This window comes from Neltuma alba, unplaced genomic scaffold (assembly GCF_004799145.2).
Source record: "Neltuma alba isolate B1F8T4 unplaced genomic scaffold, ASM479914v2 tig00011249_pilon, whole genome shotgun sequence".
NCBI classification, from domain to species: Eukaryota; Viridiplantae; Streptophyta; class Magnoliopsida; order Fabales; family Fabaceae; genus Neltuma; species Neltuma alba.
Window position 1 is genome coordinate 1,440 of NW_021635966.1, and position 277,852 is coordinate 279,291.

At 35.4% G+C, this 277,852-nt stretch overlaps 38 protein-coding genes, 3 long non-coding RNA genes, 3 other non-coding genes and 4 pseudogenes across 58 annotated transcripts; 28 read left to right on the top strand and 20 right to left on the bottom strand.

The window, feature by feature from the left end:
• The first annotated feature begins 5,059 nt into the window (after positions 1-5,059).
• LOC114762963 (protein RRP6-like 3) lies at positions 5,060-11,401 on the top strand. Its single transcript, XM_028952559.1, has 12 exons — positions 5,060-5,282; positions 5,925-6,166; positions 6,261-6,359; positions 6,750-6,833; positions 6,991-7,077; positions 7,369-7,505; positions 7,694-7,871; positions 7,963-8,007; positions 8,556-9,058; positions 9,134-9,608; positions 9,855-10,525; positions 11,020-11,401. Exons 1-12 carry the CDS (start codon positions 5,060-5,062, stop codon positions 11,087-11,089), a joined length of 2,814 nt encoding a protein of 937 aa, XP_028808392.1. The 3' UTR covers positions 11,090-11,401.
• Positions 11,402-12,974: 1,573 nt separating this feature from the next.
• Positions 12,975-13,352, bottom strand: LOC114762970 (uncharacterized). The gene has a single exon (XM_028952568.1). It carries the CDS (start codon positions 13,350-13,352, stop codon positions 12,975-12,977), a length of 378 nt encoding a protein of 125 aa, XP_028808401.1.
• A 1,333-nt stretch (positions 13,353-14,685) lies between these two features.
• On the bottom strand, positions 14,686-15,400 carry LOC114762971 (uncharacterized). Its single transcript, XM_028952569.1, has one exon. It carries the CDS (start codon positions 15,398-15,400, stop codon positions 14,927-14,929), a length of 474 nt encoding a protein of 157 aa, XP_028808402.1. The 3' UTR covers positions 14,686-14,926.
• Positions 15,401-17,020: 1,620 nt separating this feature from the next.
• On the top strand, positions 17,021-38,397 carry LOC114763005 (glutamate receptor 3.4-like). 3 transcript variants are annotated; one of them, XM_028952604.1, is made up of 7 exons: positions 17,021-17,026; positions 33,967-34,158; positions 34,771-36,107; positions 36,404-36,681; positions 36,962-36,993; positions 37,083-37,492; positions 37,754-38,397. In XM_028952604.1, the coding sequence occupies exons 2-7, from the start codon at positions 34,104-34,106 to the stop codon at positions 38,189-38,191; spliced, it is 2,550 nt and encodes an 849-aa protein (XP_028808437.1). In that variant the 5' UTR covers positions 17,021-17,026; positions 33,967-34,103; the 3' UTR covers positions 38,192-38,397. The 3 variants fall into 3 exon arrangements, with proteins under 3 accessions (XP_028808437.1, XP_028808436.1, XP_028808435.1); XM_028952603.1 differs by lacking the exon at positions 17,021-17,026 and adding an exon at positions 33,009-33,329 and having other exon boundaries at positions 33,793-34,158; XM_028952602.1 differs by lacking the exon at positions 17,021-17,026 and having other exon boundaries at positions 33,776-34,158.
• Positions 20,432-23,992, top strand: LOC114763006 (protein DETOXIFICATION 40). The gene is made up of 7 exons (XM_028952605.1): positions 20,432-20,817; positions 20,906-21,537; positions 22,760-22,816; positions 23,043-23,281; positions 23,417-23,535; positions 23,632-23,718; positions 23,866-23,992. Exons 1-7 carry the CDS (start codon positions 20,470-20,472, stop codon positions 23,932-23,934), a joined length of 1,551 nt encoding a protein of 516 aa, XP_028808438.1. The 5' UTR covers positions 20,432-20,469; the 3' UTR covers positions 23,935-23,992.
• On the bottom strand, positions 24,399-26,836 carry LOC114763008 (50S ribosomal protein L6, chloroplastic-like). The gene is made up of 3 exons (XM_028952607.1): positions 26,772-26,836; positions 25,903-26,211; positions 24,399-25,020 (listed from the first exon to the last, which is right to left on the bottom strand). Exons 1-3 carry the CDS (start codon positions 26,804-26,806, stop codon positions 24,684-24,686), a joined length of 681 nt encoding a protein of 226 aa, XP_028808440.1. The 5' UTR covers positions 26,807-26,836; the 3' UTR covers positions 24,399-24,683.
• A 2,849-nt stretch (positions 38,398-41,246) lies between the features above and the next one.
• On the top strand, positions 41,247-43,804 carry LOC114763007 (septum-promoting GTP-binding protein 1). Its single transcript, XM_028952606.1, has 6 exons — positions 41,247-41,618; positions 41,710-41,830; positions 41,935-42,031; positions 42,140-42,179; positions 42,279-42,362; positions 42,899-43,804. Exons 1-6 carry the CDS (start codon positions 41,313-41,315, stop codon positions 43,061-43,063), a joined length of 813 nt encoding a protein of 270 aa, XP_028808439.1. The 5' UTR covers positions 41,247-41,312; the 3' UTR covers positions 43,064-43,804.
• Positions 43,805-44,706: 902 nt separating this feature from the next.
• Positions 44,707-47,443, top strand: LOC114763009 (sigma intracellular receptor 2). Its single transcript, XM_028952608.1, has 3 exons — positions 44,707-45,164; positions 45,257-45,476; positions 47,103-47,443. Exons 1-2 carry the CDS (start codon positions 44,715-44,717, stop codon positions 45,434-45,436), a joined length of 630 nt encoding a protein of 209 aa, XP_028808441.1. The 5' UTR covers positions 44,707-44,714; the 3' UTR covers positions 45,437-45,476; positions 47,103-47,443.
• Positions 47,444-49,575: 2,132 nt separating this feature from the next.
• Positions 49,576-50,242, top strand: LOC114763011 (uncharacterized). Its single transcript, XM_028952609.1, has 2 exons — positions 49,576-49,950; positions 50,044-50,242. Exons 1-2 carry the CDS (start codon positions 49,627-49,629, stop codon positions 50,206-50,208), a joined length of 489 nt encoding a protein of 162 aa, XP_028808442.1. The 5' UTR covers positions 49,576-49,626; the 3' UTR covers positions 50,209-50,242.
• Positions 50,243-52,058: 1,816 nt separating this feature from the next.
• On the top strand, positions 52,059-52,812 carry LOC114763012 (uncharacterized). Its single transcript, XR_003742311.1, has 2 exons — positions 52,059-52,339; positions 52,450-52,812. It is a non-coding gene; the product is annotated as an uncharacterized LOC114763012 (long non-coding RNA).
• Positions 52,813-54,165: 1,353 nt separating this feature from the next.
• LOC114762957 (homeobox-leucine zipper protein HDG2-like) lies at positions 54,166-59,634 on the bottom strand (annotated as a pseudogene).
• A 13,438-nt stretch (positions 59,635-73,072) lies between these two features.
• Positions 73,073-74,926, top strand: LOC114762972 (uncharacterized). Its single transcript, XM_028952570.1, has one exon. It carries the CDS (start codon positions 73,073-73,075, stop codon positions 74,924-74,926), a length of 1,854 nt encoding a protein of 617 aa, XP_028808403.1.
• A 10-nt stretch (positions 74,927-74,936) lies between these two features.
• On the top strand, positions 74,937-75,827 carry LOC114762973 (uncharacterized). Its single transcript, XM_028952571.1, has one exon. It carries the CDS (start codon positions 74,937-74,939, stop codon positions 75,825-75,827), a length of 891 nt encoding a protein of 296 aa, XP_028808404.1.
• A 5,520-nt stretch (positions 75,828-81,347) lies between these two features.
• LOC114762974 (vascular-related unknown protein 1-like) lies at positions 81,348-82,436 on the top strand. Its single transcript, XM_028952572.1, has 3 exons — positions 81,348-81,707; positions 81,818-81,889; positions 82,048-82,436. The coding sequence occupies exons 1-3, from the start codon at positions 81,348-81,350 to the stop codon at positions 82,198-82,200; spliced, it is 585 nt and encodes a 194-aa protein (XP_028808405.1). The 3' UTR covers positions 82,201-82,436.
• A 7,074-nt stretch (positions 82,437-89,510) lies between these two features.
• Positions 89,511-90,068, bottom strand: LOC114762975 (uncharacterized). Its single transcript, XM_028952573.1, has one exon. It carries the CDS (start codon positions 90,066-90,068, stop codon positions 89,511-89,513), a length of 558 nt encoding a protein of 185 aa, XP_028808406.1.
• A 4,526-nt stretch (positions 90,069-94,594) lies between these two features.
• LOC114762961 (syntaxin-132) lies at positions 94,595-102,986 on the top strand. 3 transcript variants are annotated; one of them, XM_028952557.1, is made up of 13 exons: positions 94,595-94,770; positions 95,380-95,493; positions 95,721-95,777; positions 96,550-96,598; positions 96,808-96,896; positions 97,000-97,073; positions 97,159-97,201; positions 97,279-97,339; positions 97,476-97,501; positions 97,586-97,663; positions 98,277-98,357; positions 98,451-98,516; positions 101,209-102,986. In XM_028952557.1, the coding sequence occupies exons 1-13, from the start codon at positions 94,753-94,755 to the stop codon at positions 101,368-101,370; spliced, it is 918 nt and encodes a 305-aa protein (XP_028808390.1). In that variant the 5' UTR covers positions 94,595-94,752; the 3' UTR covers positions 101,371-102,986. The 3 variants fall into 3 exon arrangements, with proteins under 3 accessions (XP_028808390.1, XP_028808389.1, XP_028808391.1); XM_028952556.1 differs by lacking the exon at positions 101,209-102,986 and adding an exon at positions 98,620-99,068 and having other exon boundaries at positions 94,597-94,770; XM_028952558.1 differs by lacking the exons at positions 94,595-94,770; positions 101,209-102,986 and adding exons at positions 95,207-95,225; positions 98,620-99,068.
• On the bottom strand, positions 101,851-104,629 carry LOC114762962 (uncharacterized). Of its 3 annotated transcripts, none has more exons than XR_003742304.1 (2): positions 104,113-104,629; positions 101,851-103,503 (listed from the first exon to the last, which is right to left on the bottom strand). It is a non-coding gene; the product is annotated as an uncharacterized LOC114762962 (long non-coding RNA). The 3 variants fall into 3 exon arrangements; XR_003742303.1 differs by having other exon boundaries at positions 104,030-104,629; XR_003742302.1 differs by having other exon boundaries at positions 101,851-103,585; positions 104,030-104,629.
• A 963-nt stretch (positions 104,630-105,592) lies between these two features.
• On the bottom strand, positions 105,593-108,558 carry LOC114762960 (isocitrate lyase 2). Its single transcript, XM_028952555.1, has 4 exons — positions 108,503-108,558; positions 107,125-107,493; positions 105,797-107,030; positions 105,593-105,701 (listed from the first exon to the last, which is right to left on the bottom strand). Exons 1-4 carry the CDS (start codon positions 108,530-108,532, stop codon positions 105,607-105,609), a joined length of 1,728 nt encoding a protein of 575 aa, XP_028808388.1. The 5' UTR covers positions 108,533-108,558; the 3' UTR covers positions 105,593-105,606.
• Positions 108,559-111,781: 3,223 nt separating this feature from the next.
• On the bottom strand, positions 111,782-113,284 carry LOC114762969 (MYB-like transcription factor ETC1). The gene is made up of 3 exons (XM_028952566.1): positions 112,739-113,284; positions 112,368-112,455; positions 111,782-112,280 (listed from the first exon to the last, which is right to left on the bottom strand). The coding sequence occupies exons 1-3, from the start codon at positions 112,785-112,787 to the stop codon at positions 112,193-112,195; spliced, it is 225 nt and encodes a 74-aa protein (XP_028808399.1). The 5' UTR covers positions 112,788-113,284; the 3' UTR covers positions 111,782-112,192.
• Positions 113,285-114,490: 1,206 nt separating this feature from the next.
• On the bottom strand, positions 114,491-117,708 carry LOC114762968 (protein translation factor SUI1 homolog 1). 3 transcript variants are annotated; one of them, XM_028952564.1, is made up of 5 exons: positions 117,623-117,708; positions 116,075-116,164; positions 115,772-115,977; positions 114,852-114,905; positions 114,491-114,756 (listed from the first exon to the last, which is right to left on the bottom strand). In XM_028952564.1, the coding sequence occupies exons 2-5, from the start codon at positions 116,109-116,111 to the stop codon at positions 114,712-114,714; spliced, it is 342 nt and encodes a 113-aa protein (XP_028808397.1). In that variant the 5' UTR covers positions 116,112-116,164; positions 117,623-117,708; the 3' UTR covers positions 114,491-114,711. The 3 variants fall into 3 exon arrangements, with proteins under 3 accessions (XP_028808397.1, XP_028808398.1, XP_028808396.1); XM_028952565.1 differs by having other exon boundaries at positions 116,075-116,147; positions 117,623-117,701; XM_028952563.1 differs by lacking the exon at positions 117,623-117,708 and adding an exon at positions 116,361-116,842.
• Positions 117,709-121,944: 4,236 nt separating this feature from the next.
• On the top strand, positions 121,945-122,259 carry LOC114762976 (uncharacterized). The gene has a single exon (XM_028952574.1). It carries the CDS (start codon positions 121,945-121,947, stop codon positions 122,257-122,259), a length of 315 nt encoding a protein of 104 aa, XP_028808407.1.
• A 7,770-nt stretch (positions 122,260-130,029) lies between these two features.
• LOC114762958 (peroxidase 3-like) lies at positions 130,030-131,598 on the top strand. The gene is made up of 4 exons (XM_028952553.1): positions 130,030-130,261; positions 130,416-130,604; positions 130,703-130,865; positions 130,957-131,598. The coding sequence occupies exons 1-4, from the start codon at positions 130,052-130,054 to the stop codon at positions 131,370-131,372; spliced, it is 978 nt and encodes a 325-aa protein (XP_028808386.1). The 5' UTR covers positions 130,030-130,051; the 3' UTR covers positions 131,373-131,598.
• Positions 131,599-132,494: 896 nt separating this feature from the next.
• Positions 132,495-132,580, top strand: LOC114763013 (small nucleolar RNA R11/Z151). Its single transcript, XR_003742312.1, has one exon. It is a non-coding gene; the product is annotated as a small nucleolar RNA R11/Z151 (small nucleolar RNA).
• A 2,429-nt stretch (positions 132,581-135,009) lies between these two features.
• LOC114762948 (traB domain-containing protein) lies at positions 135,010-139,659 on the bottom strand. Its single transcript, XM_028952545.1, has 9 exons — positions 139,102-139,659; positions 138,346-138,393; positions 138,143-138,202; positions 137,178-137,261; positions 136,986-137,090; positions 136,023-136,136; positions 135,828-135,928; positions 135,370-135,481; positions 135,010-135,262 (listed from the first exon to the last, which is right to left on the bottom strand). The coding sequence occupies exons 1-9, from the start codon at positions 139,576-139,578 to the stop codon at positions 135,134-135,136; spliced, it is 1,230 nt and encodes a 409-aa protein (XP_028808378.1). The 5' UTR covers positions 139,579-139,659; the 3' UTR covers positions 135,010-135,133.
• A 2,270-nt stretch (positions 139,660-141,929) lies between these two features.
• LOC114762967 (peroxisome biogenesis protein 22) lies at positions 141,930-146,772 on the bottom strand. Its single transcript, XM_028952562.1, has 8 exons — positions 146,508-146,772; positions 145,012-145,248; positions 144,837-144,884; positions 144,386-144,442; positions 144,185-144,286; positions 143,535-143,600; positions 142,638-142,739; positions 141,930-142,536 (listed from the first exon to the last, which is right to left on the bottom strand). Exons 1-8 carry the CDS (start codon positions 146,610-146,612, stop codon positions 142,432-142,434), a joined length of 822 nt encoding a protein of 273 aa, XP_028808395.1. The 5' UTR covers positions 146,613-146,772; the 3' UTR covers positions 141,930-142,431.
• A 1,254-nt stretch (positions 146,773-148,026) lies between these two features.
• Positions 148,027-155,697, bottom strand: LOC114762964 (SPX and EXS domain-containing protein 1). The gene is made up of 14 exons (XM_028952560.1): positions 155,299-155,697; positions 153,820-153,969; positions 153,577-153,716; positions 153,178-153,216; positions 152,973-153,065; positions 152,698-152,814; positions 152,394-152,489; positions 151,593-151,706; positions 150,729-150,782; positions 150,385-150,432; positions 150,064-150,214; positions 149,647-149,812; positions 148,896-148,965; positions 148,027-148,637 (listed from the first exon to the last, which is right to left on the bottom strand). Exons 2-14 carry the CDS (start codon positions 153,896-153,898, stop codon positions 148,377-148,379), a joined length of 1,428 nt encoding a protein of 475 aa, XP_028808393.1. The 5' UTR covers positions 153,899-153,969; positions 155,299-155,697; the 3' UTR covers positions 148,027-148,376.
• Positions 155,698-157,914: 2,217 nt separating this feature from the next.
• LOC114762966 (zinc finger protein CONSTANS-LIKE 12-like) lies at positions 157,915-160,799 on the top strand. Of its 4 annotated transcripts, none has more exons than XR_003742306.1 (7): positions 157,915-157,997; positions 158,133-158,817; positions 159,030-159,254; positions 159,352-159,695; positions 159,961-160,137; positions 160,292-160,428; positions 160,544-160,799. XR_003742306.1 is itself a non-coding variant. In XM_028952561.1 (5 exons), exons 2-5 carry the CDS (start codon positions 158,221-158,223, stop codon positions 160,085-160,087), a joined length of 1,293 nt encoding a protein of 430 aa, XP_028808394.1. In that variant the 5' UTR covers positions 157,915-157,997; positions 158,133-158,220; the 3' UTR covers positions 160,088-160,206. The 4 variants fall into 4 exon arrangements, 1 of the variants encoding a protein (XP_028808394.1); XR_003742308.1 differs by having other exon boundaries at positions 160,302-160,428; XR_003742307.1 differs by lacking the exon at positions 157,915-157,997 and adding an exon at positions 158,007-158,032.
• A 1,423-nt stretch (positions 160,800-162,222) lies between these two features.
• Positions 162,223-168,774, bottom strand: LOC114762947 (uncharacterized). The gene is made up of 3 exons (XR_003742296.1): positions 168,762-168,774; positions 165,970-165,971; positions 162,223-162,301 (listed from the first exon to the last, which is right to left on the bottom strand). It is a non-coding gene; the product is annotated as an uncharacterized LOC114762947 (long non-coding RNA).
• On the top strand, positions 165,993-169,630 carry LOC114762946 (uncharacterized). 4 transcript variants are annotated; one of them, XR_003742293.1, is made up of 4 exons: positions 165,993-166,901; positions 167,809-168,339; positions 168,460-168,665; positions 169,207-169,630. XR_003742293.1 is itself a non-coding variant. In XM_028952543.1 (3 exons), the coding sequence occupies exons 1-3, from the start codon at positions 166,059-166,061 to the stop codon at positions 168,568-168,570; spliced, it is 1,485 nt and encodes a 494-aa protein (XP_028808376.1). In that variant the 5' UTR covers positions 165,993-166,058; the 3' UTR covers positions 168,571-168,910. The 4 variants fall into 4 exon arrangements, 2 of the variants coding, with proteins under 2 accessions (XP_028808376.1, XP_028808377.1); XR_003742295.1 differs by lacking the exon at positions 169,207-169,630 and adding an exon at positions 169,117-169,170; XM_028952543.1 differs by lacking the exon at positions 169,207-169,630 and having other exon boundaries at positions 168,460-168,910.
• Positions 169,631-170,220: 590 nt separating this feature from the next.
• Positions 170,221-172,740, top strand: LOC114762959 (uncharacterized). Its single transcript, XM_028952554.1, has 3 exons — positions 170,221-171,523; positions 171,647-172,177; positions 172,317-172,740. The coding sequence occupies exons 1-3, from the start codon at positions 170,759-170,761 to the stop codon at positions 172,428-172,430; spliced, it is 1,410 nt and encodes a 469-aa protein (XP_028808387.1). The 5' UTR covers positions 170,221-170,758; the 3' UTR covers positions 172,431-172,740.
• A 1,949-nt stretch (positions 172,741-174,689) lies between these two features.
• On the top strand, positions 174,690-175,433 carry LOC114762956 (cysteine-rich repeat secretory protein 38-like). Its single transcript, XM_028952552.1, has one exon. It carries the CDS (start codon positions 174,690-174,692, stop codon positions 175,431-175,433), a length of 744 nt encoding a protein of 247 aa, XP_028808385.1.
• A 2,164-nt stretch (positions 175,434-177,597) lies between these two features.
• On the top strand, positions 177,598-178,424 carry LOC114762955 (cysteine-rich repeat secretory protein 38-like). Its single transcript, XM_028952551.1, has one exon. The coding sequence runs from the start codon at positions 177,598-177,600 to the stop codon at positions 178,339-178,341; it is 744 nt and encodes a 247-aa protein (XP_028808384.1). The 3' UTR covers positions 178,342-178,424.
• Positions 178,425-179,820: 1,396 nt separating this feature from the next.
• LOC114762977 (vegetative cell wall protein gp1-like) lies at positions 179,821-180,303 on the bottom strand. The gene has a single exon (XM_028952575.1). It carries the CDS (start codon positions 180,301-180,303, stop codon positions 179,821-179,823), a length of 483 nt encoding a protein of 160 aa, XP_028808408.1.
• A 3,257-nt stretch (positions 180,304-183,560) lies between these two features.
• Positions 183,561-187,467, top strand: LOC114762949 (beta-amylase-like; annotated as a pseudogene).
• A 2,738-nt stretch (positions 187,468-190,205) lies between these two features.
• Positions 190,206-192,621, top strand: LOC114762951 (beta-amylase-like). Its single transcript, XM_028952547.1, has 7 exons — positions 190,206-190,292; positions 190,407-190,805; positions 191,115-191,279; positions 191,370-191,633; positions 191,719-191,928; positions 192,045-192,284; positions 192,392-192,621. Exons 1-7 carry the CDS (start codon positions 190,230-190,232, stop codon positions 192,542-192,544), a joined length of 1,494 nt encoding a protein of 497 aa, XP_028808380.1. The 5' UTR covers positions 190,206-190,229; the 3' UTR covers positions 192,545-192,621.
• A 912-nt stretch (positions 192,622-193,533) lies between these two features.
• LOC114762953 (STOREKEEPER protein-like) lies at positions 193,534-195,193 on the top strand. Its single transcript, XM_028952549.1, has 2 exons — positions 193,534-194,785; positions 194,992-195,193. Exon 1 carries the CDS (start codon positions 193,628-193,630, stop codon positions 194,765-194,767), a length of 1,140 nt encoding a protein of 379 aa, XP_028808382.1. The 5' UTR covers positions 193,534-193,627; the 3' UTR covers positions 194,768-194,785; positions 194,992-195,193.
• Positions 195,194-196,049: 856 nt separating this feature from the next.
• On the bottom strand, positions 196,050-197,268 carry LOC114762954 (uncharacterized). Its single transcript, XM_028952550.1, has 3 exons — positions 197,109-197,268; positions 196,793-196,998; positions 196,050-196,496 (listed from the first exon to the last, which is right to left on the bottom strand). The coding sequence occupies exons 1-3, from the start codon at positions 197,205-197,207 to the stop codon at positions 196,322-196,324; spliced, it is 480 nt and encodes a 159-aa protein (XP_028808383.1). The 5' UTR covers positions 197,208-197,268; the 3' UTR covers positions 196,050-196,321.
• A 9,712-nt stretch (positions 197,269-206,980) lies between these two features.
• Positions 206,981-208,866, top strand: LOC114762952 (scarecrow-like protein 32). Its single transcript, XM_028952548.1, has one exon. It carries the CDS (start codon positions 207,195-207,197, stop codon positions 208,539-208,541), a length of 1,347 nt encoding a protein of 448 aa, XP_028808381.1. The 5' UTR covers positions 206,981-207,194; the 3' UTR covers positions 208,542-208,866.
• A 954-nt stretch (positions 208,867-209,820) lies between these two features.
• On the bottom strand, positions 209,821-209,910 carry TRNAY-GUA (transfer RNA tyrosine (anticodon GUA)). The gene is given in 2 exon segments: positions 209,821-209,856; positions 209,874-209,910. It is a non-coding gene; the product is annotated as a tRNA-Tyr (tRNA).
• Positions 209,911-211,063: 1,153 nt separating this feature from the next.
• On the top strand, positions 211,064-214,448 carry LOC114762950 (BTB/POZ domain-containing protein At3g22104). The gene is made up of 3 exons (XM_028952546.1): positions 211,064-211,516; positions 212,368-213,483; positions 213,770-214,448. Exons 1-3 carry the CDS (start codon positions 211,454-211,456, stop codon positions 214,229-214,231), a joined length of 1,641 nt encoding a protein of 546 aa, XP_028808379.1. The 5' UTR covers positions 211,064-211,453; the 3' UTR covers positions 214,232-214,448.
• A 3,907-nt stretch (positions 214,449-218,355) lies between these two features.
• TRNAL-CAA (transfer RNA leucine (anticodon CAA)) lies at positions 218,356-218,439 on the top strand. Its single transcript has one exon. It is a non-coding gene; the product is annotated as a tRNA-Leu (tRNA).
• A 1,460-nt stretch (positions 218,440-219,899) lies between these two features.
• On the top strand, positions 219,900-222,287 carry LOC114762978 (probable terpene synthase 11). The gene is made up of 7 exons (XM_028952576.1): positions 219,900-220,079; positions 220,200-220,467; positions 220,618-220,990; positions 221,079-221,297; positions 221,394-221,532; positions 221,634-221,885; positions 221,993-222,287. Exons 1-7 carry the CDS (start codon positions 219,900-219,902, stop codon positions 222,284-222,286), a joined length of 1,725 nt encoding a protein of 574 aa, XP_028808409.1. The 3' UTR covers position 222,287.
• Positions 222,288-222,825: 538 nt separating this feature from the next.
• On the bottom strand, positions 222,826-225,340 carry LOC114762980 (tricyclene synthase TPS4, chloroplastic-like; annotated as a pseudogene).
• A 12,347-nt stretch (positions 225,341-237,687) lies between these two features.
• Positions 237,688-239,858, top strand: LOC114762981 (probable terpene synthase 11; annotated as a pseudogene).
• Positions 239,859-240,894: 1,036 nt separating this feature from the next.
• Positions 240,895-243,675, bottom strand: LOC114762982 (tricyclene synthase TPS4, chloroplastic-like). The gene is made up of 7 exons (XM_028952577.1): positions 243,439-243,675; positions 243,069-243,342; positions 242,600-242,978; positions 242,263-242,481; positions 241,674-241,812; positions 241,327-241,575; positions 240,895-241,194 (listed from the first exon to the last, which is right to left on the bottom strand). Exons 1-7 carry the CDS (start codon positions 243,673-243,675, stop codon positions 240,895-240,897), a joined length of 1,797 nt encoding a protein of 598 aa, XP_028808410.1.
• Positions 243,676-259,479: 15,804 nt separating this feature from the next.
• LOC114762983 (tricyclene synthase TPS4, chloroplastic-like) lies at positions 259,480-262,251 on the bottom strand. The gene is made up of 7 exons (XM_028952578.1): positions 262,015-262,251; positions 261,644-261,917; positions 261,175-261,553; positions 260,838-261,056; positions 260,249-260,387; positions 259,908-260,156; positions 259,480-259,779 (listed from the first exon to the last, which is right to left on the bottom strand). Exons 1-7 carry the CDS (start codon positions 262,249-262,251, stop codon positions 259,480-259,482), a joined length of 1,797 nt encoding a protein of 598 aa, XP_028808411.1.
• Positions 262,252-271,436: 9,185 nt separating this feature from the next.
• LOC114762984 (probable terpene synthase 11) lies at positions 271,437-273,905 on the top strand. The gene is made up of 7 exons (XM_028952579.1): positions 271,437-271,610; positions 271,719-271,995; positions 272,224-272,596; positions 272,685-272,903; positions 273,013-273,151; positions 273,257-273,505; positions 273,612-273,905. Exons 1-7 carry the CDS (start codon positions 271,437-271,439, stop codon positions 273,903-273,905), a joined length of 1,725 nt encoding a protein of 574 aa, XP_028808412.1.
• A 1,365-nt stretch (positions 273,906-275,270) lies between these two features.
• LOC114762985 (tricyclene synthase TPS4, chloroplastic-like) lies at positions 275,271-277,708 on the bottom strand. The gene is made up of 7 exons (XM_028952580.1): positions 277,469-277,708; positions 277,086-277,359; positions 276,586-276,964; positions 276,252-276,470; positions 276,019-276,157; positions 275,664-275,912; positions 275,271-275,573 (listed from the first exon to the last, which is right to left on the bottom strand). The coding sequence occupies exons 1-7, from the start codon at positions 277,706-277,708 to the stop codon at positions 275,271-275,273; spliced, it is 1,803 nt and encodes a 600-aa protein (XP_028808413.1).
• Between the last annotated feature and the right edge of the window lie 144 nt (positions 277,709-277,852).

Here is a 277,852-nt window from a genome sequence, read left to right on the forward strand (position 1 = left end):
TCCATTCCCGCTTGTCATGCCTCCTCAATTTTGTGAGGGTTACTTGCATCTCACGAGAGGTTGGCTTATTTTAAGGATGACAAATAGGGACACTGGCCCGATTGATAACGGGTGTATCCAGTTCTCAATCCATTGATAGCCTCAGTCTCCCACTCGAGGGGCAAGGATAGCTAGGCACATCCATGTGTGTTGGGTCTTCGCGCTCTCAATGGATATATTGTCTCCAGTTGTATTTATAAGATTTTATTTGTAAACTATAAATAAGGTATATTATAAATAAAACCGGAGGTAGTATCATAAAATCCATCTATGATTAGGATTTGTTTTATTATTATTGGCCACTGGTGGTATGCAGGTATTCATAATTTCTTTTTTAAAAAAAATCTAATTTTTAGATATAGTTTACAGTTGCTTGGTATCTTCTGTACTTAAAAAAGATTACAAACCAAATAATTCTCTCCCCATAATTAATAAAACTGTAATAAAGTCCTTCATTTAAAATGTATTTCACTCTTGTTAACCTCTTCGAAGGAGATAATTGAGAGTACTTTTTATCCGGATGTTAAAAAGCCCAGTCATTTACATAATTAATGGGGGGAGTTTTTAAAAAAAAGTTACTCCTATAAATTTGGGAGATAAAAAATAGACTAAGGACCCGTTTGGTTCAGTTGCAAGCATTATTAACAGTGCAATGTAATGCAATGCATTGCAATGCAATCTTTATTGCTATTAATGTGTTTGGTTTGTTAAAAAGAAATCATGCACTGATATTTATTTTTAAGTAGAAGAAAAAACAAAAAATGATTAAATTACTCTTTTGACCCTTCATTTTTGTTGTATCTTCTTGGGTGAGATTAGAGGGGAAATTTCTATAGATCGAAGATCACATCACTTGTGCTCACAAAAATGAGACACACACCATGCAGTCTTGGTAAATAACAGTGGTTCCCTCTCTCATCCTCGTAGCGATGTCGCTGTGTCATATCCATCACCATTTCTTATTAATTCTATTAGGTATAAGCTTTAGTATTTTCCAAACGAGTAAGTCAATGACATGATGGAAAAGGAGGAAGGAGGGGAGAAGAGACAGAGGAGGCAAATATGAAGAGGTTGAAGGAAACGTTCATGGCTACCAACCAGGTCAAGGAGGAGATGGTGAGCGATGGTGTCGACGCTGGCGAGGTGGAGAAGGAGGGGGAGGAGAGAGAAAGGAGGCAGAGATAAGAAGTTGGAGGGAAAAATCCATAGCTTCAAACTCGGTGGTGGAGGAAGAGGTGGTGAGCGGTAGCGTCGATGTCGGTAAGGTGGAGAAGGAGAGGAGAGGAGGCAAAGATGAAGAAGTTGAAGATAACATTCATGGCTTTAAAGTTGATGGAGATAGAGGTGGTGAGCGGCGGTGGCCGGCAAGATGGAAAAAGAGTGGGGGAGCGAGAGGAGGTAGAGATGAAGACATTGAAGGAAAGATGAGGGGGGATTTGATTTGGATTATTTTGTGTCTTTCATGTTAGATTTTAAGAATAGAAAAGACATTCCAAATATTGCAATGGATGGTAATACCCATCATATGGGGGGAGGTATGAATGGGAATTGCCAAATTATTTTTGGTAATCTTCATTACAATGGTAAACTTTATTACCAAATTAAAAGCAACCAAACATTATTATTTTGATAATGCAATCTTAATTACCATTACAGGTCTATAATGGAATTGAACCAAACGGGCTCTAAGTTTGCCTCTGTTAACTCTTATATTTAGTACACAGAAAGTATAAACATTGCATTGGAATTTTGAAAAGACATGTAATGTGAAACGATTTTTTCAAATATATATATATAATGAAATGGAGGGTGTATGATACAATCACTTGTCCATTTAATTTCATTCACTAACTAAACACACATTCCCATATATGTTTTGATATTTTCTGTTCATTGCTCGTGATGAATTTAGAGCAGCGGCTATACCAAAACTATTGCTACAGTAGGTAATAGTTTTTTCCGTCGTGAACTTATAACTTTATATTTAAAAAATACTCAGCAACAATTGAACTGCAAAGCCCTGCATGAGCAATGGTTTTTCTTTATTTAAGCATTCGGATCACGAAACATTGCCTATGATTTTTGGAGTTGCTTGCTGAGGAATAGTGTTCCTTCTCACTTAGCTTGTTCATTTTGTCTCTTGAAGCAACCCACCAAATCCCCCTTTCCTCCGCACCGACTTTAACGTCATGCCTTCTTGCTCATTCTTTATTCTCAAGTATATACAATTCGAAAGTCACAACCTCCACTTTAATCAGGGGATTACTTATTCTTTTCCCTCTGCAATAATAATAACGACACTTTTCTGAGCAACATAAACGAGCCAATCATAAGAGCATGATTGGTCACGTTGCTCAAACCAAATAAAAGGCTGTACTTTCTCTCCTTCCAGAAACAAAGATTATGGGGGTGTTTGTGTTTCAATCCAAACCATGATTTGGGGATCTAAACCATGGTTTGGGAAAAATCACCCAAACACCCTTTAAAAAAACCAAAACTATGGTTTTGAGTCAAAACCATGTTTTGGGAAAAGCAAAATTTTTTTACTTTTAGAAAAAAAGGGAGAGTGTGAGAGCCTATAAGAATGTATCTTGTTGTTTTTTTTTATAAACTATTTTTTTATAAATATATTTAATCTTATATCTTATAAATATATATAAATATTATTATTTTATTAATTATATTATCTTATGTATTATTAATTATGTTAATAAAAATTATTTATTAACAATTTATTCCTTCAAATTCAAATATATCATAAAATATATTTTTTCTGTAATTATCATATTAACTTATGTCTTTTTTAGTAATTGTACATGTAAAAAGTGCTTCTGGTAACAACTATCCAAACCTCTCACTTCTCATAATCACTTTTTCACAAAATCTATTCTTCAAAAAATCTATTCTTCCCAAAATCTATTCTCCAGAAGTTATTCTTCAAATCATTTTGGTTACATCCAAACATCCTTATAAAGAAGTATGCTCACCACAGGAGCTATACAGGAAGAATAATAGCTAGCCTAGCTAGCTAGTATTTGAGCTTAATCTAGGTGGTTGGTGGTGAGAGATTCTGTGTGCCATCACTTATACCATTTCATTAGCGTCCAACCCCTTTAATTAACATGGTTTTGAGGGCTCGTGTGGGGCCTTCATGATTTTGTTTAATGCAATTATTAGCACCTAACTTTTCCTCTTGTGAGTTAATTATGCTAATTCGTAAACAAACCCATGTTACTCTGCTTCGTCGCCTTCGTGTTGACCAAACCCCAAAAAGGTTACAATAATATATTTAGTTGAACTAACCCGGCTACTCAATTAATAACCAAGGGGGAAAATTAATCATCTCATATCACTATTCTAACTACCTTTTCCACTTATTTCGACATGACGCTCTTCCAAAGATTAAGAGGTTTGTAAGTACATATGGAATATTTAAATTAATCAGAACGTCCCCAGTAAATTAAATTAATTGTACGCATTGGAGAAATCATGGGCAGCACGTAAGGGCACGGAGAGGGTTTCAAATGAAGTGATAATTATGAAGTGGGTTGGAAGTAAATGTCATTATATGTCACTGCCAAGAAAGTAGAGAGCAGTTTTCAGTAAAAGGCTCAATTCTATTTTCTCTTGAACTTTCCCTTGCGTCCACACGCTTGCTTCTATAAAGGCCTAAAAGGGCTTTTTATTTTTCTTGACCGATCTCGCAAAAGGCTCCTCCCAACGCCACTCTCCCCACATTAAGCCAGACATCACCCTCTTACATTTCCCCCCCTTCCTCGGTGGCAATCTAACTCTTCTTGAAAGTGACATCCTGGATGCACAAAACCTTTTGGATTAATTTTACTTCAAACAACTCACAGGTGTTGCTCTGATGAGAGAAGCTTTAAAATGCATAAGATCTTGAATTTGAGTTCGTATGTAAAGAGTCACATCAAATTTTTATAATGTGATGAACCAATATTTTAATCACTACTGGAAAAAAGTGCCTACATTTAATATCTGATAGGGCCTTGAAATAGTACTTAGCAAGAAAAGAATTATACTACTTTAGTTCTTAATGTAAGATTTCGTTTGACTTTTCTTTTAGTCATAAATATGAGGCCTCAATCCACTTTGTCTATCATATTTATTTATTTTTTTACGATAGTCCTTTTAATTGTGGTAATTCTAGCCAATAAACTTAATTAGCAAGGATATTTTAGAAAAAATAACACTTATTTATTACAAATAACTAACTTAACTTAGTTTCTTAATTTACTCAAATTAGTCAACTAACTTTTATATTTAGGAGCAGAGGTAGTATTAAATTTAGTTTGGCAATATTCAAATATGATTCTTCAGATATTCATATGAAAAAATACTTCACACACACTCCTTTCACTGGACGACTCATAAGTGGTCTGCAAGCAGAAAAAGAACAGTAATTAATGTGCTGGTTTCTTGCTTCATGTTCCATGACCTGCATCGACCTCATTCCCTGAAACAGTGCTGCCAAGCACAAATAGAAGTCGACAGTCTAAAGAATCTCCATTCAGATTTAACAATCCTGATATCACGTAACCCTTAATGTGATATCCAATGCATCAACCAAATTTCAGATTTCAACCCGTGCTTCATGTCTAAAAGCTGACTTCATGAATGAATTTGTTTTCTTCACACATTTGTTTAACTGTTTTCCCTCAAATTATTATACGCCGTAATAATGACTTTATTAATCATTTAATACTTCAATTATTTGATGAAGAGTGGTTCGGTATAGAATTTAGGCCTTCCTTCATCGCAGCCCAATTATCTTCAGCTAAACTGGTCCTTAGACTCTGAGCCTATATTCGTTTAATAGATCAGTGTTTTTTGGGCCTGAATAGATGCCCACATTTTACTTCGCCGCATAAGCCCGCAACAAGACCGCATGTTAGTCGCGGCGGCGGGAATTGACCGCCTCCGATAGTGTGTCTGTACGAAAAACCGGAGCTGGGCGGGGCTAGCTCGAAGAAAGCGAAGAAGAAAAAAGAGAAATAATATGGAATATGGATACAAGATGCGAGTGGCTTTTGCGATCGCTTCTTTGGCGGTTGTGTCAATCTACTTTACTGCTCGGTACCGCAGTCGGCGTAAGCGGAAGAATCCGCCAAGTTTGTGTTACTTACATGCCGACCCGAAGCCACAGTATGCTTTTAAGCGAGTATTAGCCGATAACTCGTACACTGCGTTCAAGCACTTGGAGCTCAACAACTCTAGCGATGGTACATTTCTTGCGCTTTTTAATGTACAATGGCGTCACTTTATTTGATAACCAGAGAAACTGAAGGAGTTATAGATGAAGTTTATGCGTTTATTCATTAAAAAAAATTCTGTTCTTAATCCTGCTGCTCAGTTAGAAATTGCATGGGAGACATTATTTTAAACTTAATTTTTCTTATTTTGGTATGCTTCCAAATCTCCGAGGCTAGCATTTCTGGATGGAAAGCAACGAACTTTTTTTACCAGTTGAACTATTTTGAAATTTTTGAAATAGCTTGGTCCGGTCAAGCAAATAAGCAGTCAGTCCACAAACGGTAGAATATGGTAAAGCTATTGGAAATTACTTACAAAAGAGAAGTACCTAACAGCTTCATTTCAATAATTCTGCTAATGAAAATAATCCAGAAAAGGCTAAATTTTATGTTATTAGTAACATTTAGACGACACTGCTAAAGACATTGTGTTGGTTGCAGCAACGAGTGTTCAATTTTTACGTGGTGGAAAATTTGATACCAATAAACTCATGTGAAGCTTATTCTTTATCTGCGCAAATAACGAGACGGGCATTTCAATTTTAACCTCAGCAAGTGCTTGCTTGGTGAACGTATATTTTGGTTAAGCTAAGTTTATTGTTGCTTTCACAGAGAGGGCTTCAAACTCCCATCCTTTTGAGGCAGAGATTACAGCCTTATTTAAAGACCCTCAGCCTCAATTAGAAATCAGTACTGAGATTGAGGAGCTGAAGAAGAAAGATACATATGTTTGGATTGATACAGAGTTGCAATTAAAGGAGCTTGTCGATGTATTAAATAAAGAGAGGTTCTTTGCTGTGGACACAGAACAACATACTTTGCGATCTTTTCTTGGGTTTACAGCATTAGTTCAGGTCAATTTATGCTTGTCCTAAATTCTCTTATCTGATATATGATCTAATTTTTTTGGGATCAATCTTTGATGTATACATTTTTTATATCAAGCAGATTTCTACACAGCTGGAGGATTATTTGATTGACACAATTGCCCTGCATGATTTAATGGGCATTCTTCGCCCGGTTTTTGCAAATCCTATAATTTGTAAAGTATGTAAGTTATTTCTGTCATATGTCTGGAATGTTCAACTATATAGAACTCGGAAACATGTATTCAATTGTATCTGCATGAAATTATCTGATGAAAACTATTATCTACTTTAATAATTGCGTTTCGTGAAAGCTGTATTGCACTTATTCTGGTAATAATTTGTGAGAATTGTTTATACCTCTGTTTGTGTTTGTTGGAGATTATAATAAAATCAATCTCCTGCCTTCACCTAATAGCTTAAATATTTAAAAAAAAAAGCGGTTATTAACATATCTTAGTGGGCGTGGATGACTCCTAGTTCTCTCGGGATTAGATTTTGTTATTCATTGATTATATTCTAGAGTTGATTTAAAAGTCTGTGTTTTAATCATGTGAAAATTTGTGGATAGGTGTTTCATGGAGCTGACAATGATATTGTCTGGCTACAGAGAGATTTTCATATCTACGTTGTTAATCTATTTGATACCTCAAAGGTGAGATAACCAAGTCGTGCTAATGTCATTGGATTCTATTTTAGATGCCATGTACCTTGTAGAAATGTCTTCGTAAGCATGATAGTGACAAGAAAAGGTTGCATTTTCTCATGGTTTGGCACCCTTTATTCTATCAATTTGCATTCCTGTAATGCAGGCATGTGAAGTGCTGTCAAAGCCACAGAAATCACTCGCTTATCTACTTGAAACTTATTGTGGTGTGACAACAAATAAATTATATCAGGTTTGACCTTGATCATGCACGATTTTCCTCTATTGAATGAATTGGTTGTCCAAGCCAAAGCTGTAGATAAGTTAAATAGCGCGGATTTAACATCTAAGGCTCTTTTTTTATTGATTTATCTGTAGTGTACAGCAGGTTACCGTCTCTAGAGCAGAGACAATTTCCGTTTTTGGAAATTTTTTAATTGGAGGCTAGATTGGCTACCTTCTTGGCTTGCTCCTTCTACCTACTTCTCTGTCTCTTCTTGTTTTTCATTTTCTTCATTTTTCTTTTTTCAAAATTTAATTGCAGCGTGAAGACTGGAGACAACGTCCCCTCTCAGCAGCAATGATACATTATGCACAAACAGATGCACACTATTTGTTGTATATTGCAAATTGTTTGATCACTGAGCTCAAACAACTGGATAATGGTATGCCTTGTTTGATGTTGTGAGGAATGAGACCAAAAAAGTGGAAGTCCAGAATAACTGTTTTGATTTTTCCATTCAATATGAGGCTTATTAGCAAGTTGCATTGGCTGAAGAGCTTTCCTTTACGTTTTGTCTACTTGATTACTCTTTAGGACTTGACTTTCTGAAATTTGTTGCATCAAAATTCTGAATTTATGGTATCAGAAAACTCTGCTTCGATGACAAATTCCATTTTCTTCGAGAGGCTGGTCGACGTTCCAACATGACTTGTTTGCAACTCTTCACAAAAGAGATTGAAGCTTCTCCAGGGGAATCTGCTGCGTTATCATTATTTTCACGATATGTGAGTGGTGAGAGTTCTTCAGTTTCCAGTGAAACTCAGGTTTGCTTCTTTCAGCACAAGTTTGAGGTAGTGTCTCTTCAGTTTGCTATATGGTTCTAACAGACGAGCTTCTTCTTTTTCTATAATTCAGTTTCAGAATCTTGTGAGGCGACTATGTGCATGGAGAGACCTCATGGTAAGTTAAAATTTGTATATGTTCCCAAAACATGGCTAAAATTTAAGAATGGTTCTCCTACTCTAAGGATCAGTATTTCTCGACTCTGTTGATTGACTTGATGAATAGGGATGGCTAGTACTATTCACCTTAACACAAACAGAGAACAGGCAGGACATCATCTTTTTCCACCACACAGGCGTAATCTCCGTAGCCTTAAAACGCCTTGATTTTCTTATACAACAGAAATAATATTTGATTTTGCTTTGAGTATTGAGTTCCTGGAAGTTTACATGTAGTTGACATATTTTTATCAGAAAACTTATTTATTTATTTGTTCATATAATTAGTTTGGTATTTCATTGCTAAAAAAACGGAAGTTACATTGGTATTTCTATGTCACATTGGTTGTGATATTAATCTTCTATTACCACCTTAAGTTTTATATCCCTAATGAACAGACTCATAATTCTTGAGGTCTACATTTTACTGTAGAGTTTTAAAGGTATTCCACAAGGAAATTGCTTATAGGTTGATTGGTTTGTTTTGCTGTATATTCATCTTTCCAGGCTCGCGTCCATGATGAGAGCTTGAAATATGTATTACCAGACCAGTCAATTGTTGCTTTGGCAAATCAGCCTCCGGCAAGTGACTCGGAAATATGCAGTGTCATAGCTCAGGCTGATATAAATATAGAAATGGGTGTCAATTCCATGTTCTCTTCTCCATCTCCTATCGTTGGCAGCCACCTAAGTGATGTCTATGATTTGCTTACAGACAATTTAGGTAACACCGAAGATATTTATTCAGTAATTCTTCAGAAGTGCCTTGGTCCAAATGGGAGTTGTCCAATTTCTCTTTTTAATTATTCTTTGTTGGTTAGCAGTAATCTGAGACCTATGATAGCCTATAAACACCATAGTGTAAGAAACTCAAAACAAGTTTCTCGGAAGGCTTCTCGAGATTTGTTTGTTCAGAAATTCTCTTGTAAATCTCCTGTTTATCATAATTGTCGGATTTATGCTAATGATGGGCGGCTGCTTTGTTACTGTGACCGGAAGAAGCTTGAATGGTAGGTGCACTTTTCACTTGCTTCTGTTCTATTTGTAAAAGAAGTCGTTTTGCTGATTCATCTTCTATTTTACAGGTACCTCAGTCGGGATTTGGCAAAACTAATTGATGAAGATCCACCTGCTATAATGCTTCTTTTTGAACCAAAAGGTCGCCCAGAAGACGAAGACAATGATTTTTATATCCAGAGCAAGAAAAACATATGTGTTGGCTGTGGTGAAGGAAATCACTACTTGCGGTACCGGATAATCCCATCATGCTATAGAATACATTTTCCTGAGCATTTGAAAAGCCATCGTTCTCATGATATTGTCCTGCTTTGTGTGGACTGTCATGAAGTCGCCCATGCTGCTGCAGAGAAATACAAGAGAAAGATAGCAGCTGAATTTGGGATTCCTCTCTATGTTCAGAGGGTAATTGATCCAGGACGAGCATCTGAAGTAGCCTCTGAAGAGGGAGGTGTTTCTCCCTTGCAGTTGCGAACGGCTGCCATGGCTCTTCTGCGCCATGGACCAAGAATGCCTCCCAATCGCTGCGATGAACTGACTGAGGTATGATCTCATTTCTGTCTGTAAGCATTTAGTAAGATTCATGGTTATCACAGACCCTACATGATGACACATGGTCTTTTTGAGTGTTCAAGCGTGATTTCTAAATTAGGCTCTCTTTTTTCCTTGATTTATATAGTTATTAACTGATTGTGATTGTTTAGAAAAGTTCTTAAACAGCTTTTTTTTTTTAAAAAAACACTAATCTATAAGCATGGGTATTTGACATCTTTGTGATTTTGTTTGCAGACTGTGAAGAGGTACTATGGAGGAAGGGAGATATCTGAGGAAGATTTGGAGAGAGCATTGCTAGTTGGCATGAGTCCACACGAGAGAAGACGATTTGAGAAGAAGAGAGGATATTCATTTAAACATTTAAGAGGTGCTGCTATGGAGACAGTACAGGAAAATCATGGTGATTGCTCACCCACAATGGGAGTTCTGGACACATCAAATTTAAATGCTCTGGATGGTTCATCTGCAAATAAAGCAACAGGCAATGGAGAAAGTAGAGAGCTTATTACGGTAAAGGATGATGCTGGAAACCCCAATGCATCTTCTGACGCTGGAGTTAACGGAGCTGCCTCTGCTATCTTAACTGAACATGTGAGCACAGATAAAAATTCTGGTTCTAATGAGTTAAGTACCTCTGCTGTAGATCCCGATGATAGCTGTCTAAGCAGAAGGGCTCCAAATGGAATTGATGACTTATCCCCTAGAGATGAAGAGTCTGCTGAAGCGAAACATAATCCAAAACTGTCACTCTTAGGACATGGACCACATGGAAAGCAAGTTGTTGAACATTTACTGAAGGAATATGGCGAGGATGGCATTCGTCAGTTTTGTCAGAGATGGAGACAAGTTTTTGTTGAATCTGTCAAACCACGGTTTCTACCTGCTGGCTGGGACATAAATCACAGGTACTTTAATTATTAGATAATGATCTGTTCGTCTGCTTAGTTAGTAGCATAAATTGTTGAAGTGGCGAGCATTTAGTCTAGAGGTGTATTTGCCTCATCTTGAAATTGTGGGAATACACAGTTCTAATTTAAGAATGTCTATTGTTTGTTGCACCGTCTTCTCCCCTGTTATTGCTTCATCTGCTTGGAACTATCCCATCAGTCGTATCTCATGATGTGTTGCTGCAAATGCTTCTGAGTTACTGTTTTGTTCTTATAGGATGCTATCGTTCTATCTCAATTTGCAGGCTGCAGCAGGTGGAATAGTTCATTTTCTTTTTTTTTTTTCATTCTCATTTTCTTTGTATTTCCCCCGCTTCATAGCATTCATGATTGGGAGCAAACATGCATATAATTCCAGTTATTCATGATGCGCTTACAATATGATGCCTAGCAACTGAATTATTATTAACCATTTGTTCCAAGGGTTTGACGACGGACAATGTTTTTGCCAGTGGCAGAAGGGATTTCGGTGAATTCAGTGTCTACAATCCGCTCAGACAGACATCTGCTGCTGGCACGTGACTTGCAACGACCTTATTTTGGGACCTCCGATGCTACTATTTGTTCGTATTTGTTGCCCTACATTCTTGCCACCTTAGGTTATTTACAGGGGCGGAACTTTGAAATACGATGGCAAGTTGTACAAATTTCTGTGTCCTAATTGCACGTATCAGTAACTTGATATGGGAACAGGCTACACCGAGTTAGGCTTTAGCATCTCAAGTTCTGCCGATTTAAGTAAATGAGTTCAATCCGTTTGTACTATTTACATATAACCATCTTTAAATAAGCATGTTTAACGAGTTAGATAAGATTTTATTCCATCAAGCTCAAGATTTGCAGCCTTGGCAAATTTGGAAGGAGTGTCAGGAGAGCTTCTAAAGAGGATGGAGAGTTCAAGATGATTATGGGAGCTCAGACAAAGGAAAAACTTTGGAAGTAACACATGAGGGAACGTCTAGAGATAGCAGGCTAGCGTTATGTTTTCAATTTCTCTGCCGAGGGGTTGAAAGAGGAAAAGAAGCAAGGTAGAAGTCAAAGAAACGATAGGCCTAACTCTTATGTAGCCGTCTAGCCGATAGCCATTGAGCTAGTCGAGGTAAAAGAAATGTTATTAGAGGCTGGGATAAGTTCACCGATTCAGAAAAGAAAGCCAATTAATTAACCATGTCCATAATGATCTTGGGTTTGTTTGAAGTTCTGTAACTTTAATCCATTCACACGTTATTATAACATGATATATGAAACATACGGACAAATGTCATATTATGAATCATCTCGATATCGTCTTATTTTTAGGTGTCTGGAAAAAATCTTTTTTAAAAATACATTTTTAAAAATTGAGATTAAATTTTTTCTGTAAAAATATTTTTAAATCTATACCTTGGTTTCTATCCAAATACTGATAAAATCAAATCATAATTTTAAAAATACTTTACGACATACAAAATAAGTTTATAAAAAAATTGCCTTGTTTTATAAAAAAATACTTTTAGAAAAACACTTTTGACAACCAATGGATCCTGTGAGCAAACGAGCTTGTTAGATAATCCTTCTTTTTTGTAAATTTTATTCCATTTTATTTATTAAATGAACTTTCCAAGTCCGGCCACGTAGGCTAAAAGTTAAGATTGGAGACAGTAATTGCTTGCTATGTTTCATTCACAAACAGTAAACACCCTCCAAGGGCATAGGCCATAGCTCTTTCCTTTCATATCAGATTTATCATTTATGTTCCCAAATCCCGATCTAAGGAGCAATCAAAACTAATAATCGCGTGGAAATAACTTCAAGGGAGAATTACAATTAGATCCCACCTAAAAGAATCAAATACAAAAAGATTTTTTAAAATTATGAAATTATTCTGAAGTTCTAAAAAATATTTTTGCAATAAATTTTATTTATTTGATTATCAAATTACTCTTTTTTTTTAGTTTACATTAACAACTAAAGAAATAGTTGTTGATAATTTAAAATGTCAAAATTCACAATACATTTTCTTAACATATCACATCCTAAATTGTAAAACCAGTCATTATAAGTTATCAACTCTTTCAGTTATCAATATAAATTTTTTTAAAAAAAACAATAATTTAATAATTAAACAAATAAAATTTATTGTAAAAATTTTTTTTAAGACTTTAAAATAATTTTATGATTTTAAAAAAAAATTTGTATTTAATTTTTTTAGGTGAAGCCTAATTACAATTTTTTCTAATTTCAATGCACAAAATTGGGACTTCTGCAATTTTATTATTAATCTCAGTTCTCTATGAGTATTTTTTTGCCATACATAATTCGAAGAGCCAAGAGGGCAGGGCCCGGACATCTACAAATGTAGATAGACTTCTCTGCATTCTACAACAAAAGAATTGCCTCAGTTTTTCAACAAAAGGGACAGCCATAATTAATTAGTGACAACAACGTCATTATTAAACGAATCGGTGATGAGATCGGGCAGATTCAGTGTTAGATTGGAAGGGGCAGCGGCAACAGACAAAACATACTTGGAGGCCACGAGCTTCTTCCTTTGAGGGCACCGTGGACCGTAGGTCCTCCCGGCAAAGAGAGGGGAACCCTCGGCGACGTTGATCTGAGGCTGACCATCAGTCGAACGCGAGGAGGACGGCGGTGAGTTGGGGCAAAGAGAGATCTGGCAGAGGGAGCTAAGCCGGTGGGATCGAGCACTGATTCGGGAGTCACGGATGCGGGCGAGAGCTCCGGGTTTAAGAAACTTGTGAAATTGATCAGCTCTTCGCAACTGAAGATCTCTAGTTCTGATCATGATGAAGAAGAAGAAATAGAGAAACTAAAATTGAGAAGTGAGAAGATAAGAATGGAAGTGAGTGAGGAAGAATGAAGCTGAAGAAGGGGTTTGGGGGGATTTTAATAGAGAGAGAGGCGGGAAAACAAGTGGAGGGAGAGGGAAGAGGGAGGGAGGCCATGTGATGCGTCAATGGTTATGTGAGAGAGAATTTTGTTTCGAAATAGGGGAGAGGCGCGCGAGGGAAAACGAGGGAGACACCCAAATAGGGTTTTGCCAGACAAGTGACGCGTGTCCTTTTTTGGTTTTTGGGGGGGGGGGTGGGGGCCTTTTTCTCCGCTTTTGGCGACGGTGAATTTCAAGATTAAGAGCACGCCATCAAATTAATTTCAATTAACTTTAATGAATCATTCTCTGTTTCTTCAACTACACGCATTGTTTGCCGCCAATAACGACTGAAAAAACTTACCCATTGTAATTATTCTTGGCTTTTCTTTTCTTTCTATTGCCTTTTTAAATCTTTAAATTAAACTTAAAATGCTTCAATTTCACATATAAAATTATATTTAATACATATATATGTATAAATTGAATTGTATCTGCTGTTGTTTTATCGCACTTACTTAGATCGGGATGGAATAATGAAATTTTCAAGCACTGCTTGTATGTGTGCGTGAATATATTTATGTAAGGAGGGGCTTTAGTTAAATGAATATATAAATAAATCTAATCGAATTTGAAACTAGATGTATCCTGGCGATGCTCTATAGGCAGTGGCTGGATAAGAGAATTATGGTCATGAGGGCAAGGGGAGAGTAAAAGGGAAATTACAAAATGATTGTTTTGGTGCTATGAACAGCTCATCTCTCTCAAATTCTTTTAAAGTTGTAAAAAATAATTTTAAGATATACAAGATAACCGTGTAAAAAAAGTTTTAAATTGATTTGCATAAAAAAATTTTAAAAAGCTAAATCAGACATCCTGAAGATTTTTCTACAAGTGAATTTGATCTGGTTTGTAACATTGAGTTATTAGTATATGTGTCTTTAATTGTTTTTTTAAAATACGTCTAAGTTACTCTCCCGCACCCATGTGAAGCCATGTTTATGTGATCAAAGCACCCTCATGCTTGTATCCAATTTTAATTTCACTCTCGTTCTTCCTACAAAAAGAAAAATCTCCATAAGATGGATTGGTAATGGCGATAGGCCTCTGTGGGCCCAACACACAGATGCTCCAATTTTTTCCCTGTCTTTAGGCCAAGATCAGTAGTTATCTTGATTGGATGATTTTGAATATGCATAAGACGTACAGGCGACGCATGTCTTTCAAAGATCACAAAATTCATTGGCCGCCCAGACAAAATAAAGGACAATTCGTTCTTGAACAACACATAGAAACCATGAACATGCTGAAAGTCACAAAGGCTCAATCCTTTTACATTCCTCTACTTGTCAAAAGTTGGAGCTGCTATGGTTCATTATGACAAGGAGCTCACTATACATCAAAACGAGAACCAAAAAGGAAGATGGTCATTGTTTACAAGAGAGTCAGATTTTTTGGTGACTAGTTATATCACACTACATACTTCATATTCACAACTGATCCTCCGGTATGCTTTCTAGAGTTGGCCTCCAAGCATTTATGGCTCCGCCATCATCTTCTGCAATAACTTGACAAGTTCTGCCTCTTCCGCTCAGTTTCACAGAACTTAGTAATTGCTCCAGCGTTGTGTGCTGAGACTCCTTCTCATGCCTTAATATCCTCTTTAACTCTTCCTGAGTCACCACCAGTTTTATCCTCACAGATCCACTTCTTCTGCAAATCTGATCTTTTCTTGTTTCTTCATCTTTCTGCAACTCAAACCTCACCTTCTTCCCTATCTTCTTCTTCTTCTTCATGCTGCTTTCTTCAGGCGGCATTGCAGCAGGATCAGACTGATCGAATGAGGAACCAGATGAGATCGTCTTTTGCTCAACTTCTAATGAATCACCGGGTTGCTCGTCGTGTAGGTCGTCATCGTCTTGGGCTGATATCTGGTTGTTTCTGGTGATCAAACAGTTTCCCATGTGTGAGTGATGAAGAAATTAAAGATGGCAGAGAAGGAGAAATATGGGAAGCATATAAATACAGAATAAGCACATGGATTGTCCTGCGGTTGCGCCGGGTATATTTGACATAAATAAAGCGAGATTCTCTCTCTCTCTCTCTCTCGCTCGAGACCACCACCATCCTTGTATCCAGCTTTTTCATTTGATACCCTTTTTGTATTTTAGTCTTCACTTTTATTGTTATTTTAATTAATTCTATAGCCGTCTGTTACCTTTCCCATTAAGCTCTCATTTTGCGTTATTTTCAGCCATAATTAATGAAGACCCATCTTCTTTTGTGAGAGCTACCTTTGGTTATTGACAAACAAATAGAGAAAGACAGAGGTAGTGAATCGATCGACGAAACACGAAATTACGTAGTTTCCTTTTATAAAAAAAAAAAAAAACCAAGATATAGATCATGATAGCACATTATTGGCCATTTCTATGCAAATTAATGAAGCTTGAGTTGAAGAGATTGCATTTGGACATTACCGCGTTATCGTCAAAAGATTAATATATATAAAATAAATAAGAGAATAGTCCAAGAAGTAATTAAGCATGTTTGATTATTGATTACATGTAAAAACAAACCGAAAGAAAAAGATAATACGAAAGCCCTCTAATCACTGCTCAAAATCCGGTTCATCTCCCTCGGCGTTATTCAGCACCACTACATGCACGGCTAATTCTTGCCTTGATTCTCGATGACACTGTTTTATCACTTTCTTCAATTCCTGTCCCCTTCTCGCATTTTACTCCTTCCAATCTTGTATTGTAAGTTACAATTTTTAGGATAAGGCCAATCTTTTTTAATAAGTTACACTTTATATATATATATATATTTAAAAATTATATTTCATTCTTTCTTTTGTGTAGACTCCCTCGGATCTATTTCTTATTCCTTTCCTATCCCTCTCTCACCCTCCCTCTTCGTAAATAATGGTGTCTTATTTGAAGGGAAAAATTCTTACATATTTATTGCTTTTAATGAATTTTAACTAAGTTTTTATTATGTATAATTCAAGTATTTATGGATATGGTATATATAAATAACTTAATTCCGTCATGTTATGTGTGAGCCGTTGCTTTTTGACTGGCGGAGAATTAGCTTGATGTAATCGTAATCTAGCTCTGGTTTTAATTTTTAATGGATATATTGATGTGCGTTGTACGTATAATATGATAGCCAAAGGGGGAAAGATCGAAGCTTGTTGTTTACACTGCCACGTGGACATACATGATGATCTGAATGTAGACTGTTCAAAGCTGGAGTGCACTTCACTTAACTCCGTCAACTCCTACTTCACGTGATTAACCAGGTTTCGTAGGCATGTCCATCGAATCAAACCATAAGAGACGTACATACGTTTATATGTTACAAATGAATTAAATCAAACAAAAAGTGAACATTATTTGTTATTTGATTTTCCAAGGACTGATAAAAAATTCAATTTGATTTTGAATGCTGAAGGCTGAAGCTGCGTAATTCTATTAACTTGTTTCAGATGTTCCCGGCGGTATTCATCGTTCCTGGGGCGTTCATGTATTATTATTATTTTTTTACAAAAAAATTAGTTGAGGTGGGTTCTGAAAACTCAAAAAGTACTTATAAAAGTACTTACAGATCGCCTACTAATAAAATCCTCACATCTATAACAGGATCTGAACTCACGACTTTGTGAGCTATAAGTTGACTCTTTACTCCTATTGATACGTTGGTACATAGTTTGGTGGCACTGATGATTGTATAGTGTTCATTTATTTGTTGGGCCTTTGGGCTTTAGGGTTTTCAAAATTTTTTTTGGTTAAGCCCGGGCTATCCACCATTAACAACAATGACTAATTATCTTGCCCTATTTATCATTTTTCTTGTTTGTTTGCTGTTTTTTTAAATTTTCTTTACCTTTTTTTTGGGTAAAAATTTTCTTTACTTTTTGTTTATTGCTTTATGTTGAAGTTGTTTTTTTAAAATCTGTCATTTTATTTAGTTAATAATGAAATTATCTTTCTTTTAAAATAATCATATCCTGGTTAAGAAATATCTGCATGTTCGCTAATATCTGTCATTTTATTTCCCCCTCTCGTATATTATTTTAATTTAAGTCCGTTGAGGCATAACTGTGAGAATATATAAAATAAAAGAAGTCAGTTATGCAATGAATGTGTTCATGAAATACGCAGAAGAAATAATTAAATTCGATTGTGTGAAGGGCAATCTAAGGCCAGGGTCAAAAAAGTAAAAAAAGGAGCAATCTAAGGCACCAAAATAATAATAGATGATGATGGCTTATATATATAAATTATTTGGTGGCAGAGGCTACCGCGTGGAAATTGGGTCACTGCTTCCTATTTCGCATTTTCTTCCATTACCTCAATACCTTCATTCCACAAATAATCCAATCTTTTTTCCCCCTCAAAACTCCGTTTATTGTAATTAATTAATACTACTTACGGTCCTAAATATAAGAGCTAATTGACTAATTTAAAAAGATTAATAAAATAAGTTAAGTTAGTTATTTGTAATAAATAGGTATTGTTAATCAAGTATATTGGCTAGAACTATTATTATTAAAAAGATTACCTTAAAAAAATTACATAAATATGAGAGACAAAATAGACTGGGATTTTATATTTAGAACCAAAATAAAAATCAAATATTTTATATATCTTATATTAAGAACCGGAGATAGTAATTAATTTGAAGAATGCCCGTCTAATCATTACAACCACAAACTATTACGTTATAAATGCAATCTACTCTCTAGTGAAATACTCCAAACCAAAACGGAAAAAATTAAAAGAGAATATATATATATATATATATATATATCACGCATGCATGTGTGTTGAAAATAAAAAAATAGCATTAATTATGGATACATTTAATTTTGAACTATTTTTATTTGTCAAAGTAATAATGACGTGGCACTTTAGAGTGTCTGAAAAGTTGTTTGTAAAACAAAATTAGGATCAACCCATGAATTTTTTCCCTAAGATCGAGAACGAACCGGTTTGATTTGCACACGTCAACTAATCATCCAAAATGCTCGCCTTATCAGGCTATAAAGAATACGCCTTAGCTTGAGGGTTGGTTTTTTTTGTTTTAATTTAATCTAAATTTCATTGCTAAGGATTCTGGGCTTTTTTAAATCTAACGTGTGTGTACTTGTCCCAAAAATGAAAAGAACAAATATGGCAACGCCTCATTCAATTCCTGATTCATGTTTAAGGCCCAACTCTATCGTTTGGGCCAAATCGTACGAAGATAGAGGCTGCCTGCTAAACACAAATTGTTCACCGATGAAAAGTTACACGAGCATCAATAGAGATTAGGTTTAACAAATATTTTATAACGTGCTGAATCAAGATTCGAATCCTATTAAGAGAGGTTTTTATATTTAGTCTCCGTAAATGTCTTAAATAAGATTGCTTCCAAAATACCTATGCATAACGAAAAAAAATAGCTACACCATTATTTGGCGTATAATTTGATTATTTGTCTTCGGAATCAAAACATGGAGGCTTGGTTGATTATCAGATGAAGACCTCATTCTTGTGTTGAATTTAAATCCACACCCACTTTTTTTGTCCATTTCTGTTCCAAATGCCTCGCCAAGCAATCACATAGTCACCATGGCTGCTTTTTTCTTCTTTTTTTTTTTTTTAAATACAAGAATGGCTGCTATTTATGAACAAACCCTATTCCGAGGACTCTTCTTTCCTTCTTCGTTTTGCTTTTTTTTTTTTTCGTTTTGGTATCACTCTATCAGAAGATATACCTAAATTTAGATTTTTTTTACTAGTAAAAGCTAATTTAATATTTTTTTTTAGTGCAAAGCTAATTAAGCACAATAGTTTCTATTAAACTATAACTTGTTTAACATAATTTTAATGAATATGTCCCAAAACATATATATAATGCACATGCTAGGTGAATAAAAGGTTTTGGCCAAAAAAAGGGTGAATGATTAGCTCATTTGAAAAGTGATAATAACATATTCCTAATCACATGGGGTATGGAGCATAATAAACAAAGTTAAATTTAAAAATGCTAATTGATGGAATACAGTAAACAAAATTAAATAATTTAATGAAGAAGGAAGGAAAGGGACACCTTACTTGAATAAAGTTTGTTGATATAGAGTTAATTAATGGAGCATAATAAGCGAAGTTAAATTTAAAAATGATAAATTACATCCTAAAATAAAATATTTTGTCAGCTTGACCAGTTAGGAGCCAGTATTACTTGTTAGAATATTCATATATAACTTATATAATACTCTTCTAGTTCTAAATATAAGACCCATTTTATAATACAAATTATATTACAAAATGAGTTTTATATTTAAGACTGGAGGAATATTTTTCTTCATCAGTTTCTCGATTTTTTTTTTAAGCAGCCAGTTTGTCGATTTTTGATTTAGCAGCCAGTTAAGTATTATAAAAAATAGATATATAAATAATGTACTGTCTCACATGCTAAATCCATGAACTAACTCATTGTGGGGGTTGTTTTCATTCTACGTGTAAGGCATCAATTGCTCTTCCCTTGTACTATTTATTAATTTTTTTCTAAATATTTTTTGGATTTTATATATTAGCTCACTCCTAAATATAAAATCTTTTTTTGTAATACTACCTGCGGTTCTAATTATTAGAGCCAGTTGACTAATTTAAAGAGATTAAAGAAGTAAGTTGAGTTAGTTATTTCTCATAAATAGGTGTTGTCTTTCCTAATATATCCTTGTTAATCAAGTGTATTGACTAGAACTACAATTATTAGAAGGACTATATTGAAAAAAATTGAGTAAAGATGAAAGACAAAGTGGATTGGGGTTTTATATTTAGGATTAAAATAAAAGTCAAATAGGGTCATATATTAAAGATCGGAGTTAGTATAATTTATATTGTAAACAGAGATTTATACTCAGGAGCGGGGTACTATATAGATCTTCTCCTCCCGTTGCAGATGCATCCTAATTCCCGAAGCCTTTCATCTGCTGGCCGTCGCTGAGCTCTTTCAGCTTCAGAAGAAGGAAACAACAATGCCTTCTCTGCAAAACGACACTCATCAGCCATTGTTGCCGCCCAGGGATGCGCCACCGCCACCCTCCTTGACTCGCTCTCTAAGCTCCAAACACGAATCATCAAACGGCGAGCTCGAAAGCATACTCTCCGACACCACCCTACCTCTGCTCCGCCGGGTCCGAGCCGCCACATGGATCGAGCTGAAGCTGCTATTTTTCCTGGCGGCTCCCGCCGTCGTCGTGTATCTGATCAACTACGTCATGTCCATGTCCACCCAGATATTCTCCGGCCACCTTGGTAACCTCGAGCTCGCCGCCGCCTCCCTCGGCAACACCGGCATCCAAGTCTTCGCCTATGGCCTCATGGTACCCCCTTCTGTCACTTTTTTACCGAAACATCAATTAATACTCGAAGAAGATATTTCATTCGGAACTGATGATATTTAGTGAACAGTTGGGTATGGGGAGCGCGGTGGAGACGCTATGTGGGCAAGCATTTGGTGCGAACAAGTACGAAATGTTAGGAGTATATTTGCAGAGATCAACGATTCTGCTAACTCTAACGGGGATTCTTCTGACCATCATATACGTATTCTCGGAACCTATTTTGTTATTTCTGGGAGAACCTCCGAGAATAGCATCGGCGGCTGCTCTGTTCGTGTACGGTCTCATCCCTCAAATCTTCGCGTATGCCGTCAACTTCCCAATCCAGAAGTTTCTACAAGCTCAGAGCATAGTGGCCCCCAGTGCGTATATATCGTCGGCGACGCTGGTGTTTCATCTGGTGCTGAGCTGGGTGTTCGTGTACAAAATTGGGCTCGGATTATTGGGAGCGTCGTTGGTTCTGAGCTTGTCGTGGTGGATCGTGGTGATAGGTCAGTTTGTGTACATTGTGAAGAGCGAAAAGTGTAAGAACACATGGCAGGGTTTCACGGTGCAGGCGTTTTCCGGGCTGCCGGAGTTCTTCAAGTTATCGGCGGCGTCGGCCGTTATGTTGAGTTTGGAAACGTGGTACTTTCAGATTCTGGTCCTGCTTGCTGGTTTGCTGGATCACCCTGAATTGGCTCTCGATTCTCTTTCCATTTGGTGAGTGATATGATATTGTTTTCTTATGATTAAATGATTAATTACGCCTTTAATTACCAACAAACAGTATTAAGTTTAACGCTTTGTTAACCTTCACTCTAATCTCGCAATGTCAGTGGAACGTCCGAAAAACAAAACGGAGATGATATAATGATATATATATATATATATATATATAATTTCTGTTTTCTTAAGCTATGACACCCCGGCCATCATCATTTATCATTTAACTATATTTTCTGCCTTTTCCTTTCCCACGAATAATATGATTTATCTTGTTTATTTAATTTTTTAATTAATGCATGGAATTTCATTTTATCCGTTCATATATTCTTATTTTCTTTCAATATTTAATTTAATATATCAAACATAAGAAATATATATTTGGGAGAATTGTTATGAAGTCTCAAATAAAGAATATAGTTGTTAAAAAGCTCCAGCAAAAATAGAACAACCTATAATTTGATAATTTTTTTTTTAGGACGTTATTGTAATTCTGCTAATATTTTTGGGTTCAAATATTTTGATGTTGAATAGAAGGGAAAATGCCGGAATATTCAAAAGTTGCTATAATATATATAAAATTATAAATGGGATATGTTTGTATGAGTATCTAGTTGCTTGAAAAGTGAAGATATATAGTGATAGAATCAATTGGAAAGCAAATTGCGAGTATGGCCAAGATCTAAAAGATAGACATGTCAGAATGATTTGGTTAAGTACAGTGTGGCTGACTCTTCAAATTGTTGCCGCCTTTCTAATTGATTCCCCAGTGAGTTTGTCTTCTTACTCATTATTCAACAGACCTCCTTGTATTTTTTACAATTTTACTCATCTCTAGGAAAATCAATATAATTCTGGATTCTTTTATATTATAAAAATTAAATATGGCTTTTCTTTTTGTGTGTGTGTGTGTGTGAGAGAGAGAGAATTTATAGTGTGTGTCTGCGTCAGCCCTTGCGTCCGCTTTCATGAAAGAATCCTGCCCTTGACATATCGCTGTAGAGAGATTCAATTCGATAACGTCTTGTAAGACTGAATAGGTGGGAAGACTGTCTTTTTGCAAGCGCAGCCATGGACCCACCAAATTCACCATGCGTATCCTTAATTTAAATGGAAACCTTCAAAAACATATAACAACCCCCACATTTCCTCATACTGCTACTTTTTATTTATTTTATTATTTTATTAATTAGTCGCTTCATAATTTATATGCATGCAGTACCACCATATCCGGATGGGTGTTCATGATCTCAGTTGGATTCAACGCTGCCGCAAGGTTTAGTTTTTCTCTCTCACACACCTTTACTCATCTGAGTACTTTTGAATATATACATACACATACATGTACTACCTTTGATCCTAATTATAAGATTTTGTTTGTAGTCTACAAATAAGATCTTAATAGTAAGGACTGGAGGTAATATAATAAAAATGGGCTTTGTCGTTTGTATGCTTTTGATATGATATTGAATTGAGTATTGAGTTGTTGTTGTGGCATGCAGTGTGAGAGTGAGCAACGAGCTAGGAGCAAGGAATCCAAAATCAGCAGCGTTTTCAGTGGTGGTTGTGACGTTGATATCCTTCATAATATCTGTAATAGCAGCCATTGTGGTGTTGGCTTTAAGGGATGTGATTAGTTATGCCTTCACAGGGGGCGAGGTTGTCGCCGCCGCTGTTTCTGATCTCTGTCCTCTCCTCGCTCTTGCCATCGTCCTCAACGGCATCCAACCCGTCCTGTCCGGTAACATCATTCATCATTGACAGTAATCCCTTACAAATCTCACACTAACCATCACTTAATTAAAACCAGTTTAATTATAGCAAATTTACTGACTTGTTACATTATTGAAAATCAATTCCAATATGTACGATGAAGGGGTGGCTGTTGGGTGCGGATGGCAGGCTTTTGTTGCGTATGTGAATGTTGGCTCTTATTATGGAGTTGGCGTTCCATTGGGCTCAGTCCTCGGCTTCTACTTTAAACTTGGTGCTAAGGCATGTTCTCTTGTTCTTCATCCCCCTCGACAACATTACTAAGCAGAGAACTCCCATGAATAATGAAATATTCAAGCGTAAGCTTAATTTGTGCAGGGAATCTGGTTGGGAATGCTGGGTGGAATGTTCATGCAAACAATTATTTTAACGTGGGTCACATTTCGAACGGATTGGAATAAAGAGGTAAAAGAACCCTTTCTCCCCCGTCAAATCACTTTTTCTGTTGATCGAATGACGACGGACAACCAGGCTTTTGCGATTTTCTTTTCTTTTTATTTTTGGGCGAAACAGGCTTTTGGTTTGGTCTAACGGGAAGAACTTTGATCGTAGGTTAATGAAGCGGCTAAGAGGTTGAACAAGTGGTCAGAAAAGAAAGATTCATCTCCCCTGGAGAACTGAGAACGCCTGTTCTGACCTTGAATTCAATTAAGCAGGGCCGATTGTCTCCGCTTTGAATTTTAGAACTATTTCCAGATTTGGGTCCCCAGCCAGCCAAAACAGAAATATCTGGTATCACCTGACGTCCTCATGCCCACCATTTTTCACTGTTTCACCTGGGCAAAAGAGTTCAAGTTCAATTTTCTTTTTCCTTTTTCTTATCCCCCCCCCCCCCTTCTTTTTCTTTTGAGTGAGATAAGCATCACCCCCTTCTTCACAGAAGAAGAAGAGATCTTGGTGTTTTCTTCTGCTGTTTCTCAAATACAGTTCAAAATAACTAGCGCGGGATCGTGGCAATTGTCAACAAAATCCACGCGGTAATACATTTTTCTGTCAGAAAAGAATAAAAAAGCCCCAATTCGATGATTAAGCGCAAAAGCTATCACAAGTTTCTATTATTGCTTTTGAAGCTTCCACCCCAACCAAAACCCAAAAATCTGTTGCTTCTGAAATACTTTATAAATGATACGTGGAATGACCAACAGTACGTCAGAAATTGAACATCATCATTTACAATGCATGCCATCTTCAGTATGTAATCACTCTACAACGATTCGGATGCTTTAAGATCGTGCTTATCCATTTAAAAAATAAAGGGACTCTAGCTAATCAATATGAAATTGAAGCAACTGGCATATTTAGTATTTCAAGTAGGGACCAGTGAGGAAGTCTTGGGGACAAACACAAACAAGAAAATGAAGCCGCCGCTGTTACTTTTTCTTTCCTGCTTTTCCTTCCTTTCTTCTTACAACTTCATCAGAATATTTGATACCCTTACCTTTGTATGGCTCTGGGGGTCTCCATCTCCTCACTGAAGCAGCAAACTGGCCAATCTCAGACTTGTCATATCCGCTCACTGTAATTCTGGTGTTATCTTCCACCTTCACCTTGAGGCCATCGGGGATTGCCATCTTGACTGGATGAGAAAATCCAAGATTCAAAATCAAATCTTTCCCTTCTACTGTGGCACGATAACCAACACCAACCAGTTGGAGCTTCTTTTCAAAACCTTTAGATACGCCAACCACCATATTGTCTGTAAGAGTCCTAAACAAATTATATTCCCAGCCAATCAAGAGTCAGTTAGATGCATATAAATTTTGGAATCTAATCTGAGAAAAACAGAGAAATTTACATGAGACTAAAATGTGACAGAATGCTCCATTCTACAAAGCTAAATTCCAGCAATTTGCTTGTACAAGAAAATTTTATATGCAACACAATCGGATCAATATAACGACATTATGCCAAACTAAATATATCAAGGATTTAAGCCATTGGCATCCCAAAATTTAAGAGAAAGTTGAATAACCAGTGCACTTCGGGAAAATACAATAGCCCATCTGAATACAATTAGTTCAAATGGTTCTCACGGCTTCAGGCATAACCTTGCTTTGGGACATTATACCTTGTGTTCAATCATTCAAAATAGACAATATCTACAATTATGAAGCAACACGGAAATCAAAATTGTTGGAACATATGCACACAGCATGTGAGGTGGGCTATGGAAGTTTTCAGTGAACAATATCTCCAGCAACCCATCTCCAATACAATTTGTAACATTTCTACTTATTTTTTCCCTTACGAATTTGTTTTCAGTGACCGCTTCCCCCACTTATCTGATTATGCAACTTACATAAATGTAGGCAACGGCAAAAAACAAGCATTATCTAGCTCCAAAAGCCTTATCATCAGAAGAAAATAACAGAAGTAAATTATTCACAGGTTTCAAATTTATATCTATCATGTGCCACAAACAATTTACAAATTTGAACCAAATATCAAGCGAAATCTCATGATCTAAGTTCTAATGAGCGTGTCAAGAAAAGAGTTTAGATGTTCAGAAACAAAAACACTAAAACAAATGTGTTTATGGTTCAACAACAAAATATTCTTGCATAAACAAGGGTCAGGAGAATGAAGTACCTGAAAAGCCCATGCATTTGATTGGCCCTTCTAGTTTCCACTGCCTTTTTAACCCTTAGAATTCCAGACTCCATCCTATCAAGTATTACTTCTCGAGGGTATGTCAATGCAAGTTCTCCCAACGGGCCCTTCACTTTTAAATCCTGCCCTTCTAATGTGATTGTCACATTTGATGGCACTTCAATTGGTTGCTTCCCAATTCGAGACTCCTTGCATTTTATAGTCTTCCTCAGGAAAGTAACACGAGTAGCAGGAATCTGGGAAACACTGATCTTATTTCTCTCACCCAGGAATACAGACTTCAAATTGCTGAAATATGATAGCAAGCAAGATCTCTCAAATTTATGAAATACCTACTAAGGAACTAATTTATCATTAACACAGCTTATCAAAACATGAATACATTAAATAGTAATACAGAAAATCAATACCTAGAAGTGCCAAGAAATAGACATATAGTTGGGTTACTTATCTTCTTCAATGTAGCAAAGACAGATTTTAAGTTGCATAGCCTCATTGTAGAAATGTACATATTGAAAGGCCAGTATTAAGATGTATCAGGTAAAGGCAGTAACAGCGGTAACTAAAAACACAACATCTTGATTTAAATCCTTCACATTATTGCGAAAACTATGACCCGTCTAGCCACCCAGATTCAAAATTACAAGACGATGGGAAATAGTATTTAGAAGCCGAGGAAACTGGATAAACAATATTATTCATCATGCCCCAATTCACTGGATAAGTTGAAACAAAGCTTCGCATCAAGACCAATGAATAGAGAAAATGTAAAGATGAGTAGGTAATCCCAAGTTTTCTTGTCATGAACTGAAAGGAAAAGAAACATTTCAGCTAAAGTTGAAGTTGACCTGGTTTGGAAAGAAGAGGTGATTGAGGAAGCCATTGTTACGAGCTCGTGCGCACCCCCGAGCGCAAGCTCCTGAGGAAGAGACCTATCTAATGCGGTGTGAGCGTTATCCACCGGAAAGACTATAATTACCCTCTGGCACCCGTGAAATTTCGATGACTGCCATCGACGCAACAGGCCAATTTGGTTGGGCATGGGTCTATTGAACTATCGGAAGGATTGTCAGCCCAAATGAACGATACAAACCAGAGCCCCAAACTAATTCTCAGTTGTTGGGCTTTCATTTGTTTTTGTTTTCTACTTCTCGTGACTGTTAACGGGTCTTATACAGGTGAGTCATTGCTGCTATGTCCAAAATAATTGAAGATGGAACAAGAAAAGAAACCTGACAAAACAACAGGAAAGGAACATTGAATGAAATCTTAATGTCGCTAAGGAAAGTGTAACGTATATGAAAATCTAACTCATCAAAGGATATATATATATATCTATGAAAAGCAAGCTCGATTACAGTGCAATACGGAAGAGAATGACAGAAATGGTAATCTCAGTCACAAAGGACTGCCAGAAAGGGGATCACAGAATCACAGGAAGAACGAGGGAATATTACGGAGAGAGAGAGAGTTCAAAACAACCAACAACCCCTCCTCTATGACCTCATCGATATTTATCTTTGCCTTCTCCTTCTGTCTTTCATGCCGTGTTCTCTGGATCTTCCTCAACTTGCCCCACCATTAGGCCCCCATTTGTCTTGGGCTCCCCATTGGGTCACTTTCACGGCCCATTTGTCTTGGGATCATAACATTAATATCTGTTATGAGTCCCATATTGGGGAATCTCACAAGTGTTATGGGATTTATAAGTTCAAGGGGCTCTCCCTCTTAATAGGCTAGTCTTTTGGGATTGGGTTCTCCCTTTGGGCTTATGCTCATCACATTGGTGCTTTCATTGAGAGTCGGCCTATCGGAAAGGGCTACCTGCGGAGGGTTCTGACCGGTAAGAAGGCCGAGTGAAGTGCCGTAGAGTGGAGCCGCCGGGGACGTCGGCTCTCGAGAGGGGTGCTCTATTATGAGTCCCACATTGGGGAATCTCACAAGTGTTGTGGGGTTTATAAGTTCAAGGGGCTCTCCCTCCTAATAGGCTAGTCTTTTGGGATTGGGTTCTTCCTTTGGACTTATGCTCATCACAGAAAGTCGCCGAGTCTTAAGGTTACATGCAGAGTCCAACCTGCGACCTCCTTGTGTGGAATTTTCATGCCATTGTGTTAGAAAGATTATCGCCAATGTATCTTCTTAGTTTGAGGTCAACCACGTGGTTTGCCTTGTACTCTCATGACCCTTTTTTTTTTGACCTGATGTGCCTCTCATGACATGACTTTGGGTGTAGGAGAGAATAGAATGAAATTATATTATGTGATAATCAAACAATCAATAACAAGGACTTGATGGCCTAGAAGCTTCGTCGGAGCACTGGATGAGGGCCCAATCTTGGAAATTTAGAGAGCCGACCTGAGCTGACAAAGGGGGCAGAAAAAACCAAAGGACATGCCTAAATACAAACATATAGCTGGGAAAATAGAATGCTCTGGGAATGGCGGACAAAGACAATTTGACTTTTACTGGCAGTTGAATTGCGGGTAGCATTAGAAAACGTGGAAGACAATCACTGGGGAATCCCCCCAGCAGCCCAGAGTGCTTCATACCCATACAATATGAATGCTCACCCTCGCTAATATGTGTCAGCTGACTTCATCCATGTGTGAGCCACGCCATTCACATGTCCCACAACACCGTTGCTTTTGTTTCCCGAAACTCACAAGTTCCAATCTTACATGATTATTTTGAACATTCATAGTTTATAGTTTAATCATTTCTTTCAAGTACTTTGTTTTCATCCCAGATGTAAAACCCTAAAGTATAATTTTCCCCCCGAGTTATATTTACTGGTTATACATATTAAAGGAATTTTTAACAATAAAAATAATAGTCCAAAAAGAGTGTTTTAGAAAAAAAAAAATAATACATATTTTTAGTAAATAACTAATTTTATAATGCTTATAAATCATCTATTTAATCTGATTTATATATTTAAAATTGAAAAAAAGTGTTTTTTTCCCTTCTTGAAATGTTGACTTCGGTGATCGGCTTGGTACTTTCTAATATTAGTATTTAATAATACTTTAATTATAAATCCAGATGAAACCAAAAAAAAAAGGCATGATTATATATGATTGAAAAATTTGACATAATAAATATAAGAAACTTAACCTAATTTTTTTGTTCATAATTTAAATAGCTGCAGTTTCAGAAGCGCAACCAGACCATTCTTAATTATTCTGTTTAGTTGTGGATGACTGGTGGACCGTAGATGTCTAAATTTTTCTTTAAAAATTTTATTTGTGGTCACTTCGATTCTCACCGTTCATTTCATTTTGTTTTTCCCCGCCTGCTTCAGTGCTTTATACATATTTATCTCCCATATCTCTATTTAAAATAAATATTAAATAATAATAATGTTAAAAAACTGGGAAAAAGATTATTCCTGAGTGATCACATTGTCAAGGATAATCACGCAGCAAAAGAAAAGAAACGAAAAGACGCCAAAATATGAAAGCAAACAAGAGATGAAAAGATGCCAAAGCACTAATGGTTGAAGTGGCAGCTAAAGTATAGCCACTGGTTTTTGGTCTTCGAACAAAATTATAATCATCCCAAAAGGAAAAAAAAAAATCTCAAAAGATGCAATCATTATATTCGTTTGCTCTTCGCCGTGATGATGGTGTCATATTAAACTAAATAGTAAGATTTTTTTTTTGGGCCAACTAAGAGGAAAATTCAATTTACATATGCACTCATAAGGAACTACCGTGTGAAATATTTAACGCGAGCATTTTAGAGTGGATTTTAAATTTGTTATTGCATGTTAAAGAAATTTAATTATATTTCTTTATCAGCAGATGTGTGGTTGCCAAAAAATAAATAAATAAATAAGATAAAGCATATATTATATAAAGCCAAGCATGAGATGAACACGTGTAATCAGACGAGGATTCGTACAGCTGATATGGTCCGAATCTTTGGTTGGATCTGAGTGCTTGAAGCATAAATGCATCGCGTGGCTTTGTGGTTAGTGTGGACTCCTGAACTTGTTGCCGTCCATTCCCATTATAAATGGGTATGGATTCCAACTATATTTTCTCAACTAATATATTAAAACAATTAACGTCGTTTAAAATAAAAACATAGCAGCAATTTCTATATTAGTATATAGGTTTGAAGCCCTGTATTTTTCTCATAAATTTTGATGTAATTAAAATGAGAGAAAGACACTCGTTGGCAAAAAAAAAAGAAAAAAAGAGAAAGATACTCATGAACCATGAGATAAAAAGACTTTAATAGCAACTATAATGTTGGAAAACTAAAAATTATCTGAAAAGATATAATTCTAAATATAGCAATGTATTGGTTCTAGATAACTTGTGAAAAAATCACACGCTCGCGCACGTGCATTTACTTTTTAAACAAAGTATATTTAACGCAGCTCTTGGATCTTTCGGCTGTCCTGCGAACGCTATTTTTATTATATTTTTCTGGCTATTTCTTATGCATTAGTTACAGCATACTGCTGGTAAAAAAAAAAAGGTTACAGCATACTTTCATGAACATAGAGAGTTGTGCTTTGATGTGAGCATGGGCATATATTTCTTTCTGCTTATTAGAAGGCTTATCCATCTGTCCCATTAAAGTTCAGGGGTGGTTAGATTACTAAATTTGTTTGAAAATAAAAATTTAAATTTATTGATACTTAAAACTTCGAAGTGAAAAAAAATTAAGGCTATTGTTAGCCCTTATAATTTGATCGAATTTTGATTCTAATTTATGTAGAGTTTCAAATCATTAGTTTGGGTTTTATGGTTTCATAAGGATTGGGCTTGTGATCAAAATTAAAACTCACTAAAAATATACGGATCATTTGTTAAACTTAGAACAGATTCTTATGAAATTAAAGAGATCAAAACTAAATTTCTATCAAAATATAAGAACTAATAACCATATTAAAAAAATTATACTCTTCTGGTTCTTAATATAAGATCTATTTAACTAATTTGATTAGATTAAAGAAGTTAGGTAAGTTGGTTGATTATAAGAAATATAACATATTTTTCTAAAACACCATAATCATTTTTTTTATAGCCTCCATCCCTCGCCTACTTGATTATATTTGAGAGAGTGTCTATAAGGGTACTTTAGAAAAAATTGATAAATATGAGAAATGGGTCATATATTTAATACTAAAATCGACTTAACAATTAGATCTTATATTAAGGATCGAAGGAGTATCAAATTCTAAATTCTAAATAAGACCAATTTTAAATGTGAATTTGTTTGATTATTTAAAGTTTTTTTTTATTTTTATCCTCAAATCATTACACATCTCTCTCTCTCTCTCTTTTTAATTCTCTCCCACCTCTTTTTTTTTTTTACTCATTCTCTCTTCCATTTATCCTCTCTATAAACAAGTATATTTTAGAAAAATAAGTTATGGTTTTTTTCCATATTTATTACTAAAATATATTTTAAGTTGAAGGATTAGATTTTAAGGAGAGAAGATGAGACCGAGATACTGGCGATGGCGTCTTTGTATCCAGCAAATGAACGGTTATGATGATGGCGGCTTTGACAACAGAAGGAGATATGAGGGAATATTTTGTGTTTGCTGATTTATGTTTTCTTTCTAAAAACTTCAATCATTTTTGTGAAATTTTTAGCATTCAAATTCTTTCTTTCCTTTTTAAACAGTGTTTGCGTAACAATGTCATTTGTCCTATTAATAATTTGCCGAAAAGGCAGGTACTGTTGCTGGAGACGGCCCCACCTTCAAAATTAAAAACAAAACTTTTCAAAAAATTCTCATATTGCCGACGCCGTCATGTCGTCTTTCTTTAGATTCGGCATCCTGTGGCGGTGCCATGCCATGCCAGCATCGAATATATATATGTAATGTAACTTTGCAAGCGCCCTGTTTAGTTTTCTATATCAAACGACACTTAAATTAGTTGATACAGTATTTGTTTGTCAATTTAATTTCTTTTTTATCTTTCTTTTTTAAAAATAAATTAAAATATCAAACCCTGGCCTTCTAGTTTTAATTGGCCACTTTCATGTGTTTCTAAAATACTTATTCATATCTATAATTTTTTTTTATTTTATACCGTAACAACAATAAGTCTTATTTCACTAAATAGGGTTAGTTACATGAATTACACCACATCACTGTGTTCTATCAACTTCTTTTTTATTTTATGCATATTGAAATGTTTTTTTACATCTTTCCTTTGCTTGTAATCGTAATAACATAAAACGTTGGGCATGTTAAAGCAACATTGTTGTTGTTGTTGTTCTTGCTATTCCAAAAACAAAAATTTGACTCAAAAGCAAATTGTTATCAAAACTTAACGGTCAACTTCTTATCCCGAAAAGTCAAGTGTCCGTTATGTGATTTTGTCACAGGCCCGTAAGCAGATGTTTTTCTCATGAAGGTGGGCTAGAAAATATTAATAAAAAATATACATTAACATAAACTGTACTTTTATATTTTTTTTTGGGTGACATGTACATAAACTATATTTCAAATACAGAAATAGTAGGATGGATTAAAAAAAATACAGAAATAGTAGGGAGCATACATGTGGCCCCTTGAGTTTACTAAAAACAAAAAAAATACCATAGCATCAAGACTCCGAAGTGGAGATCAAGATAGACTTCCCCACAACTTTCATAGCAGTGAAATTTTTTTCTCCCCAAAACATTTCATTTTTATCAATGTGAAAATAAAACACTTCGAAAAACCTATTCATTATGACAACCTATCACACCAAGACCCTACCAGAGTGAAGGCTATCATTTCAAATTATAAAGGTCAGCGAATTAGTTCAAGATATTTAAACAAAGATATTTTTTTTTATAACATTTAAATAAAGACATTTTAATATGTATTTTGTGGGGGAAAAAATGGGAAGGCACTAACGATTGATTCCCACGTGCTACCCACTTAACGCAGAGCCAACTTGCAAATATAGCTCTAACGGGTAAGATTCTGCAGGTGCAGAGAGTCGCTTCTTCTCATTGGAGCAAAGTTGAATCTCCGATGGGGTGGGGTCTTGCCTCTTACCATTCAACCAATGTTTGTCTCTGTCTCTCTCTCCCTCTCCTTCTCCTCCGCCCCATTTCTATTTGCGTCACTGCCCTGTTCATAACAGCCATCATTATCGCCGTTTATAACACGTTCGAGAATAGAAAATTGAATAAATAAGAGCAAAAATATCTATCCTCGAATTTTTGAGTTTTTCTATCCCAAAAACCTGTATGCATCTCGCTTGTGCTGAAAACTCTCATAAGTTGGCGGGCTGCTAGAAAGCAATATATGATTCTTTTCTTGAGCTTTCGATGCTGTAACTTCGCTTTTCGGCTCATCCTCTGAGTTCCTCAGGCCTTCAGCCACATGCATAGCGGAGGGCTCAAAACTATTCCAAGCTTTTTTCTCAGTGTTTGGTTTTGAGGTAATCTTAGATGCTCTCCTTCTCTTAGATTGTTCTTGAGGTCTCTTTTGGTCTCCTATGCATTATTAAATGATTAAATTAGCCATGTGGGTCTTCGCCAACTTATTTATATAGCTCAAAGTCACCTCTTTGGAATTTCTGAGCTTGATTTGCTGGTCTGGCAGCCTAATGGGAATATTGAAAGCAAAAGTACGAATATCTTCATACCATGGATTGTTAATTTGAGTAACTGGGCATCTCTTTTCTAGCACGAAATTTCTAATTTCTCATACACACTGCCGAATCTAGTTTAAGGTGTATGTTTTCTACCTAAATAAGTCATTTTGAATCTTGGGACTCCTTGGTTTTTAGTTGATACCGAACAGGGTGCTATTGTGCTGTATTTCTCTTCTTTCTGCCAGGATTTGTTTGTTTTTCCTTTGTTGTTCATCTCCGTGCTCCTGAAGGGGTTCGCACTTGACAGGTGCTTAGCTCTCGGAGGACTTTTCGAGTTTTTTCACCAAAGCGGAGGGGCTCTTGATTGCAAGGTTAGGTCCAATGGTTATGGTGAGGTTACTATTCCTCCTGTTTTTCTGCCTGTGTATTGCCACAGAAGTGGTGGCTAGAGCTGGAAATACCATTACAAACCAGACTAAAGTTCCTCCGAGGCCAAGCGTTGTGAGAATCGGAGCACTGTTTACTTTCGATTCGGTCATTGGGAAATCAGCTAAACCTGCAATTTTAGCTGCCATCGATGAGGTTAATAACGATACGAGCATTCTTCCTGCTACGAAAATGGAAGTTATTTTACATGATACAAACTGCAGCGGGTTTCTCGGCACAGTGGAAGGTATCAGCCATAACTTGCATTTGGTAGCAAGATGCTGCTTTTCTTCGATCAACTGAAGCAGGACATAAGATAATTGTTTTTATTTTGGTAGAAAGTATGAGTTAACTGTGATTTCTTACTAGTCTCCGTCTCATTTTATTTTCTTAACACAGTTGTCGTTTGAGTTCTAGATATAATCTTCCTGTTGTTTTGGACCATTCTTTATTGGATATGTTTCAGTCTGCAAATATATTCAAGTTCATTTTTTTCTCTGTCAGTCTTGCATGTGGAATATCTACTAGTTCATTTTTCATTCCTGCCTAACGTTACTGAGCTCAAAATAAAGCTGAGGATTCACAACCCATTAAGTGTTACCCTGGTTGTTTTGTTATTTTAGTGCATAGAAGGATAGGCTGATAGGGAATCATTTGGTGAGCAATAACCTGGATAGTTGTTTGATTTGAAATCATTGCTGACATTTTTGACAGTCTTTAACTTCGAACACGTTCCATGGTATGGAATCTGAGGGATGAATGTGTCTGTGTTATATTTATCTCTTATCATATTATCTCCTTTATGTATGTGAGCGGAAGGAGAAGTAAACGAGCTTGACAGATTTTCCTGATCGTGTAGCCCTGCAGTTGATGGAGAATGATGTGGTTGCTGCTATTGGTCCACAGTCATCTGGGATAGCTCATGTCATCTCTCATGTTGTTAATGAACTCCATGTGCCTCTTTTGTCATTTGGGGCTACAGACCCTACTCTTGCTTCTCTGCAGTACCCATATTTCGTCCGCACTACCCAGAATGACTATTTTCAGATGAACGCAATCGCAGACTTGGTTGACTACTTTGGTTGGAAGGAGGTGATTGCTATCTTTGTAGATGATGATAATGGAAGAAGTGGAATATCAGCTCTGGGTGACGCACTTGCGAAGAAGCGTGCCAAGATCTCTTATAAGGCTGCTTTCACTGCTGGAGCCCCTCCAAGTAATATCAGTGACTTGTTGAATGGGGTAAACTTAATGGAATCACGGGTCTATGTTCTCCATGTGAACCCTGATAGTGGTTTGTCCATTTTTTCTATTGCGGAGAAAATTGGTATGATGGGCAATGGTTATGTCTGGATTGCAACAGATTGGCTTCCTTCAGTTCTAGATGCATCAGAACCAGCTGATCCTGACACAATGAATCTCTTGCAAGGGGTTATCGCCTTGCGCCATCATACTCCTGACACTGATCTCAAGAAGAGGTTTATCTCTAGGCTGAAAAACAGTAAAGACAAGGACACTAAAAGCTTTAATTCCTTTGCATTATATGCGTATGATTCAGTTTGGTTAGCAGCACGTGCTCTTGATGCATTTCTTAATGAGGGTGGAAATGTATCTTTCAGTAGTGACCCCAGATTGCATGACACAAATGGAAGCATGTTGCATTTAGCATCACTTCGTACATTTGATAGTGGCCCACAGTTTCTCCAGAAAGTCTTGGCAACGAACTTCACCGGTGTAACTGGTCAAATTCAGTTTGATGGGGACAAGAATTTAATCCATCCAGCATATGATATTCTAAACATTGGTGGAACTAGCCGTAGAATTGGTTATTGGTCTAATTACTCTGGCCTGTCAGTTGTAACACCTGAAACTTTATATACAAAACCGCCTAACATGTCATCTAGCAATCAACATCTTTACGGTGTGATATGGCCAGGAGAGACTACAGCAACACCCCGGGGATGGGTGTTTCCCAACAATGGAAAGCCACTGCGAATAGCAGTACCAAACCGAATAAGCTATCTGGAGTTTGTTTCCAAAGACAAAGACACCCCGGGAGTAAAAGGTTATTGCATTGATGTCTTTGAAGCAGCCTTAAACCTGCTACCATATCCCGTCCCACGACAATATATATTATATGGAGATGGTCGCAGAAATCCGAGCTACAATGCACTTACAAATTCAGTTGCTCAAAATGTGAGTTTATAAATCTCATGGGGGAAACTTGGATGCGGTTTTTCTTTCTTTGCTATGTGGTTTTCACATAAAAGGAACTGTATTTAAGCCCTGTCCAAATATGTGGTTTTCCCATAAAAGGAACTGTATTTAAGCCCTGTCCAAATTTAAGTTTTGATTTTAATTTACTAATTTTCTTTCCTACAATAGGAATGATAGTATTTGGCCTAGCAAGGTTTAGAGATTGACTGGGATGAATTTACTAACTGACTGCTTGGTTCAAAATCTAGTAGTTATGTTTATCTTTTTCTTTTTAGAATTTTGATGCAGCTGTTGGAGATGTTACAATTGTCACAAACAGAACAAGAATTGTGGATTTTACTCAACCTTTCATGGAATCAGGGTTGGTTGTAGTTGTTGCTGTTAAGGAGGAGAAGTCAAGCCCTTGGTCATTTCTCAAGCCATTCACTGCACAAATGTGGTGTGTCACCGGTGCCTTCTTTCTCTTTGTGGGAGCTGTGGTATGGATCCTTGAGCACCGTCTCAATCATGAGTTTCGTGGCTCTCCAAGGAAACAACTCATGACCGTTTTTTGGTTAGTATGTTCAATCTATGAATAGCCTTTTTTATCTGAGTCTATTAGAGAATGATAGATGCCTCTTATGAACCTCGTGATTTCTAAGGAGTCAATGACATTACTTATCCTGGTATTGCGTATTAGCACATTATTTTCTTCTTGTATTGTGGGTTGCTAGTCGGAATTGAGGTAAATTGGTGGCATATCCTGGCAACACTCGAGAATAATATAGTGTTTCAAACTGTCCGAGCTGTATGCCATATTTTTAGTTTTAACACAGTAACTTTCCGTTTTGCAGGTTTAGCTTCTCAACAATGTTTTTCTCACATAGTATGTATCTTGTCCTTTTATCTTCATTCAATCATTGTCAGGTACCTGGTAAAAAACTCTGACATCTTCGCTGTATTGGCCTGATGCAGAAGAAAACACTGTGAGCACTTTGGGGAGGTTGGTTTTGTTGATATGGCTTTTTGTGGTGTTAATCATCAATTCAAGCTACACTGCTAGCTTGACATCGATCCTCACAGTAAAGCAACTATCATCACAGATTGAAGGAATTGATAGCTTGATTTCAAGTACTCAGCCTATTGGAATTCAAGAGGGGTCATTTGCACGGAAGTATCTGATAAATGAGCTGAATGTAGCTGAATCTAGGATAGTGATTTTGAAAAACCAGCAGGATTATATTGACGCCCTTCAGCGTGGACCACGGGCTGGAGGTGTGGCGGCAATTGTTGATGAGCTTCCTTATATTGAGATATTAATGTCTAATACTAAGTGTAAATTCAGAACTGTAGGTCAGGAGTTCACTAAGAGTGGATGGGGATTTGTAAGTATCTTCATCTGTATACTTATCTTTAAGATTCCTGAAAATTTTAACCGTTAGCATTGTGTGATATGTAAAATTTATGCTGGTTCTTCTGCTTTGAATGCACTAAATTGTTGGAACTTCTTTAAAAATTGAATGAAAGTTGGTATTTTCAATAAATATATGAAGAATGATTGGCTCCAAGAAAACCTATGAAAGAATACTAGGAAACATTCTGACCAGGCTTGGATATTTGTTTTCATGGTTTGTCCTTGATGACAGGCATTCCAAAGGGACTCTCCCCTTGCTGTGGACTTGTCAACCGCCATTCTTCAACTCTCGGAGAACGGGGACTTGCAAAAGATCCACGACAAATGGCTCTCAAAATTTACCTGTGCTGCAAAAGTGAATGACGTTGATTCAAACCAGCTCTCTCTCAACAGCTTCTGGGGCCTCTTTCTCATGTGTGGGATTGCATGTTTCCTTGCTCTAGTTGTATTCTCTATCAGGGTGTTCTGTCAATATATGAAATTCATCCCAGACAGCGAGGAGGCTGAAGAGCATATTGAGCCTGCCAGTGCCAGATCCACCAGCTTCAAGAGCTTAATTGATTTTGTAGATAAAAAGGAAGCCGAAATAAAGGAGATTTTGAGGAACAAGGGTAAGAAACGACGGCGCAGCCAGAGCTTAGACAGGAACTCCAATTATTCAAACAGCTAAGTTACTCTGTACAGTTTTTGTTGGCGTGATCCTTATATGTATATTTTCCTTAATTCAGCATGAAACCGTGCTGCGAGAATGTCATTGACACCGCAAACTGTAAAGCACTATAGGATTTGCTTAAAGAAGCTTGAACTCAAGTTAGCCATGAAGCTATTCAATTATATTATTCATGGAGCCAATGATGTGTTACTATCCTGGAAAAATGTTAGCATGATGCATGTTTATTCAAGAATAATGCAACTATTTTATAACTCCAGGGTATACTGCACTAGGGATTAAAGAAGAGAAAAGGAGGAAACACTATCACCATAATCAGCATCTTTATATCCCCAAGTTGAGTTTCTTATGGTGGTAAAGTGAAATTGATTAACAGGGGGGTGGCTTGTTAGGCCAACTGTTTTCAAGATCTGATGCCTCTCATTTTCAATCATTTTGAATAGAAAATTCCATGGTCATGCTTCCACCATCTTATCCACTTCTAAATAAAATATTACTCCCTCTAGTTCTATTTAAAAGCTTTTAAATTTGAAAAAGAGTGTGGTTTATTTTATAAGTCTTAATTTGGGTTTGTGTTAACATTTATTGCATTTTTTTCAATGTTGCTCTTAATTATTTCTTTCTTATCATGTTTTTTCACACATTTTCTTTCATTATTTTTCTCATTTATTATAAACACATATTTAAAATAAAAGTATATTTTTAAACCTGATTATTATTTTTAACTAATTTTAACTAATGATTTGTTATCTGTGAATTAATTATTTGAAATTTGTAATAATGAGAAGGCGGTAGTATTTAGGTTTGATATTGGGTTTAAATTTGGGCCTTATGTGCTGAAGCTGGTGGAGACTTGTAATTCCTTGATGTTCCACTATGGATATGACATTGACAATGATAACCCGGTCCGAAGAAATACACAAACAATAATGATGATAATGACTTTTCAGATGTGCACGAGGTTAGTTTCTGTGATGAGGATAAGGTATGATCATGGCGTGAGTAATGTTCAGGGTAACCGAATTATTCGTTGAATTCGTCGATGCAATGACTTAAGAGTCCATCCCCAATTTGAACAATCTGGTCATGATTAAAAAAGTATAGTATAATTTAAATATGCAAAAATACCATTAGATAACCATCGAAAATTGATACTCCGATCCTTAATATAAGATCCTGTTTGACTTTTATTTTGATCCTAAATATAAGACTCTAATTCGCTTTGTCTCTTGTATTTATATATTTTTTTCCCAAAATAACCCTTTTAGCAATGATAGTTCTAGTCAATACATTTGATTAGCAAGGATATTTTAGAAAATACAACACCTATTTAGGACAAATAACTAACTCAACTTACTTTCTTAATCTCCTCAAATTAGTCAGCTGGCTCTTATAATTAGGACCGGAAGCAGTACGTAAATTAAAAAATGCATTATTTCATAAGTAATATTTAAATATCATGATTTAGATTATAAAAGTAAAACAAAAATTGTTACAAAAGTAATTTACCAAAAGCACGAGAAAAGAGATATAGAAGATGGAGGAAATGTTGTGGAGGGATAGAATGGGAACACGTGTTCATTGTGGTCATGCCCTGCTCCATTGTCTTATTATTCTCTGAAACGCAACCGAAGCAGTGTATGCTTTTTGTGTTTCAGACAAAAAAGCAAAAGACGTCAGGACAGTGATTCTTAATTTGTCGAGAAAATCAAGTAGGTGGCAAGATATTATTGATCCCACACCCACACTCCCATGAAATCCTGCCACCTGGCATGCTACTCCCCACAATCCCTTTCAACTCCCCTCAACGACCATGTGCCTTTTCACACCCCCTTTGCTCTGCGATCACACGTACTCTCGGCATTAACCAAGCAATATAAATAAATATATATTCATTTATTTTATTCACTCGTGGTTAAAAAAAGAGTCGTTTGCACTGATTAAAATATATTCAAAGAATGCCATTCATGAGCAGCTAAATCAAGCAGTATGAAATCTTTTATTTGGATTAATTTTTTAAAAATAACTTTAAGAATTTCAAAATAAGTAGGGGTTTGTCTTCACCTTCTTAATAAAATTTTTAAAATGTTTTTTTTTATGTTTTCAAACATTTCCAAAAATTTGACGGAAATCAATGAAAATATTCAATAAAATTTTGAGAAAAATATTTTAATTAATAATTTATATAAAAAATTGGTTATTGATAGAGCAAAGGACTACCTCTGATCATAAATATAAGACATCGTTTGTAGTCTATAAATAATATTTTATATTTAGGATTGGATGTACTGCCTCTAATCCTACATATAAGAGTTAGTTGACTAATTTAAGTAAATTAAAAAAAATTAAGTTAGTTATTTATAATAAATATGTGTTGTCTTTCTTAAAATATTCTTACTAATCAAGTGTATGGCTAGAACTACTATTTTTTGAATGACTATCTTAAAAAAAAAATATAAATGTGAAAGTCAAAATAGATTAGAATTTTATATTTAACACAAAAATAAAAATGAAATGAAGTCTTATGTAGTAGTAAGATTTTTTAATTCATATAACCAACCCTATCTCATGAGATAAGTTCTATTACCTTTACTCTTAATTATAAGACTGTGTTTATAGTCTATAAATAAGATTTTATAATTAGAATCAGAATTAGTATTATTGCTGTTGTTAAGATTATTGGCATGTATAGTCTATATTTAATGGAAACTAGACTGGGTAGTATATTTTTATGGCGAGGATTTTTATTGAACAGAAAGGGAATGCGCATGGTGGGTTGTGAAACAGGAAGCATCCCCTGGTTTTAGTGAGGCACGCAAATCTGATATTTGGAGGCTTGTCGAATTTTCCGGTCAGTCGTTTCCCGTTAAAGTTAGTGACTTTGATGGCAAAAACTAAAAAAAGTCGTTGTAACTGAAATCATTTCAATTTCAAATTTTAATATAGTTGGTAGGGGTGGGATCCTGAAATCCCCAAACTACCCCACGTTTTCAGCATATCATAGCGTCACAAGCTCGGCTTTACTTTTTCCTATGGCCGAAAACAGGCTTGAAGAAAAGCTTTTTTTTCTCACCTGAGCTTGAGGCCATCATCCCTTGAAAAAAAAAAAAAACTCAAAATTATGGCTAAGGTTTGCCGGAAAATCTCCCGTGTCACCCTTACTGATCGGGTTGAACACCGCATTTCCGGTCTCCGGCGACGCATTCTCCGCCTTCTCCAGCACTTCTTCCTCTGTTCCGGAGGGAAGCCTTCCAAGTATCTCATGCTCCCACATTTTGCCGAGCCTCCTTCCGCCGGCGGGGTTATTCATGACGAATCGGGGCAGGGCTCGCTATCTCAATTTCACACGCCTGATTCGGACTCCGATTTGGTTGCTCTCAAGATCAGCCTCCTGGGGGACTGCCAAATAGGAAAGACCAGTTTTCTGGTCAGTCTCTTTATTAACAAACAAAATTTGAGAGTACGAACCTCCAATTCATTGTTTTTGTAATTAATTTCTATTTTGCTGTTGTTTGAAGGTGAAATACACAGGGAGTGAACATGAACAGGGAAGCCAGGCGAAGAAGGGATTGAATCAGAGGGACAAAACTTTAGTCGTGGAAGGGGCACGTATATCGTATTGTATCTGGGAAGTAGAAGGTAGAGAAAAGCAAAAACTCTGGTAACTGGTAATTTTTGGCATAAATCGTGAGAAAAACAAAAACGAATCACTGAAATATTGTTCTTAATTGATACTCATGTAGGTGGTGGAAGGTCACAGGACCAGATTCCATTGGCTTGTAAGGACTCCGTGGCAATCTTGTACATGTTTGATCTAACAAGCCGTTGTACGTTAAACAGGTACCTTAGTTCTTTGAAAATTTGATTAATTCATGATTATCAATCGTGCTTCGTGCACCTCATTTTTTAGGCTGAAATTGTTTCAATATGATTCCTTGTCTGGAACAGTGTGATTGGGTGGTACAAAGAAGCCAGGAAATGGAATCAGGTAAAGTATATGAGACATCAAGTGTTGATTCAGTTGGAAGTATACATGGTTGAAGAACTCTTATTAGTTTATTTTAATGGTATGTGTTTGCTTTTGTAGACTGCAATTCCAGTGATGATAGGAACCAAGTTTGATGATTTCATTCAACTTCCCATAGATTTGCAATGGACCATCGCCAGTGAGGTACATATTTCATTTTTTGGGCACTACAACGAGAAATAGTTTTCCGCACTTTGGTTATCTTTCAAGATACCTAAATTTTTTTATATGTATTTCTAATGATATTATAATTTAATCATTTTTTAAAGAAAAATTATGATGTAACTTCATCTTTTCAACATCAACAAACTCACAGCCGATCCATCTTCCAAAAGTTTCTAGGACGGTATATATTCTTGTCCCGCGGACCAATTCTTAGAAACCTACAGAATCATGCCGTGCTGTTGGAGGTTTTAATCGAGAATGTAGATCTTGTCAATTCATGAGAGAGAGACTTGAATGAAGAAAGGAATCTGGATGAGCTGTGTTACACATGGTGTGCATGTGGATAAAAAAGAAGAAGATTGAGATAAACTCTATCCATTTTGATTGCTTTGTATCACTTTCTTAAAGATCATGCTTGGAAAATACGCTACTTCTGGTCTTAATGCCGCACTTAGACAATAAAGAATCTGCAAAGTCCAAAGCAAGAAGTGATGATGTTATTTTTAATTGTACAGGCAAGAAGATACGCAAAGGCCATGAACGCAACACTCTTCTTTTCCAGCGCTGCCTACAACATCAACGTGAACAAGATCTTCAAGTTCATCACAGCCAAACTGTTCGACCTGCCATGGACACTGGAACGAAATCTAACTGTTGGTGAGCCCATCATAGATTTCTAGTCTGTACGTACAAATGTGGTTCAATCTGTATGTATTTTCTGCTCAAGTCGTCAAAGCCAACCGGCCACGAGAAGCCCACGCATCTCTCTCGCGGCATTCGAGTTGTTTAGTTTTCCGTGAAGTAGACCAGAAATAAGGCAAGTTAACCCCATCATCACTTTTGTCCATTACTCAACTTTCACTGCCCGGTTAGGGAATCAATCAAATAAAATAAAATCATCACAGGCTCACACAGTTTTCTTCGCAAAATCTAATATCACCGAGAAACAACTGCTAATGCAGAATCTGGACTAACTAAACATGAAGAATGGCAATGTGTGTTTTGGAACTTCATTGGTCTCATCAAGTGTCTGAGAGTTTATCTTCATGTTAGCAGAAGTTGACATTTATGGACCACAAGAAAGCATCCATTTACAAATTCTGTTTCTGAATGCATCCGTCCCTGCACAATCCTTATTGCAAACAGGCATATGGCTCTGCAGAAATCTTCACTGTAATATCCCGCAAAGTCACGAGCAGTGCAAAAAATTAAAAATTCTCGACGATTCAGAGAGGAGAAAATATATGGACCCTGGACATGGATAGATAAATATCGGTTGTCTAAGCTAAAAGCGGAGGACAATCTCTGTGTAAAGGCAAATAATTATTCTGATCTCAGATCACTTGATATGTACTACTGTTGAGTTGTTAATGAAGCAACTGGCCAGAAGCTGGCGCCACGAAAGGGTTTTTAATTTCAAAGTAATTTATGTTAAATTGTGAAAACAAGAGAGAGTGTGTGTAGATGATATGAGAGAACGAAAGTAAGATTTAAGAACACGATGCAAAAATGTTATTCGAAAGCGAGAGTAGAATATCAAAGTGCAGTTAGATAGCAGCAACCTCCTCCATTCAAGTCTGTATATATATATATATATAAGTGTGATCTAAAAAGATTGAGACACATTTAGATACCCTCACAACTCGAGTTAAAAGATGGAAAAATCACAAAAGAAAAAAAAAACTGACAATTGTGAATTTGCAAATTAGGTATTTTGTAAAAAATTTTAAAACCTATACAAGTTTTGTGACAGGTCTTAATTTGTGATTTTGCAATTTTTACGTTTTTTTTAATTTTTCCTTAAAAGATTGTGTTAGAAATTCGGAGGGAAAAACAGAATCTGATAGAATGAAAAAGCAGCCTTATACATAATTCTATCAACTTCATCTTCTCAATTCCATTCTCAAGTTATAGAAGAGTTGGCAACTAGTGAGCAAAATTTAATATAGGATAAGAATATTAAGAAGCATAAAAGCTATTTCACATTCATAAAATCAATCCTCTCATTCACTTCTTTAATTCTTTTTCCGTTCCACAGTCATTCGGTTGCCCGCAGACAAAATAACGGGGCCGGTCGATTGGCCGAGCTCTTGTTTTGCTTTCTCCAGAAATAAAAAAGACAGACAAAAAATAAAAAGTGGAATCAGCCTAACAACGATTTAAAGCTCCTTCACAAGTTACGGGCCTCCAGAGGCCCACAGCTGATCGTTTGGCAAATCACTTGAATCAATGATCTGGCCCACATCATAGAGGAGAGAGGGACTCTCTTTCTATTTTCTATCTCCCAATCGAATAGTGCCACTGAAGCCACGATGAGTCATAGCTCCTATCATGCAAGGCCACGTGTTCGGCCACACTTTCCCCTCTGGAACCCCCAATGTTCCGTTCAGAATCTGCATTCTACCAAAACAATACAAAGAGTGGCCGGAGAATAGAACGGCCTTCTTTTCCCGGGAAATGGGTTTTGCGGTAAAAGTGATAGACGCCGTTATCTTCCTATTCTTGCTGGTAATAGCTCTGGCAGCTCCACTTCTAGATGCTCAAACCTTCATACCTCACACTTACTACCCAGGCTTCCTTGTCCAACTCAAAAACTGGTACTCCCGCGAGTACGGCGACTATCTCGTCATAGACAAGCCCCCTTTCTTCGTCGGACTCGTCTGCTTCGAGCTCATCTTCCAATGGCCTCTTGTTCTTCTCAATCTTTACGCCATTTTGACTTCCAAGCCCTGGTTAAACACCACTTGCCTGATCTACGGCGTCTCTCTGTCTACTTCCATGGTATGTATAATTAATTAGCTGTTCTTCAAAGGGTGGGTACGTATGCGTACAAGAAGACCTGTTTATTCTGTGATTTCATGTTTTGATTTCAGGTTGTTATATTATCAGACATGGTGGGTTCCGGAAGGGCATCCGCTAAGCTACTGATATTGTACTGCCCTTTCATGGCTTTTGGAGTCTTAGCAACCCTACGAGGGTTACTGTCACATTCCACTGGGACATATTCCAGTGTTGGCAAGAGGCCTGCGGTGCCCAGGAAAAAGCGAGCTTGAGATGGCTTTCGGGATCGAAACTGTGCAACAGAATTTGCAGGTATGAATGCAATCAATCATAGTGTCAAATTTCTGTCCTAAAAGGTATTCCTCCTCATCATAGTTGAGCTAGTAGATTTGAGGCCGTCATTGCCTGTTTTAGATCAGAGACAGATTTTTGGTCTGCTTGAAAACGCTGACCAAAGGAATCAGTGGTAGTTATTTATTACTCCTCCGAGGGTCTTATGTTTAGGACTGGATTACACGGATTTTGTGGTGTGGCTTCACTGGTTTCATTCATCTCCTGCAGTATTTTTTTTTTTTTTGGGAAAATTTCATTTAAGTCCCACAATGTGGACTTAATTTCTAATGAGTCTCAAGATATTCTAAAATTTGTTTTCAGTCTCCCTACCCCAAAATGAAATTATGTTTGAAAGTAAAAGGATCATGTTGCCTATCAAAATTTGAACGAGAAGGAAGGGGTTGATTGGGGTTTGTTTTACACGCTCGACAATTTACAATAAATAATGGGAAAATTACAATTAAAAATATAAAAATTTATAACAAATAATAAAAAACTAACAACTCCACGCGTAAAAATTTGCAACAAATAATAAATAATAAAAAAATTAACAACTCTATATATGGTAATTTACAACAAATAATTGAAAAATAACAACCGGAAATATGAAATTTTAAAACAAATAATAAAACATTAACAACTCCATGTACGGAAATTCACATCAAATGATAGAAAATAAAAAAAAAATCACATATGGGAATTCATAACAAATAATAGAAATTAACAACTCCACATATGGAAATTCACAACAAATAATGCTATATTAACAACTCCACATTTAAGAGTTTACAACAAATAATAGCAAATTAATAACTTTTCACAATAAATAACAGAAAATTAACAACTCCACATATAAAAAGTTGCATCAGATAGTAAAAAATTAACAATTCTATATGTGGGAATTCACAACAAATAATACTAAATTTCTGCAGGTGTGGAATTTCTGCACGTCAAATATCTGCAGGTCAAGCTTAGAGTTAGGTGGGAAATTCACTATCAAGCTATAGGTTGAAAGACGAGTAAACAGCAGATGTATGATCTCAGATGATCGAACTCCTTACTCTACTTGATCTCTATATCTAACATAAAGCCCGAGTCTTAGAGAAAGGGGACGCCTTCTGTTTTCTGAGAAAGCTGAGGGAAAGAGGGACAAGGTTTGTGAGAGGGGCATTTGGAAAATGGGTTCTGCAGTTAAAGTGGTTGACGTCATTCTGTTCTCTTACATGCTCATAATAGCGCTGGCATGTGTACTTATATACTCTCAGCTCCTTCTCCCTCAAGCTCTCTACCCTCATTTCCTCGTCCAGCTCAAGAACTGGTACATCCGCGAGTATGATCACTATCTGATGGTAGACCAGCCCTATTTCTATGTTGGACTCGTTTGGTATGAGTTCACCTTTGAAGTGCCACTCATTCTTCTCAATCTTTACGCCATTTTGACTGCCAAACCCTGGCTCAAAACCACTTGCTTGATCTACGGTGTTGCTTTGTCTTCTGCAATGGTATGAGTAGCAGCTTTTTAGTGTTCACGCATCTGTGTGCAAGATCTCTGGTTTTTCTGTATGTGTTCTCATTTTCTAGTTGTTCTTGCAAACTGTGTTTCAGGTTGCTCTGCTATCAGAAATGGTGGGTTCTGGAAGGGCATCTGCTAAGCTATTGTCATTGTACGGCCCTGTCATGGGTTTAGGAGTGTTAGCTATCCTGCGAGGTTTAGGAGTGTTATCTGGCAAGAGCCCTAAAATGTCCACCAAAAAGCGACTTTGAGATTGAAGTAATTGGTCTCTCTTCGATCTGCGCCTCTTTTCTATCTCTTCCTGGGATTTGAAAAGGATTGCATGTTATGTTAATCATGTCACGGTGTTTCTTTTCTGCTGGTGTGTTGACTTGTGGTACATTATGTTAATTGTTGGGATTTGTTTAATAAAATGTTTCCCATCTTTTAAAAATTTTATCTTGCACCAAACGAGAAAGGAAGTAGGTTTCCATCGCCTTAACTTTTTTTGGGGTGTTTGGCAAACTGATAAAAAGTGTTTTTGGGCTTCAAGCCATGGTTTGGCCCAAAAAATCCAAACACCACAATTTTTGACAAAACTTTGGTTTGCATTTGGCACCAAACACCTCAATTTTTATATATTAATTACGTTAAATCCTACTACTACAATAATTTTTTAATTATAAACCAAGGACTTAAAGAAATAATTAATGTAACAGATATTTCCTAAACTGATTTATATATAAAATCAAGAAACTCTTATAGAATATGATTATTGATTAATATTAAATACGAAAGGAAGTAAAAATGTATAAAATTTTAATATGAACATATTTTAATTTAATCACTACATATACGAATGCTATGATAAAAGGGGTGGGGCAGATTTTCTGCTTGGAATTAAAAGAAAAAACCTTTTTTAATAATTTTTTTAGTAAAATTACCTATAATAAGTAAATAATGCACAATTATTCCCCCGATCAAATTAAAACAAAATCCAACTTTTGTTAGCACTTCTGATGAAATAGCAACCTCCAACAAGAAAGCATATTTCCAGAAGATGAAACCAGTGAAGCCACGCCAAGAATCTGCGGACCTGATCTTTTTATACTAGTTAATAACCACTAGTAATTGTTTTGGTCAACGTTTTGAAGTAGACCAAAATATACCTCTTACAAAATCTATCTATGATATAAAGGAGACAATGAAGGCCTCAAATATACTGGCTCAAGTATGATCAACATGAATCAATGGCAAATTGTTATAGTGCTAAGGCTATTCGTTACACTTGGACGAGGTCCTAAATTCGAGTCCAGCGATAACGTGTTTGTGTATATATGTGTTTAATTGTATAAAATAATTTTTTTTTCCAAAAAAAAGTATGATGAACAAGAATCTCTTTTAGAGCAGAGGAATTTGACGCAATTCACAAATTCCTCAGTTTCCTGGGCACGGCAGGCTCCGTGCCAACATTGTAAAATGTGAATATGTGACAGTCATTAACCCTCGTAGAGCTGCCAAAACTCTAAAGTCTAAACCCATGAAAGGGAACCACATCATCAACGTAACAGCTTATCAGATGCCCTTTTGGAACATATCATTTCTGATAAAATGGCAAACAGAGCAACAAGTCCCTCGTACTGATCATCATTTCATGCTAGATAACTACTAGTAATTGCTTTGTTCTGCGTTTTATTATTGATTTTGGTCCTCCCAATTCAATGACAAGAGAACTAATGCAAGCTGCTTAGTCATTTACTTCCCTGCCGTATATGGATCCATCTGATGAAATGCCACATGTTCTCTCATTTTTCTCCCCGCCCTCAAAATCACTGGAAAATGGTTGAACAATGGCTTAAGCTATGGGCAACAGAATCGAGCCACTTTTCCAAATAAGGGAGACGGGGGTTCTCAGTTCTCCAAAACAATTCGATTAATTAAGCAAACTAACACTTGGGAAGAGACCTTATATACTCTTCTGAAACGCTTCTCTATATAATCCTCATAGAATAGGCAAATGTGACAAGTGGAATAAACAGGAAGAGAGCAAAGAAAACTGTGCAATATTCTTTAATATATGACTTAATTTTAGTTTTAAATATATGACTTATTTCTTATAGCTATCAATTTTTTCTAAATCATCCTTATTGATACTCTCTCAACTATAATCAAGTATGAGAGGGAGGGAAGATATAATGAAGATGATTAAGGTATTTTAGGAAAAACATATCATATTTATTATAGTTAACTGACTTACCTAACTTTTTTAATATAATCAAATTAATTAAATAGATATTATATTAAGGATCGGGGAGTACATAGCATCCCAACGCACGCATAAAATGATAGGGCATACACCAAAGGCCAGAAGACCATTATTAGCGTGCGCGGATGACATAGTTGTAAGACTAATATCTTCACATGAGATAGGTGTGATGAATGTGAAATATCTGCAAGTCAAACTTAGAGTTGATGTGTGTGAAATATCTACAAGTCAAACTTAGAGTTAGGTGTGAAATTCACTATCAAGCTATAGCTTGAAAGAAAGAGTATAAAGCATACGCAAGAAAAGCACGATCTCAGATACTGAATTTGTAAGCCTTACTTTATCACTAGATCAGAGTAGTGCCAGGGAAAATGGGCTCTGTGGAAAAAGCGGTAGATGCCTTCCTGTTCTCTGGCATGCTTGTAGTAGCAGTGGCATGTGTACTTATATACACTCAAGTCCTTCTCCCTCAAGCTCCCTTCCCTCATTTCCTTGTCCAACTCAAGAATTGGTACGTCGACCGGTATGATCACTATCTGTTGAGAGAACGGCCCCCTTTCTTCGTTGGACTCATCTGGTATGAGTTCCTCTTTGATGTGCCAATCATTGTCCTCAATCTTTACGCCATTTTGACTGCCAAACCCTGGTTCAAAACCACTTGCTTGATCTACGGTGTTGCTGTGTGTACTGCAATGGTATGATGAGTAGCACTTTTTCTGGTGTTCATGCAAGATCTGGTTTTTCTGTGTTCTCATTTTCTGATTGATTTTATAAACTGTGCGTTTCAGACTGCTGTACTACCAGAAATGTTGGCTGCAGGAGAGAAATCTTCTAAGTTGATGTCAATATACATCCCTCTCATAGGTTTAGGAGTGGTAGCAGCTCTGCGAGGTTTGCCATCTCATTCCATATTTGGCATGAGCCCTGAAGCGTCCACCAAAAAGCACGTTTGAAGTTGAAGTAATTGGTCTCTCTTCTATGGATTTGAAAAGGCCTGTAAGGTGAAAGCATTGTCACACCTGTCACCTGCCGTTAGCATGTTTTTGTGATTTTTTGTGTTTAATTGTATTACATAAAAAAACAAAAAAAATTGTCAGTGTTTGCTTTGTGCTGTTGCCTTGACTTGTTGTACGTAGGATTGATTGCTTGGAACTGTTTGATAAAGTGTTTCCCATCATTTTTTCAATTTTATCTTGCACCAAATGAGAAAGAAAATAGATTACTTAATTTCCCTTGCATGGAAATTGGAAAATAACCGGTTCCAAATGTGATGTGTCAATATGCCTAGATTCATCAACCTAATAATCAGTTGCTTGTATACTTAATAATAAGGTAAATGAAAAGCGTCGGATATCGGATGATAATATCAAATAAAAAGTTAAAAAATAGGTTAAATTATTAAATTTATAAGAAAATTCTAGTACTTTCTACCATTATTCTAATATATTAATGACATTAACTCCTAGTATTATGATAATTATTTTAATTCCAAACGAGGGGCTTACAGAAAATAATTAATGTGACAGACATTTCCTGAACTGATTTATATTTAAAATCAAGAAACTCTTGTAGAATATGATTATTGATTAATATTAAATACGAAAGGAAGTATAAATGTATAAAATTTTTAATATGAATATATTTTAATAGTTATAATAAAAGGGGCGCGCGGGGCATAGCCCTGGTGTGGTGCCTAATTATTCTTGGTGCCTGAACTTTATTTTTGGTGCTCCAAAGATGACATCAATAGTTATAGCGTATTTTTTGTTGGAACACTGAGCCTAGCGGTGTGTTTGTTTATGAAAATATTATTTGTTTAAAACAAAATCCAACCTTCTTTTTTTGGTAGGCAAATTTTAGAAAAAAAGGTCGAGTTTTTTTTGGATTTTAAAACAAAATCCAACTTTTGTTAGACACTAATATGCCATGCTCGGAACATGGCATTTCTGATAAAATAGCAACCTCGAAACAGCTAAAAAAAGAGAATAAAAAAACATATTTCCAGAAGATGAAACCAGTGAAGCCACTCCACAAATCTGTGGACATGATCTTTTCATACTAATTGATGAACACTAGTAATTGTTTTGGTCAGCGTTTTGAAATAGACCAAAATTTATTCTTTACAAGATCTGTCTCTGGCTTAAAGTAGGCAATGAAGGCCTCAGGCCCTCAGATATACTAGTTCAAGCACGTTTGACAGAAGTCTGCCGCAAATTGTGATAATGCTAATGCCAATCGTTTCATTTGGATAAAGTCTTAACTTCAAATCTAACGTTGATATATGTACGTACGTCTATATGTTAAACTATATACTACCTCCGGTCCTAATTATAAGAGCCAGTTGACTAATTTGAGAAGATTAAAGAAGTAAGTTGAGTTAGTTATTTGTCCTAAATAAGTGTTATTTTTCCTAAAATATTCTTGCTAATCAAGTATATTGACTATAACTCTCACTATTAGAATGGCCATTTTGGAAAGAAATGTATAAATATGAGAGACAAAGTGGATTGGGGTCTTATATTTAGGACCAAAATAAAAGTCAAACAGGGTCTTATATTAAGGACCGGAGGTAGTAAAATACTACCTCCGACCCTTAATATAAAACCTCATTTGATTTTTATTTTGGTCCTAAATATAATATCTCAATCTATTTTGTCTCTCATATTTATTAATTTTTTTCAAGATAATCCTTCTAATAATGGTATTTATAGCCAAAAAACTTGATTAGCAAGGGTATTTTAGGAAAGACAACATCTATTTATTACAAATAACTAGCTTAATTTATTTCTTTAATTTACTCAAATTAATCAATTAGCTCTTATACTATTATAACAGAGATGATAATTTTTTTTTAAAAGGGGGTGATGAACAGGAATTCCTTCTACAACAGAGGAATTTGACACAATTCGTAGCCGTCGTAGTGTTGCTAAAACCCTAAAGTTTAAGCCTATGAAAGGGAACCGCATCATCGACGTAACAGCTTATCAAATGCCCTTCTGGAACGTATCATTTCTGATAAAATGGCAAAACAGAGAAGCAAAGAGTCTTTCATACTGATCATCATTTCATGCTAAATAACTAATAGTAATTGCTTTGCTCTGCGTTTTATTATTGACTTTGGTCCCCCCCAACTACAAGACAACTAATGAAAGCTGATATTCATGTGCTTGCCTTCCACACACACACACACACAGAGGTCCATCTGATGAAATGCCTTGTTCTCTCGTTTTTCACTCGAGAAATTGGCGTGGAATTTCTACAGGTCAAATATCTGCAGGTCAAACTTCGAGTTAGATAGCAGAGATTTTCTTCTCCATAGCGCGGAACTGTGATGAAGACGTCAAATGAAAATAACACAGCGGCAACACCCATCAATCCAAGCGCATGTAAAAATCATGGGTTTTCCGTTGAAAATCAGCTCAATTATGATCAAAATAAGATACAAATGAGTCTCAATTAAATTGACGCATTCAATGTTTCAAACCAGCTGACCGAATTTCAGCTCAATCTAGCGATTAATGAATGTGCAAATATCAATTTATCTCGAGATTGCCCCGCAAAGGTATAAAAATGACTCTCTTTTCTCTCAAATGGCTGCTCTCTTTCTCTTAACAGGTTCAAACCCCTCGGCCTAGTCTCACCCCCTCTACCTTTTTTTTTTTTTGGGACTAAAATATAGGTATTCTTCTATTCAATACAATCCTATTTAATGTACTGTCAAACACTAAATGTGAACACTTTTTTTAATAAAAATTTAAACTTTAATTTGTCATATTATGAGAGATTAGTCATTCTGCTAGATCTCATCTCGTTGATGACCCCTCTATTTTTACCAAGTAAGGCATAAATAAGTGTCAAATATTTGAGCCTTTCCCTGTACATGGGAAGAGAGCCCATGCCCACTGGGCTCCCTGTTCTGCACGCCATGGCTTGCTCCTGCCGCGAACACTCTGACTCGAGAAAACGTTATTTTTGTGATCCAAATATGATGTCGATAGTAATAGCGAATTTTTTGTTTGAAGTTTGGGCCCGGTGTATTTGTTTCTCAAAAAGGCTATTTGTTTTCTGTTTTTTCCCCATGATGAAATTATTAGAACAAAATCCAACTTTTGCTAGATGCCAGCATGCCACGACAAAACCTTTGGACGAACAAATTGACACTAGTCTTTCTTTTTTTTTTGGGGGGGGGGGGGGGAGGTTAAAAATATAATCAAGAATAAAACGCATAACAAAGCAATTACTAGTAATTATTTAGTACGAAAAGATTAGTGTGAGAGACATGATGCTTCTATTTTTGCCATTGCATCAGAAATGAAGGATTCTAAAAGGGCATCTGATAAGCTGTTGACGACGTAGTTCGCGTTCATGGGTTTACGAGGGTCAATTACCGTCACATATTTATTTCCAACGTTGGCAAGAGGCTTTCAGTGCCTAAGAATAAAGGAATTTGCAGAGTATTATGAATATTGTGTCAAATTTTTGGGTCGTCCCAAAAGCAATTCCTGTTCAAGTTATTACTTGACGTCGTGTATTCGTGAAGGTGATATAATCGGTATTTTCATCAATCAATCCTAAAACATCCTCGACATTTAGCAGCCCCCGCAGGCCTTCCGCTTCCTTAATTAATGCTGGAAAAGCAGATTTAATGTCAAATAATGGAGCTTATTCAAGTTTGTTCCTTCGATAGTTCAATTAAATAGGTGCAATTTGATCAGTATAATTAATCCAGGAGTCACAGATTTTCCCTCCCACGATATTTTGGGATGAAGTTCATAGCCGTACAACAGGCCATAATTGGGGGGGAAAAACTTTCTTAACAAACCTTAATTAATAAAGACTACATAACAAACACTTGCTGCTTAATTTGTAGAGAAATGATAATAATAAACAAATTAAGTGGGAATAAGACATGGCAGAAAAGGTTATTCCATTTCAAACGCCCTTGAAAGGGACAAATGGTGTGTGATACGGGGCATGCTTCCCATTATCAACTAATATTTCTAAAACATGCATATAATAACAATTGAAGTAATAAAAGAGTCAACATTGAAGTTAATTGAAAACCTACCCGATCACCCAAAAAAAAAAAAGGAAATGAAAACTAACTAATTAATTCTACCAATGCTTGCAGTTTTTTTTTTTTTAATTTAATTAAGCACACAGTTAATCCAGCTGGCTGGGGGAAGTCAATTCCCGAACCTTAATCCTCTGAGCACTCTATTTTTCATAGGTTTCTGAGAAGGAATCATGCAAGGTGCGTTCTTGACTTCACCTCATTCTTCGATATTCGCCCCCATCGATCACCACCACCCTTTTCTTCTTTCATACTCTTCTCTACTCTTGACCTAACCTTCTTCTAAACTGCGCGGGTTAACATATAAACACAACAAACCACGTAGATGCAGCAACAGCAAGATTCAGTGACTAGTTCTTACAAAAGCGAAAACAAATATGCAGATAAACAACGTAGGACACAACAAACATGCACAGCTTACCAGGCTTTTAATTTATTAATTAGTTCTAGAGTAGTATTGTTGATGATGATCAAGCAGCTTCGCAGGATAAAGAAGCCTTAATTCTCTCCACAGTGCAGGCAATAAGGTTGTTGACGGTGGCGACAGATCCAAGAGAGAGCTTAGCAGTGGGTACGGAATCAACCAAGATTTGAAAAGCAACGGTCAAAAGGGATCCGCCGTGGCCTGTTTCAACGATGGCACCTCCATGAGGCGTGGTGCCATCGGGTAGGATAGCAAAACCCGAAGGAAGAAGTGCCACGTAATCAGGATCCCCTCCATTCAGCACCACGTTCATGGCTACTATATCTACAGGAGCATATATGACGAAAGACCCCGTTGAGTCGGTGCAGCTCTCTTGCAGTATCAACATATTGCTTTGGCTCGAATTTGCACTCTACAGAGTTCATACATAATCATGGCATGTAAGACTTCACTTACAGATAATAAATATTTGATTCCTTTTATAAATGAAGACCGACGCACTCACATTCACTCGGAGAAGGGACACACAATTCCCGTATCTCGTCCGTTAGCTATGTGTGCCATTTCTTGGACCACCCCACCGTTGGAAAGAATATCCCACTGTTAATTAATACGAAAGTTTTCAGAATATGGATGAATTAATCTCTGGAGAGTCCATCGGCTTTAAATTGGGACAAAGTTGCAGTGTTGTGGTAAATAATGTGCGTATTACCTCACTTCTGGAGTTTTCATCACGGAGGAAGTCAAAAACTCGCTCGGGGGGAACAGGAAGCCAGAAAGAGGTTGCGGCACTTAGAACAATACCAGGAGGTCTTCCCGGGTCGTCCACGCTCTTTCGGGTCATGACCCGAACATCGTCCGCCCCGGTTCCAGAGAGTGTTGTCCATGTGTGAGCCGTGGAAGCGCTCACTCCCGCACAGAAGCTTATCACCATTCTCTCCGCCAGCTTCAACATGCTCCTCCTCCCGTCTTGGTTTGTTATCACTAGTCAAACGATGATGAAAGAGGATTAATTATTTACGTTAATTGTCACCTCGCGATCAATGATTTAATCAAGGCTGATTATATATACATATATATACCTCCAACATCAGCAGTGGGAATGTTGGAAGCCATGGCACTAGCAAGCCTTTCGCACTGTCGATCCAAGGTGGCAACCCATCGTTTTGCACCAAAAGCGTGGCCTGAACTAACGAGCTGCTTGTATAGACTATGTACACCTCTATCATCCACTTCTACATGTTCAATCCACGTCACCTAAGGCACCCAAAAAAGAAACCAATAACAAAAGAGAAAGCTCTTTGAGAAAAGATCAGAGACGGTCCGATGATACGTGCGTGTGTGTAAACTATGTATATATGTTGCTACCTTGGAATAGCCATTGGGCATTTCTTGGATTAAGCAACCAGAAGGTCGTCTTCTACATTTGACAGGAGCAGTGCTGAGATGGTCGAGAGAGACGTCCACTACTGCCCATGTGCCGTCAGCGTGCTGCTTACAATACCTCACGAAATAACTCTCTCGAGTTGGCACTAGAGGTGAAGGCACTTGCAACTCTGCTGTCATCTGCAGAACATAATGTGGATATCCAATAATATATTTCAAAATTATCAAACCTCGATCTCCGTCTTTAACTACATACATATAAATACCATGTTTGCTTTTGACACACACACACGGACATATGTAGTATCGTGCTTACCACTTGCAAGGCACCGTTGTAGTTCCCGGCCACCCCCGTTGATAGTACTTCCATGGTCATTGCTCTTGACACTATGCCAGAGAACACTGTCGACCACTGGTTCTGAACAAAATAACGTCAATGAGACTTAACGTAGTGTACATTGAGTGTTTTCTATTACGTTATTTAATAGAAACACTTCGTGTGGAAGAACTCTTTTAAAGCAAACGACAAGAAAGAGCTTATATACATATTCCTCTGGGTCAATGATAGTTACACATGCTTCATTATCGATCCGTGTGATTAGCTTCGACTTAACGGTCAAATATTGGAGAAGCCACAGAAGAGCAGAGAAAATTAAATTAAAAAGCACACACACATATATATATTTATATACATACCACATCCATGAGAATCTCGACGAGGTTGATGTGATTCATGATGACAAGTGCAGTTTCTCGTGAAGCTTCGCATTTCAAGTCGCTGGGTTTAGGTCCAATTCCTCGAGGAAAAGACCTCATGTACTCTTCCTCATTGAGCACAGTGGTGGAGCCATCGAGGGTGGTCATCCAAAGAGGCTCCCCCATCTGAGCCATTCTCACCAGTTCTTCCATGGCCGCAACAGCAAGCTCTATGATCATCGGCTTATCGGCTTCTGTGAGTCCACTTATGGACCTCAAAAGATCTCCGGCTCCTCCATACATGTCACCGGTGCCGCCAGCAATACCTGCCTGTCCGCCATAACCACCGCCAACCCCAAGCTCTAGAGGACGAGGTGGAACCGAAGATGGAGAGAGTAGCGGATAGTTCACCACCGGCTTCCCTACGTACTTGGCAGCAATTGCGGAAATTCTATCAATCTGATCATCATCAAGGCAACCGATTCCAGAATCATCAGATATAACGCCACTTTCACTACTAAGTTTTTGACCAAAGTTTACTATTTCCTGGATGAATTTTTTAATCTCTGCCCCGTGGCACTGCAAAATATTTTATCCGTCTTTATCATTCATTAAAATACTTGTAATAGTAATCTTTCATCTCATTTCTTACTTATTATGGCCACCCATTAATCAAGTTCAAATTTGGTAAATGACAGTAATATCTAAATTAGCAAAACTTTGTCACGGAATTTTGAAAGAAAATAAAAGGAATAAACTTTTGATGATTGAAATGTGAAGTTAACTTTTATTGAGAAGACGTATATATAGTCCAGCAGTTTCTAGACAGAGGAAAATCTGAGGGCGAAGAAGTTCTACTTTATTTGGCAAGAAATTATTGTACCTCTTCTCTTAGGCGGGCATTTTCGAGTCTCAAATGATGTTCATCGAAGGACATTTCTCCTATAGCGGTTGGTCCACCACAGTTAGGACAAGAGGCATTGCCAAGAGCTTCTCTGTACCTCATGTTATCGGCACGAAGCTTTTCATTTTCGGCTCTGAGGTGCGAGTTCTCGTGCCGCTCATGTTGGTTCTGCAAATCATCACATTAAGACTTTGCGAGCAACTAGGTAAAAGGCAAAAACCAGAACAATATATATAGAATATTCTTTACATAAATGACTATTACAACAATATATTTTGCCCCGAATCAACATCTTGATTACGTACCTTCATCTGGGTGCGTTTGTTTTGGAACCAGAACTTGACCTGCAATGGCTCCAACCCTAATTCGCGACTTAGCTCCTTCCTTTGCTTGTCATCGGGATGAGGGCACTCCTTGAAGAAACTGCGAACAAGTAAAATAGGGTATAAATAATTAACATTGAATTATCGAACTGAGAGTAGTCGTTTATTATTGGAGAGCTGGCTCATAATCTTACGCTTCCATTTCCTGGATCTGGTGCTGGGTGTGGCGGTGGTAGCGCTTCTTCTTGGGGCGTTGGTCTTGGTCGTCACCGGAGGCGCCATTTTCCTGATTTTCACTCCCGGACTTGGTGGCAGTGTCGAAATCGTCGTCTCGGATTCGAGGGATGTCGCTCTCTGATGTGTTTGGAGCCATGTCCAGGGCTGGGAGGAGCTGACCTTCCATCATGTTTGGCTGCTGGAACATTTCTAACAGAGCTTTTAAGATTCCCAAGGCTTATTGTTTTTCAATCTAACAAACAATACGAGAAAAATAGTTCACTCAAGACAACAAGCGAACAAGTAAAACTTTTTAAGCATACGTAGATGCCTATTTACTTGACAAAATCCTTTTTTTTTTTTAGTTTGATAAAAATTGGGCAGAAAAGATATAGAATTGACAAGATTAGTGGCTGGAACCCAATCACAAGAAGCGGGTAACGTCAAACAACGAAAAGTTAAAGAGAGAGATATATATAGCGCGATTTCCGAGAATCCAAAAGGATTTTCGAGGTACAGTCCGCTTCGTAGGGACCAAATTTCGCACTAAGAAAACTGTGGGACTTTCTGGTTATATAGTTGGGAAATTTTAATCCAGAGGGACGCAGCGATCAAGTTAGCGTCTTATTAAACAAAATTATCGAAAGGTGTAATAAATCAGAAGTGAAGCACCGACCTGACCAAGAGAAAGGCCTGAGGATGATCCAAACCCGCCACCAACGTTGTTGTTCCTCCCGATCATCGAGGGCATATTTCTTGCCGGAATCATAATCCCGGCCGGCATATTTCTCGACCAGAAGCCCTAGCTAGCTCGTTTCAGTTCTCTCAGTACCGCTTGGCTAATGAGGTTCTCGTTTATATCTCTGCAAGAAATTACCAAAAAGTGTGACAAACGCAGTCCGAGAAATCAACTTGACCGCTGAAACGAAAACGGGCCACGGTTACGTTAGCCGAAAGAAATGCTATTATATAGTAACACAAAAAGGCAAGAAAGAAATTAAACGGATATCCGCTTTACGCTTTTCTGATATAAAATCAATCCAAATCAGATTAGGACTAAATATATACATATATTCGCTTCACCAAGATCTGGAGGAATCCAACTCAGCGACTTTCTTCTCCTTCTTTTGTCTATCAGGCGGAGCAACCGTACCTTTCAGCTCCTAGCCCCAACTTTTCTGCTTCAATTTAAGAGCAACCAACTTAAGATGCCAGAATTAGAATTACTAATAAAGAAAAGGAGAGAGGAAAAGAAAGGTGATGATCTTAGAAGAGTATGAGAAGCTGATTCAAAAGTTAGTGCTGGGTTGAGCAGAGATATTTCACCAACCAGGGAGTGGTAGATAGAAGAAGAAGAAGACGATGATGAAGAGAGAATGAGAGAGGAAGGGAAAGAGGGATAGAGAGAGAAGGAAGGAGGGAGCGATGTGAGGAAGGAGGAGTAGTAATTGCAGAGCGTAATGAGAGGGTGCAAATGCATTTAATGGTGGGCGAAGGAGGAGTAATTGCTCTTGAGAGAGAGAGAGCGAGAGAGAGAGAGAGAGCATATTTTTGGTGGATTCAATATTTTTTTTCTTTGTCTATCCAGTTGATGGTGCAACGAATGACGGCTACCGAACCAACCCTTTGGTTTTTTTTCCCCTTTGTTCCCATACCATATATCAATTTACCTATCCACATTATTACCATGTTATTCTCTTGCTTGGTTGATTTTAGAGTTTTGATTCTGTTCAAAATATAAGATTCAATTTCCTTTTATTTTCTATAGTAATTGTTTCTTTCTCATAGTATCCCCGTATTTTTTTCATTTTCATATAAATAACACATGCAAACGCACACAAAGAAATAGATATGGGATGAAGAATTTTACTTGCATGGTGGGTAATTTTGTGTGTGTGTGTATGTGTGTATGGTATTGTAATGAAATGGCACTCCTAACAAAAGAAGGAAAAGAGTTTAACGAAAATTACGGGATAAAGATATCTTCCTTACAATACAGCTGACGTGAAATCTAAATAGTATATATTGGATATCTTCATTACGGTATTACTTCCAAAATTACAATTCGCAAGTAATTAACTTTGTACGCTTTCCTGAAATGGATCGGATATTTTGACATCCTAATTAATCGCTTCAAAGAGAATGATGCATAATTTGTCAACGCGTGAGCAGATTATTCAATCTTAATAATTATGAATATTCTCAATTCAATTACAAACCGCATGTGTGCTATTAATGAGATCTTCTGGATTAATTTGCATAAGGAGGTTCAATTCGCCCAAAAGAAAGCATTCTGAATAATTTCTGATTCCGAAAGGCATATGACCTTTTTATTTTATTAAAAATTAATTGAACCCACCTAAAAAAATTAATTGAATATATTCTCATCATGTTGAGTTTAATTATTATAGTGTCTCATACGGAAAACAAACTGGATTTAATTACTCAAATAAAACATTACACCTAGCTATCTCACAATAAGGAGCGGTGGGTGGGGACGATGGACGAACATAATATTTACTATCGGCCTGACGCACGGTTTCAAATTTTGAAACCAACATAAATCTTAAATACATTATAAGCTAATATGAATGCATGACGATGTGCCTTCAAATCATTATTACTGGAGAACAACCCCATATCAATTCATCTCAGCAAGTCGATTCGGTATACCATCTCCAGTTTTTAATATAATTATATAAGAGCTAGTGAGAGATTGAGTTTAATCATAAATATAAAACCTCAATTTATTTTATTTATCATGTTTTTATTTTTTATTTTAAAAGTATCCTTATTATCGTGTTGCATATTAAGAAAGCTTGCATAATAAAGGTAATCAATGCAAATGATTTAAGAGTGTACTCTATTTTAATAAATTAACAGATATTTTTTACAACTAAATAGTTTAATTAACTATTTTTTTTAATTTATCAAAATTAGTTAAATAGATGTTGTATGTTTTTATAACATAACCAAAAAATATTATATTCCTCTGGTCCTTAATATAAGACCTATTTAACTAATTTGATTAGATTAAGAAAGTTAGATAAGTTAGCTAATTATAAAAAAATATGAAATATTTTTTCTAAAACACCATAATCATTTTTTTAATATCCTCTCTCCCTTTTCTATTTGATTATGATTAAGAGAGTATTTATAGGAGTAATTTAAAAAATTAATAAATATAAAAAATAAGTCTTATATTTAAAATCAAAATCAGCTTAATAATTAAGTTTTATATTAAAAATCGAAAGGGCAGTGTCTTGCATCAAGTTTTCCATTTGACGTTTCGGTCATCGTTTTATTCGCTTTGCATGCAATGCCATCCCACGTTTATTAAATAAAAAATTTATACATCGATCAATCTCTCTCCCTCACTGTCTCTCTTATGTGATGGACGGTGTGTGTTGTGGCGCGTTGCGACCTGACTGATTAGACTATAAAACATGTTTACAAACACGTTGACACAACTAAATGCACAGTTACGTTGTTTATTTTATCCACGAAATATGCCAAAAAAGGTTAGGCCTAAACTCCTCTACAACAGCAGTCATGTACAGTTTGGTAATATTTATAACATTTAATATTTTTTTTAATTATTTTGCCTTTAAATGCAATTACATCATAGATGACTGTATCTGCCTAAAGAGAAAAAAAATCTCCGTTGCCATAGCATAAAAAGTAGCATGACCTCATATATATGCATATATATATATATATATATATAATTAAATGAGAGAATACTGCAAGTTTTCCTGGTCCAATAATGTAAATATTACTAACTAATTGCGTGCCATATTATCTAATGGTAACAGAGAAAGAGAATAAGATACTGCATACGAAAATATTATATATACAATAATATGCATTACAGCATGGAATATGTAGGAGTTATGATGATAAGGTGTTAAATCATAAGTTCATTCAAATATATAATATCGTTTCCAATTATTTTGTTTCTTATTTTTAGTTTAAAAATCCAAGGCAACATTAGCATACTCCCTATGTTCCTTATTAAAAGATCTAATTTTTTGAATAGATCTATCCCTTTTTATGAGATCTTTTTTGAGTTTATCTGAGTATTTAATATATTATTACCTATTTTATCTCCAATTTAATACATTTAATACATTTTCTTTCTTCATTTATCTCACTATTCCTCTCTTACATTCACCCATTTATATATAACAGTGTATTTGAAAAAAAAATTATATTTGCTATATATTAATTACTTTTAATTAATTTTAAATGTTTTTTTAAACCGTACAATTTAGTTAAAAGGATAAGGGATGGAAGGACCATATCGTTTTTGTCTACAATTAGATTAGATTATTGCATTCACTAACTTTAATTATGGAGTAATAGGGATAATTATGTAGGCACTTGATTAAATATTAAATAAATTAAGAGTATACCAGAAAATTAAAAGGGGAATCTAATATATTAATTGTATTTGTATTTCTTAATTAATATTTATGCTAGCAAACATAGACAAAGAAGCCAAAGGAGGAAACAAATTCGCAGAACATGAGTTAGGCCTTTGCCGCCATTAATGTTGAGAACGTAATATATGGATGGCATTGAATATGAATCCCAGGAAAACATGACACCTGCCCGTGACGCACAGTTTCCATCTCTAATTCATGACCCTCTTCAAAACTAAAATATTTGTTTACTTCTAACATATTTTATGCAGATCAAAAAAAAATTTAAAATGTATTAACTCTCTATTAAAATATAACAACTTTCTAACATTACCCTTATTTAACATACATCTTTCAAAAAAGATGATTATCTACACTAGAATAAATGAAGGATGAAATAGTATATTCATGCTAAAAATTTAATAAAGTGACTTATAAATAGAACAAAAAAAAAAACTCTCCTTTTACCTTATAAATAGGACCAGAGTATATGTAATAGTTAGTTGGAGGTTAAATTTGATCATAAATATAAAATCTCAATTCATTTTATTTTTTATTCTTCTTCAAAATATTCCTATTTATCATAAGGGGGATTCCAATCATCATGTGTTGAAGAGAATAGTTTAAAAAAACCAACACGTATTTGTGATAAATAATCAATTTAACTAATTTTGTTAATATCCTTAAATTAGTTTTCTAACTCTCATCAGGAGCTAGTGTCATGATAAATATACGGAGTTTCGTTGACGTTTTCTTTTTCCTTTTCCATCAATCTGTTTTGAGAAGACAACGGTCGTGGTTTTCAGAAAATGGACGTCCGAAGTAATACCCAAAAAATGTGGTGGAAACCCAGCTATCATCGATAGCAATCGTACGTGTACATCTGTTGTTTTTTTTGTTTTTGTTTTTTTTTTCACCTTAGTTTAATTTCGTTCATGCATTTCATTTGTAACATGTGAAATCGCAATCGATGCGGGTACCTAGAGGTGTGAAAGGATTTACTTTGCCTCAGCTCCATTTGAAAAATCAAATTGATCAAAAATAACACACACACACACACACACCATCCAGCGTAACATTGTTCTGGATCCTTTAACCCAATTCCTTTTGAACCATCAAGTTGTTAGTTCGATCTTCTAGAAGTATAATAGATGCGTGAGTCCTGTTAGGTGAAGGATGGCGGAAAAAAATCCAACGCTAGATTAACTGAATGTAACCAAGTAGGATGTAAAAATCCAATTTAAAAATATGGAGAGAAATTAAAAAAAAATATAAGCAGAGCATGTGGTGCCCAAAAATAATTTTGCAAAAGGAATTAACTTATTTATTATTTATAAATAAAATTTTCATCTTTATGTTGGAATTGTGCAAAGCACACGGCCTCTATCTCTTGATATTCTCTCCATTCAAATGTCGAATTATGGATTTATGGTCCCTCTTTATATTATATGTATATATATATGGACATGTCTGAGCCACGTAGGCAACATCTGTGTATGTCAATGCCCCTTATATAATTACTAGGCTCATCGCTTATGTTTGTCTCTTCTATTCAATTTTTCATCTCTACTCTGCGCCATAAACAAAATATCTGCTCATTACGTCTCTGACTTTATGAAATTAATTCAGTTTATTCGCCCTAAATAAACACAAGCAAAAGAATGTAGGAAGCCAACAAATTATTTAATTCTAATAAATGTGATACAATCTCTTTAAAATATTTTTATGTAATATTAGATTATCTATTACTCCATAAGTTAAATAAATTAATTTGAAAAAAATAGAAGATAAAATAAATAAAAATCTCCTCCCTTTAGAATAAAAAATAATTTTCGTAACTGACTTCCATATTTAAGTATAGATGGTATGAATAAGATGAAAATGACTTGTTACTGGGAAGTTATACTGACCTTTTACGCAGAACCTGAGGCTTGTGATCCCCCTGCTTTCATTGAAAGGCGTGAAACCAAGAATACCTGCAGACAATAAGAGCATTAATCAGACGGCATTAGGTGATTTATGTAGGGAATTTTACCTAAACTTGTATAAATGACATGAAACAAGTACTTAGCTGGCTAGCTTTTCCAAAGTCAAGCGCTGCGTTTGGTCGTCCCCAAGCCCAATTAGATGATGACGTGTTTTGCTTGTCGTACAAAATTAGACTATTAAGTGATAGACCTATATATGGCCAAAAAAAATTGTACTAGTGGTAATTTCTTGGTAAAATGTCAACGCACCGCAGACTGCGCACACAAATAATATGACCTTGGCAAATCAGCTAATCTTGTACCATATGTCTGCTAGTAAATTTATCTCTATATGCTGTGTATCCGGGCAGCTAAAGTGGAAGTCAAGATCAAATGTAAAATTTTGGCCAAAACAAAAAAGATCAAATATAAATTGTTTCAAGAGTGGTTAATACTTATTTGTTAATTTTATTCTTATAATTAATGCTTAAAAGTAACTCATTTTATTTTTCTCCTCTCTAACCCTAGTTCACAACTTTACTTATCAATAAAGGCAAAGTTAAAAAAATTTAATTTAAAATAGATTTAATGAGTTTATTATCATTTTTAATATTGACAAAATAGTTAAAATGACTTATATGATGAAGTATGGTCTTGATATTATATTAATTGTGTGTGTTAAACGAAGATTTTATTTTTTAAGGGGCAGAAAATGTCGAACACACGATCGAGTAGTTTTTCATGGAACATTGAGATTGAAAACCAAGCACATTACACTCCAAATGGGACCTTTATGAAATTATTATGTGATTATGACACATTAACAACACCTCTAAGTAAGGTCGAAGGGATTCGTCAACGGTGGACCATATGGATGGCGAAAAAAACAGTTGGCCATATGATTGAAACGCGACAAAATGGTCGTCGTTTTGTGAAATTTTATTCTTGTTGTTGTTGTTATAACTAATGGGGGGGGGGGGATCGGGGCCGGATAGGCGTTTTTGGTGCGTGTTTTACATTTCATCGTGCATTATCTATATATATAAAGGCATCTATTCTCATTTATCCACATCTCATTTTTATTAATAAAATAATTTTCGCACAAGGAAATGCATTTTAAAATAGTAAACCAGGACAACTTCCAAACCGTAAGTGATTAAAACTTGAAAAAGCTAGTTTGTAAGAAGATGTGACTAATTCTATGCCACCAGCTATGGTAAGACAAAAGACACAAGTGTTATTCCAAATGTTAAGAGATAAATAATAGGAAAATAGTAAATTCCCATATGAAAGTGCGGAGCTGTATAGGAGAAATAAGTGTAATGACAAAAATACTAAAGCACACTTTAAAATTTACTGATGAAAAGGAGGGCTGGAACAAAAAAAACAAAAGGTGGCCTGATTCACACATCAAAAAGGAACTTGCATGAAGAGAAGAAAAATAACATGTAGGAGAACAGATTGCACGTAAGAAAAGATAAATAATACAAAAAATAAAAATAAGTTGCATAAGACGTAATTTGCATATACAGAAGTAGCATATGGAGAATTACGGATTGCAAATAAGGTTTATTGAACAGGACTTTTTAATTAATAATTTATTTAAAAATTTAATTGTTGACAGAGTATAATCGCACAATCCATAGAAATGGCTAATTTGAATAAAAATCGGGGCAGGAGGCTTGTATGTGTTTTGTGGAAAGGAGAGCAAGGCAGAAAGGAGGAGAGGATGGAGATGGATTTGTAGGTCCACATGTGTAAAGGTAGTTGTGGAAATATTTAAACCCCCTGTCCCTCTCATGCCATTCACAATTCCCCTTTCTTCACTGCTTTGCCTTTTTAATTTACGTCTTCTCTTGACCTTATTATTCACCTTCTTGTGACCAATAATTCCTCATTCTCCCTTTTTATTTAATTTATTATTCCATCGCCCAATGCAATAATATCTCTCTTACTCATATTTGCGCCTCTCAATTAAAACTCTCGTGACTTTTCGTTCTGAGCTTTCACCATAATTATTATATCTCCCTTTAATGTCCCCTACTTCCTAAAATCGTTTTTCTCCCTCAACAGCCGAGACTGAAATGCAGAGCATACAAGCAGTACATATTCAAAATTTCACTATATATTAAAAAACAAATTTACCTGTATTTAAAGCTGCATGTATTGAAAATATATAAAACAATGAAACCAAGAAAAACCATATATTAATGAAAAGGCTTGCTTTAAATAGGAACAAAATTAGAAAAAATGTAATAAATACTCCTCCATCGTATCTAAATGTGCCGTATAAAGAGAATCGAGGGAGTATTGAGTAGAAAGTTTCTAAAACAATCACAAAAGTGCGTATCTGCATCGACTAAATTTGTACCAATATAATTTTGATTTTTGCCAGCCAATAATTTAATTTAATTAATTAATCATATACTATATATATGCACTACTTCTGTTTCAAATTTGAAACCCTTTTTATTTTAGGGTGGTTGGAGGGTTCATAAATGAAATTTTGAGAGGGGGAAGTGATGGCAAAAGAGATAAAGGAGGATGATGAGGTGTAGGGCATATACAGGAAGAAGGAAGTGGGGATCCATATTGGGTTATGGAGGTAATGGTAGCTGTCATGAGGTTGAAGTCAAAGGGCAAGTAGTGGATCCCATCACCATTACTGTCATCATTGACTTGAAAAGGTTAATGGATGAGTAAACCCTAGCTACCTAACTGCCTCCCTCCTACATGAATCAGTCTTCTTCCTCCCCCTCTTCTTCTTCTTCGTCTTTCTTCTTCTCTTCCCAATTTAATTGATTAGGTCAAACCTGGAAAAGGTCTCTCTTGCCCAGTTCTTGTAAATTGTAGTGGCACCTAATTGGTTCTTCTCCCTCTTCAGATAGACTCAGTCAGAGCCATGCGAGTGTTCTTATTCAAGTACTGCTACTTCATATGTTCTCTAGCTTGAGGATTTTGTTATTCAAGTCCCCTTTTCCCATTAGCGCCTTACGTAAGTTAAAAGGTTGGATAAAATTAATTAAAATAATAAATATTTTTTTTAAAAAAGAGAGAAATACTAAAATTCATAAGTAGGCCTATGTTTTGAACAAATCACTAATCAGGCCATGAGGCAGAATTAAGAATTTATAAATGTTGTTAAAAGTCTAGGATACCCCTATGTGATTATAATGAGTTGTTATCTTTATATTTTTCTTCCTCACAAATTCTTTGCTTGAAATTTTTTTACTAGATTTTTCTGAAATTGGAAAATAGTAAATCTTTACTAGATGATAAGAAATTATAACCTCAATTCAGTTATTTCAGCACCCTCATCAATATAACAGTGTAGGTCATTGTTAGATTTTAATTTTGGATGGGTTTAATTTTTGTGCTTAGTTTTAATATCGATCCATCCTCCATATATACACCCATACAATTTTTTTAGTTAAACGAGTATTTTTTTTAAATAGAACATATGTAGATTTTAAGAATGGAAAACTTATTTAGACAACAAATTTTTTGTAGCTTTTTTAAGGAAAATATTATGATTTATTATTTTCATATTTCAGGAAAAGAATTTATGAGGGAGAAAAATATAAAAGTAACAGCTCATATTTTAATTATAGAGAGACATTTTGGTCTTTTAAGAATATTTATAAATCTCTAATTAGACCTCTTAATTTGACTAAGAATTTGTTCAAAACGAAGGTTTGATTTTAAATTTTACTATTTTAATTGGATTTAAATAGAATTTGAATATATTTACTAAAAATTCTCATAACAACCAAATAACTTTTTACAACAATGGAAGTTCTAATACAAGAAATGATAGCAGATTGTATCTGTCATCCTGTAGTCATTGAAGATTCCTTTTCATTGGGCCGCAACCTTAACAGTTATACAGCCCCTCAACATTGTTTACACAGACGTATCATTGTTGATCAAATTAATGTTATGCTGGATTGAAAATGTAGTCTCAGAACGTAAATAGAGAGGCACAAGTCCAGCACCGGCGCAATTGAAGCACATGGCCGGTCCCTGGAGAAGCAATGCTTCCTGGTACTATTAAATACTCTTCCAATCCTAAATATAAGACATTTATATAAGGACCGGAGGAATACATTACTCTAACAAAAGGGTCAAACTCAACTCAACTTTCTTGTTGCAGAAATCTATCCAATTTCAAAGTCACCCCTATTTAATTACTTCATTTTTCAATACTCACTACTCACTAGTCTCCCTGCTTTAATTTCTTTCATACTACTATAGGACATACCACGCGCCCTTGGGTCGATTTGATGATTAGGACTAGGTAAAAACAAGCTCACACCGATTTATCATTTCATACAGATTAATTATATTCCGCCACAAACAAATGTCAGCCAGCTTATTGACGTGTTCCTAATCTAATCACATATAAATAATTTATTTTCTTTTTTTTAAATGTATTGGTACAAAGCTAATTAAAAGCCGTTCTGTGAGAAAATAAAGCTTTCTTTATTTTATTTACAGTTTAGACAACAACAAAAAATCAATGTGGAACCCCCCACGTCAACTGAAATCTACTTTAGAATATTCTAACGATATCAAATTAAACAGTAATGGAAATTTACCAATTTCCCCTTAAGATATTGACTTTTTACGTGCCCCATTTTTTAATTATTGCTATTACAGAATTTATCATATTTGACTTCAAACAGTATTTTTAATTATTAATATAAAAGCTAATTGACTAATTTAAATAAATTAAAAATGTTTGTTGAGTTAGTTATTCATAATAATTAGATGTTTTCTTTTCTAAAATATTCTTATTAATCTTGTATTAGCTAAAAATGCCATTTGATTGAACATTTAATATGTCCAATCATTATACTTCCTCCGTTCCTTATTATAAGAGACGAATAACTGAATTACGTTGATAAAAAAAACAGTTAAAATTAGTTAAGAACAATCAATGTGTAAAAAATATAATCTTTTTTCCAAAAATGCCCTCATTAATAAGGAGAGAGAGCATGAGAGAGAACAATTAAATTATTGAAAGAAAGAGAAGTGGGAGGGAGAGAGAGTGTGAATTGGAGACAATAAATATGGGTAAAATAGGAAATCAACACAAAAAAGTAGAGACAACTTTTAAGTATCTCTTATATATAGGAACATGCCATAAGCATCAAATGTCTCTTATAATAAGGAACGGAGGGAGTAATAACTATCTAAGAAAAATGAATAAATATAAGAGATAAAGTGAATTAAGATTTTATATTTAAAACTAAATTAAAATTCAAACTAACTCATGTATTAAGAATCGGAAATAATATTACAATTGTTAGGTGATTAGATTAAGGTGGAAATTGGGAAAGTAAATATTTATTAATGGTTAGTAAACTAATCGTCAAGCTGGCAAAGAAATAAGCATTCTATTTGAGGAAACTATTTGACGATTTCAATATTGACTAACAAGTCATCATGTGTTATTGACGTGTGCGATTATACATGGAATATGAAATTGGCTCTTCAATTTCCTAATGATCGTTACATTAATAGTACGGCCCCCAGACTCCCTGCCACATATAGGGCTTTGCTTCCGATTGGTAGTGCATGGAAACACGCACCGCTCTCCCTTCCTTGCTTTTGTCCAGGTCACAAATTTTATTTTTTAAGTTTTTATCATTATATCTGGCAGTTCTATGACACAATCTGGAAGGTCGCTTCCACGGAATCTTCCAATATGAAATTTCAACTCTATAAGAATATTATTAAAATATTAAATAATAAAAAGTAGATGAAAAATTTATATTGTTAAAATTTGATATAAGTAGTTTAAAATGGTAAATTTTTATGATATAAAATATTATAATAATATTTTTACTTAATTTTAAATTTCAACTATTAAAATTTAATCCAATGATACAAAGATGAGGTGAAGAGAAAAGTTAATGGAGACATTCTTATTTCCTAAATACTCCCTCCTATGAGATACTCTTTTGATTCTTAATATAAGACATAATTGTTGAGTTGATCTTAATCCTAAAATAAAATCTATTTATCATATTTATCAATTTTTTTCTAAATTACCCATGTTAATACTCTCTCAACTATAAGAGGAGGGAGAATATTAAGAAAAATAATTATAGTGTTTTAAAAAATATCATTTTTTATAATTAATTAACCTACTTAACCTCTTTAATCTAATTAAATTAGTTAAATAAGTTTTACATTAATGACTGAAAAAGTATTATTTGCAGGATAAACGCTGTAATATTTAATTATAAGATACACATAAAAAAATTCTACAAGTTTAACTAACTTTTTTGCATTTTTATCTTTATTAATTACCTCTTATATCACTACCCCTCCAGTCATAAATATAAGTCACTTATAAAGAAAATTTTTTTATCACTTATGGTACATTTAATGTTTGTTTTTTGGTTTTATCTTTAGAGATGTTGAAATTAAAAGGGTACTGCTTATAATGGTGTGAACATGCTTAGATGAGCTAGCGCATTTGGATAATCTCAAGGCTCTTCAATTTTCCTTCTAGTGAAATCGATGGGAAATTAATTAATCACCATCCATATTCACGCATTAACGAGATGGTTATAAGAATTAGCTCGAATTGCCGGGCCATAGTGCCCTGACATTGTTTGGTGGTTGTTCTTTTCTTTAGGTGCAGTTAATTAATGCCTAGATATACACTGTGCCTTAAGTAGCTTCAATCTTTATGTATATCGGCCTTTGTCCCCAGCATTCAACTTTAATTTAATTACTCCTACCTTTTCCTGTGCTAATTGTGTAAGCATGGGACCAAGTTTATATGTGTGCTGTATATATGAAAAGAATTAGTCAATATTCAGTACGCAAAAGCAATAAAGTTAGTGTTTAAGGTTGTATATTTGTCATTATACTATATGCTTAGCCTACAAAAAACATACGTAGTACTATGTATTCGCTTGAGGACATTTATACATGTAAGATTGATGATATTGAAAGCTCGATCAATGGAAGGTTCGTATTGGCATAAAAAAAATTAATTGCATGATCTTCCATTAATGTTTGACACAGTTCTTTAAATGCATTGTTTATTGAATATAGGGCTTATTGGTAGATTATTTATTATGAAATTTAAACCCCTTCTTACTTGAGTATCGGAGTTGGTGGGCGTCCTAGCGTACTAGTATATTTGGGATTCAATTTTTCTTTTATCGTCAAGAAAAAGAAAGATAACGAAAGGAATAATAATAATTATATGTATATTCATGTATTCATGTGCATGTTCAGAATATTCATCCATATTAATTTCTCAATGTTTTCCCCCCTAATTTATTGATTCTGATGGGATCGGAAAGGCACTCAGTTTAGAAGGAAGATATATAACGTCTACTGTTTAAAAATACAGCCATGGCGGTTTGCGTCGTTATACGAATTTTATTAGTTCTTCTTTCTCCAGCTAACATCATAAAAGGTACTACCTCTGTTATTAATATAAGAACTCGTTTGATTTTTATTTTAGTAATAAATATAAGATTTCAATTCACTTTGTTTTTTATATTTATCCATTTTTTTCTAAAATCGTTCTTATAATAATGATAGTTTTAACCAATACGTTTGATTAGCAAAGATATTTTAAAAAAAAATAATACTATTTATTATAAATAACTAACTTAATTAGTTTTTTTTAATCTATTCAAACTAATCAGCTAGTTCTTATTTAAAGACTAAAGGGTGTAATTAAATAATGTGGCGTATAAAAATATTTTCCAAACTTTTACCATATCAGCTTTGTCCGGCCCAACAATAAAAATCACTTTCATCCACGTTAATCCAAATATATTACTTGTAAATATAAAAAGAGAAACCAAATGCACATCTCATCTGGACCATCAATATGAAGTTTAAAAGATTCGGATACGTTTTTTAAAATTATATTTTAAATAATTTTTTATTTTAAATTATGCAAAATATTATCTCCGGTCCTAATTATAAGAGCCAGTTGACTAATTTGAGAAAATTAAGAAAAGAAGTTAAGTTAGTTATTTGTAATAAATATGTGTTGTCTTTCCTAAAATATCTTTACTAATCAAGTATGTTAGCTAAAATTATAATTATTAGAAGGACTATTTTGGAAAAAATTGAGTAAATATGAGAGACAAAATGGATTAGGGTCTTATATTTAAGACCAATATAAAAATCAAACAGGATCTTATATTAAGGACCGGAGGTAGTACATGATAATGCCAACCTTTTAATTATCAAGTTAAAAATAAAATAATACAATGTAGAAGGAGGACAGCGACTTGGGTGAAAAAAGACGTCGGGAAGAGAGAACCTCGTGTTGTTGCTCCGTCGCCCACTGCGGCGGAACTAAGTTGAGAGCAGCACTCCGTCGCCCATTGCGGCGGAGAGAAAGAGAATCTTGCAGCGATGGAACAATCCTTGAGTGTCAAGCTGGTGGAGAAAGGAGAGAGAACTCCCATTACGGAAGAGAACCGCACCTCTAAGAAAGTTAAAACAACAGGAGAAATGAATGAAGGCTCGGACATGATTGTAGATGAGAATGGAGAAAGCACTTCTAAGGACGGTGGTTGGAGTACCGTTCAGAAGGAACTCTTTCAAGAACCTGAACCGGAAAATGTTAATCACTGTGACATGGAAGCAGACCCACACCACGATGTTGAGTCCATGAAGCAACCTCAAGAGTCATTCAAGGAGAAGCTCCTCAAATCCCAAGCGAGTAAAGTCAAAACTGCAGTTACGCCATCTAATGAGGTGATGATCGAGGAAGGGGACGTTTCGGTGGTAATGGATGGACTCATTCCCTCCATAACTTTTTCTCAACGAATAAAAGATCTACTGATTCAATGCATGAAGTTGGCTGTGGTGATCAAGGTCCTGGGTCGCTCCGTTCATCAAGACATACTGCAGTCCAAGATTATCACTCTTTGGAATCCACAAGGAGACTTTAAGCTCACTGAACTGGAAGGGAATTGTTATATGGTGAACTTTGAGAACGAAGCTGATTATCAAGTCACCCTACTGGGGGGCCCGTGGGTCATCCAAGGTCATTACTTGACAGTGCACCCATGGGAACCTACTTTATCACCGAGGAACTTGGAAATAAAGCAAGAGTTTGGATGGGTCAGATTACCTGGGCTTCCTTACCATTACTACCACAAGCACATGCTTAGAGCTATCGGGGAAGTGATTGGAAGAGTTCTGCGTATTGATTACAATACAGAAGATGTTGCGAAAGCGAGGTTTGCGAGATTGGCAGTCAAAATAGATTTAACAAAACCACTGGTATCCAAGATCAAACTAGACGGTATTACGCAATATGTAGAGTACGAGGGTCTTCCAACCATTTGTTACCATTGTGGCCGCTATGGACATTTAGATATTGCATGCCCATTAAAAGAACGGGCTTCAAGTAACGTCAATGAAGGTACAAGCTCACCGGAGGAACGCTCCGCAACGAAGACCGATGATCATCCTACAAACGCAACTTGGATGCGTGAGACTCAATCAAGGGAAGACAAACTCTTTGGCAAGTGGATGAAGGTCCCTTCAAGAGGACGGCGTCCTGCCAAAAGTAGCCAGCGAGGAACAGAGGGAAGTACTGCCGCCAATGTAAGGGGAGGGAATAGATTTGACCTTCTTAACACCCACGATGATAGGGATCAGGAACGAGGAGAAGACCCGAAGGGCAAGGCAAGCGAAGGAGTGGTAGCGTATCCCTCTGACCAGAAGAAAGAAGCTGTGGTGAAGTCTATGACTTCTAGGAATAAGAAAACAGAGAAAAAGATGAGCTCCAAGAAGACTGTTAACCAAGGCCATGTCAGAGACTCCATATTTGAATCCAGAGCCTATCAAGAGGCACGAATTCCTACAACGATCAATGAAGGGAACCACTCTGCTGTTGTACTCAATGAACCACGCATGCCCCTACAACCGAATGAGGAGATGTCCAAATCCAACGCTAAATCCATGACACCACGGCCCAGGACCACGTCTACGGCTGGTGAAGAAAATAGCCTCCCAAGACCCCCAGAAGGGAGCTCTTCCAAACTGGGCTTTAAGCTCCAGCCCAACATCAAAATAAAAAATCTTAAGCCCAAAGCCAAAGACGACATTGGATCACCATCTGAGGAACTTACTAAAGCACTGGCTGAAGCACTAGGTGCGACAATTCCATCAGATGAAGATATGTCTTTTATGGAAGCAGCAGAAACAGGCTTCGAGGATGACTCTGCCTCAGAGCGTTCAGACCAGGAACGGTAACTAGTTGATTATGAATCGTACATCATTTATTTGGAATTGCCAAGGAGCAGCATCAAGAAGATTCCATACTGTGCTTAAATCTCTTCTCCATGGATTTAAGCCTGATTTAATTGCTCTATTAGAACCAAGGATTTCTGGTGTTAAAGCCGACCGGGTTATCAAGAAGCTCAACTATCCTAACTTGCATAGAGTAGAGGCGGAAGGATTCTCTGGCGGTATATGGCTAATGTGGTCTGACCAGATCAAGGTGCACGTCTTACTCAACCACAAGCAATTCATTCACACTCACATTTGCAGCACAAACGGAGAAAGTCCATACTTATTTACAACAGTGTATGGTAACCCCAAACCCACCATGAGAGAAACACTCTGGGAGGACCTCCATTATTTATGCATCAATGAACGAGAGGCCTGGCTTCTGGCTGGCAATTTCAATGCCACCTTAACCAGAGATGAGCGACGGGGTGGAGCTCGAAGCTCTCGCTCAGGAAATAGGGCCTTCAAAGACTTTGTGCACACTACTGGTCTAATTGACTTGGGCTTTACTGGGCCTGAATTCACTTGGAAAAGGGGTAGTCTTTTAGTTCGACTGGACCGAGCACTCACCAACCAGACATGGATTGCATCTCAACCCAATGCCATTGTCATGCATCTTCCTAGAATTCAGAGTGATCACCGGCCATTACTCATTAAGCCCGAAGGCGAACCAAGAAAAAAAGAACCCATATTTCGTTTCCTTGCCCCTTGGATAGCTCACCCTGACTTCAAGAACCTCTTAGCAAAAAACTGGTCCAATGAAGAAAGTCTGGCCCGAAACATTGAGAAATTTATCCAAGCAGCTCATCTTTGGAACAGGGACACTTTTGGATCTATTGGCAAAAATAAGCGTATTTTACGGTAGAAAATCAATGAAGTACAGCAAGCTCTCGAAGCTAGTTCTTACTCAAGTAGCTTACTTGCAGCAGAACGCTCCTTGGTCAGTGAACATGAAAATGTTTGCTTACAAGAAGAAATGCTATGGATGCAGAAGTCAAGGAGCCAGTGGATCTGTGAAGGTGACAGGAACACTCACTACTATCACCTGAAAGCTTTGATTTGAAGGCGAAAGAATACAGTCTCAATGCTGAAGCTGGAAAACGGCTACTGGGAATCTGATCAGGATACTTTACGCAGGAAAGCTGTGGCCTATTTTACATAATTATACTCCTTGGAACAGATGCACCCACAGCAATATAGTTACTCAGGTTTGTTCCCTACTATTCCTGATTACACTTTGACACTGCTTGACTCTCCGATAACTAAAGCAGAAACTAAACAAGCTCTTTTTGACATGGCACCTCTAAAATCTCCGGGAGTGGATGGACTCCATGCTTTGTTCTTCCAGTCCCAATGGGAAACTATCGGTGACAACATTTACAAAGAAGTTAAAGCCATCTTTGAAGGAGGAGAAATCGACCCTTGCTTTAACCGTACTCAAATTGCTCTCATACCAAAAGTGAGTGAGCCTCAAACGTTAAAGGAGTTTAGACCAATTAGCCTATGCACTACTATCTACAAACTCATCACAAAGATCATAGCTAATTGGCTAAAACAAGTAATGCCTCTACTTACTCAGTCATATCAATCAAGCTTCATTCAAGGGCGCAATATCACCGATAATATAATTATAGCTCAGGAAGCAATTCATTCCATGAGAAGAAAGACTGGCAAAACAGGTTGGATGGCCATCAAAGTTGACTTAGAAAAAGCTTTTGATAAGCTCCGGTGGGACTTTATAGAGGATACCCTTAGGGATGCAAAAATTCCTGAGAAGCTGATCACCCTGATCATGAAGTGTATAACTAGTTCCTTCGTCCAAGTAATCTGGAATGGGAAACCTTCTGAATTTTTGAAGCCTTAGAGAGGAATACGGCAAGGTGATCCACTATCACCTTACATATTTGTGCTCTGCATGGAACGGCTCTCTCAAGTTATTAGCAGGAATGTAGACTCTAGCAATTGGCGCTCCATACAGATGGGTAGGAAAGGGCCTAAACTCTCCCACCTCTTCTTTACGGACGATCTTATCTCGTTCAGTAAAGCCACAGATTCACAGGTGCACCTTACTCGCCATATCCTTGAGGCTTTCTGCTATTCCTCCAGTCAAAAAGTAAGTCAAGCCAAGACCTGAGTATTTTTCTCAAAAAATGTTTCCCATCAGTATGCAAGGAAGATTTGTTGTGATTTGGGCTTTCAGATGACAGATAACCTAGGAATATATCTTGGAGTCCCATTGCTTCATAAACGGGTCACCAAGGACACTTACCACTACATTGAAGAAAAGATTCAGAACAAACTCACAGGTTGGAAGAGTAAATCACTTTCCCTTGCCGGACGGATCACCCTTGCCCAATCTGTTCTCTCCACTATTCCCTTGTATACTATGCAAACCACCAAGCTGCCGAAGATCAACTGTGCACGAATTGAAGCTCTAATTCAAAACTTTATCTGGGGCACTACGGACCAGCATAAGGGAGTTCATCTTATTAATTGGAATGCTGTGTGTCAACCTAAAGAATGTGGTGGTTGTGGGCTTAAAAAGCTGGAAAAGCACAACTCAGCTTTCTTAATGAAGATTGCTTACCATTTTATCACAAAGCTAGAAATACTATGGGTAAAGATTCTGAGAGCAAAGTAAAACTGGAATTGGATGAATAAGAACAAGAGCAAATACAAGAATGGATCCCACTTATGGCGAAACCTTGCAAACTTATGGGAGGATCTCGAGCTGGGCCTTCGTTGGGAAGTTGGGAATGGAGCAACCACTGGCTTCTGGACGCACCATTGGGTAGGAGAATTAGGACCCTTGCGTCACCTTTCGTACGCTCCAATCTCAGATGAAGAACTTCAGAGAACAGTCAGTGATTATGTGGATGACAATGGCAACTGGAAATGGGTTGAGTTTGAACACTTGTTACCACAGCCAATTTTGCAGCAAATAGCGAGCACTCCAACCCCACACATAACTAAACCCAAGGATGATTGTGTATGGCACCTTACAAGCACTCATAGCTTTACTGTGAAGTCAAGTTATAATTTGCTAATGATGAATGAATGGAATGAGGTCAATCCCAAATGGGATATTGCTTGGAAATGGCCAGGTCCATAGCGAGTCAGATCCTTCCTCTGGCTCGTTCTTGGCAATAAACTGCTTACCAACAGTGTCAGAGTCAGACGGCACATGGTAGAAAAAGATGATTGTGAAATATGCGGACAAGGGCCTGAGGATGCTGAGCATGTTCTCCGATCCTGTACTACAGCAACCTCGTGCTGGAACCTTGTAGTTCCTTCTCAATGCCTAAGGGAGTTCTACAACTGCTCCTTCAGCACTTGGTTACATCAAAATCTAGCCACTAATGATTCCAACCTTGCATGGTGCACTACCTTTGGACTCCTCTGCTGGAAGCTTTGGGAAATGAGGAACCGTAAGCTGTTCTGTAACGAGGACGTGCAAGCTTATCGTCTTGTCAATGAAGTGCTTGCCCTTAGTGAGCAAACCAAATGTGCTAGAGAAACCCACATGATAGTCCGATTAGGCTAATCTCTGGGCTTTGTGCCCTTTATCTTTAATTTCCTTTGTCATTATTTGTTTCTCTATGTACTCTTTTTGAATAATAAAAGTTCTTTACTCAAAAAAAAAAAAAATACAATGTGAACCGCTTTAAATCCCATCTGAATGGTCTTTAGATGGAGTCCACACTGGCACCAGCTCGAGACGCCAAGATCCGCATGTATTCTTTCCGAAGCATATTGGTGGGTGCTTTTTTTTTGGTAACACAGTTTTTTGTCACTCTTTTTACTTGGGTCGCATTGTCCGGGTGCTTTAAGTAATCAGTTAATGGGCTTACTCTGAGCTCAGACCCAAAATAATGAGATTGGGGGGATCCAATTCTGGTTCGTATCGTGTAGCCCATTCTACGGGATTGCCCCAACAGATGCACATTTGCCAATCATATCTCATATGCACTGTGGCCCAAAAAAAAATATCGCATGCACAAAATACACAATTATGGTTATTTTGATCTTCAGCTTTTGGGATAATCGGTTTTTCCTTTTCCTTTCTTCTCTTTTGTTGTTTTTTTTTGGGCTAAATCATTCCATGCTTTTCGATGAACCAGGAATAAAGGAAAATTTCTAATAGCATTCTAAATGTTCAATATCAAGGACAATGATTATATCAGGATGTTCTGTGTGTGCTGTGTGTGTGTGGCGTAATAGGTACTAAAGTACTCCTTTAAAATAAAATCTCAAAACGGGTATTCATTAATTTAAATTCATTAATGCATGCAAGAGTTCCCCACCCCCCCCCCCCAATTTCCCTACATATCATACTCAAAATTATATCAGTGGAGGGGTAACATATGATCGAATGATACCATGCTTTCATACATGCGGATATTTGCCATAATAATTTTCATCAAATCACAAAAAAGTTTAAAAATTTACTTGTACTATGATATTTAATTATTATGAAAATGGTTAACCGTCAACTAAACCCACGTTCATCATGTTTTTTATTAAAAAAAAAAAAGTAGAGTTAAGGTGCACCCATCTTAAACTATTTTCTCAAATACATCCAGTGTTTTGAAATAATAAGTGATGCAATTTCAGCCTGAAGTCATTTTTATTAAAATGGTACAATCTCATCCGTCTTTGACAAAAACCGTTACTTTGACTATCAAAGTGCTGAGTTAGCAAAGTTTGACCAAAAAAATCTTATTTGGCATGTGAAGAAAAAAAGTCGCTGGTGCTGTGTGAAGAGAAAACCTAAATATTCAAGAGCAAATAGCAAAATTTCAATACTCCTAATCAATTTTTCTTTTCTTTTTTCCCAGCAGAATCAGATTTCAAGAAACCTAAATCAAAATATATGTAGGAACCATAAATCAGTCAATATTCGGGAGATCCATACCATAAAACAGCTTCAAAAAGTTTGAAGGAGTTAAATAGATAAACCTTCAAGGTAAGCATATTAGAGTTCAGAGATAAACTAATCGAGGCACTCCTCTTCGATTTATATCGATGTTAACTTCAATATGTGATAACGTTGATCTCTTTCCATCATTTATTCAAGAAACGAACGGCGTCATCTTCATTCTTGCTCCATTTCTGCTACTACCGCCTTGCTTTTTGCTGCTTCTGCTTCTGGTTCTAATGCATGCGTTGCTCAGCATCTCACCAGATCTGATGCCCATCTGCTGGCTCGAGCCAGAGGGGTTGTGGATGCTATGAAGAAGACTCAAATGTAGCAGCAATTATCGATTTCTACGGCGGCGGCGAGCCGATCAAAGCCAAGGATAGGCAGCGAGGTCCCTGCATGTGATTATTGAGAACGAATCCCAAAATCACAGCTCCTCCGTCTCGCCTTCTCCAACTCCACTTCAACTTCAAATCTTCACTTCTTCTTCAATCTTAGCCGAATTATGATTTCTGGAAGCCTGAAAAACTCTTTTTGTTTTTTAAGGTCAAAAGCTGTTTATAAAATATTACATGAATTTTATGTTAGCTGCCCATTCATCTGCCAAATAAGATTCTTTTGGTCAAACTAACGATTTTGTCAGGTATGAATAAGATTTCACCATTTTAATAATTTTAAGCATGAAGTTGAACAACTTATTATTTTAGGACACTAAATGCATCTGAAAAAATGCTTCAAGACGTTGGGTGTATCTTGATTCAAAAAAGTATACTCTTATTATATCTTACTTTACTTTTTTTTTTTCAGTATAAGAGTTATTTAACTAATTTTAATAGACAAATACATTATTAGTTAATTATAATAGATTATATTTAATTTTTCAAGTTAGATAAATTAGTTTTGGTTGGAAAGATTAATAAATATCGGGACAAAATAAATGAAAATATTATGTTTAGGACCAAATTCAATAACCCATCTTGAGTACTAAAGGAAGTAATAAAAAGTAAGTTTAACAATAAATTAATATATAGAAAAGGTGATCTAGGCCTAATTTTTTAATATAATTTCCAACTGATTAATTGTATTTAGTTGAAAGGTGAGTTTATCCGATGAGGGAAAATAGCTTCCAATTTCGAACTTTTTTCCCTTTTCAATCCACAAAGGTCAACCCCCTCCATGTCTATGTTTTGTTTTTAGCTTGCACGTCCCCTCTCTCTCCCTAGGTATAGCCTTGGTTTTCTGTTGCAATTTCAACTGTTGATTTAACGTCCTCTGAGCATTCCCTGGCCCACCCTCAAGATTCTACATCATGCTGTTCCCTTTAATTTCGTCCACATTCTTTTCTCATCCCCATTTTCCCTTCTCTCTTTATAAATCCTTCCCTCTTCCTTCTCTCCTAAACCCTCCTCCTCCATCCTTAGATCACTGGATCTCTCTCTCTCTCTCTCTCTGAACTCATCCTCCATGGCCGAACCAGCTTCTTCTTCTAAGAAAGACTTAATAGTCTGTGCTGATCATGAGGGGGAGGAAAGTGGGTGGACTTCGTACTTCGAAGATTTCTCATCAAATACAGATTCTTCTTGTTTCAGTTCGTGTGGTGGTGGCTCTTCCCCTTTGGTCTCAGATGCTGCTTCTTATTGTGCTGCATGCAAATCCTCACACCACCACAACCATCATCTTCTTTCCTCACTCTCTTCAAATAATTATGGGGTTCCCCCAAATCTTCCTGATATGAAGCTCAGATTCAAGAAATCACGAGCCAACTTGATTTCAGAAGATGACCCTTTGGAGGACACTGCTACTTCTCCTCTCAACAGTCCCAAGGTACGTATATAGATAGGTTATTCAGCCTTTCCTTTTCCTCTTTTTATTTCCTCTTCACCATCTGTGATGTTATAGGTATGTATATATATTACCATTTGTTTTAATTTTAGGATGGAGATTTGAATCCATCTGAGATGATTTCCAGAAAGACAGCCGAACATGATCTATATGCTGATTCTACGGTAAGCTTAGATCATTATTCAGTATGTTAAGTATTTTCCGTAAATTAATTAATCAGTAGAAGCTAACACTTGATATTTAGCTTTATTTCTCAGCATCTATTTTAGTAATAAGTTTCTCTGGTTTAATTTATAACGATATGTCGGTGATGATTGTGTAGAGTGAAAGATTTACATCGGAGAATATCTCAGATTCGAAGAGAGATGAAATTCCCAAGAAAACCAAAGGAAAGAACAACATGAACTACAAAAACCTGAAGAAAAGAGGGCTCAGTTTGTTTCCCTTGTCCATGTTGGTTAATTATTTTGGGTGACTGATCATAATAATTTGCCCATGGCTCGTCTCTCCCCCCCCCCCCAAAAAAAATCCTTCCCCTCCTTTTTGCTCTTCCTCTGCTTAAAATGCTGGAGATGCACACAGAATACAATGACTGTGGTATTTTGATTGTTAGTGGCGAGAAGAGAGCTGTTTAAGTTTGGCGTAGGTAAAAAGCATAAAGAGTGTATTATTGGTACAGTGTATAATAGCGAGGTCTCTATTATTTCATGACTTATTTTGTTTGGAGGAGTGTCAAAGTGTGGTGATCTTATTTAGTAACATGGCACCTATTTCTGGTTCAAATGATAATAGCAAGCCTAGCAATTATATACGAAGTTCAAACAGGAACTTATTTAGCCAGATTTCATATGACGGCTAAACTGTGAAATTACGACTTATACGTAGGAACTAATTAAAAATATGAAAAACAGGATATTGAAGACACATGAATGCATGAAATCAAATAGAGAAATTCAATTTTAGGTTATTATAATCAACATTATTGATTAAAAGCTAATAATGATTAACTTTAATTTTCTGCAATAGGATTTAATTTGATAGCAAAGTCTTGATTGAGGTCTGACTTGAACAGGCAAGTAGATTAATTTCTGTAATAGCATGCTAATCTTTAATTAAGTAATCTGACACTACCTCCATTCCTTATTATAAAAATTTATTTGAATTTCAATTTAGTCTTAAATATAAAACCTCAATCCATTTTGTTTTTTATGTTTATTCATTTTTTTCAAAATAATCCTTATAGTAGTTGTACATGTTGAAGGTTTCATCAAATAGTAATTCTAGCTAACATACATTATTAGCAAGGGTATTCTAAAACAAACAATACCTATTTATAACAAATAACTAATTTAACTAATTTTTTTAATTTTCTCAAATTTGTCAACTAGATTTTACATTAAGAACTAGAGATAGTATACACTGATTAAGAGATTTGTCTAAACCGATAATCACTTTATTCAAAGAGAGAATAATAACACAGCCCTGCAGCTGGAAGATGAAATTGCTTGGTTAGTTGGACTGTGGGAAGAATTGAATTGAATGGATACATAATACGGCACATTTATTTAACTAAGGGGAAAAGTAGATTGATAGGTTCAAATATTATTAATTCTTCTCCTACCTCCTGCAGGCCATTCATTTTAATTAAAAATATTAAGAAACGGCTGCAACAAGAGAAGACCCCTCCATGTGATGAAGCATTAATTTAACACAGGAGAGCACAGACGCCTTAAGGACATTCTCACTTAAAAATTCCACCAGCAAACCTTGTCTTTGACCACTCTCTATTATTCTCTCTCTTCTATACGTACACCTATGTTCAAACAACTATTTATTCATAATTTTTATTCATTATTAATTTTGAGGATCCGCTTACATGTAGGAAGTATGTGTGTGTATATATATATATATGAAGGTTCTTGGTTATGATGATTTATAAGAAACTTATCACTTTTTTTGTGGAAAAAATTACTACTACTTTGGTTATTAAGAAAGATGTTAATATGCCCTATCATGGTTGTAAATATTAAAATAATCATACGTTTAAAAAGGACAATAGTGTTAATGATTCTTAAGAGACCCAAATATTATTCTTCTCACTAATTTCTTTAAGAGTTATTCCACCACCATAGATAAATGTGAATGTGACACTCCTCAGGATTAAACAAATTCTTCTTGCAACAAACATGGTGACAAAATAGCAGAAACAGAATATAACCCAGCAACACAGGGAGAGAAGAAGTAACAGGATCTGAATGTTGGGCACCGCACTAATGACCATAAAACACAATTAAACCTTTGGTTTTATATGTTACCACAATATGCACGACATCCTCCTTCTCCTCTAGCCCCATTCAATAGCCTAATAATATATGATAGGTCCTTATTATAAGACCCCGTTTAACTTTTTATTTGGTCCTAATTATAAGACCCCAATCCATTTGTCTCTTATATTTATGCATTTTTTTTCCAAGATAATCCTTCTAATAATGATAGTTTTAGCCGATATACTTAATTAGCAAGGATATTTTAGGAATGACAACACTTATTTATTATAAATAACCAACTTAACTTACTTCAATCTCTTCAAATAAGTCAATTGGGTCTTATAATTGGACCGGAGGAGTAGTATATATATACTTGAGCTCCCTCTCTCTTAAGCAATGTGAGACTTCATTTTTGACATACTCACTCATATTCAAAACATAAATGAGGGACAAAAAAACAAACACACAATATGGTAGTGGCATGATGTCCAATATATATACAAATTGATGCCTGTAAAATTTTGTCTATTAAATTACTGATTATGATATTAACTAAGGTTCATAACTCAGTAATTTATTTAGTGAGTAATATTGTTTCACATACGTGATAAATACCACAAGTAGTACTACAGATTAGCTAGGTTCCGTACTATTAGAATGTACGACAATTGAATCGAGTGTGGACACTCGCAATCCACCACGACTTAGGTAGACTAGTAAAAGAGATCGAGAACAGTGCAAAAACCTAATATAAAATACTAAGTTATTGTTCTCGATTTTGAAAATTTTCTTCATATTGATGGAAAAACAGGCAAACTAATATCGACTCAGAATATTTTTTTTAATACTTTTACCTAGTTAAGACGTGCATGGAATATTATGCTTAATCAAACATTAAAAAAAAGAAAGATCTAAATATTCCATTAAGCCATTGTAACTTCAAGCAGCTTATTACAAAAAGAATCAGTGTTTGGTGAAACGTCATCAAGATTTAAATTGCCAGAATAAACTCGCTCATACACATTAACTGATATCCAGTCACCATCATGGTATGTATATCTACACACACATATATTTATGTAGGTATGCATATATTGTGTATGTGATACAAAAAGGGGGCGACCTATTGACAAAGATTTTGTATTCCACGGTATGATCCAAGTTTTAGCTGATCCATAAAGTTGGATTAGACTGATAACTATTAATGATAATAATATAGTTGTCTCCTGTGATCATACTCCCTCTGGTTCTATTTATAAACTTCAAATTTAGAGAGAGATATGATCCATTTTATAAGATTCAATTTGGGATTTGTCTAAACATCTAATGCGATTTTTTAAAAAAATTTTGCTCTTAATTATTTATTCTCTCTCCTTTACCATACATTATTGTCACATTTTCCTGTATATTCCCTTTCATTATTTTTTTCCTTTATTATAAGCGAATATTTGGAAGCAAAATTATATTTTAACCCATTTATTATTTTTAACTAATTTTAACTACGTGTTTATTATTTGTGAATTAGTTATTTGAAGCTTATAATAAGAACTATAGGAAGTATGAATTAAACCTCATCAATGGATATCAATTTATGTGAACCCATGAACCTGGCTATATATTGGCTAACATCACAGGTTAGGTAATCAATCATATGGTTAACAACCCATTAATAATGATGCCATTTGTGTCTTGGATTGGTGGATCAACGATCTAATTATAACTCATTCATCCCAAGTGGAATCGACCTCACCTTTACTGAAAATTTTTAACTCAATTTTGTTATATGTATCTCATTTTGCACTTACTAATTCACATTAATCGCGGTAAAAACTGGATAATTTTAACCATGGAACTATAAGAAATCTTTTTCTGTCATGTAATGTCTCTTTCTGGTACAACTACTCCTCCGGTCCTTAATATAAGACCCATTTAACTAATTTGATTAGATCAAGGAAGTTAGGAAAGTTAGTTAATTATAAGAAATATGACACATTTTTCCTAAAACACCACAATTATCTTAATACCTCATCTCCCTCTTTTACTTGATTATGGTTGAGAGAATGTCTATGGGGGTAATTTAGAGAAAATTGATAAATATGATAAATGAGTCTTATATTTAGGACCAAAACCAACTCAAGAATCAGGTCCTATATTAAGGACCGGAGGAGTATTATCTAGACGAGTAAAATATCATTTTTTTTAAAATTAATAACCTATCATAATCTGCAAACTAGGTATTTAATTTAGAGATATACAGCACAACCCTCCTATTTGATAGGATTGGGTGCCACGTCTTGCAAATTTCAAGTTTCCAGTTTTCCTTATTGTTTTATTTTAATAATAAGCAAGCCTTTTCAATAATTATTTCATCTATATTTCTAGTTCTGACAAAGTAGTAAAATCAAACATTTATTAATTAAATTTAGTCCCCAGCAACAACAGTATTATATCCCTCATCGTGCGCGTCAACAACCCTTGGAAGAATGATACACATGTAATGATGCAACTGTCATAATTGCATGAAGCAAAAAATTTGGAGTATATGGTGTAAATGTGTCCAATTGTAATTTGTCAGCAGTTATAATTTAAGTCATTAATCACTAATCAAATGATGACTGGTGGGAGGTTGGACTATAATACCATATTGATTGCTAAACAAAAGGCCATCATATTCGCTGTCGAATCAACATCTTGTACGTGTTTGGATAGTACCCCTGTTCAGCGATTCTGATGTCCTCTCCCGAGTTTTTTTGACAAAATTTTTTAAGTTAATTATTTATTAAAAATATGTCTTACGAGTAATTTTTTTCAAATATCCTGTTTAACTATTTGTGTTGAAATTAAATTATTTCTCGATAAAAATCTCTTAATAAAATATAAGTTTTATAAATAAAATATATTAAAATCTTATATTTAGAATCAAAATAAATACCTAGATAACTCCTATTGTTAAAATAAGAGGAAGTATATAATTCCAAGACTCATTATTATGCACAATTAAATCAGAAGAAAATAGAGAAATTAAGTTTACACGCCTCCTCTTCCTCTAGAAGACAATATAAAACACAGTAAATTGACGATGAATTTTTACAAATTTCGTCAAAAAAAAAAAGATCACCGTTAGTTTGATTATTGATGGAATTCAGTTGCTAAACTGAAAATGGATAGAGATGAGATTTCTATAAATTTGCCTTCATTTTATTTTTTTGCAAAAATAGAATAATGGTAGCAGTCACTGATCTTTCCTCTTATCTTTGCCATATGTCACTCTGTATCTCTCTAATTGTTCTTATATGTTTGTATGGCCAATATACTATATTGGGCAAACTATATTATATATACATAGACATATATATATGATGTGTGACACACACAAACACAAAAACAAAAACAAAAAAAAAGGGGTACGTGGAGTGTGAAGGCAGATAGAAAGCGAAGGAAAAGGAAGAGGCGAATGAAGTAGTCAAATACTGTGGCCCCGCCGTGCAGCGAAGGAATAGAACATTATCAACAAAGCAGCATGTGCCAGCCTTTGACACTCAAATGCTAGGTAGCTAAGCTACCCCATATTCCTCTGTCAAGAGTCAATTTGCTGCTTTTCTTTCTTTAATTTGTATGTCATTTGCCTATACAGTACTGTTTATGATGTGTATTTGTATTATAACTCATCCCGTGACCAAGGAATTATTATAAGCCCCATATCATCTCATTATTATTTATATTTATATATTACATCCGCCATTATATTGATTGTGAATGCAAGCAAAGTTTTTGAAAATTGACACCTTGCTCTCTTTTAATTTCTTCTCACATGACTAACCCCATTCACTTTCTTCCCACTTCCATTCACATTACCTTTCAATTTCTTGCCCCAGCTTTCAGAGTCAAATTATGATAAAAACTTCTACCTCCGACGATTAACATAATAGCTGCTTTGACATTCAATTTGGTTATACATATAAGACCTTAATCAACTTTTTTCTCTTATATTTATCCATTAATTTTTCTAAATTAGTCCATAATTGTACATGTTAAATGTTCCATCAAATGGTAGTTCTAGTTGATACACATGATTCGCAAGGGTATTTTAAGTAAAACAACACCAATTTATTACAAATAACTAATTTAACCAATTTTTTTATTTATTCAAACTAGTCAACTAACTCTTATATTAAAGACCAAAAGTAATATTACATACAATTGAAAAACGGTTGCACTTGCTTTTTAAACAAGCTTCTTGAATGGGAGAACCTTTCGGCAATTTTCCCAATAAAAAATGAATCAAAAGCATGAGAACGAAAAGTTTCTAAAATCTTAATTAAACATATGCACTATTAGAATTGAGAGGAAAATATTACTTCGGTGCATGAATGAGCATAATAGGGTAGCTAGGGTGGCTCAGATATAATGACTTCAAAATGAGAGTTCGTATTAAAAAATTAGACATTATCACGTAACTCAGAAACCATTGAAAGGGGCGATTGCTTATAAAATATAGATCAGTGGCCGGAGTTGTGTTTTGCCTCAGGAATGGTATTCTCTTGTCTGTCTCAATTCCCAGCCACCACCCTCTTCAATACTTGTCTTCTACAATCTCTCCCTCCTTCTCCCCCACCCCAAAAAAAAAAAAAATCTATCACACACACACACACACAAAGCACATATCCCTATCAGAAAGTGTAAGCTATTCCAAATTGTGAGTAAATCTTTTGAGCTCATGTCTCGGGCTGTGTGGCCCTTTGATTTCATCCACCTCCGGACCCACACACACACATAAATGAAATTCTCCCACCGAAACTAGCTCAAGTCTCTGCTTAATTTAATATAAAGTGTCCAACTTAAAGAAGCTATGTTCTCTTTAAATTACTAATTAATAATTAGATCCTGTCTTGGCCTCCCCATGTGCAACGACCCTCTCTTAATTACGACACAAATTTATAAACTTTCATCAACATGTAATTAATTATTAACTAAAGTAGTGGTATAAACTATAAACTATGGTTTGTAGATTAGGAAGCAAGGTATCTTTATTCGGTGTCATGTACATAAGACTCATCGCTCCGAATTTTTGTCCATCATTATTATTCATTTTGTACCGACTGATAGAATTGTGCGTATTTTTAATATGTGATTTTTTCCCCACATGTTAAAAGAAGACTTAGACGACAAGTCACCTTAAATTAATCACCAAAGCTTCATTGTCCCAAAAATATATAATTGAGCTTGACCAAAGAAGCATCCCGTGCGCCGCGAGTTTGCTATCTATATATTTGTCATTGGAAATATATATTGACGGAGAGAAGCTTGACGCTAAAAATTAAATTTCTTTTATTTTTGGAAATTTTAGTGTTCTATAATTACAACATCTTGAATAAAAAATTATACAAAAAAGAATATTGAAGAAAGAAGGAAAAGTTTCTACCCGTCTATTTCAATGTTCCCTGACCAAATCCATCTTACTATTGAACGACACATATATGAATAGTCTTGGAGCAAGAAATAGCAGGCTTCCAAAGAATCATAACTTGATTTTGGATACACACTTAGAATCAACGCCCAATGAAGCAATATGAAGAGAGATGTCACAAGTGTTATGAACCGTCGCTTTCTTCTTGAAAATCTTCAGCATCGTTGCTTTTCCAGGAAGTGTAGCCACCGATCTCAGAACCACCGTTCCGTTTTCTTCTGCAATTTCTTTCCAAAAATTGGGATCTTTTATCAACTTTCCAATCATAAAATCTGCAGAAGTTGTCAAATTCACCGTCCTTCTCGCCGGAATCCTTTTACTTTCCAGTGGAACTTCAGCCACGACGATGTCCTGAAAGTTCACATAACCAGTGGAATTCTCGTAACTAAAACTTCCATAGTTCCGATTCACTATCGTAACCGCCATTTTCACAGTCACATTTCCTGATAAACCATTGGGAAACGGAAAACCCATGGGTTTCACAGTAATTTCAGGATTCTTAGGTTTGAAGACGGTGAAGATTAGGGTAATGATCACAGTGGCAAGAATGATCAAGAAGACGAAGAACACAGCAAGGCAGATCTTGAGACCTCTCTTCGGGATGTTCATGGTTCTTGATTCTGGGAATGTAATATTAAGAAAAATGAAGGATTGGGACGATCAAGTATGTAGAGAATCTGAGATATCTATCAGTGAATACTGAATAATATATATATATATATATATATGTATATGAGTGTGAGGAAACTGAATTGATTCTCTGGATAATGTTTCCTTGTAATAGGGATATAGTGTGATCGTGATTCATGAATATTGCTATAAATATGTAACTGATTTAGAGTGCAAAATTGAAATTTTCCTGTTCGGATGGGCATGATCGTCACAAAACGTGCGCGGAAGACAAATTGACGTTATTAGAACATATTAATGTCTTTATTACCGGCAATGAAGTTGAAGAATAAAATGGAGATACGTTTGTTTGACGGTAATGCTCTTTATGTATGGGCTGGTACAGAGTTAAATTAATCATAACCAATTAAAAGGTCGCATTCACGATTATGTTTATGATGACCAATGATTATGGAATACTAAGGCAAAGACAAAATTATAGTCAGTAAATATTCCTAAGAAAAACTATTCGCATCTTTGTTTCTTTGTGATTTTCTGATCATCCATGATCCGAAATCTAGCCACGCACATAGACCTGTAGTCCATGGCCCTCAACCTTCACGATGTACTTGATAAAAAAACACGAGATGAAATAATAGAGAAGACTAATTAATATATATATATTACCGCCACAATTTTTCTATTTAATCTTCTCTCCAAATATGTAAATACATAAATGGAAAGGATCAATTTAATCAATTTGCTTGTGTTTCTAGGCCCCACATCCATTTGTGGATTTGTTCAAATATGTGTTTTTTGTTTTTTTTTGTTTTGCCCAAGTATATTTGTATTTTTGTTAATTCTCATTTTTTGTGTTTACCATAATTTTCCCCAATGCAAGAGGAATTAATCCTCAGATTATGCTCTTCGTGTCTCGCGTACTTCCGATAAAAGGGCGGTGATTTTTTTTTTGACACATACTTTGTATTTTTCAGGAGTTGGGATACAAGGGTGCAGTTTTTCCGTGAAACTTGCATCCACTTTGTTATGAGTCACTTACAGGTCCTTGTGTGGCATTAGTTACTTTTATTTTGCTAAAAGCTACACAATGAACATTATACTCCTCTTATTCTTTATATAAGACCTAACTTAAAAGTTAATATTAGTTCTATATATAAGACCTACTTTACATGATATTTTTAAAGCCTACTTGAACTTAGACGTAAAAAAGAGTCACAGATTTGGGCACAACACAAACAAATGCAAGTGATAATATCATTTGAAAAAAATAATGCATGCAATTAAAAAATAAACGTAATAAAATTTAATAGTAGAGTTATAGTATGTTATGAAGAACTTAGATTTTATATATTATTACCCATAATCCTTTGTATAAATCTAGATTAACTAATTTTCAGAAAATTAGTTAAGCTAGATAGTTATAATAAAAGGAAAATCACAAAAAAAAGGCCTTAAAAATTACAAATAGGGACCTATATATTACAAGATTAGTATGGGTTTTGACAATAATTAATTGCAATTAGTAAAAGGAAAATCACAAAAAAAAGACCTTAGAAATAAAAAATTGTAAATAGGAACCCATTACAAGATTAGTGTGGATTTTGACAACAATTAATAAGCAAATAAGAATAATTTTTGTGAATGGGTTCTTGTATGCAAATTTTCAATTTTAAGGTCTTTTTTATGATTTTTCCTATAATATAAATGAGTACCATCTTTTTTAAAATGTCATTATTAATCATGGGTATTGGAGTTACTCCTTAACAAAAATTCTTTAACATATACAATCACTATAAAAATTACATAGGAAGAAAAACATAAATATATATAAAAAAAAGTAGATTGAAATCTTTTATTTAAAAGCAAATTAAATTTTTAACTCGTTCTTATATTTAGAATTGGAACTAGTATTATATACTGATTAGATTAGTCCATGGCTCCCAGGTGGTACAATGTGGCCGCGGCTGCATTTCTTCAATTGTAAAATATTAGATTTATTATGATTTATATCTTAACGTGCGAAAAAATACTTTCAATCTTGTCCAATTAATTAGAAGACTTGGCTTGAACAGAATTTGAACACGGACTAATCGTATGATAAAAAAAATCAATAAAATCGATTTAAAAATCATGTGACGAAGTTTTTTTTTTTTTTAGTTTACAAAAATCATGTGATGAAGTTGTGTGAACACATCACTTGCCTCCTTAATTATGCGATTTCTGTCAAATTCACCGGATGACCTGGGGTGCAAGTAGTTAATTAATCTGTTGGTGTTAGTGAAGGTATTTTAATTTTTCCTTTTACCAAATTTAGCAAATGTAGATCAGTTCACGTAATTTCCTTGTTTTTGAATGCAGTAAATAGTCTACATACGATCCCATCTTTATTCATGGAAAATAATCCATTCGACCTAACAATAACGGGGAAGAATCAATATATTTAAATTAAATTATGAAAAAAATTACATATTAAATATAATTGGATTTTCACAATTTCATTTAATACTATTAGGTTCCAAAAAAACATTAATATTTACACATCATATTATCTTATTTACAAGTCAAATTAAACAATTTAATAGTTGTGAGCGACACTTCCATGTTTATAAGTCAGGTTAATTACGTAGAATCAAACTCATATAGATTGTAAATATTAATTCTTTGGGACGTATATATGAGTAATTTTCTCATTAGTAATTTAGAGTTTAAACTCTGGATGCCAAGTAAGATAGATTTTCAAGTAAATCTTGAAGATTTACAAGTCAAACTTCTCAGCTTTGCTAGTCAATTGGTCGTGAGCCCTTGGTCAATGTCAATCAAAGAGAATGAAGAAGAACATTCATGTAATTTCACATAGGAAATTAGTTACAACCAAGAACCAACTCTTGTTACACTTAAAAATTATGTTCACAAATTTATATATAGGACTTATTTGTAAATAAGTCTCTTAATTAAGACTTATATATAATTTTTTTGATTTTTTTTTCATATATTTTATTGGTGAATAATATTTTAATTTGACCTTAAGCAAGGCCCGAGGGAATAAACCGCTGGAGTCTCTGAAGAGCACTCCTAACTCTGAAGATCTAAGAGGGCCAACTCATTCCAAAGTCCATTCATATAACAGTTAGTTCATACTAGTCTATTATATCTATATATCTACGTAATTATTTGCACAAAATTTTTATCAAATTGTATTATTTCATAAATTATAAACAATATATAAATTATCAACACTCATAAATTATAAAAAATGTGAGGATTTTGTTATCATGATATTATGATATTTGAATCGCAATTTATAGCAAAAATTGCCATAAATAAACCATATCATGTATATGAATATAAAGCTGTTAATTCTAATGCCCGAAATTCCAACATTAGGCATTAGCTGATGAAATTGCATGCTTCTCGACTCCAGCCTCCACCTCTCTGATACGTCGACAAGCTCCGACAGAAAAAAGAGTAACCAGTGGCCGGTAGTATGGTAATATTACCTCCGGTACTTGTAAAAATCAGTTAATTAATTTAAATAGATTAAAAAATTAATTAAGTTATTTATTTGTAATAAATAGGTGTTAATTAGTTAGAACTACCATTTGATGACATTTTAAACATGTACAGCTACTACAATGATTAATTTGAAAAAATGAATAAATATAATAAACAAGATGGATTAGACTTTTATATTTAGAATCAAATCAAATTTTAAATTAATTTTTATATTAAAAGTTTTACTTTAAAAAATAAAAATTCCACTCATTTTGCATATATAACCGTCATATTTTATTTATTAACTATAGATATAGATGTATCTTAATTAAGTTTATACGCTTTTGCCGTATTAAACTCAAATATAACTAAAAATAGAATTGAGGTCAACCAAAAAGGTAAAAAGCACAAATATTAACCTTTTCATAAAATCATTATTTTTGGCGAATTTTTTTTCATAAATATAGAACTAATTGTACAGAATGTTAAAAAATAAATGCCATAGTTGAATTCTACAAAAAGAATTATTTTTAAATACCTATTTTTTAATAGATGGTTATGTTTTGCAAAGAATTAAATATACTACTCTATTCCGGCAAAAAAAAAAAAAAGAATATGCTGCTCTATCATACTTTGTTTCCTTTCTAAAATAATTTCGTTACAAATAACTAATTTTTTTTCAGAAAATATAGTAATCAATTAACAAAATTTCGTATTAATAAACAAATCAATATAACACTCCCCCATTCAAAAGATAAGATAAACTTTATTAGAAATTTTTTTTTATAAGATAACATTCACTTTTATCTAAATATTTAATATTTTTTTAATTTTATCCCTAATATTTACTCTCTTTTTTCTTTGATTAATTTATTAATTTATTATTAATAAATATATATTTAAAAAAATACATATCTTATATATTTATTGTTTTAAATTAATTAAGTTTATTTTACATTATTAAATTAAATTAATGCCAACGACGGGATTCGGCCGTATGTAACGCCTTTCGTGCCAAAGCGTTTGTTGTCTCTGTGTTGTTTCGCCGGCCACCGTCCAGCAAAGCATTATTACCGTCTTCAGACTTCAATCTTCGTATCTTTCCCTTTTCTTGGTTTGCACAATCTCTTTCTCTCTCCGCCCGCTCCAAGCCCGTTTTGATCTGATCAAGATGAACGACCTGCTCTCTGTAAGTCCATATCAAATTCTATTAACCAAATTCCACATGCTTCCATCAGTTCGTGTTTGATTACTAGTTTTGAGTTTCAATTTTTGTTTCCTCTTGCCGAATTTTCTGCTCTTGTTCTGATTTTGAGTGTTTGATTCGACAATATGTCTGCACTTTTCAGTATCACCTGATAGTGTGGTGCTACCCCGCCCCGCCACCTCCCCTTCCTTAAATTTAATAAGAAATTATCGTGCTTGATCTCCAAGGGAATTAGAAAGTCGTCAAAGTTTCCCTAAAGATACCGTCTTCCTTTAACTATCAATCAATTTCTATTGTGAAAGTTCGTAACTCGCCTCATTGGGACTCTAGTTGTACTGTTGTAGTGTGCTCTGCTTTTCCAGGATTGGTTATGTTTGCTATTTTAACATTGCTGCGTGAATTGGACCCAAAAAGGAAGGAAGGCAGGGGAAGCTGATGTAATTCTTTGGTTTCTAGGATGAATTCTGAAAGTAGTTTTGGCTCTTTCTTCTATTGTAATTTTTTCACTTTGGTGTGAAATTAAGCATTAGGTTGTGCTTCCACCTCAAAATGTATAGATAAGGTTGTCCTATTTGAATTATTTTCTTGTAGGATTCATTTGTTGGCGACAGCAAAGGTCAGCCTTCTCGACAGAGTGATATTGAGATGGGAACACAAGGTCCAGGGAACAACTATGACATGGGAATGGATGCTTTTAATAAGCAGGTGCACAATTTTCATGCTTTTTAAGCCTTTTCAGATTCAAGATGTTAATTTGTCTACTTGGCTTTGTACACATTTCTTTTCTCATATAATTAAAACTAATGTGAGTCTTGGAGCATGAATCAAACTGATCAAACTTTCAATTCCCTTGTCTTTCTTTTCAGCAACGAGTTTGTTAATATTTCAGTTCAATATCTAACATTTACTAATATATTTAATTCTGGTTGTAGATCGCAGAGGCTGATAAACAGATTGATAAGCTGTCGGGGCTTCTTAAAAAACTTAAGGCATGTACTTTTTCTTCGTCATATTCCTTATCATTATTGGCAGTAAGCTCTCAAAGGTTATGATCTGTAAATCAAATCTTCTCTTTGCTGATACTTTATGTAAGTTCCGTGATTTTGTGAATAAGAGCAAATATTATAAAATTCATTGAATTTGTCTTTTACGATTTTTTTTAATCAAGGATTTGGTGGAAATTTCTACTCCTGCTAGTGTTTGGATCCTTACCAAGGGTCAACAATACTAGTATAACATATTGTTGATGGCTTATTGTGTAAAAGGCACTCGTGCCTGGTCACACTTAGTATTATGTAGATCCTTCTGGTTATCATACATAAAACCATATTATTCAATTGTCTTTGTGTGGCTGAAGCTCATGCAAGTTCCACTCTACACCACAGTGATCAGGGACTATTCCTGCATTAATTTGTTATCTCCTGGGGACTAGGTGGACAGGTGAACCAAATCATTTAATTACAGTTAAGGGAAAAGAAATAGTAATGAAGTTAAATAATCATAAATTTGTCAAAATTGACCATGACAGTCAATTCATTGTAAATTTCTACAATAAACTTCAATGGAACATATTTTTCATATTTGTTAATTAACTGTTGAATTGTTTCTCCTTTGTGAGTGATATACTCCTTACTTAGAAATTCAAGTCCATTGTTATGCTAGTTTGAAATTTAGTAGTCATTTTGGAATTTCTAGAATAGATGTTCTTGAGTGCTTCCTCAGATGATAACTGTTTCATGTGAGTAAGGGGGCTTTTTACAGGAAGCCAATGAGGAGTCCAAATCTGTCACAAAAGCTTCAGCCATGAAAGGTATATCATGGTGCCATTTCTTTTTGTTAACATCAGAACTGAATATGTACCTACTTGGTTTTGTAACCTGCCAGTTATTTCAGATGAGTAGCAGTTTCCTTGGCAACTCAGAGGAGAAATAATTATTACTGTTTAACAATGCATCACTATTGGATGTTGATTTTTTTTTTTTTTTAACGACACCAACAACGCTGTGAAATTGTTTTCAGCTATCAAGAAGAGGATGGAAAAAGATATTGATGAAGTTGGAAAGATTGCACGTACGGTCAAAGCAAAAATAGAAGCTATAAACAAAGATGTACTGAGATACTGGACAATTTTTCTGTTATTAGATTCCAGTGGTATGAAAATTTAAGGAACTTTGAATAAGTATGTAATCAGGTATTGTTCTCTGTATGCAGAATCTAGCCAACAGACAAAAGCCTGGTTGCGAGAAGGGAACTGGTGTTGATAGAGCGAGGATGAACATGACAAAGTTAGTTGCCAGTGTATAAATTTATTGTTGTACTTCATAAAGCAAAGTAGAAAGCTGAAGTTTTTTTCCCCCATTGACATGACAGTTCTTTGACAAAAAGGTTTAAGGATCTAATGACAGAGTTTCAGGTATGTTAACCTGTTCACATTATTAGCTGGCCATCAAAATTTCAACTCTATCTGCTGATAGATATAGTATGTTTCAGACTCTTAGACAAAGAATACAAGATGAATATCGTGAGGTGGTAGAGAGAAGAGTTATCACAGGTTTAAATATTCTCCCTTATGACGGAATTATTATTGTAACAGTATGATAGTACAATTGTTCTTTTGTTTACTTATCTATTTAGTTTATCTTGTTCTCATGTTTTTCAATTTGTGATTGTATGATTTGATTAATCAGTCACGGGAACTAGACCAGATGATGAGGTAAGTCTGAAGTGTAAATTTGTGATTTGAACTATACGAAATATAAATTTTGTTGTAATTGGTCAAGTTTAATGACTGTCTTAGACAATTGACCAACTAATAGAAACGGGAAGCAGTGAGCAAATCTTTCAGAAGGCTATGCTAGAAACGGGAAGAGGACAGGTACTTGGTTTGTGATGTTAGATATGAATAAATTTAGACAGTTTCATGCATTTTGTTTTTATTCAAAAAATAAACAAGGGATCATTCCATCATATTCAGTGGCCTTCTTTCTATATAGTATCTTCGGATGGTGTGTTTTATTGAAATTTTTGGCGGCTTTATTATTTACTGAAAAGTAGTTGTTCCAATGGGACAATTATTACGGGTTGTCGGGGGTGTTATCATAAGTTGCTCCTCTGTGATTGACAAGTGGTGTTAATAGATTGATTTTCTGATGGAAAATGCCTTCATTTTAGACAATGAAGCCATCCCCTTAATACCAATCTAAAGATATACATCCTTACTGAGATTTATGATTATGCTGGAAAGGTATGAAGCTGGACTTTTGGAAAAATTGGACAATGAACTTCATACCTACTGTTTTGTTGGTGTTTCGTTCCTAGTCTTATTTTATTCATAGCCGTAACTGGGGCTTCTTTGTTGATATGAAATTTTGCATTATTTGATATGATGGTCAGTGGAGCAAAAATTCTGCTTGCTTTGTTTAATTCACTAACTTTTTGATAGATTTGGTTCCTATTCTTTTTTATTCATAAAATTTGGGATGTCATAGGTGTTAAATACAGTGGAAGAAATTCAGGAGAGACACGATACTGTTAAGGAAATTGAGAAAAGGCTTCTTGATTTACACCAGGTTTACCTGCACAGATCTTAATTTCACGTTTTAATAATTTAGATGATGATGATGATGAACGGTTTATCTAATGCCATGCATGTTACTTCTCAGATCTACCTTGACATGGCAGTGTTGGTTGATGCTCAAGGAGAAATTTTAGATAACATTGAAAGTCAGGTTTGCTTGTGTTTTCGCTCCCCTGATTTTATGATTGTATATGCTTGCACATAGAATGCGGAGTATTTTTAGTCGAGTTTACATTAATCAGAACCTTATTCAGGTTAACAATGCAGTCGATCATGTCCAGAGAGGGACATCTGTGCTACAAAATGCTAAGAAACTGCAGAAGAACTCTCGAAAATGGATGTGCATTGCCATCATTATACTATTATTGATAGTAGCTGTCATAGTTGTTGGTGTTATCCAACCGTGGAAGAGTAGCAAGGGCGCTTGAGTGTGCTACTCTGCTCCTTGTCCATACACAAATACACGCGCTCGCACGCACGCTTATATATATAGTGGTTTGATTAGTTGAGATAAGATTTGCTAATTTTCTTGAGTGAGTTAGCGGCACATCTTGTTTTCATGTTTATTTTGTTAATTCTTGGTCTGTTACTGCTGCTGTGATTGACTTGACTTCTGACTAATTTATTAATGGTGTTTTGCCCGTAGATGTGAAAGTCACATTCCTTGTAACCTTCATAAATCCGAATATTTTACATTTCTAAATTGATTGCAAATAATGCAGTTGAAAAGGAGAGTAATGAGAAAGGATGAGTGTAAAAATAAGGAAAAAGGGTTCCTAGTTAGTCTTATATTTCCTCCCGGATTCTCTCTTCCAAGACCGTAGAAGATCCAATATCAGCATTCATTTGCTTTGCTGATTGTATTGCTACTGCTATTCTATTGAAGAACCCCTTCTTAGTTCCCACACAGAGAGAGAGAGAGAGAGAGAGAGAGACTAATGTGGAAGCATATTTAAGGGAAGGAGTGAAATTTTGGGAATAAGGAGCAGTGAATTGTAGGAAGACCATCCTCGTATCCACCTTCTTAAACTCCTTGGGACTTAGACTGAAGGTGGTCACGGGACGATGTTATTTTAGGTGGAACTGAACTTTTTAAACAAGCATTCCTTTGCTAATATTTGTTAGGATCAAATAACCACAATACGGTTTGTGGGTTTAATTTCAAATTTTGAATTGATTAATTACATTGTAAGGTTATTTGGTCGGTAGTGAAATGAGATTACTACAACTAAATTGAGGGTTAAGGTACATACAATATCTTGAAATATTTTTTCAGATGCATTCAGTACCTTAAAGTATCATGTGGTTATTTAGTATCTTAAAGTATTTCTCTAGATGCTTCTAACATTGTAAAGTATTTTTTACGTACATCTAACATCTCAAAGTATTTTTTTTAAATTGCGTCCAACACCCAAAATATTTTTTGGTCCATCTAGCACTAAGACAAAAAAAAAAACTTCAAAATGCTGAATACACTTAGAAAATATTTTAGTATGCTAAATGCACCACAAAATGTTTTTGGGTGCTACATGTTCTTGAAAAAATATTTCAGAATACTAGATAATCTTAACCTTTAAATTTATTTTATTTGTTTGCCCTTTGTCATATTCAAAGTAATAACTATTAAAAAAACTCCGGTATCCATACTTTTTTCAAGATATTTCTTATCTCACCAGACATTAAAAGGAATGCTATTTTCCCTTTTTCAAGTCAATCATGATTTTGGCGTACATTCAGTCACTAGTGGTCCACACAACTAGTCACTGTTGGCAATGGCACAGATTGTACCAGTGTCCCAATACAGAAGGTTGTGACTTAACATGGATAACAGGGCATGGGTTAGACAAACTGTGAAGGACTAGTGATAAATCATTGTCAATTTCCCCTGAAAGTGCATCATTTTTCTTTTGTATATCTCTTTGTGCTTCATGCATAATATTAACTCTTCGTTGCTAGTATTAGTTTCTTGAGTATGTGGATAAGTTTCACTTTCTGATTTTCTTGGCTTTCAAATTAGCTGCTGGAAATGTCAGTTTTACATCTATTGGCCCTTTGACAAGTAAGATTCACTCCTTATTTGTGACCTCTAACTCAGCCGTGATTTCCGAAAAATATAAGAAGTCTGCTTCTCAAAAGTCATCATTTTACCTACCCAACATGATTTTGCTTTGTCATGTCTCTCCTCTTCAAGACGATGATGTTAAAGCACTCATCCAGGCTAGTATTATCTCCTTAGATCTCTCTCTCTGGGGTAACTACCCTGCCGTCTATTCCCCAAGTTTCTTTTACGGTAAAACCAAATAATGCCATGTTTGGAGAACATCAAATAGTATCATCTACATTTTTATCAAATACTACTCGAGTAGAATAGGATAGGGCACTTTTTGGTCGGTAAAGTAAGGAGTCCAAGATCTACAGTCTACACAATTGCCGGAGGCTATAGGTTTTTCTGTGGAGGAAAAATCCGAATTTCCATCGCATCCGCACGTCGCATCCTCCAATGAAGATTCTTCTGTCTGATGCCTCCTAAACTTTGGTTTCATTTCCCAGATATTTCATTACTTCTGAGATAAATGAAATATTTTGATGTCATATGGTGTACGCTAGGACAAAACGTTTAACTTTTTATGACCCAGTATCACACGATCGAGTTGTTTCAAAGAAAGTCTTTTTATTGTTTATATAACAAACATTTCGAATACTCAAGTGGAGAGTTCATTTCCTTCTGTCTAATATATAATCGAGCTTCACTTATGCCTTATGATGCCTTGTCCAAGCCATGCTCCCCCCCCCCCCCAAAAAAAAAGACCTAACAGATGTTTACGACATTCTCTTTTTAACAGGTGGCAAATGCAACTGATCATGTGAAATCGGGTACAGATGCTCTCCACACTGCAAAGAGCTTGCAGAAGAGGTCAAGGAAGTGCATGATGATTTCCATTATCCTTCTCCTGGTGATCGCCGCTATTGTGGTACTCTCTATACTTAAACCATGGAAGAAGTAACCAGTAAGAGAAAAGTAATATCCATCTCAATGAACTACTTTACATGTCAGTTTTCCCCGTTAAATAAGCACTTTGACAATTGATTGGCCAGAGTTTGTTACTTGCACAACTGGCCAAATTTGCCTTCTTTTTAAGAATGCATGCACGGCTGATGGAGATAAAATTGCAATTTTTTTTTATTTTTTATTTTGGCATCCACTGCTTTCAAATTTTTAACCTCGTTTACCGCCTTCTTCTGTGAGAGCCCTGTATACTTTCAGTTTCAGTAGATGAAAGGGTTTCTGGAAAATTAAACAGGATATCAGGCTCTAATATCAGGCAAAATATAGAAGCCAGCACACGGAGGTAAGCTTGGATTCTGTTGAAGACATGTATTGGAAAACATTAAAATGATTGAGGATGATTAGAAAATCCAGAAAAGAGTAGAGAGATGCCAAGACTTCAGAGCAGATATGACCAAAGTAGAAGTAAACTCACTAGTTAGAGGACAATAATCTTAAAGTCAACATTGAGTATAAGAAACTGCAATTGTGCTTTCATCAAGTAAGATCCCATCTAAGTTCCATAAACCTTACACTGAGTTAAAGCTTCGGTAGTAAACCTTACACCGAGTTAAAGCTTCGGTAGTCTTACCATCCATTCTCTGCATTGCTGGTTGCGGCCGATATCTTATGTTGATGGAAAACACTCCGTTGAACACTATCGCACAAGATCAATATTGATGATTGCACTGGAACATATGTAATATAGATTATGAAATATCAAAAATTCCCCATGTCCGAGCATTCAGACCAAGTTTTAACAAGCCAACATGAAAGAAAACCTGGGGGCAGGGCCTGGAGCAATCACTAATCTTGCTTATCCTTGAAATGAATAGACACCTAAATATTGCATATTCCTTGCATCTGAAAGAGAAAGACTGCAGATTTAAACTTCACTGTCCATATGCCATGAAGGGCAATGGACTATTCTGAAAGTTTGATCATTTCTATGAGAAATAATAGTTAATAGAAAAGATACCAACTTCAAGCTGTTACCACCAAATCGAAAGAGTTTCACTATTCCCATCCCCTGGATAATACTTAACATATTCCCTTTCCATTGTTTTGTATTATGTCGTCATCCTTCCAAGACCTTTTTTAAGATTAGCATGTAACAAAGGTACATCATCTAAGTTCCCAAAGTTCCATTGCAATTTCTGATGTGATGTTTTGAATGCCAGCTTGTTAAGAGAAATATATACACCTTCTGACACAGCTTCCTCCTTCATCCCTTATCTAAACTCTTGCCTTTTAAATGGGGAAAGAATTATTATTTTATGGGTACTTTAGGTGTTCTGATTCATCTTAAGCTACAAGGACTTCAATTTTATCTTCCCTTTTATGATGGACAACAATATGCATCGTATGCACTGTGGTAAGAAGATAAATATGAACCCTTCACCTTAAATCTTCAATTTCAAGAGAGTCTTTGGGACGATAGCACATCTGTGTCACTCAAAAAATGAACTCTTTGGCTGATATATCAAAGAGAAGTGTTTTGCATTCAAAGAAGAAAGTAATCATATTATTCTACTCTTTTAGCTAATGAATATTTATATACTATTTCACTGCCAATCTATGTATTGAAAAAGAGATCTCCTATACTGCTTCAGTCCTGCAAGCTACAACCATAAACATTGTCATGAATAGTATTAACTAATTCTCCATCCATAATTTGCAATATCATGTCAACAACCCAAAACCTTATCTGTACCTTGAGCCTAACAGAAAGATGCCTTAGAAGTATGAATATCCCAAGTGAAATTCTAACATGTCGTGGTAAACTTTCTATTTAACAAAAACTTCTTAACCACGAGAGTGAAAAATACGGAGAGACATGAAAAGTATACAGACCCCCAAAAAAAAAAAAATGCATGAGCTAATTTTACAAATTACTGAATCTAAGTAGTGATAATTCCACTTGTATGAAAATCTCGAGCATAAAGGAAGGGAAAACACAACATTATGCAGAAACATTATGTATGACCCAATAAACAAAGCACATGCTTATCTCCGTTATTTGTATGGTATTCCCTTCTTAGACGATCTTTCTGTATCTTGTCAACTTCCGTTGTAATCAATTTCTGACAGCCTGTATGCATTTGTACCTAATCAATCCTCAAACACCATGATTTGTATGCAAAATACCTCCCTCTTCCCACATAAAGCATTCTCTGTATGCTACCAAAGGAGCTATCAGACAGATAAAAAATACAGCCAGTGCACAAAGAATTAGCTGGGAGATACGATGGTTGTGGATTATCCAAATGCATGTGAAACAGAGTCTGCAAGATGCTGGGTAGAGGGGGGCGAGGGGAATTTTGTCCTATGAACTACTTTTGGGTTTCTGAAGGTTCGAAACGCCAATTCTGTAAGGGAAAATGGCACAAATAACTAGGGAACTGAAACAAAGCAGCCTGCATTAATATTTTAACAAAAATTGGTGACGTTTGAGGTGAGCATTTGAATATACCATATAGCAAGCAGAAAACACATCAATCCATCATCCTTTCTGGTAAATGACACGACACATGAATTTTTTTCTTAATATACCGAAGACATAAAAAGAAAACAAGAAAATTAACCAATATGAAAGCAAAGAACCGAAAGATCCTTACCTGGCAAAGATAAAGCAATTTAAATTCCAGAATTCGATTCAAGTGCAAGTGACATCGAAGGCCTCAATGAAGTTTCAATTTACCTTAATCTGAATCCCATAACTAGTAAGCAGATATATCCTGAACATTTGTTATTAAAAATCATAGCGGGCAATATAAATCGATTGATCCGAATCTGACCAAAAAAACAAAAGCAAAGAACGGAGAAAAAATTGGGAATCTAAGCATTCATGTTCAGGCGACCGAGATCGAAATCTAAGTCTGCACTGAACTTGTTACGAAGTTAATTCATTAATATTCAAACTTTTGCTTTTTCATGAGATCCACAAAGCCGAACTAACCCACAAGGCGAAGAAGGAAACAGAACTACAGAATAAATCAACACAGTCATTCTTCCTTTCAATTTCCTCAACAACCAAACAGCATATAAGTAAGATCGGCTTAGATTTATCGAATTAAAATAAAGATAGTATGGCACGAACTAAAGTGAGCTAGATAATAAACGCATTAAGAGGTCGAAAAGGAAGATAAAAAAAAGCTCCGAAGAATCAAAGCGTCTAGGAGAAAATCAAAGATAGGTTGAACCTGAGAGAAGGTAAAGTTTGTGCCTTGGAAATTTTAATCATCAGAGGAGAGCTTGCTTTCAGATCTTCGACTCCGACGACCTACAATCCTTGTTGGCCGATCAAGTCCAACCTTCTCATCTGATTGATGGTGCTCGGTGTGGAGGAGGAAAAGGAAAGAGACACTGCGAGTGCGAGAAAGCGACAGTGGATGTAAGGCGGAAGGTGACAGACACAGTGCGTTGGCTAACGTGGCAAATAACGCGCGATTATAGTGTCAACGCATCCACAGGCCATAGCAGGGGTTCATTCGGGGAAGAAAAAAAAACTTTCTTGCCTAATTTTTTATTTAATGCAAACATTAATTTTATGTTTAATATGAAAATGGAAAAGCTTTTTTTTATTGGCCGGAAAAGTTTGAATATGAAAAGGAGCCGTTGTTTTCTTTCTTCCCTTGTGTCATGATTTTAGGTAATTAAGGAATTTGCTTTGAAATTCATTAAAATAATGGTTTAGAACCAAATAAGATCTTTCATGAGCTTCTTGAAAATATACTCTCCTTAGAAGGTACACTTACTCTCAATTCATGACATAGAGTATTAAAAATTAAAAATTAAAAAATTCCCAATTGTTGCCAAACAAAATAAAAATTTAAACGAGGAGCCGCGTATATTCACTTCCATATATGAGTTCTTCTCTTCATTGGAAAAACTGGACGTAATTAAGATCCATTCCTAATGCATCGTTAAGTCAAGTCAACATCAGTTAACGAAAAATGAAGAGGCAGAAAACAAAATAAAATAAGCTTCAGGGGTATTATTTCGAGCATAAAAGGATTAGACCAAATCAAACAACAAAAATGAGTTCCTTCCTCCTCCAATGAGAATTCGAGGGCTTTAACGAGCGCGAGACTGAGAAGTAAAACAACAGCAAAATGACTCAACAATATAGTCTAGACAGTTATTATTCCTGCACGTTTATTCCAATCCTTAAAATACTTGAATTGGTTCGATTCTACATTCTGGCCTTGGCAACGACCACAGTCCCTCCACCAATATCCACTGTTCCAGGTCTAGTCCAAGTTTGCTTGAATTGCTCCTCAGTCACTCCTGCAAAACAACATCAAACAACAAAAATCATTATAAAGTTCCAATCTTTATTCACAAAGCAAACACAAAAGATGTTATGTTCCTTCATGACTTACCTTTGCCCATTGCGGCAGTTGACGCCACTCCTCCCTGCACAGTCTTAAGGTACTTATCATAATAATTAGCCCCTGCCCATTTCTGATGAGCAAGTGTATCAACCCCATTATTTCTCTCCTCTCTCTGAATCTTCTCTACATAAGCCAGCATTCCCCTCTTTGCAAAATCCCTTGCAAATGTTGAAGTAATTAGTGCATTTGAGTGTAAACCACCCACAGTTATGAACTGCCACACGTACCCCAACTTTGCAATTCTGGGTATGAACTCAATCATTTGTTCATCAGTCATCCCAGAAGCATCCCAGTTAAATGATGGAGAAAGATTATAACCCAGCATTATCTCTGGGTATTTAGACTTCACCCCTTCAGCAAATTGGGCACACTCAACCAAATTGGGGTGTTTGGTTTCCATCCATAGCAAATCAGCATGTGGAGCAAAAGACCATCCACGTACGATTGCTGCCATAACAGACCCTTTGAATCTGTAAAACCCTTCTCTTGTTCTAGGCAAGTCCCAATCCCAGAAGAGGTTTCTCACGCCCAATCTCTCAGCAATCTCTCTTCCTTCCTCATTAGACAGACACTTCTCATAACTCGAATATCGCATCCATTCATTCAACCTCCTTTTCTTATCTTCTTTCCCAATACTCATGCTCTTAATTGCATCTTCAACTGCCTCAGAAAAAGTTTTCAACCTTGCTATTGATAGCCACTGGTCTTCAATAGCCTGAAGCTCAGCCCCGTTTTTCCCCGCAGCCATATTCTCTGCCATAAGAGTGGCCAAGCTTTTTCCTTTCAGGCTCGGGTTGGTCACACCCAGTATAAACTGATGGTCCCTTGTGTCTATATTAGACTGAATCAGAGTAGCTGCTTCTGCATCAGTTCTAGCCACCAGTACTGTTTCCACTCCCATCACATCAAATTGCAGCCTCGCAGCCACAAGCCTATTGATGTGTTCACTAATGGCCACTAGAACTTTTCCTGCCATGTGACCACATTTTTTGGTCACAGAGGATTGATCTTCGATGTGGACACCGGCAGCACCACGTTCAACAAAAAGCTTGCAGAGCTTGACAGTGGCTGTAGTGCCGCCAAAGCCGGTATCGCCATCGGCTATGATGGGTCTCAAGTAATCAACATATGGGGTTCTGGCTCTTTCTTCTCTGCTCATTCTCATTCTTTCTTCTCTCTGTTTTCTGTCATGGAATTGCTGGGCAAAGAATAGGTGTTCAACCTGAAAGAAGTCATGATAATCATTAGAACATGGAAATGTAGAATTGTTGTGTTTCACCTTGAGTGGTATTATATGATATGACTGTATTAATTACCTTGTTGGGGACGGTATCGTAAGGGTAATCGGCGAGGTCGGGGCCGGGTTCGTTGGTGGTGGCGGCGGTGGAGGAACATTGCCAGCCGGAGACGTAGATGGTATCCAAGTGGTGAGCCATTTGGGTGACCTGAACAGGATCGAGTGCACCAAAGGTCCTTGAGGCTGTGCCATTGGCTTGATGGGTCTTGAGGGTTCGCCATAGCTTCTTGGCCATCTCGTTGGACCCATAGGTTTGCCTGAGGTTGCCTCGCAGGGCCACTACGTCCCTCGCCGAATACGGTCGCCGGGTTAGCCTGAACCTCTCCGAGTTCCACCATGCTTGCACCTCTGCTACTTCAGCTTCAAACCTTGCTTCCTCTTCCATCATCTGTTCATATAACTAGCTTTTCATGAAATTATCAAAAAAGAAAGAGAAAAATTGAAGGGAGAGTGATTTTGGTTCAGAATCAGAGATTCCTAGTATTGTTAGCTAATTTACTATTTATGTGTGGGTTTCCTCACAGAATTTCTTCTTATCCAACAAACGCACGTATCAGTACTACACGTACATTCTCATTATTACATCTGATGTTAAATTCTCTGATTTAGAGCGTTCAGAGTTAAAATTCCCAGACTTGTATGATTGATATCCTCATTTTAATGAAGGAAACAATCAGACAAACAGTTGCATGCTAAGAAGACCTCTTGAAGGTTAATATAATAGTCTTGAATGTCTTATTTTCTGAATGCTATCGAGATTCTCTGTTTCAAAGCTAAACCATGTGCACTTGAGTTCCTTGGGGGAAAAGTGAATACTAAGTTTCGTATTTTGCTTCAGGGTCGTTGCGGAAAAAATGGATATGCTCCAAGGTAAGTAAAATCCTTGGTCTTGTATCGAATCTCCAAAGCTAAAGTCTTCTCTAAAACCAATTCTGATGGGCTCAGGTGTTTGAAGTTTATCTTTAATTAGTCGTTATTTTTTAAATTTATATTTAAAAAGCGTCTTTATTTTTTTGCCGATATATCACCGATATGCATAAAATCTATAATCTATAGCAAGTGTTTACTTATAAATCATGAATAAAGTGGCTCAATTCAAACTGGGTGCCACACACGGTTCCCGCCATCTGGTATCATGAATCTAAATGCATTGCAAGATGTTATTTTCTGAGGACTCGAACTCACTGATCAGTTAACCCAGAAGAGATCGCAAGGTTCACATTTATATAAATATAGAACAAGAACTTGTCTTATTTATCCACCAAATTAAACAATGTAGGATGGATAACTAGACTGCAAGAGCAACAGACTAAAACTCTACGTATATATTGCACAATAAAATTTATGTTGAAGCTCGGTCATAACAAGACTGAAGAAATGAAAAAGATAGGGCTTACCAAGGAGGGCGCAGAGAAAGATGTAGCCATGGATATATATAAAACTTCTCTTTTCTTGTTCTGTGTAAATAAATCGGAGAACTAGGAGAGGTTCATGGAGGGAAAAGCTGCTGCAAGGTGTTCAATTTATACGAAAGAAGGTTCCACTGCATGTGCTTCTGGATCGCATTCATGATTAAATAATCAAATAAAATATTTTTATTGCCATATATGTCATCAGGAAAAGATCGAAACTTGTCAATTTTTAGAGTTGCATTTTGAGGCAGACGTATGGTGATGGGTTGATGGCGTTCTATACATCCCGTCCCTCAACTCTTTTGTCATCTTTCGTTATCGTAGTATAATCAATTTCACGCCATCTTAACTGATTCTGTTTTCCCCTCTTGACTTGGCTGGCTTGTTCGTTCTCTGTCTTTGTAAATAATTAAGGATCTGTTTGGGTATCCCCAAACCGTGGTTTCAGAAGCACTTTTCCGCAAAACGAGATAATCTCCTCCACATATTTACTTCGTAATCCGTAAAAACACTTCTAAAACAATGGTTTGGATTTTATCCAAACACACCCTGTAGATTACGTAAATTTGCTTTTTAATTTGAAACTCTGCTTCCTTAATTGCCTTGCTAACTTGTTGCACAGAATAAGTATATAGAGGCCAATATAAAAATCAACGCGCTTAGATTTCTAGTAAAAAGAATCAATCTCACGAATCAAAATTTGAATTTCTACTGGGAGAAACCTCCACTGTTCGAATAGTAAAATGTGTAACAAAAGGAATATAGGAAGAAGATGGGACGTTGGAATGAGATGTGTACGTCCCAGGGGGGAGAGAGGTTGTGCATTATTGGGTTCGGGAGAGGAATGTCAGGATTGGATTGGTGTAATGATGAAAGACACTAAGTTATGAATTACGATAAGGGAGGCTGGGGGGGCGGGGGGTATGGGAGCGTGGATGGATAGAGAGATAAATACAAAGCGTGAGGAATGAGGATAAGTAAGTCAGAGGGTTAGGAGGAATGGGAGGTCGCTTTTATCTTGGGATTTACAACGTTTCAGTGCCCATAAGCATGATACTATGATATCGTGGTTGGATTGAAATTTACTTTATTTACATACAGTTTTAGGGGTGTTTCAAATCATAATTTTAAAAGTATTTTTATGATATACGAAATAAATATGTGAAGAAATTTGTCTCGTTTTGGAGACGGTGCTTCCAAACACCTCTTTAATAGTTGGCTGCAGATAATACTGCGAAGATTACGTTTTGATCACTTCGAGACGCTCATCTTCCTCGCATTTCTTTTTTGCACCCTTGACCAGAATAACATGCATGTACTTACAGAGAAAGTGGGTATTTAATCAGTGTTTCATATGTCTATATCTATATACAGATGTCTCAATGCTCGTTAGTGAAGTAAAAGCTGGAATATTCAAATCTGCTGCAAAGCTGTTTAGATTTAAAGTTTTTAGATCTATAATTTTCTGTCTTTATTTAAATAAAAAATAAAAAAGATTTAAAATGTTTACCGATTCGCGGTCCCCACTGTATGGCTGTGTCAGAGTCAGAGAGATTGGGGGGGTGTTCACCCCTTGGATAAATCTAAAATTACATTGGGCCTAAGGAATTCTTTATTGGGCTTCAGAAGGCTTAAGGAGAATCTTTTGTTCACTTGGTCTTCTAAAGATATTGGGCACCGCAAAGCTTTGCAGGAGAATAACATGTCGAGCTGGCGAGGCCCATGACCCCTCTCCTCATCAAAAACGTCTTCAAAGAAATTTGAGTTCCAAAATTAGCCGAACGTTTTCTCAAAGAGAAGAATTATTTTATTCATCTACAACAAAAATACTCGTGTGTGCAAAATCCTCCATGCTTCAGGAAAAAGTCAAAACATTAACTTTCACTCAAATTCAGGAAAAATGTTCACATTTAATTTAGTGTCTTAATTGCGTTAAATATGATTGTCTTTGATGGAAGGGTAACTGTGGCCAACCAAAAAAAAAAATCTTGCTTTTGCTTATAAAATCATTGGATACATGTGTCGGGGAAAAAAAAAAACTTGCTCTCCCTCATGAATGATCAATTTTTGATCGAAGAGTAAAACGCGGCTCTGGGATAAAAGCGCAATCAAGAATGCCAAAAGTTGCATTCCCTTAATATGTGAAGACAGGACAGAAGAACAACACGAGAAGGAAGAAACTGAAAAGGGGATGCACGAATGTCTTGTCACTATCAAATGCAATTTATTACCTCACAAGAGAGAGGGGAGCAAAAGGCTTGTTCAGATGAACATTTTCTCTCACCCTGCTTCATGGTGATTCTAGAAAATAACATGATATATATATACACTCTTTTAGTTTTAAATATAAAATTCTTATACTAATGTGTATAAAGGTTTTATATTTAGAACTGGAAGAATATTATATATATATATATAAGTAAAAAATGTCTTATGAGTCAGATGGGTCACATCTTATCCATGTGTCTATTTCTCTTTTACACTCCTGCATTGTGTTTGCTGCAATAGACAATCATAATTTGATGATGCCGTACTGTAAGTGTATAGTTTGTTTGTTTAGGTAAATAAAATACTTGTGTTTAGTTCTATGAAGTTTTCCTGATGACTGAGAAGTAAAAATCTAACGGTCGAGTTTAGGTACGGCTGCAATTGAATGTGACTCTCCGTATATCTAACATCACGTACATCGTACTTAGGAACCGAATAAGACCATCTTCATCTGAATTGCCATATTGTGCTGTCTAGTTTTTAACATTTCTTCTTCTCTTAGACTCATTACATTCCTGCACATTTCAAATTTCCGAAGAATACCATAAAAACTTTAGCATAATAATGTTGATATGAAACAGAGGTCTAAACTTCGTGTTTAGAATTATCTGATCTCGATCACAAGCTCCAGGATTATTTAGAACTTCCTGTTTATAACATGTTGAATCTTGATATGAAACAGAGGTCTAAACTTCTTAATTCCCTGTCTGGCAAACTATTAAGAATGGATAATTAAATGTTGCGGCTACGTTTTACATCGACACCTGAAATTGTTTGTCAATTCAATGTTGTGTACAGTATGTGTCAGTGCTTATGCTTCTTAGCTGGCAGAGAAGGCGCAAGCTGGATAAAATTATGAAGCCCAATTTGTTGAGAAGAAATTTTAGCAATTTTGGTTGGTTAGAAAAGGTCAGGATTATATATTCAGTTTCAGGTTACCCCCAAATGCCCAGTTTTGTTTGTGAAGTTACTTCACAAGGCATCTTTACAATTTAATTCATCAGAAAAACTTTCACCTTTCACCACTCTCTCTTATTTTGAAGGAATCCGTACCAACCCAGAATGCCATAGGCTACGCGCAGGTGGCTTCCACCTCATATGGCAATTCAAACAAAGAAGCAACAAACATCCAGAGAGATTACCATAGCATGTGCTGGAGGCTATAAGAATGGGAAGATACACGCAGGTGGCTAGCACTTCAAATAGCAAGTTATGACGAAGAATATTACAGAGGCGTCATAGTGGCATGCTCCTTTTGGTTACAGTGAAAACGCGAAAGACCAGTACCATTTAGTAAGGTCATCTTTGCATATACCATAATATATCTAGCTTTTACAAACTTATAAAGCACACCAAAAAAATTTCTTTGTTCTAGGAGTGGATGAAACTTGGGCCATTTTCTGATGCTTATTCACTGGTTGAGCATCTTGAAGTCCAGTACTTCTCTATTTCTTCTGCTGTTCTTCCAGGGATTCTTCCAGCAATCAAAGACCACCTAGGAAAGAAGTATATTATCTCTTAAAGCTTTTCTAAATCTTGAACGAAAATTCAGGGATAAGTCAGAACAGGGAAGCATATTCACCTCTGACCAACCAGATTGAACATCCTGGTTATAAGGGTTTCCTCATCTTCAGAGAACTCAAGCTTTGAAGCTTCACAGGTTTGCTCTGCCAAAAAAAAGAAGAAGAAAAAAGAAGCAACCCAAGGGAGAAAACGTTAAACAAGAGTCACTTCCTTAAATCTACACGAAATGTGCCATTTTCTCAGTGAAATACCATGACTTGGTCCCTATTCTTCTGTTCAAACACAAGGTAAACAACGTAAAGAAGGACAAGAAATGTTAGCAAACTCTGAAACCATAGCCGGCCAATTATACAAGAACGAGCGGGTTTCAAGTAGAAAAGCGTCAACGAAGCAATCAAGAGAAGAAGACATGTATAAGAAAAGGGTTACCTGTAGAATCTGCAGAAACATCATCAGAAGAGCGATCCATGTCAGCCATCGTAATACACGGACTCAAGAAAGGAAGGGTATAGTTTCAGTGTTTGTCTAAGAGGAGATGCGGGGAAGGAACTATGCTTGAAGTTTGTTGATGTGGTCAATCATTATCAAGTGTTCGGCTATTAATAGGAGAAAGCGAAGTCCAAGGACAAAGGCAACCCGTAGAGAGAAGACTGGTAGTTGAAGCGAATTCTAGTCTAAGTTTGATGGGTAGTTGGGCACTTAAATGTTTGGTTGGAGTAGATATTGCAAGAGATTCCAAATCCTTTGATGTTTGTTGCTCAGTCACACACAATAACTCATTGGTCTGGCCAAAAGTAAAAGGCCTTCCTACAAGGTATTTTCTTTAGGTATAATATTAAAAGAAGAAAGTGGAATAGTTGTCGGCGTAAAAGAAAGTTCAAAAGGATAAATAGGGTTGAAATGTTACCTGTCCTGGGAAAAATATCCACCTCATGACCTGATTTTTCTCAGAGTTGGGATTAATGTTCGAACCAGTAACGGTATTAATTGAAGAAAATATGAAGGGGGTTGTTGAAATTAGTGGTAGCTGGGGATTATGCTGTCTAACTTGGTGCAATCATTGAGAAAAAGCCAAAAACTTAAATCTAACAACCCACGAGACTTGATCAACTTTTATAGTATATTTGAAATAGTACAAAGCGCCACTGAGAGAAAAATTAAACAATTAATAGTATTGCATCCAGAGTGTGGTTTGCTTGTACTTGTTAGTTAATCTTAACAAGTCACAACAAATGACTTTTGGTAAATCAGATTATGTTATGACGAACTTGAAGTAAAATAATGAAGCAACTGAAAGCAGACAGCATGACATGGAATAAAGCGGAGGGTTATAGATTTACACAAGAACAATAGCATAATGAGTACGGAGCAAAATTTGGTGGCAGTGGTTGGTTCATGTTGACGAAAAAGGAAGGGACGGTTCATTTACCTAAGGCTGAAGCTCCATAATTCCATGATTATCCCTCTCCCTCTATCTGCCTCACGGCACAGCGGCACAGCCCCACATACTATCGGACAAAACTTGCGTTCACTTTCCAAGGCGCTGGACATGCCATTGATTATTCCACAAGAGACATGAATACGAACCACTAGCAGACAATACCCTCCGAGAATTGGGCCCGCTCATGTAACAACCCCTAAATTATTTTTTAATTATGATTTATAAAATAGGAAATTAATGTGAAATTTTTTTTTGACCTCAACTGCATAAAGTATTTTTATAAATAATTTTTAAAGCTATATCAAACAGACCTAAAGCGGCAGGCCTATAGCATTAAACATAATCATCATTTATCAGTGCTAAAATTAAAATTTATTTTGATATTCAATAAAAAAATTATTTTGACATTCAATAATTCAATAAATATAAGCATATAATCAAGATGCTCTTGGCGAGCAGAACGGTGAGAACTGATTTTAATACATGGCCGTGAAAAATTATAATTGCAAACTCCAAATTAAATATATTTATAATTACAACCATCGCTTTCATAAGTATTTATACTTGAGTATATTTAAAATTTCAAGTTACAATTTTAAGGCTTTAAAACATGAAACAGAATCCATCACGCAAGCTAACAGGATTTTTTTAAACCATCTTCCTCCATCGACCATCATCAGCTTGAGTGACGAGCCCGATTCGTCAACATTCCAGGAGCAAAAGAAACAGAAACGAAAATATACTGAAGCACCCACGGAGACACAATGACAAATTTATTGCAAAGATCCTCTTGGCAACAACCATATAGTTCTATCACATGAAAAGAAAATAACCATCCGAGAAGGTTCAAAAACAACAAAGAAGATTATATAAAGTTTTCGGATTTATCATCAACTGCTGCTATGAGTGTAATACGCAGGCTATATAACATGAAACTGAATTATCCGCTGCTTCTTAGGGCCTAGAAACCATGAATCTTGATCTGCTCCTTCTTTGCTATTCCAGCCTGTTTTGTCAAAGTACAGAAGAATTCATGGAATTATAACTCCGCCTATGGTGTTCTTACCGTTTAAAAAAAATGCCATGAGCATACTTATTTACCTGCACAAGGAATGTGGAAGCGTTCTTTCTTTGATCTCCCTGAAGTTGTATGACCTGCATCCATAGAGATAAGGCTTAGGCTTGCTGGCTGCTCTCATTGACAAGGAGAGACTTAATCCGGCAACCAATAACACTACTCACAATAATGAAACGATAATTCCTATGTGCTGGACTAAAATGAAACAACGCTTCTTGAGGATGAAGGATATCTCGTTTATTTCCTTAACTTGAGAATTATAGTTAATAGGGAGATCAAGTGGATCAAGACTTAAATAAATCTCCTTTACGTGTTCGCTATCATGTAACTCAATAAAAACACAACATACGCACATCTTTTCCTACCTATCAGTAGACCATTGACCTCGGTTACAAGCTTTTGCCACAAGGTAATTGTCCATATCCATAGCTCATCGGTTTGATCTATGGAGTGTAAACTAGGAAATCAACGAAGAAAAGGAGAGACTGGGGGCAATACTGCTTGTTCAAAATTTTATCCAGTGAGTCATGGCCGTAAGAAAGAAGTGGCATATGAGTAGGGATTAGGTGTACCTAGGGCTAAGGGAATGAAATTGTGACTGTGTTTTAAATCCTCCACTTTGGACACAGTGATGATGTTTAATCTTTTGGTTAGTAAAGTGAGTTTGGGAGAGTAGTGGCCTCTCGAAGGTCCAGTAGCTTATGTTCTTTGTTCCTGCTCTGTGGTGTGTATTTTGTGTCGTTCTGTAACTGTTTTTTATTGTAATTTCTGTACATGGGTGTATGAGGCAGATGGGATTGGCTTGAATCATTATTTCCCTTGTAATCCACTTTATTATTCAGTAATGGTATTAGCATTGTTCATAGTCCATTTCTGATTTTTGTTTTAAGATTATTAGGGTAGAGGGTTCGATAACATTACTTAGCAAGTGAGAAGAACAAACCTGGCCCAGCTCGGGGTCTTGGACAACAGTACCATTACAGCAGAACTCTTTCTTCAGGTCCTTCAGTATCTTGCTATAGCTGTACTCCTTCTTCAGCCCTTGAACAGTTGTCAGGCTTTTCCTTCCATTGCGTTGCTGCACACGCACATGAATATACTCCTTTGTCCCAGCACCGGAGTCCTCAGCATTTGCATCAGCAAAGGGATCTGCCCAATAATCCATTCATGTCAGCAATTGAATTGAAATGTTTAAATTGTCAGATATCGTAGATATGTTCAAATTCAAGACGGATTAAAAGCTTACCATAAGCAGTTGGAGTCTGTTCATCGAATTCAGACATGAACTTTGCCCTTGGTAGGTTCTCGCCAACGGACTTCTGATTATGATAAACCACTAAAAAGTAAGGACTGCAAGTGGTCAGGGAAAGCACAGAAAAAATAAACAACTAACATATATTTGCAGATACTGTTACTATTCAAGCTTGCTACTTGCTAGTTGCTACTAGTTCTCAATATGCAGAAGCATCAACAGGTCCCCAATAACAAAGGAGAACTCTAAAAATAGTCAAATACACATAACCCTGGCATACTGATGTAAGACAGTAGAAGGGCAAGGGGTGGAGCAAGAGGAAGAGGGAGTGAAGAGGTAGGCAGGAGTCCGTGGTTTTATTCTTTGTTTGCCATCAACCCAATTTACACTTAGGGCCCGGAATATGTGGGAACGAATTAGGTATAAACGAATAGACTCTATGGACAATTTTCTTCTTCATCTCATCTTCTTTCACACTTCAAAAAACCATTGTCACTACCAACACAATATCAGAGAATCAATTTATTTCATGCCAAATCAAAAACCCCTATTGTCATTAGGGAAGTTGCATTGCATAACCTCAGTCTCGGCCATATTCTTTCCAATCATCCACTTGTAAACTACAAATATAACCAATACACCCATCCTCCCATGGATATTATGTATAATCGTGTCTACCATGGGGAATGATAATCCCATCTATTGAATAATCACAATATTCCAGAAAGTATTAACCAACACACGATGTTATATGTTTCAAATTGTTCATGTTTATCAGAAGAATCAGGAAAAATTATTCCTGTATACAGGAAAGTGCACCAATATATAAGCCCCCATCCCACCCAAAAATAAGAAATAAAAATCTTCGTCACAATTGATGATTTCTTCTAATGATCAACTGAATAAGCACAATATTCAATGAAACATGAACAGCATACAGAGCGAGAATATGCTAAGTTGTATCGTCAGATAACAAGTTTGTAAAAACCTTGCAACCTTGTCACCAGACATGCCACTGCTAACGAATAAAACCAGTAATAACCCAAAGATTACCCCTTCCCCCGCCCCCTTGTCTTTTTTTAAAGAATTAGGCCAAAAAAAAAAAAATGGCAACAGGATAGCAATATACTAAGCTTGCAAATCCAACAACATAGAAAAATAGCAAATCACAAAGAACACCCACCACAAAGAAAAATAATATTAACCAGAATTAAAAGATTGAAATTTGTAAGCATATTGCCGCTATCGCAGATATGATACACCTATCCTTTTTTTATAAACATCGAAACTCGTAAATCTTTCCTTTTTAATATATGGGTGTCAACAACTATACAACTCAAATTCCCAAACAACGTATTATAAAAACGAGAAAAAAATCCAATTACGACAACGAAATGATAGGAAAGACCATAGAGGAGGAAATCCTTCGTAGAAACAAGTATCCGATACATGTGAATACGGAGAACAGGCACGCAAACAACCAAAAGGAAGGGAGGATAAAAAAATCAAAACAAAAACACGAGCGACAAGCATACGACATACCGTAGAAGAATTAAGGTGAAATCAGCTCCGAGCAAAATCCACAAAATATCGCGCACCAACAGTGACGCTGAATAGAGAATCGGTTCCGGATTTTATACGCTGGAAGCCGCTAAAGTCGGCAGCCGTATAAACGCGCCGTTTGAAAGAAAGGATCGGAGTCGTTAATGAAAAATAATCTTGACCGTCCAATTTAGGTTTTAGTTCTTTTGTTTTTTATTGGCCCAAAGGGTTTCGTAGCGCATGTCGTATGATTAGGGAGGGGTGCTCCTGAAACAATAATAATGATTCTGCTGAACTTCGCTCAAATTAGAGTTACATGTCTAAACATATCAAAATTTATAGCTCCCTTGTTTCAGTGGTTGAAGCTGTAATTCAACTTTTCTTTTTAGTTTGCTTTAGAAATACTGGTGACAACAATTTATAGTTGTTTTCTAGTAATGTTTGCTGAGTAAATTATGCAATTAATAACTAAATTACTGTAACTCAAATATTAGTTAAAATTAATTTAAACCTTTAATATAAGAGTTAGGTGACTAATTTGAATAAATTAAGAAAAAATTTTAAATTAGTTATATATAATAAATAAGTGTTATCTTTCTTAAAATATTTTTGTTAATCAAATATATTGGTTAGAACTGCCATTATTATAAAAACTATATTAAGAAAAAATAAATAAATAAAAAACGGGATTAGGATCATAAAAGTAATATCTAAATCAAATGCTCTCTTACTGACATAAGTTTTTATTGGAATTTACTTATTCATGGTATGAATATATCATTCCAGTAAAAACACGACATCGATAATTTTTTTATATAGAAAAAGATGGACAATGTATCGCGTCAGGAGAGAGTAACGCGTCTGGAGATCACTACATCTATCGTGTTCTCAAAAGAGTTCAAGCGACCGACGGCTATATAAAGCAATTCCTAGCGCCAATGGATGTAAATTAAAAAGGTAATTAATGAGATAAAAATGATAGAGAACCATGAACAACTCAGAAGGTAAACAAGGAGGAAAAAGAGGAACAGTGACCTAATGTGGCCAAGGTTTGATTAACGTTCTGGAACAGTGAAAATTTAAGGGATTAACGCACAAAATGGTTAGGATTTATATGGCGGAACTCAATATATTTATGCCTCATCAGGTAATTACTTGAAATTTTGTTACTACTTTTTTACATACCTAGATTATCTTATATATATTATCATTAGATTAAATAATATCATAAATATTATTTGCATGGTAATTATTTTTATTTTACGGGGTTACCTTGGGGACAGGTGAATAGAGATAAACGATTATATATTTATTTTAGAAGTTATGCATTGTTATATTTATTTCAAAAATTTAGAGGATTATTTTCTAAACCATCGGATTTACTATCCTGCGGCCCAAATTATTAATTGAAACGGCATGGAGGAAAATGTAATCATTGGGAGTTGTGAACCCATTTGACGCTAGAAACCTTTGGTCCTCAAACTCGCATAGATGGGCCATATTCTTTCACGTTTCCAGTCCACCAGCCATGTCACGTTGCCGGTTCAAAAAAAAAACACATACAAACAGATGAGGCATATCATTTTTTGGATTAGCTGACGGCTTGACCGGGAGGTGACAATTAGAAATACCTATTTGTGATTTAAAAAAGATTGGGTCTAAAACTAAAAAAAATTAATCCTTCGTAATATGATAATTTTTTATGGCTAAATTGCTCATTCGGTCCTTTAACTATATGTAAAGTTTCAATTTAGTCTTTTAACTTTAAAAAATATACTTTTAGTCCTTTAATATTAAAATTATTAGTCTTAAGTGATCATTTTTTGAAACAATCATAGTTGTTTTGAAAATTAAACTTAATATATTAACATTTAGTAACATTTTATCAACATTTAAGAACTCAATATTGTCATTTTTTGTTAACGGTTTTAGGTTAAAAGACTAAAAATTTACTTTTTAAAGTTAAAAGAGCAAAATGAAACCTTATATAAAGTTAAAAGACTAAAAGTATATTTTAGCCATTTTTTTATTCAGAGAAATGCACACATTTAACAGTGTTTTAAATAAGATTATCTTCAATAACACAATATATATACCCTTGCCTAGGGGGAAATACTTACTCTGAACGAGAGAGACTGTTCTTAGGCTAAAACACATGTTAAGATACAGCGACTGGGGCAAAATATTTACATGCCTGTGACTTGAAAACAAAAATACAGAACATAGTAACGTTTTACTCAAGTCTTACAAATGTTACTATAATGATATCACATGCAATGCATTGGCTCCCAAGGACTTCAAAACACTAATAACCCATAAATAAGCTATAAGGTGTAGGGAAATTAGAGGCAGAATTGAACGAAGGAGCTTGTATTGGCTAAAACACTGCCTAAAACAGAGTATAGAAATTAAATGCTCTATGGGGACATCTGCTGATGCAAATTGTGTTTACTTATTAGCAATTGAAATTATTTACATATGGTGGCAAAAAAAATTTTATTTACATACTACCTTCGATTCTTAATATAAGAACTAGTTGACTAATTTGAGTAAATTAAGAAAACTAGTTATGTTAGTTATTTGTAATAAATAAGTGTTGTCTTTCTTAAAATATTCTCAAGTGTATTGGTTAGAACTATTATTATTACAAAGACTATATTGGGAAAAAATGAATAAATATGATAGACAAAGTGGATCAGGGTTTTATATTTAAGATTAAAATAAAAATCAAACAAGTTCTTATTTTAAGAACCGGAGGTAGTATAATCCTTTTTGCTACCCCAATTACATATAATCTTAATTCTAGAAAAGATTATTATTCAATTTTGAAAGTAAAACATATACTATAACTTAATTTAATTTTTAACTCAGTGCATAATTTAAGACCAGAAAAATTCTCCTTTAATAAGATTAATTATTTTCCGTTGGCGGAAAAAAAAAAGATTAATTATTTTCTTCTGTACCGAGCATGAAAGGATGTAGAAATACACAAGCCAAGACTCGTGAGTTTCTTGTACGTCATCTTAAGAGAATATATGATGCATTTTATTACCTAAAAACTAATTAAACATGAAAATATAATGTTAATCATCAACAAATGTTGGGCATAAAAGAGGAGCATATGAGATTATGAGACAGGAAGCAGAGTTTCTTTCTTTTAAAGTGCAATTTACTCTCAGTTTTTAAAATGTCTCAATGTGATGACCCTTCACGTTAAATGGAAGGACGTTGACCTTTAAGTCCTATAAAAAAGAATGACATCTATCTTCATGATGCAGTAGATCTAAAGACGCTAGACTAAGAAGTTTCTTGCACGTTATGTTAATAGGATACATGGTACATTCTAACTAAAAAGTAAGTATAAAAATGTGGATCATCAACAAAATTTTATTAATAGTAATGAAATCTTTTAATTCGAAAGAAATAAATTAAAGGCTAAAATATATATTTGGTCTTTTAATTTTGTACAAGATTTCAATTTAGTCCCTTAACTTTAAAAAGCATACATTTGGTTTTTTAACCCTAAAATTATTAGGCTTCAATGATATTTTTTGTAACAATCATGGATGTCTTGAAAATTAAACTTAATATGTTAGTATTTGAGAATATTTTATCAATGTTTAAAGTTTTAATCTCATCATTTTTAAAATTTTTTTTACAGTTATAAAGAACTAAGTATACTTTTTAAAATTAAGAGACTAAGTTGAAACTTTGTACAAAGTTAAAGGACTAAATATATCCTTTAGCCTAAATTAAAACTTGCTGTTCAAAAAAGAAATAAATTAAAACTGATAATCATTAAAATGGAATCACATATGGACTATGGTACGTACATGTAGTTGCTTTTAATAGGATCGTGTATTTGTGTTATCTAATTATAATTCATCGAGCATGAAATTCGGCACTGAATATGATACAGATCACTTTCCTCCCCATTGACGCGTCAAGTGCTCCAAAGATAAACAAGTGAAAAGAGAACAGATAATACGATCACTTTTTTAACCAATAAAACTTCCAGTCTTACTTCTAAACCTCTAATTAATTGCATTCTTATCTCAATGTACCAACTAATCTTAGTGCTAATCCACGAGTTGACTCTTCAATCTCATACTTTTTAATGGATACAAAATCCTTTCACGAGATACTCTCTAAATGGCTCTGATGAACACAAAACTAACTCCCGATAATGCAGCTAAACACCCTAATTTCCCCCCTTCCCTTTTGGGAACCCCATTATTGTTGATCCATTATTAATTAAGTAAACAAATCACAACGCAAAAATGGAGAGCCTGCAGATCTACTGTGTAAAATAATAAGACGCCATGAAAGTGGTGGTGGAGAGTTTGACTGGAACACTTTTCTACGTGCATGTGAAGAATGACGCCACCGTGGCTGACTTAAAGAAGGAGATTGAGAACCACCAGAAGATCCCTTGTGACCGTCTGATCCTCCTTCTTGATACTGATCGTTGTCCTCTGATGAATCACAACGATGATGACGAGGAAGAAAGGGTGTCACTGAATGACTGTGGGGTCCATGATGGCTCCCACATATACCTCTTCTTCAACCCTGTAGATGATGAATCTAATGGCAATTACCATTTTTGCTTCACCTTGCCGGATGTTCTTCTCAGCTAATTATTATAAAAGAACACGCAACTTTATAGGGAAAATACATATATACCAAAATTAAGGAAATATATCATCACAGAGAGGTTAAAATAATTAAAGAGTGAGCTGTACGTAGGAGTCGATCAGAATAATTTTGATGATTATTGTATTGAGTTATCACTGGCGATAGCATATATATATGGGCTTGTAATTAATTACAGAATGGGTATAGAATGTGTCATTTTTGTACTGTTGGAAATGAAAATGGGGTTCGACAATCACAAAACCATGTGACTTTCTTGTTATTTTATATAATAAGAATCCGATTCAAGCACTTTCAGTCATTGAGTTAAGTTATTCATGGCCAGATATCCTAATGACTCTTGTTAACTTATTACTGGAGATAGCATATTGGCTTTTAATTAATTAAAGAATGATATAGAAAGTGTCATTTTTGTATGGAATTGGAATGAAAAGGGGTTTGACGATATCACAAAACCATGTGATTTTCTTGTGACTTTCTTAAAATAATAACAATAATTGGTGCTATTCAAGCACATTCGTGGCCACTGGGAATACAAATAGAAAAGTCCAACAGATCTTAAGAACAATATTAATTAAACCCAACGAAAACCGTATTTTCGTGTCACCCACATTCTATTAATTTTGTAATTCTGAAAGAGCATCATATATGAATATAAAATTAATAAATCATGATTACAATATTATATAAGCTGCCTACAAATATATAAAACCACTACCCCATTAATCATGGCACGATAAGTATAGCCAGGAATGAAACTCAAACAATCTTATTATTTTGCAAATACAAGAGTATTTGGAGGAATTCACACACACACTGTACATCGTGTGATTGAAGACCCACCTGTGGACATGTCGATGTGGGTTCCCATTTATACGAACTAATTCAAATTCATAAAATTTTATTCTTCCAGAAGTTGGTGATCGTATAACTAAAATTAAAATTAGACTAGGAATTTTGTATTCTTAAAACCGATTAGAAAGCATGCCATGCACTGATTCACCGAAAGACCAAAAATTTGTTATATATTCCTTTTCGACTTCAACTCGCAGCTGGGTCTTCCGTGTGCTGTATATAGTACTCCTCCGGTCCTAATTATAAGATCCAATTGACTTATTTGAGGAGATTAAGGAAGTAAGTTAAGTTGGTTATTTATAATAAATAAGTGTTGTCATTCCTAAAATATCCTTGCTAATTAAGTATATTGGCTAAAACTATCATTATTAGAAGGATTATCTTGAAAAAAAATGCATAAATATAAGAGACAAAATGGATTGGGTCTTATAATTAGGACCAAATAAAAAGTCAAATTGGGTCTTATAATAAGGACCGGAGGAGTATATACTTCAAGTCTTCAGCAACTGTACGTACCTTCATATATATATATATATATATATATTTATAAAAGTCTCCTTTTAATGTTGCAAAAAATAAATGATTGGAGTTCTCTTCAAAGTTCTCACAGCAACTGGTCCTCAATTAATTAGTTTGAGCGGTATCAGTTTAGTAAGCCGGCCTCGTGAGGTTTTATAAGCAAGCGGACAAAAATGGTTATGGCTAGGGACCATCTTTATGATTTTGTGAGATTTTTTTTGTAAAATACTGTACAGTATAAGAAAAATAAAGAGTCACGAAGAAAAACTGATAATATATACTAATGATTGTATTAACAAGTTAATTTTTTACCAGAAAATAATAACAAGTTAGTAATTATCAAAAAATACAATATTATAAACATGACTAAAAGTTTTTGCAGCTGGCTTATTATAAAAACCAAACATCAAGATTTTTAAAAAAAAGGAAAAGACAGAAAGAATAAACGATGCACAGATGATGAATTAATGATTAAATGCAAGGAGTGTTTGACTCGTAATGTGATTGGGGAAAAAAAGAGAGTATCAAAATGGAAACAGCTAAAGCTGATTTTTCAGAGCATGATGGAGCAACAACTATCCCCCATAACAACATGGTTGTTAATTGAACTAGATCAGAGTCTAGGCAACGGGAATACAAAGATTGAATTTTCTTAATTTCTTGGGGTGTTGCCTGATGCACTTAATTAATATTAATGATGCTGGATGCTCCAAATGAAAAGACATGTCTGGGGCCCAACATCGGCTTTACACCTAACCAAACAGGTTAATTTTCATTTTTTGTTGCATTAAGAACGTCTTCATCAGGCAACATCCAAAAGCACGAGGATCATTTCCAGCCATACATGGCGTGGAAGCATATATACGATTCCTTTTCAGCTTTGTCCATTGATCAACGTGCCCGTCGGCTTCGGTATTAATTAGATTAATGATCCAAATTAAATGGATTCACCCCATATTAGTTCAATAATCCTTCAATGTTTGATTTTTTTAATTAAAAGAGTACGCAATAACAATTTAAAATTACAAGCCGCATCAAACCCGTAACCCCCAATTTTTTGTCGAGTTTTAGTTGCTAGAACTTTTTCAAAATTCATGTGACGTCTTGTTATTATCTATAATAAATCCTTTTGAAATAATCAAACTTAATCTCTAAAATCTCCGTATCAAGATCCAGTCTGAGGGGTTGAGAGACGAGGAGAACGACTACCCAGCCTTAATATAACGTGTTGGCAACTAGATATGTGGTAGTTAAAGGGGAAGGGGAATGAAAAAAAAAAACCTTTCTCCTACGTTAGGAATGACAAATATTAAGTTGTAAGGATTTCGCTTTTGATCCAACTTAATAAATATGCAAAAAAGGGAAGGACTGATTAGAAGAATCTTATATATCCTTATTAATGGCCTAGAGACCACCAGGACATTGAAGTTTTTTTTTTTTTTTTTTAAGAGTACAAAAACGGAATCATAACGGTAAAATTGAGGTTGTCAATCTCAAGGGTGGATCAAGAGAGACACGCAAGTGATGGTTATATGAACTTTGGCTTCAATAGAACTGATTTGCAGAGAATCCAGTCCGGACTGAGTAATTTCTTATTTAAAGATACCGTATCAACGGGCGAATAGATAACACACGCGCCTATATATTTTTGTTATCTGAATCTTTAATTACAATTAAAATTGTCGACAAAAATCTGATGGCCGTTTCATTCTTGAAAACAACGTCAGATTAAAGAGCCAGGTTTTCATTAATTATTACCACTGCAAATGGAAGAATCTTTTACATCGTTTTGTGAGTTAATTTAATTAATTACTGTTCGAGAACTACCTCAGTCACAAAATTATTAGCCGTTAGTATGTCTTGTATTTAATATAATATAAAAACTAATTAACTAATTTAAATAAATTAAAAAAATTAATTAAGTTAGTAATTAATAAATAAAAAAAATCTTATATTTAGGATCAAATTATATATTTTCTCAAACAGTTAAACTATGCATCAGGAAAATTGTTAAATACCACCTCCGACCTTTAATATTAGGCAAATCATGTGTAAGTTAGAACTAATATTTGATAAAATATTTAACATATGCAACTACTAAAAGAATTATTTTAAAAAAAGATAAATATGATAAATAAAATGAATTAGAATCTTGTATTTAGGACCAAATTGTATGTTTTCTCAAACAGTTAAACTATGCATCAAGCAAATTGTTAAATAGTACATTTGGTCCTTAATATAAGAACTAATTAATTAGCTTAAATAAATTAAAAAACTAATTAAGTTAGTCATTTGTAATAAATAGGTGTTGTCTTTTGTAAAATATCTTTATTAATAAAGTATATTGGTTAGAACTATCATTATTACAAGAATTATTTTGAAAAAAGTAGATAAATATAATCTTATATTGTTAATACTATTAAGATCTCATATGTAGGATCAAAATAAAAATCAAATGAGCTCTCACGTTAAGAATCTGGTATTAATTATCAATATTCGTTGCTAGTATATTACTACTATCAAATTAAAGCTAGTGGTAGCGATTTACATGGATCGATCTCGTGGTGAGTTGCAGTATTATGTTTTTTTGAAGGGCTGGGGGGGGGGATGAGTCGTAACATTATGACTTATATAAATAGTATGGATTTACGAAAATTTACAGAAATACACATGAAGCTACATGTATATCTTAACAGTTTTAATCCGTAATGACGCACCCAGGGATCTGTATGTGTATCTTGTGTTCTCTCGTCACCTCACTGCGCCACCGACACTCTCATTCGGTCATGTGCATCATCAGACTTCTGAATTTTAAAATAATAAAGATACATTGAATAATACTGACTTAATAACAATCAATCTCAATTCTTAATATTAAAATAAATTAGAACGCGCCAGGAAAAGATTTTATTATTCTCATTAAATCGCCCGCAGCCATATGGCACTTACTCTATAGGTAGAAAAATGACAAGCAACATTGACTTATATTTAAATAGCAAAATTAGGGGAAAAAATGCTCCATCAAAAATTTTATTGGTGAGAGTGGATCATAGTACCATTATTCGAAAAGTTATAGAGCACCGATGGCTTCTGTATGTAAAAATCTATTAGATCCTTCTTACTAATAAATTTTTCAATAAAAGACTTTTTCCTAACTTTTTTTATTTATTAAAAATGACTTACAGGCTAATCTCTCTGTTTTTTTTTGGTTGCAAAAAAAAAAAGGTTGCAAGCTAATCAGAATGATTTCTGATTAACATAATCCCTATGCCTTATTTCGATTTCCCTCTTCATGATTGCATGTCATTGTGCTTGTTCATCTCTCTCTCTCTCTCTCTCCCCTCTAGTATTATTTAAATCGGTGCCAACATGTTAGAGATAATCAATCAAAGTCCAATATAACAAAGAATTTTTTTTTAAATAAAAAATGAGATGGAGGCTAAATCAATCCTGTGAAAAATTGAACCTACCACCTCCTCATGTAATGCAATCCACTAAGTGCATAAACAAAGAATTACTGTCCGTAACTTCCAATCCGAAGTCGGAGAGTAATATCTTCTTTTTTATTCATAACTTCATTCTCAGTTCATACATAAGAGCACAAATCAAATAAGATTCTTTTGATTTTATGGTCTTGCTGCTTCTTTCTTACCGTTTAGGAAACCAGTACATCAATAATTGGTCGACATGTATATACGGAACACATGGAAGCCAGTTAGGATCCAAACCCTTTACGTTATAAGTAAAAAATCGTTGTACGTAGACGATATTAAAAAGCTTCCTGACAAACACATGACAATATGAAGGTAACTCCAAAATCCTTGTAAAGTCACTTACGTTTTGGATGGACACTGCGCATAGAATTAATGTTGAGGAATGATATTAGCAAGTCATGTTTGTGTGATATATATATATATATATATATGGAAAAATGACCCAAAAAAATCCTGAAAATTTGTAAATATCAAATAAAGAATGTCAACAAAAATTTCTTGTAATTTACACATTCAGTATTGTCAATACTAAATAAAGTGTCATTACTAAACCTAATTTAAAATTTAGTGATTTTTAGTTTCTTTTTTTTGTTATTCTCCCTGTGTGTGTGTGTGTGTGTGTATTATTCCCACGTAAAACTTGATCTTATCTCATTCATGTTTGGCCAGCGCAATGCCTCCATGATTCCCTCCAATACATTTGCCCTAATCATCTAGCTACTAGTATATATTATCTTCAACCATACATCCCTTGCATTTTGGCATATGATCCTCATATTGTTACCTTTATACTATTCCTTATCTTTAGGTCCCAGCAATTCCAATCTTTCAACATTTGACATTCGGAGGGTATGGCTACAAATAAGTCTGTAGCATTGTGTCTTAAAATTACGATTGGATTGCTTTTCATTAAATCAAAAATAATGGATAAAGAAAGGGGTAGGTAATTTTAGCTTTAATTTTTTAGCTCCCATTAGAGCGAAAGCAGCTATGACTTGTTTATTTTCTCTAAACTCACGTCACGTGCCTCTAAACGTACATTTAAATCAAAACAACTATAATTTCACTTGTTTATTCTGCGTTTGAGTTAAACTCACATTCTACAAATGGATAATTACACTGGAGGACTAAATTTATAAATTACTAATTATATCCTCAAATTTATTACTTACGGAACATAAATTTATACTATTTGTTGTACAAGCATTTATCATCCCCTTAACATAAATTTACAACTAAAAATATATTTCATATTATTTACTATTCAAACAATATAGATTTATAAGTGAAGCAACGAGTGTTTACCATCCCTGGTCTGTATAAACAAAAAATTTGTGAATTTGTTCCCGAGACATAATTATCCCCAATACAAACTTTAGTCCAAAATAACGTACGTACCAGTGGTCTTCATTCTCTAACAAAAGATGGCTCAATTAGTAAAAGTAAATCGATAATATATTCAGTCATATATATTCTGCAAATTCAAATCTTCTGTATATTAATAATATATATGCCTGAAGTTTGAGGTAATGTTTGTGGGTATTTTTCCCCCTTAAGTAGAACCTCTGTACAATTTTTAAACGCATGATATCATACATATTGTATTTGAAGACCCAACCAATAATTATTTATATTTTAACCATTAGCACCAAATCTTCACGGCAAAGTAAGAAATAATAATAATAATAATAATAATAATAATAATAATAAATCAGCAGTTCCTGATTATCAGCTTGTACTTTGTAAAGCTCTCTCTCCCTCTCTTAGCTTGTCTACAAAGGTACTGGCCGAGACTTTTGCAAGATGAACAGGGTACAACAATACAAATGTTTCAACCCGTGATCCATAATTCAACACAACCTTATCCCTTAATCTGAAGTTTTTGCTCCGATACAGAAAGAGGAAAGACAAGATCAGGAACCAATGCATTTTGTTTGTCTAACTAAATCAGATCTTTAATTTTGACTCCCTGGGGCATCCAAATTATGAACACCTCCCTAAGTCCTAAGTAACAAGTGGAAAGAGAAATACAGAAACCGATGCATAAATAAGCCGAACTGAATCATTTTTTTTTGCCCCCACCAGGGACATTCAAATTACAGACATCCGCAAAAATATTCTATGTCTAATGCTCGCTCTAATATTTTCAAGCAAACTTGTCTACGCTCCAATTCATCTATCACGTTACCATCTCTTAACAAACATGTGCTTAGGTGGCAACATGTAGCGTCTGCTAATATAATTTTAAACATATTAGACAGCTCAACTGTATTCCAATATTTTAAGACATTGGAGCAGGTGTAAGTCAATTGTCTGCTGTATTGCCCTCAGCCTTATTTGTGAGCCCATGGATTTTTTCGCTGGAGGTCTCGTGAAATAAATATATATATATTTTTATTCACAATGTTAATATTTCAGCCTACCATTGATTGCTTCCAAAGGTTAATTCTACCTGCCATCAGATGCCTTGGTCCCTGGATAAAACTGATCAACAGTTTAGGGATACGGTAAGGCATATCAACTTTTAGAGCTGGATGGCTCTCCATGTTTAAAAAGTTGTAGTAACGGGTAAATTGAGATGAATTGAAATATTCAAAAAGCTCTCTGGTTGGAGCTTGCTTCCATCGAAGTACAAGGACATCCCTAACCAACCATTTTTTTATTATACTGATAGCATTATTGAATGAAAAAGAATAATAAAGTGACATGAAGTAATACCTTATTGCACATGTTGGTTGGCTAAGACTGTCTCTCTATGATTTGGCGCAGCTAGTGAATTATAAATTTATAACCACTAGCATGAATCATCCCCAGAGATGAAATTACTTCTCTGAAGAAGTAACTCACTATAAATATACACCTCTAGATAGGGACTCTGGCAACACAGAGCATTGCAAACAACACAAGAATGGCAAGCCAGAGTTTCCTTAGGGCTTTGATTCTGTGTCTCGTAGCAATCATTGGATCAACTCAGGCTCAATTGCAGCAAAACTTCTATGCCAAAACCTGCCCAAAAGCCGAGGCGATCGTCTACAAGTATGTTCACGAGCATATCCGCAATGCCCCTTCATTGGCAGCCGCCCTTATTAGATTGCAGTTCCATGACTGCTTTATCAGGGTATGAATTTCAAGCGGTGTCCTTTTCATTTCATGTTCATTTTTTGACTCAGTATTTTAGCATATACTCTATGAAGTACCGATCTTCAAGAACAGAAATTGCTGGTGGGCGAGATATTTTGTGGTAACTGAGGATCTAAGACTTGGCATTTCAGGGTTGCGATGCATCAGTTCTTCTGAACTCAACAACCAACCAAGCTGAGAAGGATTCTCCGCCAAATCTTACCCTCAGAGGATTTGGCTTCATTGAGAGGATCAAGAGCCTAGTTGAGGCTGAATGCCCTGGTGTCGTCTCTTGTGCTGATATTCTAGCTGTGACTGCCAGAGACGCTATTGTCGCCACTGTAAGTCTAAACTCTGCTACATCCTTATGTTTTCATTACACTTTTTTCTTCAAGATCGGGGCTGACCCATTTGCCCGTTTCTTTCTTCCATTTTGTAGGGTGGTCCCTACTGGAAAGTTACTACAGGTAGAAGGGATGGAACTGTCTCTAACGCTACAGAAGCTTTATTCGGCATTCCAGCTCCATTCCAAAACATCACCACCCTCCAAGGAATCTTCGCCGGCGTGGGACTTGATTTGAAAGACTTGGTCCTTCTCTCAGGTATTATGACAAACACTCACCGAGCACATTACAGCAGACGCAGACGTAAATTTCAGTGCTTCTAACCATGAAAACTTTCACCTTTTTTTAGGTGCGCACACAATTGGTATCTCCCATTGCCCATCACTCTCAAACCGCCTGTACAACTTCACCGGTAAAGGTGATCAAGATCCATCTCTAGACAGTGAATATGCAGAGAATCTAAAGAAATTCAAGTGCAAGACCAGCACTGATAACACCACACTAGTTGAGATGGACCCTGGAAGCCGCAAGACATTTGATCTTAGCTACTACGTTCATGTGGTTAAGAGAAGGGGTCTATTCGAATCAGATGCTGCGTTGCTAAACAACCCAGTCACAAAATCCACTGTCAACCAACTGCTTCAGGGTTCAGTGGAGAACTTCTTTGCTGAATTTGCCAAGTCTATGGAGAAGATGATCCAAATCAGTGTCCTGACTGGGACACAAGGGCAGATCAGGAAGCAGTGCGCCCTTGTAAACAACTAAGTAATTGCAAGTTTTTGTCCATTCTGGTGCATTTTGTATCATTAATTTTTTTTTTATAGTTTTATTCTATAAATTTCTGGGGTTTGGTAATGTATGTTCTGTCTCAGTTGTGTCTTAATTTGTTTGACCCCAATGGTCGGTTGTATGTTGTGGGCATAAATGATGAATCTCACTGTGTCAGGTTACAAGGGAGATAAGTTCTTGATGTTAATAAAAGGCCGAACTGAGAGATAATTCTTTGTTGTCATTCAAAACATCATCAGACATGGGATATCAGTAATTAAGTAATTATTAATACCCCAATATAAAGAAAGATTAGCGGCTTAGCATGATAGGAAAATACTGTATCTGCACAAGCAACTTCTTTCTTGTTAACATTTGTGTAAAATAAAATTCATGCTAGTCTTACATCATATACTTCTAAAGCAAGTGTGTGTGGAGGACGTAGTTTCAAAACTCCGGGGGGGGGAAAAAAATTGAAAGTCTGGGAGGTCAATTCCTTGTTGCTGGGCCATCGAAACGTGAAAAATATGGGTCTAGAGTTTACGAGTCAGCTCCAGCCCAATACGGCCCACATGTGATGAACTTTTGGACGAAAGCCCAGATAGGAAAACGCCAGAAACTTCTACTACTTTAGTAGCTCTCCTTTTAGGTCCCGCCAGTCAGGCAGTCACTGACTTCCCATCCATCTGTGACTTCATATCAGCGAATGACATTCCATCAACTTTCGTCTTGTTTCGTTTCCTCTCCTTTCTCCGCTGACAATTGTTACTTCTTGAGCCCTATATCATATCCCGAGCCTAAAATTTCGACGAATTGTCATCGGCTATCAGTTAGATTTGTTTTCTGTTCTTTCGATTGTTTTATAGATTCTTATTTGTGTGGTAATGAGGTTATTTTATTTACTTGAGTTTCTGATCTGAATTCCATGATTGACAAAACCCTTGGCTGCCTGAGCACACCTTAAGAAAAGCCAGTGAATCATTTTTTCCTGGACTGTGAATTTGAATTCTCCTGGAAAATGTTTGATATATATATAGAGAGGAGGGGGGGGGGGGAGCATGTTCTGTTATTTGGTGGCTGTTATCCTGAATGTGTTGAAGACTTAGGATATGAAAAATTGGGCTTATGATGATGATTTAATTATCTTAGCGGATTTCAATCAGAGATTTCTATCGGTGATCTGATTGTTACCTACACTGAAGCCCTGTTTTTAAAGTTTTCTAATAGATGTTTTCTGTCACTTGCAAATCCATTTGTGCGTGTGATGAAGCCAACTTAGCGAAGCCGTAGGCTGCTGTGATGAGATGAAACATTACGTGTTTATGGGTCCTATTCTTTAACTTCCCCTTCCATTGATCATTATAGTAATGATGCTGGCCAATTTTCTTGTTTAGCAGAAGATAATCTAGTATGAAGAAGCATCTCTTGAAGTGGCTGGGCAATAGTGGGCATGTTGGTTATATTAATGGATTGCCTTTCTTAATCCCTTTCGATGTTGATAAGCCACGTACATTCTTATTGTACACGAATTTTCAATCACTTGCGATTTTCTATTAAGGCAGATTTTTGCTTTTTGCGGAAAACAACAACATTTTTAATGCAAATTAAATTTATATTTGAAGATAAAGAACTATGTTATCACGCTAATTATTAATTCTCTCCCTTATTAAAGTGTTATCATGATAATTATTATTTTTCTCTTGGTCTGAATATGGCTGGCATAAATTGGGATGATGTGCAAGGGTTGCACTTCAATGCTATGCTTTGGTTGAAATATTCATAGCCAGCAGATTTCACAACCGGATGATAGTCATATCCATGTTTAGGGAACCCAGAACCATTCATATCAATGAAGCAGAGGCCAATCTCTCCATGGATGATGGTATTGAGAAACAAAATTGCAGATTGGATAGCAGCAATTTTCGAGGGTGTATTAAAGGGTCAAGAGAAAAAAAATTGAAGATTATATAGCAGCAATGGCCGCAAAGAGAGTTTGCTTTCTAGAGTATATTATAGGGTTAAGGTGGATTTAGTATACTAAAGTGTTTTTTTTAATGCGTTTAGCACCTTAGAGAATTTTTTTCTTCTGTGGTGTTGGATGTACCAACAAGAATTTTCCGGCACCTAAAAAAAATATTTTAAAGTGCTAGATGCATTAAAAGATTTAAATGCATCTAATAAAATATTTTAAAATGTTAGATACGTCTGAAAAAATATTTTAGGATGCTAAATGTGTATTTAATCACCAACAACTCCTTTGATTATTTGATATTCAAAAAGCTACAGGAAGCAAGGTGTCTGGGTTAGGAATTAGATAATGTCAAGGCTTTTTAACTCAAATAGCAATTCACATCCCCTCTAAATGGAAGGTTGTGAGATGTAACCCTAGAAGCGTCTCGGGTAGGTTGGATGTAATTATCTTGACAAAAAATAGATGATTAACTGGTGTAATTTTTTTCACTTGCGTAGGCGTATGCATCATGTATGCTTTTTTTTTTAAACTAGCTGATTTGGCGTTATGCATTTTATTTGGAATTTGTAGTTTAAGATTGTCCTTTGAGTGTCTGACTGCTTTTCATTCCATTGCACCTTCCGTAATTTTGGATTGTATGTGCGTGTGTGTGTGTTTTTTTTAATGTATTGAAGGGGTCTTTTGCAGGTCCAAAAACTAGCTCTTTTATAAAGCGGAAGAAAAAGTTTAAAAAATTGGAGAATAATATGAAATATAAAAAAATTAATTAATTTTATGCAGAAATTAAAAGAGAGTAAAAACCAACAATCGAGAGAGAATTATCCCAAGCAAACGAGCACATGATGTCCTTTTTTTTTTGGGGCCAGCAAAGTGTCTCTCTCTCTCTCTCTTTTCCTTTTTTTTTTTTTTTTCCTTTTGTTTTGGCGGTCATTGCAGCAAGTGCCTGATAACATATATGATATGTTAGTGTATATTATACATTTTAATTATTTTTAATTATATTAAATAACTAATGTCAATTTTTTGTATGGTATAAAATCTAATACATGTAGTCGTAAATACAATTTGTTAAATATTAAAATTAATCGATTAAATAAAATGAATAAATGCAATGTTAAATGGAACGTGAATTTCTATTTCTAATACCCACAATTTGTACGCTATAAAAAGCTTGTCTAATTTTTTTGACAAAAGTTAACATAATAATTTAACAGCAAATTAAAAACATGATATCACGGATAACTATAATTTCAAGAATTATGCACGAAGTAAACTTCCATTTATTACAAAGAAACCAATAACGAGACACATATGGTATCTATCCCTAAGACAGTCAATTTTCAGACTAAACAAATAATGTAATTTAAGAAGTTTCCACAGAAAAAATGTAATTTAATAAATTCCAGATAACGAAGAGGTGATTTCAGATTTTCACTACACATATTTAGAAGCAATCTTATAAGCATTCAACGTGCATTTGGAATGTTGTTTCATTTACAATATTACAGTTGTACCCAAAAAAAAAGAAAAAGAAATTGATGCACTTATAACGTGTATAGCCAATTGAATATTATCTTCACTTAAACCTTAGATTAAGTTTTTTTTAACAAAAAAAACTAGGATTATATCCACCAAAAAAAAAATCAGATATGATGGGGCCCAGAAATATCAATGAAAATATGGACCTCAGACATGCATCCGTGCGAAATTTTACAGCGACCCTTGAATCAATTAAATAGCTGGACGCCTGGACGAAAGATGCATACCAAGTTCATCATTCATCAAGTTATTTCCTGGTCGTCAGATAGATGCCTGCTACTATGGCTGCCCCAGCCACGGCAACACCTACGGAAGAAATGATTTTTACTGCTGAAAGACTTGGTTCTGACAATGGAATTGTCATGAGATCCTTCACCTGGTAAATAGTAAAAAGGGAAACTGACGTAAGAAAATTTGATTCGGAATCATTGAGAAAATAGTGCCACTTGAATCAATATGATTATTCAACGAATATTCACGAACCATAATAGGTTGCTTCCAATGCTTCTTTATTCCTTGTAGATGCCCCTTGCCAACAACAGCAACAACTGAGCTATTCTCTCGCGCCACCTTCAATAATGAGGAGGACATGTATCTGATATTTCAGGGACCAAATAAATTAGAATGAGAAGTATAGATGGAATTCCGCAGCCTGTATCCCAAACGTAACGGCAGATTTCTTTTTGAACCAAACCATTTCGGTAACAGGGGAAACCTAACTAGGACACCGACATTTCGGTAAAAAGATGTTAGGCAGTGGGCAAAACAGGTTGGTGGTGAACTCTTTAACGCATTAGGACAGTTCAAGCAAGCTATCGGATTAAAGCCACCAGGGTGCCCTCCTCATTACCTAGGCTATAAAATGCCGACATAACACAGAAACATTTTTCATACAAATTAGACTAAACAACACGAAGGTGCAAGTGTGCAAGACAACTCACTGATCCCGTTCATGTACAAGGGTCTCCATTAGAGTTGGAAACTCCTTACTCATCTCTTGAATGACAAGAGTTAGCATGTCAATGTCATCTATTTCCTTCAGCTGAAGAAAGCAAACCCAAAATCCCATGTTAGGGTATAAGACAAGATTTTTCACTTTATACTCATCACAGGTATAAGAGGATTATGAAATTTACCATTTTATTAAGATCGTCGGGGCTGGGTAAAAAAATGGCTTGAAAAATTAAAGAGTACAGCAATTTAGTCTTATGCCAAAGCGGCATCTTTCTCCATGTTCTCCATATGGTAATCTGTTTCAATTGACATCATAATTCAAGATAAATTTATTCAGTCCTTAGAGGCAAATAATGAAGCACTACCACAATGCAATCTAGTGAAAAACACAGAAGAAAATCTAGGGACTGAAAAATAATATTTGATGAAAAAAGTAACATTCCTGAGTTGTTTTTTTTTCTCATGCTCATAATTAAAGATAGAAAAAATATAACTTTTAGTCCTTGAGCTTTGTCTCAATTATCAATTTAGCGCCTAAATTTTGAATTAGAGCAACTCAATCATTGTAGCTTATTGATTTAAGGGATTAGGGACTGAGTTGTTCCAACTCAAACTTCAGGGACGGAATCAATAATTGAGAAAAAGTTCAACAACCAAAAGTTATGTTTTTCCTTATAAATATTAATAGTAAGCTTGCGAAAATTGGGCATGTTCCACAGAGCTTTACAAGGGACAGAGGATTCAAGCAATTATCAAATCTGATGCAGAGTTGGGAACATCTTAAAATGTAAAACTGGCATAAAGCAAAAAAGAAGGCCTAGGAAAAGCCTTGTACTCTATATCTAAGAAGCAGTGAAACACTAAACACAGCACTCCCGCAATTGAATATTGCTAACAGCCTTTCTGGTAGACATTTTTTTTTTGTTGAGCTGACTGGTAGACAGTTATATGACCGAATTTATCCTCAAGAAAGAAACAACACACGTCAGGTAATGGAAAGTCATGCAATATTCACCGTTGTGCTCCACAGATGTGATTTCTTTTGTAATTGCAAACGGTTATAAGTCCACTGACACTTGTTAATTGCAATAATTCAGAAATCTCTTTTTTAAAAAAAAAAAAAAAAAAAAAAAAACTCATCCAACCTGTACAGGACGATCACCAAGTATCACCCTGCCACCATACTTAATTGCTTCTTCATATGCTACCCGAAACTCAGAACCAGGAAAGACCTCAAGCTTACTGGCAACCTGTTAGACACGTTTAATATGAGGATTACAGCAATAGATTTGAATTTTTTAGCAACATTTAATATGATCTGCAAGATAGAATCGTGCCTTGGCAAGGAACCAGCTGTAAAGTACTCCAAAAATGTTATGTTTTTTCTTCAACATTGCAATCATTTCTCCCATGGCGGGTACCTGGAACGAGGAAATAGATAATTAAACAGATTGGTAGATGAAATAGAACCTGAGCAAATGGCATATAATATTTGCTGCAGCTAATGTTCAGCAATACAGCCACAGGGGCATTAAAATTAAGTAAATTATGCTGAACTGAATATGTGAGAAACCAGTAAGACGATGCATTTCTGTGAGACTGAATTATGAAGAGGCTTACCGTACCAATTAATTTTTACATTTTTCTTTCCTTTCAAAAATCTGACACTAAATACAATCTCCACCAGCAGATATTCAAAGAGGGCTCTCTCTCATAGAACTTCTATATGCTTCTATATTATTTTTTGGTCAATGCAAGCTTCTACATTCAATTTTGCCTCTTCTCAGATTGTCCTACTCCTTAGCTTATTTAGGGTTCGAGGGAGTCTTACAATGAGTTTTGAAGTCCTTGGTAGCCATTGGATTACTATTTACAGTGTTGTTTTTATTCAAGTTATGGTAATATAAATATTTTTTCCACTGTCTTTTTTTTACGTTGATTACTGTATGATCTAAAAAATAGGCTTTTATGATTCATGATAAGCATTCAAATTTGACAACCACAAAATAATCGCACACAAGTATGGTGTAATTCCTTCATCAGCAGAATACCCTATAGGCCGAAGCTAGACTAGCATTAGGATCTATTACGTAGCAATTGGATATAAATAATAAGGAACTGATAAGCACTCCAAAACATATCTTTCCATCTCAAGTCAAGTTCTACAAATTATTTATAACTTTATATTTTAAGTGGAATACTATTAATCTTATTTACACATGAGAACGAAACAGTAGAAAAGAAAGAATCTTTTGTCCACAGAAAGTGAAATCATTCCAAGACCCAAGGAAAGTGTTCATACCTTGAGGTTTTGAGGGGTAAGCACTGACACCCGACTTGAACACAATTCCAAGAAGACAACCTGCGGCCCAGAAAAGCAAGGCATATAATTCATTATGAAAAGCCTAGAAGCTGGAGGGATTTCCATGAAACTGAAAGCAGGTAGCTAGACTGCAGCATGGTCCATCTATTAATCAATTCTAAGTGAGTTCAAAAGGGAAGCACCTGTGGTTTCAGAAAATTGATTATTGCTTGAACTTCTCTACATGATTCCTGAAAAGAAACATGCATGGTTCAGCAAACATCCCAAGCTCTCGCTATTAAATATTTTATTACCTCGCACACAGATTCCAAGTTTTACGCTGTCTGTATAACATTGCATCCGACAAATTTTGACGGCAAAAACTAAGCTTTAACCGTTTGTTCAATATTCTGAAGGAATACAACGTAAGCAAGCACATCATTATCCATGGTCACGAAAGATTCGTTGTTTAGCAGAATTTCCTTCTTCGGTTGTGACAACTTCAATCCCGAAACAGATTCTAGGGAAAAACATTTGCTGTTATGAACAGAGACTAGGTGGTGAAAACCGACGGGACTGGTAGCAGTTTTTCGTTACTTCAATAAGGAATCAGTGCGAATTATAATTAAAACTAACATAATGATGAGAATTGAGAAGACAAGGATATGAATTTCTCAACTTCACAAATTCCAACAAAAGAGAAAAGTTACCAAATGAATAAGAAGGAAATCAGAGAATAACTTAATTGTAAATATACATATGATATAATGAATAAATAGAAAAGCGCTGCCAGGTTTTTGATGATTCAGAACTAACTGATTTTTAAAAAAATTGATTTTCCTTCCAAATGATCATATTGCCAATGCCCAAAATGAAAAAAACAAACTCAAAATCCCAAGCATTGTTCGCCTCCATCAATCCCAAATCATATACAAAGAAATGAGTTCGTCAAGTAATACCTGAGAAACGTGAGCTGTGCCAACTAAATAAACGTCACAAACAGCATCTTCGGCGGAGGACTCGCACGTCAGAACTATCACGTTTCTTGAGAGCTCCTCGGGAAGCACTTTCCGATTTTCCGAACCCGTGGCATCACGACTAGGCGATGCAGTGGCGTCTGTCGGCCCGTCGATCCGAACCATGCTGTCAGACAAGCTCTCGAAAGTAGGTTCCTGAATGTGAACAAAATCTTCGCCTCTGGCGGCGGATGAATCAAATTCCGGCGATTGGGAGTCCATGAACGGCAGGAGAGTCTCGATTCTGAGGCGAGCAGAAGTGGAAGCAGCAGAAGCAGGGGCTTTGGTGTTTGATGCAGTGGAGAAATGAAGGAAGCGCGTGGAGATGGGAAAAGCGGGGGCAGAAGTGATTCCGGGCTGGCGAGGCAAAATCGACGGCGCAACTCGGGCGAGCTGAGCAAGAGCGAACGGGCGAGTCATAAACACCGAATCTGCCAGAGCGTTTCGTCGTTAAGATGATCCAGAGGGACATCCATCGGTGCCCCCAAGCAACTACATCGCCTCCGAGGCTCAAACCCCTTCTATAGCCCTATGCCAGCTGCTCTTGGCGCTACCGCGAGCGAACCCGTTATACCGATTTTAAATTAGTTATGCATGATTTACCTTTTAATAAAATTGTTAAAAAAAATCCAATTAAAATAAGTTTATACCTTTTAAATTCATACTTCCTCCTATTTTTAATATAAGAGTTAGTTTGATTTTTAATTTGATTCTAAATATAACTCTCCCTCTATGATATTTATCTATTTTTTTAAATTAATCCATGTAATAGTGGCACATGTTAAAAATTCCATTAAATAGAGTTATAACTAATATACATGATTAGTAAAGGTATTCTAAAAAAGATAATGCCTAATTATTACAAATAATTAACTTAACGAACTTTTTTAATCCACTCAAGTTAGTCAACTAACTCTTATATTATTAAAAACCACTACCTTCACCCTTTAATATAAGGTGATTGACTAATTTGAGTAGATTAAAAAAATTTGTTAAGACTAAAACTGCTATTATTATAAGACCTATTTTAAAAAATAGATAAATATAAAATATAAAATAAATTAAAATCTTATATTTATAACCAAAATAGAAGTCAAACAAACATCTATGAGTTAGTAGTAATTTTGTTACAACAAGAAATCATATGCATCGAACTTTTAGGTACTATTTGGCACGAAAGATGTAAAGAGGAGAGTAAGAAAAATTTTAATGAGCTATATTTAAAAAAATAAAAAGATGTGATTTTAAAATTTTAATAAAAAATAATATAAAAGAATAATAAAAATTAATTAAAAATTTTAATCCCACTTTTTCAATTTTTTAAATCAAACTTATTAAAATTTTCCTTCCCACCTCTCTTCTCATTTTTCTTCACACCAAACCAAGGAACAAAAAATTAGACCGGATACTAAACCGGTTGAGACACTAGTTTAAAGGTTAGTGGGTCAGATTAGAGTCAGACCGGTAATAATTAAAATAATATAATTTAGTTAAAATTGATAAAAATATTCATATTCTAATTATAAAAAATAATATTTAATTTTGAAATAGGTAATCATGTTACAAAATATTTATGTATATAAATGATTTTTATTTCTCTTTTTTATTTTTTTCTTTATTCTTTCTTGTGACCGAATGGGATCTTTCTTTTTATTTTTTATTTTTTATAACTTTTTTACCATTTCTTTTCTCTTCCTCTTTTTTCTCTCTCCCACGTGCACTCCTCTTTTTCATTTTCTTCCCCATATCACGCATCACGCATCACGAAGCAGTTTTTTTTTCTTTTTGCCTTGGACAGTGAACAAGCAGTAGAATAGGCCATCAGTTGTGAGTCTTGCCTCACTGAGCACGGATCATCATTTTCCCTTCCCTCTCAAATTGCTTCTGCCTTCTTCACTTCTCTTTCTTTCTCAAACTGAGAAACAACAAATTTTGGCATCATTTTTTCTCTATACACTTCATCTATTCATCCTACTCTCTATTATAATTTTTGCTTTTCTTTCGGTTTTCTATGGGTATGCTTCAAAATGGCGCAAACGAAGTTCTATCTTCCTACACCTTCATGATCTGCTCTATTTCTACCACTTGTCTCTGCAGTATTCATTGTTTCCGCAAACGGTGAGGCATCTGACGAAAGGTAAGAGCAAGAAAGAAGAGGAAAAAACAAGCAGGTAGCCCAATCAAACCAACAGTTTGCTCGATTTTTACCAGTTCTTTCCGGTTTGTTCTGAGTCATTCTGGGTTGATCGGGGTCGGTTTTTAAGCTAAACCAAACTGGACTTCCGACTGGTTCACCAGTTTTCCAGTTGAACTGACCAGTCCAGTCTAGTTTTTTTCTTGTTGCACCAAACAGACCCTTAATTATAAATCTCACAACACTAAAACAGTAAAACGCAACTGCTCGTATTCTTTTTCTAATTTAATTTTTAATTTGCAAGAAATTTATGACTTTTAGAAATCACTAACATGTTTCACTTTACAAAAATTAAATTTACACCATTTATATTCTCTCCGGTAAAATATCTCTTTGTTTCTCTCTGCCCAGGCATCTCCATTAAACCAATATCGGTCTCCACTAAATGTCATTCCATTAATAACAATTTCATAACATATTATCGGGAAAAAAAATTCACAGGAATCATGGAATAGCAAGTAAAATTCAAAAAGAAAAAAGAATGAACGAAAGAACAACAAACCTACAAAAACCAACAAAACATTGTTACCGTTAGCCATCAACTGTATTACCGGATCGTATCTGCAATGCTTGAAAGTTGAAACCCAACATTGTTATAAAGCAAAAGGTCTGGGATGCTGTACTATTGATAACGAATCTCTGAAGTCGAAAATAACCTAATAAAATATCTAGAAGTAATCCTATGAAAATTTTAAAAGAAAACACAAAATAAACCATTTTACCTAACCTAACCCCTTCATCCTGCATCAAGACTTTACCATAGCCACTACAGATAGGACGATCAGCACTTTGTCCACAATGACACACAAGTTGAATGATCAGTGATCAGATAATGTCTGTATGCGATCCAATCTCATGCACAAATTTCAAAGCCAATAGATTAAAAAAAAAATCTCTTTAAAAGCGCCATACAGATACACAGCAGTCAATTCATCTGACTGCCTAGGGTGAGCACCAATTAAGCTTGAAGAAAAATTACCTAGAGCTCAAAGATTTCCAAACAAACTAAATTAGTATGGTGACCATGGAATTCAAGATGCAGGTACACAGAAAACATTCGTGTTTTAGGTGTTTAAGTCTCATATGGATCCAAAGAACTGTTCCAGGGATGAGGCACTGAACACATTTGCGGCAGTCCGTTCGATTCTGACGGGAGAGATATGAAGTTGATACTTGATAAACCTCTGCATCATAATTTGTTGTCAATCATTAAAAGATGCAAAGCATGACTTTTCAGAACATGCGCTTGACCATTGCAAAATAAAGTTCAAATGTATAGACATACGGCTAACTGAGTTATAACTTCAGGATTTGTGTCAATGTGCCAATCTGGTTCCAACTGTCGAACAAATGATGACCTTCCATTCTCTGTGCTACAGAAGAGGACCTGCATATAGGAACCAGAGATAAAAGTAGATAAAAAGTTGTGAAAGACAGGAGAGAAATGGGCAGCAATAGCAACGGGCGACATGACCCATGAAATTTACAGCATGCTTATGAGGCATACAGGAGAAATTCATGCAACAAATCAGAAGAATGACATCAACCGCCACATTTTCCACCATGTGATTTCACAACATCTCTACAATCTGCAAACACAAGACTCGGAGAGAAAGCAACAATTCATAGGACGGCATGACCATTTATTCATTTCAGTCCCAAGGACATCATGAAAAGAAAACTAAGAAACCACGAGCAGATAACCAGTAGCACATTTTTCTTCCGATCCCCATGTCCTGATTAATGGTTCTGTACAGCATACAGCATACACATGGAATTTGTCTTGTTCATCCCAACTTCCATCCAATTTCTCTCAAGGTAATCATGGAACTAACTTTTAATGTTTCTCCATAATGATACTCCTAAAATTAAAAAATTGTCATCTACGCTGCCATCAATAAAGATGTCATAACACAAAGAGCTTGATACAAATGTTAATACAGGGTTTCATCTGCAGAACCAATGGTACTATGTATTTTGTTTTTGGCTTGAATGTCACTATATTTTTTTTGGGGGGGGGGGGGGGGGGAAGTTTTTTAGACATTCTAACGTTCATCAACACGTCCTGCATATAACATGCATGTTGCACTTTCTACTGGCAGACTAAAACTTCCATCAAGAAGAAACTTATGTTCTATCAATAAATATTCCGTGCTCTTTTGTTTGGTGCATATTCACACACCTTATCCTTGACCAAACCACCGGATGTGAAAACCCCAGCATCCTCCAATGCCACAAGAACTCTTTTCTGCAGAATCAATCCATGCATTAAGAATAAACATTTTATTAGTTTGGTATATCGAAACAGAGTAGCAGCATAGAAGCATCACAAGATCGCCTGAAATCGGTTTTAAGTTTGCACAAATTGTTAACAGCCACAAAATAAGATTGGATTTAACAAGCTAAAGGAAAATAGCCATCACAACATGGTACTAAGCTACTAGCATTTGCGCTTGGGAGGGAAATAAGCTGGTCAAGTCAAGAAAAGGTCATGAATGATTTAATGTAGCATATCTAATGCAAGAAGAATGATAACAAGCTTACAAATTACACACATTGAAAAAAATCCTAGAATTTTCATTTCAAGCAACAATACATCTAAGTTCATTGGTGGTGTGGTCAGCAGTAACAAATTTTTACTCCACTAGACGGGAAGACTGTGAGGTTGGCTTATTGATTCCATCTTGCTTGCAAGATATGAACTAATAAATGATTTTGACTGACATGAGGTCATGAGGAATAATGTTTGAGACAGACATGGGGGATGAACGATTCTAATAATATATTATTTACTGAGGAAAAAAATATTCTCCAGAAAATGGTTGCACACACCTCACTTTCATCATCCAAAACTCGTTCCATGAGATAAAGATCACAAAATTTTGTTATCTCCAACAATACTTCCAGCACAGAGGACCTTACTGTTGCTTGTCTCTGCCAAAAACAGCACAAAACATATCGGTATATTTCTTCAGTTTAATTTGTTAATATATTTACACACACACACACACATATATTAGAGAATTTCACCACCTGAAGCTCCTCTGGATTACTTTCTTCAAGGATCACTCCAAGAAGGCGACAAGTAACCTGCATACAAGACATACTATGCCATAAAATTCTGCAATAGAAGGCAGAAACATTGATTGATTGAGCCTCAGACACTTGGAATGCAGGCAAATGTTTTTTTCATTTCATGTTTAGAAGAGACAAGTAAGAGTTAAAACAACGTTTTACAATTTCTTTATATTCTAATTCAAAACTTTGCAGCTTGATTTCATCCATCATGTGCCAAGCACCCTTAATCTATAAAGCCACTGACACACACAGCCAGTGTGCCATAACATGGCAGTATGGTTTACTTTGAGTAAGTTAGATAAGATTCAGATTCATGAGATTCAAGTAAACAGCGGCAACAAGAATGCATAAGGCGTGACAAACTTGATTAGCAAAAAAAAGTACCACAGGATGTGTGTTTAATTACCTTCCTTCCCTCACTTAACTTCTGCTTAACTATTTGCCCCAATGTTGGCTGGAAAAGGTAGGAAAAAATAATTTAAAAGTTGCACACTATATCCAAAGCAATCAGCATGATTAAGCATTGATATAAAAAGATTAAAGCGCTCCCTGAAGCAGCGGGCATTGACAATTGCAATAACCTTGACAGGCTGAAAGAACTCATCTACAACATTTTGTGCACTTGCATCATCCGAAGTTGAACAAACTCCAGAAGGAACTACTGGAGCATTAGAAGATGCACTAACTCCAGAATTACTAGGCATGGTGGCCAGCCGTTTTCTTTGCCTCCGTTGAGATCCACTGGGCGATCTCAGCATCCTCCAGGTGAAGAAAATTGCAAGAGCAAGACCAGCAACTGCTCCAATAGAGCGTGAATCCTGATAACATGCTGAACATAATGAAAGTCCGTCCATTTAACAAAATTGAGATATGGATAGCTAGAAACTGAGACCTTCATGAAAAGTATAAGTTCTATACAGAAACAGAACAAAACAATCGACATCTAAATTAGTGAATTATATAACCCTAGGTTTGCTCTGACCAAAAAAAGTTACACTCACAGACAGACACATAGAAAAAAAAAACTAAAGCCCTAAAACGATACCATACGATGCTACAAGAAACTTGGATTTTGCTTTAAAATCACAGCTGTCGCTATAAAAAGCCGATTTGGGTCCAAGACTTGCTTAAAAAATGGAAATGCCTAGAAAATTTGCTAAGATCAAATAAAAAATTGATAATCTTTAAGTCTATCAAGCCGTTTAGCAACTTTTTGAGAGGATCAGTAAAAGCAAATGGTTGGTTTTCGCAGCATATGTAATTGATGTAGAGCTTTCAGAGTTTTGAATTGTATGAAGTTTATGGTTCTGTATTGAACAGAGATTATCCTTTGAACCTCAGGCTTACTGAATCAACCGTGCCTCTGCTACATTTCGGAATAACATGCATCCCCATCAACCGTTTATCTTGTTCCCAGTGTTTTGATTAGACATTTCATATGCGCTTGACAAATGAGCCAGCCGATACTACGTCTTCAGATGGCCACTTTAAAGGTCAATATTTAGAAAGGTCATTCAAGCGGCTAGACTAAACTAGATCAGAGGAAGTAGATAAGATTCATCATTATGTTTCAAAATCAAGTTGCTTGCAATTCACTCAAACTAGCGTTAAGTAGACGCATATGGTGGTTAAAATATTTTCATAACATTAAGCATCAATATATTCAGATAGTGAAGTAGTTTTGATTGCTCGGTTTCAGCTCCCGCTAAAATCCGGCAAAAGAACACACTTTGAGCCTTTTATGCTTTCGTTCTAACAGTTCTCCATGCCCTCTTTTCTGACTGATCATATTCCTATCGTCAATCATAATTCTTCTAAAATTTGAGTCGATAATTATTGCACATTAGCTACCACAATCAACTACAACTTGAAAAACCAGCAAACAAAACGAAACACAAACAGAAGGGCGGAAGACAGAAACGAAGATATTGAATAAACGCATTGAACCAACTATGATTCCAAAAAGAAAATGGAAGAGCTGACCATTCTTTTGCTGACATAAGGGATATCAGATCCGCCAAAATGGTCGAGAAATAAATGAATAAGACAATTAATTGCTTATAAAGAGCAAAAATACCGGGTTTTGTAAGAAGATTGATATGAAATTGGACATCTTGACCGTAATAAAATCTCTCAATCGTTTGATAAGCTGAAACAGCTCTTCTTTGGAGGTGTCAACCATGGCTCACTTCCGCCTAAAGAGGATTTCTCAGTTCCAGAACGATGACGTTTAACAGGATTGCTCAGATACGCAGGCCTTTCATCGCCGATCACCGTTCGAGAGAGAGAGAGAGAAACTCTGTCCAGCGCCTGTGCGTCAACTACAGCACATGAAGAGAGCTTTCGAGGATTCCATATGAAGAGGGTTAATTCGAAAAAAGTGAAAATCAAATTTTGACTATGCCGATTTCCGAGTGATTTCCTTGTGAGTTCTTTTTCCCCAGAAAACCAAGTCTAGATTTCTAATTTATAATTTTCAATTTTGAAATTATAATTTCTTCCGGAAATTTGATTTTAACAAGATTTTGAAAAAAAATACTTACATTCAATTTATTATATGTATCATGTCAAGTTCTCAAATCATTCATAATTAAAGAGCCACGTGTATCTTGAAAACTTGATATAATAAATATAGCAAATTTTACTTGGTTAATATCTTTTTGTTAAACTGTAAATTGAAATTTAAGATTAGGAAATAGGAATTAGGCCCTATGGGTATAATAAATACAACAAATTTTACCCAGATAATATCTTTTTGTTAAATTGTAAATTGAAACCTTTATAAATTTAAGATTAGAAATTAGGCCCTATGGCCCAAATGATACTGAACGCTTGGTTTGAGAGTCTTTAAAGGTGTGCGATGATTAATTTAAACGATAATAGATGTGAGAATTATGACAAAAAAAAAATAGCAGCAAGACTCTGTTTTAATTTCGAATTGGTTACACATCTGAAAGTTGAAATCCAATCTTATCTTATTCACATCTGAAAGTCGAAACCGGGATTTACAAATAGATTATAAATGCTTTTTTGGGTCAAAAAAATGAGAACAAGTTATTTTTAAATTTAAAAGATTGTAAGTATAATGATGAATTGAAAACATTTAAATACAAGTTATATGGCAATAAACAAAACGCACGTTTTAAATTGATTGAAATAGCCCCCTTTGGCCCTTTCACTTAAAAAGATTTAATGTACATAATTTTAAGTAGATAAGCTTTTTCCTTTATAAATTAACAATTTATTGTTATTATTAATTATTAATGCTAATCAGCCTTCATACAAAGGATGCGCTTTAATTTTAGATTATATCACTCGCGTGAACTTCCATGTGCGTAAGCAATGAGATATTCTATTTATTTATCATTATACATGATACAGCAAACCAACAAAAAAAAATTGATCATTTAAATTTGTCATCATTTTGATTTTAATTCCTTAAGTTTAAAACTATAAATTTTTATTCTTATAGAGACAAATGGTCCAGATATTTATTAAATTATAAAAACCAATGTTCTGAATGAAAAGAAAGTTGAGAGATCAAAATCTATTATTTGAAACTTGAGAGACTAAAAATAATATTAACCAATAAAAAATGAATGAAGATTATATCATTTTCATTATTCAACCTTTGAGATAGATGGCAGTAGACTCGAGGAATGTGTAATAACTTTTCTGAACGACTCAGATGCTGTAGATGCATCTTGTCCACTACTTACCCAGAAAGCCTGCCAAGCAGATACAATGGAATGGTTTCACAATGAAGCCACTCGCCACTAAAGTAACACCTTCAATAAATGAATACACCGTTCATTTTTGTGAACAAAGAATGATATTTTGTAAGCAAGATGACTTTTAATGACAAGATGGAAAAGAGAGCCACTATCCCCAAAAATATTGATAACATATCAAATAATGCTGCCAAGGCATCACGCTGTTCAGTTGCCTATACACTGTGATCATTATTGGAATGAAGAAATTTTTCTTCCTCACTTGACATGTCACTCGCTGGAAGCTGAATATGCAACTTGGTATTCGTTTTATTCAACTCATTCTCTACACGGAAAAAGATCCATTGGAAGCGACGGAAAATCTCCAAGGAAGCAATCGTGAACACGGTGAGATGGTTATGGCGGAGATGGGCAGACAGCTTGTATGTCCATGCACAACGCAGAATTAGATTGCTTCCAATCACCCAAACGTAAACCTGCGCTCACAGATATATGAATGACTTCAGGATATTGAGGAATAATGTTTTCTTCAGCATATATAAACCCAATGAAAATATTAGTTAGAAGAGGTGTGCGTGAGTTAAAGAGGTTGCTTTAACCATGGGCTAAGCTACTGCAACCATAAATTGACTGACCTCTGCTATAACACACGTCTTAAATTTATTTATTTATTTTTACTAAATGAAAAATAATACTTTTAAACTCCATGGCCACACTTCTTTAACAGTCCTTACCCATCTTCTTCCATGCAAACTATTGGACAATGGATGTGGTTTGCTGAATTTGAATATCCGAGTGAAGGAACTGAGAATTTAAAAAGGGACAATTGTCAGTGAGTCAGCAGACAATGTTATACTAGCTCCAATCCTAAATATAAAACACTACAAACTAAATCTTATAATTAAGATTGGAGATAGTACAAAATATAATAAAATATTACACAATTTCTATATGGGTTTTTCAACTGCATAATTGCAACTTTTTCACTTGATCAATTAGACAAACACCAAGGACATTCAACAATGATAAGTTTTATGCATGTTAACACCACCGCTACTCCTCTAACACCTCATTCGATATAAAAAATTGGGATCGCCAGATCATCACATGATCAAGATTCTGATCATCACAATATAAGCATACTTTTTTCATGGATTGGTGCAGAAGGAAATCCCCATAAAATGATCACTTGTGCACAAAAAAATTAAAAACCCAATCACCTTGGAATTCATCCCCAGAGCAATGCACATTCGAAAGCAACAGAAAAGGGCCTTTAAAGCGGTAGTTTATGCCTGTTAGGCCATGCGCTAGACAAGATAAACGGCAGTTTTAAGCCTATTAAAGCCATTTCTTAGTTCTTACATTTTATTTATGTTTAATTAAGAGATAACATCACTTCTGTCATCGCACCATCTATTTTTCAGCATTTAAAACCTAAAATTCAAAAGATATTATTGAATAAGGGAGGGCAAACATTAGGCATACCTTAAGTCCCAATCTCGAGTCACATCCCAATAGAAAGAGTATAACGAGTTCACAACACTCGACAGAAGCCAGAGAGGCCTATATAAGTTTGTCCAATTATTGGGGAAGACGTGATACTTGAGGGCAGAAAGAAAAATTACTGGCACTGCAGTGGAATATTTTAAGGCTGGAACCATAAGCAAACGAAGTTAGAATTGACACAATGCGGCACAACCATCCTAGAAAAAACATGATAAGTTTATTTCGGAAATGAGGTCCTGAACCACATGGAAACAAGATGCACAAAATTCATAGAACCTGCACTAGATTCTCAAACTCTCTATAACATGGATTTGACAAAATATTAGTTAAATTAATAAATAGCAAGAGACCCAAAAACTCAAGCTAACATAAAATAGAAAGAGCAAGACTTCTTACCATTCAGAAGAGTAGTTTTCTCCCCAGTATCCTTGTACTGTCGGAGACATTGGTTCAGACGGAAAAGGTATGGTAAAACAAGAGCCACGGGAATTGCAATAGAGTGACTACCACAAACAGAATCAGCTTCTAACCAAGCAATTGTAGCAACCTACAAAAAGTCACTCCGTTATTGTGTAATTGGAGCATCTTCCTATAAAACTAGAACAAGATAAATTTAAGACACTGTAATTTATCCTCTGGATTATAATTAGAAACCCACTTTTATGGATCCATATCACATCAATAGCTCAACCCATTTTCAGTTTATGGGAATCAAACCTGTCGATGGACCATTCGACAAACTGAACGCTCCAAATCTGAAAAGACCTGCGAAGAATTGATGAACATCACCAAACAAAACAGAATAGGGAATTAAGAGAAGTCAACAATTAAATAAACTAAACATGCCAATTATAAAGTCAACACGACCTTTAATGATACACATGCCCAAACAAATGCTTGTTTTTGTACTCATAGAAGTGTGTGTGAGAGCATGTGTATTAAGTATAAACGAACATGTAAATGTAGCCAATGATTTATCAAAAAGATTAGCTTGGAGGAGGAAATGCTGATTTTATTAAGAAAATAAGAAATAATAGAGAAAAATAGAAGAGGATGCAAACCTTTGCCATGGAAGTTAAAATATCAGCCAAGAAAAAATCACAGAATGATATTGCCTGTTTTAGTATAAGAAAGAAAAGGGATAAACATCAGATCATATTTAAACATTATCACCAATTAAAAAAATATCCAAGACATCAATTAATAAGGGATGGAATGAAGCAGGAGCAAAATAGGGTTGGAAACTTAGAAATTAAAATGAAAAGGACATGTATATTTCAATCATAAGAATCATTCCTACTGCAATAATTCCCAAGTATCTTCAATGAAAGGTATTAAATAGTTTCAACCTGAAACCCCTATAAAGGTGTAACACTACAAGAGTATATGTTGTGTGTACACTAAAAGCTTCTTTGCTTGATGTCACCATCGCCAAAAACATGTGATAATTAGGTCTTAATTACGACTATTTTGTTATGCAAAGTCCAGCCGGCTATACTTATCACTTCATTAGGCTTAGGACAGCATGTATTCAGGCATCTACATTGTATGTTTCCTTGATTGCTGTCAGGGGGAAGAAGTTCTATCCAGTCACCAACTCTCTTCTTTCATTTCATTTTATTTTTATTCTTTATCTATATAGTTTATTAATGTACCTTCACATTCGATGGAGGAATATTAGTTACAAAAAGGACACTAAGAAAACAAAACAATAGCCAAAAAAAAAAGGAACACACACACAATCTATGAGCAAGGACAAGGACCCTAACATCTGGATATCAATACATAAGGACATTGACCAAAAACTCTAGCAAAACTAGAACAACAGTATATAGCAACATTCACCAACTTTCAGTATCAGTAATTTCAAGATCGTGCATGAAGGAATATATAAACAGAAAACATCCAAATTTAAGCAAACTTACCTGTAATGGTAATATAATACGCCAGAGTGTCCTCAAAAAGTAATACCGGGATGAAAGATAAAAGATATCAAAGGGGAATATCAAAATCATTACAACAGCAGCATACAAAAGAACCTGCAGGAGAGTACAAGTCAATTCAAAACAATCCCAACAACCTGAAAATGGACACTTGCTAATCAAAGGAGAATTAGTAAAATATTTTTCCTTTTTTTTGGGGGGGGGGGGGTGGTTATGTAATTACTGCACTTTCTGCATCAAAGACTAACTCTGAAGTAGCTGTACATTTCTCACGTGAAATGTATAAAGTAGATGCGGGCCTATGTACGTCACTATCTCATTCATTTCAATACTGGACAGCTTCAATGATCCAATGTTCAATAATTGAGATACCCTCATCAGGAACTCTAATATGTAATACCAATATGATGGAATAAATAAAATATATGCAGAATACTTATAGGGATAAAGAAAACATTACTTTATAGGAGCACCTATCTCAATGGGAAAAGTTGGCATATCAAGAAAATCATGCTCCAACAAACTAGATGCAGGACATCTCTGCAGCCTTATGGCAATGACACAAACAGCACTCATGACCACAAACATTGTGGCATTCCACAAACAAGCATACTAAATTCTCAAACAACTCAACCATGAAAAATAATTTGTTTGCTAATAGAAAAGTGTGAACATATAAAGAAACATCAAAATGTGATTACCTAGAGACAATACATGAGAAGTAGCATACTATAATAAAAAGTGACAATCAACAACTAATAAGGGTGGATGCGTCTATTACACTGGTTGTGATGCAGCGTATGAGACTTCTCCATGAGAATAAAGATAAAGATACGCAGTCATACTGGTTGGAACAACAATTGTCATCCACATGGCACACTGCAATCATTACCATATAAGTCCAAAAGGTCAGTCAAGAATTCAAGATTAAGTAATTAAAAAGAAAGGAGAAAAAAGGGGGGAGGGGAAGAGAAAGCTGAGCAGAAAGCCATGAAAACAAATAACAGTACCTTATGTACAGAGCACCAATAACTAAGGCAAGGAAAAGGACTAATGAAAGCTCATTCAAAAGAAAAATACTGTTTACCTTCCATATTTCTCTGTGAGAGAGATGGTTCTGATCAAGATCAAATATTTTTGCATAATTGACACCAGCTTGAGAAAAAAACCATAAGTTGATTCCCCAGAGCCAGACCATCAATGTCTGAAACACAAAAGTAAAACTGAATGAAATGATAAATAAAGAATATAAAGATAATAAATTTAGCATCTTTACTGTTAAACCCGGTGGAAACATAATCACAAGTGCACACAGACTGTGGACCTTGCAGAAAGAAAAGGAGAGAAAGAGAGACAACCAACCACAAGTAGAAGAGGATTGTAATACAAAAATGCCTCATACAGAAACAAATCCCGCTTGTCTGCACTCATTCTCATGACAGAATCCCATCCAATCTGAAATTTTGACACGTAATCAACATAAGGCAGTGGCAATGTGATAAGATCTTCTCTTAGTGTCATTTATGCATCCCATAGTTCTATTAATAAGTATTGCTAAGAGATTGACCTTACAGCAGATGAAGCCCCAGCCGAGGAACATTAGTACCTACACATACATCTGAATTAGATACTGAAGAAGTGGAATGGCCAGAATATTAAAGGAAAAGGAGGGAAAGAAGTCAAAGAAGGAAAACAGTAGACCTAAAGTTAAATTACAACTCCTGATTAAAAGTAATACACATACACAACTCCATTAAAAGGAATTTGACAATTGATTCTGCTCAAACAAAATTTTTCAACCAACTGCATCATTTCCCTTCTACAAGAATTAAGATAAAAGTAACTATACAGGAATCATATGTTGATCGTGTGTTCATTCAAAAAAAAAAAAATCGCACCTTATTTGGTCTAAGAAAAAAGGTAAATAGAGAAAAGCTACCACTGCATAAAAAATAAATAAATAAACCTTGAATCTCCATAATAAAATAGGCGAGGGCATTATTGCAGAAGCACTCATTGTCATTGGTATTGTGACACCCCTCAAATCATTCAACTCTACGGAATGCAATAAACCTTCATCAACACCATTTTCTGCTCCCTTTTCATCTGGGAATCACATAGGCATAAGAAATATGGGGTGAATATGCATAAAGGAAAAAATTCAAATTGTAACAGAGCTAATCACTCATGGATAAATAAACCAAATTACCAAGATCAGAGACAACAGTTCGGCTTCCAGACTTCCGTAAATGTGGACTGTTGGTAGGAATCACAAGACCTCCAACCATAGATGAAAACAAAAAACAAAGATGCAGTTGCAGTGGTAGTTCTTCCTCCACAGTAACAAAAACCTAGCAACCTGCAATAGTTCAACGGACAGAAATAATACTAGAGAAATACACTGATTTTGTAGTAAAAACAAATTTTACTAATAGAAAAGGAAGGAGGAGATGCATTGAACAAACAAGCATAAAAAGCATATTATGAGAATTCATCGTGTTCATCCACAACTAATTAATGAGCAGGATAAGAGTGAATCCAGATTCTCTGCAATTACAGATTGACAGCATAAGGTGCGGCTAAAGAGGGAGAGAGCCGTGGAAAAGGAATTAGTGTAAAAAGTGCCAGTGTACCCCATACACTGTCACTCCTTTATATCAGTCTCTCTTCAGATCTGAGACAACAGACGATTTAACTTCGATTGGATCCCTTAAAAGGAAATCACAGTCAATCAACAGATGAAACAGCATACAGGCCTTGCATGACACGAGTTCATTATGCATAAGCTACACTGGAAAACCGAATATAGATTTGTGAGCTATGATGGTGGAAACGAGATTAATCATTTCGAAATAAATTCTAATATCTGAAAATAAAATGTTGTTTGCCAAATTAAGATGCCAAATGACAAAATATTGCATTCTATAAAATCAAAATAAAATGATTAAAAAAATGATAAATATGCACAATGAGGTCCAGTGTGCAGAAGCTGCCCTAGAAACTCCAAAGAAAAAAAGAGGTTGTGGGGGCCTAGATCCAATTTCAGGTCTAATATTGACTTGATTCTTGCCAACAAACAAGTAGTTTCAAACATAAAGTTTATGCAAATCCATTCTAAATCACTTGGGTTTTTCCAAGCACCCAGGCGAATTGGCAGAGCCAGCAAGTTTCACGTTATTCAGTCTCCACCAACCCCTGGGTAATGCATTCGCCATAAGCAAATTTCGATAAAGATCTTCTTTAATAATTTTGACAAAACGAAATGCTGAAACACTCAACTATCCGTCTGTTTAGTAAAATCATAGTGAATCAATCAAAATGTACTGAAGGAACTATTGTAGGCGACCATAATTAAAAATACCCTTTAATAAAGCAAAGCACAACAAAATTTCTGCTACGAACATATAATATGATTTTATAAAAGCTATTAGAACCACGGTTCAAGAACTACAGCTATTGATATGTACGATAACAATGACTGACAAAATAATCACCCAGCTAATTAGAAATCGCTGACAACTAATTAGTAATTTCACTAGTAGCCTGACACGACCCAAATTCGAGAATTCCCACAAACCGTACGATATCAAATATGGAATTCACCATGAAACTATGAAAAATTGCAACATGCAGACGATGAAAACAGGATAAAATGGAGAAGAGATCATCAAAACAGCACATGGCGAACCTAATCAGAAGAGTGTGCGTGAGAAAAAAAGCAGCTAGGAAACTATCGTTGGATAATTTGTGCGCAAGGTAAGATCAGGACTCGTGTGGTTGGCTGGATCTGCATCCCATGGAGGAGAAAGTTGATGGCGGGTTTGAGTGAAAACGAAGGCGAGAAAACGCGTAATATTTGAATAGCCGAAGGACCGGTGTTGCAAAATTAAGACTTTGGATCGTAGGGCTGGTTTGGGATGGGGCGGGTATCCAAATCTGAAGCCATGTAAGCTTTCGCACTCAAACGTGTTTTCTAATGTTTCCGTTCAGCTTGGAGGAAAATGATAAGCGAAAATTACGGTAGAAAAGGAAGTCCTGTTTCTTGTAAAGGATCATAAATATGTCAAGGAAAATGTTAAAATTACAATTAGTAACAGAATAAATTTTACTAAAACTAAAACACCTATTGATCGTGGCTAAATGTTACTATCGTCACTGCTCAATGCATCCCTCAATCCAGCTTTTCCTTTTCAATTTTGGGATAAATCCTCATTCATTTATTTCTGGCAATCTTGTTTTCCCAGTAAGCTCTTCTTCCATGGCAACCAAATCATGAAGCTAACTTTACGGAGAGCTCGTTTCATTTTCACTGACCCGGATGAGCAGCAAAGTATATTAATAAACCCGACGAGACTCGTTGACTTCTTATTCATCATCTGCTTTGGTATTAAGTCTCCGATTTCCCATCTAGCAATCAAACTCCAAGGCTGAAGGAAAAATTTTGCTGTACCCTGTGGAAACTGAAGTTTGACATGGTTTTCGAATGCCATCCAGGGGTATCTGCAGTGTGTTTCGATGGAATCAAAATCATAATTTTAAAAGAACTTTTTCAGAGTATGAAATAAATATGGGAATGAATTTATCTTGTTTTACAGGATGCTTTCAAACACCCCCTTGGATGAAAATCAAAATATGATTTCAAAAATGTTTTTACAGTTTATGAAATAGATACGTAAAGAAATTTGTTTCATTTTACAAAAAAGTACAGGTTGTCAAATACCCCCCGTTCGTACCCGTTAGTCGTGTTCAAATCTCATTCCAGGTTTCATTAAACAATAAAGTGCCTTTAGGTTGGCTCAACTTGTCCTTAAAAACTATTAGCAAAATTTGAGGAAAACATAAAAATCCTTGCTAATTAAGTATAAAACTATCATTATTAGAAGGATTATCAAAAAAAACAAATTCTTATAATTAAAAATAAAAAGTCAAATTGGGTCTTAGGACTATTAGCAAAATAAAACATAATTTTGAAAACAACAATTCTTTCATTAAAAAAAAAAAACAGCTGTACACTCACATTAAGGAAGGCTGTTAAATAATCACAATTGAAATAGAATAACTATATTTAAATAAAATACTCGTGTCATAATATGTTGTAGAATGTTTCATTATTTTTACTATTAAAGTGTAAAATGATATAAAATTAATTGATACTCCTCCGGTCCTTAATATAGGACCCAATTCTTGAGTTGGTTTTGATCCTAAATATAAATCATTTCTCATATTTATCAATTTTTTCTAAATTACCTCTATAGATACTCCCTCAACCATAATCAACGAGAAGAGGGAGAAGAAGTATTAATAAAGATGATTATGGTGTTTTAGGAAAAATGTGTCACTTTTTTTATAATTAACTAACTTACCTAACTTTCTTAATATAATCAAATTAGTTAAATAGGTCCTATATTAAGAACCGGAGGAGTATTAACTTTAAGGTTAAAGCATATATTTGGTCCTCTAATTTTGTACAAGGTTTCAATTTGATCCCTTAACTTTAAAAATATACTTTCAGTCCTTTAACTCTAATTTTTTTTTTAAAAAAATGATAACATTGAAATATTAAATGTTGATAAAATATTCTTAAATGCTAAGCATATTAAGTTTCATTTTCAAAACATTCATGATTGTTATAAAAAAAAATCATTAAAGCTTAATAATTTTAGAGTTAAAGGATCAAATGTATGTTTTTTAAAGTTAACAACCAAATTAAAACTTTATACAAAATTAAAAGACTAAATGTATGCTTTAGTCTAACTTTAAAGCAACATTTAGTTCATTACGTAGTGAGTAGGTGGCAAACTATCTGAAGTCTGAAGATATTAATGCATCTAAATCCAATCATCCCTCGCATGTGTGTCCGAATCATAAGGCTGACCACAATTAGCATATTTTCACTTACCAGTTTTTCCCGTCCGCCAAATCGCCGAGGTCCGAATCTGAAGGATGACCACCCCAAATTTACTGGCCCCAGCCTTCTCTTTTCCTATACCCTTGCATGAGCCTTCGCCATGTCAGCCCAGCGATCACTTTCTACAACAATTATTGGATACTTTATGCCACGTCACTCATCCAGCATCCGGGTGAATATAACTTTTTGAGAATATACTTTGCCACTTGGCAGGCTTTCCACAAAATCTGGATATTCATGTGGTGGTATATAATAACATTACAACCCTATTACGTGAGTTCCCTCGGTCCAACACCAACCTAGCCTGGTTCATTCGCTTGAAAAACAACCCATTACTGGCGCTGTTCTAAAATATTTCTCCATCTGAGGTCTGAATTTCCTTTTCTTGCCAATCACTGATGGGTTCTCTGTTTCTTAATTTTGGCTGATTGTGGGCAACCTGTTTCATCTTGGGGCGGGAGTTCAGTGCCTCTGAATTTGTACGTATAAAGCTCACATATTTCTGTTTCATTGGGTATTAGCCTGCATCGGTGAATTAAATTTATTCTGATAAAAAGCATTTTTTTGTTGTTGTTCTAAATGGGGGTTTTGTGATGCTGTTTTGATCTGTGAAGGGCAAGACGCCGAGGTTGGAGGTGAAGCTGAACTCCCGCCATTAGATATCATAGAGTTAGCTTATTTAGGGTGATTAATCGGTGAGGTATGGAGCCTGTATGTGATCTTTGTAGGGTTGTAAGAGCAGTGGTGTACTGCAAGGCAGATTCTGCTCGTCTCTGTTTGAATTGCGATGGTTGTGTACACTCCGCGAATGATTTGTCACGCCGTCATCCTCGTTCACTCCTGTGTGATCAGTGCAATTCCCAACCCGCAATTGTCCGCTGCTTGTATGACGAAATGTCCGTGTGTCAATCTTGTGACTGGAACCAAAAGGGCTGTTCACGATTGGGCCACAGGTGTCAGGCATTGAGTTCTTATACTGGTTGTCCCTCTTCGGCCGACTTCTCAAAAATATGGTCCTTTGTTTTTGATGCTCCTTCAGGTGGTCTTGGTGTTACTGGTTCTCGATCCTTTACCACATTACCTAGAAAAGACAGCTGCTCCAGCAAGTCTATGGAGCCACCAGATAATGACGCCTCTTTTGATTTGGTGACTGGTAAGGTGAATGAAATAGAACCATGTGTCACATATGATCCTTGGATGGGACAATCTGCTAAGATTATACCACCAAACGCAAATTTCCTGTCCTCGTGCAGAGATCAGCAATTTTCATTTCCTCTTGACTCAGATCTGCAGGCAAAGGTGTGACCTTTGGTTGGTTTGTTTTGGTTACTATAATCAGTGTATATGTTTATTTCCAAAAATTTTTGGTAGTTCATTGACTTGTGCACGCACACATGAAGCCACAGTGTGCGGTCCCTTAAATGATAGACTTTGGTAGTTTGTAAGAGACCTTAATTTCAACTTTTGTGCCGTCATGTGCCTAAAAAGAGAAACAAACTCATGAACTGCAGGGATATCCTAATTTAAAGGATCTTGGGACTGCTAGTGGTGATGATCTCTGCGGAGGCCTCAACATAGAAGATCTTTCATTAGGCTTTGAAAATGATGGTGAAATACTTGATTACACCCAAGAAGCCATCAGATACCATCTTGAGAATGGAGAAGCTGACTATTTATTAATGGAAAAGAACATATCAGTGCCAGAATCTAACGGTCTTATTGAGAATGCCTTAGAGGTTGTCCCGCTAATTTAATTCTCATTCATTAATTACTATTCCTCATTACATATTAGTGAAGCACAAAATTAATTGAGACCAAAATGATTGTTTTTAGGCATCTTCATCAGTTCAACAAGGTCTAGCCTTTCAATCATCCAGGCCGAGCGAGTCAGGTGACGTGGATCACAGCATCAACAATAATGCCAATCCGATACCCATGAATCTGAGCTGCAACCAAAATGATAATCTAGGATATCCTCATGGTCAAGGGCATCCAAGCATATCAGTTCCATTATCAAGCATTAGTGGTGAAAATAGTACCCCTGATTATCAAGATTCTGGATTATCACCAGCATTCCTGACAGGTATTGGCCAGTGGGAGCCAAATTTTGGGTCCTCGTCCCCACAGGCAAGGGACAGAGCTTTAAGGAGATACAACGAGAAAAAGAAAACCAGGACGTAAGTGTCTTTCATCCATTCTTTGTATGTTGATTATTCAAAAGCATTCTATTGGTACCATGCTTTATTGCTTTATGCAATTCTTAATACACATACCACATAGGCATTGACATTCATGGACTATTACAAATATACTTAGATTGAGGTAGTCACAAGATGTGCCTAGAACCATCGTTTCAGCTACTATCTTCTTGTGGATCTCGGAAAGCTTGTTGTTTCTGCTGTCACAGGATCCTAATGGCGTTGGCGCATTGATTGTGGCCAGGTTTAGTAAACAAATAAGATATGCATCTCGCAAGGCAAGAGCTGATACTAGAAAACGGGTGAAAGGTAGATTTGTGAAAGCTGGTGAGGCATATGATTATGATCCTCAAGACACAGGGAACTTCTAAGCATATCGCCAGCAATCACCGTCTTTTCTCTTGCTATGTGATTCTGACCGGTAAGCTTGTCACCGGAGATTGTAAATACACCGTTTTGGTTTAATGGCATGTTTGCTAGGCTTATGAATGTGGGATAGAATTTTAGTGCAGCTAGATTACTAATCAAAAGTTTGCATACTTCATTTAGGGCTGATTATTACAGATCTCTTGTAGCTTTTGACAGGTTATAAAATCCTGCATTATTCGTTGATGAAAGCAAAGATGCACAAAGGTGCTGCATTTGGAAATTACGTGCAGAAGCAGGGGTTGTGTTTATATCGAGATTTTGCATAAAATAGGAAACACAAGAGGTAACTGGCATCTGACATTTTCATTATCTTTTTCATATGCTTATCTTCAAGGTAATGTTTCTTGAAAGCACTTTTACTTCCGTGGCGTTAACCAATTGATTTTCTTCTCCATTAGTTACCAGTCTGTTTAGTCTTTCCTGATTCCAGAGGAATTGTACAAAACGGTTCGTCTCAAATTTTGACACCCGTGTCCTACAGAAACACCATCCAAGACAAGAATAAAAGGAAAAGGGGTAGTTGGCAAGCCTGTGCACTGCCTCAATAAAATGTTTGGCATTGCTTTGTATTTTTCTTCCCGTTGGAACCATGAGTTTATGCTCGCATTTCAATAATGGTGTAAACACTGCCCCGTCATCAAGGGAAATTTGTTTCTATTTTGACCATGGAAAGATTGATTTGATCATTATTTATAACAGATAAATAACTAAAGTTTTCAACACTCAAATTCTTTTGGCCCAGAAACAGCGGTGGCTTTTTGGGTACCTCCATTACGAGAAGCTGTTTCTCCACCGCCAACAAATCATTAATAATGTGAACTTTTTACTGTCTATTTTTGTTTAAGATGTTTGCATTGTTTTTTTTTAAAGTTAACGTGTATTCAACATTTTGAAATATTTTCTGAAACATATCCAACATTTCAAAATATTTTGTTGTGCATCCAATACTTTTAAATGTTTTTTCAAGTACGTTCAGTATTCTAAAATATTCCTTTGTTTTGGTGTTGGATGCGCCAATATTTTGAGGTGTTAGACGTATCTGAAAAAAATATTTTGATGCACTAATACACCAAAATATACTTAACAATACTAGATGCATTTAAAAAATATTAGACGTACCATAAAATACTTTAGGATGCTGAATACAGTTAAAAAAAATATTTTAAAATATTAGATGCAACTTCACTTCTTCTTTTTTTCCAATGAAACTCGTCATTGAAATAAGAGTGAGGATAAAGATAAAATCTGCTAATTCATATCTTCTGCAAACGGTCCATATGCTAATTGATTGAAAAGCAGCAGAGGATCATTCATTTCCCCGTACTCGTGTTTTCCCTTTCGTCCGTACAAGACCTTAGTGGTATTGTACTTGTGTGATTACAATGTGCCGTTCTTCATGTGTGTGTTCCATGAACATACACGAGCGAGAGACAGAGATGCAAAGCGGACAACTCCCGTTTCGAGAGTATTTTATAATTTTTAATTTTCACAAATGAAATATAAGAATTTCAATTTCTCAACTTTATTTCTGAATTTTCTCCTATATTCGACAAAAAAGTAAAAAGAAAAGAAAAGAAAATGAAGAAAAGACAAACTAACTGAGAATTGCGTCTCCGTTTTGTCATTAGTTTAAACGTCGAAGCAAAATAAACAGAATGCAGACATTAAATTTTAATTGATTGCATGGAAGAAGATTGGTAGAAGACGAAGAAATTCTTTCTTGCCGCGGAACCTAGTTGGGACTTTAAAAAAAAAAAAATTCTTTCTTTGAACCTCGATATTGAGAAAATCATCAGTCCTTGACTGTATCAACAAATTAAAAAGCCACCAGAAAGGAACGAGATCGTGTGAGACGAAAATGAAACACTGGTTTTGTCAGCTAGAACACTTTCTGTCGTTGCCCTTCAAACTTGCGATATCGGTTGGAACAGTAACTTCGAGGGAGGCTCCAATAAGATATCGTCGTGAAAGTTTCCGGCACGTGTTGCAGAGAAAGCACCTTACGTGTCTAAAGGCCAGGAAATTTGCTTTATGAACCCATTTGTCACATTTTCTACATAGATACGCCTTATCAGCTAGGCAATACAGCGAAGCCCTCAACCCACACAGCTCACATGGTATTGAATCTCTGGTTTCGCCATGTGACGCGGCGGCGTCTTCAGGAGGCAGAAGGTGGCAGAAACCAACGTGCTTTTCCTCTTCTGCACCCTTGCACATTTTCAGGAGGAGGAGAAGGAGAGGAAGACGAAGAAGAAGACGACGACGACGTCCTTATAAGCTTACAGTAATTTCTTGAACAGAAAAGGGTAGCTGTATAGAGTCTTTATATAGGAAATCGTCAGGAAGATGAACATTGAATCATCGCGGTGGTTCGGTGGACATATGCATAAAGACAAGGACGTGAATGCCACTACGTCACGAAAGCAGTGAGTGTTTTATCTCAGCCCCTTTGTCCTTTTCCAATCAATCGAAGAGGGCCATTCTGGTAAATAAACCAAGAAAGGGAAACAAAACAACTTGTAGAATGTAGATGAGAGAGTAAAACAAGAAAAGCTTTGCAATTTATTTAAAAAGAAGAAGAAGAAGAAGCTATAATTTATGATAATGTTGAGCGGCTAGCAAGCCAATCGGGATTGCCAAAGAAGAAAGGGTAAATGTATGGTCCAGAATAATCAGCTTTAAACTAGTGACCCACCAAAGTCCATATGGTTCGTTGTTGCACGTAACGCCATATATATTTTCTTGAAATGTGGGGGGAATCGAATTGACTTTAAAGTTTAAATGGTAAATATGGGAGTGGTGGAAAAATTTAGGAGGCTTTTTGGGACCAGTCTTGTGCTGCAAGGCTGGACCCAAAAAAGGCCACATGAAGCGTACCTTTGCAAAGCAAGCGAAGAAGAAGATGTCCTTGTCCACAAATTGTTCTTTGAGGTTGAACGGTGAGTGTCCACGTGTATGGTTGTGACTTGAGACAAATGGGGAGGTTTGAGATGAGCCTGTGAATTGCCACGAAAATTGAGTGTTTGGTGAATCCAGAGATTATGGGAGGGTTTGGTGCTTTTGGTGATTCTGGAACAAGGGTGTGTCTGTGAAATTATAACCGTTCAAATTTGACACCGCGGCACAACCACTAATGAGCCAATCAGAGTGGGTATTAAGTAATCAGATTGATTCTGTAGGGGGAAAGCGATGTTTGGATCTGCGCTTTACATTTGGTATTTGTTGGGAGAGATGGGAATTTTCCGTTGGGGAGATCAGATGAAATTCAATTATTATTGCGACAGCCCCTGCCCGAAATAAAAATAAACCAGAGAAAAACGAACTCCATTCCTTGTGGATTTTGCTTTCTTTCGTAAAAAATGGAAAGCGTGCGCAACTATTGTGCCAAGAAAATGTGAGAATTCAATGTTCATTTATTATGGGGAAAACAAATGAGCGGGATTTTTTTCTATTTTTAATCCTTTGGGAATTTCAATTTTTCATTTTTGAAAAGTAAATACTGGATAAAAAAACTCTCCGTCATCAACTTTAAAATAATAATAATAATTGAATGAAAAAAAAAATCAAAATCTTAATCCTTGATGCAACCAGATGACATATATGAAAAAAATTGGTAATGATGGGTCCACTTGATCCATTGATATTTTAATGAAAAGACTTTTTTGTATAATTTATGCCGAGTAGTAAAATTGTGATATCTGTGATTTAATTTTTAGCCAACCGATTTGACTAATAATTTATAAAACTGAAATGAGCGAAGTAATTTTTAAATTCTATTATTCCGCAAGTTGTTTATCATGACGTGACTTGTATTAGCATTAGAAGTGTTAAAAGTGAGAACGTACCTCTATCTATTAGATTTAGGTCTCGACCTGAAAGGGACACTATTCTTAAAATTCATATTCTGATAATTTTATAATGGACAACTGGATATAGAGTTAGTTTTGCTAGTAACAGCGTAAAAGTAATCATGTTTGAAATATTATCAAACATTTTTTTAATAAAAACTTTGATCTTAGTTTACTTGAGAGACTAAGGGGGTGTTTGGATAAGATCAAAACCATGGTTTCAGAAGTGTTTTTACGGTATACGAAACAAATATGTGGAGGAGATTGCCTTGATTTGGAGAAAAGTGCTTCTGAAAAGTGATTTTAAGGGCATCCAAACACCCCTCTTTCTCTATTAACAAACTGGATAAGTGGGTGTAGATTTGTCAAGGACTGGAGTTGTCCCGTCAATAAAGACGAGCTTTTTGCCGACCTGTCAAAGTACGGGTTACTTCAGTCCGTATTGTCTTGAACCCGCATCATGCGGGTTGGCCCACTTTTTTTTTATATTAAATTTTTCATATAATTTCAAATATATTATACAACATAATTAAAATATTTTGACCCTCAAATTCTACATAAACAATTGAATATTGTCTTATTCATATTATTGCATATGTAATTAAACATTTTATATATTTGTGATTGTGTATGTAGTTATATAAAGAATATCGTCCATCTTTTATTTTTCATTTATTTGTTGCGTTACTATACAACCTTTATAAGATTAAATAAACATGTGATACTTATATATATATATATATATATATATAGACACATAAAATATCTACTTAATTAGTTTGGATAAAAAAACTAGTTAAATTAATTATTTATAAAAAAATATGTTATTTTTTTTAAAATATTTTTTTAAATATAAATTAATCTTCATATTATTTTATTATAACACACTACTCAAATTCAAAATTACAAGCCCAATTTTAACATTTCAAACTAAGTTCAACTTATACAAATTAAGGCTGGCAGGCTGGTGTCGGCTACTTCAGTCCGCACCATTTTAAGCCCACACTACGACAGGCTGTATCCGCACCGCCTCTAGCAGGCTTACTGCTTAGCCTCTCAGCGCAGGTGGCACGAAGACAGAGTAAATGAAGGAAAACAGGCCCGATTTGTCGTTGGGCTTAGTGGTGGCTCAATGCAGTTAATAAAACAATGCGATTTATTTTGAATTTCTAAATGTACTAATTCAGATAAATCTTATATGTTGCATATGATTAAAAAATAATTGCATTTCACATGATTTATAATCAAGGCACTTTGTTATGAGGATTCCTAGCTATATCAAAAAAAAAAATTTAATATAAAATTATTGACAAATAATATTTGTTGCACAACTCGTTATTGGGCGTTGTTTTGGTCACTCGAGAATTGTTGTTGTGATTTAAGCAACAGATGACACTTTTGTATCCTTAATAATACAAATTATTTCAAATTGACAACCACGGTATTTAATTACATAACTACCACCTCCGGTCCTAATTATAAGAATTAGGACCCGAGATAGTATTTCACATCATTGTGTATTCCTTGTGCTGTACAAAGCTTTAAAACTAAATCACATTATGTATAGTTGACGAGTATTGCGCGTTGTATATAAAACTCTTTGATAACTTACGTAATTATGCTCTCATTTTCTTGTTAACTACTAAACTACAAGAAAATTTCGTGTTCTTCGGTCAAAAAAAAAAACAAAAGAAAATTTCGTGTTCCTTTATTCGTTGTTTTAAAACCGCAACACAATACCAGATAGTTTTCCAATCATACTGTCTTCTTCATTAATTTTAGAAATCCAATGTGGCATCAATTATTGAAACAAATTAAGACGATTTTCTGGTGTCAAATATGACAAAAAAATAAAACAACTAACAAGAAGAAATCCTAGTCATAGATCCTTGAGATCAATCGCACCCTTTTGTAGTAATTTTTACTCGGACAGTATTCCGGCATGACCCGAAAGCAAAAATGTTAGTTAAGCCGACCGCTTGGGTCTTCTTCGCCGAGTACGAGGATGTTCCATCGGTAAGTCGACTAGAACAAAAACACAGATTTTGGCGTAGTCTCTTAGTTGATGTTCCACCGGAAGAAAAAGGAAGCCACCTCGCCACTCTCCAGCACCATCCCCAACCTTGCGAGGAGGATTCCGTTAGCCACGATGTCCTCCAACTTCTTCAGAACCTCAAACCTACTCCCTCTCAACTTTAAATCCTTCCTCTTGATCCTCTCCCTCCTTCTCAACCTCTACCTCCTCCTCTACCGCCGGCACTCATTTGCCCCTACCCCATTGGTAATCTCGCGAGACACTGCCTCTCCGACCACTCGCCACCACCTCGTCTTCGCTGTTGCTTCGTCGTCTGTGTCTTGGCCCAAAAGGAGATCCTATGTTCGCCTCTGGTTTTCCCCCAATTCCACTCGAGCATTTGCCTTCCTGGACGCTCCCGTCGCGAATGAGTCTTCTTTGTTGCCAGATATGCCGCCGGTGGTGGTTTCCGCCGATACCTCGAAGTTCCCGTATACTTTCAAAAGAGGGCTTCGATCGGCGATTCGGGTTGCGCGCGTGGCTAAGGAGGTGGTTGATCGGAATGAACCGGATGTGAGGTGGTATGTTTTTGGTGATGACGATACAGTGTTTTTCGTGGACAATTTGGTGAAAACTCTGTCGAAATACGATCATGATAGGTGGTTCTATATAGGGAGCAATTCAGAGAGCTATGAGCAGAATGTAAAGAACTCTTTCGAGATGGCATTTGGTGGGGGAGGTTTCGCCATTAGCCATTCTCTTGCCAAGGTCTTAGCTGGGGTTTTGGACTCGTGTTTGAGGAGGTATGCCCATTTATACGGAAGCGATGCGAGGATTTATTCATGTGTAGCAGAGCTTGGCATTGGGTTGACTCACGAACCTGGGTTCCATCAGGTGTAAATTGATTGCTTTCTTTCTTTCGCTATTATTTGTGTGATACTGCTCTTCTTCCCACGTCACAGCCCACGCTGGGACTCCACTGATGACTCTAAAATAATCACATTGGGAAAATGCCAAAACTTGCATATTGCCCAGTGTGAGTACAATATATACAAGTTGAGATATCTTAACTAAAGTAACCATCTAAGCTAAACTGGAACTGCCGGCTAGTGACTATAAATCTAGAGTCTAACTCTACAAGAAAGCTTAGAAATGTATTTCTAGCCTCTATTTTATCCTCTGTTAAAAATCACTCGGTTACTTCAAAGTCGATGGAATATTTATTCCTTAGATTAGATGATTGTTCAGTACCATTTTTCCTACTGTTGAAGGGATGAAATTGGAACACAATATAAAATGTATTTGATGGATCCTATTTCTGATGGATTGCCTCTGGAGGACCAAAACATAACGAAAGTAATCAGGCTTTGGCCCGCTACTAATTGACATGGGTTGTTTCCCTCTCCCTTAGAGTTGTTCTTTGGTTAACTATGAGATTCCATTCAATTATTATTTGTTATTTTTATTGAAGTCTCTGCATATCTACCCTACCTCTTATTCCTCCGTTGTTTTTTAGTATTTACATTTACCTATGGGATGCACACGCAGACTTGTTATCTCTTGAGCATATTTGTGGTCTGCAAGTGATTTTTGTTGGTTTAAAGGTTTTTTCTGTTTGCTTCTCTAGCACCCATGACAAATTTTTTCAGCATGTGCTAGAGGTGGCTGTTGGGATCTAACTTCTTTTTTCTACATGTCATCCAGCCTACTTTGCTTAACTTCACTAAATTCACTACAAGTAATGCTAATTAACTGATGAACTTTATGGCAATGACTATCTAAACATTCACTTGTACACCAGGTAGACTTGAGGGGGACTTTATTAGGGCTGTTGGCAGCACATCCATTATCTCCTATATTGTCACTTCATCACTTGGATGTGGTGGAGCCGCTCTTTCCTAGTATGAACAACACACAAGCTTTGGAGCACCTTTTTACAGCTGCTAATGCTGATCCTCACAGGATCTTGCAACAAGCTGTCTGCTATGACCGATCAAATTCATTGACTTTCTCAGTTTCATGGGGATTTGCAATCCAGGTTTTTCAAGGCAACGAATTTCTCCCAGATGTTCTTTCAGTGCAGAGAACGTTTACACCATGGAATAGGGGCAGAATTGCTGATGCTCATTTTATGTTTAACCTGAGAGACTATCCAAAAGATCCCTGCAGGAGACCTTCTATATTTTTCCTGAGAAGTGTTACAACTACTAGAAAGGGCATTTGGACCAACTACACCAGGCATGTTGTTGGCCACTGTTTTGAATCAAACCCTTTGAAGCAGCTGAAACAGATCAAGGTTTTTGCAAGGAAGTTAGAGCTTGATATTGAGCAGGTAATGCTAACGTAATTCTCGAAGGTACCTGTGAGATTCACAACATTATTTGCTTGTCTACATTCTAATTCTGGTTATTTGGGTTGCTGTTTTTACTTGCCATATTGTGTTTTGTTACAGATGAAGGCCCCTCGTCGACAGTGCTGTAATGTCTTGCCAAATTCTGGGGAATCAATGATCATTCATATTGGACATTGTGGAACTAAGGAACTGATCTCCATGAAATACTAGCATTCTTTTTGGGAGTTGCTATGCTTAGGCTCCAGATATTTTGTGACCTGTGAGTCTGGAGGCATCTGACCATCTCGAAGTTAAACGGGTACCAGGTTGATGCTTGTTCATAGGGTTACCTTGGAAATTTAAAAGAGTTGTTGCTTGTGGAAATTGCATAATTACCTACAGAATCTTACCCTGCAATTTACTCTTCTTCTTCTTTTTTTTTTGTAAGTTTGTTTTTCCTTTTGACAATATGTTACCGGTAAGGTAGGTTAGTCAGTTTACAACCTAAGACGAGGCAGTTTACCTTTTTTGTCCCCCCAGCCCGGCTTTTTTTTGGGGGGGGGTTAGTGCTGTTTATAGAGGTGTTGCAAGTAATTCTGTAAAATTTCAGGAGAACTTAGTAAATTTATTCTATCATTTTTCAAGTATTCCTAAACAATTACAATCACATATTTTAACGATCTATTTCCATGCATGAAATACCATTTTGTGGGGTAAGAGATCTGCAGATTTGTTCAATCACTCAATTTTTATCTCGTTTTCCTTTTCTCTTTTCAGCCCTAATCCAACTCTAATTTGCTTGAAGCGAAACGTTATTATGAGGCTTATATTTTCTGATGTCCATTTTCCTTGTGCTGGTTGTGGAAGACGACCATTTACTTGAAGACGAAGATCGGATTATAGTTAAGGCGACAGATTATGGTGAGGTGCTCCTGCCCAAAAAGTACTAACCCTCTCAACTCTCCACAGTTACGTGGCCCTTTTGCTGCTTGGCCCATTGCTATATGCTTTCCAAATGCTTTATCCCGCTGCAATTCTTTACTTTATAGCATACTTTTCTTTCCTCTTTTGATGCTGGCGAAGAAGCTACACGTAGTTTTGAGTTTTACGTGCCAAGCCACTCAACTTAGGACCCTTTTTTTTTTTTTTTTTTTAATAACGGGAATTTGATCTTATTGAGGATCATGTACGAAAGTTGGCTGTAAACGGCAGCATGCACACTGTAAAGAAGGTGCATCACGCATGACCTTGTATTAAGCAAAGAATCAGTTTAACGCATTTATTCAGTTCAGCAGTTAGCTTTTTGTCCACCGTGGGCACTCGAGAAATGGTTTCTCCACACCTTCAATTATGACAGCCGTTAAAGAAATATATCAGTCGGTGGCGTGAAAATGCCGTTTACTTGTTTTATAAAGATGGATTGTTGGATCACTCAATTTGATCTGTGGATCTTGATAGTTATTAAGTTAGATTACGTTACTCTCAAGCTAAATAGAAGTTAGCGCTATTTGGTATGACACGTTTATTTTGACTCATCTTCATGTGTCACGATATCTCGGACTTACTATGAAGCATCTCCTGGCACTTTGTTGGAGATCAAATCCGTAGCAGGGGAAGCTCTTTCACTTTGCGTGTGACGCCGGACATAACCAAAAAGTAAGTTCTTGACGAGTTATTTGCACGAGACTCATTCTCGCCCGGGATTAAGCAGTGCCTTACTATCTCCTATTCCCAAAATTCATCCACAGCTTCACATGCGCCTTGCTTCTTTCATTCCCGAATTAGTGCAAAAGCGTGTCCTCGCAATTAACTCAAGAAAAGGTGGGTCCCATCTCAACCTTTTCTCTCTTCTAAACTGTAGTTGAAATTACTTTAAAAAGATCAGATTTTTCTCCTCCTCCTTCGTCAAGCGCGGCATCGACGGGCGAAAGATCTGATGAGACACTTGCGCGCAGATAATTGAAGTAGCCTTTCTGAATTTGGTGGTGGCTGTCACGATATTTATTTTTCAAATGGGAAACTTTGAAGTTTCAACTTTCAACAGAGCAGCCGAATCAAATAATATTTGTATATTTCTATTTTTTTGTCATTGTCAAAAACATTGACCTTTGGTTGACAGGTGGCCGTCCTCTTCTGTTTTCTCCTCACCCCTACCCATTTTCGTTCCGGTCGATAGACCGTAATGAACTAATGAACCTCACCAACCGTTCGATTCTGATTCGTGAGGGTGTGGGAAGTGACCTAACCTCTGTGTACACATGGAGAAGTAACTGACTTGGAACGTCAAAGTTAACTGCTCTCTTGCGCCGCGGATCACGGTGGCGCTTTCTATAATTATAAAGCTCAAACCGTCTGAACTCTTTCTCACACAGCAAAACCGATTGCGCTCTGCAGAATTACATCAAATTTCCTTGTGAATATGCAGCATCTGAAAAACCCCACCAAAACCCAGTCTTTGATTAGCTTCATCTTGGTCTGCTCTTCATTTGGGGTCGTTTATCTTCTCGTATCATTGCTAGCTGTTCGTACTTCTAGGGTCGTACATGTGCATTCTTCTTCACAAGATGTGGCTGCGCAGACGTCACTTGATCATATTGTGTTTGGAATTGCTTCAAGCATGAAATCATGGCCTAAGCGAAAGGAGTATGTGAAACTCTGGTGGAAACCCAATCAGATGAGGGGATGTGTGTTTGTCGAAAGCCTTTCAGCCGAAGAACAGGCCAACAATGCCAGTTCTTCTCTTCCTCCTCTCTGCGTTTCTGAGGATACTTCAAGATTTCGTTACACCTACCGAGGTGGATCCCGGTCAGCAATCCGTGTGGCACGTGTTGTGGCGGAGACTGTTGCTCTGAATCATTCTGATGTAAGATGGTATGTCTTTGGAGATGATGACACAGTTTTCTTTCCAGAGAATTTGTTGAAGATCCTCTCCAAATATGATCACGAACTTTGGTACTATATCGGCGCGCACTCAGAGAGCTACGAGCAAAACCGATTCTTTGGCTTTGGAATGGCTTTTGGTGGAGCAGGTTTCGCCATAAGTTCCTCCCTAGCAAAGGTTTTAGCTAAAGTTTTTGATTCATGCATAGAAAGGTATCCTCATCTATATGGAAGTGATGGCAGGGTGTACTCTTGCTTGACAGAACTCGGCGTTGGATTAACCCACGAACCCGGTTTTCACCAGGTAACATTTAAGATTGTATACGTTGTTTTCACAAATTATGAGAAATTTGCTTCCTTTCTTTTTCCTCCTTCATCGTCCTTACTGATTACTGATTCCCCTGTTTTGTGATTGAGATTGAAACAGGTTGATATGCACGGAAATATGTTTGGTCTATTGGCTGCACACCCTGTGACACCCTTGTTATCCCTCCATCACCTGGACTATACAGATCCTGTCTTTCCCAACATGACGAAAACACAAGCCTTAGGACGTTTATTTGAGGCTGCTAATGTGGATTCTCAGAGGATCATGCAACAAACAGTTTGTTATGACAGGTGGTTTTCATGGACAATCTCGGTGTCATGGGGCTATGCTGTTCAGGTGTTCCCAAACCATATGTTCTTGCCTGATGCTCTGAGCGTGCAACAAACATTCAGGCAGTGGAAGAAGGGAAGTGCATTTGCAGGAGCATTCACTTTTAACAAAAAAGACCCTCACCCCGACCCATGCAAAAGACCCACCATTTTTTACCTGGACAGTTTGTCTTCAGGCCAGGATGTGATCACAAGTAATTACACTAGACATTATCAAAACTGTTCATATGATTCTGCTTCGCCGAGGAAAATGAAAACGATCAAAGTGGTTACAAATAAGCTAGACCTCAACATAAAACAGGTATAGCATGATACACTAGTTTTTCTGCAAACATACTATCTCGTTGTCTCCTTTAGTATTTTGTTCTCCCTGGGGTTATTAGGAGCATTACTTGAACCGGTGATAATAGCTCTGGTTTGTTCTGTTTCTTTGTGTTCAGTTGCAGGCTCCGAGAAGGCAGTGCTGTGATGTGTTGCCCTCTACAGCTCGTGACTCCATGGAAATTGCAATTAGAGAATGCAAAGAGGACGAATTGATTTACATGCATCGATAGAAGTACAATATCAAGCGTTGTTGAGGCAAACAAGAAAAAAGAAATAGTTGAAGGAAATGTACAAGGGAATGCCCACATATGCTTGTAGAGTCTCATCATTAGTCCAGAATTCCCATAGATGCTTGTAGAGATTTACCAGCCTAGTCGACTTCAGATAAACTAATAGCACACCAGGCAATATACTGAGGCTGCTAGGATGGAAACGCAAGGGGAAAAGTTGTATTTTGAAGGTTAATTGACATTCTTTTTGGTCAAGTTATTGACTAATAAATTCAATAATGGATTTCTAGTCTGCTTCCTTCAGCTAAAAGCATGTAAGAACTTAATAACTCAGCAGCAACAGGCACCCTTAGACCTCGTCTCATAGTTCATAAGATTCCAGATTATGTATCATACTATGTCTCAGTTTGAATCATGGGCAGAATCATAATCTAATGTCGGCAGTTTGAATAATGGGTCCCTATTAAGTTTGTGTCGGCAGTCTTGAGGACGTAACAGGCGTTCAGCCCTTTGCTTCATATTTAATCCTCACTTCTTACTGTTGAGCACTGATTGTCAATGCTGGACGGTACGGATGAGTGATGAGCCGTTGGTGACCATCTCTGTGAGAAGTATCTAATCAATTTTGATGCAGTTCTTATTTTGATCTTATTTTTGAAATCTAATTAAATGGGAATTAAAGGTGATATTAAACTAATTGGATGGGACATCGTAGTGCTCATTGACATGTAGCTAGTTGATTGCAGTTCTGGGAGCTTGAGGACTAGGATGTGGCTTTGATGGCGTATTCTGAAAAACATATTGAGCCATTGACATACGCCAGTTTGTTGTGTCTTGGATTTTTCTTCTGATTGTCTCAAACGTTCCAAATTTATCTTTGCGTTAGCAAATCCAAATGAGGTTATATATCGCTGGAATTAAACGACGGGTACTACTAATTTGCTCATTTTCGTTGGCAAAAAATAAAAATTGCTCATTTTCTGTCTGCTCTCAACGTTCCAGAACCCACAAAACATTAGTCCTTATATGGTACCGCGGTGGAAGCGGAAAATAAGGCAACCTGTTTGGTGCGCTTCTTTCATTGAATCCTTCCCAAATTCCAAATTAAAAAGATTAGGCAAAAAACATGTCTTCTTTTGTCGTGGGGCCCATGGATGAAATAGGATGGTTAGAGTTAGATTGCCAATATTATTCAAGCGTTGCCCATTTCTTCATATGTTAAAAGAAGGGTATTTCCATTCCATTTTAAATTACACCTAACATAATTAATTTCATTTAACTTCTTTTCCATTAAAAAGAGCCATATCAAACGAGACTTTAAACAGAACACCAGGAAGGCCCAGACAGAGACCATGGGCACAAGTAATGCCATTCTGACATTTCAACCTTACATGGCACATGGAAGCAGCTAAGTTGTGCCCCCTGTGTCCAGTGGCATTTTTATTTAGTTGGTTATTTTGGTTAATTATTTCATTAGTTTGTGAATCTGTAAAACGTCGACCTACCCCGGGTGTGTTCTCAATTTGGCTTTTGCCCTTTAATCAATCATAATACCCAAATTCTACTTTGGTCTGTTGTTCAAAATTTAAAAAAAAAAATCTGTGAACTATCATTTGAAAAATTGTGGGTGAGACTTATATTTTATCTTTAAACTATCATTTAAATAAAAAAAAAATCTCCTAGCGTATTATGTGCAGGGTTTATTTTAATGAATGCAAGAGTTGGATTCGTTTATATCTCAAATGTTCAATCCCCAAGAATGAAACCAGGATCTCGAGGTTATGCAAGGATTGAATGCGTTAATTTATGATATACAGAGTCTGAAGATTTGTTTTAGGACTCAGAAGATGAAATGGATTTTTCTCTGGCACTGAATATGGAATTTTTTTTCCCAAACTGAGAAAAAAAAAAAAGCTTTACAAATTCAAATAAATGGAAATTTCCTTGAGCAAACGAAACGACGCATTCGTACCCGAGAAAATTAAATCCGAACGAGTTCGTCATTTTTTTTTTTTTGGGGAAGAAGTACGGAGAACGCCAACGAAATTAAAAATCCCAAGGATCCTACTTTTGACACTGTCTCATTGAAACTGGCCAATACGAGACTTAGCGTGGTCAATAGAATATGTCAACATGCTTAGTTAATGATTGTCTTCCTCAAAAACAAACTAGAGATTTTCTCTATAAATAAGCTCTTTATCAGCATATTTATCATCCCTCACTCGAAAATCATCAAACTCATTATCGCCTCCATTCAATATGTCTTCTTCAAAGCTCACAGCCACCACCGTCCTCCTCCTAACCTTGACTCTCCTTCTCCAAACATCATTTGGAGCCAATAACTTTCTTTCCTGTGTCTGTTCAAACCCTCAAAACTTCACTTCCAACACACCTTTCGATTCAAGCTTGAAAACTCTCATCACAGTTCTTACCTCCAAAACCTCTCTTACTGGTTTCGGTCAAGCCTCCTTTGGCCAATACCATGACCAACAAGCCTACGGCCTCTCTCTTTGCCGTGGCGATGTCTCTTCCTCGGACTGCAAAACTTGTGTCTCTGAAGCAACCACCGAACTCCTCAAACGTTGCTCCTACAAGAAAGGTGCCATAATCTGGTACGACAACTGTTTGTTCAAGTATTCAGACAAAGACTTCCTTGGCCGCATTGATCATGCGAACAAGTTCTACATGTTGAACGTGAACAATGTCACTAATCCTGATGCTTTCAACTACAAGACGAAGGAATTGTTGAGCCGTCTTGCTGAGGAAGCTCATGGGAACCCTAAGATGTATGCCGCAGGAGAGTTAAAGCTTGAAGAAGGGAAGAACATGACAGTGTATGGGTTGACTCAGTGTACCAGAGACCTTTCTAGCGATGATTGCAAGAAGTGTCTATATGATTCGATCGGTGAGCTTCCTAATTGTTGTAATGGGAAACAAGGGGGCAGAGTTTTAGGCGGAAGCTGCAACGTGCAATATGAGATTTACCCTTTCTTCAAAGAATAGGGTACAGAACTTCGTGCGTCTCGTGGATATTCACGATTATTCATTATCATTATTGTTTATGTGGTTGAATACAGATCATTCATTTGTTTGATTCGACGAATAAAATGTAAAAGTATCTTAATATATGTGCTGCTTATTGTCGTACACAATCTATTCCGATCGATCCCTCTTTATGATATGTTTATTCTTCAAAGAGTAAAACTTATTTTCGTTGTCAGTCGTGGATTGATGAGCTTCCTCGATTGGCAATGATACTTCTGCATCTTCATATACTTTAATTTGTAGACGAAGTGGCGACACTCAGTATTATATCTTATGAATAAGTTGTTGAGCGAACAAAGTTTGTTCATGTGCTCAATTTGATGAATAAAAAATCAATGCAGCTTAATGCACGTTATTATCATCAAAATCATTCTGATGATGATGATGATGATAATTAGATCCTGACGTGGGATGATCTCTTCTCTCTTATTATGAGATGTTAAGCTCTATGAAACTGATCATTTGGCTAAACCACTAGAGAACAGATTTAATTTAATGATGGACAATTAGACAAATGATATGGCATGCCAGAGGGAATTAGTTTTAGTACTCATAAGAGCAATAAGCACTCCAAGTTCATCATATCTAGATTATTCAGATCTAATTTGAATGATTTAGATTTAATTTTTTTAAATAGAAAAATGATAGTAAAAAGATTATTTTTGTTTTACATTCTATGTTCATTAAAATAATCATTTTACCAAAATAAAAATAAAAAAATTAAATCTGTTTGAATTGTCTAGATATGATTGTTTCCCAAAGCAGCGGAGATCCTCTGAACTTCTTCAATTGCTTAATTTTTCACAGAAGTATTTGAATGGGTCTCATTGAATTCACTGGCTGAGTAGGCCACGATAAATGGGGTTTAAGCAGAGAACTTTGGACCTCTGATGTATTTGTGAAGCTGTTATTTTTATACTTCACTTTTCGTCTCGCGTGCCGTGCAAAATTTTGATATTATATTATGATTATTATATAAAATATAAAAATTTGAGAAATGGCGCTAATTTATGAAGTATGAACGGTGAACAATATAGTGTGACTCATTATTCAAATTCTTTACAATGTATTGAATCCTCATCTGGCTTGGCCCAAAAAAATCCTCATCCAGATGTATATTATTTTACTGTTATAAATGTGTATACAATTTTATAAGAGTAAAATTGGTGATTTTTAAATAGCTGTCTTTCTTTTCCCTCCTATACCAAACAATGCATCATTAAAATACTTTTCTTTTCTTCCCCTCCCCTCTATAATCTATATCTTCCCTCCCCCCATTAAAATCTCTCCTCTATGTTGATCATAAGGGTGGAAAAGTTTGTGGTTAATTAATTTAAAATTTAAAAATAACTAATGACCTCATAGTATTATAAAACTTTCTGTACATTAGAGGTCATAGGTTCAATTTTATTTATAATCTCACAACATTAGTGTCTGGCCCCTTAATTGAAAAAAATATAATACAGTTTGAGTGCACAAGTTTTTTAACATTTTTTTTATATCATATGAACAGATCTACATAATTATATTTAGAGAAAATAATGATATTTTTCTTGTGAAATAATTTGGTTAATTTTCATGGTAGGAAAATTGATTAATTTTAAGCTTATTTAATGATTTAATCATCTTTTTCATTAAAAATATTGAACATACAAATGTAGAATTTACTAGTCTGTAAGATCCCGATAAAAATAAATATAGTTTATAAATATTTATGAATTTAAAAAATATACCCACACGCGTATAATGTAGAAAGTAGAAACATTGAAATTAGATAATCGACGCCGTAATTGATGAATCGGTATACTTCACATATTTTTGCCTGCTGCCAAGCTTGATGAAGTCATCCAGATGTGGGGAACATCAACTAATAAAATAATCAAAGACATAAATTAAACACGCAGCTCGCTTTCGAGTTTTGACACTGTCATGAAGAACTTGGTAGATAGCATTAGCAGCTAGGTAGACTTGGCATGCAAGGTTTTATAGAATATGTCAGCCTGCAATTTAACCCCTTTCTTTATATTCCCCAGAGAACACATAAGAGATCTTTTTCCTCTATAAATAAGCTCAATATCAGCATAATTGTCATCCATCAGACTCATCATCAGCTCCTTCCAATATGTCTTCTTCAAAGCTCACGGCCTCCACTGTCCTCTTCCTAACCTGGGGTCTTCTTTTCCAAACATCTTTCGGAGCCAATCCTCTTTCCACTTTCTGTTCAAACCCCCAGAACTTCACCTCCAACACGCCTTTCGATTCAAACTTGAAAACGCTCATCACATTTCTCACCAAAGAAACCCCTATCACTGGTTTCGGTCAAGCCTCCTTTGGCCAATACCCTAACCAAAAAGCCTACGGCCTCTCTCTTTGCCGTGGCGATGTCTCTTCCTCGGACTGCAAAACTTGTGTCTCTGAAGCAACCACCGAACTCCTCAAACGGTGCTCCTACAGGAAAGGTGCCATAATCTTCTACGACCATTGCTTTTTCAAGTATTGGGACCAAGATTTCTTTGGCCGCATTGATGACGCGCACGCGATCTCCTCGTGGAGCTTGCAAAACGTGAGTGATCCTGACGCTTTCAACAACAAGACGAAGGAGTCGTTGAGCCGACTTGCCGAGGAAGCTCATGCGAACCCTAAGATGTATGCAGCGGGAGAGTTGAAGCTTGGGGATCATTGGAAGAATATGACGGTGTACGGGTTGACTCAGTGCACCAGGGATCTTTCTAAAGACGACTGCAAGAAGTGCCTGGACGGTGCAATCGCTAAACTTTCTGATTGTTGTGCTGGTAAAATTAGTGCAAGAGTTGTACGCGGAAGCTGCAATGTCCGCTATGAGAATTACCCATTTTTCAAAGCGTAGAACTTCATGTCGGGTGGCCGGGGTTGAAGATGAGCTAAGTTATCAGCATTATATTGTTGAGATGCTAGCGGGCCTCGACCTTCATCACCAGCTGCATCCATTCTCGTATATGTTATCGAATAAACTTTGTTCATTTGTTTGATTTATGATGGATAAAGTGTCGGTGTAACTTAGTTTTGTTTGTCAATTGTCATTGTCATCTTTCACAATCAAAATAAGAGAATGCCAGATTGACCCAAAAAAGAGTAGCGAATGAATCAGCAAAGGAAGATGCCCTGCTTTAACTGGTAGGGCCCTGATATGGGCTGGGCCTGTCCGTTGTCGGCCTAGGGAAGGGAGGTTTTTGTAATCTGCCAGGTAAAGACATTAAAAGAAGGAAGGTCTAAAACAGGATTTTTATAATTTTATTGTATAGTTTTTGTGTTTGAAAAAATATTAACATAGTTATTGATCAATATTTGATTAATTTGTCTGAACACATGCTTTACCAGAATATACTATGGTTAAGTTAGATTGATGACGAGGAGAAATTCTTCCTGCATAACTGCCATTGGTGCAGAGATGGGATCCGAATCATTTCACTGCGATGTGAGTCTAATAATTATTAATAATAACGACAAAGACACCAATACTTTACTACTATTATTAATATTATCCTTATTATGAATATTAATCATTAATTAATAATTAATGGCATGTCCTACCCTTCGCAGAAGATGCCATCCCTCCGTAGTAGTACAAGTTAATTTACTCGTTGGCCAAAAAAAAAAGAAGTTAATTTACCCTATTTCATTTTAGAGTAAATGTTTATGCAGCTCCTCGTCTTGTTTCTGACCCCTCGATCTCTTTTTATTCATAAGTTCGGTAATTGTTACATTTAATCCTCGTATTTAAATTATTATTATTATTATTATTAAACCTTATTTTTATTTTTTAAAAGAAGAAGGAGAAGGAGGAGAAGGAAGCTACAGCTCCTAAAAAAAAATTGCAGCCTCTGATGGAATCTAAAGACCAATGAACAGCTATAACTTATGAAAAGGAGAGAATGGCGGATTTAAAACAAAACTGCACAGTGCCGATCCAATCGATCGGATTCCTTTGCCCACCCATACATTGTAAAAGGAAAAACTTCGTGAATTTAATTCACTCCACTTAACTGTCAAATTTATAAAAGAGATGCAGTAAACTGAGCAATTAGCGGAAGTTGGGGCCAGCTGTGAAAGATTCATCACTCTCGCTATTCATATTGTCATTAATCAGAGAAAAACAATAAAGAAAATGAACATCGATCGCTCATTAAGCAGACTGTGAATCAATAATCCAAGCATATGAATGTTTGCTCTGGTAGTAAAAACCGCATAGAACAAATAAATGCCAATTAATTAACCCACATTTTCCTATGCAAAGCTCTTGAATCGAACAAAACCAATTTCCCAGCAAGAAAATTCTAGACCCCTTACTCAATTCCGCAAAATGCAGCTAAGCCTGCCCAGGACCTAGGGCTGGTTGCGTCGAGCTGGGTGGGCTCAAAGGTGGGGCTGCCCCACTCGGGGAAGAAGGTGGCGGCGGAGTCGGCGACTGCAATACAGGCGCCGGAGGTGGATTGAGGTTAGAGTCAGGCGGAGGCGGACTTGGATTCGTTACCGGTGCCGGCGGCGTAGGTGGGCTTGGATTCGTTATCGGTACCGAAGGCGGAGGCGGACTAGGGTTCGAATAAGGTGGAATCGGACTGGGAGGGGTGGGCGGGGTGGAGCCGGAGCCGGAGCCGGAGCCAAAGTTGGGAGTAGGAAAATTAGGGGCAGGGTAGGTAGTGGTAGGAGGAGAGAAGCAGGAATCGCCGGAGCATTTGACATTTTTACTGTGTGAGCGGCGGAGGAGGCCAAAACCCAGGACGAGACCGAGAACGACGAGGACGGTGACAATGAAAATGAAGATCTTTGTTGCTTTGCCCACGTAACACATAACTGTATTGTCCGAAAAAGCAGGGTGGGGGGTAGGAAGGCGGTTTCTGAAGGAGAGAGATGGTGTAGTACTAGTCTGAATAGCCGATACTGTTATTGTGTATATCCAGTTAAGGATCAGGAGAGAATATGGCTGTGGTGGTGGGTCTTGCTTGTTCTTTTTCGTCTTTTTCTCATGGCGTTTTAGGGAGAAGTGAAGAGGGAGGGAGGGAGGGAGAAATCAGGTACTAGCAGCCTAGCATGCAGAGTTAAATGTCAAGAGAGAAGGAGTGGTGGTTTAGGCTGGCTAATAAGGGATTGGCTGGAATTATTTGGAGCACGTGAAGGCCAATTCAAGATAGTACCAGAGCGTGGTGGGTTTTCCCAGTAAGGTGGTTGTCGTAGTCCTCGGTTGTTCTGTGCTGCCCTCACCGGCTCTCTTCGTATAATCAGCTAATCACTAATCACCAACGAGTTGGGCTGTATAGAGGTGGCTCAAACGTAGCCCACCCAGTCTAACTGTTGCCTATTGAACATATTTTATATAAACTTCTCATATTTTAATATATAAGATCCTATTTAATTTTTATTTTGATATTAAATATAAGACTCTAATCTATTTTGTCTCTTATATTTATATATTGTTTTCCAAAGTAGCCTTCCTAACAATGATAGTTCTAGTTAATACGCTTGATTAACAAGGATATTTTAGGAAAAACAACACCTATTTAGGATAAATAACTAACTCAACTTACTTCCTTAAACTCTTCAAATTAGTCAACTGGCTCTTATAATTAGAACCGGAGGTAGTATTTCATAAATTATGATTAAAAAATTATTAATAAATTATTTTAAAAATCCCAATTTTTGTTTTGCCAACAACGGCAGGCTACGTTCAACCAACCATTTCTTTGTTGTTCCCATGTCAACGTTCAAACGACAATATGGTGATAAAGCAAGCTAGAAAGTAGGAAGGCACTGTCATTATTCATCGAGGGTGAAGAATGATGAATCCGTGGAATCTAAGACGAACCAGGATGAATCACGCCTAATCACCAAGTTAATTTGAGTTTCTCTCCCACTTCATCATCAGCGTCAATTCCTATCATCTTGTCCATTGCTTTGGGTAGAATCTTATCCTTTTTTTTTTTTATTTCAAAATTTTAAGTTTAAATCCTTAATCCTTAATTCAATTTCATTTTTTAATCTGCAAGAGGCCAAGGCCTAATTCTATTATTAAACCTTTTTTTTAAAATCATATAATGGTTTGCTCGCATAAAAAAAAAAAGGAGTAGACTTGGTTTTTCCGGGCAATGATCCGCCGCAGCATCCGAAAGTTGTCCTCTGACATTGTCTGCATCATGATTGGAGAATTTCTGCATATTTGTGTTTTTAAATCATGATTGAAGAATTTCTGCATATATCTACTAGCAAGATAAAAGCTAGCTACTCTTTTCTTAGCTTTGTTTGTAATCTGATCCCTTTGTAAATATTGGAGTAATAAATTCTTTTTCACTCAAAAAAAAATATATTTTACAAGTAAAAGACAAAAACAAGATTTAATTGATTGTGATCTACAAGTAATTGACATGTTAAAATGAAATAAAATAAATTGATGTTTTAAAATTGTGAATATTATGCAAAACAATAAGTATATTTCAATAATATTTTTCTCCCACACCAGCTTTCCCCAGCTAATATTTATATCACATGGTTTAATAGCTAATTTAATTCAAAAATCTATATTTATTTAGACAATAATACTTAAAATAAATTTAAATTTAAATGTTTTTACTTAATTTTTGTTTAAAAAAATTTTACAATTTCAATTAACTGTGAAAAAAGAGAATAATTTCACTTTTGTATGTTTATAAGCATAGATATTTTTATATTGGAGGCAATCTTCTTTAAGTCAATAGCAGATACTATCTCTAGTACTAATTATAAAATCTTATTATAGTTTACAAATGAGATTTTAGAATTAGGATTGATGGTAGTACTAAATTTGAATACCTCTGGTGTATATCAAATGTTAAAATTTCAGACAATTTCAATTAAATTTGATTTTGGGCTGTTTGTCAATGGGCCCAAACGCCGCTTGACCCTATACTGGGGCATTAACAATATTTTGGCCCATGCATAACTTCCTGTCCAAGTCTAAACATCATGTAGCACTGATTTTTTTTCAATTAAGAAAAATCCCCTATTAAAATTTTTATTGATAAGAAATCCCCTTTTTATACCCAAAAAAAATCCGACACTCTGAAAAATTTGTATACATGGATACAGGTACTTTGATTTAAGTTTTCCTGATCAATAAAAAATTTTAATAGGTCCCAAGTTTTCCCCTTTTTCTTAGGAACAAAACACCAATCAATTTACCAATCCCAATTTTTTTTTTGACCAGAAGAAGTATTCATTCATTCAAACAACAAAGTTATTACAAACACCATCTACAAAAGTAGTCAGCCAAAGAAAAACATCAAACTCAATTCTAAAAACTGTAAACAAAGCTCCTAACACAACCACGATACTGGGAAGTAAATTCACAAATCTCCCAAAAGATAAGACTGCAAAGTTGTGTCCTATGATCCTTGACAACGGCGAGAAAGGGTGGTTGTCGTATGACTTGTTCAAATATTAAGCCCAACCCTTAGGATTTGCATTGGGTGCTCATTAAGCTGATGAGCACCCAGTGCTCATCAGGATCTGGACGGTCCAGATTTTATTTTATTTTTATTCTTTATTTTTAAAAATAATTATTTTAATAGGTATAGAATAAAAAAAAAAAGATAATCTCTTAACTATCATATTTTTAAAAAATAATTTTTTTATTTAAAATAATTATTTAAAAGTATTAAATCTGGACCGTCCAGATTAGATCTGGACGGTCCAGATTTCTCATCACTTGATGAGCACTGGGCCGAATGCAGGCCCAACCCTTTAGTGCCAATCTCAATTGAATGAGATCAGGTAATATGGTTGCAAGGCTCTCCTAAGGTTTGTACCACAAAACCTATATACCATTAGAACCTACACACCATACGCATTAGTTTGTGAGTTACTTTTTAAAAATTAATATAATATATTATATATATATATATATATATATAATGCCACACTCTAGATAGTAATTTCTTTTGACCCTGCCAAAAGTCTCAAAACGGCTCTACGGCTCTAGTTCGTTACTTCTATCGCATATAATTGCATATTCAGAGGCCTTACAAATGGTTTCGCCCCATTGGAAAGCCACATAATTCCATAGCCACACAAATGCGCAAGAAACCAACACAGCGATGATTTATTTGAGAAGCATGTGCAGAAAAAAAGGAAAAGATTTCAAGAACGGTCCAAGAAGCTGGAGCGAAGAAGCAACACCCACCACTTGTGCGTGTTGATTCTTAGACGTACTTCCCATGTCGTCTTCTTGATTGATATTTCAACTCTCCTCCGCCGTCACACTCAGAGAGCCACAATACTATAGCATTCACTTGACATTTTCATACTAGAAGTAGCGATGAAGAACAATCTCGACCCAAAAGAAGAAAATCGCCTTCTATGATCTGCGACGACAACATTGGTGGTAGAAGCGTTCGAGCGTAGCCCAAGTCACCATGGAAAGATTCCCGCTTCCGGTGGAAGGTGGACTGGGCAGCAGAATTGGAGTTCAAGCAAGGAATTTTCGCCCCAAGTTAAAGGGTCTCAGAGCAATGAAACCCGTGGAGGCAACAAGAATTACGAGTCCCAGGAGTTCTAGACATGGCCTCACATTGAGTTTCCGACGAGTTTCAAGATTTGAAACGATGGCTGCCAAAGCAGCAATCGCAGAATCAGAGGTAAGCAGAACCCAACAGTTCTACGTCTCATAGGGCACTCATCAAATCATCAAGCTGTGGCCGAGGATGACTGGCTGAGACTTGGGTCATCAATCATCACCCTTGCACGAGATACTTTTTTATGCATCCACGGTCCACCTCCTTTCTTTTCTCGTCAATATAAAAATCATAATAGGGATACAATAACGATTCCATAATGTCATAATATGTAGAATGACTAAGCAGACATGTGGTAAATTATTAGTGGTTCGCCTTTATAATTCTATTGAAAATATTTTACCGTGCAGAGTCTTTTCTTCTTCTTTTCCCCAAATAAAGCAACCGTTTTATCTTTATTTTATTTCATTGTGTTTTATTTATCGTTTTCTACCGATTAGCTTGTTCTTACCCCCAATTATTAGCACTAATATATTCTGGGGGCGTAAGAGATCAAGAGGGAGCATATTTTTCCTTTTGCTTAGTCTCCCCTGCTACTATCATTTTGCTTCCGAAGAGCAGGAGCCATAGAGGAAAACCAAACTTTTTCTCACGTCAAAATGACGCAAGCACGATGTTGAAGGCCTATTTTCATCCTCTCTTAATCATTCTGTAATTCTGCTGAAAATATGCAGGCTCCAAGTACTTCCACTCTCAGCAATCCGATGCTTGCAAACTATGTGCCGGTATTCGTGATGCTCCCAGTAAGTCATGAACTTGGTCTCTGTCTTTGGATATCAAGTTCAGTGCAACTACATTCAATTAGCTGGCATTAATCTGTTTCTTGGATTCTATTTGGACCCTGATTTCTCCTTCCAGCTGGGGGTTGTTACCACTGATAATGCCTTAGAAGACAGAGATGGGCTCGAGAAACAGCTCAAAGAGCTACGTGCTGCAGGGGTTGATGGGGTTATGGTTGATGTGTGGTGGGGTGTCGTAGAATCCAAAGGACCTAAGCAGTATGATTGGTCTGCTTATAGGAGCTTGTTTCAACTGGTTAAAAGATGTAGATTGAAGCTACAAGCCATAATGTCATTTCACCAATGTGGAGGGAATGTAGGGGATTCTGTCTTCATCCCTCTCCCTAAATGGGTACTTGAAATTGGAGAATCAGACCCTGACATCTTTTATACAAGTCGCACAGGAAACAGGAATAAGGAATATCTTAGTCTTGGTGTAGATAACAAGCCTTTATTTCATGGAAGAACAGCCATTGAGGTTAGTCTTTTCGAAATCGGAGTCTTACCAATAGTCTTAATATCTTATACGTTGGGTCTGCCTTTGCTTCGTCTGACATAATTTCTCAAGAGTCTTACGAATGAGGGCGGGAAAAATTGATGATCGAGGGTTCAGTTTTGGATTGTTAACTTGCAAAATCTAAAATTAGTCGTTTAATGCAGATATATAGTGACTATATGAAGAGCTTCAGAGAGAATATGGCGGATTTTTTAGAATCTGAGCTCCTGATTGACATTGAAGTAGGACTTGGTCCTGCGGGAGAACTCAGATACCCCTCTTATGCAGATAGTCAGGGATGGAAGTTTCCTGGTATTGGAGAATTTCAGGTGAGTATGAGTTTTACTGCAATAACAACTTGTGGATGAGGCCATCAAAGTGTATCATGGCACTGAAGGAAATATATGCATCTTGATACTGCAGTGCTATGACAAATATCTCAGAGCTGATTTCAAAGAGGCTGCTTCAAAATCTGGTCATCCCGAATGGGAGCTACCAGATAATGCAGGGGAATATAATGACAAACCAGAATCTACGGAATTTTTCAAATCAAATGGGACTTACCTCACGAGAAAGGGAAGTTTTTCTTGACATGGTATTCCGGCAAGTTGCTGAACCATGGTGATGAGATCTTAGATGAAGCAAATAAAGCGTTCATAGGCTGCAAAGTGAAGTTGGCTGCAAAAGTAAATTCTGTAACTTGTATCTCATTACCATTTCTTTTCTCTGCTTCATTCATCTGATAGCATATTATGGAAACAGGTGGCTGGAATCCACTGGTGGTACAACACAGAAAATCATGCTGCGGAACTCACTACTGGATATTACAATTTAAATGATAGAGATGGATACCGTCCTATAGCAAGGATGCTTTCTCGACACAATGCTATATTGAATTTTACATGTCTTGAGATGAGGAACTCCGAACAAATTTCTGAAGCAAAAAGTGGTCCCCAGGAACTTGTTCAGCAGGTGATTTATTCCAATCTCTATTCTAAATCTCATGCCTACTCAGCATTCAGCAAGTTCAAGTCGGTCTGTGACTGAAAACCTCCATGGAATTGATTCTTTGTGAATGAAAGAAAGCTTTGTACGTTACCTACCCTTACCGATATCCGCAGGCTCCACCCTTGTATTGCTGAAGGGTTTCTTAACCCCTAATGAAATCTATCATCTTATGAACTTTCCCATTCACTTTAGTACATAATTACAATGTTGTCAGTAAAGAAATTGCAGCAACCTGCCACAAAGTATGATAAAGCAAGGAAAATATGCAGGTGAAATCAGAATGTAAGCATTTATAATATGACACTAAACAGTAATATTTCTTATCCCAATAAACAATAAATACTTTTATATAATTTACTCGTAGCTTGGAAAAAATAAATATAAATTTTCTGCCTACTTATTTTGCAGTCATGTCGAACATTCTATTGCTGAAGGTCGTTTCAATGCCAGGCTAAATTGGGTGTACATACAGGTCCTAAGTGGAGGCTGGATAGAGGGGCTGGAAGTTGCTGGAGAAAATGCACTTTCAAGGTATGACAGGATAGGTTACGATCAAATTCTTCTAAATGCTAGGCCCAGTGGAGTTAACAGACGGGGCCCTCCAAGACAAAGACTGTATGGGGTGACATACTTGCGTTTGTCAGATGAGTTACTGCAAAGATCAAATTTTTACGTATTCAAAATCTTTGTGCGAAAAATGCATGCTGATATGGTAAATAGGTTTTTACAGAACCTATTTAATTGGAGAAGATGATGATTTTCGTGGTTTCTGAACTAAGGTGATCATAAAATGCAGGACTACATTCCAGACGCTGAACAATACAATCATTTCACTGTCCCAATGGAGAGGTCAAAGCCAAGAATTCCAACGAACGTCCTTCTTGAAGCAACCAAACCAGTGAAACCATTTGCATGGAATGAGAAAACAGATATGAGCGTGGGCGCTATATTTGTTGATCTAGTAGCAGAGATCTTGTCAATATTCAATCTAAGCTGAAAAAAATAAATGAATGGAAAGAGTGGGAGGGGAAGAAATGTGAACAAAATCAGAAAGCGATGTTTCAGTCCAGCAATTATTTGGTTGGATTGATAAGCTTAATCATTTACTTCAGTGATTTGCTATGCAGCCACTCCCCTGCCTCCCATCACCGTCTCCATTATTTGTAGTTGAATCTATCCCTACTTTCTATGATTTGCAGTTGAAGAAAATATTTGTTAGAATTCAAATGCAACCAACTAAAGTAACTTGTGCAACTGATCCAATCACAAAAAAAGAAGTAACATGGATAAATATATACATATAGGGGAATACATAACAACACGAGAAATAGGCTACCAAAAACAAAGTAGACTTGCATGCAAGGAGATGACAAATCATTTATCTTCTCAATATGTTCTTTGTAACATCTTAAATTCTACTCTAAGGATTTAAATATTTTTAAAAAAAGGGGTTTAAATTGTTATTTTTTCTGTTTTACTAGGGTCTTTAACTTCAGTTTATCCCAAGTGTTTTCTTTTTACCTTCCCTGTCTTCTTTCTCTTCCTCTCTTTCTCTCTCTCCGCGTTCATTCCGCTCGCAGCGTCGCTCATCTCTCCCCTTTCTTTCTTCATCATTTCAGATAGTTTTAGTAAGTAAAACTATTCTAATTACAAAACTTCATTCATAAAAGTTGTCCTACTCAATCAGATCTATCTAATGATAATAATTTTGTTGCTTAGAAAAAATTTTTGATATAGAGTTCAGAGCAAGTATTTAGTTTTGATGAGTGTTAACCACAGCATTATAGATCTATTATAGTATATCATTTTTACTGGTTTAGATTTGTCTATTTGTTGATTTTAGTATTTAAAAATTAATTTTTAATTAAAAAAATGTTATTTATGAAATATATCATATTTATACCGATTAAAATTAAGTTAAATAATTTATTTGGGTTGTTTGACATATTTTTAAAATTTTAATCTGTTTAGTTTTATTTATTGGGTGACTGAAGGTTTTAAAATAATTATTGTAGTTAAAGTTTCTTATTTATGAAAAAAATATATATATGTCATTAAAATTTTGATTAGATTATTTATATATATAAATATTTGAGATACTATTAAATTTTTGATGGTCCAGTTTTGAGGTTTAAATTTCAAATGAGATTTTTAGAATTTAGAATATACTAATTTCATATTTAGAAATTTTAGAAAATTCTTTTTATTAAAGTAAATAAGTTGGAGGACGTAAATAAATAATTTGGCTTGTTAGAAAATTATCAATTAGTTCTAAAGTACTTAATTTTGGGTTATAAGAGTTGTGAGAATTTAGAAAGAAAATTAAAGATAAAGGCAAAGAATAATTGGCCTGTTGCATAATCGTGATGATATTATTGATCACCAACATTGAAATTTGATCGGTTCAATCGCATCATAACGTTAGTATAAATGATGTAGTGGAGGATAATAAATTAAACTGCAAAGAAAGGATTGCAAAGTACATTAGCTCTGGTGTGACAATGATAAATAAAAAACTTTGGAGGAAAGTAAATAAAAGTTTCGGTATATAAATAAGAGCTCTAAATGTGCTCTCTTTTGCATGATTTTCTATAAATACGAATGTAACAAGCGCAGCAAACTCAAATTTGCATTAGATTTTCTGTTTTCAATATTCAGGAATATCAAAATGTGAATTCCATTAAGGCATACGGGTATTCAGCCCAAAATAATCTATCTGCACAATGCCAAATAGTAAAAGCTAGATTAGTTTTAGATATGCGCAAAAGAATATTGTGAAACTGATCAGTATACACAATGAAATGATAGAACCTCAGCTACAGATCTTAAAGGCTTCTGAATAACGACATGTTGTCTAAGCATTACGAGAAGATGATGAGATCTCACATTTTACAGCATCTGTATAAATAAATCAGGAGGAATTCATAGAGAAAACAGGCAACGACAAATTCCCCCACCCGACAAAAGCAGATTTCATTATCAAACAAACCTGTGTAGTTATTGATCTTTTTTTGGCCACGTGCAGTTATTGATACAAGCATTGGTCTATTTATTGTTATTACAGCCAAGATCTCCTCAATATTCAATCTAAACCCAAAAACAAAAACAAAAAAAACGAGGGGAAAAAGCCCCCTGGGGGGGCAATATGAACAAAATAGGAAAATGCTTTTCCGTCATGCAAATCATTCAGGTGATTGGATTGATGAGTCGATCACTAAATTCAGTAATCTGCTACCTCCCATCATCGTCCCCACAATGAACAGGATAAAATAGGCAATTCTGATGTGCTGAAATAAAAGGCAAGCTCATTTGTTCGCGTGTGGGTCATAAGTAACTCATAATGAGATATTAAAGTTGATATGATATATTCAAAGATATCTAGGACAGTGGGCACCACCTTCATAATAAAGCCATGCTGCATTCAGCACAGATGGACGCTGCTCTAATATGGTGGCTTTTTTGTTGGCAATGGTGGATTAGATGTAGTCATATCAGCTTTTCCCTGTAGTCATATCAAGATGATCGCCAAAGATGTAACCTTTTCATCCGTCCAAGGGACGGGCACAACCAATCTAACTTTTACTAATGCGGCTCATCTTTTCCCCTGTAGTTTTTACCCTTCTCATATTTCTCATTTTTTTTCCATCTCATTTTTTCTCTAAATGCATGTGAATATAAATGTAGAAATTCAATTCAACCGAATTATATATCACAACCACCATAGGAAAAACCAGAAATTAATGAATATAAAAATAAGAAATTCCCAAATTTCCTTTTTATATTGTACATGTCTTTGCAATGCTCTTGGTTTTCTATAAAAGGCTCCCTCTGGTTGCTTCTTCAAGCAAGCAAGCAAGCATCTCCGCTTTCAATTCACTCAGGAAACAAGAAAATGGCAGCAACAAAGTCTTCCATTCCAGCCACAAACTATGTTCCAATTTACGTCATGCTCCCAGTAAGTTGTCACACTTGTAAACTGTCTATTCTGTGGAATGTATAAGAATTAACCAAGCCTGTTCTTCTTCTTTTTCTTCTTTTCGCCCTAACTTTAATTTATGCCCTACTTTAGCTCGGAGTTGTTACTGTTGAGAATGTGCTCCAAGACCCAGAAGGGCTGAAGAGACAGCTACAGAAGCTACATGAAGCTGGGGTTGATGGGGTTATGGTTGATGTGTGGTGGGGGATCATAGAGCTGAAGGGACCTAAGCAATATGACTGGAGCGCATATAGGAGCTTGTTTCAAGTGGTCCACGAATGTGGCTTGAAACTGCAAGCCATCATGTCCTTTCACCAATGCGGAGGTAACGTAGGAGATGTCGTCAACATCCCTATTCCTCAGTGGGTTCTCGACATCGGAGAATCAAACCCTGATATCTTCTATACCAATCGCTCTGGCACTAGAAACAAAGAATATCTCACTAATGGCGTTGACAACGAGCCTCTCTTCCATGGACGAACCGCCATTCAGGTAATGAACTCTTCTTTCTTCTCCGTGGTAACTCTGAATATTGTTGCTGAAAGAGAAGAACTACATAATCAGATCTGATTGTTAAACTCTCACTGTTCATATACTTCAATCTGCATTATTATATCATTTATCTGTAGAAAAATTTGTAATCGACCTATTTTAAGCTTTACGCAAAGTATGCTTGTAGTGTAAGAGGGCTATGAAGTTTGGTTAAACATTGAACAAGAATGTGGGAGGTTTAGCTTCGCATTCCTCACTCCTGATGAAGCTTACTGAATCAGCCGCATCACTTGTTGAGTTGCTTTATAGATATACAGTGACTACATGAAGAGTTTCAGAGAAAACATGTCCGATTTTCTGGAAGCTGGACTCATCATAGACATTGAAGTCGGGCTTGGTCCAGCAGGAGAGCTCAGATATCCCTCTTATCCACAAAGCCAGGGATGGGTTTATCCTGGTATTGGAGAATTTCAGGTAAGCTCGTTAGTCTAGAAATTTTCACTAGGACTAGGCTAATAGGTTGTCGTACTTGTAACATCATTCTTTTGAAAACTATGCATGCAGTGCTATGACAAATACCTGAAAGCACATTTCAAGAAGGCAGCAACATCCGCTGGACATTCTGAATGGGAACTGCCAGATGATGCAGGGAAGTACAATGATGTCCCAGAATCCACTGACTTCTTTAAACCAGACGGCACATACCTCACTGAGAGAGGGAAGTTCTTCCTGACTTGGTACTCAAACAGATTGCTGGAACATGCTGATCAGATCCTTGATGAAGCCAACAAAGCTTTTCTTGGCTGTAAACTTAAATTAGCAATAAAAGTATATTCATGATGCATCAGACTTTCACAACACTGGCTTCCATTTGTATACGCAGATCAATTAACTCTCAACCATGACAAAACAGGTCTCAGGAATACACTGGTGGTACAAAGCTCCAAGTCATGCTGCTGAGCTTACTACTGGATACTACAACCTAGATGATAGAGACGGGTATCGACCAATAGCACGAATGCTGTCTCGTCATGATGCTATTTTGAATTTCACTTGTCTTGAGATGAGGGATTCAGAACAAAGCTCTAATGCCAAAAGTGGACCTAAGGAACTTGTTCAACAGGTAATGCATCAGAAGTTTTCTTCAGTTTAATACCCAATCTACTTTTTGGACATTATGTCACATTCAAATGGTTGTATGGCAATGCTGAACTACCAAAAAGGCAAATCTTTGTGCAGGTTTTGAGTGGAGGTTGGAGAGAAGACGTTGAAGTTGCTGGAGAAAATGCACTTTCAAGGTATGATGCAACAGGTTACAACCAAATCCTCCTGAATGCTAGACCAAATGGTGTCAACAAAAGTGGCCCTCCAAAACTGAAAATGTATGGGGTAACATACCTGCGTCTATCAGATGATCTTCTGGGAGAATCAAATTTCGAAATATTCAAGAAATTTGTTGGAAAAATGCATGCTGATCTGGTGAGCAGTTTGTCATACATACACTATTATGACAATGGTTTTGACACTGCATTTACTACAGTATTTAAAAGCCTCTGGCTTCTTCTAACTCTTCCTCAACATTGCAGGATTACATAGAAGACCCTCAAAAGTATGGTCACTACTTAACTCCGTTGAAGCCATCAAAACCAAAGATTCCTATCGAAGTTCTTCTTGAAGCAACCAAACCAATTCCGCCATTCCCATGGGAATCAGAAACAGACATGAAAGTTGATGCTTGACTTGCCAACCAGGTGTAAAAGATCTTTTCAAGGCCAGATGGAATAGATTACCACTTTTACCCCTATATTCCCATGTGTGCAATCCCAGAAATAATGCCACAATGTGGCACTTGGAGTTGGAGATATCTGTTGAGTGAATTATGAATAAGAAGCTTTCGGTATTTCAACGTCGTGTACTGTGTTGTCAAACTATTGAATAAAGAGTTAAGAGTGCCCGTGTATTTGGAGTTGCTTAGCGTTTCATTGAACTTCCAAATTTACCTTCTCTAAGATGATGAAGCCAAAGGATATCTCGCTTGCTAATCTCTCAACTCATAAGCTCAAATTCAATAATAATTTTAATTAATACCAGAATGGTGATTTTTTTTTATCAATATAATAGCGTTAATAAGGGCAAAAGAAAGTGCAACTTCAGCTGTCACCCCCAAAACATCTTTCCCTTTTACTACTCCCACGCTGAAGCTGAACTATTGTCAAGCTTTAGATCATAATCTTTATTTTGTGCCTTCTTTATTCTATTATTAATTTATACCTCTACCAATTCTATTTATTTCCTACTACTAGAATTTTAAATTTTTCAAAAATATTCCAGTTACCAGATTTATTTTCAGTTTTTAACATATTCTTCAACTTTGAGGTAAGTATCAATTTTGTCTCGATCTTTTTTGCAAAAAAAAAAAAAAAAAAATATATCAATTGAAATTGAAATATTGTATCATATTTACTTGTGATTAAAGTTCATATCCTAAAATTATTAACGAATTAGAAAACAATGAGATGAAAATATTTAAATCTTAAGGACCCCTTGAAAATATCCCGAGTTTTTTGTGATCACTGACCATAAGTTTAAATTTAATTTGCTCTTTACGGCCCAACAAAGAAGGCAAAGCGGACTTGGGCTGAAGATCATCTTTGGGCTAGGGTTTAATTTACAATAGCTGAAAACCGGACGAGGGGGGAAGTTGAAAATGAAAACTTAGGATTCAGCTTAACTTCAAAACCCTACGACGTTTGCAGCTTCTCATTCCCTCTCGCTTCCATTACTGCTGAAGAGCTTCTTATTCGTCTGTTAGTTCCGTCGTTATGGCTCCAAAGCGGCTTCTAGAGGACCCGCCACCTGCTTCTTCCTCGGAAGATGAGGAAGAAACAGAGGACGACGTTGCCGAAGAAGACGAAGAAAATGGTGATTCCGAAGGACTGGAAGACGAAGACGAAGACGAAAACAGCCATCAGAATAAGAAGCCCAAGTCTAATAATACCCCTGTCACCAAATCTCTAAAAGGTACACAAGACCAATCTGCGTCAGATTCCGGCGACGAAGCTGGGTCGGAAACGGAGTCCGACGATTCGCGGCCCTCGCCATCTGCCTCCGCCTTCACCATCAAGCCTATTGCGTCCAAACCAATGAAAGATTCCGTACAGTCCCAGAAAAATTCCGCTAACCGGAAGTTGACCATGTCGCCAACTAAGACTGTCACCGGCGGCGTGAAGCGCTCCCGGGAAAGCGATGATGTTGAAAAGAAAGAGTCAAAGAAGAATAAAGTATCTAATGGTCAAGATGAAGATTTGAAAAGGGGATCAGGTGCTCAACGCCTTTGGAGTGGAGACGACGAGGTTGCGATTTTGGAGGGCATGATCGAGTACCAATCCGAGAAAGGGGCTGACCCGTGGGCTGATATGGAGGCTTTTTATGGATTCGTTAAGGAAAATCTTCACGCCGATGTGTCGAAGGACCAATTAAAGAACAAAATCAAGAGGTTGAAACAGAAATACCAGAGCACTGCAGAAAAGGGTAAAAATGGTGAAGCCCCTGTTCTTGGCAAGCCACATGACTCCAGGCTTTTCGATCTATCGAAGAAAATTTGGGGAGCTTCCGTGACAAATGGGGTGGATGATAGTGCTAAGAAGAAGAGAAAGCCAACTCAGAGCGAACCCAAGACTTCTGCTTCAGCATTACCGAATGGTGAAATTAATGCTGAACTAGCAAGCCCTAATTCGTCATTCTTTGACGCGTTACTGGCAGATGGGATGTCGATACCAGAGGGTGCTGCAAGTGTTATGAAGGAAGCTCTGCCATTGATAGGGAGGGCGAGGACCAGGGAATTGGAAAGCAAGTGGAGGAAGTTGCAGGAAGATGAATTCAAATTGTACTTGAAGAAGGTCGAGTTGGTTCGCGACTCTGCTAAACTGATGTTAGAAGCGATGAAATCATCCATGTCTTAGTGTTCTAGCCATGATAAGGTACATCGTTTGTTTATGTGAAATACATTTTTGCCGTCATAGGACTTCTACGGGACAATATGGCGAGTTCAATCAATCCCATTTTTTTCCCCTTCCAATCTGCTTTTGATGTACGTTGATCAAACGAATGTCACGTTTAAATTTTTGGAAATGGCATGAACATCTTTAAAATGGCTGAAATGAATTTCATATCTTAAATGGTGAAGGCTGTGGATGTTTTCGTCGGCTAGACGGTCATGAGCTTTTTCCAACTTTCAAGTAAACTGGATACATCTCTCCCTCCGTTATACGAAGCTTGAGGCAAGGCACACTGGTTATGACTTGTTTGACTCACGAATATTACAGTATTTCGGATTTTATGTTATACTAATATTGATATTGATTGATATTGATGTTAAACTTCTAAAATATACGTCAGATGAAGTTAATGAAAAACAAGAAGTTCAAGGAATTTCCATTTGATATTAGCTGTGTAAGCTTTATGTCCCCATTTCAGATTTCACTTGAGAGATAAAGAAGAGCACCGTTTCGCTCGCTAAAATTCGAACATCAAGTTAGACACCCGAGCAAACGACTGAGAAGTGAAGATTAAGATGGGGATTGTTTAGAGGGAGTGTTCGAGAGAATCATAGAAAAGATATTGAGTGAATAATGGACAATTCAATTGACAGATTCCTCCTTTATCCCTTTCTAAACGTAACAAACAGCTTATGTTTTAGTTCTCTGCATAATGCTGTGCTTGTTCAAGGTGTGTGAAACTTGCTCTTTTGTCTTCGAATGACCCCCCGGGGGGGGGGGGTTACAGGGAATTCGATGTTATATGCAAACGAGTAAAACAATATTGCCAGCAATTCCACTTCCTACCCATGGATTTGGTAGAGGGCAAGCATTGCCTTTTGGCACTGGCTTGAGAGGATGAAATTTCTGAATTAATCCTATGGGCAGGGTATGATTCCATCGTTGCCTCATTGGGCATTTGTCACTCTTTTGGTGGAATATTTATATTCCCTGTGCACGTAAACGGGAATAACAATTATACAATCCAGGTTTATGTGTCGAGAATCATCTGCATAAGTTTGCCTCGTGAATTGAAAGCAAGAGTAGGAGTCATAAATGATGATTATGTTCATGGCGGCCTTTGCTAATTGGATTGGGAAAGTATATTTGTGATGGACAAAATATATCCCTTAGATTCTTTTAAACCATTAGTAAGTGACTATGTAAGAGAGATACTACAACAAAATCATGTCAAGATAAAGCGAAATTGACAAGCCAACTTAATGTTTAAGAAATCAAATACTAATGAACATAAAGGGGGAAAAGTATCTAATAAAAGGTGCCTGTGGTTGTGGCCACTATAGGGCTTCAAAACTTAACATGGAAGGAAAAATAAAAACTCAATAATATGGCACTGTGAAAACAGCTACAGCTTGGTCATCTTCAGAATAAAAAGGAACTTCCTTTTTTGGTTGGGGATTACATGATGGAGAATGACAATGGAGAATGACAAATTATGATGAAGGAGGAGCCTACAGCCTACAGCGAGGCAGTGGCAGAAATGTAATAAACAACAGAGAGGAAGGCATGAACAAAACACAAAATGCCACCAATGGACAGAAAATGATGATGCGACAGCCCACACGAGCCGTCTCGCTTGTTGTTTGACATCGTCCCTATCACCAGCATCGATAATCCAACGGCCAACACCACCCTGAACCATTCATAAAACCAAATCACATCTTAGTCATCCCCCACCGCACTGCTTTTATCAACCACAAGCTCTTTGTTTTCAAGACAAAATTGAATAAATTATTGCAAAGTAGCAATAGTTCTTTTTTAAGAAATAGTATTTTTAATCAATAACTTTTCTATAGTAGTTTGATGTGCGACTCCATGGACCAACTAGCCAACATATAGTCCTCCCTTCAATTCTTATTGAAGATAACATATTTTATCTTCTATTATTATTCTGCTATGAAGGATATATCCAAGTTTGAGAGACAATACCAGGTTAAGATGAGGGAGGCTACAGAGAGTTGCCTATTTGGGGGAGCCTTCTGAAGCTCTTCTTGAGAACAGACACAGCTACAGCCATTAATCAAATTGACTATCACATGAGCTAACCCGAAAAGTAGTGCAGCGCCTAAACCCAACATGAAAGCTTGGTGACTTGGGTTCCTACACTCAAATATCCACAACCTCACGTGCTTAACCTGTTTGTTAAAAAAACCAAATAAACATTCAACTGTTTGATCTGAAGCTAATTAAGCCAATAGAACAGCAAGCCTTTAGCCTTAGCCACCATTTATCCACGTATGCATACCTTATCCTGTGCAATCTCGGCCTCGATGCCAAGAATTCCAGCCGCGATATCCAAGACCACGATCAAGAAACACAGAAACATTCCCCCCGGACTTGCCATTTGTGAGAATAAAGAAAACGAAACGTGTTTGTGGGTTGAGGATGCGCGAGAGTGAGAAAACAGATGGTGGAGGGGCTATATATAAAGAGTATAGAATGAAAGCTGTAGGAGATGGATTAAATGGAAAAAAGGAAAAAAGTTTCTTTCGTCATTAGTCTGAACTTTTGTTTGCTTTTGTGTGTGTGTGTTCTCTTTTTTTGTATGCGGTGTTGGAATTTTATGATAGGGAGCGAGTAAAGGAGGGTATAAACCAGCTCACAGAATAGCGTGACCATGGTGTATGAACATGTTATTAAGTCATTTATTCATTCCTTGACTTTCAAGGCGGACTGGTAAATCGTTAGTTCTTTAAGCATGCTATATCAACAACTTCCTCTATAAAATTAAATTGTACTGTTTCTTTCTATTTATTAATTATGAGAATGTTTTGCACTTGATGAAGCATAGCGAAGTCTTAAGTTTTCTATGCTAGGGATGTAATAATAAATAAATGCTGAGGAATATATACCCTCAGGAAAGCAGAATATGAATTACAATTCAATTAATTATTTCTGCTTTACATGCAATCCATCGCAGAAAATGGGGCACGTGAAGCAAGACATGAACAAGGAAGGCAAGCATAATAATTAGTCGGGAGTTGTGTGTGTACTGCAAGCTAAATTCAGAAAGATATGAAAAGGGTTGAAGCTCATGGCATGTCCCTTACTAGGATCAACAACGTTCATGTGGAGAGATGCTCGAAAATTGCACCAGTCACAGGCGACGGCATCGATGTCTTTAAAGTGAGGCAACTCCTCTGTATTAAAGCCTGATGTTCCCCTTTGATTTTAAAAACAAAAATAAAATCTTAACATAGAGAATTCAGAATCTTCACAGTTCACTCAATTCAGAGCCTACCCTGCCAGCTTCTTGTGTACAGAAGCCATGCTATGAAACTTGATTTTCTCGAATGACCATTCATTAAAAAACTTTGGATGCTCTTTCTTCGTTTGCTTATATATAATAGCAACAATACTTGTCAGTAAAGATGTCGCTTGTACCACATGGAGCATAACAAAAAAGGAAAGCTGATCACAAGGAATATGTTAAAGTTACGACGAGACCTTGCTGCACATTGGATCAGATTTCCCACTTTCCAGCCATCATATTTGCTTGCTCGACTCAGGGATTATTAAACGCTCCAAGTGTTTCAGACGGGATGACACGGTTGTACCTCAAATATAAACCCCCCACCCTACGGGGTTTTTCTTTCTTCCTTTCAATTTATGCTAAATTAGAGTAAAAGAATTGACACTGAGTGCCCTACAACCAAAGGTCAATGAAAACATTGCATGAGAACGAGAACGAAAGTAAAAGGAACGAAGACCTAGAGACTCTCGGCGTTGAAAGAGGCAGGCCGGCCTGAAGGTCCCTGAAACAGAGAAACTTTACTTCGTTCGCCCCGTGTTTCCACTTTCAACCATTGAACCATTTCTCTATCCAGTGGAGTCTCATATGTTACGCCATCTAACAGCGGGCTGCCAAAAGATCTTTTTCTAAGATGGGGCCAAGATTTCTGGGCCAGCTGCTTATACTATCTCCTGTCCTTAATATAAGAACTAATTGACTAATTAGAGCTGATTAAAAAAATTAGTTAAGTTAGTTATTTGTAATAAATAGATGTTATATTTCATAAAATATTTTTGCTAATAAAATGTATTGGTTAAAATTATTATTATTACAAGAACTATCTTTAGAAAAAATAAATAAATATAAAAGACAGGGTAGATTGGAGTCTTATATTTAAAACTAAAATAAAAATCAAATAAGTTCTTATATTAAAAACCGAAAGTAGTATTATGCAGTAATCCAAAACATTTTATTCAAGAATTCACCAAACTGTCCTAATTGATAGGTTTCACAAAATAGAGCATTTGGAGGTGCCAAATCTGTTGATTATTCAGATTCAGAACTTAATGAAGTATCATTGGGATCTAGAGTTGCGCTATGTTCCAAGAGAGGAAAACAAACTAGCGAACGTTCTTGCTATAAAGAAGGCTTATGGGGTACTGCTACATTAAGCTTTTGTCCTCCTCATTTGAAAAGTGTGTTCGACAATGATGTTCTGTGATCTATTCCCGGCCGGGGGCCCTTTTGTTTAGTTGTCTATTTTGGGCTTAGGCCCTCTTTGCACCAAGCTATGCGCAAGTATTAACTACCTTGTAAGTTGGCCCACCAATAAACCACAGGAAACCTAAGCTATCCATCACAAACTCCAAGATGATCATCACAATGCCTAGAACGGGCACTTCCTTGGTTATATGAAAACGAAGTGCCCTTCACAATCCGTCAAATTATTGTACTCTACATCCATTTGAGGCCATTACCGTTGGATATACTACTCTATTTACCAACCACGTATGGAGGCCTCCTTCATATACTTCAGCTTAATAACAATATTCGATCGGTGTTGTTGTCGTTATGTCTTATAACTTGAATCTTTATATATATATATATATATATATATATATATATATAGAGACACGCTATAACTAGCGATTAGCGAAGGTCCAGTTACAAATTCAACGAAAATTTACGTTTATAGTTACATTTACCGTGAAAAATAGGAATTTCGTTATAATAAGTAACAACACGCATGAGATCTAGTTAAAGAAAGCTACAGACATTTGTGCATTCAGTGCAAAAATTGTTATGGGATTAAGTCATAAGAAAGTTTGAAATCAAATTTGGAATTGATTGACGCACTTTGAATATTTTTTTATTAGATTTCCTTTTTCTTTTATATTCATTTTGATTCTTTACTTTATATTTACATTATTTATTATTTTTAATTTAAAAATTATATATATAAGTTTTATTAGCTTTGTTTACTTTGATTTTAGATATATGAGATCTTAAATGCAAAGTAAGAGACAGAACAACTTAAAAGTTTTTATTGACAAAGTTGGCTGGATGCATGCACAAATGCACAATAAATCCTATGAGGTTTTAGAATTGTGAGATTCGTTTCTACTCCCTCCGTTCCTTATTATAAGAGACAAATAACCGAAGTACGTTGATCAAAAAAACAGTTAAAATTAGTTAAGAACAATTAATGTGTAAAAAGTATAATTTTTTTTCAAAATGCCTCATTAATAAGGAGAGAGAGCATAAGAGAGAACATTAAATTATTAAAAGAAAGAGAAGTGGGAGGGAGAGAGAGTGTGAGTTGGAGATAATAAATATGGAAAAATAGTAAATCAACACAAAAAGTAGAGACAACTTGTAAGTGTCTCTTTATATAGGAACATGCCATAAGCATCAAATGTCTCTTATAATAAGGAACGGAGGAGTATCTAATAGTCTGAGGTCGTGTGTGGACCTTTTTTTTTTTTTTGGGTGACAGATCATGTGTAAACTTTTGTTGCACATAAATTGCCTTTGATTTTCGTTTGAAACACAAGTCAAACAGATCCCAAGGTAAAATTGGCACTCTGATGGCTTCATTTGTAATGAACGAGTAAAGAGGAAAACTATTCATCAACCAGCAATTGCCCCTTATCTATGAATGTACATAAATTTTCAATGAATTGCATAAGACATAATGCTTAATGAACGGGCAATGAATTGCATAAAACATAATGTTTATTTTAATCGTAATAGAGAGGGGAAAGTGAGCATATCCAGATGTTATTAGCTTCCCGATTTCAAAGCTCGAAGCTTCAAATATATAGCAGAGTAATTTATATCCTGATAATTTACAGCTGTTCAACCTAATTAAACAACGATGTGAAATATACAATTAAGAGATTCACGCTATGAACATATGCAGGAGATCAACTATGAGAGTCTAGTTAAGCTTAAAACATGTACGGTGTGGCGGAGAACGGCGAAATGTATATTTTAGGCTTCATCGGACTTTCCCTGAGAAACAAAACACGAAAACATCAATGACTGTTCAAAACTCAGAACAACCGATTAATTTCTTGATTGGCTAAATATGAACACTCACTTGTCATCATATTTGGATATACAGGCAACATCCGCCACTGATTTGTTTTTTCTGGACGACTTGTCGGATTGCCTGTAAACTTTGTTGCCATGATCCTGATCCAGACTATCCTCCATGATCACTGACAGCGCCGGACGCCAATGCGATGGGCGGTTCCGGCGACAATAGACTCTGTTGCTCCCCACGCGACGGCAATCACCGGAAGTACCAATGTGGCAGAGATGCCTGTCGTCCGTCGCCGGCCGTCTCCATCGCGGATGACGGTAGCAGGATCCGAATTTGGAGAAGAAATTGGTCATCACTGAAATCAGGAAGCAGTGTGCTGTTTCGGTTCCTCTGATTTCGTTTCTTGAGATCGGAGTTTGGGGGTGGAAGCGTTCCGATCGGAGAATGTAACTTCTATATTCACGACGGAGTTAAGCATCCCTTAGCCATTAGAAATCTCTCGTGAGTATTTGTACGCAAGCAGTTGAGTTTTTAGCCTTATCCCTTTAAAATAGGAAGGATTGTTTTGTCAAGATAACTTTCTAATTTAAGTTAATTTGATAATTTCATACACTTGCACTACCGTTTTGAAGGATAACAAGTTATCCGCATTCCATTTACATTGAAAATTAACTAAAACATCAATTCAGCAAGAATTTTTTTTTTTTTACAAAATGTTAATTTTAATTAAAAGTAGTATAAATACTGGGAAATACGCGGTTTTATTCGATAGTGTTTTGCTGTGTGAAAATCAAAATATGAGGAAATTCAAAACAGAAATATTAGGAATCTGTGCCTTATCCTACCTAAGATGGGTAAAAACGCAAAGGAATGTATATGTATAAACCCTCGGGAGATCTGAAAAAAAAAAAACCCTCGGGAGAAAACAGCCCACTGACCTGCCCAAAAAAGGGAATATTTAATCGGAAGTAGCTGTAACGCATCTGGATAACTGTTTTCTTTGACCAGATATTCGGATAATGTTGAAACATAATAGTATTTACTTGTATCCTAAATTCCTAAACTAAGAAATACATTAAATCAACTGATTTTTTCTCATTTACTCTTATTAAATAAAGAGAGAGAAGGGGAGACGGAGTGCATAAGAAATGAAAAATTGAGAGAGAGATGAAGAGGGAGAGGGACGTGTTTTGAAAAGTCATTAATTCAGACTTAAATTAATTAACTTTTTATTAAATCAATAGGGAGGAAATTAGAAAAAGATCATTAATTATACTACAAGTCACTTATATTTTGAAACAAACTTTTGGGTATAAATGACCTATAATAAGAAACGGAGTGGCATATATGAATGATGCTTAGGAGTTGGCAAATAAAAAAGACGTTTAGAATATTCCAAATAAAAAGGATAATTATGTAAAGGGATCTTATCAAGGGTTTAATGATTTAATTAAACAATAAAGATCTCAATCAGTCCACCCGTTTAAGTAATAATAACTGGCGTGATTTTAATACAAAGGGAACGGGCAAGTAGCAAGGGCATAATGCTAATTATTATACAAATCCAAATTCAACAAAGCTGTGTTCCCTCATGGAGCTCAGCTATTGTACGTAAGGGGAACCGCTTCTTTTCTCTCTTACATCCTTTAATTCCTTTCCATCTTTTAATCAGGAGATCAAATTTGTACAGTTCAAATTTAATAGTTCACAAAATTATATAATTATAAAAATATATTGAAATTGCAAAATTCAGTCTAAGAAAAATTGGGAGGAATGAAATGCATAAAAAGTACTCCGTCCAGTTATAAATATAAGAATTATTTTTTACTGTAAATTATACTAACAATTAACAAATGTGTCTTATATTTAAAACCTAAAAAATAATATTTATTATCATTCAATTTTTTTGGCCAGTCACATTCACTCGTTAATGAATGGATTTGGGATAATTAAGTTGCTTGACGGGTGATAGCATCGTAGAAATAACTCAGAATCCAATTTGCCGGGGGTCCACATCAAAATATCAGAAAATATCTTTTACGTTGATTGAATAATGATATCAGACCATTTTCATTTTTATTTTTCTAGATCAGAATCCTTTTTATAGGGGAGAATTGTAATAAGATTTTATGGAAAGAACACATTCATTAAAAAAAACTCATAACGACTAAACAGTTTGTGATAACAAGTTTTAAAATAAAAAATAATGACAAGTTTAGGTTGTTCACTTATAATACAGATTTTTTAATAATTATATTTCTTTTTGAGGAGCTTATGGTAATTCTTCCTTTCTATAATCTGGACTTGTTTTTCAAACAACATTCGATGAAACTTTGAAAATAAAAATTTAAAAACACCTGATGGGAGGTCCATGAATATGGGCTCTAATGGTTGGGCTTAGAAATTGGGCCAACGCCAAGCCCAGACTTGGGTAACATACTCACATCAGCTACCAAAGACGAACTGAATTACTGCAAATTCAAAGGTGGCATGAGGGGAGGTGCGAATTATTTTGAATTCAATCATAAATTTCATTACTTTTTGGTGAGGTGCAGAGAGAATACTTCACTGATAACGGTAATTGCTCTAAGTATATATAAAGCAGGTGCACATCTCAAGCACATACCAAGTATTAAACCCTTTTCAACTAAGTTCCTCTCTCTCTCTCTCTCTCTCTCTATATATATATATATATATATTGTATAAATTGAAACTCAACATCCAGCCAATATCCTCTCTCCAGCCCTATTTATAAGCAACAACTATCGTTCATTTCTTATCCTTAAATATAAGTAACATTTGCAAATTTTTCTTAAATTTTTGAAGTAAATTTTTTTATTTTACCCCTATTAATTACTTATTTTAATACCCAATATATTTATTATCTCATTTTCCAAACCATCGTCACTTTCCATCCGCATTCTATCTTTTTTATAATTCTCTCTATTATAGTAATTATTTTTTATTCTCTTTTTACTCTTTCTTCCATAAATGAGGGTATTTCAAAAAAAGAACTTTTAATTTCTACATATTTATTGTCTTTAACTTACTTTTTGATCTACGTGATAGAGTCTAAGTTACTTATAAAAAGGGACTGAAGGAATATGTAGCAAATTAGTTGTAAAATCATAATGAACACCAAAAAGCATATTTAATCACAAAAGAGGCGGTCATCTGCCATTTTTGTGTTTTGGCATCAAACTGATCGACGACGAAGAGGTTGATGATTACAAAGGTCTGATTATTGTCTGCGTTATGCCAACTGAGCTGCACATGAATGTTGTATGTAGCCCCGTCACTTTCTCAGTGAAGAGTAGCCCGTCGTGATAGATGTGTTCCTGTTAAAAAAAGCAATTAACTCATAATTAAAGAAAAGATAATTCAAAGATGTTAGGATCTTCTTGTTTTATCTAATCGCCAGTTCTTGTTTTAGTCTTGGTTTCCATCTCTTTGAGGGTAAATTGCTGCATTGGTAATAAGTCCTGTGTTTCACGCAGCATAAGGTAAGTTTATTACTCATCACTTATGGATACTCCACGATGAAGCAAAAGAAGAAGCTAATGATAAAGACATGCAGAGCTTGAGAGCGGGGGGCCTGGGGGATATATGAAGAAAAGAGCAGATTGATGAGAATGACAAACGCAGGAAGGATGGAAAACCAATGGAAGTGCTAAAATGATATTTCATGTAAATATGTATGGCTTTTTCTTTTTACCTGTTAGTCGGTAAAAAGGAAATGTACAATCAAAATCATTCAACGTTTTGATCGATAGAGACATGTCCTTATGTGTGCAGCCTTGGCAGGATGAAATGATGCTTCACTCAAGCGTTGCACGATGCTTCAAATCGGGCGTCAAGTTGCCTTCATTCTTATCTTCTTGTACTTTTTCTCAGAGCATATTTGTGTTCAACCATATTACTGCAATTAATCTTCCTCAGAAACACAGTAAATTCATCTCATTAATTATCCCCACTCTTTATCTCCTCATGTGCCTTTTTAAATATATTGCACTCCTTTTTTTAATCAAACTTGTAAAACACAATCGAGCGCGCTTCAACAAAACCATATTGATTGTGAAATCACCACATATAATTTAAGTATTATCATCATATAGCATCTGTCAGTCACGCTTACAAACAGAAAATCCTTCACGTAAAGGTAGTGAAATGAAAACTCTAAGAAAAACAAAGAACTTCATTATAATTTATAAGATAACAAAATTTGGAATACGTGAGCATGTCCAGATCGTATCTTGATCAAATGAGAGGATTAAAAAAACCGAACGAATGAGAAGAAGAATAATTAAGAAGGAAAACTTGCCATAGTGACCAAATAATGTGAATATATGAAGAGGTCAGATTTGTTTTTAGTTGTGGCATCACACGCAGAAGCAAACGGTTTGATATGTGCTATTTTATAATAAAGATGTATAAATTATATTAAATAGGCGCATTATTTGAGAGCAGAGGAATGAATGCAACAGGAAGATCGAGACTTTTTAAGACTAACCATACATGGGATGTGGATTTAAATAGGTATTTTGTGAAAGTGAATTCGAAAAGAGTGGGCCGGCTATAGCACACCTTCTGTAACTTATTTGCCACCATGTGTTTTTAATTAGTTCGCATTATATATTAATCAAAATGATTAGCGCTACAAAACAAGTAAGCGCTAATTAAAAAACAATTAAGAAGAAGCCAAATTAGCTTTATGATCTTTTGATCAATCCAACAACTTATTTCAAAGGGACATTTATATATTAATTAATACATATTGGACTAGAGGCGGGCCATGTAGCATCTAAAAGAGTTCTATATCTAATGCAGCATCAAAAAAAGAACTTTTATGCTGCTTTTGAGAAGACGTACGTAATAGAAATTCTTCGACAAGAGCTTGATTCCTAAAATAATTAACTTGGAAATTTCCCACATTTTGAGAATATACGCTTGTATAATTTAAAGGAAAAATATATTATTACCTTTGACAAATAAATGAAATCTCTTTTTGATTCTCCACATATCGCTTCATTAGTTTAGTTAATAAATTATTAATACTAAGTCACATATGTCAAGCACTTAGATTATTTAGTCTATAGAAATATGTGTAGTTCATTATGACCAACAGGCATTATATTTAGTAAAAAGAGTTTAAACTCCATTGAAAGATATGTCACCTCTAATTCAATCATGTCTTGAATAGAATTGTGTTAGTAGAATTATTCATATATGCACTCAAAAAAATGTGTGTAGTTTATGATATCTTTTCTATCTCATTTTTATCCATATCTAATTATGCGAACTAATAATATACTGGGTTGAGCATTATTAGTTTCCAAATCTAACCCATATTGTTGACAAGTAACGATCAATATAATAAGTCAATGAACTACAGGTTAAATGGAGACGAAAATAAGGTATTAAAATACACTGCACTGTGTGAGCATTTTAATGATGACTACAGTAAATTAAAAATATATATTGGATATTTAACTTGAGAATTTACCTAGATAATTAAGACTTTTGTCGTAATATGTATAGACACATATATTCTCTATATAATTCAAATTACCGTTGTACATTCGGAAAGAAGTGTATGTGAATAAAGCTCGAGGTTTATTTACTCTGTTCCCTCTCTCAAATTTTGTCTCCAATACTATTTCTAGATATATATCATGTAATAATAATTGAGGACCTTTTCTCTGCTATATATATGGCTTCACAAGTCAGAGTTCACATCCCTCCTCCTCTCTACTGCATTTCCACATCCAAAGGGTTTTGCTCTGCAGCTGGAAGCATTCATATGGCTTTAAGCCTCTAAAAATTCAGAAGATAAAGCCCTAGCTTTTCAATCCTGTGCACCTTTCTCCTCTAGACGCGTGTCAAAAAGCACACAGAAACAATATCCTCTCCTCACTCCATCTTCTCTTTTTCCTGGCGTATGCATACTGGACGGATCTCTTCCATGCACGTCCAGGAAAAATCATAAACCTTGCAGGCATTTTTGATCGAGTTTTTCCTCTTGTTCATAAACCTAGAACCTAGCTAAAGCCATGAAAACTGAGTTAAAAGGAAGCACTACTTCCATTTCTCTCCAATACCCAACTCTCTTCAACGCACCCCACAGTAACCTTGGTCTCTCAGGAGAACTCAACGGGTGCCTAGGAAGCCTCGATGGAGCTTGTATAGAGAAGCTCTTACTCCATTGTGCCAGTGCTTTGGAGAGTAACGATGTAACTTTAGCTCAACAAGTCATGTGGGTGCTTAATAATGTTGCTTCTCCAGTTGGTGACACCAACCAAAGGCTCACCTCCTGGTTCCTTAGAGCCTTAATCTCTAGGGCCTCACGAGTCTGCCCGATGAACTTCAACGGAAGAAGCAGCACCATCCAGAGAAGGTTGATGTCCGTGACAGAGCTTGCAGGGTACGTTGATCTTATCCCTTGGCATCGGTTTGGCTTTTGTGCTTCCAATAGTGCTATTTTTAAAGCAATTCATGGGTTCCAAAGAGTGCACATACTAGATTTTAGCATTACCCATTGTATGCAATGGCCTACTCTTATAGATGCTTTGGCCAAAAGGCCAGAAGGCCCTCCTGAGGTTAAAATCACAGTGCCTTCTTGGCGGCCACCTGTCCCTCCTTTGATCAACATTTCAACAGAAGAAGTTGGGCTGCGTTTGGGGAATTTCGCTAAGTTCAGGGATGTCCCTTTTGAATTCAATGTGATTGGAAGGAGCACATCTTCTGAGTTAAGCAATATTAATGATTCATCCAGCTTTTCTTTTGAGTCAATGTTAAGTCACTTGAATCCTACCACGTTAAATCTTAGGGAAGACGAAGCTTTGGTTATAAATTGTCAAAATTGGCTACGTTACTTGTCTGATGAAAGAAAGGGGAGTTTCCAAGACGCATCCCCTAGGGACACTTTCATAAATCTAATTAAAAATCTTAACCCTAGAATAGTACTATTGGTTGACGAGGATTGTGATCTCAATGTACCAAGTCTCGCGTCAAGAATCACCACTTGTTTCAACTATTTGTGGATACCCTTTGATGCTTTGGAGACCTTTTTGCCTAAAGATAGCAACCAGAGGGTAGAGTATGAATCTGACATAGGCCAGAAAATTGATAACGTCGTTAGCTTCGAAGGGGTTCAGAGAATAGAGAGATTAGAGAGCGGCGCGAACATGTCGCAAAGGATGAAAAATGGAGGTTTCTTCAACGTTCAATTCTGTGAAGAAACTATGAGAGAAGTCAAGGCTTTGCTTGATGAGCATGCAAGTGGATGGGGTATGAAGATAGAAGAAGATATGTTAGTCCTCACATGGAAAGGCCACAACTCTGTCTTCGCCACAGCTTGGGTCCCCAGTGAGCTAAACGATCATATGGGTGTGGGCTGAGCTGTCTTTATAACATGGACTTAAACCTCATTTGGTCCCTCCCTATCAATTCACTGATCACTTATTGTATCATTCTAGTATTTACACACATAATTTTGTTTCAATTATTTGTCATGGGATTGAAACAAAACCGACTACCTCAAAGTACTAAAATGATACCAAAAATCTTCCGAATATTGATCAATACCATGAGGTTTGAGTATAAGCATACTATATACCATAAGACACAGCGCAGCACGAGCAATGGGCCTAGCATGAGAAGGATCTGAGTATTTTGGTTCAGTGGTCCAGGGAGAGGCAGAGAAGCGAAAGCAACTAAAGTTCAAGTCTGTGTGTGAAAGGGCTGCAAAATGACCAGCAAGCTAAAAGACAAGAAGGAAAAAGAGGCTTTCATTTTGAGTGTAATTCTCTCGTCTGCCAACTAATGGACGTAACGAAGCTAAGGCCGCTGGATCACATGAGAGGCATAAAAGATGAATGTGCTGATTGTCTTTGTACGAGAGTCAAAACTGTGTGTCTCTCAGCAATGCATGTATTCTCCTTTTGATGCAGCTTTTGTTTTCTGCGTTCGAACTGATCGCGTAAGAGAGTCTCTTGGTTCTTATAAGAATATCTGTCTTCTGTTTTCTACTTTTCTTCATTCAATATCTGTAACAGTTACAGCATGATTTCCAATCTGCATAAGCAAGAATAAGGCAAGAGTGCTAGGCCCTCGCATGTAATACGCTAATGTGTATGTGTATCAGAGAATGAAGCAAGCTTTAATTCTTGTTTGACAGTAAATTAATGATTTAATTCAGTTTAAAAGATTACTCTAATGTCAACTTGGTAATCTAAAATTAAGCATTTGAATTTAATACTTCAAGCGTATTTTTTGCTCAAAGTCCCTCATTTTTATCCTTCTACCAGATTCCTTCTATCACTCTAATAATCCAAATTCATTTTGATTGAAAGAAAATGCCACCATTAATGAGATATTATCTTTAAAAACATGTATTGAGGAAAAATATTTTAAGGACCAGATAAATATATTTATTTTTCAAATAATCAAATTTAAAGAAGAGTGATACTTTAAGGACTTTTGGCACGAAGAAAAGACAAAAGCAGATGAGAAATGCGAAAAATAATTAGAAAGGACCACCCAATCCTGGATACTACTTTTTCATGACAGGTCATATTCATTGCCCTGGCGATTTGCATTATTGGGGACAAATCCCAGAGTGGACTCACAGAGCTAACAATTTCATAAGAAAAGGAAAGGAAACCAGGAAAAAAAAAATCCGACCTGCCGGATTCGAACCAGCGACCTAAGGATCTCCGAGGTGCTACCCACTACAGTCCTCCGCTCTACCAACTGAGCTAAGGTCGGTTGTGGTCGAAGCGGCATAATCTAATTATTAACTATAATTAACAGAATTTTTATTGCAAACCAGGTGATAAAATATTGATATTTCATATCCTAGTTTACCAGCCTATGTTGATGTTGAAGAGCTCTGTACCAATCGAAGTTTCTATCCTTCATAACGTTCCCCAAAAACAACGGCACTGGTCTTCTTTTTCCCAGAACTAATGATCACAACTACGTGATGGCGATAGAATTGATTAATAGTTAATCATCACCACATAAATAAACAATCCTCGTAGTGATTAATTATGTGTACTTGGACGCCGTTTTCATATTTTCATCAAGTTGCTCCTTAATTAACCTATTCATGTGAAACAACTTGCACCATAAAAAATACACCACCACCACCACCTACGTACTTCGCATTTTCAAACACGCATGATCGTAAGTGTTAATTTACGAAGAAAATCCCCTCTATATATGTTAAAATCCATGGTTTTCTATGAAGTTTTCCTTTGTTTTTTTTTTTCGGTAAATATTTTCACTATTTTATTATTTTTTCCTTAAAAAGACAAATCAACTTCAAAAAATTCGTTCCCTTGAGATAAAATAAGTGGAATACATTCGAATATTATTGACTTAAAATCAAGGGTGATGCTATATTAAATATTCCTCCGGTCCTAAATACAAGACCATTTTATAATGTAAATTACACTACAAAATGGATTTTATATTTAGGACTAGAGGAGTATATGATTTCATTGCACATTCAATAAAAAAAAAATTAAATATACCAATCACATGATTTTTCAACGTTGAAGTCTTTTTAATTTTTATATATGTAAAATTTTTGTGACATTTTAATAGACTAAACAATCATGTTTCTCCAAGCTCTAATTGACTCGCTTACAAAGATTATACAATTTAAAATCAAGATGTCTCCGACAGATATAGTTATATATTAATCCCATAATTGTATACCAATTCAACAATCAATTAGAATAATTCATTCCTAATTTCCCAGAATCTAAAATGCTGTACAGTGGAGCCAATAAGTTATTTAGGTGGCCTGCTACAAAAATAATTAAAAACGAAAAAAGAATATAAATGTGGGTATATATATTCAAAATCCAGACAAGACGAATACTTGTTATATATGCTGCGGTGATCTTTCTCAGCGTCTGTGTCTCAGACTTATAGTCCGTCCAAACATATAATATGCCTTTGTCTGATTTTATATGCTTTCTTGTTGCTTCTCTTACACTCTCTGCTTTGTCTCTGTGTCCCATGGTCGAACCGCATCACCTCACCAATCCACGATTCAACTCCAACTACCCCATTTTCTGCCTCCCTCACTTTGTCTCTCTCTAGCTTCGCCCTCTCCTTCCTCTTTGTCTTCTTCTTTCTCTTAGAATCTGCTCTCTTGCTTGTATTGCCTCCTCTCTTCCCTACCCTTACTCTGCCTTTTTTGGCTATTTCTTACGCAACTCCCCAAAAAAGTTCACTAGAGTCAGTCCTCTTGATTTGAGGTGGGTTCGTTTGGGTTTCTGTTCTTGCTTAAGTCGTCATGGAATATTGCTGTGATCTTGAAGTGGATATAAATGGACAAGAGACCTTCCTGGTGAACAAAGTAAGTATTTTCTCTGTTTATCAGAGCCTCTATTTCATATTTTGACTTCGCGTATGTTTAGGATCTGAGGTATAGGCAGAACCCAGAAACTTCATCTTTTCATTCTTCTGGTTGATGGTTTCTGTTTGTGCTACATGTTGCTGCTTTTAGGGCCAGAAGTGATTATTGTTCAATGATTTTCTTTTAAAAGAGAAAATTGATACTATTCAATGATTTATCCACACATTCTGCGGTAGTTTCTCTCTTCTTTTTTCCGTTATCATTTCGTTAGTAACTCTATGACAAAAGTATAACATTCCGCCCATCATTAATATGCACCTACATGACAGTGAAGCGGGGCAATAATTATTTAATTATCATCTCCGTTTTTACAGACCACAAGCTCAAAGCACCTTCTTCTTTTTCTTTCTTCTTTCTTTGTTTTGATTAGTTTTCTGGTTTTGTTCTTGTTTGCGGCATACCGCATTAAGTGCTGGATTTTAATGTTCTCTCACCTTCATTTGTTTTATTCACTCCTTTTGCGAGTGACTCAGGGTTGCTTTCGAGGACATTTATTTCTCTTCTATACGCTTCCATGCTAGATTATTAGTAGATGGAGATCCTTCTGTCTCCCTCTAATGCACAATTTATTGTTCATAACAACCCCTGTGCCGGTGGTCCATTCTTTTGCAGCATCCTTCCTTTTTTCCTTAATTTTTTCTTGTCCCTTTTCTTTTCTCCGTCTGCTGGGTTAATTTGATGCTTAATTTCCCGTTTCATGTGCAGATAGAAAGAAATTGTAGATCTTTTCTCTGATGAAAGAATCTCCTTTGTCATCTAACTCTGTTTTCCTTTTAAATGGGTTTTTGCAGAATATTGTTGCTCATTATTCTGGCAAATTCATTAAATTATTTGGGAAAAATAGCGGCCCCAATAGAAAGCTTAAAGTAATATTCCATGACTTTCCAGGAGGGGCATCAGGTTTTGAGCTTGTATTGAGATTTTGTTACAACAATGGAAAGTATGACATAACTCCTTTCAATTTGTTCCTGGCACATTCTGCTGCAAAATTCATGGAAATGAAAGAGTCCGTTGCCGGAAATAGTCCTAATTTGTTGGAGCAAACAGAAAAATCACTGCAAGAGATTGGCTATTGGACATGGTCTGACCTTTTGACAGCCTTGAAACAGTGCCAAGATTTCACGCTAGTCGCAGGTTGTTCTACAATGATGCTCGAGAAATGCTTGGAATCCATAGTTGGCAGGCTTGTTTTGGCCAGCGAGGCTAGCCCATGTCCATCTTCTTGTTCCTCTGACATCTCTGGAGATCGATGTTCCAGCGAGTCCAAAAGCACAGAGAGTACAAAGACCGTATTTTCTCGTTCAACATGGTGGTTTGAAGACCTCCTGTTTCTCAGTCCTTTGGTGGTTCAAATGTTGGTGAAGTCTATGCTTTGGCGGAAACTGGATCATGTTATAATCAGTAGGTTTCTGATGTTTTACCAGAAGGCAAAGTTTTCTTCTGCCACAACTGATGAGAAGAGGAAGATCATAGAAATGGTCATAGACTCGCATTACATTATGGACCCGAGTGTTCTTGCTTGCAAGACTTTATTTGGGATTCTCCGAATCACTCTCAACTTGAACATAAGCAAATTTAGCAAGAACAAGTTGGAGAATATGATTGGCGCACAGTTGGATCAAGCAACGCTGGACAATTTGCTTGTTCCATCTCCTTATGGAATAAACTACTTATACGACGTGAATCTTGTTCTGAGGTTCTTGAAAGCATTCCTGCGTCAAGGAACCTGTTTGATCGCTCATGGTCGGATGAAGAAAGTTGCCAGCTTTATAGATTTGTATATAGCCGAAATAGCCCCTGATCCTTATTTAAAACCACCCAAGTTCTTGGCTCTTGCCTTGGCACTGCCAGATTCCGCAAGAGAATCCTACGATGAACTGTATCATGCAATGGACATGTATCTTGAGGTTAGTTGGTGAATGTGTATCATTTATTCTCCTCCTGAATTGTTATATGAAGGATTCATTCAAGTTTGTGGTGACATTTACATTTAAGGCAATCTTTGAGATTCTGACTCCGTCAATTTAATTTTTGAAGTCTCTAGTGTCCAATCTGTCCGTGTCACATGGTTGTCCGTTCTGTTACTGCCTGAAATAATATTGTGATCTCAAAAGAATGATTTATATAGGTTAAACCTCTTTATCAATTGAATCTTTTTCCAAATTGAAACCTACTTAAACGTGTTTGCTTTAGGTACATGCGGATTTGTCAGAGGAAGAAAGGCTGAAGATATGCGCTGCTTTAAATTACGAGAAGCTTTCAGCCGAGGCATGCCTGCATCTGTCTCAGAACAGAAAATTCCCTTCAAAATCCGCAGTTAAGGCTCTTATTGTTCAACAATCCAAGCTCAAAAACTTGATTCTTGGCTCTCCCAGTGGAGCTTCAATCACCATTTCGCCACGGCGTAGTTCCAGTGACATTGGTAGAAGAGGAACGAGACAAAGATCAATGAAGGAACGGGCCATGCTGCACACAACAGAATTTGATGTTTCGCCCCAAGACAAGAATTTCTCAGCAAACTTGCAGGGAATGCAATGGAGGGTCACAGAATTGGAGAACGTCTGTAGGAAACTGCAAACCCGGATGGCAAAGATCACGAAATCAAGAGTATCAAGCCATAGTTACTCAAGATCATTGCCCAAACTCTGTTCATGACAGAACAATTGTAATGATAGATTGAGATTTTTCCTATGTAACTTGCATGTAGTGTATAGTAAAGGAGTGAGTTCAATTTCATAGTTTCCCCCCAGTCCTACAGCGGACTGAAGTTGATTAATTAAGTTCACTGTACAGCAAAAGATGATATTGAGCCGAGTTTTTACTTACTTCCGTGTCCCTTCCTCTAATAAATATTCGAAATAAGCAAAGACAACATACATGTTTTCTGTGGGGCAAGACATATTAATTGAGTAGGATCATATATGATTAATACATATGTATGTGGGACCAGAAGTCAACGTCTCTAGTTTGGTAGTGTATGGCAATGGTGGGATTGATCAGAGGGACAAACTTTATTGCTGTTGTTATGGGGTCCAAAAACTTTACTGGTATTATAGAACGTGTTTGTGTATGTGACATGCAATCCTGTTGAGCAGAAAGGGAATGGAGCATTCAAGTTAGTGGGTCAAGCCCACCGCCATGATAAGAGGATGATGATATTGCCTTTTTTCTGCACTCACAGTTGGGTGAGCTCCAGAGAGGAACCACTTTCCTGAGCTGAACGTCTTTATCAGACAGAAAAAGGACATCTTCAAGAGTATGAGTTACTTGCGGAGCCTACGTGCATGGTCATTAAATATCTCTTCTTTTTGAATTTGAATGTTACTGTGATTTATTTTGGTTGTATCTTCCTGTAAGTTTTATAGCCATCATAGTTCGAATGTGAGGACAATCAAACAATAATAAATTCCATTTCATTATGAGTTGAACTCGTAAATTAAATGTCCCCGTCATTCACAAGTTGCTATCTTTTGATCTAACATATAATTTTGAGTAATAATATTGAGAGTTTGGCGTGTGGTTTATAAAATAAATATTAACCAGTACTAAATTCAAAACAATATTTTATTTGTTTCAATGGGTTTATTATTATGAACATGCTCATTAGTCGTACAAAAATTACTACTTGAAATTGGAATTGAACTCGTTAGCCCCCACCTATGAAAATTAATCTAACAATAATAGTAGGTAATTAATGAACAAGATCAAAGTTTTTCAGAAGCGGACAATATTTATTTGGAAAGAGTTTATGTTGAATATCTTTCTTAATTAGACGTTAAAATCAAAAGACAAATACCTCGTAACAAAGTTTGTTAAAATAGACAATTCCGGCATCATTATTATGCAGTTGCCTCTTTTTTAGATATTTTCATAACGAAAATCTAATAATTAAAAATACTTAGAACTATTATATCTGAGTTTTCTCTTTCTTATGTTTTTCTTTCCCGAACTCACCTAACGGTTTCATTGAAAATAACCTGAAGTTGACTGACAGTAGATACTACCTCCCTCTTAAATTGACTAATTGAATGGTTAAAAAAATTAGTTAAATTATTTATAATAAATAAGTGTTGTCTTTTTTAAAATATCTTTGTTAATTAAGTTTATTGGTTAGAATTACTATTATTACAAGAATTATCTTAAAAAAATAAATAAACATGAGAGACAAAGTGAATTGAAGTCTTATTAAATCAAAATAAAACTCAAACAAACTCTTATATTATGAACCAGAGATAATACTAATTAAATAGACATGTACTTGCGCATAGTTTTCTATTTCCTGTATGAGTCAAACAATTATAGTTGACTTATCTGTCATTGACGTGGAAGGGCTGGATAACGTAAATATTTCCCCATACATTGTTCCTGCGTGTCTCCGAGCAAAACATCCTTATCATCTCCTCTTACGCCTTCATTTCTAATTCCGTAAGCAATGGCACATAGCCGGCCAAAGCATTTTGGTTAGTTAAAAAGTTATTATATCCTTAATATGTGCCGTAGTTAACAAGACTTCATTCATTCATTCATTATAAGAAGAAAAAAAAGGGTTTAAAATCCAAAGGAGAATACATTATAAACAAACAAAGTATTTTAAACATCGAGAATTTAGAATGTTATAATATCCTAAATATAAGTTTGGTTTATAGTATAAATTGTACTATAAACTAGTTTTTGTATTTAGATAAAAACTATGACTTTTAAAATGCAATTTTGAATTCTTATTGTGTGTTAAAAATAATTCTGAAGTTGAGCTTATGATTTGATGCGAAGCAAAGTGAGAGACTGAAATCAATCTTTGCCTTCGACGCCACTCATGATCTTGCCGTTTACGAGGTCTCAGCGAATGAATACATTGATCGATGACTCCAAATGAAAATTAAAAGATGTGCGAAGAAGAGATGAATGAGCACTAAAAGAGGGATAATTTTAATTTATATGCTACTCAATGCCGTTATTACTGGGGGTATGCAGGTGACTTGAAGTAGAAGAAAACGCCTTTGACCAGTGAATCAAGCAGCCTCACGTGTACACTTCTACTTTTTAATGCAACTATAAATTTTGAAATCGCATTTGAATTTAGGATTAAATTGCATATAGTATCTTAAAATATTTTTTGAGGTATATTTAATAATCTAAAATATTTTGTGATGCATCTAACACTTTAAAATATTTTTCTATGTGTGTCTAGCACCTTAAAATACGGAGAATCCCAAAAAAAAAAAACTTCTGAAATTTCAAAATCCCAAATCAGGAATGACTGCAATATTGTTTTGTCATTTTCTTTGTAAATATTGTTAATTGTATTAAAGTATAGTAGATATGACTGATTTGAAAATTTGAAATTTAGAGGTATTTTTTTTGGAATTCTCCTTTAAAATATTTTCTGGTGCATCCAGCACTATAGAGTATTTTTTTAGGTAAGTCCAACACCTTAAAATATATTTTGGTGCATCTAGCACCAAGACAAAAAAAAAAAACTCTAGAGTGCTCGACACACCTGAAAAATACTTGAAGGTGCTAGATGTATCATAAAATATTTTAAAGTGTTAGATGCGAAAAAATATTTTAGAATGCTTAATGTCCTTTAACTCGTGGATTTATGGGAGAGGAATCTCTCCCTCCACTTCATCTCCACTTAATGTTTCCATCTTTAGATCAAGTTTCAATGGCTAAGATTTATTTTATTAAAATATTAAATATGAAATAATAGGAAGTAGATAAATAAATTTATACTGTTAAAATTTTATATAAGTAGTTTAATCTGATAAATTTTTGTTATATTTAATATTATAATAATATTTTTACTCACTTTTAAATCTCAACTATTAAAAGTTCATCTGATAGTAAAAAATAAAAAATTAAGTAGAGAGAAAAATTAGTAGAGGAATTCTTCATTTTTTATCTTGCACTTACAGTTTCAACGGACTGAGCACGCGTGGAGAAAAGCAACATACTTTGACAATAATCACAATAAATAAAAGAGGTGAACCTCAAGAAAATACGAAACCGTGCTCGATTAATCTAAAACTACAAACAGTTACTTTTTTCTCTAGTGCTTTTATTATAATCAGAATTTTTTTTCAATACTTCCATAACACTTTTAATATTTACAATAAGTTCGTTAATAGATATATATATATCTATATTTCTGTCTTGCTTCCATTACTTTGCTCATATTTTCCTTCAATTTGATAACACAAAATTGATGATGAAAACACAAAGTGCTTGATAATTTTTTTTCCCGAGGTAACAAAAATAAAATACTTCGGGGCTCTTTTTTGGGCCAACGTTTTGAGGATTTAGACTATCACGCAAATCCCCAATGGATTTTTTTTCTGGATCTTAAAATTGGAGGATCTGGTATTTGGGTTACTCAATACTCATGGCAGCCGTAGGCCCATTATGAAGGCCCAAATTTGTTTAAAAACAAATTTTGACTTGTTTAACGAAAAAACATTTATACATTTTTCTGACAAATAAAACTACCTTACGTCACTCAAATGAAAAATCTACATCCAATGTAGTTGGTGTCTACAAGCACACAAGTGTATTTTAATAAAATTTATGTGCGTATAAAAACAAGGGTGTAATGCATAATTTATATGCCAATTGAGCGGGCCGAGGAAAAGCTGGGATATGCTAGATTGCTAGAAAATGAACGAAAGAATGATGGATGGCTGCATGCTGATGCTTCAAAATGAAGGATAAAGCGGAGGGGAGGGGAAGAGGTATGGGTATGCGTACTTTGATATTATCTTAACGGAACACACACCATCCAAGTCAGGATGGCCGAGTGGTCTAAGGCGCCAGACTCAAGTTCTGGTCCTCGTGAGAGGGCGTGGGTTCAAATCCCACTTCTGACAGTGTTTTTGTTTCTTCAGGAAATGGGCTTGAATTTATGCGTTTTGGTAGTAACAAGGCCCAAAGAATCCGCATGAGGTCCCCATGATCCAATCAAAGCGATCCCTTGTAGAGAGCATCAGAGAAACGTCACATCTAGGTCTCAGTCGGATAATTATGAGTGTTGTAAACCAAATAGTAATATCAGGCCCAAAAAAAATCAAATAAAATGTTTGAAACTTAAGAGACTAAAACTAAAATAAAAATAAATTTGATGGATCAAAATTGTATTAATCCATGATAATAAAGTTCTGCAATTATGAGAAGGGAAAAGGGCAGAAAAAGTAACGGTCAGCAGAGTTTAGCAAGAAATCCTCAGAGGGGTGAGAGCAAATCATGACAAACTCTGCTCCACCGGCCCACATCACATGCGCTGCAGCCTGCAGCTGTCTCATTTGCCATCCCATTCCTCAATTCACGTTGCAGGGCCATCACAGCACAATCATGCCAAGGTTTGATAAGAAGATCTTTTCACAGAGGAGATCCAATAGTGGCTTCATCTTTTATTCATCTCCAGCTTAACGTCAACTCTGCCTGCGAATCCATCATTAACACATTAATTAATATTTCTGATGGTATGGGATGAAAGAAAATGGCTACCTTTCATTGCATGAAAAAAAAAAAAAAGCATCAGGAGAGCGATAGGGATCATTTATTAAGTGCGGGAAAATTCAAATCATTATATATTACCTCGGTCCTATTATAAGACCCTGTTTGACTTTTTTTGGTCCTAATTATAAGACTCCAATCCATTTTGTCTTCATATTTATACATTTTTTTCCAAAATAATCCTTCTCATAATGATAGTTCTAGCCAATACACTTAATTAACAGAGATATTTTAGGAATGACAACACTTATTTATTACAAATAACTAACTTAACTTACTTCCTTAATCTCCCCAAATAAGTCAACTGGGTCTTATAATTAGGACCGGAGGTACTCCTCCGTCCTTATTATAAGACCCAATTTGACTTTTATTTGGTCCTAATTATAAGACCCAATCCATTTTCTCTCTTATATTATGCATTTTTTTCCAAGATAATCCTTCTAATAATGATAGTTTTAGCCAATATACTTAATTAGCAAGGATATTTTAGGAATAACAACACTTATTTATTATAAATAAGCAACTTAACTTACTTCCTTAATCTCCTCAAATAAGTCAATTGGGTTTTATAATTAGGACAGGAGGAGTAGTATAATTTAAGAAGTAATGTAAAACAATACTATTTTAAATGAAAAGAGTGTGTAACAGTCATTGTCCCAAGCAATGTGATGAAATAAGCAGAGTGAGAGCCTATATGAACAGAGGCACCAAAATCTGTGTTCAGAAGGCTAAGTAAGCCTTTCCAAACCCTGTATTTCAGCGACTACCGGAGTGCGGAGTGGCGAGAGCCACGTCGTCGACTTCTCTAATGACAATGGCTGATGCGTTCGCCGGAGCTAAAATTTCAGGCACGCTTCCATCATCATATATGAGACTGTTTTCTCCACTCAGTTGGCCATGCACATATCAACCAATTTCCCTTTCATTCCCCAGCAACAAGCGTCCAATCTTACGTCACCCATCCATCACTAAGTCCGTCGCATTTTATGACAAGGTACATCCCTCAGATATCAAGCTTTTATTACCTTATTCTGCTTCTGTTTTCTGATACGGGAGTGTGTATAAATATATATATATATATATATTATAATACGTGTCTTTGTGTTGATGTTAGTTTGTAGCTGTGGAAACTGATGAGTGCAGTCAAAGCTCGGGAGAATTGGTGAGAAGAATCCAAGAGACACTGAGAAACACGACAGATCCAACGCAAGCCTTGAAGATGATAGACACAATCCAACATTTAGGAATTTCGCACCATTTCGAAGAAGACATCGACGCAATACTGAGAGGTTTGTGTGGTTGGGACGCTGGTGACAATCTCTTTGCCACTGCTCTTCACTTCCGCCTTCTCAGACACCATGCCTCCGTACCTTGTTCATCAGGTTTTTTTCTTCTTTTTTTTCCCTTTTGGTTTACAAGTTGGTCTATTTTCCGGTAGAAATTTCGCCCGGACATAGATGTTACTCATCATGCTCAATTACAAAATCTGTTTTCTGCAATTTGATACTCTGATTAGTTGTTTGGTGTGGTAGATGTTTTTAAGAAATTTACAGATGCGAGGGGGAGATTCAAAGAATCAATTGGCAGGGAGACGTGGGATTTGTTAAGCTTGTACGAGGCTTCATACTTAGGAGCAGAGGGTGAGGATATATTAACGGAAGCCATGGACTTTACAAAGCTCCATCTTGGCCGATCCTTACCACACCTAAGCCCTGAAGAAGGACGCCACGTTGAGAGAGCCTTGAGGCATCCGAGGCACCTCAGAATGGCCAGGCTGGAAGCCAGAGACTACATCCATGAATACGAACAATGTAGCGACCACACGCCAGCTCTGTTGACATTGGCCAAGTTAGACTTCGACATGGTTCAATCGCTGCACCAAAAAGAGTTAACAGAGATATGCAGGCGAGAAAGATCTCACCCTTTAAAACGTTTTTGATCATTTTGAATGCTGCATATACGGACAACTGAAGTTTCTGCTTGACATTCGTAGGTGGTGGAAAGAACTGGGGCTTGCTGATAAACTTGGTTTTGCGAGAGACAGACCCTCAGAGTGCTTCCTGTGGACAGTGGGGACATTTCCAGAGCCATGCTATTCTAAATGCCGAATTCAACTCAGCAAAACCATCTGCATATTACTGGTTATGGATGATATCTTTGACTCTTATGGCTCCTTGGATGAACTTGTTCTTTTCACTGAAGCCATCAGAAGGTTGATCTGCTTGTCAAATAATTTCTTGTGATCACTAGAAAAAAATCAACACAGGTGATTCAGAATAGGTCACATTGTTAACATACGTGCTTACAGGTGGGATCTGGACGCGATGGAAGGGCTGCCCGAGTATATGAAGATATGCTATATGGCATTGTACAACACAACCAACGAAATGGCCTACAGAGTTCAGAGAGACCATGGCCTGACCGTCGTTGCACACCTGAAAAGAACTGTAAGAGTATTAAATAAATAATCAGAAATGATGACAAATATTAGAAAAGAGTACTGTCCGGGATGGGATTATGCAATTCATTATGAATGACTTGGGTGCAGTGGATAGACATAATTGAAGCATTCTTAGAGGAAGCCAAGTGGTTCAGCAGGGGACACATACCAAGTTTTGAAGAATATTTGGAGAATGGTGTCACTTCTGCAGGATCATACATGGCAATGGTTCACGCATTCTTCCTAATAGGAGATGATCTCTCAAAGCAAAACATTTCCACGATGATGAACCCGTATCCAAGGCTCTTCACTGTGTCTGGCCAGATTCTTCGCCTTTGGGATGACTTGGGAACTTCAACGGTACGTGTGCCCTTCTTTAGTTATCCTTCTTTTCAATTTGTCCTCCACACGCCAAATAGGATATCCAATTAATAAATGAATGAAGTTTCACTGTGATAATTAACCAGGAGGAACAAGAAAGAGGAGACAATGCATGCAGTATCCAATGCTACATGAGAGATAATCCTCACTTAGAGGAAGACAAAGCGAGAAAATACGTAAGAGAGCGAATAGGGAAGCTGTGGTGGGAACTAAACAGCATAGCTATGGCATCAAAGTCGCTGCCATGGTCAACTGTGAAGGCTTCGCTTAACGTAGCAAGATCTGCGCAGGTCATTTATGAGCATGGAGACGACAGAAACGCGTATAGCGTAGATGATTATGTACAAGCATTACTCTTCCGATCTTTTTCAAACCACTAATCCTACCTAAACCCTTATTTGGGAAAAATTAGATACACTTCATCTCTATTTACTTGTGTTAATTTATATTTATATTTTTGACTTTAAATATATGTCCTGTTTTAATACAACCCGGGGGATAGGAAGGATGCGGTGCATAATGAATTGGACCCCGGAAGCTTTTGTCAATGCTCTGTATGCAAGTAATATTCTCTCATATCTCTCTTTTGCTAGATTCCTTATAAGAGCCAGGTTAAGGAAGACGACCAGGTCTCTCCTTGACGAGAGCGGCATCACGAAGCTTCTTCTTTTTTTTTCCCCCTCTTGATTTTTGTTCCGTGTATTGTATTGTGAGTTCAGTTTTTTCTATCCGACTTATAAAGGAAGAAATAGGAAAAGGAAAACTCTTGTTGTAAATATGAAAAGCTCTTTTTAAAAAAGAAAGTCATTTTGTTACCTCTATAATAGTTTGTTTTTTCCTTCAAATTTTACATTCGTTGCCCGTGAACAAAAACATATACGGCCAATAATGTAATTCCCCAGATATAAAGATGACTAAGTAATTGCAAGTCTATTAACTCCGAGGCATTTATCAGCCTCTTAGTTGAATGGGCTCGACAATTAGCGATCGAATCCGGTTCCTGGACGTAGCATCTGGAGCTCCATGGCCATCACCATACTGGTAGGTGCAGTGGGAAATTCTTGCAAGGTTCATGGCAGTTTCTACAAAAGCTTTTGAAAATGTGGTCTCTATTCCTCTTCCTTTGTTCATCTCCTTCCACGTCTCATCCACCAATCTGCGCACGTATTTTTGGCTATTCTCCTCAGTGGCCCCACTCTGGTGCATGTGACATAGTATCGAACTTATTGATTCACCTCTCTCTAACTCCGCCTGAAGAAAACATTGACAATGAATGAAGACAGTAATTAAAATGAGGTCCTCGTCAGAGCGTGCGAAGAGAGAGTACGTAGAACCAAATGACGTACAACATAAGATTTGAGTGATTGATAAAGAATAGGCCACCTTCGATGTGCCCAAATCGTTGCAGAGACGGAAAATAACGGAAGGACAACGCAAGAGGGGATGGTGAGGGCCCAACGATTGAAGTGACTCCTTTGAGAAATTGTGGTTGAGAAAGAAATAAGCATGGAAGAGGATTACTACTCCTGAAACTGATACCCAGGCGTTCTGAAGTAGCCGTCGAATGAGGGTATGTGTTTGTCATGGACCACCTGGCTTCTTGAAGCCATGATTTCAACATGTCTGCCCACTAAAATTATTGAGGTAAGAGTTAGTTTCCCAATGAAATAGTATTTAACATGTGGTATGTTCTATAGTGAAGCGTTTTCGTGGGCACTCACTGCTTTGGTGAGGTAGGGTAGGATGTTGTGGCCTTGCCCTTTCAGTGCCTCGTAAGCCATTTCATTGACAGTGTTGTAGAGAGCCAGGAAACACACTTTCATGTACTCCGGCAGATCTTGTATCGCGTTGATATCCCACCTGAAACATTAAAAAAAAAAAAAAAAGCATTCACCACATAATATTCGTACGTAATATGTTTGGCTGGCTTTCAATAGAAATAATATTTATCAAATAAATTTATCCGAATGTAGGAGAAAGCAAACCTTTCAACCGCGGCGGTAAACAGCTCGAGTTCATCCAGAGTGCCATAAACATCATAGACGTCGTCGATTATGGTAATGAAACAAGTGACTTTGGTTAGTGCTTTTCGGAGCTCACTGTGTTGAGGTTCGGACTCCATTCCCACGGCCCAGAAGAAGCACTCCATTAGCCTGTCCCTGCTGAAGCTCAACCTTGATGCCAGTCCCATCGCCTTCCACCACCTATAATTAGTTATATCAATATTTGAAGCCAATTTCTCTTTTTGACTTCTACTATTTGGTTGTTGCTATACGTATGCGTCTAGGGAAACAAATATAATAAACTGAAGAACCTTGACATTTCCTGCAGATCCCTTTGAAATGTTGACTGTACTATGTTAAAATCCAGTACAGCAGCTTCGAGAAGGACCGTGTCTGCGTTTTTCCTCTTACCATATGCTTCTATGTACCATCTCGCCTCTAACCTTCCCGTTCTGCGATGTAATGGAAGGTCCAGCGCGTGACTGATCGCTTGTTGCAACAGATGATCGTTGCTTATATGTTGCTTCATGTCCCTGAGATGGATGGTGGTGAAGGCCTTGGCCTCCTCCAGAATGTCCTCTCCTTGGTATCCCAGAAATGTTGCCTCGTGCAGACTCAACATCCCTCGCACATCTCTGCTGAGCCATGCCTTAAAATTACCGTTTTGGTCCTTGAAACTCTCAAATATGTCTGCGTTATTTATGTCCCGGTCACATCATTTACTTTGGTTTATGCGAGAGAGTTAATTATGAGAAAAAGGAAAAAAGAAAACCATAAGGAGATAGCCATATGCGTAGGACCTGGTGAGACGTCATAGCCATGGTCTCTGAGGAGTCTGAAGCTTAAGGCAGCTTCATGAAGGCTTGTGTGCTGTTTTGTTTGAGGACGGCTTTGTTCCCAGGAGACATAACAATCAAGAGCGTGTTTGATCTCATTGTGAAAGCGGTAGCCGAGGCCTAAGCGCTGGACATCGTCAATGAGCTCGAGCTTTGGCAATGGCTCAGTATTGGGATTCACGATCATCCTCCTCACATCCTCCAGCAGCTTCCTTGCTCTGGTCTCGTACTTCTCATCCTATAACAACAAGCTAAGTATTGTTAATTGTATGTCATATATAATAATGGAAGATGGTGAATAACGCTCTCCATATACATCGTGAATTAATTGACCAGGAAATTAAGGAAGTAAAATTACCGTGTAACCATTGTTCAAGGATTGGAGGAAGTCATAAGTCCAGAAGGTAGGCTGGTAATTGGCGGAGTTTCTGAGAGAGGAGGGAGGGAGGGAAAGCGTCCGTTGGGTGGCCAAGCATCGGAGGTTGGTGTGATAGTAACCAATCCTGTGGAAGGAAAGAGGCCCTCCTGGTTCGCAGTGCTTTCTAAAACTAAATGAGATGGAGGAACTGGGCAAGAAGGTAGTGGGCAAGGCCATAGTCGTTTAGTTTGCGAATGTGAATTGCTTGCGTCGGGTCTCATTATATATAGCGCTCTGATCTCTCTCCATCCTCCGGTCTCTAGGGGGCACTATAAATTCATTCAACACTATCCACGTGGGAGAAAAGTAATGCTCCTCCGCTCTATAAAACTTCAAACATAGTAAGTCTAATCTACACTACAAAATGATATTCATTTAGGATCAGAGGTTCGGTCCTTGGTATAAAACACAACTGACTGATTTAAAAAAATTACTAAATTACTTAGTTATATCATATGTTATATTTATAAGTGAAAGAAATTAGTTAAAAAACGATAAATATAAATACTTAAAAGTAATTTAATAATTTTTTAAATTTTCTCGAATTAATTAATTGAATTTTATATTAAACATAAAAGCACTAGTCATCAACACGTTATCCTTTATATAGTCCATAGTCGTACGAATTAAACGGAATTTTGTTTTCGCTAACAATTTAAACGGAATTAATATGATATAGTGGAAGGTTCTCTTTATTTCATTTCATCTTTGATTTTTCTCTAGTTTTTTGTCTGTGTTAATTATTATAATCCATTAATATGTTTGATTTTATTCACTAGCTATATGAATCACAATTGAATAAATAACTAAATATATTTTCCTACGTAGTATACATAGAGCTTTAAACAACGAATTGTAGAAAAGGGGACCCTCCTAGGTATATCTTTAATTCGCTCTCAATTTTGCAAGCATTTAATTACTATTTTTTGTCATCCTCATTAATCCGTTTTGAAGATGAAGACTTGTCATAAATAAAAAATAGATTAATTTAATTTAGTGAATTTTTCATGCATTAAAATTTGATATACAATTTTGAAAAATATAGTAATAAATTAACTTATACAGCATTTAATTTGTTGAAAATATTGAAAAAGTACAATTCGAATTTTAAAAAACTAATTTTTGAATATTATAGAAATTCAAGAAAGGTCATAATATGAGCAAGAACATTTGCAAAATAAACAAGACCCGTAAATTTTTAGAAACACAAGAACCTGAGCAAGAGAGAGGCTAGAAAATTAACAAAAACACTTGTAAAATAATCAAAGATCTATTGCAAGTTTTGAAAATGGTTTCCTATTTCTGCAACCGGTCTTCCATATTTCTGACAACTAGCCTTTAATTCACACACACACACACACACACACACATATTGGGAAAAATTGCAATTTTTTTTCAATTTGCCTCCTTAGAAAATCTTAAAGTGGTCTTTCCAATTTAATTATGCAATTAATTTTTCTTTTCAGGAAATCGTTTTGTTGGTCCATACTTTTGAGGGTATTTGACAGGTTACAACGCCACACTAACTCCAGTAGGATATTAATGTAGAGGAGCTGATTGAATAAAATAGGAGAAGAAAAATATGCAGGAGTGAATCCAAATGCATGGTTATGCCCATATACAAGTTTAAAGAAAATAAGAGAACTTTAATGGATAGAAACTATATACTATATAGGATAATCTCAAAGAACTTTAGCTCCTGTTTGGCGCAAAATATTGAAAATAAGAAATAGGAATTGAGATTGTAATTGAGAAAAATCACTAAAAAGTATTTAGCATTAATAATTATTTATTATATGAAATTAAGCAAACCCATGAAAGTAGGATTTGGAAATACCACTTTTTTCTGTGATATTCCTCAATTTCACATACATGGATTTTTCTAATTCAATGTGATAAGCAATCTTTCATGCTAAACTATCCTTTAATAGATTTTTTCAATTATAATCTCAATCCCTATTGATAAATCCCTATTTTAATATGTTATTTGATTTCTTTTTAGGAATATTTATCAATTAAAGTGGGATAAACTGTATTGATTATGGATATCTTGAATCAAATATTGCTTGCATGATTTAAAAGAAAATCTTATGATATTTTTATCTCTTTTTAAATAATTGATTTTGGACTTTATGATAGTATTTTAATTTATCTTTTACAAGCCCAGAAAAGAAAATAAAGATAAAAAGAAAGCTGAAAGGAAAAAAAAAAAAAGGAATTAGAAAGGGAATCAATTTGAGCATCAACGCCCCAGATTTTACTTATAGATTTATTGATTGTTGATTGAGGGCTAGGGAGAGAACACGCATATATACACACAAGACGCACACCACCAGGAAAACACACGCCGCCAATACTCTTCAAATTCATTCCTCAATTGCACGCAGTGGCGTGTCGTCCACTTCTTCCATAACCTTTGTCATTATCTCCCTTCAACCAACCATCATCATCACCTTCGATTTCCATTATTTCTTGTTTTTTTCCTACAAATAATGTCCACACCTACTCTTTTACCATAGCCTCTGTGGATTTTCATTGCTTCAAAAATATTGTAGATTCTTCTAGAGCTATGAGAGGCTAAACCCATTGTGCTTCTTGGAATTGAAGGAGTTGCTTGAGTTTGGAACTTTAACTAAGAGAGTATTTAGTTTTCCAATTAATTTTCTCTTGAATTTCATTAGACTTTTCTTGTGTTAGGAATATTTTCATTTGATTTAGGGACTGAAATTATATGTTATAGTTTCTATTAATTAGATTTTTGCAATTTAATTTGAATTGTATTACTTGAGTTTGAATTTATATATGCTTTCGTTGTATTCATTAATATTATTTTATTTTATCTAGCATATTGTTAGATTTTATGATTGAGATGTATCGCAATTGAATGTAGCATTTTTTGAGAGGAAAAGCCAATTTTATTAACTCAATTTAAAATGTACATCAAGTAATTTTTAAAGATATTTTAATAATTTGATTACTATCTAGTATTTAGAGTAGTCAAATGTTAAGTTTACTTGACCCAAATCGTATTTGAAGTTGCTTTTTAACTTGATGTATTATTTTGCTCCCATATTTTTGTTAAGCAAGGATAGCTACATTTTCTTTTCAAGAAGCATTCCATCACTAATTTTTTAAACCCAAATTTGCATTTTTTATTCTCTTTTTATTAAAAATATTAAAAAAATAGTTTAGATTTATTTCTTTATTTTCATAATTGGTTTTATTGAAAAAAATCCTCTTTCCAACCTCTCCTTTTTAATTCTTTTGTCACTGAGTTAATTTGGAAATTAATAAAAAACTTTTCAAAAGAAACAATCGAGTTGTGCTTTATTGCGTAATTTAGTTTTATTTTTTATTTGACCTAAAGTGACTAAAAAGGCTCAAATCACCTCCTTTATTTTTAATGTTTAGTAACAAATGGACCTTAACGGATTGATTCTTATAGTAAGAGTAGTTTTTCTTGGCAGGGGAGGAAGAGGAAAGAGCAGTGCTGGGAACTTGGATGACAGGTGTTTTAATTTCATATGTGAGTGTGGAAAATGAGATGATGGAGCTACAATACAAAAGAAGGCTTGGTGATGATCAATTCGGAGGGGAAGTAAAATGACTACATACGTGACCGGTGATCAATGGCATTAAGTACTGGCCCGTCCTTTTCATTTGGGATTGGATGTTTCCTCTTTCATTTATTGCCTCTGATGAAAAAATTACTAGCACTTGTAATTCTCAGATTAAAAAATAAATTCTGAATAAAATTTTCAAATTTCATTAATTACCTTGGGCCCTATATTTGCCAGTTCCCCGTCGCCACCAGGTTGAATACTGTGATTAATGGGAAACCTGGTCCAAAAAAAAATGATTACTGGGAACAGGGGATGGTGCGCAGATTTTAAACAAGAAAAGAAAGTGGATCGTGGAATTTAAATTACTTTTTCTAAGTCTACATATATGACTCAAGAGAGGGATGTTAGCCCCCCCTAGAGGCGGCTTTAGCAATGCACTCACCGCTTTTTCACATGTTAAAACCATATAAAACGTAGGAACCAGTTTTAATGTTCATTATTTTTTTATGAGTATTTTAAACTCATGAAATCTGAATCATCCATATTTCATTTGAATAGCTCAGATTTGATTTCTTTTTAATTTTTATTTATTTAAAATAATTATTTTAATATGTATAGAATTTAAAATAGAAATAATCTCTTAACTGTGATTCTTTAAAAAAAAATTTTTCTATTTAAAAATAATTAATTAAATATTTTAAATTTAAATCGTTCAAATCAGATATAAACAGTCCAATTCTAATAAATTTAAAGGGACTTATCAAAGTGATGAGTATTAAAACTAGTTCTCATCAAGTGCCACTCTCACTCAAGCCACTTCCTTTAATTTCTCCTTTCTACCTCCCAAAATTATACAATCGATGATCTCCCTTCGATTTTACCAAAACTGCATAAACACTTATCCTCTCTTTTCAAATTATACAAACCAATTACAATTGCATATCACGTGCTTTCATACTTCACTGTCATCAGTTCTCCGACTTCAGCGTCACCCATCTGCTCTATTTCTTCTACTCAATTTTCACATTTGAAAAACTGTCAGACGCATGCATGAGGCCATTATGCTTCCACCCCTTCCTTGTAATTAACAAGTATCACCTCCTATACTAAAAGAATAGATCTTTTTTCACAATCTAGTAGTCTCATGAAGTTATTTTCATTGATTAACAGAAATATCTACAAGGGCAAGCCTTGAAGTATGAGACAACAGTTAAGCCCTATTGACTGTCATCTGATTCAGAAGACCACGATCTATCCTAAGTTGTTCTAAACAACACGAGGGAGGTTGTAGATAACTAACAAAATCCTGTCCTAAGTTATGTGCAGACACGGCAAGGAATATGAGTGCACACTAAATTTTCCCTGTAAGAATGAGGTATTTCTAGATCCCGGTTGGAGTAGATGAGGGACCGAGCTTCCTGGATTTCTCTTCTCCCAAAAGATGGAATGAGCCAACATCTACTGACAACAATCGCAGAGCTTCTATAGAATCTGTACAAACTCTTGTCTTAGAGAGACCCAACTGTTTTGCACAATAATAGGCCCATCGATATGGCTTTTATCTCCGCAGCAGTAGAGGTTTGATAACTTAACTTGTCTTGAACACCACCTATCCAATTTGCATTTGCATCATGAATGACTCCACCACATGTTGCGAAGCCTTGGGTGTTTCGCAAGCCATCGATGTCAAGCCGCATTTAATAGAAATATTTTAAGAAAGACAACACATATTATAAATAATTAACTTATTTAGTTTTTTAATATTTATAAATTAGTTATCTGACTCTTATATTAAAAATATTTTCTCATTTGGGCACTGGGTTTCGACTTCGGGGACAGAGGGATTTGGGTGATGGCATTGAGAGGCCAACGATTCAATTAAATCGAAAACAAAAATCCCTTGTCCTTATAACTTATCGGGAGAAGAATTAAGGATGATTTGAGATATGTTTCTCCTGAAAATGAACAACTCAATTCTGTTAGTCGAAAGAATTATAAGGACATGGAGGAGACTGACTGTTTTCTCCTCATGCAAGCTATACATTTTCAGTAATACTTGTTGCTCAAAAGAGATATGCTTGGCTTCAGTGGACAATTTTAACTTCGGCAAAGCTGAGGGGCTTCATAAATTTAAGTGTCTGTTTGGAGCCATGTTTAAGTGGCTTTTAAGTAACTTTTAGGATTAAAAATACTTTTAATATGTTTGAGTGTATTTGGAAGAGCTTAAAAAATTAAGAGCTTATACCAAAATCACGGGCACGGTTTCTCTCTACCGAGCTTCCCATCCACTGCACCTCCACTTCGGCTCTACGACAATCGTTTGGAGCAAATGGTAAAACACAATTCAAATGGATTGTCGGCTATAAACTTGAATTCCAAAATTACAGAGAACCAAGAGGCGGAGCACATGCTTTTACAGCATGATACGGATACATATGTAGGGCTCACAAAAAATCACCAGTGAAAATATATTTTCATCCAAAATAAAATTTATTTATAAATAATCAAATGTCACTATTTTACACAATAAAATTATCGTTTCGTTAAAACACCATATAAATATAAAGCAGAGTGAGAAAATTTTTTGTCCTATTTATATATTATATCATTAAAATTTTAATATGAATATTTTATTTTATTTTATATAAACTACTCCTCTAATCCTATTTTTTTGTCTGTTCGCTAATCCTATTTTATTTCTCAAAGAAAGATAATTTTATTGTGATTATTTATAAATATATTTTGTTTTGGATGAAAATACATTTATACTCTTGGTTTTCTTTAATTTTGGAATTCAAGTTTATAGCCACCTGTAACAATCTATTTGAACTGCGTTTTACTATTTGCTCCAAACGATTGTCATAGAGCCGAAGTGGAGGTGCAGTGGACGAGAAGCTCAGTGGAGAGAAACTGAGGCCCAAAATCACTTAATTAAGTGAAAAGCTAAAAATTACAGCTTATAGTGTTGGAAAAGTAGAGAGAAAAAGAGAAAATGTATGTCCCATTTTTTTTACTCAAACAAATTTATTTTTACTCAATCATAATCCAAACATCATTTTACTAATTTCACTTTTATAAACTAACTTTTTAAAACTCCAATCCAAATACAATTCACCTTATCCAATTTAACTTTTACTCAATTTTATTTTTTTTAAAATCAGATTGAAAATAAACTACTTTTTCTACTGCCAATTCGAACTAGCCCTAAGTGGATCTCGAGATTGTTCCGTTCACATGTGGGTTTAGCTTCTTACACAATTTTTCGGGGATGTTCATAACGGTATCCTTGTATTCATATAACATGTAAAGTTTTGATTTAATTTAGATGCACATGACATAACTAATTCAAGCAGAAGTACTGTTGAATGAGATTCACTTAATCAACTACTAATGTGACTTTTCTTGGAAATTAACCAATTATAAGTATACAAACTAAAACTCGCAAGTGAAAAAACTATAAAGATTTAATAAAAATAAAAAAATATAAAGATTTGACTAAAAATTAAATGAGATGAGATTAGAGAGATTTGTATTTTAAATTTTCTTTTTCAAAATATTTCAACCATAATGATGTTCGTATTATATCATGTGGTATATTTAACAGGGTTATTTCCAAAAGTTTTGCCAATTGACTTTCATCCAACACAGTGGGGAAATGGTCAAGATCAAATCTGTTATAAAAGAAAATGGACGGAAGAAGGAAAAAATTTTAATGAGTTTTAATTTAAAAAAATTAGAAGAGTTGGGTTAAAAACTTTTAACCAATTTTGCTTTTTTTTTTAATCTTGCATTTTCTTTTTCTTAGAATTTTATTACCTCATTTTTCTATTTTTTTAAATTGAGCTCATTATAATTTTTACTCCTCTTCCCTCCATTTCAATTCTCTCGTACCAAATATAGGATAAAACTTGTATAAATCAATCTTCATACTAGAACAGACACTAATTTAATTATTTTTTTCCTGAAAATTTTGAGGATTGGAAAAAGGAAACATAGCAATCCGACATTTTATTTTATGATCCACATGAATATAATTTTTTGGTAAAAAGTGTTTTTCTTATTTTTTTTTTCAATGGTGCATGAGTTATGGCTTGACATTGATATATTCAGCATAAAGGTTTAACAAATTGCACGTGATGATTGAATTAAATTGAAATATACTACATCTAATCTTAATTATAAGACCTCGAACATGTATATATTAAAATCTTTCGTCTTCTTGTGGCCCCAAACATATTTCTCTCGTACTAAAGACTAAAGAGTGAGTTCACGGCCATTCACGTATCAATCACCCCAGCTTGTCTTTCCGCAAAATCGGGAGTCATCAAAAATTGTTTATCTTTCATGAATCTCATATATATCGGGAGCTAGAGGACAGAGGAACGGTCGGTAATCATTTCCATGGAATTAAGGTAACGTCCCTATTGGGTTGGTGGGAGCCACGCGTTTAGTTTGGGAATGGATTCTCCTTTTCATTTACTACGTGGGATTTGGATGAAAGCCTCTCCAAACATCCTTAGCTTAAAGTATCGGCATTTTGTGTGAATAAAATTTGTAGAATATTAATATTGTTATGCATAAAAATTTATCATGTTTTCCTCAATAATGGATTTCCAAAAATTAATGCTAAATAAAAATTTCAAATTTCATTTAAGAGTTAAAGTGTAATTTTGACTCTGATCTTATTTCTCAACTCTAATTTTGCCCATAATCTTTTAGTAGTATAATTTTGCCCATGATCTTATTTTTCAGGTATAATTTAACTCTTGATCTTTTTTTCTCGGTTACAGTTTTATTTTTGATCTTTGGGTGTAATTTTGACCCTGAGGGGCAAAATTACATTAAAGGAAGAAGATCATGGTCAAAATTGTACCACTAAAAAAAATCAGGGGCAAAACTGCACCTAAAAAATGAGATTGAAGTTAAAATTGTTCTTTAACCCTTCATTTAATAATAATACTTTTACTGCCAACTTTCATATTTAGACGTTGCATTGCATCCTTTTCAAATCAAAATTTATGAGTTAACGTCTGCAAGTTGAATTTTCATATTTATAAATCAAGTTATTACTAGTCCAAGAAAAAAGGAACTTGTACGTATTTATGACAGTGCCAGGGTTACAATTGACAACTAACTATGAGGGACCTGTGTAGCTGTCATTCACCCACGGCCGACATCAATAATATACTCAACCCTCTTCCTTCCACTAACTTCTTATCCCCTTGTACCTCCCAAATTACACAAATCGGAAACAATAAAAATACATCGAACTCCCTTCAATTTTGTCAAAATTACATAAACTCATCCTCCATTATATTCTCAAATTATACAAACCAAACAATTGCATCATGTGCTTCATGCTTCGTTGTCATCAATTTCAGTGTCACCCAGCTGCTCTATATCTTCTGCTTAATTTTCCCACTTTAAAAAACCGTCAGATGCATGCATGAATCTGTAATGCTTCCATCCCTCCCTTTGTGGCACACCTATCTTGTGGCAGCGCAACAAATACTATGATTCCATTTTAATACGAGGCTTAGTTTATATTATAAATTGTTATAATTACTACCTTCAATCCTTAATATAAAAGCTTTTTTACTTTTATTTTGTTCTTAAATATAAGATTCCAATATATTTTGTCTCGCATATTTATCTATTTTTTTATAATAATAGCAATTCTGATCAATACATTTGTTTAGTAAGGATATTTTAAGAAATATAATACCTATTTATCACAAGTAATTAACTTAACTAGTTTTTTAATTTACTCTAATTAGTCAACTAATTTTTATATTAAGAGATGGAGGTAGTAAATCCTATATTAAAAACTCGAGGGAGTATATATCGCAGTCAACTTGCCCTATGACTTCCTCAATCCTGCTACTTTCAAATATTGCATTTTTCCTTTTGTCTCGTGTTATCGCAGCATTTAATTCAAGTAGTGGGGATTACTTGGGGATTCCGAGTTTGGGTTGTTACTTAAGTGTGTTGAGAGTTGACCAATAAAAAAGATTACTTTTAGAGAGGGTTTTGAATGAAGCACCGCAGAGTAAAACCTCCATTCTAATAAGTTAGTCTTTTGATATTGAACTCACCATTTAAGATTGTACAAATCACACTTGAGCAATTGTTTAAGGGGAAAAACCAAACGATAGCCAGAAGTACAGCTTGTTTCGTGGGCGAGTGAGTGAGTCAATAAAATAATGCGTATTCTAATAAATAAATAAAGCTAATTTATCTTTCCCGACTAAAATAAATAAATAAGTAAAATATAGCATGGTTTTATGCTTTGTTTTCGACAACATTATTCTATGGCTGCTATGCTAGAGTCTGCGCAGTGTTATCCTAAAACATTTAGAAAAATTAATTAGTAGCCTCTGTACTTATAATACTAATGCTGATTAAATAATATGCAAGTTATGATAAAATACAAAATAAAAAGGTTTTTCAAAAAACTTAAATGACGGAATAGTATTCATTTACTATTAATATAAAAATAAAAATTATTACGCTCATAATTGGCTTCTTGCATTCATATATAACATGTAAGATTTTGATTTAATTTAGACCCAAGTAGCAAAAATAGTTTAGGTGTATACTGGATGTAAGCCATACGTAATCAACTATTTCTTTTACAAATTAACAATTTGACAATATATAGACTAATACAATAGCTACAATTGAGAAAATTATAAGGACTTAATAAAAAGAAAAAATTGTAAAGACTTGAAAAAATGAGATGAAATCAAATCTTTCTTATAAAAGAAAATTCTAAACATCTAAAATCTATTCATATTCGAACAAAGCTAAATTTAATTATTTTTTCCTGAAAATTTCGGAGGTTGAAAGAAAGAAGAAATATAGAAATGAAGATATTTTAGCCATACGAATATTTTTTTTGGGGGGAAACATTTTCTTATTTTTTATTTGGGGAACAATAATATGTTTTTAAAAAAAAGTTGACATGCATACAAAACCTTAAAAGGAAGGCAGAGGAAGACGGAAATGTTTGGAGTTGGAGCATTACTTAAGGTATCGGCAGGACGAGGGACGATGGTGGATCAAGTAGCCCATGAAAAAATAAAACGGGTCGTTGGACGTCAGATCGGTCCAGATAGCCAACCTATAAAGGCCGTCTCGTTATTCAAAGAAGTCAATTCATTTATCGGTCCGTCTGTTCTGTCATCATTTTTAAAGTTCAACCTGCCACTGATAATTTGACCCGCCAACCATTAATGTTATCTAAAAATTTAGCAAATTTCACATTTTATAAATGTAAATAATGGAGTATTACTAAATTTCAATTCCTTACATCTGGTACAATACGTGAGACCGACATGTAATTTATACTATCTCCTTAATATAAAATTTAGTTGACTAATTTGAGTAGATTTAAAAAGTTAGTTAAATCAGTTATTTGTAATAAATTTATATTTTTTTAAAAAATATTTTTTAATTAAGTGTATTAACTAGAACTGTTATTACTAAAAGGACTATCTTGGTAAAAAATAGGTAAATATGAGAGACAAAACGGATTGGTATCTTATATTTAGAACTAAAATAAAAATCAAACTAGCTCTTATATTAAGGATCGGAAGTACTGTTTGTCATTCAATTATTTAATGATAATGATTGAATTAGATTTCAAATATATTAAAAATATATATAAAACATGCACGTGCATGTGTATTTTATATTCAAATATTTCAAGAAGAATTAAAAATAAATAAATGTTTACATGTAGAATAAGTCATCCTTATTATGCAAAAACTAGTTTAAAAATCATTTAAATTTTTGTGAAATCACGTTGGCAAAAAAATCTGTGAAATAAATAAACAAAGCGATTTCTTAAACTATTTTAATGTTATCCAGGCAAAAAAAAAATCTGGCAGAAAGGAAAAATATTTCAATACCAAATAGATCCATTCAGCTGATTCTCAAGGTCTATCGAGCTAAATAAGGGTTAAAATTAAATGATGTGTCAGTCCAACTAGTAGTATGGTTTTAAACAATTTTAATAATTTTGTTTTCATTTAAAAAATGGAATATTAATTTAAGGCTCCGGAGACAATATGGGCTTGTTTGGTTTCTTATCCCTGTAATTTTACTTGATTTATAATTTTGATTCTTATACTCTAAAAATTTATAATAAGATTCTTCTAATATGATTAATTTTTTAATTTACGTCTTGCGATTTTGTTTTTGTTAATATTCAATTTATGTACAAGGACTTCATTATATGTAGCTTTATCACTTTGCCATCAATACTTTATTCAAAACTTGAAGCACTTGAATGCCAGACATAATTTTTTAATATTTGGAATATATATAAATGTATATACTCCTCCGGTCCTTATTATAAGACCCAATTTGACTTTTTATTTGGTCCTAATTATAAGACCCAATCCATTTTGTCTCTTATATTTATGCATTTTTTCCAAGATAATCTTTCTAATAATGATAGTTTTAGCCAATATACTTAATTAGCAAGGATATTTTAGGAATGACAACACTTATTTATTATAAATAACTAATTTAACTTACTTCCTTAATCTCCTCAAATAAGTCAATTGGTTCTTATAATTAGGACCGGAGGAGTATATAGAAATAGGTGGCTTTAAAACACCATTAAATAAGTTGTGCATTCACATCCATAAAACAGACTTAAAGTTTTTCTTCTTGGAGAGAACCAGTCTTTCGATAATTTATAAGAAAAATAAACAAATATATTTCCCCCAAGACATTATATTAGCTAGACATTCGATATAAACGAATGCAATCTTGCTGGCTTCTGTGCCATAAGCAAGCTTTGCTAATCTTACTTCCAGAGCTCATCATTATACCCACGCCTACGACAGCCATGTCTACAACAAGGTTAACGACCACGACAATGGCTGCGTCTTCAGCTAAATATCGCAGACTTCTTTCATAACATATAATCCCATCGCTAAGAGTTAGTTCATGGCCATCCACGTATCCATCACATATCGTTTTTTCCCCCTTTATGCCGGTGTTTGTTGGTACTGGGTAGCTGCTCCAACTGATGACTCAACACAAGTCTTGGAAGCGCTGAAAAGAAGAGTCCGAGAGGCCCTGTGAAACACGACAGATCCAAAGGCACCCTTGAAGATGATAGCCACAGCACAACATCGGGGAATTTCGCACCATTTCGAGCAAGACTTGGGTACAATACCGAGAGGTTTGTGTGGTTGGGACGCTGGTGACGATCTCTTTGCCGCTGCTCTTCGCTTTCGTCTCCTCAGGCATAATGCCATCTTCGCTACTTCATCATCAACAGGTTCAGCTCATAATTTCTGTTGCTTTTTTTCCAAAAACAAATAATAAATCTGCATACAGAAAAAATATTGAAAATAGGCTTGATGATGACAATTGTTTACTCCGAAAGTAAAAATATGTAGTTTCTTGAGTGTGAAACTTAATGATGCAAGTGATACATTATTCTGTGCAACTTTGAACTGATTAATTGAGTGTTGACCTCGTAGATGTTTTCAAGAAATTTATGGATGAAAGGGGGAGATTCAAGGAATCAATGGGCAGGAACACGTCGGGTTTGTTAACCCTGTACGAGGCTTCATACTTAGGAGCAGAGGGTGGGGATATATTAACGGAAGCCATGGAATTTACAAAGCTCCATCTTGGTCGATCCTTACCACTCCTAAGCCCTGAAGAAGGGCGCCATTTTGCGAGAGCCCTGAGGCTTCCGAGGCACCTCAGAATGGCCAGGCTGGAAGCCAGAGACTACATCCATGAATATGAACAATGCAGCGACCACACGCCAGCTCTGTTGACTTTGGCCAAGTTAGACTTTGACATGGTTCAATCTCTGCACCAAAAGGAGCTAACAGAGATATGCATGTGAGAAAGATCTCACCGTTTGAAGCGTTTTTTATCATTTTGAATGCTGCATATACGGACAATTGAAGTTTCTGCTCGACATTCTAAGGTGGTGGAAAGAACTGGGGCTTGTTGATAAACTTGGTTTTGCGAGAGACAGACCCTCAGAGTGCTTCCTGTGGACAGTGGGGATACTTCCAGAGCCATGCTATTCTGATTGCCGAATTGAACTCAGCAAAACTATCTGCATATTACTGGTTATGGATGATATCTTTGACTCTTATGGCTCCTTGGATGAACTTGTTCTTTTCACTGAAGCCATCAGAAGGTTGATCTGCTCGTCAAATAATTTATTGTGATCACTTGCTTACAGTTGGGATCTGGACGTGACGGAGGGGCTGCCCGAGTCCATGAAGTATGCTATATGGCATTATATAACACAACCGACGAAATAGCCTACAGAGTTCAGAGAGACCATGGCCTGACCGTCGTTGCACACCTGAAAAGAACTACAAGAGTATCCAAATAAACAATCACAAATACTAGAAAAAAGTACTATCCAGGATGGCATTAAGCAATTCATTATGAATGACTTGGGTGCGGCGGGTAGACCTAACTGAAGCATTCTTAGAGGAAGCCAAGTGGATCAGCAGAGGATACATACCAAGTTTTGAAGAATATTTGGAGAATGGTGTCACTTCTGCAGGATCATGCGTGGCAATGGTTCACGCATTCTTCCTAATAGGAGATGATCTCTCAAAGCAAAACATTTTTCCATGATGATGAACGCGTATCCAAGGCTCTTCACCGTGTCCGGCCAAATTCTTCGCCTTTGCATGGGATGACTTGGGAACTTCAACGGTACGTGTGCCTTTCTTTAGTTATCCTTCTTTTCATTTTGTACTATCCACACGCCAAAGCGGATATCCATTGATTGTGAGTTAATAAATGAATGATGAAGTTTCACTGTGATAATTAACTAGGAGGAACAAGAAAGAGGAGACAATGCATGCAGTATCCAATGCTACACGAGAGATAATCATCACTTAGAGGAAGACGAAGCGAGAAAATACGTAAGAGAGCGAATAGGGAAGCTGTGGTGGGAACTAAATAGCATAGCGATGGCATCGAAGTCGTTGCCATGGTCAACTGTGAAGGCTTCACTTAACGTAGCAAGATCTCCGCAGGTCATTTAGGAGCATGGAGACGACAGAAAAGCGTATAGCGTAGATGATATTGTACAAGCACTACTCTTCCGATCACTTTCAAACTACTAATCCCACCTAAACCCTTATTTCGGACAAATTAGATATACTTCCTTCATCTCTATGTACTTGTCATACTTTATATCTTTATTATATCCTGTTTTAATAGAACCGGGGGGATAGGAAGGATGCGATGCATAATGAATTGGTCCCCGCAATCTTTTGTCAATGCTCTGTATGCAATAACGTCTCGGCCATATAAACATAAATTTCAATGGTTAAAAAAGAGCTACCAAAACATTAGAAAGACATAAAATTAATAAATGTTGGCCCTCAGGTGTATCAAGTGTTTTTTTTTTGGGAAGAATCAGGTGTATCAAGTTGAGAAGAAAAAAAATAAAAGCTCAGATTATATTCATTAATTGTCAGAGTAATGCAATAGCATATCCCATGCCGACGAGCTATCTGTTGATGATAAGGATAGTCTGAGTTATTGGGCCAGGCCCAAGCCCTTTTCCACGTAACAGAATTTAGTTTGTTTGTTATAGCTGAGCACTTGTATGAAGTCTGAGTTTAGTTGTAAAATAGATCTTTAAAGCTCAGTTAATGAAAGCCGTATTCTCTTGCCTCTCTTTTTCGCTAGACTCCTTATTAGAGCCAGGTTAAGGGAGACAACCAGATCTCTCCTTGACGAGAGCAGCATTACGAAGTTGTAAAATACTACTTTCAATCCTAAATATAAAAGCTAGTTGACTAATTTGAGTAGATAAAAAAAAAGTTAAGTTAATTATTTATAATAAATGAGTGTTGTCTTTTTTTTTTTATTAAGGATTGAAAGTAATAGAATTTTGTTCTGTGTTTTGTATTGTCAGTTGAGTATTTTCTATCCGACTTACAAAGGAAGAAATAGGAAAAGGAAAACTCTTGTTGTAAATAGGAAAAGCTCTTTTTTAAAAAAGAAAGTGATTTTGTTACCTATATAATACTTTGTTTTTTTCCTTCAAATTTTACATCCGTTGCCCGTGAACAAAAACATATACGGCCAATGTAATTCCCCAAACATAAAGATGACTAAGTAATTGCAAGTCTATTGATGCCGAGGCATTTATCAGCCTCTTAGCTGAATGGGCTCCACAATTAATGATCGAATCCGGTTCCTGGACGTAGCATCTGGAGCTCCATGGCCATCACCATACTGGTAGGTGCAGTGGGAAATTCTTGCAAGGCTCATTGCAGTTTCTACAAAAGCTTTTGAAAATGTGGTCTCTATTCCTCTTCCTTTGTTCATCTCCTTCCACGTCTCATCCACCAATCTGCGCACGTATTTTTGGCTATTCTCCTCAGTGGCCCCACTCTGGTGCATGTGACATAATATCGAACTTGTTGATTCACCTCTCTCTAACTCCGCCTGAAGAAAACATTAACAATGAATGAAGACAGTAATTAAAATGAGGTCCTCGTCAGAGCGTGCGAAGAGAGAGTACGTAGAACCAAATGACGTACAACATAAGATTTGAGTGATTGATAAAGAAGAGGCCACCTTCGATGTGCCCAAATCGTTGCAGAGACGGAAAATAACGGAAGGACAACGCAAGAGGGGATGGTGAGGGTCCAAGGATTGAAGTGACTCCTTTGAGAAATTGTGATTGAGAAAGAAATAAGCATGGAAGAGGATTAATACTCCCGAAACTGATACCCACGCGTTCCTAAAGTAGCTGTCGAATGAGGGTATGTGTTTGTCATGAGACCACCTGGCTTCTTGAAGCCAGGATTTCAACATGTCCGCCCACTATAATTATCAAGGTAAGAGTTAGTTTCCCAATGAAATACGAGTAGTATTTAACATGTGGTATGTTCTATGGGGAAGTCGTTTTCGTGGGCACTCACTGCTTTGGTGAGGTAGGGTAGGATATTGTGGCCTTGCTCTTTCAGTGCCTCATAAGCCATTTCATTGACAGTGTTGTAGAGAGCCAGGAAACACACTTTCATGTACCCTGGCAGATCTTGTATCGCATTGATATCCCACCTGAAATTAAAAGAAAAAAGCATTCACCACATAATATTCCTACGTATTACTCCCTTTGTTCCTTATTATAAGAGACATTTGATACTTGTGGCATGTTCCCATATATAAGAGACACTTAAAAGTTGTCTCTATTTTTTTTGTATTAATTTTCTATTTTACCCCTATTTATTTTGTCTCCAACTCCTACTCTCTCTCCCTCCCATTTCTCTTTCTTTTAATAATTTAATTCTTCTCTCTCATACTCTCTCTCCTTATTAATGGGGGTATTGTTGGAAAAAACATTATACTTTTTATATATTAATTGTCCTCAACTAATTTTAACTGTTTTTTTATTAACGTAATTGGATTATTTGTCTCTTATAATAAGGAACGAAGAGAGTACGTGTGGCTGGCTTTCAATAGAAATAATATTTGTCAAATAAATTAATGCGAATGTAGGAGAAAACAAACCTTTCAACAGCGGCGGTAAAAAGCTCGAGTTCATCCAGAGTGCCATAAACATCATAGACGTCGTCGATTATGGTAATGAAACAAGTGACTTTGGTTAGTGCTTTTCGGAGCTCACTGTGTTGAGGTTCGGACTCCATTCCCACGGCCCAGAAGAAGCACTCCATTAGCCTGTCCCTGCTGAAGCTCAACTTTGATGCCAGTCCCATCGCCTTCCACCACCTATAATTAGCTATATCAATATTTGAAGCCAATTTTCTCTTTTTGACTTCCTACTATTTGGTTGCTGCTATACGTATGCATATAGGGAAGCAAATTTACTAGTAATAAATTGACAAACCTTGACATTTCTTGGAGATCCCTTTGAAGTGTTGATTGTACTATGTTAAAATCCAGTACAGCAGCCTCGAGAAGGACCGTGTCTGCGTTTTTCCTCTTACCATATGCTTCTGTGTACCATCTGACCTCTAACCTTCGTGTTCTGCGATGTAATGGAAGGTCCAGCGCGTGACTGATTGCTTGTTGCAACAGATGATCGTTGCTTATCTGTTGCTTCATGTCCCTGAGATGGATGGTGGTGAAGGCCTTGGCCTCCTCCAGAATGTCCTCTCCTTGGTATCCCAGAAATGTTGCCTCGTACAGACTCAATATCCCTTGCACATCTCTGCTGAGGCATGCCTTGAAATTACCGTTTTGGTCCTTGAAACTCTCAAATATATCTGCGTTATTTTTGTCCCAATCACATCATTTAATTTGGTGTATGCGAGAGAGGTAATTATGAAAAAAGGAGATAGCCATATGCATAGGACCTGGTGAGACGTCATAGCCATGGTCTCTGAGGAGTCTGAAGCTTAAAGCAGCTTCATGAAGGCTTGTGTACTGTTTTGTTTGAGGACGGCTTTGTTCCCAGGAGACATAACAATCAAGAGCGTGTTTGATCTCATTGTGAAAGCGGTAGCCGAGGCCTAAGCGCTGGACATCGTCAATGAGCTCAAGTTTTGGCAATGGCTCAGTATTGGGATTCACGATCATCCTCCCCACATCCTCCAGCAGCTTCCTTTCTCTGGCCTCGTACTTCTCATCCTATAACAACAAGCTAAGTATTGTTAATTGTATGTCATAACGTTCTCCATGTATATCGTGAATTAATTGACCAGGAAATTAAGGAAGTAGAATCACCGTATAACCATTGTTCAAGGATTGGAGGAAGTCATAAGTCCAGAGGGTAGGCTGGTAATTGGCGGAGTTTCTGAGAGAGGAGGGGTGAAGGGAAAGCGCCTGTTGGGTGGCCAAGCATCGGAGGTTAGTGTGATAGTAACCAATCCTGTGGAAGGAAAGAGGCCCTTCTGGTTTGTTGCGCTTTCTAAAACTAAGTGAGATGGAGGAATTGGGCAACAAGGTACTGGGTAGGGCCATACTCGTTGGTAGTTTAGTTTGCGAATGTGAATTGCTTGCGTCGGGTCTCATTATATATAGCGCTCTGGTCTCTGGAGGGCACTATAAATTCATTCAAGATTATCCACGTGCGAGAAAAATAATACTCCTCCACTTTTAAAAATGTAAAAAGTTTAATTTACACTATAAAATAAGTCTTATATTTTAGAATCGAAGGTTCAGTTTTTAATATAAGACATTGTTGACTGATTTGATGAAACTAAAAAAATTAGCCAATTACTTAATTATAGCATATATTACATTTATAAGTGAAGAAAATTAGTTTAAAAAATACATATAAATACTTAAAAATAATTTAGTAACTTTCTGAATTTTCTCAAATTAACTGAATTTTATATTAAACATAAAAGTACTAATCAGGATGTGTAGAGCATCATCAAGTGGTTATCCTTTAATAGTCCATAGTCGTACAAATTACACGGAATATGTTTTCGCCAACAAATTAAACAGAATTAATATAATATAGATGGAAGTTTCTCTTTATTTCATTTCATCTCTGATTTTTCTCTAGTTTTTTTCTCTGGGTTTATTATAATGCATTAATATGTTTGATTTTGTTCACTAGCTATATGAATCATAATTGAATTGATAACTAAATATATTTTTCTACGTAGTAAATAAAGAGCTTTAAACAACGAATTGAAGAAAGGGGGACTCTGCTAGGCATATCTTTAATTCGCTCTGAATTTTGAAGCATTTAATTATTATTTTTTGTCATCCTCATTAATCCATTTTCTGATAAATACGATGAAGAAACATGTCATAAATAAAAAAAGATTAATTTAATTTAGTGAATTTTCGTGCATTAAAATTTGATATAAAATTTTGGAAAATATAGTAATGAATTAAATGGAAATTATGATTTCGAATTTAACTTATACAGCATTTAATTTGTTAAAAATGTTGAAAAACTACAATTCGAAATTTAAAAATCTAATTTTTGAATGTTATAGAAATTCAAGAAAACTATGTAGGATAATCGCAAAGAACTTTAAGGGATTGATTCTTATTGTAAGAGTAGTTTTTGTTGGTAGGGGAGGAAGAGAAGGAAGAGGAAAGAGCAGTGCTGGGGACTTGGATGACAGATATTTTAGTTTCATATGTGAGTGTGGAAAATGAGGTGTCGGAGTTATAGGACATAGGAAGTGTTGGTGATGATCAATTCGGAGGGGAAGTAAAATGACTACACATGTGACCCGCGGTTTTCATGGGGCAAAAGGTACGTGCCCCAGTACTGGCTCATGCTTTTCATTTGGGATTGGATTTTTCCTCTTTCATTTATTGCCTGGCATGAAAAAATCACTAGCACTTGTAATTCTCACATTAAAAGATAAATTCTGAATAAAATTTTCAAATTTCATTTATTGCCTTGGGCCCTATATTTGCCAGTGCCCCGTCCCCCAGGCTGACTACTATGATTAATGACGAAGGTGAGCAGATTTTAAACAAGAAAAGAAAGTGGACTGTGGAATTCAAATTACTTTTTCCAATTCTAAATATATGAATCAATAGAGGAATTAGTCCCACTAGAGAGGGGTTTAGCAAATATAGACAAAACATGATAACACCAGTAAAAAAAAAAGAAAAAGACCAAACCGGCCAGTTTAACAGAAAAACCGGTGAACCGGCCGACAGTTTAATTGGATTTAAGTAATGAACCAGGCAGAAACTGAACCAGAATCAACCCGGTCAAATTGGTATAAATCAGTGTAAGCCTGTAATGAACTGATTTGATGATTATTTTACTATTAATCCTATTTTTTCTCATTCAACTCCTAATATTTCAGTCGCTATATATTTGAATGAATTTTATTGATGATTTTGGTGTTAATGATTATTAATTTTAGTTATTAAAAAATCATAAAGATCAAAATTCTCAATATTATTGTATTTTGTTATTGTCACAATTAAATTACTGTTGTATTTTCTTATATTTTATTATTAGTGATTATTAATGTTGTTAGATTATGTTATTTTCAATTACATTCTATTATTTTAATGTGACCGGTTTGATTTTTGTTTGATCCCGATTTAACCTACTAATCTTTAAACTACTATCTTATTTGGTTTAATGTTTAGTCTGATTTTTTTTCCTTAGTTAAAACCATTACAAAGAGACGTCAGTGCCACTCTCACTCAAGCCACTTCCTTTAATTTCCCCTTTCTACCACCCAAAATTATGCAATCGGTGATCTCCCTTCGATTTTACCAAAATTGCATAAACACTTATCCTCTATTTTCAAATTACACAAACCAATTACAATTGCATATATATCACGTGCTTTCATACTTCACTGTCATCAATTATTCAACTTCTACGTCACCCATCTGCTCTATTGCTTCTACATAATTTTCACACTTGAAAAACTGTCAGATGCATGCACGACCCTTCCTTGTAATTAACAAGTATTACTTTCTGAGCTAAAAATAAAAATTAGTTGGAGATTTAATTTAATTTTAGATATAAGATTACAATCGATCTATTTTTTTTCCATATTTATTTATTTAAAGTAGTCTCCATGATAATTACACATGTTAAAAAGTTCTCATTGTAATACACATGATGAACAGGAATATTTTAGGAAAGACAATACCTACTACAAATAATTGATTTAACTAATTTTTATAACCCAATTTTTCTATGTTTTTTAAATTGAGCTCATTAAAATTTTTACTTCACTCTCCTTCACTCCAATTCTCTTGTACCAAATATAGGGTAAAATCTCTATAAATCAGTCTTCACACTAGAACAGACACTAATTTAATTATCTTTTTCCTGAAAATTTCAAGGATTGGAAAAAAGAAACATAGCAGCGAGACATTTTATTTTATGATCCATATGAATATAATTTTTTGGTGAAAAGTATTTTTCTTATTTTTTAAATGGTTCATGAGTTATGGCTAAAAAATTATTGATATCGATATATTCAGCATAAAAATCTAACGAATTGCACATGATGATTGAATTAAAGTTGAAATATATAAAGTACAAAACGTGCATATATTAAAATCTTTCCTCTTCTTTTATCTCCTCCCCTCCCCCCCCCCCCAAAAAGAAAAAAAAATCTGTTATTTCAAGGCCATCCACGTATGAATCACCCAGCTTATCTTTCCACAAAACCGGGAGTCATCAAAAATACATCCTAGGTCCTGATCTGTCTTTCTCGAATCATACATATATCGTTTTGATTAATTTTTTTTCCCTATGCTGGTGTTTGTTAGTAGTGGATGACAGATATTTTCATGTGATTTAAAATATCTGAGCGTGGGAGATGAGAAAATCCAGCTAGAGGACATAGGAAGGGTTGGTAACCATTCACGCGTAATTAAGGAAACGTCTCTATCGGGTTGGCGGCACGCATGTTGTCGTCATTTGTGGGATCCCATGCTTCCACCAGTGTCCACAATTATTTCTTCTATTCTTCCCCTGTTCCAAACCCCTGCCTCTTCATCCGATTTTTAATATAAAATTTAGGTAACAAATTTTAAAATATTTAAAAAATTAATAAATTATTTAATTATGACACTGATCTTTAATATAAGAGCTAGTTGATTAATTTGAGTAGATTAAGAAAATTAGTTAAGTCAGTTATTTGTCATAAATAGATATTATCTTTCCTAAAATATCATTGTTAATTAAATGTATTGGCTAAAGTTACTATTATTACAAGGACTATCTTTAAAAAATATATAAATATGATAGATAAATTAAATTGGGATTTTATATTTATTACCAAATAAAAATTAACTGACCTCTTGTATTATGCACCGGAAGTAATATGTTATATGATTTCTCTAAAATATTTATACGTATCGTTGGTTTATATATTAATTTATATATAATCTTTTCAATCTCGTGAGTCAAATCAGTTTCGAAAAAATCATAACTATAAATATTTTAAATAAATTTAGTAATTTCTTTAATTTTCTCAAATTAGTCTCATATTAAAAACCAAAGGTAGTGCTAGTTTTTCCTGTTCATAATAAAGCCAAAGCTTGGCGCAATATTGGGATACTCACATTCATCATTCATGCTTCTAATGCTCTTCTTTCTTTTTTTTTCCTGGTTATGCATAGATATCATCCTATTAAAGACAATCATATTATTTGATTTTTCATTAAAGACAATGTGATAAGCAATCTTTCATGCTAAACTATCCTTTAATAGATTTTTTCAATTATAATCTCAATCCCTATTGATAAATCCCTATTTTAATATGTTATTTGATTTCTTTTTAGGAATATTTATCAATTAAAGTGGGATAAACTGTATTGATTATGGATATCTTGAATCAAATATTGCTTGCATGATTTAAAAGAAAATCTTATGATATTTTTATCTCTTTTTAAATAATTGATTTTGGACTTTATGATAGTATTTTAATTTATCTTTTACAAGCCCAGAAAAGAAAATAAAGATAAAAAGAAAGCTGAAAGGAAAAAAAAAAAAAAGGAATTAGAAAGGGAATCAATTTGAGCATCAAGGCCCCAGATTTTACTTATAGATTTATTGATTATTGATTGAGGGCTAGGGAGAGAACACGCATATATACACACAAGACGCACACCACCAGGAAAACACACGCCGCCAATACTCTTCAAATTCATTCCTCAATTGCACGCAGTGGCGTGTCGTCCGCTTCTTCCATAACCTTTGTCATTATCTCCCTTCAACCAACCATCATCATCACCTTCGATTTCCATTATTTCTTGTTTTTTTCCTACAAATAATGTCCACACCTACTCTTTTACCATAGCCTCTGTGGATTTTCATTGCTTCAAAAATATTGTAGATTCTTCTAGAGCTATGAGAGGCTAAACCCATTGTGCTTCTTGGAATTGGAGGAGTTGCTTGAGTTTGGAACTTTAACTAAGAGAGTATTTAGTTTTCCAATTAATTTTCTCTTGAATTTCATTAGACTTTTCTTGTGTTAGGAATATTTTCATTTGATTTAGGGACTGAAATTATATGTTATAGTTTCTATTAATTAGATTTTTGCAATTTAATTTGAATTGTATTACTTGAGATTTGAATTTATATATGCTTTCGTTGTATTCATTAATATTATTTTATTTTATCTAGCATATTGTTAGATTTTATGATTGAGATGTATCGCAATTGAATGTAGCATTTTTTGAGAGGAAAAGCCAATTTTATTAACTCAATTTAAAATGTACATCAAGTAATTTTTAAAGATATTTTAATAATTTGATTACTATCTAGTATTTAGAGTAGTCAAATGTTAAGTTTACTTGACCCAAATCGTATTTGAAGTTGCTTTTTAACTTGATGTATTATTTTGCTCCCATATTTTTGTTAAGCAAGGATAGCTACATTTTCTTTTCAAGAAGCATTCTCATCACTAATTTTTTAAACCCAAATTTGCATTTTTTTATTCTCTTTTTATTAAAAATATTAAAAAAAATAGTTTAGATTTATTTCTTTATTTTCATAATTGGTTTTATTGAAAAAAATCCTCTTTCCAACCTCTCCTTTTTAATTCTTTTGTCACTAAGTTAATTTGGAAATTAATAAAAAACTTTTCAAAAGAAACAATCTGAGTTGTGCTTTATTGCGTAATTTAGTTTTATTTTTTATTTCACCTAAAGTGACTAAAAAGGCTCAAATCACCTCCTTCATTTTTAATGTTTCGTAACAAATGGAGCTTAACTGATTGATTCTTATAGTAAAAGTAGTTTTTCTTGGTAGGGGAGGAAGAGGAAAGAGCAGTGCTGGGAACTTGGATGACAGGTGTTTTAATTTCATATGTGAGTGTGGAAAATGAGATGATGGAGCTACAATACAAAAGAAGGCTTGGTGATGATCAATTCGGAGGGGAAGTAAAATGACTACATACGTGACCGGTGATCAATGGCATTAAGTACTGGCCCGTCCTTTTCATTTGGGATTGGATGTTTCCTCTTTCATTTATTGCCTCTGATGAAAAAATTACTAGCACTTGTAATTCTCAGATTAAAAAATAAATTCTGAATAAAATTTTCAAATTTCATTAATTACCTTGGGCCCTATATTTGCCAGTTCCCCGTCGCCACCAGGTTGAATACTGTGATTAATGGGAAACCTGGTCCAAAAAAAAATGATTACTGGGAAACAGGGGATGGTGCGCAGATTTTAAACAAGAAAAGAAAGTGGATCGTGGAATTTAAATTACTTTTTCTAAGTCTACATATATGACTCAAGAGAGGGATGTTAGCCCCCCCTAGAGGCGGCTTTAGCAATGCACTCACCGCTTTTTCACATGTTAAAACCATATAAAACGTAGGAACCAGTTTTAATGTTCATTATTTTTTTATGAGTATTTTAAACTCATGAAATCTGAATCATTCATATTTCATTTGAATAGCTCAGATTTGATTTCTTTTTAATTTTTATTTATTTAAAATAATTATTTTAATATGTATAGAATCTAAAATACTGTGATTCTTTCCAAAAAAAAAATTTTTCTATTTAAAAATAATTAATTAAATATTTTAAATTTAAATCGTTCAAATCAGATATAAATAGTCCAATTCTAATAAATTTAAAGCACTTATCAAAGTGATGAGTATTAAAACTAATTCTCATCAAGTGCCACTCTCACTCAAGCCACTTCCTTTAATTTCTCCTTTCTACCTCCCAAAATTATACAATCGATGATCTCCCTTCGATTTTACCAAAACTGCATAAACACTTATCCTCTCTTTTCAAATTATACAAACCAATTACAATTGCATATCACGTGCTTTCATACTTCACTGTCATCAGTTCTCCGACTTCAGCGTCACCCATCTGCTCTATTTCTTCTACTCAATTTTCACATTTGAAAAACTGTCAGACGCATGCATGAGGCCATTATGCTTCCACCCCTTCCTTGTAATTAACAAGTATCACCTCCTATACTAAAAGTTAGTTATAGATTTAATTTAGTTTTAAATATAATAACACAATCTATTTTGTCTCTCATATTTATTTATTTATTTTTCTAAAGTAGTCCTCACGATAATTATATATGTTAAAAGATTTTCATTCCAATACATATGATTAACAGAAATATCTTTCTTTCTTTTTACAAGGGCAAGCAGGAGCTTGAAGTATCTACAAAAAGACAACAGTTAAGCCCTATTGACTGTCATCTGATTCAGAAGACCACGATCTATCCTAAGTTGTTCTAAACAACACGAGGGAGGTTGTAGATAACTAACAAAATCCTGTCCTAAGTTATGTGCAGACACGGCAAGAATATGAGTGCACACTAAATTTTCCCTGTAAGAATGAGGTATTTCTAGATCCCGGTTGGAGTAGATGAGGGACCGAGCTTCCTGGATTTCTCTTCTCCCAAAAGATGGAATGAGCCAACATCTACTGACAACAATCGCAGAGCTTCTATAGAATCTGTACAAACTCTTGTCTTAGAGAGACCCAACTGTTTTGCACAATAATAGGCCCATCGATATGGCTTTTATCTCCGCAGCAGTAGAGGTTTGATAACTTAACTTGTCTTGAAGACCACCTATCCAATTTGCATCTGCATCATGAATGACTCCACCACATGTTGCGAAGCCTTGGGTGTTTCGCAAGCCATCGATGTCAAGCCGCATTTAATAGAAATATTTTAAAAAAGACAACACATATTATAAATAATTAATTTATTTACTTTTTTAATATTTATAAATTAGTTATCTGACTCTTATATTAAAAACATTTTCTCATTTGGGCACTGGGCTTCGACTTCGGGGACAGAGGGATTTGGGTGATGCCATTGAGAGGCCAACGATTCAATTAAATCAAAAACAAAAATCCCTTGTCCTTATAACTTATCGGGAGAAGAATTAAGGATGATTTGAGATATGTTTCTCCTGAAAATGAACAGCTCAATTCTGTTAGTCGAAAGAATTATAACGACATGGAGGAGACTGACTGTTTTCTCCTCATGCAAGCTATACATTTTCAGTAATACTTGTTGCTCAAAAGAGATATGCTTGGCTTCAGTGGACAATTTTAACTCCGGCAAAGCTGAGGGGCTTCATAAATTTAAGTGTCTGTTTGGAGCCATGTTTAAGTGGCTTTTAAGTAACTTTTAGGATTAAAAATACTTTTAATATGTTTGAGTGTATTTGGAAGAGCTTAAAAAATTAAGAGCTTATACCAAAATCACGGGCACGGTTTCTCTCTACCGAGCTTCCCATCCACTGCACCTCCACTTCAGCTCTACGACAATCGTTTGGAGCAAATGGTAAAACGCAATTCAAATGGATTGTCGGCCATAAACTTGAATTCCAAAATTACAAAGAACCAAGAGGCGGAGCACATGCTTTTACAGCATGATACGGATACATATGTAGGGCCCACAAAAAATCACCAGTGAAAATATATTTTCATCCAAAATAAAATTTATTTATAAATAATCAAATGTCACTATTTTACACAATAAAATTATCCTTTTTTGAGAAATAAAATTATCGTTTTTAAAACACCATATAAATATAAAGCAGAGTGAGAAAATTTTTTGTCCTATTTATATATTATATCATTAAAATTTTAATATGAATATATTATTTTATTTTATATAAACTACTCCTCTAATCCTATTTTTTTGTCTGTTCGCTAATCCTATTTTATTTCTCAAAGAAAGATAATTTTATTGTGATTATTTATAAATATATTTTGTTTTGGATGAAAATACATTTATACTCTTGGTTTTCTTTAATTTTGGAATTCAAGTTTATAGCCACCTGTAACAATCTATTTGAACTGCGTTTTACTATTTGCTCCAAACGATTGTCATAGAGCCGAAGTGGAGGTGCAGTGGACGAGAAGCTCAGTGGAGAGAAACCACGCCCCAAAATCACTTAATTAAGTGAAAAGCTAAAAATTATAGCTTATAGTGTTGGAAAAGTAGAGAGAAAAAGAGAAAATGTATGTCCCATTTCTTTTACTCAAACAAATTTATTTTTACTCAATCATAATCCAAACATCATTTTATTAATTTCACTTTTATAAACTAACTTTTTAAAACTCCAATCCAAACACAATTCACCTTATCCAATTTAAATTTTACTCAATTTTATTTTTTTTAAAATCAGATTGAAAATAAACTACTTTTTTTACTGCCAATTCGAACTAGCCCTAAGTGGATCTCGAGATTGTTCCGTTCACATGTGGGTTTAGCTTCTTACACAGTTTTTCGGGGGATGTTCATAACGGTATCCTTGTATTCATATATAACATGTAAAGTTTTGATTTAATTTAGATGCACATGACATAACTAATTCAAGCAGAAGTACTGTTGAATGAGATTCACTTAATCAACTACTAATGTGACTTTTCTTGGAAATTAACCAATTATAAGTATACAAACTAAAACTCGCAAGTGAAAAACTATAAAGATTTAATAAAAATAAAAAATATATAAAGATTTGACTAAAAATTAAATGAGATGAGATTAATTAGAGAGATTTGTATTTTTAAATTTTCTTTTTCAAAATATTTCAACCATAATGATGTTCGTATTATATCATGTGGTATATTTAACAGGGTTATTTCCAAAAGTTTTGCCAATTGACTTTCATCCAACACAGTGGGGAAATGGTCAAGATCAAATCTGTTATAAAAGAAAATGGACGGAAGAAGGAAAAAATTTTAATGAGTTTTAATTTAAAAAAATTAGAAGAGTTGGGTTAAAAACTTTTAACCAATTTTGCTTTTTTTTTTAATCTTGCATTTTCTTTTTCTTAGAATTTTATTACCTCATTTTTCTATTTTTTTAAATTTAGCTCATTATAATTTTTACTCCTCTTCCCTCCATTTCAATTCTCTCGTACCAAATATAGGATAAAACTTGTATAAATCAATCTTCATACTAGAACAGACACTAATTTAATTATTTTTTTCCTGAAAATTTTGAGGATTGGAAAAAGGAAACATAGCAATCCGACATTTTATTTTATGATCCACATGAATATAATTTTTTGGTAAAAAGTGTTTTTCTTATTTTTTTTTTCAATGGTGCATGAGTTATGGCTTGACATTGATATATTCAGCATAAAGGTTTAACAAATTGCACGTGATGATTGAATTAAATTGAAATATACTACATCTAATCTTAATTATAAGACCTCGAACATGTATATATTAAAATCTTTCGTCTTCTTGTGGCCCCAAACATATTTCTCTCGTACTAAAGACTAAAGAGTGAGTTCACGGCCATTCACGTATCAATCACCCCAGCTTGTCTTTCCGCAAAATCGGGAGTCATCAAAAATTGTTTATCTTTCATGAATCTCATATATATCGGGAGCTAGAGGACAGAGGAACGGTCGGTAATCATTTCCATGGAATTAAGGTAACGTCCCTATTGGGTTGGTGGGAGCCACGCGTTTAGTTTGGGAATGGATTCTCCTTTTCATTTACTACGTGGGATTTGGATGAAAGCCTCTCCAAACATCCTTAGCTTAAAGTATCGGCATTTTGTGTGAATAAAATTTGTAGAATATTAATATTGTTATGCATAAAAATTTATCATGTTTTCCTCAATAATGGATTTCCAAAAATTAATGCTAAATAAAAATTTCAAATTTCATTTAAAAGTTAAAGTGTAATTTTGACCCTGATCTTATTTCTCAACTCTAATTTTGCCCATAATCTTTTAGTAGTATAATTTTGCCCATGATCTTATTTTTCAGGTATAATTTTACTCTTGATCTTTTTTTCTCGGTTACAGTTTTATTTTTTATCTTTGGGTGTAATTTTGACCCTGAGGGGCAAAATTACATTAAAGGAAGAAGATCATGGTCAAAATTGTACCACTAAAAAAAATCAGGGGCAAAACTGCACCTAAAAAATGAGATTGAAGTTAAAGTTGTTCTTTAACCCTTCATTTAATAATAATACTTTTACTGCCAACTTTCATATTTAGACGTTGCATTGTGTAACGTGCAAAAAAAAAAAAGATATAATATTTTATTATAATATCTTATTAAAATAATACTTTATGAGTAAAAAAAAAAAAAACAACCCCCCTTCCACGGTGAGTTGAAATTTGGGGGGGGTTAATTAATGAAGAAGGAAAAAGAAGGGGGAGGGACGACTGCAAGATAAATAGGATAAGGCGTAGGCAGTGGAAAAAATTGAACCTGGGGCTATTAAATACATTCACCCCAGATGATTCTCAAGTGGAGGGGGCAGACGGAAGAGGAAGAGAGCAAAAGAAGAGAGAAGAGAGAGAGAAGCATAGAGAAAAAAGAGAGAGAGAGTCGAGTTGCGGAGTACCTGACGGTTTTGGAGATCATTTAGGTACACAAAACTACTTCTTGTTATCATATTTTCTTTATGAATATTTCCTATATATTTATAGCTTTATATTATTAGTATTATTATCATGTTTAGAGAAAATTTTACCGTTTGAGTATAGAGTAAATATGGAGTTTTGACAATATATGACCGTAGAAATTTAAAGATCCATTATTAAGGAATTTTAATTGGTTTATTTTTGTTGAATGATTACTTTGAGAATTTTAAACTAAGATTTTAGTTGAAAGATTTGTTATTTAGACTTGTAATATGTTTTTACCGATTAAATTTGAGTTAAATAATTTATTTGAGTTATTTAATATATTATTGAGGTTTTAATCGGTTTAAATATTGAATAAGTTAAAGATATATTGTTGAAATAATTTTTGAAGGCTTGAAAATTTATAAATTGAGAATTTTGTAAAATTAAATAAAGCTACAGTTTGGTTATAATTAAATATATATATATATACTTTTGTTAAATTTAAATAGCCTTATATGTAAATTATTTTTCAAAATAATTCTATTATAAATGCCTAGATTTGGGAGAGTTAATATATTTATGAAATTTTGGTTTAGAGGGTAGTCTTAGAATTTTAGAGTAGCTCTGGAGTAATTCTGAGTTTATATTAATAAATATTTATGTGCAATTTTGTAGACTTGAGAATTTTGGAGTAATCTTTGTGTGAATATTTGTAAGCTAAAGAGTACCAGGTAACTCTGAAAATTCTTTTTTGTACATGTGAATTGTGTATGATTGTATTATGAATTTACTATATTTTTATATATTGAAATACAATATTGTGATTTTTCAAATGAATGTTTTGGTATGTTATTTGATTTTGTTAAGATTTATTGCTATTAATTATGATGAATAATTAAATATATTGATGGATATGGAATTGTATGAGTTGTTATTAAATGGTATATAAGTTTATTGCTATCTTATTTTTAATATATTTGTGGACATATTTATGATGTAATATTATTGGCATCTGACATGCATTGTTGGGCTAAGGATAGAAGGAGATTGAATGGATATAAAATTACCACGTGGTATGCCATCACTCGGTGCACAGTGGATGGCACTTGTCAGGGCCCCTTCTTCCATGTTTTCCTTTGACCGGGAATTCATTGGAGCTGTGGGACATGTGACACCTCCCTATTCACAAAGGAGGGGAGCCATAGTCCGAGCTTGAGCTCTATATCTTTGGCCGGATATATCTCTAGTATCGGTGAGCTTGGAATAATTCAGTAAAATGGATTAGTTCCTATCGGACTATGTGTTAGCCTATGGCTCCAGTCAGCGGTATAAGGGTGGACGGTGATATAAGGGAGGCAACATATTGCATTATTTTTGGATATATTAGAAAAAGGATATTGGTATATTGTTGAAAAAAATGAAATTGAATTGAATGTCTCAAATCCGTGATTTTTAATATATTTATATACACACATATAAACAGATCTTTGGTTTATCATATGTGATTTGCTTGTATAGGTTAGAATTTCAGTAGTTACTGAGACGTTTGAGCTCATCCCCTATATTAACAATTTTCAGGCGAAGGATCTAGTAGGAATCAAGGGAAGGCACCAATGGAGTGAGCCATGAAGGCTTTTGTGCTCCTCAAACACATGCTATGTTATATTTTTATTTGCCATGACTATAAGACTAATAGTTTATGTTGTTAAGTTATGTTAGAAATGTTTTGAAATTTTGACTTAATTGCAGTATTAAAAGTATGTATGGACTTTTAAATTAAATATTTTATGGCGTATATTGATATAATTATGTGAGGTGTTACACATTGCATCCTTTTCAAATCAAAATTTATGAGTTAACGTCTGCAAGTTGAATTTTCATATTTATAAATCAAGTTATGTTATTACTAGTCCAAGAAAAAAAGAACTTGTACGTATTTATGACAGTGCCAGGGTTACAATTGACAACTAACTATGAAGGGACCTGTGTAGCTGTCATTCACCCACGGCCGACATCAATAATATATTACTCAACCCTCTTCCTTCCATTAACTTCTTATCCCCTTGTACCTCTCCAAATTACACAAATCGGAAACAATAAAAATACATCGAACTCCCTTCAATTTTGTCAAAATTACATAAACTCATCCTCCATTATATTCTCAAATTATACAAACCAAACAATTGCATCATGTGCTTCATGCTTCGTTGTCATCAATTTCAGTGTCACCCAGCTGCTCTATATCTTCTGCTTAATTTTCCCACTTTAAAAAACCGTCAGATGCATGCATGAATCTGTAATGCTTCCATCCCTCCCTTTGTGGCACACCTATCTTGTGGCAGCGCAACAAATACTATGATTCCATTTTAATACGAGGCTTAGTTTATATTATAAATTGTTATAATTACTACCTTCAATCCTTAATATAAAAGCTTTTTTTACTTTTATTTTGCTCTTAAATATAAGATTCCAATATATTTTGTCTCGCATATTTATCTATTTTTTTTTATAATAATAGCAATTCTGATCAATACATTTGATTAGTAAGGATATTTTAAGAAATATAATACCTATTTATTACAAGTAATTAACTTAACTAGTTTTTTAATTTACTCTAATTAGTCAACTAATTTTTATATTAAGAGATGGAGGTAGTAAATCCTATATTAAAAACTCGAGGGAGTATATATCGCAGTCAACTTGCCCTATGACTTCCTCAATCCTGCTACTTTCAAATATTGCATTTTTCCTTTTGTCTCGTGTTATCGCAGCATTTAATTCAAGTAGTGGGGATTACTTGGGGATTCCGAGTTTGGGTTGTTACTTAAGTGTGTTGAGAGTTGACCAATAAAAAAAGATTACTTTTAGAGAGGGTTTTGAATGAAGCACCGCAGAGTAAAACCTCCATTCTAATAAGTTAGTCTTTTGATATTGAACTCACCATTTAAGATTGTACAAATCACACTTGAGCAATTGTTTAAGGGGAAAAACCAAACGATAGCCAGAAGTACAGCTTGTTTCGTGGGCGAGTGAGTGAGTCAATAAAATAATGCGTATTCTAATAAATAAATAAAGCTAATTTATCTTTCCCGACTAAAATAAATAAATAAGTAAAATATAGCATGGTTTTATGCTTTGTTTTCGACAACATTATTCTATGGCTGCTATGCTAGAGTCTGCGCAGTGTTATCCTAAAACATTTAGAAAAATTAATTAGTTAGCCTCTGTACTTATAATACTCATACTGATTAAATAATATGCAAGTTATGATAAAATACAAAATAAAAAGGTTTTTCAAAAAACTTAAATGACGGAATAGTATTCATTTACTATTAATATAAAAATAAAAATTATTACGCTCATAATTGGCTTCTTGCATTCATATATAACATGTAAGATTTTAATTTAATTTAGACCCAAGTAGCTAGCAAAAATAGTTTAGGTGTATACTGGATGTAAGCCATACGTTATCAACTATTTCTTTTACAAATTAACAATTTGTCAATATATAGACTAATACAATAGCTCCAATTGAGAAAATTATAAGGACTTAATAAAAAAAAATGTAAAGACTTGAAAAAATGAGATGAAATCAAATCTTTCTTATAAAAGGAAATTCTAAACATCTAAAATCTATTCATATTCGAACGAAGCTAAATTTAATTATGTTTTCCTGAAAATTTCGGAGGTTGAAAGAAAGAAGAAATATAGAAATGAAGAAATTTTAGCCATACGAATATTTCTTTTTTGGCGGAAAACATTTTCCTATTTTTTTATTTAGGGAACAATAATATGTTTTTAAAAAAAGTTGACATGCATACAAAAACTTGAAAGGAAGGTAGAGAAAGACGGAAATGTCTGGAGTGGCAGCTGAGTTATTGGGCCAGGCCCAAGCCCTTTTCCACGTAACAGAATTTTGTTTGTTTGTTATAGCTGAGCACTTGTATGAAGTCTGGGTTTAGTTGTAAAATAGATCTTTAAAGCTCAGTTAATGAAAGCCGTATTCTCTTGCCTCTCTTTTTCGCTAGACTCCTTATTAGAGCCAGGTTAAGGGAGACAACCAGATCTCTCCTTGACGAGAGCAGCATTACGAAGTTGTAAAATACTACTTCCAATCCTAAATATAAGAGTTAGTTGACTAATTTGAGTAGATTAAAAAAAAAGTTAAGTTAGTTATTTAATAAATGAGTGTTGTCCTTTTTTTTTTATTAAGGATTGAAGGTAATAGAATTTTGTTCTGTGTTTTGTATTGTCAGTTGAGTATTTTCTATCCGACTTACAAAGGAAGAAATAGGAAAAGGAAAACTCTTGTTGTAAATATGAAAAGCTCTTTTTTAAAAAAGAAAGTGATTTTGTTACCTATATAATAGTTTGTTTTTTTCCTTCAAATTTTACATCCGTTGCCCGTGAACAAAAACATATACGGCCAATGTAATTCCCCAAACATAAAGATGACTAAGTAATTGCAAGTCTATTAATGCCGAGGCATTTATCAGCCTCTTAGCTGAATGGGCTCCACAATTAATGATCGAATCCGGTTCCTGGACGTAGCATCTGGAGCTCCATGGCCATCACCATACTGGTAGGTGCAATGGGAAATTCTTGCAAGGCTCATTGCAGTTTCTACAAAAGCTTTTGAAAATGTGGTCTCTATTCCTCTTCCTTTGTTCATCTCCTTCCACGTCTCATCCACCAATCTGCGCACGTATTTTTGGCTATTCTCCTCAGTAGCCCCACTCTGGTGCATGTGACATAATATCGAACTTGTTGATTCACCTCTCTCTAATTCCGCCTGAAGAAAACATTAACAATGAATGAAGACAGTAATTAAAATGAGGTCCTCGTCAGAGCGTGCGAAGAGAGAGTACGTAGAACCAAATGACAACATAAGATTTGAGTGATTGATAAAGAAGAGGCCACCTTCGATGTGCCCAAATCGTTGCAGAGACGGAAAATAACGGAAGGACAACGCAAGAGGGGATGGTGAGGGTCCAAGGATTGAAGTGACTCCTTTGAGAAACTGTGATTGAGAAAGAAATAAGCATGGAAGAGGATTAATACTCCTGAAACTGATACCCAGGCGTTCCTAAAGTAGCTGTCGAATGAGGGTATGTGTTTGTCATGAGACCACCTGGCTTCTTGAAGCCATGATTTCAACATGTCCGCCCACTATAATTATTAAGGTAAGAGTTAGTTTCCCCATGAAATAGTATTTAACATGTGGTATGTTCTATAGGGAAGTCGTTTTCGTGGGCACTCACTGCTTTGGTGAGGTAGGGTAGGATATTGTGGCCTTGCTCTTTCAGTGCCTCATAAGCCATTTCATTGACAGTGTTGTAGAGAGCCAGGAAACACACTTTCATGTACCCTGGCAGATCTTGTATCGCATTGATATCCCACCTGAAATTAAAAGAAAAAAAGCATTCACCACATAATATTCCTACGTATTACTCCCTCTGTTCCTTATTATAAGAGACATTTAATATTTATGGCATGTTTCCATATATAAGAGACACTTAAAAGTTGTCTCTATTTTTTTTGTATTAATTTCTATTTTACCACTATTTATTTTTCTCCAATTCATATTCTCTCTCCCTCCTATTTCTCTTTCTTTTAATAATTTAATTGTTCTCTCTCATACTCTCTCTCCTTATTAATGGGGACATTGTTGGAAAAAACATTATACTTTTTATATATTAATTGTCCTCAACTAATTTTAACTGTTTTTTTTATCAACATAATTTGATTATTTGTCTCTTATAATAAGGAACGGAGGAAGTATGTGTGGCTGGCTTTCAATAGAAATAATATTTGTCAAATAAATTAATTCGAATGTAGGAGAAAGCAAACCTTTCAACAGCGGCGGTAAACAGCTCGAGTTCGTCCAGAGTGCCATAAACATCATAGACGTCGTCGATTGTGGTGACGAAGCAAGCGACTTTGGTTAGTGCTTTTCGGAGCTCACTGTGTTGAGGTTCGGAGGCCATTCCCACGGCCCAGAAGAAGCACTCCATTAGCCTGTCCCTGCTGAAGCTCAACTTTGATGCCAGTCCCATCGCCTTCCACCACCTATAATTAGTTATATCAATATTTGAAGCCAATTTTCTCTTTTTGACTTCCTACTACTTGGTTGCTGCTATACGTATGCATATAGGGAAGCAAATTTACTAGTAATAAATTGACAAACCTTGACATTTCTTGGAGATCCCTTTGAAGTGTTGACTGTGCTATGTTAAAATCCAGTACAGCAGCTTCGAGAAGGACCGTGTCTGCGTTTTTCCTCTTACCATATGCTTCTATGTACCATCTCGCCTCTAACCTTCGTGTTCTGCGATGTAATGGAAGGTCCAGCGCGTGGCTGATTGCTTGTTGCAACAGATGATCGTTGCTTATCTGTTGCCTCATGTCCCTGAGATGGATGGTGGTGAAGGCCTTGGCCTCCTCCAGAATGTCCTCTCCTTGGTATCCCAGAAATGTTGCCTCGTACAGACTCAACATCCCTTGCACATCTCTGCTGAGGCATGCCTTGAAATTACAGTTTTGGTCCTTGAAACTCTCAAATATATCTGCGTTATTTATGTCCCAACCACATCATTTAATTCGGTGTTTGCGAGAGAGGTAATTATGAAAAAAGGAGATAGCCGTATGCATAGGACCTGGTGAGACGTCATAGCCATGGTCTCTGAGGAGTCTGAAGCTTAAGGCAGCTGCATGAAGGCTTGTGTGCTGTTTTGTTTGAGGACGGCTCTGTTCCCAGGAGACATAACAATCAAGAGCGTGTTTGATCTCATTGTGAAAGCGGTAGCCGAGGCCTAAGCGCTGGACATCGTCAATGAGCTCAAGTTTTGGCAATGGCTCAGTATTGGGATTCACGATCATCCTCCCCACATCCTCCAGCAACTTCCTTTCTCTGGCCTCGTACTTCTCATCCTATAACAACAAGCTAAGTATTGTTAATTGTATGTCATAACGTTCTCCCATGTATATCGTGAATTAATTGACCAGGAAATTAAGGAAGTAGAATTACCGTATAACCATTGTTCAAGGATTGGAGGAAGTCATAAGTCCAGAGGGTAGGCTGGTAATTGGCGGAGTTTCTGAGAGAGGAGGGGTGAAGGGGAAGCGCCTGTTGGGTGGCCAAGCATCGGAGGTTAGTGTGATAGTAACCAATCCTGTGGAAGGAAAGAGGGCCTCCTGGTTTTTTGTGCTTTCTAAAACTAAGTGAGATGGAGGAATTGGGCAACAAGGTACTGGCTAGGGCCATACTCGTTGGTAGTTTAGTTTGCGAATGTGAATTGCTTGCGCCGGGTCTCATTATATATAGCGCTCTGGTCTCTGGAGGGCACTATAAATTCATTCAAGATTATCCACGTGCGAGAAAAATAATACTGGTCCACTTTTTAAAATGTTAAAAAATTTAATTTATACTATAAAATGAGTCTTACGTTTTAGGATCGGAGGTTCAGTTCCTAATATAAGACATTGTTGACTGATTTGATGAAACTAAAAAAAATTAGCAAATTACTTAATTATAGCATATATTACATTTATAAGTAAAGAAAATTAGTTTAAAAAATAAATATAAATACTTAAAAATAATTTATTAACTTTCTGAATTTTCTCAAATTAATTAACTGAATTTTATATTAAACATAAAAGTACTAATCAGCATGTGTAGAGTATCATCAAGTGGTTATCCTTTACATAGTCCATAGTCGTACAAATTACACGGAATATGTTTTCGCCAACAAATTAAACAGAATTAATATAATATAGATGGAAGTTTCTCTTTATTTCATTTCATCTACGATTTTTCTTTAGTTTTTTTTTTCTGGGTTTATTATAATGCATTAATATGTTTGATTTTGGTCACTAGCTATATGAATCATAATTGAATTGATAACTAAATATATTTTTCTACGTAGTAAATATAGAGCTTTAAACAACGAATTGAAGAAGGGGGGACTCTGCTAGGCATATCTTTAATTCGCTCTGAATTTTGAAGCATTTAATTATTATTTTTTGTCATCCTCATTAATCCATTTTCTGATAAATACGATGAAGAAACATGCCATAAATAAAAAAGATTAATCTAATTTAGTGAATTTTCGTGCATTAAAATTTGACATGAAATTTTGGAAAATATAGTAATGAATTAAATGGAAATTATGATTTCGAATTTAACTTATACAGCATTTAATTTGTTAAAAATGTTGAAAAACTACAATTCGAAATTTAAAAATCTAATTTTTGAATATTATAGAAATTCAAGAAAGGTTATGGTATGAGCAAGAACATTTGCAACATAACCAAGACCTATAATTTTTTAGAAACACAGGTCCTAATTAAGAATAAGAACCTGTGCAAGAGAGAGGCTGTAAAATGAACCAAAACACTCGTAAAATAAGCAAAGACCTATTGCAAATTTTCCAAATGGTTTCCTATTTCTGCAATCGGTCTTCCATATTTCTGACAACTAGCCTTTAATTCACTCACACACACATACTGGGAAAAATTGCAATTTTGTTTTTTCAATTTGCCACCTTAAGAAAATCTTAAAATGGCCTTTCCTATTTAATTATGCGATTGATCTTTCTTTTTAGGAAATTGTTTTGTTGGTCCATACTTTTGAGGATATTTAACAGGTTACATCGCCACACTAACTCCAGTAGGATATTAATGTAGAGGAGCTGAATATAATAGGAGAAGAAAAATATGCAGGAGTGAATCTAAATGCATGGTTATGCCCATATACAAGTTTGAAGAAAATAAGAGAACTTTAATAAGAAAACTATGTAGGATAATCGCAAAGAACTTTAAGGGATTGGTTCTTATTGTAAGAGTAGTTTTTGTTGGTAGGGGAGGAAGAGAAGGAAGAGGAAAGAGCAGTGCTGGGGACTTGGATGACAGATATTTTAGTTTCATATGTGAGTTTGGAAAATGAGGTGTCGGAGTTATAGGACATAGGAAGTGTTGGTGATGATCAATTCAGAGGGGCAGTAAAATGACTACACTTGTGACCCGCGGTTTTCATGGGGCAAAAAGTACGTGCCCCGGTACTGGCTCATGCTTTTCATTTGGGATTGGATTTTTCCTCTTTCATTTATTGCCTGGGATGAAAAAATCACTAGCACTTGTAATTCTCACATTAAAAGATAAATTCTGAATAAAATTTTCAAATTTCATTTATTGCCTTGGGCCCTACATTTGCCAGTCCCCCGTCCCCAGGCTGAATACTATGATTAATGGCGAAGGTGCGCAGATTTTAAATAAGAAAAGAAAGTGGTGGACTGTGGAATTCAAATTACTTTTTATAATTCTAAATATATGACTCAGTAGAGGGATTAAACCCACTAGAGAGGGTTTTAGCAAATTCTTACATGATAGAACCAGTAGGGAAAAAAAAAACTTGACCAAACCAGTCAGTTTAACAAGAAAATTGATGAACCGGCTAGTGGTTCGATTCGATTTAAGTAATGAACTGAGCAGAAAATGAACTGGCATCAACCCGGTCAAACTGGTGTAAATCGGTGTAAACCTATAATGAACTAGTTTAGGTGATTATTTTGTTATTGATCCTATTTTTTCTCATTCAACTCCTAATATTTCAGTTATTATATATTTGAATGAATTTTAATGATAATTTTGGTATTAATGATTATTAATTTTAGTTATTAAAAAATCATAAAGATCAAAATTCTCAATTTTATTATATTTTGCTATTGTTACAATTAAATTATTGTTGTATTTTCTTATATTTTATTATTAGTAATTATTAATGTTGTTATATTATGTTATTTTCAATTACATTCTATTATTTTAATGTGATTGGTTTGATTCCTGTTTGATCCCGATTTAACCCACAAATCTTTAAACCACCATCTTATTTGGTATAATGTTCAGTCTAATTTTTGTTCCCTAATTAAAACCATTGCAAAGAGACGTCAGTGCCACTCTCACTCAACCCACTTCCTTTAATTTCCCCTGTCTACCTCCCAAAATTATACAAACGATGATCTCCCTTCAATTTCATCACCAAAATTGCATAAACACTTATCCTCTTTTTTCAAATTACACAAACCAATTACAATTGCATATATATCACGTGCTTTCATCACTGTCATCAATTATTCAACTTCTACGTCACCCATCTGCTCTATTGCTTCTACTTAATTTTCATACTTGAAAAACTGTCAGATGCATCCACGACCCTTCCTTGTAATTAACAAGTATTACTTTCTGAGCTAAAAATAAAAATTAGTTGGAGATTTAATTTAATTTTAGATATAAGATTACAATCGATCTATTTTTTCTTCCATATTTATTTATTTTTTTAAAGTAGTCTCCATGATAATTACACATGTTAAAAAGTTTTCATTGTAATACACATGATTAATAGGAATATTTTAGGAAAGACAATAACTACTACAAATAATTGACTTAACTAATTTTTATAACCCAATTTTTCTTTGTTTTTTAAATTGAACTTATTAAAATTTTTACTTCACTCTCCTTCACTCCAATTCTCTTGTACCAAATATAGGGTAAAATCTCTATAAATCAGTCTTCACACTAGAACAGACACTAATTTAATTATCTTTTTCCTGAAAATTTCAAGGATTGGAAAAAAGAAACATAGCAGCGAGACATTTTATTTTATGATCCATATGAATATAATTTTTTGGTGAAAAGTATTTTTCTTATTTTTAAATGGTTCACGAGTTATGGCTAAAAAATTATTGATATCGATATATTCAGCATAAAAATCTAACGAATTGCACATGATGATTGAATTAAAGTTGAAATATATAAAGTACAAAACGTGCATATATTAAAATCTTTCCTCTTCTTTTATCTCCTCCCCCCCCCCCCCCCAAAAAGAAAAAAAAATCTGTTATTTCAAGGCCATCCACGTATGAATCACCCAGCTTATCTTTCCACAAAACCGGGAGTCATCAAAAATACATCCTAGGTCCTGATCTGTCTTTCTCGAATCATACATATATCGTTTTGATTAATTTTTTTTCCCTATGCTGGTGTTTGTTAGTAGTGGATGACAGATATTTTCATGTGATTTAAAATATCTGAGCGTGGGAGATGAGAAAATCCAGCTAGAGGACATAGGAAGGGTTGGTAACCATTCACGCGTAATTAAGGAAACGTCTCTATCGGGTTGGCGGCACGCATGTTGTCGTCATTTGTGGGATCCCATGCTTCCACCAGTGTTCACAATTATTTCTTCTATTCTTCCTCTGTTCCAAACCCCTGCCTCTTCATCCGATTTTCAATATAAAATTTAGGTAACAAATTTTAAAATATTTAAAAAATTAATAAATTATTTAATTATGACACTGTTCTTTAATATAAGAGCTAGTTGACTAATTTGAGTAGATTAAAAAATTATCTAAATCAGTTATTTGTAATAAATAGATGTTGTCTTTCCTAAAATATCATTGTTAATTAAATGTATTGGTTAAAGCTACTATTATTACAAGGACTATCTTAAAGAAAAATAGATAAATATGAGAAATAAAATAAATTAGGGTTTTATATTTATGATCAAAATAAAAGTTAACCGACCTCTTGTATTAAGCATTGGAGGTAATATGTTACATGATTTCTCTAAAATATTTATACGTATCATTGGTTTATATATCAATTTATATATAATCTTTTCAGTCTAGTGAGTCAAATCAGTTTTAAAAAAATGATAAGTATAAATATTTTAAATAAATTTAGTAATTTCTTTAATCTCCTCAAATTAGTCAAATTAGTCTCATATTAAAAACCAAAGGTAGTGCTAGTTTTTCCTGTTCATAATAGAGCCAAAGCTTGGCGCAATATTGGGATACTCACATTCATCAGTCATGCTTCTAATGCTCTTTTTTTTTTTCTTGGTTATGCATAGATATCATCCTATTAAAGACAATCATATTCAAGATATTATTGAGCATCTTTCTCAATGATATTCAAACCTTAATTGTTTACGTTGTAATAACCTAGTTTCTTTCAATAGATCCAATTTCTATTATTCTTAGCGTTTATATTTGATACAATGACTAAATACACTGCTGTGGATAACCCGTGGTTTTCATGGGCAGAAAAGTGCCCCAGCAGCGAGCCATGCTTTTAGTTTGGGACTGGATTTTTCTTTTCATTTACTATACGTGGGATTTTGATGAAAGTCTCTTATTTTGTGTGCATAAAATTTGTATTGCATCATTTTCAAATCAAAATTTATGAGTTAATGTTTGCAAGTTGAATTTTCATATTTATAAATCAAGTTATTTTATTTACTAGTCCAAAAAAAAAGTTATAAGTACTAAATTTTTTGAGACCTATTAATATTAAGTAAAATTTCAAAGATACTACCTCCGGTCCTTAATATAAGACCCCGTTTGACTTTTAGTTTGGTCCTAATTATAAGACCCCAATCCATTTTGTCTCTCATATTTATGCATTTTTTCCCAAGATAGTCCTTCTAATAATGATAGTTCTAGCCAACACACTTAATTAGTAAGGATATTTTAGGAATGACAATACTTATTTTTTACAAATAACTAACTTAACTTACTTCCTTAATCTCCTCAAATTAGTCAACTGGGTCTTATAATTAGGACCGGAGGTAGTAATATATATTTTTCATGAACAAAAGTAAAAGCTGACTAGTTATGAATGGTCTTTGGGCCCTATATGACAGCGCCAGCGTCGCAACGGACAACTAACTATAAAGGGACTTGTGTGGCTGTTACTCACCCGCGGCCAACATCAATATTACTCAACCCTCTTCCTTCCGTCAACTTCTTATCTCCTCTGTACCTCTCCAAATTACACAAGTCGGGAACAATAAAAATACATCGAACTCCCTTCAATTTTGTCAAAATTACATAAATTTGTCCTGTTGTATTTCAAAATTATACAAACCAAACAGTTGCATCATGTGCTTCATACTTCGCTGTCATCAATTTCAGTGTCACTCAGCTGTTCTATTTCTTCTGCCTAATTTTCCCACTTCAAAAAACCGTCAGATGCATGCATGAAGCCTTAATGCTTCCGTCCCTCCCTTCCTGGCACACCTATCTTGTGGGAGCGCAACAAACACTACGACCCCATTTTAATATAAGGTTTAGTTTATATTATAAATTGTAATAATTACTACCTCTGATCCTTAATATAATAGCTCGTTTGACTTTTATTTTAGTGACAAATATAAGACCTCAATCTATTTTGTCTCTCATATTTATCCATTCTTTCTCAATGTCATCCTTATAATAATAGTAGTTCTAACCAATACACTTGATTAGCAAGAATATTTTAAGAAATACGATAACTATTTATTACAAATAACTAACTCAACTAGTTTTCTTAATCTATTCAAATTAGTCAACTAGTTTTTATATTAAGGATTGAAGGTACTAAGTTCTATATTAAAAACTTGAGGTAGTATATTGCAGTCAACTTCCCCTACGACTTCCTCATTCCTGCTACTTTCAAATATTGCATTTTTCCTTTTGTCTCGTGTCATCGCAGCATTTAATTCAAGTAGTGGGAGTTACTTTAGGATTCTGAGTTAGGGTTGTTACTTAGTTTGTTAAGAGTTGATCAATAAAAAAAGATTACTTTCAGAGAGGGTTCTGAATGAAGTACTGCAATGTAAAGCCTCCCTTCTAATAAGTTAGTCTTTTGATATTGAGCTCACCATTTAAGATTGTACACATCACACTTGAACAATTGTTTAAGGGGGAAAACCAAACGATAGCCAGAAGTACAGCTTGTTTCATGGGCGAGTACGTGAGTGAGTCAATAAAATAATGCGTTTTCTAATAAATAAATAAAGCTAATTTATCTTTGCCGACTCAAATAAATAAATAAATAAAATATAGCGTTGTTTTGTGCTTTGTTTTCGACAACATTATTCTATGGCTGCTATTCTAGACTTTGCGCAATGTTATCCTAAACATTTAGGAAAATTAATTAGTTGGCCTCTGTACTTATAATACTAATACTGATTAAATAATATTCATTTACTATCAATATAAAAATAAAAATTGTTACGCTCATAATTGGCTTCTTGCATTCATATATAACATGTAAGATTTTGATTTAATTTAGACCCAAGTAAAAATAGTTTAGGTGTATAATCGATGTAAGCCATACATAATCAACTATTTCTCTTACAAATTAACAATTTATTAATATATAGACTAATACAATAGCTACAATTGATAAAATTATAAGGACTTAATAAAAAGAAAAAATATAAAGACTTGAAAAAATGAGATGAAATTATGGAGACTCGTATTTTTTTTTCTTTTTCCTAAATGTTTCAACTATGATGGGGGTCGTATTATCTCATGTAATATATGTAGGCGGCTTGTTTCCAAAAAGTTTTGCCAATTGACTTCTATCCAACAAGTGGGGAAATGGTCAAAGTCAAATCTTTCTTAAAAAAGAAAATGCTAAACATCTAAAATCTATTCATATTCGAACAAAGCTAAATTCAATTATCTTTTCCGGAAATTTTCGAAGATTGAAAGGAGGACGAAATATAGAAATGAAAAAATTTAGCCACACGAATTTTTTTTTGGGTGAAAAGCATTTTCTTTTTTTTTATCTAACGAACAATAATATGTATTTAAAAAAAGTTTACATGCATGCAAAACCTTAAAAGGAAGGCAGAGAAAGAGGCAAAAAAAAAAAAAGAAATAATGTTTGGAGTTGGAGCATTATTTAAGGTATCAGCATGACGCAGAATGATGATGGATCAGTTAGCCCATGAAAAAATAAAACGGATCGTTGGAAGTCAGACTGGTCCAGATAGCCAACCTATAAAGGCCGTCTCATTATTCAAAGAAGTCAATTCCTTTATTGGTCCGTCTGTTCTGTCAACATTTTCAAAGTTCAACCTGCCATTGATAATTTGACCCGCCAACCATTAATGTTAAGAATAATACTTATAATAAATAAATCATTAATATCAATATATTCAATCTAAAAATTTAGCAAATTTCATGTTTTATAAATGTAAATAATGGAGTATTACTCAATTTCAATTTCTTACATCTGGTACAATACATGAGACCGACATGTAATTTATACTACCTCCTTAACATAAAACTTAGTTGACTAATTTGAGTAGATTAAAGAAGTTAGTTTAATCAATTATTTGTAATAAATTTTTGTTATTTTTTAAAAATATTTTTGTTAATTAAGTGTATTAACTAGAACTATCATTACTATAAGGACTATCTTGGTAAAAATAGATAAATATAATATATAAAGAGGATTGGTATTTATATTTAGAACCAAAATAAAAATCAAACTAGCTCTTATATTAAGGACCAGAGGTAGTATTTGTCATTCAATTATTTAATGATGATGATTGAATTAGATTTCAAATATATTAAAAATATATATAAAACATGCACCTGCATGTGTATTTTATATTCAAATATTTCAAGAAGAATTAAAAAAATCAATGTTTACATGTAGAATAAGTCATCCTTATTATGCAAATACTAGTTTAAAAATCATTTAAAATTTTGTGAAATAACGTTGGCAAAAAATTTTGTGAAATAAAGAAAGAAAGTGATTTCTTAAACTATTTTAATGTTATCCAGGCGGGAAAAAAAAAACAAATCCGGCAGATAGGAAAAATATTTCAATACCAAATAGATCCATTCAGCTGATTCTCAAGGCCTATCGAACTAAATAAGGGTTAAAAGTAAATGATGTGTCAGTCCAACTAGCAATATGATTTTAAACAATTTTAATAATATTGTTTTTATTTAAAAAACGGAATATTAATTTAAAGCTCTGGAGACATTATGGGCTTGTTTGGTTTCTTATCCCTGTAATTTTACTTGATTTATAGTTTTGATTCTTATGCTCTAAAAATTTATAATAAGATTCTTCTAGTGTGATTAATTTTTTAATTTACGTCTTGTGATTATGTTTTTGTTAATATTCTATTTATGTACAAGTACTTCATTATATGCAGCTTTATCACTTTGCCATAAATAATTTATTCAAAACTGTAAGCACTTGAATGCCGGACATATTTTTTTAATATTTGGAATATATATATATATATATATATATATATATATATGCAATCGAATGCCCGACATATTTTTTTAACATTTGGAATATATATATATAGAAATAGGCGGCTTTAGAACACCATTAAATAAGTTGTGCATTCACATGCATAAAGCATAGACTTAAAGATTTTCTTGGAGAGAATCAGTCTTTCAATAATTTATAAGAAAAATAAACAAATATATTTCCCCCAAGACATTATATTAGCTAGACATTCTATATAAACGAATGCAATCTTGCATCTGGCTTCTGTGCCATAAGCAAGCTTTGCTAATCTTACTTCCAGAACTCATCATTATACCCACGCCTACTACAGCCATGTCTACAACAAGGTTAACCACCACGACAATGGCTGCGTCTTCAGCTAAGTATCGCAGACTTCTTTCGTCACATATAATCCCATCGCTAAGAGTTAGTTCATGGCCATCCACGTATCAATCACCCAGCTTATCTTTCCACAATCAGGAATCAACACAAATACATCCTAGATCCGTGACTACATCGGTTTCTCTTCATGACGAGGTATACAGCTTGAAATCCATCATCATTATTTGTGCTTTTTTCCATTATTTGTCTTCCATGAATCATCATATCGATTTTTTCCCCCCTCTTTATGCCGGTGTTTGGTAGTACTGGGTAGCTGCTCCAACTGATGACTCCACACAAGTCTTGGAAGGGCTGAAAAGAAGAGTCCGAGAGGCCCTGCGAAACACGACAGATCCAAGGGCAACCTTGAAGATGATAGACACAATACAACATCTGGGAATTTCGCACCATTTCGAGCAAGAGTTGGATACAATACTGAGAGGTTTGTGTGGTTGGGACGCTGGTGACGATCTCTTTGCCACTGCTCTTCGCTTTCGTCTCCTCAGGCATAATGCCATCTTCGCCACTTCATCATCAACAGGTTCAGCTCATAATTTTTGTTGCTTTTTTACCAAAAATAAATAATAAATCTGGATACAGAAAAACCATTAAAAATACGCTTGATAATGACAATTGTTTTCTCCGAAAGTAAAAATATATAGTTTCTTGCATGAAGCTGCAACATTCAAGCATATGTGAAACTTAGTTATGCAAGTGATACATTATTCTGTGCAACTTTGAACTGATTAATTGCTTGTTGACGTCGTAGATGTTTTCAAGAAATTTATGGATGAAAGGGGGAGATTCAAGGAATCAGTGACCAGGGACACGTGGGGTTTGTTAAGCTTGTACGAGGCTTCATACTTAGGAGCAGAGGGTGAGGATATATTAACGGAAGCCATGGACTTTACAAAGCTCCATCTTGGTCGATCCTTGCCACACCTAAGCCCTGAAGAAGGACGCCATGTTGCGAGAGCCTTGAGGCTTCCGAGGCACCTCAGAATGGCGAGGCTGGAAGCCAGAGACTACATCCATGAATATGAACATTGTAGCGACCACACGCCAGCTCTCTTGACTTTGGCCAAGTTGGACTTTGACATGGTTCAATCTCTGCACCAAAAAGAGTTAACAGAGATATGCAGGTGAGAAAGATCTCAGCCTTTAAAACGTTTTTGATCATTTTGAATGCTGCATATACGGACAACTGAAGTTTCTGCTTGACATTCTTAGGTGGTGGAAAGAACTGGGGCTTGTTGATAAACTTGGTTTTGCGAGAGACAGACCCTCAGAGTGCTTCCTGTGGACAGTGGGGATATTTCCAGAGCCATGCTATTCTGATTGCCGAATTGAACTCACCAAAACCATCTGCATACTACTGGTTATGGATGATATCTTTGACTCGTTTGGTTCCTTGGATGAACTTGTTCTTTTCACTGAAGCCATCAGAAGGTTGATCTGATCTGCTTGTCAAATAAATTTTGTGTGATCACTTAAAAAATTCAACACATACATGTGATCCTGAAGTGATCATGTTGTTAATATATATACTTGTTTACAGGTGGGATCTGGACGCAATGGAGGGGCTGCCCGAATATATGAAGATATGCTATATGGCATTGTACAACACAACCAACGAAATAGCCTACAGAATTCAGAAAGACCATGGCCTGACCGTCGTTGCACACCTGAAAAGAACTGTAAGAGTATTTAAGCAAATAATCAGAAATGATGACAAATATTAGGGAAAAAAAATACTTACCAGGATGGAATTAAGCAATTCATTATTAATGACTTGGGTGCAGTGGATAGACATATTTGAAGCATTCTTTGAGGAAGCCAAGTGGTTCAACAGAGAACACGTACCAAGTTTTGAAGAATATTTAGAGAACGGTGTGACTTCTGCAGGATCCTACATGGCACTGGTTCACGCTTTTTTCCTAATAGGAGATGATCTATCAAAGCAAAATATTTCCATGATGAATCCATATCCAAGACTCTTCACTGTGTCTGGCCAAATTCTTCGCCTTTGGGATGACTTGGGAACTTCAACTGTACGTGTGGCTTTCTTTAAGTACCCTTCTTTTTTCATTTTCCCCTATAGGATCTCCATTGATTTGTAATAATAAACGAATGATGAAGTTTCGCTGTGATAACTAGGAGGAACAAGAAAGAGGAGACAACGCATGCAGTATTCAATGTTACATGAGAGATAATGATCATTTAGGTGAAGACAAAGCGAGAAAATACGTGAGAGAGCGAATAGGGAAGCTGTGGTGGGAACTAAATAGCATAGCAATGGCATCAAAGTCTTTGCCATGGTCAACTATGAAGGCTTCGCTTAACCTGGCAAGAACTGCGCAGGTCATTTATGAGCATGGAGATGACAAAAGCGCGTATAGCGTGGATGATTATGTACGCGCATTGCTCTTCCAATCATTCTCAAACAGCTAGTACTGAATCCCACATATATAAACCCTTATTTGGGACACATATGGTTCCTTCATCCCTACTTTAGTCCTAGTCTGAATTTGTATTTTGTTCTTAAATATATGTCCAGTTCGAAATTTCAAGTTATTATGATTATTAATTGCTTCCAATAATACCTCTATTATTTAAATGGAGGCCATTAATTAATAGAGTTAGTTGAATTTCAATTCTATTGTACTATAAACCAGATGTAATATTAAGGATTGGAAGTTGTATTCAGTTTTGTCATATGCTATTTGATTGAATATTTCAGTTTCCTTTGTTACTCGTAAATTTAAGAATTTTCTGTTTTCCGAAATAACCCTAGTACTCCAGGCAAAATTTCATCTCCCTGGTTGTGACTGAACTTGAGGAGAATAAATATAATTGAGATGCATGAGAAGGGGAAGCAGGCGGATATGTTGACATTTTCGGCATTAAATTGTCTTAAGATTCCTTTAACATTCACAGCTCCTTTACCTGTTGGATCTATAGAAGTTTTCTATAACACAAGCCAAAGGAAGCGCAAATAATAATGCAGGAAGATCAGAGTATATATAGACCAGTAGAATTGGATCGAAGAAGAAGCATAACCATGGAAAAGACGATAGACTCTCAATATGGTGTGGTGTTTAACCTACTAATTATTCGCGTTTTTGGTTTTGATAAGACTCTTGTTTCCCGTATGATTCACCCATGACAAACAGATATAAGATGCAAGGATAAAAGCTGACAATGACAGGCGCAGCTGTATGGAACCTTGAATAGCCTCGTCGAAGCTTCCTTCTCTTTCCTCATGTAACGATGAATATGCTTTAAGTTTTTGTTAAACTAATTGGATAACTAAAAGTACTTTTCAGAAATATTTTTTCACAAATCAAGATAAATTTTTTTACATATTACTTTTTATTGTAAAAATATTTTAAAATTATAGTTTTATTTCTATAATATAATATCTGATCTAATAATTCATGGTTAAAAAAAAGAAGACAGGAAAGAAAAAGAAGAAGTGACCTAGAAATTAAGCAGGATTAATGATTTCGGTCAAAATACGTAAGAAGTGACCTAGAAATCAAGCACGATTGATGATTTCGATCAACATAGGTCACACGATTCTTTCGATTGGTATGTGAGACTTGGTCAAAAAATAAGAGTTTAAAATTCTGTAATAAGATATGATTTCTCTTCAACAACATACAATTACAAAACCCAGCGCCACATCTGAAATTTGTCCCCAAACAGATAAATGATCTGATAATTATCGGTCAATTATACAATATCAACGGTTAGCAAAAATATATATAATATCAGCAAAAAACGAAAAGATAATCACGTGTATATTAATTATTATTAATTCCTAGAAAGCTGAATGGGTTCGACAATTAATGATCGAATCCGGCTTTTGGATGTGGAATCCGGGGCTCCATGGCCATCACCATACTGGTAGGTGCAATGGGAAGTTCTGGCAAGGTTCATCGCAGTTTCCACAAAAGCTTTTGAAAATGTGGACTCCATTTCTCTTCCTTTGTTCATCTCCTTCCAAGTCTCATCCACCAAACCGCGTACGTATTTGTTGCTATTCTCCTCAGTGGCCCCACTTTGATGCATGTGACATACTATCGAACTTGCTGCTTCACCTCTCTCTAACTCCGCCTGCAAAAACGTTAAGAATGAAGACAGTAATTAAAACAAAGTTCTCGATAATCAGAGCTTTCGGAGAGAGATAGAGAAAGGACAGGCTACCTTTGATGTGCCCAAATCGTTGCAGAGCCGAAAAATAACGGAAGGGCAATGCAAAAGGTGATGGTGGGGTTCCAACGATTGAAGTGACTCCTCTGAGAAGTTGTGATCAAGAAAGAAATAGGCATGAATGAGGATTAATACTCCTGAAACTGACACCCATGCGTTTCTCAAGTAGGCATCAAATGAGGGCAGATGTTTGTCATGGGACCACCTGGCTTCTTGCAGGAATGCTTTCAACATGTCTGCCCACTTTCATAATTAAGAAAACAGATGATTAGTGTCAAACCCAAATGGTATTTAGCATGTGATATGTTTGCAATGTATAAGTGAAGAGTCGATTTTTTTGAGCACTCACAGCTTTGGTGAGGTAGGGCAGGATATTGCGTCCTTGCTCTCTCAGTGCCTCATAAGCCATTTCATTGACAGTGTTGTACAGAGCTAGGAAACTCACTTTCATGTACTCTGGCAGATCTTGTATGGCATTGATATCCCACCTGAAACATCCAAAAAAGAATTCACCATATAATATTCGTTCGTACGTAATAATATCTGTGAAATAAATCAATTCGAATATAGAAGAAAACAAACCTTTCAACAGCGGTGGTAAAAAGCTCAAGTTCATTCAAAGTGCCATAAACATCATATACATCGTCGATTGTGGTAATGAAACAAGTGACTTTGGTTAGTGCTTTTCGAAGCTCACTCTGTTGAGGTTCGGACGCCATTCCCACGGCCCAAAAGAAGCACTCCGTTAGCCTGTCCCTGCTGAAACTCAACTTTGAGGCCAATCCCATCGCCTTCCACCACCTATAATTCATTATATCAATATTAATTTGAAGCCAACTTTGTCTTTTGATTTCCTATTATTTGATGTATCATAAATGTATGTATATAGGGGATCAAATATAATAAACTGACTAACCTTGACATTTCTTGGAGATCTCTCTGGAGTGTTGACTGTACTATGTTAAAATCCAGTACAGCAGCTTCGAGAAGGACCGCGTCTGCGTCTTTTCTCTGACCATAGGCTTCTATGTACCATCTCGCCTCTAACCTTCGTGTCCTGCGATGCACTGGAAGATCCAGCGCGTGACTGATTGCTTGTTCCAACAGATGATCGTTGCTTACATGTTGCTTTATGTCTCTAAGATGGATGGTGGTGAAGGCCTTGGCTTCCTCCAGAATGTCCTCTCCTTGGTATCCCAGAAATGTTGCCTCGTACAGACTCAACATCCCTTTCACATCTCTGCTGAGGCATGCCTTAAAATTACCGTTTTGGTCCTTGAAACTCTCAAATATATCTGCGTTATTTACGTCCCAATCACATCGTTAAATTTAGTTTATCTGAGAGGAGTAATTAAAAAACCCCATAAAGAGAGCCATATGCATATATGGTAACGTCCATAATAAGTGGAAAGGTACCTGGTGAGATGTGATAGCCATGATCTCTGAGGAGTCTGAAGCTTAGAGCAGCTTCATGTAGGCTTGTGTGCTGTTTTGTTTGAGAGCGTTTTTGTTTCCAAGAGACATAACAATCAAGAGCGTGTTTGATCTCACTCTGAAAGCGGTAGCCAAGGCCTAGGCGTTGGACGTCGTCAATGAGCTCAAGTTTTGCCAGTGGCTCCGTATTTTGATTCAAGATCATTCTCCTCACATCCTCGAGCAGATTCCTTTCTCTGGTTTCGTACTTCTCATCCTATAACAACAACCTAAGTATTGTTAATTGTATGTCATAATAATAGAAGACGGTGAATAACGTTCTCTTTATGATGTGAATTAATTGAGCAAGAAATGAAGTAAATTACCGTATAACCATTGTTCAGGGACTGGAGGAAGTCGTAATTCCAGAGGGTAGGCTGGTAGTTGGCTGAGTTTCTTAGAGAGGAAGGAGGGAGGGAAAGGGTCTGCTGGGTGGCCAAGCATCGGAGGTTATTGTGACTATGACCAATTCTGTGAAAGGAAAGAGACCCTCCCGGTTTGTTGTTCTCTCTAAAACTGAAAGAGATGGGGGAGGAACCGGGCAAGAAGGCACTCGCTAGGGCCATAGTTCAGGCTAGTTTGCTAATTATCACTAACAACGTTACTTTCAATTGCGAATGTTGAGTGCTTACCTTCCTTCGCTATGCAGTGCTGTATATATATATAGCACGGTCCCCAACTTGCAGTCTCTGTAATTCTGATCATATGTA

What these genes read in the sequence shown, in the direction of transcription:
- LOC114762963 (XM_028952559.1), top strand. Translation starts at nt 5,060, where the DNA reads ATGGAATATGGATACAAGATGCGAGTGGCTTTTGCGATCGCTTCTTTG. An exon ending in GCTCAACAACTCTAGCGATG is followed by an intron (nt 5,283 to 5,924) that starts GTACATTTCTTG and finishes TTGCTTTCACAG; the next exon opens with AGAGGGCTTCAAACTCCCAT. An exon ending in GTGCATGGAGAGACCTCATG is followed by an intron (nt 8,008 to 8,555) that starts GTAAGTTAAAAT and finishes TCATCTTTCCAG; the next exon opens with GCTCGCGTCCATGATGAGAG.
- LOC114762970 (XM_028952568.1), bottom strand. Translation starts at nt 13,352, where the DNA reads ATGATCAGAACTAGAGATCTTCAGTTGCGAAGAGCTGATCAATTTCAC.
- LOC114762971 (XM_028952569.1), bottom strand. Translation starts at nt 15,400, where the DNA reads ATGGGAAACTGTTTGATCACCAGAAACAACCAGATATCAGCCCAAGAC.
- LOC114763006 (XM_028952605.1), top strand. Translation starts at nt 20,470, where the DNA reads ATGCCTTCTCTGCAAAACGACACTCATCAGCCATTGTTGCCGCCCAGG. An exon ending in CATCCAACCCGTCCTGTCCG is followed by an intron (nt 23,282 to 23,416) that starts GTAACATCATTC and finishes TGTACGATGAAG; the next exon opens with GGGTGGCTGTTGGGTGCGGA. An exon ending in ACTTTAAACTTGGTGCTAAG is followed by an intron (nt 23,536 to 23,631) that starts GCATGTTCTCTT and finishes TAATTTGTGCAG; the next exon opens with GGAATCTGGTTGGGAATGCT.
- LOC114763008 (XM_028952607.1), bottom strand. Translation starts at nt 26,806, where the DNA reads ATGGCTTCCTCAATCACCTCTTCTTTCCAAACCAG. An exon ending in ACCTCTTCTTTCCAAACCAG is followed by an intron (nt 26,212 to 26,771) that starts GTCAACTTCAAC and finishes ATCATATTTCAG; the next exon opens with CAATTTGAAGTCTGTATTCC. An exon ending in CAAATGCATGGGCTTTTCAG is followed by an intron (nt 25,021 to 25,902) that starts GTACTTCATTCT and finishes TAATTTGTTTAG; the next exon opens with GACTCTTACAGACAATATGG.
- LOC114763005 (XM_028952603.1), top strand. Translation starts at nt 33,867, where the DNA reads ATGGTTATGGTGAGGTTACTATTCCTCCTGTTTTTCTGCCTGTGTATT. An exon ending in CAAATTCAGTTGCTCAAAAT is followed by an intron (nt 36,108 to 36,403) that starts GTGAGTTTATAA and finishes TTTTCTTTTTAG; the next exon opens with AATTTTGATGCAGCTGTTGG. An exon ending in CTAAGAGTGGATGGGGATTT is followed by an intron (nt 37,493 to 37,753) that starts GTAAGTATCTTC and finishes CCTTGATGACAG; the next exon opens with GCATTCCAAAGGGACTCTCC.
- LOC114763007 (XM_028952606.1), top strand. Translation starts at nt 41,313, where the DNA reads ATGGCTAAGGTTTGCCGGAAAATCTCCCGTGTCACCCTTACTGATCGG. An exon ending in TAGGAAAGACCAGTTTTCTG is followed by an intron (nt 41,619 to 41,709) that starts GTCAGTCTCTTT and finishes TGTTGTTTGAAG; the next exon opens with GTGAAATACACAGGGAGTGA. An exon ending in AAGCCAGGAAATGGAATCAG is followed by an intron (nt 42,180 to 42,278) that starts GTAAAGTATATG and finishes TTGCTTTTGTAG; the next exon opens with ACTGCAATTCCAGTGATGAT.
- LOC114763009 (XM_028952608.1), top strand. Translation starts at nt 44,715, where the DNA reads ATGCAAGGCCACGTGTTCGGCCACACTTTCCCCTCTGGAACCCCCAAT. An exon ending in TCTCTCTGTCTACTTCCATG is followed by an intron (nt 45,165 to 45,256) that starts GTATGTATAATT and finishes TTTTGATTTCAG; the next exon opens with GTTGTTATATTATCAGACAT.
- LOC114763011 (XM_028952609.1), top strand. Translation starts at nt 49,627, where the DNA reads ATGGGCTCTGTGGAAAAAGCGGTAGATGCCTTCCTGTTCTCTGGCATG. An exon ending in TTGCTGTGTGTACTGCAATG is followed by an intron (nt 49,951 to 50,043) that starts GTATGATGAGTA and finishes TGTGCGTTTCAG; the next exon opens with ACTGCTGTACTACCAGAAAT.
- LOC114762972 (XM_028952570.1), top strand. Translation starts at nt 73,073, where the DNA reads ATGGAACAATCCTTGAGTGTCAAGCTGGTGGAGAAAGGAGAGAGAACT.
- LOC114762973 (XM_028952571.1), top strand. Translation starts at nt 74,937, where the DNA reads ATGAATCGTACATCATTTATTTGGAATTGCCAAGGAGCAGCATCAAGA.
- LOC114762974 (XM_028952572.1), top strand. Translation starts at nt 81,348, where the DNA reads ATGGCCGAACCAGCTTCTTCTTCTAAGAAAGACTTAATAGTCTGTGCT. An exon ending in CTCCTCTCAACAGTCCCAAG is followed by an intron (nt 81,708 to 81,817) that starts GTACGTATATAG and finishes TTTTAATTTTAG; the next exon opens with GATGGAGATTTGAATCCATC. An exon ending in ATCTATATGCTGATTCTACG is followed by an intron (nt 81,890 to 82,047) that starts GTAAGCTTAGAT and finishes ATGATTGTGTAG; the next exon opens with AGTGAAAGATTTACATCGGA.
- LOC114762975 (XM_028952573.1), bottom strand. Translation starts at nt 90,068, where the DNA reads ATGAACATCCCGAAGAGAGGTCTCAAGATCTGCCTTGCTGTGTTCTTC.
- LOC114762961 (XM_028952556.1), top strand. An exon ending in TGGATGCTTTTAATAAGCAG is followed by an intron (nt 95,494 to 95,720) that starts GTGCACAATTTT and finishes TTCTGGTTGTAG; the next exon opens with ATCGCAGAGGCTGATAAACA. An exon ending in GGCTTCTTAAAAAACTTAAG is followed by an intron (nt 95,778 to 96,549) that starts GCATGTACTTTT and finishes GGCTTTTTACAG; the next exon opens with GAAGCCAATGAGGAGTCCAA.
- LOC114762960 (XM_028952555.1), bottom strand. Translation starts at nt 108,532, where the DNA reads ATGGCTACATCTTTCTCTGCGCCCTCCTTG. An exon ending in CTTTCTCTGCGCCCTCCTTG is followed by an intron (nt 107,494 to 108,502) that starts GTAAGCCCTATC and finishes TTATATGAACAG; the next exon opens with ATGATGGAAGAGGAAGCAAG. An exon ending in AACTGCCGCAATGGGCAAAG is followed by an intron (nt 105,702 to 105,796) that starts GTAAGTCATGAA and finishes GTTGTTTTGCAG; the next exon opens with GAGTGACTGAGGAGCAATTC.
- LOC114762969 (XM_028952566.1), bottom strand. Translation starts at nt 112,787, where the DNA reads ATGGCTGACATGGATCGCTCTTCTGATGATGTTTCTGCAGATTCTACA. An exon ending in TGTTTCTGCAGATTCTACAG is followed by an intron (nt 112,456 to 112,738) that starts GTAACCCTTTTC and finishes TCTTTTTTTTGG; the next exon opens with CAGAGCAAACCTGTGAAGCT. An exon ending in TTCAATCTGGTTGGTCAGAG is followed by an intron (nt 112,281 to 112,367) that starts GTGAATATGCTT and finishes CTTCTTTCCTAG; the next exon opens with GTGGTCTTTGATTGCTGGAA.
- LOC114762968 (XM_028952563.1), bottom strand. An exon ending in ACAGACTCCAACTGCTTATG is followed by an intron (nt 115,978 to 116,074) that starts GTAAGCTTTTAA and finishes ATTATTGGGCAG; the next exon opens with ATCCCTTTGCTGATGCAAAT. An exon ending in CTTCCACATTCCTTGTGCAG is followed by an intron (nt 114,757 to 114,851) that starts GTAAATAAGTAT and finishes TTGACAAAACAG; the next exon opens with GCTGGAATAGCAAAGAAGGA.
- LOC114762976 (XM_028952574.1), top strand. Translation starts at nt 121,945, where the DNA reads ATGAAAGTGGTGGTGGAGAGTTTGACTGGAACACTTTTCTACGTGCAT.
- LOC114762958 (XM_028952553.1), top strand. Translation starts at nt 130,052, where the DNA reads ATGGCAAGCCAGAGTTTCCTTAGGGCTTTGATTCTGTGTCTCGTAGCA. An exon ending in TCCATGACTGCTTTATCAGG is followed by an intron (nt 130,262 to 130,415) that starts GTATGAATTTCA and finishes TTGGCATTTCAG; the next exon opens with GGTTGCGATGCATCAGTTCT. An exon ending in GAGACGCTATTGTCGCCACT is followed by an intron (nt 130,605 to 130,702) that starts GTAAGTCTAAAC and finishes TCCATTTTGTAG; the next exon opens with GGTGGTCCCTACTGGAAAGT.
- LOC114762948 (XM_028952545.1), bottom strand. Translation starts at nt 139,578, where the DNA reads ATGACTCGCCCGTTCGCTCTTGCTCAGCTCGCCCGAGTTGCGCCGTCG. An exon ending in TCAATTTTCTGAAACCACAG is followed by an intron (nt 138,203 to 138,345) that starts GTGCTTCCCTTT and finishes TCTGGGCCGCAG; the next exon opens with GTTGTCTTCTTGGAATTGTG. An exon ending in ACAGCTGGTTCCTTGCCAAG is followed by an intron (nt 137,091 to 137,177) that starts GCACGATTCTAT and finishes CGTGTCTAACAG; the next exon opens with GTTGCCAGTAAGCTTGAGGT.
- LOC114762967 (XM_028952562.1), bottom strand. Translation starts at nt 146,612, where the DNA reads ATGGTTGACACCTCCAAAGAAGAGCTGTTTCAGCTTATCAAACGATTG. An exon ending in AGTTCTTTCAGCCTGTCAAG is followed by an intron (nt 144,885 to 145,011) that starts GTTATTGCAATT and finishes TACCTTTTCCAG; the next exon opens with CCAACATTGGGGCAAATAGT. An exon ending in TTTTGGATGATGAAAGTGAG is followed by an intron (nt 143,601 to 144,184) that starts GTGTGTGCAACC and finishes TTGATTCTGCAG; the next exon opens with AAAAGAGTTCTTGTGGCATT.
- LOC114762964 (XM_028952560.1), bottom strand. Translation starts at nt 153,898, where the DNA reads ATGGTTGGAGGTCTTGTGATTCCTACCAACAGTCCACATTTACGGAAG. An exon ending in GTCGAATGGTCCATCGACAG is followed by an intron (nt 150,215 to 150,384) that starts GTTTGATTCCCA and finishes GACTTTTTGTAG; the next exon opens with GTTGCTACAATTGCTTGGTT. An exon ending in ACTCGAGATTGGGACTTAAG is followed by an intron (nt 148,966 to 149,646) that starts GTATGCCTAATG and finishes TTAAATTCTCAG; the next exon opens with TTCCTTCACTCGGATATTCA.
- LOC114762966 (XM_028952561.1), top strand. Translation starts at nt 158,221, where the DNA reads ATGGAGCCTGTATGTGATCTTTGTAGGGTTGTAAGAGCAGTGGTGTAC. An exon ending in ACTCAGATCTGCAGGCAAAG is followed by an intron (nt 158,818 to 159,029) that starts GTGTGACCTTTG and finishes CATGAACTGCAG; the next exon opens with GGATATCCTAATTTAAAGGA. An exon ending in GAGAAAAAGAAAACCAGGAC is followed by an intron (nt 159,696 to 159,960) that starts GTAAGTGTCTTT and finishes GATTGTGGCCAG; the next exon opens with GTTTAGTAAACAAATAAGAT.
- LOC114762946 (XM_028952543.1), top strand. Translation starts at nt 166,059, where the DNA reads ATGTTCCACCGGAAGAAAAAGGAAGCCACCTCGCCACTCTCCAGCACC. An exon ending in ACGAACCTGGGTTCCATCAG is followed by an intron (nt 166,902 to 167,808) that starts GTGTAAATTGAT and finishes CTTGTACACCAG; the next exon opens with GTAGACTTGAGGGGGACTTT. An exon ending in TAGAGCTTGATATTGAGCAG is followed by an intron (nt 168,340 to 168,459) that starts GTAATGCTAACG and finishes GTTTTGTTACAG; the next exon opens with ATGAAGGCCCCTCGTCGACA.
- LOC114762959 (XM_028952554.1), top strand. Translation starts at nt 170,759, where the DNA reads ATGCAGCATCTGAAAAACCCCACCAAAACCCAGTCTTTGATTAGCTTC. An exon ending in ACGAACCCGGTTTTCACCAG is followed by an intron (nt 171,524 to 171,646) that starts GTAACATTTAAG and finishes AGATTGAAACAG; the next exon opens with GTTGATATGCACGGAAATAT. An exon ending in TAGACCTCAACATAAAACAG is followed by an intron (nt 172,178 to 172,316) that starts GTATAGCATGAT and finishes CTTTGTGTTCAG; the next exon opens with TTGCAGGCTCCGAGAAGGCA.
- LOC114762956 (XM_028952552.1), top strand. Translation starts at nt 174,690, where the DNA reads ATGTCTTCTTCAAAGCTCACAGCCACCACCGTCCTCCTCCTAACCTTG.
- LOC114762955 (XM_028952551.1), top strand. Translation starts at nt 177,598, where the DNA reads ATGTCTTCTTCAAAGCTCACGGCCTCCACTGTCCTCTTCCTAACCTGG.
- LOC114762977 (XM_028952575.1), bottom strand. Translation starts at nt 180,303, where the DNA reads ATGTGTTACGTGGGCAAAGCAACAAAGATCTTCATTTTCATTGTCACC.
- LOC114762951 (XM_028952547.1), top strand. Translation starts at nt 190,230, where the DNA reads ATGGCAGCAACAAAGTCTTCCATTCCAGCCACAAACTATGTTCCAATT. An exon ending in AACTTAAATTAGCAATAAAA is followed by an intron (nt 191,634 to 191,718) that starts GTATATTCATGA and finishes ATGACAAAACAG; the next exon opens with GTCTCAGGAATACACTGGTG. An exon ending in CTAAGGAACTTGTTCAACAG is followed by an intron (nt 191,929 to 192,044) that starts GTAATGCATCAG and finishes ATCTTTGTGCAG; the next exon opens with GTTTTGAGTGGAGGTTGGAG.
- LOC114762953 (XM_028952549.1), top strand. Translation starts at nt 193,628, where the DNA reads ATGGCTCCAAAGCGGCTTCTAGAGGACCCGCCACCTGCTTCTTCCTCG.
- LOC114762954 (XM_028952550.1), bottom strand. Translation starts at nt 197,207, where the DNA reads ATGGCAAGTCCGGGGGGAATGTTTCTGTGTTTCTTGATCGTGGTCTTG. An exon ending in CCGAGATTGCACAGGATAAG is followed by an intron (nt 196,999 to 197,108) that starts GTATGCATACGT and finishes TTTAACAAACAG; the next exon opens with GTTAAGCACGTGAGGTTGTG. An exon ending in GCCTCCCTCATCTTAACCTG is followed by an intron (nt 196,497 to 196,792) that starts GTATTGTCTCTC and finishes TGAATGGTTCAG; the next exon opens with GGTGGTGTTGGCCGTTGGAT.
- LOC114762952 (XM_028952548.1), top strand. Translation starts at nt 207,195, where the DNA reads ATGAAAACTGAGTTAAAAGGAAGCACTACTTCCATTTCTCTCCAATAC.
- LOC114762950 (XM_028952546.1), top strand. Translation starts at nt 211,454, where the DNA reads ATGGAATATTGCTGTGATCTTGAAGTGGATATAAATGGACAAGAGACC. An exon ending in AGACCTTCCTGGTGAACAAA is followed by an intron (nt 211,517 to 212,367) that starts GTAAGTATTTTC and finishes GGGTTTTTGCAG; the next exon opens with AATATTGTTGCTCATTATTC. An exon ending in CAATGGACATGTATCTTGAG is followed by an intron (nt 213,484 to 213,769) that starts GTTAGTTGGTGA and finishes TGTTTGCTTTAG; the next exon opens with GTACATGCGGATTTGTCAGA.
- LOC114762978 (XM_028952576.1), top strand. Translation starts at nt 219,900, where the DNA reads ATGGCTGATGCGTTCGCCGGAGCTAAAATTTCAGGCACGCTTCCATCA. An exon ending in CCGTCGCATTTTATGACAAG is followed by an intron (nt 220,080 to 220,199) that starts GTACATCCCTCA and finishes TGTTGATGTTAG; the next exon opens with TTTGTAGCTGTGGAAACTGA. An exon ending in ATGACTTGGGAACTTCAACG is followed by an intron (nt 221,886 to 221,992) that starts GTACGTGTGCCC and finishes ATAATTAACCAG; the next exon opens with GAGGAACAAGAAAGAGGAGA.
- LOC114762982 (XM_028952577.1), bottom strand. Translation starts at nt 243,675, where the DNA reads ATGGCCCTACCCAGTACCTTGTTGCCCAATTCCTCCATCTCACTTAGT. An exon ending in TGGCTATGACGTCTCACCAG is followed by an intron (nt 242,979 to 243,068) that starts GTCCTATGCATA and finishes AAAATAACGCAG; the next exon opens with ATATATTTGAGAGTTTCAAG. An exon ending in TTTACCGCCGCTGTTGAAAG is followed by an intron (nt 241,813 to 242,262) that starts GTTTGTTTTCTC and finishes TTTTAATTTCAG; the next exon opens with GTGGGATATCAATGCGATAC.
- LOC114762983 (XM_028952578.1), bottom strand. Translation starts at nt 262,251, where the DNA reads ATGGCCCTAGCCAGTACCTTGTTGCCCAATTCCTCCATCTCACTTAGT. An exon ending in TGGCTATGACGTCTCACCAG is followed by an intron (nt 261,554 to 261,643) that starts GTCCTATGCATA and finishes TAAATAACGCAG; the next exon opens with ATATATTTGAGAGTTTCAAG. An exon ending in ACGATTTGGGCACATCGAAG is followed by an intron (nt 259,780 to 259,907) that starts GTGGCCTCTTCT and finishes TGTTTTCTTCAG; the next exon opens with GCGGAATTAGAGAGAGGTGA.
- LOC114762984 (XM_028952579.1), top strand. Translation starts at nt 271,437, where the DNA reads ATGGCTGCGTCTTCAGCTAAGTATCGCAGACTTCTTTCGTCACATATA. An exon ending in TTGCACACCTGAAAAGAACT is followed by an intron (nt 273,152 to 273,256) that starts GTAAGAGTATTT and finishes ACTTGGGTGCAG; the next exon opens with TGGATAGACATATTTGAAGC. An exon ending in ATGACTTGGGAACTTCAACT is followed by an intron (nt 273,506 to 273,611) that starts GTACGTGTGGCT and finishes TGTGATAACTAG; the next exon opens with GAGGAACAAGAAAGAGGAGA.
- LOC114762985 (XM_028952580.1), bottom strand. Translation starts at nt 277,708, where the DNA reads ATGGCCCTAGCGAGTGCCTTCTTGCCCGGTTCCTCCCCCATCTCTTTC. An exon ending in GATCTCCAAGAAATGTCAAG is followed by an intron (nt 276,471 to 276,585) that starts GTTAGTCAGTTT and finishes AATGAATTATAG; the next exon opens with GTGGTGGAAGGCGATGGGAT. An exon ending in ACGATTTGGGCACATCAAAG is followed by an intron (nt 275,574 to 275,663) that starts GTAGCCTGTCCT and finishes ACGTTTTTGCAG; the next exon opens with GCGGAGTTAGAGAGAGGTGA.